Source organism: Talpa occidentalis, unplaced genomic scaffold (genome assembly GCF_014898055.3).
Source record: "Talpa occidentalis isolate TD23 unplaced genomic scaffold, MPIMG_talOcc4v2.1 talOcc4.5, whole genome shotgun sequence".
Taxonomy (NCBI): domain Eukaryota; kingdom Metazoa; phylum Chordata; class Mammalia; order Eulipotyphla; family Talpidae; genus Talpa; species Talpa occidentalis.
In genome coordinates, this window is record NW_023604861.1 from 22861349 (window position 1) to 23082608 (window position 221260).

Here is a 221260-nt window from a genome sequence, read left to right on the forward strand (position 1 = left end):
ATCAGCATATTCACCATGCTTTCTGCATCTTCAAGAGTTCCTCTGCCTCTTCTCAGTGAATATAGGAACTCTGGTCTCAAACATTTTGGGAGTTTTACTAGCATTTATTCAAGATGCTCAAGGTTACAGGGAGAGTCACACTGTGGAATAAGGTAGCTAACCCATTCCACTCCAGCTTTGAAATGTCAAAGCCAAATTCTGGATAGAAGGAAGATAGAGTTGTGGGGGATCAGGCTGGATGCAGGTCACACCTTGGCCAGCACTGTGCCTCCAGACAAGACCATATGTCATTTGTTAACTGAAAATGAAAATGGTATTAAGCTCACAGATTTTTTGGGAGAATGATACCAGACCACACATTTAGTGCACACAACATGGAACTGGGAACATTACAGGCACTCATAAATAAGTATTACCCCTGAGGCATAATAATAATCTACCGAGCTACTGAAATGAAGCCCCCAACCTGTTCCCTGCCTCGAAAGAGAGAATAAGAAATGGAACCCAGCACAGTATTTATTATTATTGATATTCAATCAACTACTGGGAGAAATCAAAAGAATTTGCAGTTAGGAATATCCTACAAACACCTGAAACAGGAGATGAGATGCAATGAGCAGGTGAAAAAATTAATAAAATAGTAAATGAAAGGTTAGCAAAGATATGTTTAGAGTTGAGCAGTGATAGTCAAGCAAGACATATTGAAGGAGGTATTTTGACCTTGACATTAAAAATGAGAACTGCATGTGGCAAATAAGAGAAGACTAGGTCAAATGCTTGATAGTTAGGAAACATGTTGGTTTTCATGGTTAGAAGTAGCAGGTTGATGCAAAACCCTAGGTAAGGTGAGGTGGGAGGGGTGGTGAGCAGTGCCATCTGGAGTGTTTGTTTGCCCTTGTCCATGGAGAGAGAACAGGGGAGGGAGGAGAAGGAAGGTCATTTCCCCCAAGAAACAGCCTGTGTTAGGAGTGTGAAATGGGGATCTCAGAGCTACATGGGATGATTGACACACAACTGGTGAACCCAATAGTATTCCAGAAAAAAAGCCACGACTTAACTTTTCACATACTCGTGGTTTCTGCGGTTTTATAAAATCAGAATCACTCACACAAAGAGAGAAGTATTTCTATGACAATATCTTGTCCGTGGGTGACTGAAATGGAGCGACCATGCATACACAGATGAGACTGAAGGAAGGAAACTTTGGGACACAGCATAGAATAAAAGCAGCATCTACTTTAGGGACAGCAGACCTCGATTAGCTGTGTGACCTTGGGCAAAGCTACCTCATCTTGCTGAATTTCAGGTCCATCTGGGGAAAGCAAGGATAATGTCAACCTTGCAAAATTCATCATGTGGATTGCAGGTAGCATGTACACCGTAGCACCTTGCACACAGCATGCGTTTAATAAATACTAGTCGTTATAGTGAAGGAGAACACAGGCAACTACATCAGTCATTGCAAACCAGAGCTAAGAGTCCTCAAGACCCTATCAGAAACCCCAATTTTTGTTTTATTTATTTGTATCCTAACTTCATTGTTTACTCTCATGTGCCATAGCTAAGCATCTCAGGGGTTGTATTTGCCTGCCCCCTGGTGGCGATACAAACATACTTCAGGCAGGAGACAAAAGATCTCATTTTATTGACTTGAAACTAGTGGCCCGGAAATAGAGACTTCCCTGATGTAAAAAAGGTTGTAAAAGGCAGACTTGAAATCTAGGTCTCATCACTTTTCTGCTTGTGTTGTTTTTTTTTTCCTTCTTACCACCTCAAGGCTGGGTGAGCTGAAGAGAGTTTAAGCTGGAGTTTTAGTGCACACAAAGTACTTATCTCCCTTAACTTCTCTCTTAAGCAATAAGGCAACTTTGCTTTGGTAATGAAGGGTTTTTAATTGCCAAACCTTCCACCACCTGACTAATCTTCCATGGAATAGGCAGAAACGATCATTGAAAAATACAAGGACATCATGATGCTTCAGTTCGCTATGGCTGGGTTTAATATATATAGAGAGAAAATCTTGATTAGTAATCACCAAGAATAGTTTCGACCAGGAAACTGGCCAGGTTTGACTATAGCGGGTAAAAGCCCTCTTCTTTGGCATCTTAGTGGGATGGGGAAGGGACACTGAGCTTGCAGCCATATGAGCTGATTGGAATCCCAACTCTTACTTGTTCTAGGGTCTTAAACTCATCTAAGCCTAGTTTGAGAGCCTCTAACTGATGAAAACAACAGTTAATATATAATTTATACAATAAATAATTAGTAATAACACAAAAGTAATAAATACATCTATATCACCCTACAAATGATATATTAGTACTAGACGGATACATGTATTTTCCATCCAATAGCAAACGTCAAATTTTCCAAAAGTAAAATTATTTTGTACATAATAAAGCTTTATATAAATGCTACTTGTTACCATTTTTCACAGGGCACTAGGTGGTATACAATCTAAAACTTAAAAAAAATCTCTTAGTCATTATGGTTCAGTGGTTATTAAAATTTCTGAGCTTCATTTATTCATCTGAAAATTTACTCACTTTACAGGTTAATTTTGAAACTGTGTGGTATGATGTCTAGATGTTCAGGAATGTTACTTGGTTCTACAATGAAAATAGTAAACCTTCCATTTTCTTCTTGTTTCTGTCCTCCCTAAAACCATAAAATGCACAGTCCAGGTATCCAAGAAGCCATTCCAGTTAGTCCACTGGGCATTTTGGCTAGAATCATGGCTATTCATTGGCTAGATTATGACTCTGTGGATTTATAGGTAAACCTGGCCCTGAGACTACCTTTCGAAAAACATTTTTCTCTTTAAATTTGGGAAAGAGGGCTTCTCTGGTGGCATAGGCAGTTGAGCGCCGCACTGTGGGGCTGTCTGCAGCCTCTGCAGTGTGGGTTCAATCCCGCTGGCCGGTGAGAATCCCACATAGCACAGCAGACCTCTCCTGTCTCACCCGCTGCTCCCCTCAGCAGTGCATTTCGGTCAGTCTGCCTGTTCTGTTCCCTGCTCTGTCTCTGGTGAATCCTCTCACCCTCCCGCACATCTGGCATGTACCCCGGTTCTTGTTTAAATAAATCTTTAAAAATAAATATAAAAATAAATAAATTTAGGAAAGAGAATTTGCTGACTGGGTCGGGGGGGGGTCCCCAAGCTGTGTTCAAAAACAGGAATGTTTCTAGCAGAGAAGGACATGAATGCTAGGAGGGGGAACAACTAGGTGGTTTCTGGGATCTCCGTCTCTGGTTCAACCTGAGCAGCCTCACTTTGTATGAATTTATTGAGATAGGAAAGTTCCTACTCTAAACCACTTTTAAAAATATGATCTTGCTGAACTATGGCTGCAGAAAGACCTGTGGCAAGCATCAGCCTGATTAGTCAGGCCTCCCACCACGCTCCAGACATGGCTCTCTGAATGCCAACGACCAGTCTCATCAGCGAGGACTGATGGTGGCAATAGGAAGAGGCCGAGTAGGCGCTACAAGGAGAGATCGCTCAAGCAGCAGACATGAGCTGCCTCCTTACCATGTGCCTGTGCCAAAAATGAATTTTCCATCAATGCTCCAATGACAGCATGACTAATACCAGCTCATGATCTTCAATTAGAGAGACGGAAACAGACACAGAAAGTGAGCAGTGGAGGTCACAGTTTGGCACTAAAACCTTCACACTTAGCCTCAGGGCTATCTGGTTTCTCTATACAAACAGGTTGTGTGAATAGCCATGACTACAAGGGAAACAGTCAGGCCTGGCATAGTCAGGAGTCTCATCCTGGTAGACAAGGGATCGCAGGCCATGATAAAATAGAAACTATTAGTCTAGATGCCTTCTCTAAATATCCTACTGAGGAAGCCCTAACAGGAAGTCGGTCACTGCAGAGGAGAAGTTTTTCCAGATGTTTCTTTCAGCCTAAAGATTCACCTGCAGTCGGCATCCATGCTAAGTGAAATGTACTTAGGCTTGCTGTTCTGCAGGCAACTACATATTTTTAAAATGTTTCCAGATTTAAATTACTAGTATCATCAGTGACACCCACTTACCCCACCTTCCTCTCTTTCCCCATCTACACAGCCAGGAAAATCACCATCCCATAATCTCCATCCCTAATGCTGAAGCACAACTCTACAAGATGGGACCCCATCTGCCATGAGCCTTACGGTGTGTCTTAGAACTCCATTTTATTGTTATTTTCCCAAATAAATGCCACACCCCCAGACCTCGTTTTCCCTCCATGCCCTCACAGTAAGCAGGACTACCTCTCCATTTGGAAGAGGTAGGTTTACCATGGGCTTCATGAAACTAAAGGTTCAGGCCCCTTACTTTACAGTAACATATTAACAGTCATAAGATTTTGCAAAATTTGCAAAAAATAAATATTTTAGCCATTATCAGTTGATACCTGTCTTTTTATTTTTGTGTTCTCTCCATTATATCTCCCCTCTTGTCAGGAGGCAACGGAATCACTTCAATCAGCTTGGGGTTCTGTGAGGGGGAAGGTTGGGTGGAAGATCTGGTAAGTGAGATTTATTCATGAGCTTGCAGTCACTTCTGGGTGATGGTAGCTATTTTGGTGCAGGAAGGGCTTCCAGGAAACTCCTTTCCTCCTCCACGCTGACCCGCCCTGCAATGCCGTGATGTGAGCCCTTGAGGGCAAAAGTCAAGGGAGATTTGAAAGTGGTGCCTGGCACCCAGCTTTAGAAGCATTCGGTAAGTAGAAAAATTAAAAGGGTGGAAATGAACAAAACCAGAAGCTACTCTGTGGAGCAGTCTTCTACATCTTACAGCTTATATGTGAAAGACATTGCTGAGATTTTCCAGTGTTAACAATCTCGGAAATTTACATGGCCTAAAACGTGTGAAACTGAAAGGAATTATAAGCTGTCAATAATACTTTGTTCAACCATGCTAAAGGAAAGACTGGATGATGGCTCTATTATCTCTATGAAAATGCATTACACCATCAGAGGCATCTAATGAGCAATGAAAGACACAGTCAAAACCGCAGGAAAAAAACTATTCTACTAAGAAAAAAAAAAAAAACTATTCTATTGGTGGGTCAGCCAGGGGATGAATAAAAATGTCTTCGCTGGACTTTGATGCTTTTGTCAGCTTTTTCAATTTTTTAATTTCATCGGATTGTCTTGCTTTCAGTATTCATTTTTGTATCTCATCGTGCATTCTCTCTTAAAAGTGATTGATTTTCATAACTTCAGACTCCATCAGTCTGCATCTGGCTCCATGCCTGATGCCCAAATCCATTGACAGCTCAGCTCTTCCTAGTGGGAACTCTTGGGATGCAACTCAATTGGCCAGCTGGAGGGAGAAGCAGACTCGCCTTCTTTGCTCCCTAGCCCATGCCCATTTGAGTTACTCGATTCTTCATTTTAACAGGTGATGATCCACTTTTTTTTTTTTAATACACTGCTGAGGGGAGCAGCGGGAGAGTCAGGAAATATCCACTGTGCCATATGGGTTGCTCCCTGACCGGCGGGGGATCGAACTCGCGCTGCAGTGGCTGGTGAGAGCTTCACAGCGCTGTCTTTAGCCCCTGCGCCACCAGGGAGGCCCGACGATCCACTCTTAACTCAGAAGAACCCTGGGTAATCGTCTAAAGAAATTAGAAAAAAAAATAGTAAGTTCAATACACTGGCCTGAATGTCCTGGCAAATTCTTGACTCCCCCACAAAGACTCGGTAAGAAATGACTGCAGTGATACCCTTTGCAAAGTGTACCAGACTCAGCAGCCACTGACACCGAGGACTTCAGCCCCGAAGGCCTCTCCACCTGCAGCGCTTCCATGAGGCTTGGGACTATCCAGCCACTACTCAGTGAGCTAGAGACTGGCCCCCAAACCCCGCCCCAAGGTCTAGCCTCCGGGAGAAAAAGATGAAAAAGCCGGGTGTAACCACCTGAGGGAAAAAAAAAAAAAGTGCAGCTTCTCCACCAAGAAACTGGCTGGATTTGTTTCATACGAGGAAATGATCATTTAAATTTCCCGTGAATTCTTCAGCTAATTTCTGCAGGACTCCACGCTGAGGTGGGCCCAGACTATGAACACTGGACTGATCCATGATCCAAAAATTGATTAAAAAGTAACAAAACAGAAAGGAGAAAGGAAAAAGGAAAAAAAAAAATAAAAACTTGAAATTTTCCATCTTGTGCTAACACTGCCACCTAGTGTTATAAACGCAGACAAACGCGCAAGAAAATCCTCACAAACGCAGGCGGAACCGCTGTGCTATCTATTGTTGATTTTATAAAATTGTATCAATCCTATGTCTTCTCGAGCTCTGAAATAAAGTTTTTATTTTTCCTAAATCATTCTTACTAATTAACCACTACTCTATCACTCGTACTAACTCTATTCCTTCCGGATACCACCGTGTCTTTCTCAGAGTCTGAGAGTTTGGAGATTTTCAGTCAATTTTATTTACAGCTTTTTTTTTTTTTTTTTTTTTTTGGTGTTTTACATTTCAGAGCATCACACAATTACATTTTCTCATTTTCTGATCTGCAGAGATCTTAAATAGATCTTTTTAATTGTCATCCAAAATGCAACAATTACACGTACTAGTGAGACAATTCACAAAGTATAATTTGCCAGGACATAGCTTAAGAATTTAGAAACCACCAATCAGGACAAATCAGATCAAATTTAGCAAGTAACTATTTACATATCCCAAAACAAACCTGATAAACTCCCAATCCAGATATTTGAAAGTTTTCATTTGTCCACCATTGGATGTAACAAAGAGTAATGATATGAATCTAGCCAGCCCTGACAGTCTTACTTCAAATTCAGGGTTATTCCACTAGTCTACAACTGAATAACAATCATCTCAGTTTGTCAGACAACTAAGTCTCAAACTCTTAAGCCATTGTGCACACAGAAAGGTTAAGTGTTCATTAATTAAGAAACAAGCGGCCACGCTATTTCTCACCAGTAGCCACACTATTTTTCAGCCCACCAGTCCTTATGGCAGTCCCAAATATGCAACCTATGTCATGTAGTGATGGGTTATACATGTGTGTGCATGTGTATATACCCACAAACATACATAAACGCATACATACAGTACTACATACAAATGGCAATTAACAGTCCCTGTAAAAATTCATTTTTATCACTCCTATCCTCTGGATGATTTTAGACTTCAAAACTAGAAAACACTGCTAAAATCTCAGATCCTTAAGACAAAATTTGATAGCTTGCTCAGTTTAAGCTTCTTGTTTTTAAATGGCTGTAAAGTCAGCATACAAGTAAAGCAGCCAATTGAGTGCAATCTCTCACTCCAGTTTGACAAAGGTATTTTATAGCTGGGACTCCCAAGTCAGCTAGAGAATCTGAGGTGCCCACTGATGGTTGTCACCTACCTCACTGTCCAAAGTCACATTTCAAACTATGTCAACAAAGCTCCCAGTTCTCAGGTATCTTTGTTGTGCTTTGCCAGTCTGTTTTCTTTGGTTATTTATATTCCACAAATGGGTGAAGCTATCCAGTACCTGTCTTTCATCTTCTGACTTACAAAGTTTTTACACAGTAATTTATTCACATTCCCTTCCCAAATTTAGTATTAGCCATTCACCATTTAACATGTCTTGTTTCTATTTGCATGTTACTTTCTCTAAGAACTTTGAGTTGGCTCAGTTCTTGGTCACAAGCAGCTCATAAGATATATAGAGTGTTAGTAATCTCCAATTTTCTTTTGCTTGTCTTGCACATGAGAAAACTGAGGTGTAGAGAGGGAAAGTGTGTGCCTTGAGGTTTCTCATTGAGTAAGCAGCTGAGCCAGAGACCATGTGGCTCTCAACTCTGTTGTCTTAACCATTATACCATCCTGCCCCTCATCCTAAGTGTTTATCACCATGAAGGCCAAACAAAATCAGAAAATTTGGATCCAGCCATGAAGGGGTTGGAGGACAAATAAAGCTCTTTAGGAAAAAACTCAGAATGAGATTGTGTTTTGTCTAATCACCAACAGCTTTTCACATGGAGCTTCATGTCTTGAAAGTTCAAGTTTCTACAAGTGAGACTGAGTTCTACTGCTGATGCACCAAATCTCCAATAGACCTAACTGTGTTTTCATGCTATCTCCTTTTCCTAAAGTAACAAAAGTACATTAAAAGGATGGGATATAAAATGGGAAAATCAGAGCAGGAAAGAAACTAAATTCCAGTTCTGGTCTGAGATACCTTCATCAATTCACTCCACTTGCTTGGGTTGCAGATGCCAGTACCATGAAGCTCTTTTCATTCCACTTTTTAAAATAATACACCACCTCAGTATAGAAACAAAATTAAAGCAAATAACCCCAATATTAACATTTATGTATAAAAAACATTACAATACTGGGTACATTATCAACATATGCTTAAAATGTATTTAAAAGAATTCAAGTATTATAAACTTTGTTGGTACAAAGAAAACTTTTTATTGTTCTGAGTTTTTTAGTGAAAAATGCTATGATTATTCTCTAATTTCACAAAATATCTTGTTGCTGTTAAGATAATTAGATGATGTGGTTGTGGACTAGTGTGAGGGCATCCTTGCTTTGCACAGCTGTCACAAAGGGCACGGGAAGGCATTTCTCTTTGGCTGGCTCTCTGAGTCATGGCACTCATGCTGAATGCCATTTACTAATTAGGCCAAAGTACTGTTTAGAATGAGTTTGTAAATTTCCAACACAATACAATTACTCACTGACTCTTCCTTCTTTGAATATTTAAACAAACTAGACAAACTCTGATAAAATATATTTGAAAATATTTTAAACTGCATTAGTTCCCAATGAAAACTGTTGTGCATAAAATATTCTTTTGCAATAACACTATATAATAGGCCTCCCTGGTGGCCTACGGGTTCTCAGTGCTATCACTATGATGGCCCACTACGACTCCCTGAGTTCGATCCCTGGCCAGGGAGATGACCTGCATGGTGCAGCAGACCTCTCCTATCTGGCCTGCTGCTCCCCTTAGCAGTGTATTTCAGTCAGTCTGCCTGTTCTGTTCCCCGCTCTGTCTCTGGTGAATCCTCTCACTCTCTGCATCTCTGGCGTACACCCAGTTCTAAGCAAAAATAAATAAAATTGTTAAAAAATATATATGGAAATTTTTAAACAATTTCCAAGATATTGTCTCTATGGCATGTTTGTTTTTCAAAAAGGAATTGCCTTCTTATTCATATTAAAATTACCACTTTACTATATCAAAAAAAAAAAAAGAAATTAAGTCTATGTGTTTGTATTTTAAATACCTACTAGGAAAATTCCAGCCAGACACTTGTCAGGGGAAGTGTCCACAAATGTGGAATACTTGCATTTTTGCAGAGGAAAAATATACGTAACATCCTGAAGTCCAACTACTGGCAACGTAATAAAAACGAAGGTCTCAATCCTTTTTGCTATCAAATGTAGCCAAAAAAACCAAAAAAAGACTTTCATGGCCATGTACGAGCTCATTACAAAGTTTCATTATATTCTCCTTGTTTTTAGAAAGTAGAAATGTGATTGCCATGGACTGGGGGTTGGGAACAATCAGGCAATGTGGGTAAAAGGTGCAAATTTTGCGATGAGTAAGTTCTAATGACTTAATGTAAAACATGGTGACTATAGTTGGTAGCACTATATACAATTGAAAGTAGAGCTTAAATTTTCTCATCAAAAAAAGATAAATATGGGAATGATAGACTCAATAGAAGTCTTTTCACAATGTACATATGCATCAAACCATCACATTGTTGTACATTTTAAATATCTTACCATTTTGATAATTATCTCAACACAGTTAAAAAACTTAAAAAATGATTATAAATTTTATAGTCATTTTATAAATTTTATAGCTATTATAAATGAATATTTGTGAATTTCTAGTTCTAATTTCTTTAAGGCCAAAACTTATAATAAATGATGCAATAAAAATATTATAATTATTATAATATATGAGATTCTCTGTGATTATATTCTGGAATTTATTTTATTCCAAAATATTTGGATGGGCAAACTTAGTTATACTGGAAGTTATTGTTTTTAATAAAAAGTAATTTAGTGTGGAGTATCTAGTTTTCTGTTGTTTGGGTTTTTTTTTATGGAATGTTTTTCTTTTGATGACTCAGAGTTAGTACTATATTTCATCAGTAAAGCAATTTAGCAAACAACATAAGCTGGGATATGACAAACACCTGTATTATGCTGCAAATTTTCCACACCAAATTACTAATTCTAATACTTATGTCTTTCCCCATAAGCAGTTTCCTGCGCCTGTTCCAATAATATTTAACTGATCAAAGAATGCACCATGTCCAGGTTGTTTTCATACATTATTTCATTTTAATCTTAGCAGGAAGAGCAAGGGTATTTGCCTATTACTTTTATTACATAAGCAACCTCATAAGATGCTTGTAATCATTTGTTATTGGATAAAGTATATAAAGGACAGATGAAATCTTGACTTTAAACATCACTGAAAACATCATGGAGGTTTTTCTTCACGTTCAGTTTTTAAAGTCTTGCTGACACAGTGAGGCCACATGTTAATTGTAATACATCTCAACCTGGCAGAGGAGGGCACCCTACAGTGTGGAATTCCCCTTCTGTCCTCCCAACACCCCCTCCACTCCCTGCCTTGGGGCTTCAGTTCTGTAGTCAGCTATCAAGGGTTACTTTTTCAGCTTTATCTATTAATTTAGTTACTGTATATTCTGTATATTAGTGACACCCTCTGCTATTTATCTTTCTCCTCTTCACTTATTTCACTTAGCATTATCCTTTCAAGCTCCATCCACGTTGCTGCAAAAGGCATGAGTTTATCTTCTTTGACCACTGGGTAGTATTCCATTGTGTAGATAGACACCACGTCTTCTTGACGCACTCATCTGTTCTGGGGCATTTAGGATATGTCCTTAGTTTAACTATAGTAAATAGTGCTGCAATAAACATAGGAGTGCAAGTCTCTTTTCAAATTAGTGTTTTTGAAATTTTTCGATAGATGCCTAGGAGGACAGTTACTGGGTCAAATGAGAGATCCATGCTCAATGTTTTGAGACACTTCCACACTGTTTTCCATAAGGGTGGCACCAATTCACCAAACACATTACTTTAATAATCAGAAATAAAGAATAAGTAACTAAAACTTTAATTTTCTCCCATTTTTGAGCTTCTTATATATTTGTAACCTAATCCAATACACTTCTCACATCCCATAATCATCCACTCCACTTTCATTGTTATAAAGGATGGAAGCAAGTTTATATTTGCTCAAAGTATATTAAAGCTTTGTATGCCTCCATTCCCATTCCAAATTTCTAAAACATTAGAGTGTGTGTATTTGGTTCTATAGATTTTCTATCACTATATTGCTATATTTTTTATCACTAAGAAAGTAAATGAATAAAATTTTATGCAAATAATGCAATGATTCACCATTCATGTCACCTCTTATAAGAACCTATTTCATTCCAAAATATAACTTCCCATTAAAGATCCTGGTTAATATTTTTCGATTAAAACAGTTACCGTGTTTATGGTGATAGTTTCACATGTATACATACTTGCCAAGCTTGTCAAATTGTATAATTCAATTCTGTACAGTTTCTATGTCAAATGTAATGCCTCAGCAAAGCTGCTAAATAAAACATAAGAAAAGTCTCCTCTTGAATATTCTTGAATATGACTTAGCAGCCAGAACTTCACAAACACATCCACACACAAGATAAAGAAGCGCCACTCTTAAAATGCATGAGCAAGTTTATTTACAAATGCAGTTAAACAGAAAGGTTTGCTAGTTTCTGGAAAAAAACCTCTGGAATACAAACTATGATTATTTTTCATTAATGTAAAGTAGCAGTTTTCCATTAGGAATTGCTCAGAAACAATTCTGGTGAAGAATATAGACCTCCCCTCATCAAGCAAACGAAATGTTACATAAGCTAAATTTTCTTAAAAATCATAGTATTACATAGATAGAAGGACACAGAAAACAAATTTATGCATGAATTTTAGGGAAATCTCCCACATGGTTCTGCATTAATTTAGTGTACATTACAATAAGCAGAGCAAATGCAGTTATATATTTATATTAACTATTTCAAATGTTTCAGAACCTTTTTAAAAAAACAATAAAATAACCTTTTTCAAAACACCACTTGGAAACCAAACTAGATTACCAGCCTCAAAAATATTTTAAAGTTCTTCTTTTTTCCCTTGTGCTTTTAAGATGTGACTCCAATAGGTAAATACTGTACTTTTTTCCCCACACATAATTACCTTCTTATAAATAAACAACAAAAATACAAGTTCTACCAAGACTAATACTCTGATGTCATCTAAAGAGGCCAAAAAAAAAGTGTTATCCTTTTTTTGAAAAGAGAGCCCAAAAGACATACAACAAATATTTATAGATCTACATCAGCAGCAACCACCTCCTCTTCTATCTGCAACAGGGCTTTCGTGTGCGCGCTTACATCACATGGCAGTTGGCCGTCCAGCTGATCAGCAAGGAGAGAAGAAAGAAAAGTGCTTAGATTCAGAAACACTTGAATATCACCACCTGCATGACATGGCAGGAATCACTCAGAAAATGGTCCCATGAAGTAGAAAGAGCAACCTTGTCATTCAGGATAAAAGGAGGCAAAATACAGCCTCAGGGGTCTCGAGTTCTTTATTTGCAAGAATGGAATAAAAATTAACTGGTGATATGGAGACAAATTACACTCCACTCTATTATTGGTATTGGAGGAGAGGAGGCATGGGCAATTTTTCTTCGATGATTCCAAAAATCAATTATATTTGGCTTTGGAATTTGATTAAAGAGAGAAAAGTGCACACACACACACTCCCCCATGAGGTGCCCAGCCTTGATGCTCTCCAACCTCGTAGCAGCATCCAGGGAAGGGCTGGACCACTGTGGTAGGAAAGCTCAGAACCCAAGACAGATGAAACAGAGTTGAGGAGGCTTGAGTCATTTCCAAAGCACTCTTCACATAAAGGGCCAAATAAATACCTCAGAGTTCAAAAGCAAATGGTTTTTCTGATACCACTTGTAACACCCTTTCACAATAAGGAAGAAACACATGTTACCAGCATCAAGGTTCAAGATATAAACAGCAGTCATGGTTGTCTTTATGTAGCTACGACATATATGTACTCTCACACACTATCGTATGCTTTCCAACACACATAAGCAAAAATATGCTTAGACATAAAATAGCATGGGAAGTTTTTGAAAAATTCAATTTTTCCTAAAATGACAAAAAAAGCCCATATAATCAAAATTAATGCGCTCCTTTTTAAAAATGCTATATATACTAACCTATGATTATATAGTAACACAAGGCATAAACTACTTATTAAGCCATATTGTTTAAAGTTGGCCCTATTTTCAATCATATAAAATAAAGCCAATTGCTAAATAATAGAAATCACATCATGAGGTACCAATCCTTCCTTAGCCAACAAAAGGATGACAGTCTACACAGAAGGTTCATTTTAACTGTATCCTCAAATCACTAAAAGTTTCTCCAGACTCTGAGCAGATGGCACAGGATGCTGTCCTCACTCTGGGCATCCACAAGGCTGTGGTTGGAGTCCTGACCCCTGGGCCCTCTCAGCATACTCTCTTAAAGAGAACAGACTCAAATTCTAAAAACCTGGCACTCTAAGGCATGTAGGTGGAAGTGGAGCCAGTGGCAGGATCAGGGAAATGCATGGGGACCCGGGTTCTCCTTAAAAGACAGGAAATTTTCTCCCTGATTTGCTCTCTTACATTTGAATCTGAGATAGCAGTTGTTGCAGTAGAGCTGGTTGTTTCTGATTCTGACTTCGGCTCCTGAGGAAGAACCGCCGAGGTCACACCCACAGGCAACACACTGGAGGGAAACAAAAGAACAACCACATCAGCCAACTCAAGGATGCTTAGGGCATACCCAGGAAAAATTAAAAAATTGAGCAGAATGCAGCTTCTAAGCTTAGATATGTGTCAGCAAAGGAAAAAAAAAAAAAAAGAGGCCAAAAGATAATTAGTAAATTAAAATCAAGCCTGCCAGATGAGACATTAAAGAATTCATAAAGCCAATTTTGAGAACCAAGAGGATCATTCTAAATATACTAAAGAGTACAAATGACTCACTGATGGACTTAGAGGGATTTAGTCTTCATTTCTCACAGAGGAGTATGAAAGGAGAAGGCGCCACATGAAAGAACTGGCCAAGTGAATTGAAGACTGGGTTTCTGCAACTCCATCTGGGGTGGGCCACCCACGTCCCCTCTGCACTAACTGGGCAAGTGTTCCCGTGGCACTTTCACTTCAAGGCTGTGTATCTTGGCTCCCCGTGCCCAAACACTAAGCATTTTGACTCATTCTGTTCTGCCCAGGAACAACCCAAGTCAGCAACAGACAAGCTTAAACGAGCTCAGTCTGTGGGACTCCAGGATCCATAACCAAATCCCCAGACCCAATACAAATTCAAGAATCAATGAGTCTCTCAAGACAGTGCAAAATGGGGTAGTCACAGCCTTAGTTGTTTCTCAAGTGCAAGAACCCATCAGGTGAGAGCAGACTGTGTAACTGTAAAAATATTTACATATACATGTGTGAAAAATACATGCTTATATATTTCCCCTGCGCTAAGCAAGGTGTTCAGACACTGCTATAACTGCAGTCCCCATGCTGTTGATAACACTGGTAAACCAGTGTGTCTAAGGCAGCATGTTAGAGAAAGCTTTTCTTCACTGTAGAAGTTTACTTAGAGGATCCTAACAGATTGGAAGTAGGAAGTGCATCGTGTTTGCAGATTTAATTTTTGAAATTCGGTTCAAGATTTGACAACGAGGCGTAGCAGGCAATTTGCGGTTCAATATGCAGCACATATGACGACACAGGTAGCGCCTAGCTTGTTAGCGGCAGGTCCACACCCAGCGATCAATGAAGCCATGCGCTCTTCCCAGCAAAGCTTTGCGGGTCTGCAGGCTGTTTGTCTCAGTCTCACCTTAAAGCAATGCAAATGATAACAAAGACCCAGGGACTCGATGATCATGGCGGCTCCTTTGCCCAGAATGTTATTGCAGTAGGAGCACACGCGCTTCCCACTGACTGACCTAGACACGGAACAAGAATGGAATGGAGGCTTTCATCTGTGCTCAAGTTATGATGGGGTAACACACTGGTATTAACATTAGCAATATTTTAAGAAAGTCGATATACCCATGGGAGGAAATTGTCAGCTGACAACCAGAATGAACCTTTGTTATCTTGTACCTTGAGTCAGGATCACGCTAGTTCCGAAACCCTTGACATCTGTTCACATCTGTTAACAGCTTCATCCCTCCATTCTGCGCTTCCCAGTGCAGTCTCTCCTGCACTCAGAAGCAGTCTCCCGCTCCGATAACCCACCCTTCATCTTCTGGCCCATGAATCCTAAAAGTCCAACTCTCATCATGTCTCTCCACCTCTCAGAGCACAGAGAACAGCAAAGACTTTTCCCAAGGACATTGCAAGTCTCCACATCTATCATCTGGACCTCATCTTCCCATCCTCCTACCCCCAGAATTCTAGCTGAAATGAGCAGAAGTGCCAGCGCTTTCCTGACTGTGCTGCATGCTTACAGGACTGCCCCATGCAGAATTAAAGGACAACTGACTGACACCTTTTAGATAAATTAAGAGGGTTTTTCCACTTTCCTTTATGTACAAGTCCTCTCTCTCTCTAGTGGGAAGGTGAAGGTACTTCTCACCTCTGCATCCCACTGCACTAAACTAGCATAGCACTTTGGAAACACTGGAAAGTGCAGAGCAGGTGATGTCTCATGTTAGAGGCCACCCCCCAGATAGAGATCTTTTCAGGGCAGAAAAGCCCATGGGCTGCCTGCCATCTGCTCTGCGAAGGTGGGGCTCTGAGCAGGTATATAGATATTCATGTCCTCTGTCTCTGTTCCATACAACAGACTTCATTTCTCTTCCAAATCTACCATGAATCTTTGCCCCTTTCTCTTAATTCAAACTCCCTGACTCACTTTTTATAGATCCTAGTAAAAGTATTTTAGATTAATGTAAAATGAATTTTCATAACAAAAGCCTTTATTTGATACCTAAAAATACTCCAACTTAATCAGGGTGTTTTCACTTTTCAGCATTTGCAGTGAGAAGAAGGAAATACCTGTAGGATATTATGGGTGACACCCAAAATATTGCTGCCTGTGGTTATGCTGTGTGAAGCATCACCAACCTGTGGGAAAGCTACAAAGACCAAAAACCCAACACCTGTAGGTAACTGAGTTTCAATCCCTATCAAAAGGGAAGGCTGGAGTGAAGACCTATCATAATAATTCTTAGACAGTTCCCATAGCATATACCCTACAAAGTTGATACAGTCTGAACAACACTCTGGCACAACAGTTGAGAGGCAAGTAATTTTTTTTTTTTGAAAATCCAAAAAGCAATGTCTATTTCATTTTCATCCAGCTTATTAAAAGTTCCACAGGCTATGGAATGTTTTCCCCTTTACACTCAGTTCCTATAAGATGGGCTTGGATTATGGTCTCATTGAAACAGTCAAACATATTTCAATACTGCTGTTGCCCAGGCATTTCAAATGCATTCATGAGCTACTTTATGTTTTTATGACGCCACACCAAGAACTACTCAGGGACGTCTGCATCTAAGACACTGACCACAAGCACAAGCAAACGAAACAGTAACAACGAGGTAGACATTTGAAAGGTCTCCAACGGCCTCACAAGACGTCCATAAATGCCTTCAGGGTAGCATGGAAAGGTGTGAAAAAGCCCTCCTAATTGTGCTGATAAAAAAAAAAATACTGAATTTGAGACATTCAAAGAGGCTTTTCTTCTTCACTGGAGAGCTTGGACAAGATTTGGGGAAAATTTTAATAGAAAAATACCCCTAAAACCAAAAAGAAAAGTTGGAAGCCAAAGTGCCTCACCTATTACGCTGCTGCGACCCAGACTGTGCAGATGTAGGGGAATGGCTGTGTGGTGTGGAGGAAGGGGCAGAGGTGGTCTTGACGGAGCCAGCTGAAGAAGGGAGTACGCTGGGGGATGGGTTGCGCATGTAGGCACGGTTGGATGTGGACACCCCCTGAGCAGGTGGGCGGCTGAAGTCTTGAACAGAGGAAGAAGCGTAGATGGCACTCGGCTGATTGAGCCAAGCAGACTGTCTCCCAGAATTGGATCTTGGGGAATCCAGGTTATCTAGAGATTCACCTCTGCAATGCAGAAAAGATCAATAGAATACATTCAACTTGAAATCTATCATTTTAATAGTCATTAAATGTCCATTTTATAAGCAAGCATTAATCAAGCAAGTGCAGTTAACATTAAAAAAATGATCTTTCACAAGCAAAGGTTTTCCTTAGCAGTATCATGCTGTTTCACACTTGACAAGCCTTTCTAATTTTTTATGTACTTAGTGCTTCAGTAAAAGAATAAATACCAACCAAGGTGGAATGAAAATACTAAGAAATATTTTTAAAATACAATACAAAGACAGGGCCTCCCCGGTGGTGCATTGGGTTGAGCGCAGTGTTGTGAAGCTATCTGCAGCCTCTGCAGCACAGGTTCAATTCCTGGCTGGCCAGGCAGATACCCACATGGTGCGGCAGACCTCTCCTATCTCACCCACTGCTCCCCTCAGACAGAGCTCCCCGCTGTCTCTGGTGAATCCTCTCACCCTCCCGTGCCTCTGGCCTGTACCCCAGTTCTTGTATAAAAATAAATAAATAAATAAATAAAAATTTAAAAGTTCAAATTTAATAAAAATAAAATACAAAGTCAAAGGCATACATTCTTCCCTTATACCAGTTTAGAGATATCAAATCTTAAAGTATTTTTTAAAATCCAACCAGAAAAAAATTTTAAGTATTTACATATGCCAAATATCAAACTAAACACTGTCACAAAAATAATAAATATATTTAATCTTCACAACACTATATAATTTTTTTAATCTCAAAGAAATTAACTTATTCATAGTAAAGGAGCTTGTTAGTGGGGGAACTGGCTTTAAAACTAAGGTCTCTGATTCCAAAGTTACTAGGCCATTCAAAATTTAGAATTCATATTATAGAAATATTCACCAGCCACTTCCCTTAAATTGTATATACATTTAAAAGAGGATTTAGCTCACAGACTGACTGAGGTACAAACTTAGGGGAAATCCCTCTAAAGTCTTGTGCTTACATTAATTCTGATCTACAAAAATTGACTCTAAATTATGAAGGCTTTTTCTACCTGATCCATTTTTTTGCTTTTAAAATCCTCTCATTTAGCCCAAGTTTGAAATAAGTATTTTGTCTTTTTTCTCACTTACCTGCCCTAATCCCCAGAGGTAACCACTGTACCTTATGCACTGTCCCAGACTTTTCCCTCACATATGCAAGCACATATTCACATACAGATGCACGCTGACCTGTGTAATCATAGCCATGTCTGTTTGCATATCTATGCATTCTTAAACATTATTCTACAATGTCTATTCTTCAATAGCTTGCTTTATTCCACTATCTTCATGTCAGTTCATGTGATACCTGAGAGGCCCCCAATGACTCACATACTGGTGTCCACCCCTTTGTGTAGTCCCCACGCCCACCCCCTGACTCTGGGCCTGGCCACGTGACAACCTGGACCAATGAGGCATTGGCAAACATATGTAGAATGATGTCTTATGAGCGTTTGCCTATTAGGACCTCTCTTCTTGCAAGGTTTCTTCTTTGAATCCAGGTGCCGTGTCATGAGGCAGCAACCCAAGCAGTTCTGCGAGGAGAACATGCCAAGAACAGCACTCCCCACCAACAGCTCTGGCTCAGCCCTCAGGAGCATCTACCTCAGGGATCAGCAACACAACCCACTGCCAGGGAATGCATGAACTCCCAAGTTAAGGAAATTTGACATTTTTCAAGAGTCAATTAAAAGCAACAAAGCCAGCAAAGAACATGTGACAGAGACCTAAGTGGCCCACAAAGTCTACATAATTTACTGCCTGGTCCTTTATGCAAAAAACCAAAAATTTTTCCTGCTCTAAATGACTATAGTTGCCTTAGCCAACACCATGCAAAGACTGCCCCAGTCACCACTCAGAACTGTGAAAGAAAATGAATTATTTGAACACTAAGTTTTGAGGTGGTGTATTGTATTGCAATATGTCTCTCATTCCTTAATAAAGTTTGTATAGGTATATACCTTGTCAACATCACTATTCATTTAATGAGCATTAAGTACAATCTCAGTAGGTATTTTAATTTTTCCCTTTTTTGCTATTCATATATTTTGTATTTGTTTAATATTATAGCATTAAAATGTATACCCCAAAAATAAAATAAATATCTCAAGATACATGTGCATGCTTCTCCAAATGTATCCAGAAAATAAAGTGCTAGAAACTACTGCTCACAGGACACACTGAAAAATTTTCCACTCCACTGGAAACAAGAATGTCTATTTCCTTTTACAATTGTCAATACTAGATTTTAATCAATCATTTAACTTGCCCCAAATCACATAAGCAAGATACACCATTGTTTCAGTAGTGTTGATCTTTTATGTTTAATGTCTTTTACTTCTTTTACTATGAACTATCTGTTCATATTACTCTGTTTCCATAAAGTTGTCAGGGCTTAATGATTCGTTTACAAAAGTTTTTTGTATACTGAGATAATTAGTCTGATGCCAGTAATTAACAAATCCTTGTTTGTTAGCTATGGAAATATTGATTCAGAGTAACTTCAGTATTCATTTATCCAAGATACATCTTATCAAATGTCCACCCTCTCATCTCTAATTTATAACTATGTATATACGTTATTAAAGTCACAAAAATTAGGATTTTACACTTTGTGGACCCTCTGTCATGATCTCAATCTAACCATTTCCTCATTATAAATATAAAAAGGTTAAATTTTTTAAACCTTCAGCAGCCAAAGGAGCACTAAGAGCAGAGTAAATGATTTAAGTGTCTGAATCAAACTTCGAAGTCTCACATCCGGCCTTGCAACCTATTAGCCACATGGTTTTGTCCAAGTGTCTTCCCTGTTTGAGTCACTTTCTTCATGCCATAAAACAGAATTACTGTCCCTGCCTCAAAACATTTTCCCCAGATTGAAATGATGTAGACAGAGTAACTGGCATGTATCTGAAACTTAACAGATTCTTCCTGACATGTGCTCTGTTACTTCCTTTCTCCCACTATATCCTAGGTAAGAAAATTATGGCATCTCCTCTGTCCAAGGCAGACAATATGTCTAGAAATTGAATATTCACTTCACTACACAGAAGAGAAGTAATTCCAAAAATATCTCGTACCTTCTCATAATCCCAGGCAGGCAAATAGGCTCTTTATTTACTACGCTGGCACTGCGCTGTCGGATCCAGCTGCTGTCATTGTGAAGTGATGTCCTCTTCCTCATTTCTTGAAGGATTTGTTGTCTCTCCCATTCTGCTCCTGATGAGAATGGCTCCCTTTTGGGGCTCCTCTGCAATGAGCCAGTGTTTCCAGCTCTGTCTAAATACCTGTTGCTTTCTAAGTAAAATCACACCAAAAAAAATTTAGTGTTAGTCCTTTTTAAGAAAAAATGATAGTGGGTAGATCTACAGAAACAGTGCAGAAAAAAAAATAAATTAAAAAGTGACAGTGGACATATGCTGACATTATCAACTCTCAGAGAAACTGTGGCATGAGAATGTAAGAGTCTGCTATTTCTGGAAATTCCAATTGCACACCAGAGGCACACCACAGAAAACACTCAGACACACAGGGAAAAGCTTAAAAAGCTACAACCAGCATTGATTTCAGCAATATTAAGCTACAGAACACTCATCTAGAAATAGTTTCTCTTCTACTTTTCCCTTTCTCAATTAAATATATTGAACACATGCCCATCAGACACTTGCTGTGAAAACTGCAAGGAGACAGGAGTTCTAGTCTTTCAAAAAATGTGCATTCCACCTGGCAGAGAATGGCATCATTGCATGCTTCCCCAGCTGATATGCCTCAAATCTTCACATATGAAAGTCTGATAAGTCATGACCAAATTGTAAGAATGAGAGCATATTTAATCTGAAATGACTTTGTGAAATCAAAACTATCCAAGTAATCCAAATGGTTACCAAGGAGTGTTATAAGACTTGTTCTTGTCTAAATAATGGGCAGAACTATAATTTGAATATTGAATTTGCGAATAATTAAATCAGACTTTATCTTGATACTTTGTCTCATGGGGTTTGTTGATGAATTTCTGATTTGGATAAAACATCTATAACTTTGAGTTTCCACCTTACTGTGGATTAGGAAATCTTATGTAAGGATTTATTTTCTTTCAGAATCCAGATTCACTGCTATTTTCATCCTTTCAAAATTCAAGGTGTGTCTCTGCACAAGTTTATCTTCTAGTAAGCAATGAGCACAATTAATAGAGATTTCTTACACACACCTATATTTGCTCTTCTGTGTACACACAGCTTATCAACTTGGTGAGATTTTAAATAAAGCATTTCTACTTTTAACGTGCATTACTGGCATAACCAAGTTTTTCAATCAAATATTTAATAAATTTCATGACTGCTATTCAGGAGCTTATCATTAGTAATGGGGAGAAAATATAGATACAAAACAACCAGATTAATAACATAACCACCAACATGAACAAGACAATTCCAGAGATTGCCATTAATAACAGGTTATGTGTTTAAGTTCAGGAGAGAATATGATCATTGTAGGCTAAAAATGCTTCGTGGCAGATTAAAATACTCTAATTCTCATGGTGACTAGGGGGCACATTTTGGGGAGAAAAAAAAAAACAGAAATTCAGAGAGGAAGAGATAAGAACAAAGAAAGCAGATCAGAAGGCATTTGATAAGTTGGGAACACAGAGAACAATTTGGTTATAGTTAAAGAGTTCCTTATGAGAAAACTAAATAGCAAAATAGGCTAAAAGTTAAACTAGGACTGGATATTACAAGGGCCTGTGTTTTAAGAGAGAGGAGTGATTATAGAACCATAAATCCTAATAGTATCTGTAAATTCCACAAGCTTTAATCAGAGATTACAAACTAGCTGATACCAGATCCTTTGGGCCTATACATAAGTTTGGCTCACAGAAAGGTTATATTTTTTAAATTCCTTGTGAGCCCTTTAAAAATAACATAAAATGCAGATTTTTTTTTCCTTCTCTTTTATAACAGAAAAGACTGACGATTACAGGCTTGCATTCTAGCACATGGCAGTGGCCGGCTGGAGTTGGGGAGAGACTATCCCCCAAAAGAGGGGACCAAGCATCCACCAAGTTCACCCCAGACCTCACCCAGACCTTCACTCACTTATGCAACTGACCAGCACCCTCTTTACACAAAGCCTGGTTAAAATGATGCTTATTGCTAGGGATTATTTTTCCCCTGAGTTATTTAATTTCAGTTGCATGTGTCAGAAATATACTTTATACTAACAATATCCAATTTCAAATTGTTTTTGCCAAGTGAAAAAATTACCATTTTGGTTTTTTGACATCTGGTCATTTGAACGTAAAATTTTAAGTTTACATAAAATTTTTAAGTCTCCTGGTAGTCTGCAGAACATTTTTCTGCTCCCATTGCTTTGGCTGCATGATAAAATCTATTATATAAAACTGTATCAACATCACTTCACAAAATTCCCACATATTTCATTAGCTATTTAAAACCATCCTAACCTCCCAGGACTCCCTCTATTAAAAAATAAATCCAAGATCAACATAAGATTGTCGTTTTGTCTTTAAAAATGAATGCTAAAAACACTCAGGAGTTTAATTACGTACTCTTAATGAATCTGAAATATCTTGACCTTAAAAATACTGATCATAGCAAGTGATAGCATAAATAAGCAATTGTGTTGAAGAATTTTGAAAAAAAATTCACATTTACCATTTTTATTTGTGGAGTGATCATCAAGTTCAGTAGTGGATTGGGATTTATTCCTACAACATAGAACACAATATATTACATATGTTGTTTTAAGAACATCCTTTTCATTTTTATGAAGCACACCCAAGGAATGTTTTTTAAAGCAGTTGATTTATTTTCTACATCGGTTCAGAGCTATTTTTAATTTAATACCAAAGAATATATTTTACATTGTTTATTTTCTGCTACCAACTAGCAGAAAATAGTGACATCTCTAAAATAAAGGAAGAATTACAAGATAGAAACAAATGAAAATCCATTTGAGTTTGTATGATGATTAAGACAGTGATTACTGATCACTGTGTATACTTTCCCCTCCAGATCACCATTTACCAGGCTGTTCAAAGCACCTGTCCCACATAACCTAACTCAGACTCTCCCTCTTCCCTCATGCTGCCCAGGGGTCACAGAGTCAAATTTGTGGGGGGCACCAGCGTTACTAGGGTACGTCTCTGAAACAACAATTTACCAAATGCTATTCTGCCATTCAAAAAGGTGTTGGGGGTCATGGCAAAGGTGCCTTCTGAAAATTCTGATTTTGTAACGGCAAACTTTAAGCTTTTATCTCCCGAAAGCCTCTATGGCTGTACCACGACTACATCACAATGGCCTAACGGTAGTATTTCACAATTTTTAGGATTCTCTAAGTTTCCTTTCCCTACAACCTAATTATTTTCCCCAAGATAAAGAGATACACAAATATGGCTTATTTAAATCTATAAGTAAATCTATAGCTTTGAATATGATATACATTTTAATAATTCAGCAATATTCATTATAAATAAGGGCAGACATCACTAAATTTTTTCCTACCTTATTGTCAGCCCATTACTACTTCTATTTACATTTTCTGTCTACTCTAAGCCCTATTCAGTCATCCTTTCACTTCTAGATATGAGTCTTCCTTTATCTAAGTCAAGCTGCCTTATCTCTAAGGCAAACTTCCTAAAAAAATTTCATCTTTGAAAACACAAATTCATGGTCAAACAGTGGATGTTTATAGATAGATTCTGTCTAGAGTCCAGTGATTTCAAAAGTGCAAAGCATTTTAAAAACTATTTAAAATGCTGTACACCTGCTGTAAACCAAGGTAACTGCCCCAAAATTACTTTAAAAACATTAAATTCAGTATTTTAGGAAATGTTAAAATATGTACAACTTTTCAGGTATTTGTAGTTCTGTCTTCTGTCACTAAAATTGACCAGTAGTTCTCTTCAAGCTAAGAGAAAGGGCACAATTCTCATTTCAGATGTCCACATGGAAAATCTTTTTTGGGTAAACTTAGATTCTTGCTGATAACCTCTCTAAAAAGAAGGATAAGGTAGATTTCAAAAAAAAAAAAAATGAGTACAATTCTGCCCCTGTCTCTGTTCAGTTTCCCTTGATTGTGGCTCCTCCCACAAAAAAGGTGAGTTTTTCTCCTCTCCACGAAGTTGGGCTCATCTATACCTAAATTTAGATAAAGAGAATGTGGCAGAAGCAATAATGTGTCAGCTCAGAGCTAGAAGGGAGGCATCTTGCACACTCCCTTCTCATTAGTTCACCTCTCCCTTGCCCATCACCATCTACCTAGGACAGCGCGGGCTTATTGGAGGGTGAAAGACAAGTGGTGTAGTCATGAGCATTACTGCAGCTGACATCAGCCAACTTCTCAAAACACAGCTGCCTGATAAACTGGCAAATGCATTTAATGAGCCCAAACAACCTAGAGAACTACCCAACTGAGCTCAAAAGCTAACCCCACAAAACTATGAGTTAAGTCACTAAAGCTAGGGTGGTTACTTACATAGCAGAAGATAATTAATACAAAAATCAATCAGCAAGACCTCCTTGTATGACACAATAGACTAATCTCCAAATCACAATGAAATGTTCTACCCACCTGTCACTAGCAAGCAAACCTGAAGATTCTTCCTCTCTCTTGGATATATCATAGGAATCAACAGGCCTAAAAAGACAGAAAGAGATGATGGTCAAAATATTAGACTTTAAACACTTCTCCGAGTTTAAGAAATAGATATGAAAATAATGATACTCCACCCTCTTTACAAGACTGGCCTCTGGGTTGAAAATTAAACATACAGAAGTATTTAGATGAATTGCTACCATTGCTAATAGACACTTGTAACTCATCTACTCCACAAACAAATTGTGTGCCTCCTACACTCTGATACTGTTCTAGGACTGGGCTGCAGATGTCAGCAAAATAAATGTATTGGGGGAGAGAGGTAAACAAAAATGTGTCAAATGTAATACATCCTGGAGGGATGGGCAAGCCAACAGACAAGCTAATAAACATGTGAGATAACAGCAGAGAAGACAGGATGATAGATCAGACAAACGGAAGTGGCGGGGAAGAGGCATTTATTTTAGATGAGGTACCTGAAAAGTCTGAGGTGGTGACATGTGAGCAGAGACTTAAAGAAAATAAGTCAAACAGGTGAGAGTAAGACTTCTCTTGGCACAGACACTAGAAAACGCAAAAGCCCAGGGGGCAAAAACATTGGGCATTTTTGAGGAAAAAAAAGGCCAGTGAGGCTGAAATGGACCAACTAGGGCAAGAGTGGGAGGAAGTGAAGAGACCAAGGGGTTAGACCCAGCCTCAAATGAGCCCTACATGCCATCCACGGACTGTGATGGTTTCTAATGTGCCAGGAAGCCAGGTGGAGACTTGGGAGCAGGGAGGTAAAGTGACACGATCATATTTATAATGTGGAGGGTTCACACTGGTGCCTGTGGAGAATGGAAGGTAGGGAGCAGGAAGACCTGCTTCTTTGTGTGGCATATGGATACAGCTCAGCCAAACGAATCGAGAAGTCACACATGCCCTGTGGCCCTGGGGACAGACCTTCTATACTGGTATATTTTGACTGATGTCTCTTTCTCTCTCTCTGTCTGGTGCACCTGCTCCTCTGCACGGTGCTTCTGCTCCTCTGCGCGGTGCTTCTGCTCCTCTGCACGGCGCTTCTGCTCCTCTGCACGGCGCTTCTGCTCCTCTGCATGGCGCTTCTGCTCCTCTGCATGGCGCTTCTGCTCCTCTGCGCGATGCCTCTGGGCCTCTGCCTCAGCCTCTGCTTGACGCTGCTGCTGCTCCTGCTCTTCCCGAAGCTGTTCCTCCTTCAGTTTCCTCTCTTTCTCAAGAATGACCTGTTCCTGAAGCATCTGGGTTTGGTCTTCATGCACACCATGCTCTTGCTGCAGACCTCCCATGTCTTCTCCTGCTCGGGTTCCTTCCCTGTCAGAAGACTTGGACCCTTCAGTCCAGGTGGCTTCCCAAGTGGTGACGGTGGACTCCCGTGTGGTCAGAGAAATGCTGTTTGAGTTTAGGTCCATCAGCTCCTGTGTGGACCAGGGGAAAAGAAACCCATCTCAATCTTCGTATCTCTAATTTCATATGGATACACATATATTCAGATCTAGAGGACATGGCAGTTGGCCAAGAATTCTGCTTGAACAATGTTAAAAGTTTTATCACTACTAAAGGCACACATAGGTGATGGAGATGCTATTTAGAAGAAGCACATAGGTTCTGTTGACATCAGTGTGATGAGGCAGTACACAAACTAGGAGAAAGGATAAAAATGGGCCAAAGCAAAATTTGGCCATCGGACTTCGTTGTATTTTTCAAAGAGCTATGTAGGTTTAATTGTGGCCCAAATGAAGTGGGAGGTGGTATATTTCATTTTTCTGTTAATTTCACCCACAAGCTGAAGAAAGAAGAAAAAGGCATGTCCCCAAAGTACCTCATTCAAGTACTTGGAATTCTCTTGCTCGGCCTCCTGCTTAGCCTTCTGCCATTCCTCCCTCAGTTTTTCCTGCTCACGTTGGTATTTTTCCTGTAGGAAATGATAGAATGTTAATTCATTTTAGTTAATAAATTAATGTGAAAAGAACCTTTTTCATTGGCATTTTTGCTAGCTCTACATTTCACCTCAATCTTTAAAGACAGTGATATTTTAACCAAACAGATGTTCAACAGTAATGAAGAAAATGGCTTATATCAAGTTAAAATGCAGGTGCTGGGAGAGAGGAAGTAGTCAGAACTGAACCAGTATCCACTCTTCCCCATGGTTGTAATTTCTTAAGCCTGGCTAACTGCAAAGGGAACTGGGTAACTCTTTCATAAAATGAGCAGAGTTTATGGGGGCCCAAATATCTCCACTCCTAAAAAATCCACAGAACATAGTGCTACGTACTCTTTAAAAATACATACAGGAGTTAATAAGTACTTTTAAAGGATAATTCTGACAAACTCCAAAATGAAAAATAGTTGTTTAACACAAAATGTGCTCCATATCAAAAGACTTGTTAATTATTAGGTTGTCAGTTTAAAATTTATTTAATTTGCTTCTCAATACTGGTTGGCACTAAGCAAAGAAAAGCAATTCAAACAGCCTGGCTCCATGTAGGTTAGTCTTGCCCACTACTCCCCTTAGGAGTGTATTTCAGTCAATCCATCTGTTCTGCTCCCCACTCTGTCTCTGGTGAATCCTCTCACCCTCTCCTGCCCCTGCACCTCTGGCCTGCACCCCAGCTCTTGTATGCATGAATAAGTAAATCTTAAAAAAAAAAACCCAGAAAACAGCCTGACTCTGCTGATGCACTTGATCCTGCCGTACCTGCAACAGGCGTTCCTGCTCCTTCTGCCACCTCTCCTGCCGCCTGCGCTCCTCTTCTTGATCCCACGCTCGGCGACTTGGGGCACTGAGCGTTGGAACTGGAAGCTAACCAGTTAGCAGAGAAGAGGTACAAATAGAATATATTACTTCATTAAGTGATTAAGTGAAGCATTTTCACATACATAAATTATTCATATCACCCTTGCCTAAATTTTAACAAAGGATATTCAGCTCTATAGTACAAAATAGGTCTCTTTTCAACTTGGAGAGATTACTCTTGGTAAATTTTTTTATGCAACTGAAAATAATGGCAAGTGATGCTACTGTGTGCTAAATTCAGTCCCACCAAGGTCACCTCCTTTATTCCAAAAACAAATTACTACTTACATCAGGAGCCACAGAATCAGAACTTCCTGTATCACAGCATGTACGCAAGGGAGGAAAGAAATACAATGTAAGTCTTTTCATTTACATGAAATAATTCCTTTCAGGAAGTTATGTCACTAGCAGTTTCTATGCCAGTATACTAAGTGACATCATTTTTAAAAACACAGCAGTAAATCATTTTTTCTCTTAAGCACCAACTGTTACTCATTTTCCAAACACAAAGAGAGTTTTTAAAAAAAAGAAAGAAAAAAACCATGGATGCCAAAGGTAAAACCTAGCTTCCAGCAGAGTTGATAAATTTCTAATAATATTTCTGAAGAGGTTTCAGAATCTTATTACTAGACTAGGTAGAACTTCATAGTTTGGTCTAATAGGAAAAAAAAATCACAGGTTCCAACAGCTACCAAATGCAATTTTTTGCTACTATCCAATTACAATGTGACAGCTGCAAGTTACATTTTTCAGATCTTGCTAATGAGTTATTTTTCTTAAATAAGCCAGTAACAAATATGTTCAAGCGAACTTTTCCCTTTTCTCTCCTATTGTTTGAAAAATAATACATAATTTCCGCGTTATGGGAATAGTGTTATTCTTTTTACTCTTAGGGGAACTGTGTATATTTCCATATGTAGTATAATGACTACAAGCAAAAAAGGCAAATTTCATAAAATATAGTATCATACTGTATTTTTAAATTTTCCTGAAACCTCATCTGTCAAATAAGTCACCCAATTATTTTTCTAAGAGAAATACTTTGAGATTTAGGGAAATGTTATTCCCTCAAATAACCCATTAAAGAAAAGTGCGTGAAACTTTCAGTCAGAATAAAGAAAAAGGATTGGGTTACTTTAGCCAATGTGAGCTATGAGTATCACACAGTTTCAATTAAATTATTGTATAAAAAACAGGAATTTAACAAAAAATATCGAAAACATGAAGGATACTGACACAACAGGTTGCACATGTATAGCTGACAATCTGTTTCTACCTATGGTCAATGAGACATTTTCTTTGGCCCAAAGGAAGGTTGTTAAGGAGAGCAACACAAAATATAGAAGTACAGTAAATATGTTATAAGGCAAGTCTGTAAATGTGTTTGATGATTTTAAAAGTAACACTCAGTAACATTTTTGACACCTACAGCACACACCCCTCTTACTGTGCCATCGCATCTCAAATGTTGGGTATTACTTTTAAGTTCTGGGTATCAAAACACAAAGCTCAGCCTGCATTCGTGAGACAGAGCACAGGAGAAACATGAAAGGGGAGGAAATGCCACATGCACAGCACATGCGGGGCAGCGCTGCCCAGCTACACCAACAAGAGTCCCAAAGTGTGCTTGTTCACATGAAGTTTTCATTTATTTCAAAATTGACTTTTAATTTGCTTTAAATTCACAGAGCAGTGCTACCAATACTCCAAAGCCACCATTCCAATGGCAATAAATCTGCTCTCCATTAAAAGCACTTTTCATAGCCAAAAAATTTTATTTTTTGAAAGGTGACCAATTGCATGTTGGTGTAATCTAGTATTATGCAATTTGTAGGAAGCAGTTAAGGCTTAAATGAAAATCATCATTTTTTTACTGTCACCCAGTGGAAAGATGTGTGTATTTAACAGCATCTCAATTTTTTTAATTAAAAGAAAAAAACTTCAGCGCTATAAAAAGGACACACAAAGACCCATTACCACAGAGGTAGACCCATGAACTGTAAGAAAAGCCTGATGACCCTAGGAAAAGAATGGAAATGGGTTATGTTGTTTGGTCATAACGACAGCAAATTGAAGAGACTCAGTGGTCAGGAATACAGACTATCAGCAAGGAAATGAGAGTGGGAACAGTTCTATGAAAGTGTATGAGTTGTTAGCTTCGTGGTTTACCTTGTTCAAAAAATTGTGATCGCCTTTTTAAGTTTTTCAAAGAAATAGGTTCAGATGCTATTTGAAAAATACAAAAAAAAATCAATACCATGTTATCCATTTTAACCTCTCATCACTAGAAAACTTAATACTAAAAAAAAAAAAAAAACTTTTCCATTCTGTAGCAATATTATTTTTTAAATGGCAAAAACAGATAGCTTTAGAAGATAAGGTTTATTTTGATGCACAAAACACATATTTTAGTATTCTGTAATACATTCAAATTAGTAAATGAAACTAACACTCATCTTATACTAATAAATTTTAGCATATAACATCATAGTTTCAAAGAAGCCAAAATACCATCTTTGTGCTAGACTGCACAGATCTAGGAAAATGGAAATTAATATTTTTGCTTAGGCTAATCAACCCCAAGTCTTCTAACACAAGAATTGGTCATAATTAAGTTTTTGCACTATTGAGGAGTTAAAAAAAAAAAGAACTGAAAAATAATATGGAAGAATACAAGGAAGATGAATACCCTGGGGAAGATAAAATAAAAACAATTGTTAAATTAAAATATCCTTCTAACTAGAATATTTTGTTCTAGTTTCAAGATCTTAGTCACTAACTTAAAGTAAAACAAATAGAATAAAGTCAGAAATGTACTTCCACAGATGTCATAAGATTATGACATATGATTGTTATATTCAGTTTAATTCATAAGCTGTAGAAATTTAACAACTTGATACTAGTTGATGCTTACTTATCTAATTGAAACCCTCAAATGACAGGGCCTGCATATAGTCTCATAGTCACAAAGGAGTGAGCTGTCTTTATCAGTTTGCTCTGAGTCACCAGCAGAACAGGACCCGGATGTGATGAAGAAAAAATCCTTTGATAAAGAAAACTCTTGAGATAAAACTCCACTGATAAGTAATGCAATATAAAACAATTAAAATGGAGTCACTTCCAACTATCAGAAACCAAATGCAAAGATAAAGGATGAGAAAGCTATAAACTTGGTTTGGCTTTGTGATATAATTTATTAGGAATGGGCAAATCCTGATTCAAAGCCACCAAACCATGACACACAGTAAAGTTTCAGGGTGAAAGCAGTTTCATCTTCTTTCAGTTCTTTCCCTGCCTCTGTGTACCAGGTCTTTAAGTATTCACACACAGCAGATGGTAACTCAATTATTTATGACAAACAAGAGGAGAAGAGTGATAACCCTTCACATGAAATTTCTCTAGATATGCTGCCTGTGTTTTTATTACAAACAGGTAGTTTTGCTAACAACTGGTACTGGCATTTCCCTATTAATACCAGCTGCTCCCAAGTTTGTTCCTTTCACAACAATCAAGGGGAAAAGGGAAACTTTATTCAATGTTTCATATTTAACTAAGACTTCCATTGCCAACCTACTATAGCCAGAATGCTGAAGCCTCAGGGAAACCAGTCTTTCATATTTGGCTTAGACACATAGACACGACACACATTGCTCCCAGACAAGCTGCCAATGCTTTGTTTGCAGTTCCTGAACTATCTAACACAGGAACCAAATGCCCTTCCACCAGGCTGCAACTGGAGCTGTGTGCTAGCCTTTTAGTTTCAACTTGCAGTGGGTCAGTTTTTCTTTCACCCATAGATACTAATTCTTACAACAGAAGAAATTGAGTGCTACTACTTTTTATCTGCTATAAATGTACATTACATAAGTTGAATGTAAATTAAGGGTGATGATTACCTTTTGAGTCAAAAGTACTGCTTTCATCACAAATACCATTGATTTCTTTGGATTCAGGATTCTGGAATGGATAAAAATGCAAGTTAACAACATTAGCTCTAATTGGACCTGAGTTTACATGATGCATCCCCCATTAAGTGAAAATACCTTAAGATGAGTTTTTCAGGATGTTAATGGACTCCTTACTATCTTTTATATGTAAATGAAATGAATTTTTTTCATTATCCTTTAACATTTGTGGAAGAATGCCACAAGCATGGATAGCTTTTAAGTTTAATCATCAATTTTGCAAGAAATACAATGGTCAAATAAGCATTAGTCCACTTGATTCATTTATGAATAAGCAACAGTCATACAGGATTCTCTAACATTTAAAGTTTTTTACATAATGTAGCAGGATCTCCTTATTAGATAAAAGGGAATTTCATAGGATAACAACAATTATATCTAAAGAATCAATACAAACATATTTGAAAATTTAAATTTAATTATTACTTTGATACTGTGGATAATTACACTATAATTATTTTTAATCAATTAATGTAACTATCTCTTAACCACATATCCAATTCTACCTATCCAAATCACCTACACAAGAACTAAAAATGCTTCATGAGGTTTTAAATTGCACAAAATTACTATGCTTATTTTACCTTTCGTCAAGACTAAAGAAAGCATAGAAAAGTTATAGTGAGTAATTTTATATAATTACTATTTCACATTCACAAAGACCTGAGAGATGAGCATAGTGATAAAAGATTGATAAGAAACATCATGGAATCTTTCGATTCCATTCTATAATTTACTATTACCCTAATAATTAATGATGAATGCCTTATAATTTTCAAAAATATACATTTTACTTATTGCTTTGTTACCTTCTTCAATTATTACTTTAAAGTAGCATCAAAATTGCTCAAATGAAATTCTCCCACACACACACACAAATTTGCTCTACACAAATATTCCCATTTCTCAAATTACTTACTGAATTCTGAAGGCTTTCTGAGAAATCAGTTGAAATTGACAGACTGGAAGACTTGCTGGAGTTGTAAATTCCAGAAGTTGTATCAATCCACTTTGTTTCAGGTGAACCTATAATTTTGGTAGCCATACTGGTGAGATTGAGGGTTTTATGCCGTGTAAATGGCAGGGAAGGTTGGTCTTTGGCCCAGTCTGATTGGCATATGAAGATCAAGAAATGAGCACACATAAATGTTGAAGTGGAAATAAAAAAGTTACTGGCTGCACATATATAAAATACACACAAGCAAGACAGACAAACAAATCACATGGTACATGAAAGAAGTTGAGAGTGTAGGCCTTTAGCCAAAGACCACCTTCCAAAAACACTGGGTTAGAGGATGTTAGTGATGAAAAGACTAGCAAATCTGCTGAATATTTCTGCAAACCAGGACTAGATATTCTATTCTGACATCCAAAGTTGGTAGGCCTGAGGGGGTTTAATGCCCTTTAGCATCAAACCTCAGTAACTACAAAACAATCATGGAATGAATACTGAAATTTCAGTGAGAATAAATAGGAATATGCTCTACCACATTCTCTCTTACAACAGCAAAGTGAGGGTGCCATAGGGAAATTTAAATCAGTGCAATTTTTAATACCTGACATTATTTTATGACTCCCAAGTGCAGATACAATTACAACTACCTGCAGTTGATATTTGCATTCAAAGTCAGTTTAGCATATAAATCAGTCAATAAATGCAAAATTCAGTAAATTTGCTAGTGAAAAGTTTTCAGACAGAATAGCCAAGGAAATATCACTCAAGATTTATCTCAACATAACCACAAAACATTTTAAGCCAAAAAACAAACTGAAAAGAAAGTTATTGAAGCAAGCTGTTATAACCACCTGCCAAAGACCAGTTCCCAATTTAGAAAGCCAGACACAGTGGTGAAGACGACTCACCAGACTTTCCATGGCGTCTGATATCCATTACTAGGTTTCCAGTTTCTTGAGCATTAGCCATGGTTTCTTCCCACTCTTTTGTGTCCTTATATGAAAACTTGGTGTTGTTAATAGCAATAATTTCATCATCTACCTGTAGCTGAGAAAATTCTGCTGGGCTACCTAAATGGAGCAAAATAAATGAAACAAATGTTTTAAGCCCAAATGTTCTACTAGTCATAGCTTAAGAAAAGGGACTTCTTAATATGTGAAATGAACCATCTCATATGGAGAGGGTCATGAAATCTTTGTTATCAAATATTTGAGCATCAACAACACAGAAAACACCAAAGGCAATTTTTATTCTACAGTATGTATCTTCATGGACATTTAAAATTTATTAACCTACTAAATACAAAGATAGTTCATTTTTAAAAGAAAGAAATGTGAAATATATGGCACTTCCATTGAAATTCAAATCTAAATGCACTCTGAAATGGAGAAGAAAACAGGGTTACTCCAGACACAGCAGTTTGGAAATTTCAAAGAAATAACCAGTTAGCATCCAATTTTACATAGCTAAAATACATAAAGGAGGAAATCCTCTTAAATACGATAGATTTCATTTTAATTTGCAGCCTTATGGTGACATTTTGCTGAGTTTTTGACCTTGACTTGATATGATAAGCCTGGTGGGGGGGCGGGTTAGTGGAATTCTTCTCCAAGTATCCAAAAGCATCCTGAGGACTTCATGGGTAACAGATACAAAAGATACAACAGAACTTCCATTTATTAGACAACATGTATATCATAAACAACTGACCATGGAAAGTTTTTTCACAATCTTCTATTACGAGCTATTTGCTAGCATTTCCAAATACTCAGCTGAAGCTTTTGACAAATGAATTCTATGAAAGTCACAAAACTAAGACTCTTCAAAAAAAATTAATCAGGCAAAGGAGAACAAACAATATATACTTTGTAACCTCAAATATTAATTCAGAGAAGAGAATGCATCTCCTCTCACTAACTGCTGCATTTGTCATCTAATTTCAAATAAACTAATTTCAGGCCTGTAGGGGGGATTACCCAGCATAGGCTAACAAAACAGAAGAAAGTTCCATGATTTACCTGCTTGGACGGATGCTACGAAGATGCCGGAAAAATCCCATCTTACTGTAAACCCAAAGTCAACACTGTTCCCAGGTGTCTGGTTTATGCTGATTCTCATATCACTGAACTGATCCTGGAAACAAACACGAAACGGTGGGATCAGGTGTCTCTGGCAGCCACATGGAGGAAAGTCTATCCATGAAAGAAGGGGGGCTGCATGCAAGGCACCCTTGAATTATTACACGATAAACCAGCAACTTCATTCTTGTTCCCTTGTGTTTGGAAAAACTCATTTACATAAAAATCACCACATTGATTATTTTTATGCTATAATAAGGTAGCTGTAAGCCAACAGATGTTTTTCTTCACATTAGTACTATCACACAGTTGGCCACTGATAAAGTTTAGGGTTTTGCGCTACACAAGAGGGTCTAATTTACAGGCCTTTTTTATTGCTTAGGATGAAAGTGAGTAATTAAACCATTTTTTGAAATACCTGAAATTTATATAATGTTAGAATGCAATGCCACTTCAATATAAATAACAATAAAATGCAGCCCTATTTGTCAAAAAAGCTACATTATTTAACAGATTTCTCTGAATTCTCAAGTTCATGGACACAAACCCAGCTGCCAGCAGGGTCATCTAGGACTGGCACTGCCTTCAATGGGCATCAAATGTTGACCAGCCACTTTTGCTGGCTCCATTGACGAGTGATGACCTCGTGGGAAAGGCAGAGCTGCTAACAAGCTTCACAATGTAGAACTATGTCATCCCTGAAGAACCCCTGTAAGGAGCCAAGAGGTCCCTCCTGAGACACAACTACTTCCTTGAAGCAACATCAAGGATCCACAAACAAAGCCTCCCGGACAATGGACAGAACTCTGCTGCCATCTCCTCACTAAGCTACACGGCAACAAATTCAGTTTTACAGACATTTTAAAACCATTTTCCAATATGTGTTTTAAGTTTTACAGCATATGTCTGTGAACATTTTTTTGCAATTTTTATTTATTTTTTACACTGTTATATACATTTTTGTGCAATAAATGAATAGATTCCAATAAATCTTCCGCCACATCACCTGTTAACCATCACCATAGTCCCTTCTGCTCTTCCCCACATCCCCTGTTTTGTATGTCTGTGAACATTTTAATTATCTTCCATAACTTATGTTTAGGGTAAGCAGCATTTTAACGTAAAGGAGTTTCCCAGACTAGTGTTTTAATTCTTTGATTCATAATCATGAAGAATGCAGAGTGAACTGGTTTTTTTTTAAAAAAAAATTATCTAAAAGTCATTTTATTTTCCAGAAAAAGACCTACAACTTCTCCACTTTCATTTGTAAGTTAAATCCCAAACCTAGGGCCAACTGGGCAATTTGTAAAAACTTTATACCTAAGTTTTTCCAAGTTTAAAATCTAAGTGAAAATATTCTGATAGAAACTGTGACATTACACAAAAATCAGAAGAGACTGTTAAACAAAATTATTCACTTATTCATTTAGACAACTTGCCTTTGTTGCCTGGCTACTCCAGTAAGACACAGTGCTTCGCACTTTGGGAAACAGAGGTGGCCTGTTATCTAAAGAAATAACTGATGGCTTCCCTGGTGGGGCAAGGGGTTAAGCACAGCACTGTGAAGCTATCCACAGTCTCTGCAGCCCGAGTTCGATCCCCAGCCAGCCAGGGAGCTATACACATGGTGCAGCAGACCTCTCCTGTCTCGCCAGCTGCTCCCCTCAGCAGTGTACTTTGGTCAATCGGCCTGTTCTGTTCTCCACTCTGTCTCTGGTGAATCCTCTCACCCCCCACACCTCTGGCCTGTACCCCAGCTCTTGTATGCATAAATAAATCTTAAAAAAAAAAAAGAAAGAATTGACTGCTCAATGGTGAGCATGAATTTGTTTGGTTTTTCAAGAAAAAAAATGTAGCTAACAATATAGAATAGTGTCCATCAGAAAACTGACAAGGCAGTTTAAACACAGGAAACCCAGATACAGGTAGTGAGAACACATTAATAACCAGCCTGCTCAACAACAATCTCCAGAACATAATAAACTCTGCTATGAATAGAAAAAATGACTGGTTAGTTCTATTCCTTAACCAAAACCACCAAACACTTAAATTAGAAATGACTCAATGAAAATAAGTGGTTATCTTCACCACTCTTATCCCCCATCCAACAGAAAAAAAAATCTATCTTAAAATGCAAAATCTATTGCTAATGAGGGCAGAGAGACCAAAAATGGGTTAGCTATTCAAAACACGAAGTGAGATTGTTTTCTCTTGAATAAATAAAAGGAAGGAGTTTTAATAGCCTCATACTACATAAAGAATACTCTGTGGGAGACAGCAAGTGAACATTATCCTTTATAATAAATACAGGATAGGAGAGAATGCATTTAAGTCATAAATGGAAGAGTCTCACATTTTGATTCATCCAGAATTGTCCCACGGAAGGCTGTTCTTCCTTTGGACATAGAGAAATTAGATAAGAAGGCAGACAACCTCCTCTCTGGAAGAGTTAAGTAGCCTGGCCAACTGACCTGACCCTGGGGCTGCCCACAGACAAGGAGGAGGGAAACTTGCAGGCAGTTATGAGTCCACTGATGTCAACTGCCGAGATGTCATTGAGTCTGCGAGAACTTTCTCTCTCCCAAAAATGCTTTTCAGTTTTTTTCAAACCCAATGAAATTCACATGCAAAGCACCTCCTTCCCAAAGCAGCATATAAAAGAGATTAAAGTAGGTGGCTATAGCTTCAAGATTGTGCCCTCCCTCTATGGCCCTCCCTCAGGCATCTCAGTGGAATCCCTGTAGATAGGGAAACCTATCTATAATCATATTTAAGGATAAACTATTCAATTATGATTTCAGTTATAATTCTTACTTCCTTCTGTATCTCTTCAAGGTCCATACCACCTGAGTAGTCTACAAAGGCTCTATGCTTCTGGAGAAAATGGGGTAATTGGCTTTTTAACGGAATAGAATCAGAAAATTGGCGGAGGGGGAGACCTAGATTCTTGATGACTGATAAAAGAATTATCCCAGTGGTATCAGCTATGCCAGGAAAGAAAATATTGGTAACTATAAGCATTTAAAATAATATTTCCCTTCAAATTAGGTATGATTTCAACGATGTACACACTACAGGTTGTGATTTTTAAACAAGAACATCATGACCTGCACTAGCAATGGTAAGACTTATTTTTATGAGAACTGATCTTAACTCATAAGATTCTCAGTCACTACAAATGAGAATGAATGAAAACAGTCCATCTTAAGCACTAGGTATTCTCAAGTTTTTCAATTATGTAAATGTTTTTCCTTAAAGGGTGCCTATTTAAGTTGATAAAGTTAACTAAAATGCTAAAAGAAAACTCATCCTGTAAAGTCATAAGTAACAGGAAGTATATCTTTGATTTTTGCACATGATCCTTTAGTGTCCTTTTTTTTATTTCCAGCTTCTGTGATGAGCACATGAGGCAGGCTGACGGTCATCTCCTCAAGTCCGTCATTCATTCTCCCACTTTCTCGTGCCTTTCCCTCCTTCCTCCCCTCTCCAGCCACTCCTCCATTTCATTAGCGTGTTCTTCTTCTTTCTGTGCTCTCTTCATTATTACTTTCCTCTGGTGAGCACCCCTTCTTTTTGACTACATGCTTTCCTGAGTGACCTCATTTACTACTTTGTCTTCAACCACTAACTCCAATGTATCTAAAATTAAATTCATTATCTTGCCCCAAACCTGCTCCTCCACCTCTTGTTTTCATATATTGGTTAATTACATCATGATTTAACCAGATGCCCAACTAGAAACACCAGGTACCCTATTCCTTTCTTCCTCTAGCTGTTCCCCAACCCACTCTCCACACACAAAAATGCATTAGTAAAGTGTTTCCAAGTCCGAAATCCAGAATTCCATCCTAAATCACCTGCCTTTCCATCCCCTTTCAGGCTATCATATCACCTTAGTTTAGGCTACAGTCTCTCTAAACCACTCCAGTCACCTCTGAATTCACTCTCAGGCCTCCTACACTTTTTTACCACCATCTACCACACAGCTGCCAGAACTTTACTACAGAACATGCTGATTATTACACCACACCCTGTTTTAAAGTTGTGGGTAGCTCCTTCCTGCCTCCCTGCCTATGGGAAAGCTGTCAAACTACATTTCAGAAATAGATTCAGTTCTGTTATGTATCAGTAAATATATAGCTTTCAATGAAATAATTTTAAGAATGGTTTTATCTTTATGAACAAGAATGTATTTCCATCCCCATTGGCCTAAAATTCAAAAGACACAGCAAACTTAGAATAAGTCAACATCTGGTGTTTTAACTATAAGGCAGCTCTCAATTCTGAGCATGTCTTATTTCAAAAAAAATTAGGGTTAGAGAAATTGCAATTGTGGCCTCAGCATTTAACCAGCCTGGGGCAAATTATATAACTTTCAAGTCTCAAATTTTTCCTTGGTAATAGTGGGAATAATACCACCTACTTTGCAAGGTTATTGAGAGGATTAAGTGAAGCATTTCAAAGGTGCCAAGGAACATGGTTGATGCCCAGTAATTACCTCCCTTTTCCCATGGAAACAACATTATACATGGTATAGATGCAAGCTAAGCAGTTTCCAGAGCAACTGAAGAAAATCCTATTTAACTCACATCTACTTAGATCTAAGGCTAATAGAACTTAGTCAGCGTTCCACAAACAGATCCAGGAACTGTGCTAGCGGAGAACGCAAGCTTGCTCCCACCCTCACAGAGAGGAGGGGCAGTGAAGGTGACAAGTAAAACGCATGGGCTGCTGGTCAGCCTGGGGGTTTAAAGAGGCACACTCCTAGACTTGGGCATGAGGAAGTGGACACGGGAAAACCTTCTTTCCTGTCATGTATGTCATCCTACTTCTGGGATCTGCTTTTAAAAACCTGGGGCAAAGGTACAGAAATATGGACCTGGCTAAGGTTTGAGAAAGGCTCTGACAGGACAGAAAAAAAAAAAAAAGAAAGAAAGAAAACTACAGAGCAAGAACCAGCCAGAGGTAAGTCATGAGAGCCACATGGGTGAGGCAGATGGAGGAGGTGAAGGACTCAGGGAGTCACAATCGCTTGCTTGGGGTCACCCCAGAATTGCTCTGACAGCCTGAACTGGCAAGTAAGTTAAGCAAAGGAGGAACAAATACCTCGAGAGAATAAGGGAAGAAAGAAAATGGGGAGGAGTGAAGCTCTGTCCACAGTGGGAAGGGGAATGACATGCCTGGGGTGCATCTGAAATGAGTTCATATTAAGTTTGCATTCATTACGCCTTTCCTTCTCTACGGCATGTAGCACCTTATCGCAGTTCTGAGACAGGTCTCCAGCCTGGCTCTGTGTTCCCCACCCCAAACTTTACTTCCTTAAAAACAACTCTATGTAACATCACAGTTGACCTTCTTAAAACATCCCTCAATCTTAAACATTTTCCCACATCAAGGGACCTATAAGGACCTAAATTACCTGCTGGATCAAGTTCATTCTTTAGTAATCAAGGCCTTAAAAACAACTCAAGTCAGCAAGTACTCAAGTGCCAACTATGTACAAAGACCTTGGAGGATGTAAAGAAGTCCACTGGGGGGAAATATTTCATTTGAACATATGGAACATGGAAAAAATCATCAAGTGAAACTTTCAAGCGTAAAAAGTTCAGTTCCAAAAAGCAGGAGGAGATAAAAAGACAGATGGGTGAAGAGAACATTTTTTCAATCAGGCAATAACAAGAACAAATATATAGGCTGTTTTCCAGAAAAACCAGCAGTCTTATGGCTGAAACATCTATTTCTCTTCTCTTACCCGAGCAGAGTGAGGAGCCAGACTGCTAGAGTCAAATCCTGTATGGATTTGGAAAAATAACATAACTGCTCCATGCCTCCATTTTTGCAACCATAAAAGAGAAAGAGCAAGCTTTCTGCTAATGTAACAGGGTCACTGAGAATGAACAAAGTCAATACTCTAGGAAGCCTGGTTTTCACATGGTAAACCCTCAGACAATTACAAAGGGGGTTTGGGACAAGCCCCAAGTGGTTTCAGTACACCCCTGAATGCTTTCCTTCATTCAACAGATCAAAGTGTGCCACTGGAGGCTTTGGAGCAGAGAAATTATGAGTCCAGCCCGGCATCAGGCAATTTAATCTGATGCCAGGTCTGTGTAGAATGTACAAATACATGTGACCATTTATGAAACGCCTGCATTGATGGAGAAAGGGATTGAATTGGGGGAGTGGAAGCACATATGGGAGAGATCATCACCAAGGGAGATTCTGGAGGAAGAAATGAAAGGACATGGCCAGAGAAAAAGTTTTCTGTTCTGTAAACTACAATTTTTGAGTTCATCCAAGAGTTCGGAGGAGTTTGCATATGGCCTTGATTTATGCTTCATCAGCTATTTTGTGCACTCACATCCCTCTTCCCCAGTCAGCAAGCTCCTCAGCAATGAGGGCAGGACACCCAGCTCCCGTCCTCATTCTGTAGAAGTAAACATGCCAAGCTCTCTGGAATAGGCAAGTCACAATGACATGCACTTCTGTTCAAGAATGCCAATGACTCCACTTGCCAAATAAAGTCTTATTTGGCTTGGTGAATATTATTTTAAGTTTGGTGGCAAAGAAGCATTAAATCTATGAATGATGAAACTGAAACTATGTCATGCTAATTCAGGTTCCTCTGAACTGCAATAACCTGGAACACACCCCACACCACACTTAGCCTCTTTTACTTAATCCAAGGTTACAGCTACGTCAGCTGCCACCCCCAGGGAGTTACCACCAACTAGCACACAATATACTGTTTTGCTGGATTTGCCGTTTGAAAAGGTGAAGGCAAACATACAAGTCCATAAAACAAGACACCTTTCATATGTTTTAATTGTTCATTCACTGATACCTTGTGTTCCAAGTATAACATAGGCTATTGTCCTCACCTACTGAAACTTAATATGCTAGCTATATATTCCCAATTCTTTAGATATAACACAAAAAAAGGTATAAATTTCAGAAAACTGAAGAAGCTGTTTTCTGATATATGTTTGTAAGCATGCATGGCAAAAAAATGGAAAGAAATGTTAAAAAGATCATGTCTAAATAAAGGGATTATGAGAGATATTATATATACTTTCCTACCATTTCTAAATTTTCACAAGCACATAGTACTTTATAATCAGAAAAAGTTTACTCTAAACTTGTAAAGCTTTACTGCACTAATTAAGCTCTGAGGATACTGAATAAATATGCCATGTCAAATCATTTCACAGTTACTCATTAATATAATATAGGTCAGGTTATACACTTGACATTGTACCTTGAAAACAAATACACTCTAGTCAAGCACCAGAGGATGCTAACTAAGCCAAAGAACCACGCAAGAAAACTCACCTATGCTAAGGGATTCGTGCAACTAATTGCTTAACAAGGATTTTTCTAAAGACTTTCTGTTCCCTAGACAACCAATGACTTTTTAGCCAACATGCAAAATTCAGTAAAAGAACATTCATTACCCAATAATTCTCTTAAAAGGCTACAAATGCTCCCAGTCATTCTTCGTGGTGGTGTGGTTTTTTTTTTGTTTGTTTGTTTGTTTTTTTGTACTCTCAGAGTTAAGGAACACAATGGTGATACTGTAACTAAGCATCATATTTCCATTAAGAGACAAGGAGTGGGACAATATTCTTGACATTCTAAAGTGTAAAGTTAGTATTAAAAGTCACAGGAAGGTTGATATGAGAAAGGATTTCCATGCCCCTAGAGAACTGTACCTCTGATATGGACCAATTTCTCTTTATGGTCAGTTAATTTCCATGACAGCAGAGAGAGCAGATTGTAGTGCTCATTTAATTGTTAGCCCTACATCAATAAATGGGACTATGGGCAAAGGTGGTTTGGTGGAGGGAGAAAAATTTTAAAGATTTTTTTTAAAAGAGATACAAAAAAGATAATTTTTTTAAACATGAATGCTTAAATTAGGCATTTGTGCTTAATTCTCTCGATGAAACTGGCTTTCTAATCCTGTATTTCCATTAATCCTCAAATGAGCATCATTGTGTTAAAAACAAGAAGGGATAGAAAAATTAAAAATTAATACTAATTTCCCACATGACTCCTGCACCTGAAATCAAGAACTGCTGAGCACTGGTATAAAGCAAGAGCTACCAAAACAGGGAGTAGAGGAAAAAAACAGCCAAATCCAAAAGATTGGTCCAAAAAGTCTCAATACACACACATCACAAGCATTATCTCCATCTGCAAGATCAACATTGGAAGAGAACTATTTCCTCCAAGAGCTGTTTAAAAATGAGATACAATATTATTTTACACATTATCACCATCCAGACTAATACCTGGAAGGTTAGAAACAAGGTTTCTAGATTTAAATAGTTACAGCTTTCAAAAGCAAACAGAGCTATCTCAAACTCACCTGTGATGGTGAGACCTCTCTCTGGGGTGAGCTGCTTCCTGCTCCAGACTCAGACATCAAATCCAGGCCAGATGTTGAGGACAATGTGGCTTTAGAAATGGCAGCTTGGTCGTGGGAGAGAGATGAGGAGGAAGGTGTAGGAGAAGGTTCCCTCTTCACATCCTCTTCTGCTGCCTCTCTGTCCGTGGCCAAGCTGGAAGCCTGCTGGCTGGGGTCAGGTTTTTGCATAGAGGTGCTGACCGAACTGCTTTGAATTCTCTTAATGCTCTCTATATCTCCATTATACTTCCAAGAATCATCCATCTAAATAGGAAACACCATTTTAAACATTGTATTCTTCATCCATCTAAACAGTAAATATCATTTTAAACTTTGTATTGCTAGTCCCACTTCTCTTTTTAAAATGTATATGTATTTTAAAGATATAAAAGTAACATACCTCCCTAAAAGCTTGGAGCATATTCTTTCACTCCACACCATGAATGTTGACAATTAACTGATTAGACATTGTACTTGATAGTATTTAAACCTTTCTGTAACATGCAAAAATACTGCAGGCAACACCCCTGTTTCTTTATGATCAGAACATTTTCTATAACCTATATTCCCCCAAAAGAAGACTTGCTGGATCAAAATCACAAAGATATCATCTCACACCTGCGAGAATGGCCCATATTAAAAAGACCAGAAACACCCATCGGTTAGAGTGTGGAGAAAAAGGAATAGTCTTCCTATACCTTTCCCAGCATAGGTCAACTGTAGACTGATCCAACTCCTACGGAAACAGTATAGATGTTTCTCAAAATATTAAAAATAGATTTACCATATGATCCAGCAACTCCACTCCTAGATATACACCTCAAAACTGCAAAAACACAATTCAAAGAGATACACGCTCCTATGTCACTGCAGCACTGTTCACAACAGCCAAATGAGAAAAACCACCTAAGTGACCAAAGACAGATGAGTGGATAAAAAAGATGTGGGACACACACACAATGGAACACTACTCCGCTATCAAGAAGATGAACTCTTGGGCCTCCCCTGGTGGTGCAGTGGTTGAGCTCTGGGCTGCAAAGCTGCCCGCGGCCTCTGCAGCACCGGTTCGATCTCCGGCCACCGGTGAGGGTCCCACATGGCGCGCAGACCTCTCCTGCCACGCCCGCTGCTCCCCTCAGCAGTGTACTTCGTCAGTCTGCCTGTTCTGTTCCCCGCTCTGTCTCTGGTGAATTCTCTCACCCTCCTGCGCTTCTTACTGTACCCAGTGCTTGTATAAATAAATCTTAAAAAAAAAAAAAAAAAGGTGATGAACTCTTGCTATTTGCAAAAATTCTATGGAACTGGAGAGGATTGTGCTCAAGAAAATAAGTCAGAAGAGAAAGACAAATACTGAATGATTTCACTTCTGTGCAATATAAAGAAACAAAACAAAGAACAGACAAAATGAAATCAAAGCAAACCTAGACATCTGACTGTGGAATGAAGGCTTCCAGAGGGGAAGGAGAACGGGTCTGGGACCAGTCAACTAAAACAGAGGATTATTGGCGCTTCTTTGGGCTGGTGAACATGGTGTGTGGTAATAAATATCTGAAGAGGTGTGGATCTATAACCCTAAATTATATATAGTATTGTGAACCAACATTACCTCCACAAAAAAAGATAGACCAAAGAATATGGATACATGTGTGTACACACACACCAACACACACACCTGTTTTATATACATACACATATATATCTTATATATTTATATAAATTTATATCTCATATATACCTCAAAAAAAAAAAAAAAAACCTGTAGCAATCCACTCCCCAACGTAATGTCAAAGAAATGGCTGTTCCTTTGGCTCCTTGCCAACATCAGGTATTTTGAATGTTTTCAATCTTTGTCAATCCAAAGGGTAAAATGTTGTACACCTCATTTGTGCACTGAGGTTGAACATGCTTCTGTGTGCTTTACGTTATCAGTCATTTAAATTCCTTCTCCCTTGAACTGGCTTTTCATTTCTATATCCATTTTTCTATTCACATTTTCCTTACCAATTTGTAGGATCACCTTAAATCTTAGGAATATTAATCTGATACCTATAATACATTTTACTAATATTTTTCTGAATCTATGAATTGTGGATTAGGTTAATAATATCTGTCACAGACTTGATATTTATGTCGTCAAGTATGTCTATATTTTACTTACTTTAGGAATTTTCTGGCTACTTTAGGCAGATTTTTCTCACCTTGAATTTTTTTTATTATTTTTTTAAAGATTTATTTATTTTTGCATACAAGAGCTGTGGTACCGGCCAGAGATGCGGCGGTGGGGGAGGGGTGTGTGTGAGAGGATTCACCAAAGACAGAGTGGGGAACAGAACAGGCAGATTGACAGAAGTACACTGCTGAGGGGAGCAGTGGGCGAGTCAAGAGAGGTCTGCTTCGCCATGTGGGTTGCTCCCTGGCCGGACAGGGATCAAACTCGTGCTGCAGTGGCTGTGGATAGCTTCATAGTGCTAATATTTAACCCCTTGCACCACCAGGGAGGCCTTCACCTTGAATTTTTAACCAGACCTTTTTTCTTCTAGGTTTTAGGATTCTACATTGCCAGAGGTAAAAGGAATTTGGGCATTGATCTCAAAATTCTACTAATACAGTAATATTGTCTAATACTTTATATAATTAAAATTAATACACCAGCTTTCCAGGACCAAACATCTCAATTTGTATGAAATAGGAAAAATGTTAATTACACAACACACCTGAAAATATTCAGGTGGAACCATATAAAATTGCTCTTCTATAGGTCAAAAACAACTCACTATTGGTAATTTCATATTGGTCAACCTAATCCTTCACAAAGACTACATTTGAGACAAAATGACACTAAAAAAATATTCTACCTCATACTGCATTTTATTCATTTTCTAAAATGCATCAGCCCTACCTTCCTTGAACTGAAAGCATGATTGCTGTATTTTAAACATCAAATTGGCTAAAATGAATTGTTTTCTATATATTATGTACATTTTACCCATCAAGTATATAACTCAAACCTCCACATAAATTCACTGACTTTTGTTCTTGAAACAGACTAAATGAACTGGGGACATTTTTACCGTGTAGGATCTCGGGAGTGATGAGATTCCCCTTGACTGAGCGCCAAAAGGTCTCGGTGTGACCACAGATGTTAACCTGGCTGTATCAGTTTTCTGGTAACTTCTGGGGAGAGAAGCTGAAACTCGAGTCGACTCCATTTGTTTGCTCAGGGAATGCTGAGAAGACAAAGAGACTGGGCGTTGTTCCTCCACAGGACTTTTAGAAGGAAGCTGAGTTTCAGCTCTGAGAGTGTCCTCCCCTTTTGCAAAACTTGAAGACTCTGGTTTAGGAACTTCTGTAGGATGACTTGTTTCTTCCTCTTCCACTCTCTCACTCTGGTTACTTGTTTCTGACATAGTCAACGTAGGGGGAAGAATTTCTTCAGTCAGTACCTCATCACAAGAATATGTTCTGCTCCTAGATATCACCGTTGACATTTGACTTCGGGAGTCCCTTAGCAGAAAGAAAGGCACCAGAACCACACAGTTATACTTGACACACACCAGGGAAGAGAATGATGTTCTTTTGATAATTAACATAAAGTGGACTGGGAATTTAAAAAAATACTGTTTTCACAAATCAATAAAGTATTAACCAAATATAAAGATATTTTTAACCAAGATGTGGATTCTTTGGCAGTGTTGTGAGCTTTTCTACTGTAGACAATTTATAATTATTTCTTTTTCTTTTTTTATTTTAATTTATAATAATTTATTAAAAATGAAAAACCAAGGCTCAGACGAGAGTCAAGCTTCCATTAAGATCAAGTCAGTATATGATTTTATAGAGCTTGATAGAATTCCCAGATAACTGTTAACTGTTGTCACCATTAGTACTTACGGAAAAGCTGGTGGAACAGCCTCACCTCTACCATTCAGTAATAGTAACTGTGTTGCATTCAGGTGAATGAACTGTGTTTACCATAGGCTTCCAGGCCACAGAGGAGCTCTGTTTTTCACCTAACAGCACATTCCCTTGTGACATTATCCATAAATCATATTTGCCTTCTCCTAACCTGTAAATACCCCAAGGTTTCCCATAGCAGTTGCTCTGCAGTAATGTTTAAATTTGACCTTTATTTTGTTATAGCGTGATGAAAAGCATAATCACTCACATTTAGATAGACTTCCTTTAAAATAGTTTTAATTGTACCATGAAAACATGAAAAAGAACCTTACATTGTATTTCAGATAATTTAGTTAAGAATGGGAGCTGGTAACACTTGATCACTCCATCCCTTAACATACTTTAAAAGGAGGAAAACTGGCTTATTTTCTGCACCAAACATAGCCAATAGCACTTACATCTGCATATAAATATACAATATAAAATGAGGAAATAATACACACCTATTTTGAGTACTCATTTCTTTGTTAATACATGTCACTGTTACAGTAATACTTTGCTTTTCCCTACAGAGCAAAATGCAGGAACTTCCATTGCTAATTTGGTGAGAGTTTAATATAGTAAACACTTTGTCACACTACTACACTTACACGAAACAGTTCTAACCCAGGTGGTCTCCAACCGTGAGATGCAGTCAGCCCAATTACCTGTCCTGCTGCATTTCCTTAAATGTCTTAGAGCTCCGCTCAGACTTCTCGAGTGCCTGCTTTTCAATTTCTTCCCTCTCTTCTTTTTTCTTCTGCAGATCTGAAGTGTAGCTTTTTCGACGGTCTTTCCATTTTGCAAGGTCCTGATGGAAGAAAATCACATCAGCACAGGGCCTACCTGAATTTCTACACACCCCTTCCAGGAGTGAGCGTGCCAGAGTATCCCATTACATAGCTGAAACTATTCACTCCAACTTGATGCCAAGGTGCCCTAATTTTGCTTTTTATAGCCAGCGTTTCTGTACCAAGCCTTTATCTCATGTGTCTGTCGAAAAACCTGACCTAGTAAGATAGACCCCATTTTGTTTTCCCAGAAAGTGCCTGCCTCACTGCCCATTTCACAGAGAATGCTAAATGCTGGTAATTGGCTGTCGGGTCAGAAAGATCAGGGACTGTCTCAAATTCATTTTCATCTCTCATTTTCATCTCATCTGGCTGTTATGTAAAATAACAGTCTCACTAGTAAGGCTGAAACTGAGACTTGATTGTAACGGTTAAGTATAAGATGCTCACTCATGCTTTATTTTAACCAACATAAGCTCAATCCCCAGCCTGGAGGCAAGGGGACTGGAGCCACACAGAGCATTCACTGTGGTTCCTCCCATCAAGGAACTCTCAGTCTGGAGGTAAAGAACAGACTTGAAAATAAAAGTTCAACAATGGGTGCATAGGAACACACAGGAGATGGGGGTTGGAGGCAGAGAGGTCAATGCCACCCTGGGTAGGGAAGGCTGGACTGGAGTTTGTGACTTCAGAGCAGGTAGACTTCCCGTAAGAAGCATAAGTCTAATCTCGCTGGGTGACCCCAGGGCAGTCAACTAATACAGCTTTCAACTAAACATACTAAGCTGGTTCTGACACCCAGAGTATAAGACATTCTGGATGGTATAAACTTTTCTCTATCTCCAACACATGGATATTCCATGCTAAGAACTGCTAATGACATTTCAGTCCAAACAGAAGCCTATCCAAGGTCTCACACTACACTTAAGTTGGAATTATATACTTTGGCTGTAGACAGGGCCACTGTCATATTTCTTGTTCTCCCCAAATATTTAGAGCTAAAAACCCTTTTCATCTTTCCCTACTGATGCCAAATTCTGTAATGGAACCCTTATCCCCCTACTCTACCTAAACTTTGAGCAAAGTTTCACAGCCACATACTCAAAATTCAGCCACCAAGCAAGTAAACAAATTAACTGTCTTACAAGGAAGCAACTTCACAGAACACTAGTAAATATTCAATTACATTTTTCACTGTGGTTATTAAAATATAGTATAACAGGCCAATAAGGTTTAAAAATCTCAGCAAGAAAATGATATTTTCTAGAGAACTGAATTCTGTAATAGTAAGAAAAATCTCCAGTGTACTGACTTTAAGAAAAGCCAAGAATTTCCCAGTCTTGCCAGCCCCCAATCCAGAGAATACTCACATCCTGCCATTTCTGATCTTGTTCTCTTAGTTGCGATTTAATTTTCTGCATCTCCTCGTAACGCAGCTGACGCAAGTTCTGCTCATCCTCTGCACTGACATCGCTCATGGACTTGCTCCTGCGACAAAGACACCCATAGCAACCGAGGCTCAATGAGCAGGTTCGGGGTGGAGACTGACAGGTTGGACTTATATTTGGAAATTCCATCTAAATTTCTGCTGTACTATCCACACACTTCAGTGATATCAAAGAAATAGCACTACAGAGATAAATGGTGTTTTTCCAAAACGCAGAAACAAAAGCCTAGCACTCAGGTGTGAATTATTTCAGAAAATGGCTATGTGAACCCTGCACATGTCTGAAATCCGTAACCAATGTTCACATTTGAGGTTGCCCCTGCATCAAAGGACTACTTTAGAAAGAAATAACTAATAGTAGACTAGAATCATCTGTCTTTATTTTTACATGTCCCTCAAAGATAATCTTTTAAGGTTTGGCTGCCTTTTCTGGGTACTTATTAAATAATTTAATGATTACCTGATATTTTCTCCTCAAATTCAATACCATGAGTAAATGGGCGGCTACTTCTCAAGGACTGTAAGGTCTACCTGCCATTGCACTGGGCTTGTTCTCAACCCCATAGGTAGTATCAATAGCCAGTGATAACATAACAACCTTCAGACCTGCTTTTTTTAAATGAAGGCAGATTTCATGTCTCCAATGTCTGTAACCCCTGTCAGACATATGTACTGAGGATTAGCTCCCCAAGAACTCAAACTAGACTATAGGCCAATGTGTGTGTGTGGGGGGGGTCAATATGCAGTACATTTTGCTGTGTATATGCACAGAGAAGAGGATAGTGAAAACTGGAGAAGGGGGGACTCCTCGGAAAGGGAGCTGTCAGATCTGAATGTTACAGAGCAGGTAAGAAAGATAGAGAGGGCACTTTTGAAGCTGGTGTGTCCAAAGGCTCCTTCCTACAGATCTTCCATAATACACTTCTGATTTTATTTCACTTAACTAATTCTACTTTGTAAGTAATATAAGCAACTCGAAATCTCCTTCTTGAGCCCCTTAACCTCACCTTCCAAGGTTTTGTCATTGCCACATTTCTTTGAAAAGATGCTTTCGTTTATTTAACACAGGAATTGAATTATAATTCTATTATAAGATCTATGCAAACGACACCAAAATCTGCAGCTTAGGACCAGTCCTTGGTTTGACTCATTACAAATTTCTTGTTGAATAAACATTTCTGCATGGATATCCCTTAGGTACCTCTGTTGTAAAAGAAAAACTGAAATAACATCTAGAGAGAATTTTGTAAACTAACTCACGAAACACGTGGTTATTGTTGATATAGCCAGACTCAATTTTGTTCTCAAACCTGCTTTTCCTCTTGCAGCTGTTAATGGTGTTAGTTGTCCTCCAATCATTCACATTTGAAACCTAAGAACTATTTTTCACCTTCGCCTCTCCCTACCTTCAATTAGTTATCAAGTCCTCTTAGTGTCTTTTTTTTTCCATTTCTATTGCCAACACCCTAGATCACAGCACAGTCAACTCTTTCCTAGAGTTTTAAAATAGCTTTTTAAGCCATTACCCAGGCGGAAATCTAGTGAAGGTTTTTCCTCAATTGCTCCCTCCAACTCTGAAGTGCTTCACCAATGTATACCCACTTTTAAATGCCACTCACTCCTTAGCAGCCCTGCTAATCTCTGTGTGGGCACATGCAACTTCCTATTTAGTCTCCAGTTGGAAGTCTAGTTGGCAACATAAACTTGTCCTAGACCAAAAACTTGCTCAGTCACCTCCCATCTTTATCATGATATAAGTCAACTCCATGTTTCTAGACTTTAGGCCAAAAATCTTGAAGTAAGTCTGTCTGTTTCTCTCTCTCTCTCTCTCTCTCTCTCTCTCTCTCTCTCTCTTCTCTCTCATATAACAAAACTGATCCCATCCGTAAACCCTGTAACTCAAACTTCTAAACAGATCTAGCATGTACAATTGCTGCTCACCACCTCCATACCTCTACCATAACCACGGAGATACCATCCATCATCTCTCCTGCCTGGGTGTTACAAGAATCCATCTGCTTCTCTTTCTTCCTGCCCAGAATATATTCTCAACATAGCAGCCAGAGGGACCTTTTCAAAATTACACTCTGATCACAGCAGGCCTCTCCTCAGCACCCACTGGTTTCTTCACCTATTTTGATGAGTTAAAAGCAGGTTCTTCCAAGACCTACAAGGTCCATCAACACTACCTGACCCCTCCGTAACTCTCAATATTCATCCCATCACATTCCGCTTCCTCCCTCTGCTCCAGTCAACTGGTTTCCTTGCTCATGCTCAACCCCTTGTTGCCCACTTGCTCTTCAGTCTGCCTGGAATGATTTTCAAATATCTGCAGGGCTCACTGCTCACTTCCAGTCATCTGCTTAGGCATGACCACAGTGTTTGCTTCCCATCCTGTGAGAAACAGCAAATGTCCTTTCCCAGCTCACTTATCCATAGAATTTATTGCTACCTGAAAGGCATAGTTACTTATCATCGGCCTCATCCTCTATGACAAGCAGGAATTTGGTCTGATTTGCTTGCTGCTGTACCATCTGTGCCTGTAAATGTCTGGCCCCTGGCAGTGCTCATACATGTATTAGTGATCTAGATAATGTTCAGCACTTGGATGAAGATCTCCTAGCTCTTCGGTGGCTTCTCTCAACCTCGCTAGTGCTTTAGCTTCACGGTTCTCACAGTACGGAGCACTCAACCTGTTGGGGAGGATAGCACGCTTGTGTGCGTGTGTGGCTTATCTCCCTCACAAGTTCATTTACTATTTGGGAGAAAAACACATTAACATAGCACAAGGCATGCAGAGTATTTAATATCTGTGCTAAGAATAAGGTGTTTTATCATATTTAGTCTAAATACACTACACTTGTTTCTGAATCTTTCTGTGAAATAAAGTACGACCCCTCCCAAAGCTGTAGAAGCTTTATATGATTTACTGATTAGGGAGATGCACACAGAATATATGTGAGTATACAAAGTTATACATTAGATGTACTAATGCATCCTGTACCTAACTAGCTCTGACTATATAAAAACTGATTTACGGGAATTTGAGAACAAATTTGTTGAAGGCATAACTGCAAAGAGTAAGGTTATCTGAACTATAACAGAACCACTAAAAAGAGGCAAGAAAAAAAATTTAGGAGCAAGGCATGAGCGGAATATGGATACCACCAGCATATGCGGTTACATAAGCTCCAGAACAAAAAAAATCGACATGCTATTATTTTAATAACCTCTTGGGGAGGGGACAGGGGACATGGATAACATCACTGGTCCAGATTCATGGGTGTTTGTAGCCCTCGTTCCCTTGCATCATAAACCTCAATAAGAATCTGTTCAGATAAATTGCTCATCAAAAGCAGAGGCAGCACTGTCTCTCGGGGGAGCCCCAGCACGCAGCCTGGTATTAGAGGTCTCCAAAATGAATGAAGCAAGCCAAACACTGTCTGGAGCAGGAATATAAACTCCTTTTGTTCCCACAGGCATATAAAGTTACCTCTATACTGAGCACACCACATAGAGCTAAGCCCAGCCCCAGCATCATTTAGGAGATTAAGGACTCCAGACCTTGTTGTGGCACCAGTTTTCACCCAACTTAACACTATTTAACTTCTTTGAACCTCAATTCCTCATCTGCTAAGTGAGGAAGGGGTAAATTTATGACAAATGGGTAAATTTATGTTGATTGAATTTCAATCATTTGGTATTAGACTCCAACTTCTCTTAAGGCAAATATGATTGTGAAGATCACCCAAAAGCTAACCCTCAAAGAGTTTCAAATTAGAAAGGTCACCCAAGGTCATTGTGATAAAATCTAGAACGTTCAGAGTACAGTTTTTCAGTCATATTATGAACTCTCTCCTTCCTTATCAAAGTTACCAGCATAATATTAAACGTCTGAGAGCTTTGTGCCTGCCAACAGCACTGCCAAGCTGTCCACATGGACTGTCTCGGAAAAGGCCTACTCAGATTCTACCACTTGCTAGCTGTATGTCCTTGAGAAAACTGTGCTGTCTTTTTCCATGTCTGTAAGGTACATATAATACCTACGTGTCTGCCTCACAGAATTGATAAGCAGGAAAAGTGGGCAGACTCTAAAGGATTACCCAGCTCTAATGTGTTCTCTTGAATAAATCACTATTCATTAGCAAATCACAATTCTCTTACAGTTCATTCGCCTGCTAATTTTGCATTTCCTTATTTGGAAAGACTCCAATTTAAAACTGCATTTGGATTTTTTCCCAAAAATATATATCTAGCATGTTGCATTTCCAGACAGATTTTTTTTAAAAAAATAGCATTTAGGGTGATGACAAGGGGAAAGTTTAAGGAAGAAGGTGTAGATGACAAATGATCGCTTCTGTGTTGACCACCTACTATCCTGGTGGAAGAGTGTTGGGCCATGTTAGGATGTGTATTATTTTAGACCTCGATTTCAGGAAACTTAAATATCAATATTTCAGTACCAAAAATAACCAACATGTTTCACTGACAGGATCATGAAATTTCTATTTGTTGTGTGAGCTAAGTTTGGGGCCCCCAACTTTCAGAGGGTGCCATGAAGATATTTTTTATATACTTTAAATACATTTTCATGAGATACTATAGAAATTCCCTGAAATCAATACAAAAGCCCGAAGAAGTGCGAGAAGCACCACACACTAGAATGATGAGAATATAATAAAAACTTTTCATTTGTAAGATTTATAGTCTAAATAGGAGTTTCTCTACAGTAACATGGTTGACATTTTGGAGCAGAAAATTATTTGTCATGTATTTTAAGACATTTAGCATCATCCCTGACTATGTGCCAGTAGCAAACCCACCCACCCCCTTGACAGTGTGATCATCCAAAATATTTCCAGATGTTACTGAATATCTCCTAGGGGCAAAATCCTCAAAAAGAAACTCGCATCAACTTTATTGTCCCTTTCTTTTGTCGTCTTATGTGTCCTTATAGTTCCACAGAATCTTTTAGTTAGAGTCTCCCTGGTGGTGCAAGGGGTTGGATCAGCACAACGAAGCTATTGGCAACTACTGCAGCATGAGTTCAATCCCCAGTCAGGGAGCTAACCCACATGGAACAGCAGACCTCTCCTGTGTCACCCGCTGTTCCCCTCAGCAGTGTATTTCAGCAGATCTGCCTGTTCTGCTCCCTACTCTATCTCTGGTGAATCCTCTCTCACCCCCTGCACCACTAGCCTGTACCCCAGTTCTTGGATGGATAAAATAAAAATAAACTTTAAAAAAAAAGAGTATTTTGGCTAACCCCTTAAGTGATATGTAGTTTTCTTAGTTGTCTTTGATTATAACATCACCTTGAATCAGTGTTCATTTCCCATTGATACTGGCAGCAGATTTAATGGCTTAGTCATATAACAAAACATTGTATATCCATGAAACAAATGCTTCTTTGTCATTAACAATTTCTGCCAAGAGGTATCCTAACCAAATTTTCAAATGTCATGGAACCATGCAGACATAAATTCATGCAACACAAAAGCACATGTGTGTACATACAAAGCATCCTAACAAGAATAAACAGACAAACTGACAGATGTTAAATGCGAAATAAAAAGCAAGCCAGAAATTAACCTAAGACTGCAAAAGGTAATACACATTTCTTTTAACCTACCAAAAGAAAGCATTCATGTTATAGGCAGTTATTCTTCAATGGTAGGATATTGAGTAATAATGATTTTCCAAATAAGTATTCTAAGCTTGGTAATATCATCTAGAAATCATTTTTTAATATGAAAAAATTTCTGAATTAAAAACCTATATTCATTTAAGCCAATTTAATTTTTTTTCATTGCATCAAATCTACTTTTGAATATTGGTAACTGAGTACAGAGAACTGAATCTGATATAATAGTTTGACTGCAAGTGCCCTAAAATGCACTTGCGTCTTTTGAAGACATGTATGTATTACTTTCCATTATTCTAAAAACCATTCACTATTTGTCACTCTAAGTTTACAATCTTTACTTTAATGTGTTGCTACTTTGAAACTAAATTGCATGTGGAATAGCCTATAAACAAATACCATGCTGTACAAGCAATAATCTTTAAATATTCTACAGAAGTCATTTGCTGTAGCTAGTCCAGAAAAATTCTTAGCTTTCTAAGTTTGGCCATTTAGTTTCTCCCTAACCTAGTCATACAAATGTGTCACTACAAATGAACATGTCAGTCACTAAAATAGTTGCACATGTTAACATTGCCTCATCCTCGGGATGCCTATATTCTCTTCAAGAAAAACAACCTGCTTACATTATAAAGTCATTCAATTTTGAATGAAAATGCTTCTGATGGCTTTGATCATTCAAAAATGCTTGAAGTTGCAAAGACATTTTTCATCAAAACAGCTTTCCCATGATGAACAGAGATTAACAGTTGCCTAAGCATCATGCTGAAAACTGCCCTTTTACTCACCAGTAAAAAACTTTCAGCACATATAGAGTTGGAAAGGGAATAATGTGCACATGAAAAGCATGCAGGAAGCCTAAATTTTAAAATCAGTACCTGAGAAGTATTTGTAATGAGTTACAATGAATTACACCATTACACCTAGAATGGTTAATTTGCTTTAAATAGCAATAGCAAGTTTAGTAATTCCCAAGGTCTCTATCAAACTATCAAAATTATCAAAAGCTGTCAAAATTAGGGAATCTTCAAGCTATATAGTCCTTACAACAATACTGGAAACTACCAATTTTAATTTTGGCTTTTTGAAAGACTGGTTTGAGTCTACAACACAGTCATGTTGTAATCTCCCTCCCAATCTGGAATCTTAAAAATGTTTCAAATACTACTAAGGGGAGGGTCAAAGGATCTTAGGAGCTAACAACATACAGATAATGCCAACTGCATGCATTCCAACCTCTAAACACACTCATGCTTTTTCCATCACAGTTTTTCTAAAATGTAATCCCTTTGGGATTCAACAACTAAAAATCAGAATTTTATTTTATTAAGCAATTAAAAACCAAAATAAGTACCTTTTCTTAGCCAAGTGCTCCTGTTACTTTTAATCAACTCCTTAAATTTAAGATTTCTAATAAAACTATCACTGTCATATAGCACTTCATGCACTGGCACCCAGACACAGAAATGTTACCACAAGGTTGCAATATTAAGAAGACATTCCCATTTTTAAAATCTCATGCACAGCACATAGCACCCCCATTTAGTGACATGCCAAGAGAGAAGTGCAGTGACACATCACACAAATGACAGACAATATGCAGTTTGTACTGTGAACTCCATAACTTACCCATTCTCACCATAAATCTTTTGAAAGAGTCTGAGAAACCAAAAAACCAAAAATGAAAAAAAGTGATTTTTTTTCCAGTTATGTTTGTTTCAAAGTGTTCAGTATCTTTAACTTAAACATCTAACTAGAGATGGACAAATCTCAAAAGGTTGCATCTTCTGATACATTCATCATGTCTCAAATACTCATTGATCTCATATCTTAAGGAATTCAGTTTAAGCATGATAAGTGGTTTCCTGATTTACCTAGAACCAATGAATCCATAACAAAATGCTTCCTGTTGCCAGGAACAAAGAATAAGCTATATTTGGATCCACTAGTTGGATTCAACCTAATCACATTTGTCCATCTCAAAGTTCAACAAACTCAACATTCATCAAAATGTCAAATAGCATTACACTTAAAATGCAGAATCCTTATTATCAAAGTGACTCTTACATATAAATTTTAGCAGACAGCATCTAACATTCATGCATTTTAACATTTGCATTAAACTTTAAATTCGAAAAACACATTGATAATCCAAGAAATCTAAGACAAAAACAAAAATCAAAATCAAGGTAAATGAAATTTGCAATGCCATATTTTAAGGGAAATCTTATGCTCCAAAGTATGAGAGACACATTAAAACACCAAATTACAACCAGACTCTTTCATAAATGCCTGGACATGAGAAAAAAGATTAAGTTGGAAAATATTTCATGAAACATGTTGCAGGACATTACCAGGGGCTTCTCAAGGCCAAAGGCAAGGTCTGTGGGTATACCTTCATAAACAGGCCTCAAACAGGTAACTTAGAGGTGTGCCAATATGGAATTGCACCTTGTCCATGAAATGACTCAAAGTTTCTCAAAGCAAAGTAAATTTTTACAGGATGCTTCAAAATGGCTCATGACATGCAGAACTGGGTGACACGATGCCACTTTCTCATACAAATTACACAAGACCATCCAGGACAAGCAAAATCCTTGCAGAAACACACTCTGACCTCTCAACCATCAGCCGTTTCTTGTGCCTAAGCCTGCTGGCCTCCCGGATGGCCTCCCATTTCCGAAAGTCAGCCTCACTGCACGGGCCAGGAGTGAAACTTATGGGAGGCACCGCAGTCCCCAGACTCCAGGACTGGATCTTCCGCGTCAACATGTCATCTTTCTTCTGCCGATGGGAAGGAACCAATACTCTACAGCTATTCCTTTTTTCTTTGGGTGGGCGCGTCCTTTCAAGTACACAGAGAAACTTGGCTTGAATTTCTGGGGGAAGGGTCCAGGGATCAGGGAAAGGGACCGGTTGGTATCTATCTGGGGCTCCCGACAGAGGCACTTCTTTCTTTTGCGCTGGAATTCGGCGAATGATCATATCATCTTTTTCTAAATCTGGAAGTACAAGTTCACCTTCTCTACACTGCAAAATTATGTCTCGCTCCACAGGATCCTCTTGCTCAGAAAATCTTCTAAAGTCTTCAAAAGCCCGGAGAACGCATGGATTGGCATGGAAAGCCCCAGTCCTTCTGACAAAGAAATCGTCGTTCTCTAAGTCAGGATCCAGGGCTGACATTTCGAGGTCATCTCTTCTAAACCCTGGTGCATAAGAGAGATTCCTTCTACGTGTGATGAGCCTTGGGCCAGAAGTGGGATCAATTCTGGTATTTGTTTCAGAAGACAAGATGTCATCAGAGTATGTTTGGAGGGCCTGAAGTAATAAAAACTGACTGAGGCATAGAAAAGAAAAAGGAAGGGAGAATCTTATTAAGTTTGGGGAGATAAGTTCAACAGACTGACTAGCCAGATTCTGTAGGTGACTTATTGTAGGGGGCCATGCAAGGGACTCTGGAAGAAAGTCTAGGATTCAATTGTCACTACCCATGACAGTCCTGGAGATTACTTAGAGTACAGTGTACATGCCAGGAAAGGTGGCACCACTGGGCCAGGTAATGGAGCTTAAAAGTATACAGACTACACCTGGCATAGCCTCACCACTCCCTTTCACCACTTCCTCATTCCATTAGCCACAAAGACCTAACTGTCTCTCAGAAACAGCAATGATCTTGGACAGTTTCAACAGTTGGGCCTCAAGTACTGTACACATCAGACACAGGGAGTCATGGAATTTTTAGAATAAAATGCTCTTAAACTTTCTAAAAGCCCCTGATGTATTTTTTGTCTACATTTCCAAATAGGCTTTGCATTCCCATATCTAAAAGTCATTTCCTTTCTCCACATCTCCTCACACAGCACAACAATAAAGTTAGGTCAAACTTCTAAAAAGCCTTTTAGAATTGGCTTTCTAAAAAAAAAAAAAAAATGACTGTTACATGCAACTATATATTGTCTTGAACATGACTATGCTGAAGAATATTTAATTCTTCCTAATTCTAAGCTTACATGCTCAGCCAGAAAGCATTATGTTATATATTATGCTTTTGTACTAAATATTAGAAGAATATGCTTTCAGGATTCAACGCGCATGATCAGAAGTTAATGTAGCAGCTGAATCTGTACAGGTGGGGCAGGCCAGGCTCCAATCAGGCAGGCTCATGCAGGCAGGTACACCTGGGCTCATCTGCAGCACCGCCAGTCCTCCTGGCTGCACGCGTTTCCCATGAATTTCTGGCCCGGGTAGCCATTTCCAGCAAGAGGGAATGTCTTTCACGGTTGCTTTCTAGCCTACCTTCTGCTTTCCGTGTTCTACTAAAAAAGGCAGAGCCTAAATCCTCATCACCAGAGTCTGAATTCCTTCTACTGTGGAGTGATGCAGAGGAAGGAAGGAGGAAAGGAAACAAAGGATTGAAAACAAATACAAGTACTAAAAATAATGTCAAGCTATGGCTAATAAGAAGGGGGATTTTTAACAGCCAGATCCTAAAGTTTCAGTTTAAACAGTCACCTCTTTTTCAATTATCGAGGTTCTACAGGTGTCGGAGGAAGAAATTAACTTTTGTCTCTCTCATAAAACGTTCACATACAAAGCACCCAGCCAGGGTACTGAAGAAATGCCAGAATAACAGAAACGTGCACAAAGACAAACCTGAATCCCTGAAATTCTTTATACCATGGCTTATAAGTTTCCCTTTTTATTCTTTTCCAGTTCACATCTTCTGGAATCCAACATTTAGGAAGAAACTGATCGAAAGCATTCCCTGGGGTTGGCAAGATTGGACTTAGCTTTCGCACATAAAGGTCATCCTTTACAGTGTTGGGTATACTTGTCTTTTCTTCCACTTCCAAGTAATAAGAGGAGCTTGAAGTTACGTGTCCTGTTGGCCAGTTTTCCAGATGTGTGCCCCCAGTTCTTTTCCTGATACTGTTCAAAACATCCAACCAGTTAATATACTCTATGAGCAATTCGAGACACAGAACACAAAAGGCATGCTTTAGGGCTCACAAAGTGTCCACCACTGTAAATGAAGCAAATTAGTTCCCATTCCCATCATTACAGGCCCTAGAACAAAGTTACGGCATCATAACAACATTTCATTTTTGTTAGAGAATCGTTTTCATACACAAGTTTCAAAGATACTATTATGTAACAGGTGTGAAGGGACAAATTGCTCACAATTCAGAGTGTTGCTTTCTGTATGAAAATCAACAATCAGCATAATAGGCTGTCCTGGGAGAAATTTTTCTGATCTCATCAGTTCTTACAGCCTAGTGGCTAAAGGGTCAGGAGGAAATATTTGTGAACCAGAATTAGGAGAAATGGTTTTGATATGACACTCTCAAGTCTCTTTTTCACTCAAACCTGTAACTAGCTAAGTCAAACTATAAAAGGCAATCTCCATTCATCCTCAAATTCCAATCCACTTTTAGAACCCCATACCTCCTTCTGACAGGTATTTGAAAAATCACATTCTGCTCTGCTAATCTGATGGCAAATGAAGGGTTTCTTTTTGGGTCCACTGAGATCAATCAAGACAAAAAAAACAACAACAACAGAATAACAGCAGAGCTCATAGTAGAAAATATAAGTTATCCAGTAAAAGTTGAAAGATGCCAATAAGCTAAAGGCATGCATCTAAAAAAAGAACCGACAAATCATATGCTGACATTCTAAAACTGAAGAGTTATCTTCAAGATAGGCATAGCTAAAAATAGAGGTAAGGGTAAAAATTAGTGAATTTAACACATTATCTATGAAAGTAACATTTTAGAACCACTCCTTATACCACATTTAAATAACCCAGCAAATTCATAAAACATTTTAAAACTCAGTGATCAGCTCGCATTCCACCCAGTACCTTGGAAATGCTCCATCCGTTTCTGCGTAGGCTGGGTTTGCCCAGCTTCTTCGGTTATCCTCGTTTTTGTCTGGCTTTTTCTTCCTCAAGGGCGCTGGCACATAGGATGGCTGTCTACTCTTGTTGGGTAAAAAACGATTGAATGGTAAAGCAGACTTTGGTTCAATAGCCGCAATCCTTCGATAGGACATATCATCTTTATTATAATCCTGCATTTTGAATGTAAATTCAGAATCTGTGTCACTTTCGAAACCTATAAAAAAAGCACAAGAATTTGCTTTACTCTCCGGATCATTCGTCTAAATGAAGCCCACACAGCATGCCCGCTTTGTCTGTCCCTTGGAAACCCAGTGCTCTACTGCTAACCGCAAGAAGTATTTTTAGAACTTGTCATGAAGTTGTGATAAGATCCATTAGGAGGAACTTGCTTTGCATACTGAAGGCACATGAGGTATATAGTCTTTCACTGTTGCACATTCTGCTTAGAAACAAAGCCCCAATTTATGACTAAATCCCTGTTTTTCAATTTTCCAGCCCCCATGATTTTTCATAATATATATTGATGGAATACAAGTAAATAAAATCTAGCGATGAATTTAAAGACACTTAAAGCAAGATATAAAAGAAATTCTAGGGAAACTTAGTAATTTAAAACAAAGCATGCAGTCCTTTAAAATTTCTGTGAGGCCAGAGATAAGAAGAGAAGCAAAAAGCACAAGATCACAAAAAGGTTTGGCAGATCCTTGGAAGCAAGAATCTGCCTATAAGTAAGAATCCCACATTAGATGGGAGCTTGGACCAAAAGACTTCTGAAGTCCCAAAGGAATATCAAGTCTCAATCCTAAATGAGAAGTCAAAGCTCTCTCTGAGCATGTTCATGGACATTATATTGGGAAACTTGCATTTTGATCCAAAATGATTGAAACACAAATTTAAAACAAGTAACGCTTGATCACACCTCAAGGTGACACAGGTACAACTATTAATTATTCTCTCAAAATAAGCAAATCTGCTCTTTGAAAAACACAGGAAGAGAGGGTAGAGAATACTACACAGACCCAAGCTGAGCTGTCTCACTTTCCTGTCTCTTGCGTTTTTTGTAAACCAAGTTTATATAATGCTGCTTGCTTCCCCTAAAGCCTCAGAGGCTGACTGTGAAGTAGCTGGCAAGCCCAGGTCTCAATACAGAGAGCACCTGCAGGGTTAATCTGAGCTAAAGGTGATCTTGTCTGCTCCCTCCTGTCTGGCAGGAATCTACAGTAAACAACAGTGAGAAAGAGTCTCCAGGAAGTGGTTTAATACACAGCTACAAGACTATGAGACTGGAACAGGGCAATGAAGAATCATGGAGAAAAGGGAGAAAGTATAAACAGCTGAGACCAGGATTCCTTATTTTTACCACTTCTTAAATAAACAGTACAGTTTTAGGAAATAATGTCTTAATGGTTCTTACCAAAATTTGTACTCCTGAAATTTAAAAATGGCAAAGATCATTCCACTTTGGAATTTTTTTAAAAGACTTTTTTTTATTTATTCTTGCACACACGAACCAGGGTACAGGCCAGATGTGAGGGAGGGTGAGAGGATTCACCAGAGACAGAGTGGGGAACAGAACAGGCAGACTGACTGAAATACACTGACTGAAATACACTGCCGAGCAGCAGGCGAGACAAGAGAGGTCTGCTGCCCCATGTGGGTATCTCCCCGGCCAGCTGAGATCGAACCCATGCTGCAGAGGCTGATGACAGCTTCACAGCGCTGTGCTCCAGCGCCTGCACCACCAGAGAGGCCCTATTTTGGAATATTTTTAAGTTAAATAAAATATTTTGATCTGATGCCAATAACCTGCAGAATAGACAAATATGCTCCTTGATATAAGGGCTTTTATATACAACTAAGGAATTTGACTGCAACACTGTTAACTTTAAAATAATATTAGTTGTTGTGATTATTAATTTGGGATGACAGTGTGGTAGGAAGCAGAATTTGCAATACATTGACGACAAAAAAATGTTTTAACTTCCTGGCAGTCTGTAGACCTTTCAAAAAACAAAATTTGTCTATAACTACTAAGTCTTCATTTCCACACCCTTTAGGCAAGTGAAGGGCCAGGCAGCAGTGCTGCTTCTGATATGTTCCAGGCACCCAGACCAACAAGGATGTGAGGGGAAAACTGGCCTCTGAACTGCCTGAAAACTGCATTTCCACCTGCCCTCAACCTTTGTCCCTTTTATTCTTTGTTGGCTAGATAAAAGTTCAAACACCTTGTGTTTAAATTCTCCAATCAGGACAAACTAATACAATGGGTTGAGGATTTCAGCCTCTGCTTTTACAGCTTTGATCGTTTAGATAAGTTAAAAACTCAGATTCATTTCCTTAAAAGTACTGTAATAGTCATCTGAGCTATGAAAATATCACACTTAGATTATTAACAAATGTTGTAGTAATTTTAAAGGTTAACGCTTTACTCTTTCTAATTTGAATACCACTACTACTGTAGAAGCTAAAGAATTTGGGTTTTTGTTATAATGCTTAATAATTTGCTCTTATTTTTAAAAAAAAAAATCATTGTACATTTATGTACCTAAGAACACAATAAAGATAGGATTATAGCTAATGGTGTGCATATTGAAGTATTTAAGACCAATATAACTTACTCTGAAATGTATTCAAAAATAAGGCAGATAAATTAATCCCCAGAGACAGAGACAAAAAAAAAAAAAAAAAAACAGTAAAAGGTCATAGCAGAGCTTGGCAATGGACACATGGGTGGTCACCAAGGTCTTCTGATATTGATGTTCCAAATAATTTATTAGAAAAACATTTTAAAATAGATGATTCAAAAATGAACAAAGTTAAATCCTAAGAAACTAGCACAAATTCACAACCAGAACTCTCCCCATTTTTTCATGTTGATGGTGGTGAAGTGCAGAAATATTTCAAGAAACTTTTCTTGCGATTTTAACCTAATGAAATTTGCTAGAGATATAGAGTCAGAATCTTTTATGATACTGGATGACCATAGGAACAACACTTGCACTTAAAGCACTGATTTGATCATAACATTGGGATTTTGCAATAAGGTTCCTTTCCACAAGAGAATGACCTCCATTAATATGTTCTGTTTGCAATCACTGTGTCCTGAGTTAGCTCAAGCCTGACAAAAGCAAAAGATGTTTTCTAACCAAGCTAGCATTCTTAGGTAATCTATCAAAATTTAGCATAATATTCTATCATGATTGATACAAATCTCCTTTGTTATAATTATAACAATAATTTTTTTCTGCTTTTTCCTTAAGAAAAATGTTTTTTACCTTTGGAAAAAGAAAGGATGAAAGAAAATTACTCAGGACTAAACTTTTTTTGAACAGTCCTATTTCCTTTTTATGTTTAGCTTTCTCAATTAATAAGCCACACAGGCATAAGTTATAACCCTAAATCAGGAGAGATTATCACTGACAGAATAGGTCAGTTTACTGTTCACTCCCAAGCCTACTCTAAAACCGAAAAGAAAATCAAGTGAAATGACCACCCTTCTACTGGAACTATAGAAAAGGAAGAACAAAACAATTTTTAAAAAGACACCCCCAGTTACATTGAAATCTCTATGAAAATCCATTTCTTGATGAAATTTTTGCCTCAATACTTTTCATGCCAATTTTCTACTCTCTCCCACTCCTAAATTTCTCTTCATATGCAAATAAAAATACTGACAGCCAGAATTGAGAGCAACATGGCAGCGAGGAGACTGCGAGTAAGATCTCCCATTAAAAAAAGTGAATAGGGAGGAAAAGCGGCAGGTCCCAGTGAGAACTGGGACACGGAAGATAAACGGGTGACGCCAGCAAACTACCCGAAGAAGAAAGTGGCCATAAAAGAGGACTAGAAGGGAGGAAAGCGCAGAACCCTGCTCCCCTCCCCCGCCCACAGAGGCGGCACTCTCCCACCGGCAGAGAGGAGGAAACAACAAACCAAAACGGCCCACAAGAACAAACGACGCAGCAAGCGGGACTGTGAGTGGAAAGGAACTATTGCAGCCACCACACCCCGTGAAGGGGAGCTGAGGCGAACCCTGCAGGATCCGCCGCAGCGGTGAGCGAACGGCTCCGGGCGCCATTAGAGAAGAACAAAGACCCTGGGAGACGCGCACACAGCCCGGGCTGCCTGTAAGCTGGCGCGGAAACGCGGCGCGCTCCGCGAGCTTGAAAAGCAAGTGCAGACTGGAATCTTGGCTGCCCAGGTACCCGCGCCTGCGACCTAGGCTTGCAGGGAGACGACCTAGGCTTGCGGGGAGACGCGCGGAGGTCCTCACTGAGGTGAAGGTCCCTCCCTGAGTAAGCAGGAACCAGGCGCCCAGGCACAGGAGCTGTGCAAAAGGCGCCCTTCCCGCGCCACTGAACTGGGCTACAGCCCGCGTCCTGGAACTGAGGGCTTTGAACTGAGACCCGGGGCACGAAAATTCGGGGCGTGGGTTCTCCACGACGGTGGGGCACAAGGCAGACACAGCACCCCAAAGCTGTTGAGGTGTACCCTATCATTCCCGCTCTGTTCCCTGTCCCACGGGGTGGGGGGAGGCGAAAAACAGCCCCCCAAGGACAATAGGAGAGATCTCTGGCGCCACCTAGCGACCAGGAAAAAAAAGTCACTAACACCCCATAAAACAGGAAATTTCTTAAGACTGCTTGAAAAGGGCAGAAGGCTTCTGCAGTGGCCAGCCGGGAAGTTATTCCACGCCAGGCCCCTTCCGACCAGCAGTCTGAGCCCACAGAGGGAGCAGGCACCCAAGTCCGGGGCAGACCGGGTGCGCAGAAGAGTGTGCCTGAAACCGGAGGCGCAGGGACTGCATCCCGCTTCGCCATTTGAGAACAGGGACATTTCTTCAGTAAAAACTGCCTAAAACCAGCAGAAAGCTCCCCCAGAAGACAGAGATGGCTCCTGGAAGAGCCAGAGGGGAGCGGAGAAGTTCACCCAAGATGCCAGTCAGTCCGAGCAACACAGTGTCCCAACGCATACGACAAATTAGAAAACAGACAGTAGGGAGTAGAAGAACCACACGCAACCTAACAACTCCTCAGGAAAGAAGCACACCACAAAAAGAAAACCGCTCCCCAGATTGCAACGACAGCAACTTGGAAGAACTTCTGAGCCTTCCAGAAAGAGAATTTAAAATTGCCATGATTAAAAAAGTGATAGATCAGAAGAAGGAAATTGAGTCCCTAAAGAGGGAAAACAATGGTCAGAAGAATGAAATTGAATCCCTAAAGAGGGAAGTAAAAGAAATGCAGGAGATCAAAGAATTAATGGAGGAACTAAAGAACTCCGGGAAAAGCAAGGAAAGCAGAATAGATGAAATGGAAGAACGAATAAGTTCTCTTGAAGACACAGAAATAAAAAGAACCAAAACAGAAAAGGAAAGAGAAGTACGAAGGAAAAAGAATGAAGAAAGACTTCGGGAACTATCTGACTCCATGAGGAAAGGAAATATAAGAGTTATAGGAATTCCAGAAGGAGAGGAGAGAGATGTAGGAACAGAGAAAATATTCCAGGAGATAATTGAAGAGAACTTCCCAAATGCGAAGAAGGAGCTGAAAATTGATATACAAGAAGCAAGAAGAACACCAAACTTCCACGACGAAAGGAAAAACACAGCAAGACACATAATAGTAAAGCTCCCAAGAATCCAGGACAAGGAAAAAATAATGAAGCTGACAAGAGGGAAGAAACAGATAACATTCAAAGGAAAACCAATCAGGCTGACATCAGACTTCTCTGAAGAAACACTACGGGCAAGGAGAGAGTGGAGGGACATAGTCAACAGACTCCAAGAAAACAGATGCCAACCAAGAATACTCTATCCCGCAAAGCTCTCTTTCCTCCATGAAGAAAGAATATGGACCTTCCCAGACAAAGAGAAACTCTGGAATTTCATTACGAATAAACACCCACTCCAAAAAATACTACAAGGAATCCTAAAGCCAGAACCTCAGAGGGACGAATAACAACAAAAGAAGACCAAAAAAAAAAAAAAAAGTTATTAAAAGAATAAATAAAATCAAAGGAAAGACAAACATAATGGCAAATACAGATGCTAACATATCAATATTAACTCTAAATGTTAATGGACTAAACTCTTCAATAAAAAGACACAGAGTTGCAGCCTGGATTAAGAAACAAAACCCAACCTTTTGCTGTCTCCAGGAAACACATTTAGCTACAAAAGATAAAAATAGGCTCAAAGTCAAAGGATGGAAAACAATCCTACAAGCAAATGGGCCAAAAAAGAAAGCAGGAACAGCTATACTTATATCAGATAAAACAGACTTCAAACTCAAAAAATAAAAAGAGACCCCAATGGTCACTACATTATGATTAAGGGGACAATACTTCAAGAAGAAATAACACTCATTAACATATACTCACCAAACGAAAGAGCACCAAAATATATCAGACAACTGTTGTCCTCTCTGAAAACAGACATCAGAGAAAACACATACGTAGTGGGAGACTTCAACACACCACTATCAACAATGGATAGATCAACAAGACAAAAAATAAGTAAAGACACTAAAGCTCTAAATAAGGACCTAGAGCATTTGGGCTTAACAGACTTCTATAGAACACTAAACCCAAAAAAAACGGAGTACACATTTTTCTCAAGCGCACACGGATCATTCTCCAGGAATGATCACATACTGGGGCACAAGACAAACATCAACAGATACACCAAGATTGAAATCATACCAACCATCTTTTCTGACCACGAAGGCATCAAACTAGAAATAAATCATAAAAAGAAGGCAAGGAACTATCCTACCTCATGGAGATTAAAAGCCACACTACTGGAAGACCACTGGACTAATGAGGAGATCAAAGAAGAAATTAAAAAATTCTTTGAATTGAATGACAAGGAGGACACCAATATCCTAATGTATGGGATGCAGCAAAAGCAGTAATAAGAGGAAAATATATAGCAATAGAAGCTCACATCAAAAAACAAGAAAGAACTCAAAGAAACAACCTAATCTCGAAGCTCAAAGATCTAGAAAAAGAACAACAAAAAAACCCCAAATCCAGTAGAAGAAAAGAAATAATAAAAACCAAAGCAGAAATAAATGAAATTGAAACTAAAAAAACAATCCAAAAGATCAATGAAACCAAGAGCTGGTTCTTTGAAAAAATCAATAAAATAGACAAACCCTAGCCAGGCTCACAAAGGAAAAAAGGGAGAAAGCACAAATACACAGGATCATAAATGAAAGAGGAGAAATCACAACGGACACAGCAGAAATCAAAAGAATAATCAGTAACTACTATGAACAGTTATATGGAAACAAGTTCAACAATCTAGAGGAGATGGACAAATTCCTACAACTCTACAATCACCCAAAGCTAGATAAAGAAGAAATAGAACACCTAAACAGACCAATTACAAGCAGCGAAATTGAAATGGTAATCAAAAACCTCCCCAAAAACAAAAGCCCAGGACCTGATGGATTTACAAATGAATTCTACCAAACATTCAGAGATGAATTAGTGCCTATCCTTCACAAACTCTTCCAAAAAATTGAGAAGGAAGGGACAATACCAAGCACGTTCTATGAAGCCAATATTACACTAATACCAAAACCGAATAAGGACAACACAAAAAAGGAAAACTATAGGCCAATCTCCCTAATGAACACTGATGCAAAAATCCTCAATAAAATTTTAGCTATCAGAATCCAACAATGTATCCATAAGATAATTCACCACGACCAAGTTGGATTCATTCCAGGGGCACAAGGATGGTTTAACATCCGAAAATCAATCAACGTTATCCAACACATCAACAAAAAGAAATATAAAAACCATATGATAATATCAATAGATGCTGAGAAAGCTTTCGACAAAGTGCAACACCCATTCATGATAAAAGCCCCTGAAATTCTTGGGATACAAGGAACATACCTCAACATCATAAAGGCCATCTATGACAAGCCAACAGCCAGTATAATTCTCAATGGTGAAAAGCTGAAAGCAATTCCATTAAGATCTGGAACAAGACAAGGATGTCCACTCTCACCACTGCTTTTCAATATAATACTGGAAGTCCTAGCCAGAGCAATAAGACAAGAGAAAGACATCCAAGGAATCCAAATAGGAAAAGAAGAAGTCAAACTATCACTATTTGCAGATGATATGATAATATACATAGAGAACCCCAAAATCTCCACAGAAAAACTAATTCAACTCATCAGTCAGTTCAGTAAAGTGGCAGGATACAAAATCAACACGCAAAAGTCAGTAGCCTTCCTATACACAAACAATAAATCTGAAGAAGAAGAAATCAAAAAAACCACCCCTTTTATTATTGAAACAAAAAAAATCAAATATTTGGGAATAAATCTAACAAAAGAGGCAAAGGACCTATACAAAGAAAACTATAAAACACTGTTAAAAGAAATAGAAGAAGACACAAAGAAATGGAAAGACATCCCCTGCTCATGGATTGGAAGAATAAACATTATTAAAATGGCCATCCTACCAAAAGCAATATACAGATTCAATGCTATTCCAATCAAAATCTCAATGGCATTCTTCAAAGAAACAGAACAATTATTGATGAAATTCATATGGAATCACCAAAAACCCCGAATAGCCAAAGCTCTACTGAAAAAAAAGAAGGAAATGGAGGCATCAAACTCCCAGACTTCAAACTATACTACAAAGCCATAATCATCAAAACTGCATGGTATTGGAACAAGAACAGACATACAGACCAATGGAATCGAATAGAAAATCCAGAAATAAACCCACAGATTTATGGTCAACTAATCTTTGACAAAGGAGCAAAGACTATGCATTGGAGCAAAGAAAGTTTGTTCAATAAATGGTGCTGGGAAAACTGGGTCGCTACATGCAAAAGAATGAAGCTTGACCACTACCTCACACCATACACAAAAATCAACTCAAAATGGATTAAAGAACTAGACATAAGACCTGAAACCATAAAATACATAGAAGGAAATATAGGCGAAACACTACGGGATTTGCACATCAAAGACATCTTTACAGACACATCACCCAAAGCAGTGATAGTGAAGACAAAGATAAACAGCTGGGACTACATCAAATTAAAGAGCTTCTGCACAGCAAAAGAGACAATAACAAAAACAAAGAGAAACCCCACCAACTGGGAGAACATTTTTGCACCCAACACTAATGATAAAGGACTGATCACAAAAATCTGCAAAGAGCTGATGAGACTCAGCAACAACAAAGAAAATAATCCAGTCAAAAAATGGGCAGAAGAGCTAAAAAGAAACTTCTCTGAAGAGGAAATGCAAATGGCCAACAGACATATGAAAAAATGTTCAACATCACTTGTCATCAGGGAAATGCAAATCAAAACTACCATGAGATACCATCTCACACCAGTGAGAATGGCACATATTAAAAAAAACTAGCAACAACAAATGTTGGCGAGGGTGTGGAGAAAAGGAACTCTTCTGCACTGTTGGTGGGAGTGCAAACTGGTCCAACCACTATGGAGAGCTGTGTGGAGATTTCTGGACCTACTAAACATAGAGCTTCCATATGATCCAGCAATTCCACTCCTAGGTATTTACCCAAAGGACACAGAAACATCAATTCCAAAGAGCACCTGCACCCCTATGTTTATAGCAACACTGTTTACAATAGCTAAGCTTTGGAAACAGCCCAAATGCCCAAAAATAGATGACTGGATCAAGAAGATGTGGTACATATATACCATGGAATATTACTCAGCAATCAAAAAAGATAAACACATGCAATTTGCAGCAACATGGATGGCGCTGGAAGGGATCATGCTCAGCGAAATAAGCCAAAAAGAAAAAGAAAAATACCGGATGGTCTCACTCATAGCAGGAATCTAGAAAACTTAAATAAGGGACCAGGAAAATGAATATAAGAAAGTGAAAATCAAAATCAACAAAAAACTATGAACCAGAGACACTTTTTGGGGGTGGGGGCGGAAGGGAAGGATTGGGGTCAGAATGGGGCGTTTGCAATTGTATGGGGGAATATAAAAATAAAATTTAAGATTAAAAAAAAAATAATAAAATAAAAAAAAAAAATACTGACAGCCAACACACAACTCACCTTCACGTCCCCCCCTCAATGTGGTGTCAGAGGAGCAGCTTGTCAACGACCTAGACCCCAAGGAATCCAAGCTTTCAAAGGAATCCTCTCTCTTATGGCCGCCTGGAGGAGCTGCAAACTCTCCACGTTCAGTGGACCAGATATCACCGTAGCCACTGTCCCTGCCACTTCTCTTCAGGCAGCTGGAGTCTTCAAGTGCCTAAGGAAATATTTTTTTAAATACTTATACATCAACTTCCAAAAATGTAATCCCTCTTTGCCTGTGTCTTTGAATAGCTCAAGCTGTGCTTCATTTGACAGGTGAGCAACGTGAATTCCCTGTCACACAAAAGGCAAAATCTTGGTAACAATCAGAAAATACATGTTTTTCCCACATATCTGCCACTCATATAGCAACAAAAAGGTATTCAATATTATTTAATAAAGTGGTATAGCCTATTTAAAAAGAAGGGGAAACAGTTTAATAAAAGAAAAGCTAATAATCAGAATAAAATTCAATGTTAAAAATCAATGATTATTGGGCCTCCATGGTGGTGCAGGTGGTTGAGCACCATACTGTGAAGCCTGTCCACAGCCTCTGCAGCACAGGTTCAATCCTGGCTGGCCAGCGAGAACCCCACTTGGCGAAGCAGACCTCTCCTGTCTCGCCCGCTGCTCCCCTCAGCAGTCTCTAGTTAATCCTCTCACCCTCCCACACATCTGGCCTGTACTCCAGTTCTTGTATAAATAAATAAATCTTTAAAAAAAAAAATCAATGATTATTTACAGTGCTCTGATAATAAACATGAAAGAAGTCTAAGAGAAACCCAACCTTAACTCCTTTTGGAAATCTAAATTAATACAGTTATATTCAACCTACTTCCCAGAAATATTTGGGGCGGTTTATGTTAAAACAGTTAAAGTTCCATAATAAAATGTTTTAAAAAGAGAAGGGTGAGGGGAGCACATATTCATTTCACAGAATTCATTTATTTTCACTGATTATAAAACCTAGATCTGAACCAAGGGAAGCAGGCTGCTGGCATACGAAACATTTTCCTGGATTGAACTGGATTATTTGTTTGGCTTAAGTAAGCAATAAATTGAAATTGACATGTTACTAACTATAGGCTTGTCAATCATAAAATTTATTCAAGTAAGTATTTTAATTAACATTTCTCTGTGAAAATTAATAGCAAAATCCAACTGGACTTTTAAAATTAGTATTTAAGTAAAATTTATAAAGCCCTTACCATAGTCCTGCCATAATTTTTCAAAACACTGAGAGGTAAAGTAGCAGATGAGCTGAATAATATTGGAAGAGTTTAAAGAACCTATGAATTCCTAAACATCAAACATGTGAAACTTAATTAAATCACATCAGACTTAATCAGTTTTGTACTGGTAAGTTTTGTACTGGACAAGATATTAGGTAATGGGGGAATATTATGCATTTTCTTAAGTACAACACTCTGGTTATATGGAATATTTCTACTCCTCAGAGATGCATGCTCAGTAAGTACTGGGATGTGATATTCAAAATTTACCATGATTAAATAAAAAAAAAAAAGATGTTCAGATAAATAAAGTCAGTATAGGAAATTTTCAATAACTGATCCAGATGGTACATAGCTGGGTATTTATACTATTTTTTTCAACTTCAAATTCTCAGCCTATAAAAAAGTTGAAAAAATGTTTACAGAATATTTGGCAGCTGACTTGGGCATAATTTTTGTTAAGACTGGATCTATAAATTCATGGTTAAATTGCTTATAAGTGTTTGAAATGCCAATAAAGAGTGGAAGATTGATGTGAGATGCATCAGGTGCCAGGTGCCCTGGTCAGACTTGACAACCTGCCACAGAAAGCAAGCCCCACACCTGTACCCTATTTCCAAGTGGATGGGAAAGCTAAGAGTAGCACTGATACCACCTCAAATACTTCTCAAAACATAAAAAGATTAAAGCTTTTCAACTATATCTTCAGATCCACCAGGTTTCGGAGACCCATACTTGTTGGAGTTTTAGAGTTCTATAAAAAGTGAGATGATTTTTGACCTCTAACATTAACAGCATTGCTGACCGGCTCCCTCGGTTATAAAGGCCCCTGAGTCTGGCTCTGGTGCTTGGTTGGTATTTTTAGGACTTCACTCTGACAAGTCACCTAAAATGAGTCACCTCCAACTTACAGGATTGACTCAGGTACAACAGCATACTCCAAGTATTTCTTTAATTGATATTTTGCATTGGCCACTGAGCTTTATCTAGTTCAAAGGGAAAAGTGTAATGAACAAAATGATTTTTATTTTAACAGAACAAATAAAAAAAAACAGAGCATATATTCATACATCTCTTACGGCTCTCTGCACTCCATAATAATGGAATGAAACCACAACTACAATTTTATTAAAAACATTTTTTACCTACTATGATTTTGATCCTAAACAGGAAGCAATCTTTAGCAAAGCACCCCAGCTCACTATACTGGGATTATTCAGCCTGAGTCACAATATCATAAAAAGGACAAAGGCTGGAAAGAGATTACTGATATAGGTGCCAAAGTCCCATAGTGCTTTTAACTGGATGATTTCTTAGCTGAAACAACTGTAAGGCAAGGTTCTGTTTGTGCCCAAAGGCCCCTGTGCATTCTTCCACCAGAGCCTTACCCTCCTCCCCTGTGACCTAGCTGTTCATTTGTCCCCATCAGACAACTGCACCATGAGGAAGCATCCTCTGCCTTGTCTGTTTTCCCAACACCTAGCACACCGCCTGTGCATGATAATCTTTTTTTTTTTTTAATAGAGGCATGTTTTTTATTTATTTATTTATTTGTTTGTTTGTTTTGTTTATACATGCACTGGGTACAGTCAGAAGCGCGGGAGGGTGAGAGAATTCACCAGAGCCAGAGCGGGGAGCACAGCAGGCAGAAGGACCAAAGTACACTGCTGAGGGGAGCAGCGGGCGGGCGGCAGGAGAGGTCTGCGCGCCATGTGGGACCCTCCTCTGGTGGCCGGGGAGCAGCCGGGGATCAAACCGGCGCCGCCGAGGCTGCGGGCAGCTTCACAACCCAGCGCTCAACCGCTGTGCCACCGGGGAGGCCTGTGCATGATAATCTTAACTGAAGCCTGAATTAACTGACTGAAGGAATTTGATAGAGTGCTATCAACTTTTTACCATTCAAAAAAATTTTAAAAGAGGAATACCTATAGTTCCTAGGTTCTATAATCCCATCTTTCTATCGTGACTATGGCAGGGTTCAGGTAGAACTACTCAAAGATCAGGCTAGATGTCAGTCAAGGCAATCATGTTCATCCTGAATTAAAGTGTCTATCTTCCAATCACGGTAAACAAACATTTATTACATCCTTACAATGTGCGAAAGATTAATGTTAAATGCCTTACTGGTACGATACCATTTAATCGTCACAAAAACACATACAGGCACTGCAATTAAGTGATGGGATATTATTTTGACTACATACTTTCTTCTAAGCACTGCCAATTCTCCTGAATAAGTGCACCCCTCAAAGTTAATTTTCCCATTTGGATCTTATCAATGAAGATTTGGCAGAACTGTGGTCAGTCCTGGCACTTAACTCTCCCCAAATGTACTTAAGGATGCAAAAGCTACAATAAAGATTCTAGGATATGAAGGGCTAGAAATGTGCTTAAAATGAAAGATTCTAACTTTAAAACCACGTCATATTTTAGCCAACTGCCTACACCCCTCTCTAGAAGCAGTGTGGCAAAGTTGTGCAGATGATGGAGTGTGAGCACTGGCGCACAGCCACCATGACATTAAGAAACTGAGTTACTGCCACACATTTTAATTGCCCCGAAGCACCTTTCTATGACAGGTTCAGTTCCTTAGAACACAGAATGAGTTAAATTATATAAAGTATCTAAAAAAAGAAGCAAATGAATATGTCACTGAGTCACCTAAAATTAAGAAGTAAGTAAATACCTACACCTCTATCCCATACTGTGGACACTGCCTGGAAAAAGACTCATTCATTCACTTGATGGCGGCCCAGAAAGTCAGCAAATGATAACAGTTCTCTCTGCCAAGTCACATGTAGGGTGAAACAAAGATTTTCAGAGCTGTCATACTTGTTTCAGAGGTGAAATGGAAGAGGAAGGGGAAGGAGGGAAAAGGAGAGAAGGTAGAAGTAGAAGGTAGTGGGAGTGCTTGTTAGCGCAGTCCTCTTATACAGAGGCACGTTCCTTACCTTAGTCAGAGCTTGTCCTAAAAGATTCTCAAACGCTTTCAAATTAAGATAAGGACCATGATAGTAGGGGTTACTCTGTGCTTTTCTTCCCAGCCAGTACAATGTTATCAAAACCTTTTAAAAAAAAAATCCATGACAAAATAAGATCAGTGGCAAGTTCAGGTGCAGGTAAGCTCACTAGATAAAAGTAGCACATTTATCTATGATTCAAAAGTAAATTTCCTTTTAAAGTATGTCAAGGGGAAGGGTCATGAAAAATGTTTATTATTTTTGGATTTCCATCTCTGAGCTTTTTCTCAGACCAAAAGCACAGGTCCCAAAGGGTAATTCTACAGCCCGCAAGTACATACAAAAAGGAAAAGACTTATAAGAGAGAAACATAAATTAAGCTCTTAATTAGGGACAGTAAATCTTAAGTTCTCTGAAGAAAAGACTTGGTTATTTATGGTGTTCATTAACTAGATTGATGATGCTGATTATTTCACAACAAACACAAACACAGCATCATTACTTTGTACATCTGAAACTAACATTGTTATATGTCAATTACACTTCAACTTAAACATTTAAAGTAACATTTTTCCAATAAAACTTATAAAATCAATGCTTAAATTCATTAATTCCTAGCTTCTCTAAAAAAGATAGTTCTTGGTTTTTGCTAATAAAGCAGTCACATTCTTCAAAATTATCCCAACATATGCAGAATATCACAGATATAAGTAAATACTGAGCAATTACCCAGAATTCTTAAACATTCAGTGTTTTACCTTAAAGTCTGATTTTGTGGGTTTTTACTTACATCTGTAAAAATTCTGAAGTTACATTCATTCACTTTAGCCATACAACTAACATGTAAGGAACCACTTCCTAGGTTAACCTACAATACAATGAAAGTCAGAGAATATATAGTATGTTGTAACCATATTTAAAGTTGGTGGCTCTTTGAGTTCTAGCAAAAATTCCTGTTAAAAAAGGATAGAGTATATCAGATATTTTTAGATCCCAATGCCTTATTATAGAATATGTTGAGGACAAAATCATTTATAATGTTCCATTAAATTTATCTTACATTTTTCACTCTCCGATCAGTCTCTTCTTGCCTGTTAAGAAATAAAAAAAAAAAATCTATTAATATCTATGAACTTTGAATTATTATCAGCTAGAAATTTAATTCTAAAGTTCTATGAATATTAAAACCATTTTGAAGTTCAGAAATATTAGGTCTGCATATTATCCATCAGAAGAATTTTTCCACGCTCACCGATTTCATGAAATATAATGGCCAATTTTCTATAAAAAGTAAGATTGCCTTTTTATCGTTACTTTATTTAAGTGATGTTTAAAATGCATTATCCGCATTTTGTATATTGTCACTTCAAACAAAGTATAAACCTAATCAAAGGGGGCAAAATACGTGCCTCTGACAGAAAAATCAGGAGATGGGGAAAAAAAACTTTTGCACGGTATTTTTTCTATTGACCACATGGAGTTTTTTTTGTTTTTTTTTTTTAAATAATAAATTTTATTTTTATATTCCCCCATACAATTGCAAAAGCCCCATTCTGACCCCAATCCTTCCCTTCCCGCCCCCACCCCCCAAAAAGTGTCTCTGGTTCATAGTTTTTTGTTGATTTTGATTTTCACTTTCTTATATTCATTTTCCTGGACCCTTATTTAAGTTTTCTAGATTCCTGCTATGAGTGAGACCATCCGGTATTTTTCTTTTTCTTTCTGGCTTATTTCGCTGAGCATGATCCCTTCCAGCGCCATCCATGTTGCTGCAAATTGCATGTGTTTATCTTTTTTGAATGCTGAGTAATATTCCATGGTATATATGTACCATATCTTCTTGATCCAGTCATCTACTTTTGGGCATTTGGGTTGTTTCCAAAGCTTAGCTATTGTAAACAGTGCTGCTATAAACATAGGGGTGCAGGTGTTCTTTGGAATTGATGTTTCTGTGTCCTTTGGGTAAATACCTAGGAGTGGAATTGCTGGATCATATGGAAGCTCTATGTTTAGTAGGTCCAGAAATCTCCACACAGCTCTCCACAGTGGTTGGACCAGTTTGCACTCCCACCAACAGTGCAGAAGAGTTCCTTTTTCTCCACACCCTCGCCAACATTTGTTGTTGCTAGTTTTTTTAATATGTGCCATTCTCACTGGTGTGAGATGGTATCTCATGGTAGTTTTGATTTGCATTTCCCTGATGACAAGTGATGTTGAACATTTTTTCATATGTCTGTTGGCCATTTGCATTTCCTCTTCAGAGAAGTTTCTTTTTAGCTCTTCTGCCCATTTTTTGACTGGATTATTTTCTTTGTTGTTGCTGAGTCTCATCAGCTCTTTGCAGATTTTTGTGATCAGTCCTTTATCATTAGTGTTGGGTGCAAAAATGTTCTCCCAGTTGGTGGGGTTTCTCTTTGTTTTTGTTATTGTCTCTTTTGCTGTGCAGAAGCTCTTTAATTTGATGTAGTCCCAGCTGTTTATCTTCGCCTTCACTATCACTGCTTTGGGTGATGTGTCTGTAAAGATGTCTTTGATGTGCAAATCACGTAGTGTTTCGCCTATATTTCCTTCTATGTATTTTATGGTTTCAGGTCTTATGTCTAGTTCTTTAATCCATTTTGAGTTGATTTTTGTGTATGGTGTGAGGTAGTGGTCAAGCTTCATTCTTTTGCATGTAGCGACCCAGTTTTCCCAGCACCATTTATTGAACAAACTTTCTTTGCTCCAATGCATAGTCTTTGCTCCTTTGTCAAAGATTAGTTGACCATAAATCTGTGGGTTTATTTCTGGATTTTCTATTCGATTCCATTGGTCTGTATGTCTGTTCTTGTTCCAATACCATGCAGTTTTGATGATTATGGCTTTGTAGTATAGTTTGAAGTCTGGGAGTGTGATGCCTCCATTTCCTTCTTCTTTTTTTCAGTAGAGCTTTGGCTATTCGGGGTTTTTGGTGATTCCATATGAATTTCATCAATAATTGTTCTATTTCTTTGAAGAATGACATTGAAATTTTGATTGGAATAGCATTGAATCTGTATATTGCTTTTGGTAGGATGGCCATTTTAATAATGTTTATTCTTCCAATCCAGACCACATGGAGTTTTTCACCCAGGATACTGAGAGCAATCTGCCTAGAGACTAGAAATGTATTGATGGTGAAACATGCACTTTAAAAGATAGCTGTTAATCTCTGTCTTAAGAGATTTCACTCTATTAAAAATAATCATGAGCCTCTCTCTGATCTATAAAAAGATCTGGTATTTATGGGGAAAAGTTTAAAGGACAGAGATGTCACCATAATATTGAGCAAAAATATGAGCTAATTAACAAGAGGTCACCATCAACAAAGGTACGTTCCATCATTACAGACACTTCAGCAGGATCGTTGATTGTGAATTCAGAGACACAGGAGCATGAGCTAGATGGCCTCTGAGGCAACTTTCCAGTCTAAGAGTCATAAAATAATATGTGTGGAAGATAAAGTACACATACATGAACATGTTACATGTTTAAAACACATACACTTTTGAGTGGGGCCGAGAGAAAGGGTTGAGAATGAGCACACAGGGACAAGTACTTAATTTAGCCATGATAATAAAGCAAGCATGAAGTGAAGTTAAGAACATGTACCACCTACCTAACCCCGAAAGAGCATATCAAAAATAAAATCTGCATGGTCTCACATTACTGTGGAAATGTGAATATGTCAAACTAATTTAACTGTTAACCTATTTGGAAGTATCCAACCTAAATATACACATATTCTATGATCCAGTAAGTCAACATCCAAGTATATATCCAACAAAAATGTTCACATGTGTTCACCAAGAGCCACATGTGAGAATTTTATAGAAACCCATTCTTAATAGAAAAAGCTGGGAGCTGCAAATATGTCCTTAAGAAGCAGAGTGGATAAATTACGAAATGTCCACAGAATGAAGCACTACATGGTAATGAGAATAACCAATCTTCAACTGCAGGCAACCATGTGGCTCAGTCTCCCAAACAATGAGAAGCCAAATCTGGACACAGTCCAGGCTACATTATTCATATCAGGCACAGAAACAGGCAAAACAAAGATATGATGTTAGAAGTTGTAGTTACATTATGGGGGAGGAGGAAGTGGTTGGGAAAATGTAGGTGGGGGCTTTTCCGGTGCTGACAATAGCTTATATTTTGATCTATAAGCTGATTACTTAAGTGTGTTCTGTCTCTAAAATTTTTGAATTGTATACTTATGTTTCTTTTTCTGTATCTATATTATACTTCACAAAAGACAAAGAGAATAAATTTCACAGTCCAAGTGCTAACATCACAGTTTATACTCTGAGTGAAAAAGTCATCTTGTGGAAAAAAAAAAATTCCATTTTGGAAGTAGTAAATGGAGATGGAAATTAACAATGAAAAATAACATTTAAAGATGAAAATATTTAGCCTTTTTTACGGCTATGTGGTTAATGAACCATATACACACCTTGGAGATTAAATTAGCCAAAGTACAAACAACTATCAATACTCAATTCACTACTAGTATGTACTAGACTTAAAATCATGACATTATTAATATCCAATGCCACACATCCCCCTTTTATTATAAGCCCACTGAAAGCAGAATCAACAACTATCTTGAACTTCCAACCTCCTTCCCACAGCCTACAAATGTTTCTGATCAAACATACTTATGTGCTATGTACTTTTTATGATGATAAACTCATCATTGTAAATATACAGAATGGCCTGTTCTGCCATAAACACTCTCAATAAGCAATAAGTTTAGCTCCATAACTTTTCATTCTGTATTCCCATCTAAATATGAGCCTTTTTTATATGCTCTTGAACACAATGATACATAGGTCAGCCAAATTATTGTCCTATCACTGAAATGTAATGCCAAGAATTCAAGTAGTTAATAATTTGCTGGGGTGAATAGAGTTCATTCTGACACACAACACACACATCCCACTGCATGCAAATAACCAGGTGACCACAGGGCACAACCCCAACACCTTTTAAATAGAAAAGGCTTGAGGGTGAGGGGAAGCTTAGAAACAGACTCTCTCACAAGCTATTCAAGCTCCTGCTCAGCCCATCACAAACAAAACTAAGGCAACCCTATCTACAAAGTTGGTTAAAATCTTTATAACAAATATATTGAGAGCTGATTATCACATGTAAGAGCCTGGGCTTTAGATCACATATAAGTACTACTAGCCATGTCCATCTGAGCTGTTTATTCTCATAGCTTCAGTTTCTATCTGGAAAACTGGATAATGTCCCCTCAGTTCAGTAGATTAGGAGGAAATGTACATAGTACATAGAGTAGCTAGCCCTATGGTAAGTGTTCGTCAAGAAACAGTTAGACAAACTCAATAAAATTGTAGGGTAAAAAATAAGCAAAAATTCATTGTATTTTTATACACTAACAATGAAATATCAGAAAGACAAATTAATAATTCTAATTACAATTACATCAAAAAGAATTAAGTACCTGGGAATAAACTTAACCAGGAGACTTGTACACTGAAAATATGACACAATGAAAGAAATTAAAGACAAAAAATAAAAAGATATTACATGCTCATGAAGTGGAAGAATACTATTGAAATGCCCACACTACACAAAACAATCTACAGATTCAGTGCAATCCCCAGCAAAATTCCAATCACACTTTCCACGGAAACAAAACAATCAATCCTAAAATTTGCATCAAATTACAGATGATAGATCTCAAAGAGCCCAAGCAATCTTGAGGAAGAACAAAGCTGGAGGCATCACTCTCCGTGATTTCAAACTATACCGCAAAATTACAACAATCAAAACAATATGATATTGACATAAAAAATACATAGATCAATGGAAAAGAAGAGAGAAACCAAAAATAAAACAAATCCTATATGGTCAATTAGTTTACAACGAAGGATGCAGTAAAATCCAATAAGGAAATGAAAGTCTCCTAAGTAAGCAGTGTTGGAACACTTCAATCTAAAAAAAAAAAATCTATTGTTATCTCTAGACTGTAAACTATGTGTGATCAGGGTCCATCTTACTCACCAAGTTATTCATAAAGACCTCCCATAAAGCCATGTTGAAGCCAATATTTAAAATTGCATCCAGCCTATCTGACACTCCTCTCATGTCTGCTTTGTGCTTATAATCATTGACTACATACATTTATTTATTATCTCTCCTCCAGAATTCAAAAGGACCTGTGGTTATTTACTTCCATATCCCAAATGCCTCAAGATAGGGCAAGCACATAAAAATATTTTATTAAAAATGCTTAGCACAGTTCATGGTGCATAGACACACTTGACTATTGTCTGAATATTTATTTAGCTTATAGAAATGTAAGTCAGCAAGAAAACGTCTAAACTGATAAAAGATCAGGAGCTTCCTAATACTCATATGATTCCAAAGAATAATTCATTTTCTTTAGCTTACTTAAAACATATCCCGTTTTGACTCAAATTACATTGATACTGATAATTGCGTTTCTTTAAGCTACTATCTTTAAAATCACAATCCAAGAGAATTGTTTACAATATTAGAGCAATGACCAAAAAAAAAGGCACAGATTCAAAAACACAGACCAACTTCACAGTGCTGAGTACAAAGATTAAGAACTAGACTATGCAATGAAAAAGCTTCTCACAGAGCTCTGGAAGACAAAGGCCAAAGAATCCAAACCTGCCTTAAACTCCAAATTTACCATAAAAAGGGGTAGAGATGAAACATGAAATCATTTAAAACACAACTGTGTTGAATATTTACTAGAATTCTCTATGTATCACCCACTCATTTTTTAACATTATTTTGAATATTCAAGAATTAACAGATGTAATATACATAAGCTTCCACTCTGTTAATGGAATATCTCTGGTAATTTCTCCTCTGTGTGACAAATAGCAGGAAACAGATGCCCATCACAGACCTCTGAGCTTTCTGCCAGTGGTCAAGAAAAAAAGAGCCACATGCTCAAGTGACCCCATCATGATCACATCCATCTGTAACCACCTTATCCTAACAGTCACTAGATATGCTTAGACCAGGAAGGTGTATTATTTACTTTATTTCTCTTCTAGTTTGCTCTCAACATATAGGAACATAATTGATTTTATGAATTAATTTTGTAACCTACCCTTGTACTGTACTGATTCATTGTTTCTTAATAGTTTATTTGTGAAGTTTTCAGGGTTTTCTAAGTTCAAAGAGTGAGTTTTACATCTTGTTTACCAGTTTGGATTCCTTTTATATCTTTCTCTTGCCTGACCACTCTAGTAGGGACTCCCAAGGCTCTGTTGAATAGTAGTAGTAAAACTGGACATCCTGGTCTTGTACCAGATCTTAGAGGAAAAGTTTTCAACTTCTCACCATTTAGCATGAGGCTAACTGTGGGTTTGTTATATATAGATTGTACTATGCTGAGGTATGGTCCTTCTATCCCCATCTTTAGAGAGCTTTTATTATAAATGGATGTTGAATCATATCAAATGCCTTCTCTGCATTTATTGATATAATCACATGAGTTTTATCTCTTATTTTTTGAAATGGTGAATTACATTGATTGAATTACAGATGTTGAATCATCCTTGAATCCCCAGAACAAATTACACTTGGTAATGTTGTATTATTCTTACCAAGAAAACAATTTTACTTACAATTGCAATGAAAAAAATTAAATGCCTAGGAATGAACCTAACAAAGGTGGTAAAGGCCATATACAATGAAAGCTGTAAGAACTGTTAAATAGAAAAAGGACATAAAGAAATGAAAAAATACTCCCACCTCAGAGGTTGGAAGAATTACTTTATTAAAATGGCCATCTTACCCAAGCAACATACTGACTCACTGCAATCCCTATCAAAGTTTCAATGGTATTCTTCAAACAAATTGAATAATCATTATTGAAATTTAAAAGGCAACAACAAAAGAGCCTCAATATCCAAAACAATCATGAACAGAAGGAAAAGAATGGAGGTATTGGTCGCCCATATTTCAGACTATACTATAAAGCTATAGTAATAAAAACAGTATGGTATTGGAATAAAAACAGCCACACAAATGGAATAGAACTGAGAGCCCAGAAATAAACTTACTCTTTTATGGATTATCCATCTACAACAAAGGAGCCAAGAGTATACATTGCAGAAAGTCTCTTTAATAAATGACATTGGGGAAACTGGACAACCACATGAAAAGAATGAAACTTGATCATTATCTCACACCATACACAGAAATTTAATAAAAATGGGCCTCCCTGGTGGCGTAAGTGGTTAAGACACAACCGAAATCCACAGCCACTGCAGCATGAGTTCAATCCTCCAGCCAGCCAGGGAGCAACCCACATAGCACAGCAGACCTCTCCTGCCTCGCCCACTGCTCCCCTAAGCAGTGTGTTTCAGTCGATCTGCCTGTTCTGTTCCCCACTCTGTCTCTGGTGAATCATCTCACCCCCCACACTTCTGGCCTCCTGTACCCCAGGTTTTCTATGCATAAATAAATAAATATTTTTTAAAATTTAATCAAAATGGAAAAGACTTGGATGCAAGATACGTAAAACCATAAAATACATAGACGAATGCACAGGCAATACACTACACAACATTGGTTTCACCAATGTTTTTGTGGTTTCATCTCTAACAACAAGAGAAACAAAAAAAATAATAAACAATTGGGACTATATCAACTTAAAAGCTTCTGCACAGCAAAAGAAACAATTGCTAAAACAAAAAAACACTCTACCAAAGGGGAGAAAATACTTGCACAACATATTTGACAAGGGGCTGATATCCAAGATTCACAAAAAACTCCCACAATTCAACAAGAAGAAAAAAACCCAATTTGAAAAACAGGCAGAAGACCTGAACAGAAACTTCTCCAGTGAAGATACAAAGATTGGTAATAGGCATGTGAAAAATGTTCATCACTTGTCAGGGAAATAAAACTCTAAACACCCAGAGAGATTTTACTTCACACCTGTGAGAATGGCCCATATCAAAATGTCCATAAACGACATGTGTTGGCTAAGGTGTGGAAGAAAAGGAACAGTTACTGGTAGTTGAAAATACAGTCTTGGTCCAGCCACTATGGAAGAAATTGATGGAGGTTTTTCAAAACATTAAAAAGTGATACACAAAACAATCCAGCTGTTACATTCCTAGATTATCTACTCAGAGAATACAAAACACTAATTCATATGGATATAGATACTCCCATGTTCATTGCAGCACTATTTAAAATTAGCTAAGTTACAGAAACAACCTAAGTGTCCAAGGACAGATGAGTAGTTCCAGAAGATGTGGTATATATATATACACAATGGAATACTATTCAGCTATAAAAAGAAAAAAAATGAACTCTTGCCTTTTTTGACAACTTTGCCTGAATGGAAATGGAGGGGGTTTTTCTTTCTTTCTTTTTTTTTTTTTTTTTTTTTTGTGGGACCCTCGTCGGTGGCTGGGGATAGAACTGGAACTGGCGCTGCAGAGGCTGTGGGCAGCCTCGCAACCCAGCGCTCAACCTCTGCACCACCGGAGAGGCCCTGGAGGGGGTTTTTCTAAATAAAATAATCCAGAAGGAAAGAAATGAATACTGGATGGTCTCACTTATATGTGAAATATAAAGAAATAAAACAAAGGGTCAGGAAAAAAAAAGATCTGACTATAAAACTGAAAATACCAGAGGGGGAGAGGGAAGTTGAGGATCAAAGCAAGGAGGGAGCTCATTGGATTATGGTGGAAGACTATGGGTGCTTGGTGACATCATCTGAGGAGGTGTGAAACTATTCCTCTAAATAGTATACAGTGATATAAACCAATATTACCTCAAATGAGTTCATTATTTTTTTTAAAAAAAGTAAAAACAAAAATATTAAAGGAGACATTTCAAGATTTTCCTTCTCAACCTAATAGTACTGGGAGAAGGGACCATCAACTGTCCCCACACGTCAAGGCCCCTCTCAAAAGAGACACTTTTATGAATCACAATTTAAGCCACTCTTTCATGTTGTGCTTTTCTCACCCTCTTGCCATGGAAGGATTTAAATAAGGATAAAGTATTTGTAGAATAAGGTCAAACAAAGGCCAAGGCAAACGGGCAGGGCATTACTGTCATTGTCTAAACATCCATGTTGGCACCGCGCCAGCCTCCCTCGCCAGTCCGTCAACTACCAGAGCCTGTCTTGGCGAGTGCACTTCAATTTTCTCAAAGCACAAAATCTAAGGGGAAAAAAATGTGCCATCATGGCCAAAATCTATCTTTCTCATTATCTGACAGCAGAGTTTGGGAGAGAAATGTGAAAGTTGCGTTGTAATTTGGAGCAGTCAGTTGTGTTCTTGGGCTACACCAAACATTTTTCCAAATCGTTTCTGTTTCTCCAAAATGCTAACTCTGGGTGGGCCTGTATTTCCTGTAGACTGCAGAACCCCACGAGCTCATACTGCCAGAGTTCATGGTTGCATAGCTGGAGTCCACCACAGGCTTGGCTAAGTAAGGGCAGACACACATTCAAACACTCACACAGAAGTTACCAAAATCACTGGGGCAGTTCAGCAGACCAAGGACAAGAGATGGAGTAAATTTTCATCCAGATAAGAAATCTGGAAGAATTTTCTTCCAGATAAATTTTCTTCCAGATAAGCTTCATAGAGTTTGAAGCTTTTTTTGTTTCTCTCTTTTTATGTTTCTCTCCCATATCTCAGTATTCCTTTTGCTCTGGGGATCAACTTTCATTTGCAACACTGGAAAGACTAATCTCTTCATATTCTGCTCCAGTTATCACAATCCCTTAAAAATTGAGTTCTCCATGCTCCAAATAAGCTTTTTCTCCCCAAAGCCAGCCCCCATCTTGCCCAAGCCAACCTTAATGAACATCAAGCACAGTTTTCTGATGAAATATTGTGTGAGGAAGTTGACATTAAAAATTCATGCTGGGGTTTCTGACAGAAGAGGAGTATTTCTGCCCCGAGTAGCATTGGGGAAGATTTCTCCACATCCCAGTGGGAAATGTGGCTCCCCTATCATTACCCGGAGTTTCTCTAGTGAGGAACCTGTAATTCTATAAGAAACTCAAGTGCAGCAGCTTCCTAACCCACTCACTCTCCTTCTTGCCATATATTCATTCTCCCACCTATCCCTCATCCTCCAGTTCCCCCTTCCTGGAAAACAATTAAGTCTTTACCTCTGTCCCTTGAAACTACTGCTGCTCACGGGTGACTACATTCCCAGGCATCCATTTCCTGAGGATACCTCCCAGAGCAAAGTGTGGATATTTCCCAGAGGCCCAACCCTTCTAGATCTAGCTCTAACCCCGCCTCGCCCTGCCCTGCCCTGGGTGGCGCCAGCTAACATGGGAAACTGGGATGAGATTAGAGACGCCAGCTCACAAGATACCTTGTTCTCTCCAAGTGACCGAGTAATCTCTGCCTACCAGTTGTTGCTTATGATGTCTGATGACCTGTTCACGACTTTAAAAAAACAATTTATGAGGGCCTCCCCGTTGGCGCAGCGGTTGAGCGCTGGGTTGCGAAGCTGCCCGCAGCCTCTGCAGCGCCGGTTTGATCCCCGGCCTCTGGGTGAGGGTCCCACATGGCACGCAGACCTCTCCTGCTGCCCACTGCTCCCCTCAGCAGTGTATTTCTTCAGTCTGCCTGCTCTCCTCCCCGCTCTGGCTCTGGTGAATTCTCTCACCCTCCCGCAACTTCTGACTGTACCCAGTGCTTGTATAAATAAATAAATAAATCTTTAAAAAAAAAAAACAATTTATGAGGTCCTGAACCATTCATAAGTGGCTACAAGATGGAAAGTGTGTGGATGGCACCTACTTTAAATCTTTCAGATAGGTAGGGGGTAAGGGGCATGGGGTATTTGTGAGAGAGACAGACAGCAGGACATCTGAGGACAGATGCACTTCTCACCACAGAGCAGTGGCAGCTCTGTGCAGGGAACAAGCCCATCCACCTCCAAATAGGGAAAAGGGGGCCTCCCTGGTGGCGCAAGGGGTTAAGAACGCAACCTATAAAGCTGTCCACAGCCACTGCAGCACAAGTTCGATCCCCGGCCAGGGAGCTACCAACATGGCAGAGCAGACCTCTCCTGTCTCACCTGCTGCTCCCCTCAGCAGTGTATTTCAGTCAATCTGCCTGTTCTGTTCCCCACTCTGTCTCTGGTGAATCCTCTCACCCCCAACACCTCTGGCCTGTACCCCAATTCTTGTATGCATAAATAAATCTTTTTTAAAAAATGGGAAAAAGGGAGGAGTCTGAACAGCCCTAAGGCATTAAGTAACATTTCAAAAAACAGTGAGAAAAAAACTTCTAACACACCTGACTATGAGGAGAAGGCTTCTTTATTCAAAATACAGCTATCAAAGAAGAAATTTAGGAATATATCAGGTAATGAATCCTATTGGTTTTAACAGAAGTTCTCTTTCTCCATTAATGGAAAATCAGCCATCATATTATTTAAAGTAGAAAAAAAGCCACCATCTTTCTGTAATGGGTGTGTCAAATGGAAGGAACAGGAGATGTGTGAAATGAAAGTTAAAGATGAATTCTTGAAATACTGCAGCTACTCTTTCCTTCTCTCAAAAAGTAAGCTGCATTAACAAAAAGAAATTGAAATGCTTCCTTTCCTCCCACCGTCATCCCTAAAAATGAAACTGCATCCACTTGACAACCTCCCTGGGATATTAGACGCGTGTGACTCAGGGCTTTTATTCCACCACTGCTACAAGATAATCTCTACCTGATCATTGTGGAAACTGCAAAAATGACAGTTGAGAAAGACAACACTGTATCTGGAGATAGAGTGAACACAAATAAACTTGATGACTTCTGCACTTACCTATGTGAGAAAAAACTCCTAGAAATGCAACAGTTTTGCCCTTAGAACATAATACTTATTCCAAACATGAAAAATGAGTAAGTAACCTCTTGTTAAAAATAATTTGTTATTAAATTTCACACCTTCCCCACACACTACTAAGAATAGCTAAGTTTCAGTTAAAAAGAAAGGGGGAAAATACATGCATTCAAAGACACTGGCACACAGTTTCACTTAAACAATGAAGCTGAAGAGCACTGTTGCAAGAGCTGAAAGGTGAGTTTTACCTCTAACTCTCAGAGATCTTTGCTGTTCTTTTCTACTTTATATAATACATTTGCTATTATATAAAACTAATTTCATGATGAAGACACACATCTGTATATCCCCTGTTATGTGACAAACCAGAAACAGACAATTCCTGAATGCAGAATTAATATAATAAGGTCACAGTTATAATGGTCAGTTATTATATATAAAGATGAGGTAGGGAGAGGTTAGAGGGGATGTCAATTACAGACATATTCATGATATCACCTCTGTAGGTAAAATGCTAGCAAGCAGCAGCAATGAAAATAGTGGGCTTTGGTTTTAGACATGGAAAGTTTCAGACACTTAGCATGCAAAAGGGAAATGCTAAGTAATGGACAAGTAGACAAACAAGGAATATATTCAAGGTAAAAATCAAGGCCAGAGATATTAATATATGAGGAGTTATCAATGTACAGATGAAATGTAAAGCCATAAGATTAAAATGACATAGAATATAAGTGGATCTTAAATAAAGTGCTCTTTTACATCATTAAAAAAAAGAATGAGAAAAGAAGTGGAGATTCAGAAGATGTAAGGGTAACACCACAGGTAAGGGTAAGAAGCAGAGGACAAAACAGCAAAGCAGACATAGGGCTGTGACCCAGTGTGAAGAGTGGCAGGCCATGGGGAAGCCAACGGGGTCCAAAATGTTGAGAGTTGAAGTAAAAGGAGGGCTAAGGATTTGGATTATTATTGGATTACTGTATTGACATCTCTCTTTCTCTCTCTCTTACACACACACACACACACACACACACACACACACACACACACACCCCTACACTACCAGTTATTTCTCAGAAAACAAATGAAATACAACAAAGATCTTATCAAAACCACTGATATTCCTGAAAATTTAAGAGAGGGCTGAACTAGGCATGTCCTTCCAGATTTACACCCAAGTTTAGCAAAGTGAACATGCAATTCGACCATAGGCATAAATCTCCTAGCATTCAGTGGCATGATACTGGAACAATAATGTACCAGATGCCAATGTACTTTCATTCAAGGTTCAGTGTTTCTCAAACTGTGTCAAGGAGCATGAGATAATAGCAAAGTTTTAATAAGGAAAAGCTAAAAAGCCTTCTGAGCAACACTGCATACTGTATTTTCTTCTTGATAATACCCCCTAGCAAATTAAAGTTCTAAGTTTTAACAAGTGATCTGTTATACTATGAAAAATTTAATTTTTTTGGACAATGGTTATTAAAATCTTAAGGGACACTGATACTACTAATCACTTTATTAAGCACTTTATGTTGATGATAATGTTGACTATTCTACACTATTATGTCCTTCTGCATTATTATCTCCTTTAATCTGCACAACAATGTAATGATTTAGAGATTAGGAAACCAGGACTCCAGAAGCTTAAGTAACTTTCCCAGTGTTACAAAACTATTAGAACTTGATGTGATCCAGAGACTAAAAATCTGTAGGGGAAGACCCTGCTTTAGTATTACAACAGTCACAAATACTTACTACCTTAATATATTTTTTAATAATTTATTTCTTCCTCAATCTTGAAAAGTATTAACTCTATAATATCCTGAAATATAAATTTCTCAATAGTCTCTCAAGGTATTGGCTCAATAGTTTCTGTGGCAACAATCATTTCCTACCTAAAAACTCTCTAGAGTGACAGCAACATGCATCTGAAGAAGTATGCATCTACACAGCAGCTCTTCATTAATTTTTCTAGCAAAATCTAGGTGTGTTCCACTCTCTTGAATATACAATCCACAAGATCAACAAGACCAAGAGCTGGTTCTTTGAAGAGATTATTAAAATAGACAAATCTTTAGCCAAATTCACAAATAAGCAGAGAGAAAAAAACACTAATAAATGAAATCAGAAACAAAAGTTAAAATAGACAATACAAAAATATGACCTGTAGTAATACTAATTGAGTACATTCTATAATACTAAAGGAAAGGATCATAAGAGAGCATTATGGACAGATATGGCAACCAACTAAACAGTCTCTCATAAATAAACAAATGTCTACAAACATTTCAAGAATGAATCAGGAAAAAAAAAAAAGCCTGAACAGACCCAGTAACAATATTGAAATAGTAATCAAAAATCTCCCCCAAAACAAAAGACCAAGATCTGATGGTTTCACTAATGAAATCTACCAAACTTTCAAAAAAGAATAACTAATCCTTCTCAAACTCTTCTGTAAAATTAAAAAGGAGGGAAACTACCCAGCTCATGATATTAAGGCAACATTACCCTCATCCTGTAACCAAAGATATCACGAAAAATCTATAGACCAGTTATCTCTGATGAACATAGATGCAAAAAATCCTCAACAATCCTCACAACTACAATTCATTAAAGTGTTGGAAGTTCTTGCAAGAGCAATTAGACAAGAAAATGATACAAAAAGTGACCAACTGGGAAAGGATGAAGTCAACCTATCACTATTTGCAAATGACATGATAATATACACAGAAAAGCCCAAATACTCCAATGAAAAGTTATTACAAATAATAAATCAGTAAAATGACAGGCTACAAAACTAATAATAGAAATGTGTTGCAGTTCTATACATAAATAATGAGCTAGCAGAATGAGAAATTAGGAAGACAGTCCAATTTAGAAAGACATCAACAAGAAATAAATACCTAGGAATAGATTTAACCAAACAAGTGAAAGATCTATGCACCAAAACCAGTAAGATGTTGTTGAAAGAAAAAAAGATACAAGAAAATTGGAAGATACTCTGTGCTCACAAACAGCAAGAATTAACATTTTTAAAAATAACTACATTACCTGTATATTTACAGATTCAATACAATCTCTATCAAAACCCAAACTGCATTCCTCAAAGAAATATAACAAAAAACTATGAAGTTTACTTGGAACTGAAAAAGAACTGAAATAGCCAAAACAGTACTGAGAATAAAGAAAAAAATGAGGATCATACTCCTTGAATTCAAACTAACAGTGTGTTACTGAAATAAAAATAGACTCACAGAGCAACGGAACATAATTGAGAACCAAGAAATAAAATCACAAATATAGAAAAACTAATTTATGACAAAACCAAGGACTTACAATGGAACAAGGAAAGTCTTTTCAATAAATGGTGCTGGGAAAATGAAACAGCATCATGTAACATAAAACTAGACCACTATCGAACGCTGAGCGATAAATTACAAAATGGATTAAAGACTTGATGTAGGACTTAAAACCATAAAATTAATCGAAGAAAACATAAACAATATACTCCCTGATATTGGCTTAGAGATGTGTTTGGAGACTGCATTCCCAACAGCAAGGGAAACAAAAAGCAAAAATTAATAAATGGTACTACATCAAACTAAAAAACTTCTGCACAGATGAAACTTGCATCAAAGTGAGAAAACATCCTTGTGAACAAGATATTTTCACATCATAAATCCAACAAGAGTTAATATATAAAATATGCAAAGAACTCATAAAACAATAATAAAAAGAAAAACCTACCCAATTAAGAAACACACAGAGGATCTGAACGGACATTCTCCAAAGACATATAGATGGCCAATAGGCACAAGAAAAGATGCCCATCTCTTATAAGAGAAAACAAATCAAAACAATAATGAGATATCACCTCACACCTGTGAGAATGGCTATTATCAAAAGAGAAAAAAATATTGGAGAATATGTGGAGAGAGGGGGACCCTTAAAAACTGTTGATGGGAATGTAAACTGGCGCAGTCATTATGAAAAGTAGTATGTGGATTCCTCGTTTAAAACAAAACCCATGTGATCCAGTGATCCCATTTTTGGCTATTTACCTATAACACTACTTCAAAGAGATATATACAACCCCATGGTCATTGAAACATTATTTTCAATAGCCAAAAGCTGAAAATAACTAAGTGCCCATGGGCTTATGAACAGATAAAAATGTGGCATGTGTATGTTATCTATGTGTATATGTATGTATAAATATATGAAATAAATAATATATATATATATGAAATCCTGACTTTTACAACAACATGGATAAATTTCAAGAGTATTATGCTTCGTGAACTAAGCCAGATGGAGAATGAAACATGACTTCACTCATATGGTGTATATAGAGAAAACTAAACTAAATGAACTAAATAAATGAAAGATAAATGAAAATAAACTAAACTAAATGAACTAAATAAAACAAAAATAAACTTTTAGACTATAAGATCAATTACTGTTTACCAGAAGGGAGAGGGTAGGGGGACAAACTGGGACAAAGAGGACAACTGTATGGTGAAGCACAGAATTGGACTTTAAGTGATGGGCTTAAAGTAGTATATACACATGATGCTTTTCAATAATGCACACCTGAAACATTTATTACAACATGACATTAAAGAAAATAATTTAACTCCACTTAAATAAAGCATACTTAAGCTTCCCATGGGCCTAAAATTAGCTGACAGGGTCTTTTGAAGACTGCAATCTAGAAGAAAACATCAAAAGTGTGACTACACACCTGAGATGTTAATGGAAAACCATACAATTAGATGGAAGGGCAAGACCTAGCTCGGTGTCTGAATCATAATCAACACTCAGTAAACATATACTAAATGCTTCAAGAATTACAACTTAGTGTAACTGGGAGAAGAGCATTCTCATTACCTTGGGAAAATGCACTCAAGTTTGCTTATCTCTAAATTAAAAGTGGTAAGAAATGATGCATCAGATCTTCATTTTCTCCATTACAGTCATACTACAGTATATCCCTGTATATAGAGAAAACTAAACTTGGATAATCCTCCAATTAAACCTTATTTAAGCCATTATTTAATATGTGAATCTTCTAAGATTAATTAAAACAAACTGATCTATCTCTTGAGTAGAGATTAATGAAATCTGAGGAATTATTTGTTCAGGAAAGAAATCACTTTTACTTGGATATTTTGTTTCATGAAATGTGTACAAATATTGGCACCATGCATACTTTAAAATTCTCCATTTATATATACCACATACCACTCTTTTTTTTTTTAAGATTATTTATTTATTTATTTATACAAGCACTGGGTACAGTCAGAAGTGCAGGAGGGTGAGAGAACTCACCAGAGCCAGAGCGGGAAACAGAACAGGCAGACTGATAATACACTGCTGAGGGGAGCAGCGGGCGGCAGGAGAGGTCTGCGTGCCATGTGGGACCCTCGCCTGGCGGCCGGAGATCGAACTGGCGCTGCAGAAGCTGTGGGCAGCTTCGCAGCCCAGCGCTCAACCACTGTGCCACCAGGGAGGCCCCACATACCACTCTTAATATATAGATCTGCCATTTCTTACTTAGCCTTCCATTTAACACTTGGCATTTCAGGTTATCAAAGTATCACCAGTCACCGTACATGAACCACAGAAAAAGAATGGACACGCTTCAAAGGAATAACATAATTAGCTTTCAAATATATATATTCAAATATATAGAAATATATACATTTCAAATATAAATATATATAATATTCATTATTGCACATGCTCCACCCTTGTAAAACACCCCAAGTTTCAGTCAGAAAGCTAAAGCCTAAGAAAACTTCCTCTCCCTCAAACATTCACATCCCACCAATCAAATCCTAATTATCTCTTGAATTCGTCTCTATTCTCAGATTTGATTCATTTCCTATCTTCAATCTTTTCAACATACTTCCTCCTCCCCAGAGATGCCTAAAAACCCTCATGCAATGGAATTCCCTCTATTTCTCCTACTTTAAAATCTGTATTTTCTAGGGTTTCTTATTCCCTCAAGTCAAGTCCATTCAGATTCATGATCTAGTCACTCTTAGTTTACTTCATTTCTTTTTACCTGCTTCAACATAATCCCTAGGCCCTTGCCATTAAAGATCCCTGGAAAGCTCTCAAGAGCCCTGATCTTTCCTAACTCCCCTTAAGAGATAATGTAAGGTTTTCTCTTTCTAAATGGATCTTGACTTTTCTCACCCTTGCACTACTCATCCTTTCAGATTAATCACTATGTCGCCTGCCCCTATTTGCCCCTAGAGCCCTGTGTCCCATGTGAGCCCATGGGTACCAGGCAGATCATTTTTAGAAAATTCCATGTACTATCATGCTTCATGGTATTGTCCCAGACTCTCCCACAGGGCTGTGAACTCCATAAATTCAGAGACAGAGTTGATTTCTGTTTTGTTCAGTCCTGTTCTGTTACTTAAAACAGACACTAAAATATTAGTGGAGAGATCGTCATCCTTTTCTAAATTTTATCCTACCAACTATCCAGAATACTTAAAGAGGATAGTTAGGAGGATACTTTAAGAGGATCATTTACTCCATCCTATACCAATTATAAGGTTCTCAGGGTTTTAAGCCTCGTCTTCATTTTAATTACACCCCTTCTTCCATCTTTCCATCAATTCCTACAGCATCCATCCTATACTCTAACTTTAATCAAACAAGTCTAACAAAACAGGACCTGTTTACTTATTCCAGAGCCAAATATGCCATCCCTTCAGCCTAACAGGCCTAGAATCTGCCATCATCACCCAACAGCTCCTACAAATCTGGGACCATATTACACATCTACTTGTATTTTGTCTCACTACCTTTGAAAGAACTAATCTTATTTTCTTTTCACATATATTATTAATATACTGGGGGAGGTTGTTGATTATATAAATGGAAATAATAATATTATTAGGATCACATTTCACACACCTTCTCTTTGGAGTAGTTCCCATTGGATTATCCCCTAGAACAGAAGTCCTCAAACTGTGGTCTCCTAAACAACAGCACCACGGCACCTTAGAACTTGGTGGAAATGAAGATTCTGAGGCACTGCTTTCTAGCTACTGATAGGCAGTTCTGGAGATAGGGATCCAGTCATGTGTCTTAAGGAGTACTTCAGGTGATTTGATGACACTAATGATAGAGAGTCATGGTCCAAGAAATACACCAAAGTTAAAACTATATCTTAACTGAAAGTACAGCTTCAACTAGTTCAGCTACTTCTCTGAAAAAGGAAGTAGAACTGAAATATAATTCCTCTGTCCTTCTCCAACTAGAATTTAAAACAATAAAAAGTACAAGAAAACCCTAAGCTAAGTGAAAAGCCTAGAAATGCTATTCAAATTTTGGCTGAAACACCTCAGTAAGCTTCATGGTGCTTAGGTGTGCTGAAAAGAGAACCAGAAAAATGCACTCGGCTGTCACTGCTCACAAAGCTGGCTCTCAAGATGCCTCGGTCTAAGCACCAACAGGAAGGGGAAGGTCGTGGAATTCATTAATTAACACTCCAGAAGCACCAACACTCTGAGATTCAGAGGAGAAAACCTAAGCATAGAAGACACATCTCAGGTCCACAGAAGAAAATGTTTCAAGAAGCACCAAAGTGATTTCTTCTCAAGATTTCTGAAAAGTCAGCTACCACCAGCTTCAAAGAAATGCTATTCAAAAGATTAATGTAAGTTACTTTGGTTGTGTTCATCTTGTAATACGCTCATAATATCATGTGTTCCTGTTTTATGTCTCCAAAGAAGGGTAATTGGTACAAAAATAGCCGACATATTTTTTCCATTGCCTAATCTCTAATTTGTTTATTCCCGTTAAGAAGAAAGTCTGAGTTAAATAATGATGGAATAATTCATCTGAGTGAGGTGAAAGATTAAATGGACATGAATCTAAGGGCATCTTATTAGAATATCATTCACAGAGAATTCTAACATCAAGGTAATTTCCACAGAAATAGTCATGTGTAGAGTTGTACAGCACCATATTTAAAACATGGCACCAGACCAAATTGCTGAAAACAGGTACAAAACAAGGAAAAATGGGCATAGGATTATGAAAAATATGCAGAGGCTGTATAGAAAATAAAATTGCCACTGGCAAATTTGGCTCTTTATATTCTAAAATGTGAAATAATGTGAACATATTCTGGTCTGTTGACTAAAGCAGGTAGTTGCCTTTGAAATTTAAGTCCAACTCTTATTTTATTCAGATTACTAAATCTGAAATAGCATAATTAAAATGTAGAGCAAGTGCCAATTCCATAGACAATCTTACATTCAAGTAAGAAATATGGCTAAGACTAGGTAAAATGAAATATTACTCTTACTCAACCGTTTTTGCTGCTCTGGTTGATCTGGCTGTGAGATGCAGTGGAAATAACTACTCGAACTAGGCATTGGGACTAAAGTCAGGACACTGTCTTAGCTTACTAGCCAAAACCATCTGACCTCTTCTGGGCACTTTCTCTTCTATGAAAGGATTGCCTAGTCCTAGTACCTTCTTACTCTGATACTGGTACTTACCTCTTAAAAGGAGTATTCCTTAAAAGTGTATGTTTCTCAAATTACAAATTCCCACTGCAACTTTAAAATTGATATGAAAGGCATGAGAGCTTTATTAGTCTCCTTAGAGGGTCTTTCTGGTAGGTTAAAAAAAAAAGCAGTTTACAATATCAACCGTATGACTAAGCATTCTGACCTAATATAAATAGATGTCTGTGTATTGCCTTGAGTGTAACTGTGAGATAATATGCCCCCGAGCTCAATGCTGACAGCAATACAAATACAAAATCCATCTCCTTGTAAATGTCAATTTTTCAGTCTTGTGAAATTAAAAATTCCTTGAAATCACATTTAAGTAATTGGTAGCCAAAAATAAGTGATTAAAGTCATCCCATGAAAAGTCCTTACATAATAAAAAATTTAACTTTCAAATGCTGTAACATGATATTTCTTCTTAAAAGCTCAATAAATCATAAGGGATCAAACACCAGATTGTCAGTTTACTGAAGAGTTAAGAAAGAAAAGAATCACGAATATAAGGATTATGGGAGATGAATATTTAGATGTTCAAAAATTTATCTAACATAGGTCCTTTCTAATTCATTAATTCTCATCATTTTATAAATGAATTGATTTCAAAAAGGCCTGAGACCTTGAGACAAGATAATTCATATTTACTTCTTAATAAAGTAGTAGTGTTCCTACACTTTCATACAAATGTTATTAAAATTAAAAGGAAAAATTACCTCCTTATACACAAGATTTGGAGGGAAAAGTTAAAAACTTCATTCTTAACAATTCTTTGTTAAGACTCAGTCACACTTTTAACCACAAAATCATTTTTACTTGCATCTTAATAAGAAATTACTAGGAATCAGAGACCCTGGATTTCACCTAAGATAAAGCAGATTTCTAGAATTTACCACCACACATAACTGAAACTACAGTTGACCCTAGAACAACACTGGTTGAACTGGGCAAATTTATTTGTAACCAGATTTTTTTTCTATCTATGGCTTTCACAAATTGATAGACTCAACCAACCTCAGAAGCTGGTTGGTGAATCCATGGGGGTAGAACCCACATTTACAGAGGATCAACTATGAAAGACATGAGCATCTTCATATAAACTGGAAAATTTGTGGTGTCCAGAAACCAATCCTCTCACAGTTATCAAGGGTAAAATTTGGGGGTGTCAAATGTTATATGGTGATTTTCAACTGTGTGGTGTCAGTGCCCCAAGCCCTGTGTTGTTCAAGGGTCAGCTATATCTACCCACGGAACAGCAACTCTCCATTTATCCTTTCTCCTTTGGTCCCACAAAATTACCATACTATCACTTATCTTTATGAATTTGATTGTTTTAGATAACTCAACTTAATGGAATCATGCAATATTTGTCCTTCTGTGACTGGATTATTTGCTTAGTGATGTCCTTCAGGTTCATCCATGTTGTTGAATAGAGAAGTATTTCCATTTCTGGGCATATATTCCAAAGCTCTTTGAGATCCTAATTTCTATTCTGTCAATACTCCTGTGCTCATTGTTGCATTATACACAAGAGCCAAGATAGGAAAACAACCTAAATGTTCATTGATAGATAAATGGATCATTCACAGAAGATTCCCACATCTACATATCCTGCCACTGTTTCTGGTTAAATGCACTGCCATATCATTTACTTCCACTTAGCTCCTCTACTGACATGTCCACTGCAGCATGGTAAAACATCATTTCCATCATGCCCCCAAGTCGGTTGCCTTTCCTGTCTCTGTTAATGTTTGCACAAGCTCAAAAGGGGATTCTTCTCGATCCTTCACTGTAATCAACCCCCATCTTGTCATACTTCAACACCTTTGGCATTTCTCCTTATCTACATTTTTACTGTTCTCAGCAGTTGGCAGCCTTCTCAAAATACCCATGAACTGCAACCATTTTCAAACATTTCTCCAAGTCTTCAAGCTAGTTCTATTTTGTCTATTTCATCTACTATTTCATTACCTTATCTTTCTAAATGTCTGCTTTTTACATTTTAATCTTCTGCTAAAAAACTTTTGGTAACAATCCTACTATTGATAAGATAGTTTAAATTTCCTAGCCAAAATATTCAATATACTATTTACCTGCCGGCCTGTGTCCAATCTGCCAAAATAGACTAGATACTCTAGACTATGCTTCCGCCAATCCTATCTTGGCCTCAAGAACAGAGATCTTATTTAACTGTACTCATTGCTTCATATCTATAAGGCTCTATAAAAAGTTTGATTTGAATTTCTTACCTCTGAGTGTTTGGATGTGCCAATCTTCTTGCAGTGGTTTCCCACCTCTCACTCAAAACCTATTCATCTTTTAGATCAACACTCAAGCCTTACGTCTGTCCATTCCTTCCTTAAGCCCTCACTCTAGTGTGTGATCACTATCATGTAATGCCTAAACCCTTGTTACAGAATGGTATTCATTGGCAAGACCAAGAGCTTGCTATAAATACAGAGTGCCAGTCCCGCCAGACCTAATGAATCAGAATCTGCATTCAAACAGACCCCCAGATATTTTACATGCATAATGAAGTTTGAGAAGCACTTGTTTAAAGCACACTTTTAACAAAGTTTGGGCAATCAACTTCAAGGTGATCAAGTCTGACAGTGTTTTGTTTGTTTGTTTGAATTCTTTCCTTCAATCTTCATATCTTTCAATAAAACACATTTAGAGGCAGAGTGTATAATGGAAAGACCACTGAACTTGGAATCATAATGGGGATTCCCGCTTGCACTAAGCCTGTAACCTTGAGCAACCCACTGAAGCTCAGTTTCCATATTTGTAAACACAGGCAGCCACCATATCTTACAAAGTGGTTATAAAATTACACATGACATTAAACAGAGTCCAAACAAATTTTCTTTCCACTCTCAAAAGCAGCGTTTTTTTCCTCCCTGTACATATTTAATAGCCTTAAAGCTGAAGCATTTTTCTATTATTGCATCTAACCGTGCCACTCACTATTTAAAGGAGAATTGTCCTCATTTGTATTCTCTTTGGATCTTCCAGGATGTATGTATCTTGGGTATTATTAATTTCATACGTCTTTGGTATTCTAAGCATCACACAATAAAAGCTTAATAAGTTATTTCTTCCTACTCATGAAATGTAATCACTCCTGATGATTTACATTTAACTACTGGCAAGAAATAATTTATAATTTGGTAAGAGAAGACACGATCATTGCATTGACAGCAGGTCTTGATAAAGGCATTCTTAAAGTATTTCTGTGCTTGAGTCATTACTTGCACTTTGCTTTTCTGAGTCACTATCTGATCCCCTACTTTTTTTCTGCAACGAGAGAGGAGTTTCATCTTACTGGAATTAGGTTGTGCTATTTATTGTTACACTTACTGCTTTCTGCTTACCACCTGTTTCAACCCTCCAATGACTGCATTAAGAGACCTTTCAGAAATGTGTTGAAGTAATTTTTCTTCTATAATAAACTGACATAATTTTTTGCCTCTAAATTGGACTTTCAAACAGGGCCTCGTGTATTAATCCTATGGCTTTGTATAAAATTTAAAATAAAATGACCTCAACTTTAACAAAAATATTCCATTTTAATAAGGACTTATTCCCAAAGATGTTCAGAGGAGGGAGTCATGTTTTAGTTTGGTTTTAACAAGAGTAAGTAAAATAGAGCATCAAAAACCAGTAAACAAGAAATAATTCTAAATTAAATGTTATGTACCAGTGCTAATTTTAAACCCAGGTTCCATGTCAGTGCTATCAAAGTGTGGTAGTATGATCCTGAGAAATTTAGATTAGTACAATTTTATATTCCTCAGCCACCAAACGCAATGTTCCATTATCATGGCAAATACAATTGAATGTTCAAATATCTACATGACAGTCATAAAAACTACGAAAAGAATTTATGTGCACATATCAAAAAATACAAATACTCTATTATTTCTCAACTAGCCAGTGTTAAAAGACCATGCACATAGCTTATTTCTATTCTCAGACACACACATATTTATTTCATATTCTGAAAATTAGTTGGTCTTGTAATCACTGGTTTTAAATTTGATGGTATGCTATAGTAAATCCACCTGAAGTTACTTTGCTCATGAAGGAAAAATTGTAATTAAAGATATTTGTCATGTATCAAATGAGGTGTAGGCTTATACACAAACTAATGTAGTTACATTAAACTGTTTCTGATTAAAAAGCAACTCATGGCAATTTCTGCCCCATGGCACTAGTAAACCAGCAAACTAGTGCTAGTAAACTAGTACACCAGCAAGCTTAAAGTCTGTTTAAGTCTGCTGTAGACAATACAGTGATACGGTGGAAGGAGTCCAAGCTTATTAGCCTGAGATAACTCCTGAATTAATCCTATTAATGGTGCCATTATTTGTCCACAGTCATATAGCTGAGCAAGTTATTCTTCTGACTCATTCTACGTGAGGCATCTGAGGAAAAAAATAAATAACTCATTGCTGAGTTATCACCAGGCTAGAAAATAACTAGTGTAAAATACCTGACAGTGCCTGAGAGCTCGTATCTAGTTTATCTAAGCCTAATCCAAGAGCAGGAACATTTCTGAGATACTCTGGATCCCCACAATGAACTCCTCCCCAAGGTGCAATCCATCCTTCTAAGTCCAGCATTTCCTTAAAGCTGTAAATTACTGACCATTTCATAACTCCTTAATAAACAAAAGCAAACATTAAAACTTCATGCTTTTCTTCTTCTTTACTCTGGTTTTTTTTTTTTTTTTTTTTTTTACAGAGGCATGTTTTATTTGTTTGTTTGTTTGTTTATACAAGCACTGGGTACAGTCAGATGTGCGGGAGGGTGAGAGAATTCACCAGAGCCAGAGCGGGGAGCAGAGCAGGCAGAAGGACCGAAGTACACTGCTGAGGGGAGCAGCGGGCAGCAGGAGAGGTCTGTGTGCCATGTGGGACCCTCCTCCTGTGGCCGGGGAGCAGCCGGGTATCGAACCGGCGCCGCAGAGGCCGCGGGCAGCTTCGCAACCCAGCGCTCAACCGCTGCGCCACCGGGGAGGCCCTTTACTCTGGGTTTTAAGATGAAGGCAGCAAAGTAGTAGGTCTTGTTTTCTCTGGCCACCCAGGAATCACAATCTGTACAAATGAGTGTTAAATGTCCAGTGGATGTGGTTGAGAAGCCACAAGTAAAAGGCTTAAGCTGAAAGGACTCATCACCCCAAGGCTAAGATCCACCTACCCTCCTAAACCCATCAGGATTTCGCTGCTCCCAGCTACGCTAGCAGCACTCATTTCTAGCACCAGCAGCTCGATCTTACACTAGAGACATTAATAGATTTTCCCCCTGCCTCTTTCTTATAGGAAGATGACAATGGAAATATACTGAGATAGGACACCTTCTTAATCTGGATCCACCTGCTTTGGACACCCATAATGATCATACTATTCCTATTTCTCCTTCAATTCACAAACTATGTGCTCTATGTGTATGTGCTCTATTGGACATTTTATAGGTAAATACATACTACTTGTCATATACAAAATAAAATGCGAGATAATAACCACCTTGTAGAAAAGTTTGCTTCTCTATATTAACAATACACTTAAGACAAAGTGAAAACATTACCCTTCATCACGGAGACCCAGAAGAATGCATTTCTCTGAGAAATAGAGACTAAGGCCAAGCCAATCCCAGCTAGGATGTCAGCTCAGCACGACAAAAATTATGGCAGGATAGTTAGCCCCAAACCACAACACTCCATTAACCTAAACACTTTCTTAAACAATAGTGAGCAAACAACTTCAATATCCTTTTCAGTTTAATCTGATAGGCTCCACTTTTTATAAGAAAATCAAGTTATAACGTTATTTCACTGCATACTGACTTTGTTGTTTCAACTTAGGCAAAGGTAAGAAGTACCAGGGTGGGGAGCTTGACTGTAGAAGGAACAAGGCTTACTAGAAACTTGCTAAAACATCTTAAAGTAATTTTAATGGCTCCTTATGAATTACCATCACTATTGGCACCTGCTTTTGATAATTTTCTATTCTTTACGCTAGAGTTTGTACAAGATACTCCAACTACCCATCACTACCATACTTTCCTTCCCAAAAGTCTTAAGCATATATTTAGATTTCAGAAGATGAGAAGTGATAAGTGGTCATGAAGTAATAAGATTAAAATGTTGCTATTAGCACGGAACATCCTTCAATTGTCAGTGAAACATTATTACTATTTATCATTTGCACATCAGCAGGAGGATTAAAACTTCTACCAACTACTTTAAAAGGTACATGGTCCTCAGTTCCTATTTTAGCTTATTACTCACACACTGAGTGGAAATGGACAGTCTTCTTTTAAACTGTATAAATTTTAAGTTATGTTGTAATATGTCATATCATTAATCTGGAATAATAAAGAAAAGACAATTAAAAATAGAAGCTTAATGAGTGCTTTTCCAGATCTGCTTTGCAGTTCTGAAAGGTGAGAATAAAAAGACTTAGCAGAGAAAAAATCAATTCGCATGTTCAAATTTGGTTTTGAAATGTTCAGGAAGTCTTCAGAATTGAAACCCAACTTTCAAATAAACATTTAGATATGTAAGGTATCAGAAACCAAGGAGATAAAGAAAATAATGGACTGTCCCTGTCCTCAAATACCTTCCAATCCAGGGGGGAATTATATGTAGATGAAAACTAGAAGTGCTTTGAAAGCTCACGTGAGCAAACAATGTCACTTCCAATTGGAAATGTTTCCTGGTTAAAAAGTTGAAATGAGGGCCTCCCTGGTGGTGCAAGGGATTAAGCACAGCATTGGGAGGCTTTCCACAGCCTCCCCAGCACAAGCTCGATCCCCAGCCAGGGAGCTACCCACATGGCTCAGCAGACCTCTCCTTCTCGCCCGCTGTTCCCCTCAGCAGTGTATTTCAGTCAGTCTGCTTGTTCTGCTCCCCACTCTGTCTCTGGTGAATCCTTTTACCCCTCGCACCTCTGGCCTATACCTCAAGTCTTGTAGGCATAAATAAATAAATCTTAAAAAAAAAGTTGAAATGATTATTCTACTCTATATTCCCAGAAAATCTTGTGCTTAACACAATGTATAACTGTGAATTTATGGAGACATTTCTTCAACTATATTATAAACCCCATTAAAACAGAACTTCTATCTTATTTATTGCTGTGTAATCACATTCCACAGAGAAGAGGCTAAGCCAAGATCATTGTAAGACATGTCACTAAATTCTCTGATGTTGATTTCCCCTTACTTGGTTAAGTACAATTTCTACTCTATAGTTTCAGAAACAGATGATAGCACAAACACTTCACACATATACCCTCACACAAACAATCAGTTAAATCAGCCATGATAATAACATAAAACTCAGAAGTTATTTAACATCTCTAGTTACTGATGAAGCTCTCATTTTCAAAATGACTAACAAAAACAGTTATTACAGTGCTTGCAATTTTAAGTTTGCTTAACTCAACATTGACAGTCCTACATATAACCCTGGAAGTCAAAAGAATCCCTACAGTAATTTGAATGACAGAAAAAATCTCAACAAAAATACCTGTCACTTGGGTTGCCATTTGTAGCTCCTTATTATAGATCAAATGCTATATGGTCAATGGAAGCCAATACCATCACCCTCCCATGAACTGACTCATGTCGACTGGGAGTTAGATGAGTCACCAAGTGAGACTACAGTTCAAGGTATAGGTCAATTACTTTTCAGATAAAGATGCTGGTCAGAAAAATCAACAACTTGAAGTCTCAAGCCAGACAGAACAGGCCCATGGCTTTTTGGATTTTGAGGAAGTGGAGAGTGAAGGCAGAAGATTTGGCATCAAGACTTTATCATTCAACTTTCCAAGAAATTAGAACAAGAAATGGAGCAAAACAAATACCAGATAAAACTCTCATTCTTTCACAGCTCGTCCCAGCATCGGACCTGCTTCATATTCCACAACCTTTCTCTGTAGCTAAGTAGACTTTCAGTCAAAATTTGCAATTATAGAACACTTGAAAACGTGGCCATACATTCTCTGTGCTGGCCTTGAACAGAACGTTGGCACCCCAAAAGAATTAATGCCCCCACTTTCAGTAACTGCCTGACCCCCGAGGACAACTGAGTGAGAGAGAGTTGTGCGCAGTGCAGCCAACTTGCTCTGTTTTTTTCTCTTCTAATTACTTGGTGGGAAGGGAACATTTTTAAATAGTAACATGAATTGACAGGTGGAAGTCACCAAGCTTGAATTACAGATCCAAGTTTGGCTATCATGAAGCTTGCTTTCTCCAATTTTTTTTAAGGATTGCAATGTTGAAAAACTCACTTGAAAGACATTAAAAAATGCAAAACTAGTTTTAAATTAGAAAAAGGTGGAAATACATAATTCAAAGGAGGTATATTTTTACTTCCATGGGAAAAAAAAAAAACCCTAAATAATTCCACAAATACACGTTCTTCTCTCTAGCCCAATTTGGCAGACTGTTAAAAGAGAGAGACATCTGGGGACTGGACTCCAAAGACATGGCTTTACAGTACTGCTGCAAAACCAACACACTTTTGAAGCTGTAGAGAACAGTTAAATCCTTAAAATATCATTTTCTGCCTCCTCCTTTATTTTGGAAGGAAATATGTTAACACTAGTTTTGCTTCCAAGCACTATTCCTTTGGCAACCAGCAAGTGTAAAAACAGCAGATTCTTGAATTCTTTACCCTCCATTTGATAAATAATTTTAAAAACTCAGTCAACAAACATTTAAAGTTACATTTTATGCTTAAAATATTCATACTCTAAATAATGAAAGAATATGTATTAGATAATAATTTTTCTTTGCATGACTGAAATGTTGTGTTCATAAGCACTGCCGCCCTATAATTATGAACAGAATGTAACCAAGGAAGTGCTAAAGCTTGGATCAGAATGGCAGGGGGGTGGAAAGAAGAAATATGTTTACAATCTGTTCTGATTCCCAGCTTAAAAAGTTCAAAATATAATTTGTTTAGAGCAATGATTTCAATTCAGAACTTAGTTTCTGAGTCAAATTGTTAGACAAATAAAATGGAAACTTCAATGCTCAATCCTACCTTTCTGCCAACCTCTGAGCTATTCAGTCATTTTCTACAAGGGACAATTGCTCTGTGCCCCTTGATGGGCTGGTGCCACCACACAGACCACGGCTTTGTCACAGAAGCTCTCCTGTAGGTTGAGGGGGGACCCCGGGCTCAGGTCTGCTTTCACATAGGCCTTTAATAGAATGTGCAGAGACAGCTCTAGGGGCATCACACCCCTTATTTCTGTGGAGTATGTGTATTTCCAGGCTTATTATGGATATTTAGTAAATGGTTAACAATAAAGACGTGGTTAATATACTGGTACAAAAGCTAAATTTCATGGGTTCGGTAAGCATCTCAAATTGGATGGATTCAAACTCACAAATATAGCCTGAGACACAAATTTGCCTATCAATCTTTTGGAAGGATAATGCATAAAAATAATCCTATCCATGAAAGTCAGGAATGTCAAATTAAAATTATCACCTGACCTGCAGCCCCCAAGTAAATTGAACAATTCAATCATATTTGCAACAATTCCAATCTACTTCCTGCAAGAAGGAAAGTAATTCAGGTAGGACATTAGATCACAAATTGATGTGAATAATTACAGAAATATAGAGTATCCTTGTTCTGTTTGACTAGTGAAAAAGTGTTGCAAATTAAATGGTAAATCTCAAATTGCTGGAAAATAAGGATTTGTAGCTAGCGTCTGGATTACTAAAATTACTCTATGGCTCTTCAACATCTCCAGTAGGCTCGGAAAGTCATTTATTACTGCTGTCCACTAATAAAGATTCCCTGCATTTGTCAATATAAGGATATAATCTGTCCTTTCCTATTTGCTCTCAGGATATCACGCAAACATGTGTCTCAGAGTGTGCCTACAGCAGCTCAGCGACAGGCCTACAAACTGTTAGAAGCAGGCTTAGCAGTTACATGTACAATAATCAAATAGTTTGCCACATTTTTGCTCATTTTAATGTGTACAGACAAACAAACATATGTCAAAGTTCTCCCATTATCGCACACTCAAAATCACAATGAGCTCTACCTTTAATGAAACAATTAAAATAGAAATATATGAAGTATTACATGTTAGTAAAAAGTTACATTGCAGCAGAGTGTAGCAGTATGTTAGTCATAGATATCCTTGGTTTCCACATGATTGTCTTACTGGTAGAATGAAAAGAAGAAAAGAATTCTACGAGTAAGTTGGGGGTTCTCAACCTTGTTGTTAATGATATTTGAGGTCAGACAATTCTTTTTTTGGTGGGGGAGTTGTCCTGGACATTTAAAGGGTACAGCCAAACCCCTAATTTACTAAGATATTAGTAGCACCCTCACTCCAGCTACCACAATCAGAAGTATCTCCAGACATTGTCAGATGTCCCTGCGGGGCACCAGATCAGCTCAAAGTGAGAACCACTGGTCTAACCAAAGCCAAATCCATTTATCAATGTTAATGATAGGGCAAGATTTTTGATGACCTATAATGATCTCCACATAAGAACAAAAACTAAGAACTAAGAAATGTGTTTTTATTTAGTAACCAATTATTTACTCTCCTTTAAACCGGCTTCCTTTTATAAAAATGGTATCTCGGGCGAGTTGTTTTTCAAAGAAGCCGTTTGCCAGTTTCCTGGATTCGCCTAACTGGGAAGCTCCCTTGCTTCCATTTTGGCAGAGTCAGGTCAACCCCCTGCATTCTTTGGTCCAAGAAAGAATCATCACAGAAAATATCCTCAAGCAGAATGAAGGTTCTCACTCAGGCATTCCACTACTGCTACTTAGGCACACCTTGCTTTTATGAACTTGTGGTTTCCACTGAAACAAGTTGTTCTGCATAGTTCCCACAACAGCTCCAACTACGTGTTCTCCCAGTTTCAGTTTGTCGGTAATTTAATTTCACTGAAGGCTGAGCTGAAATGCTCATTTTTCCTGAACACTTTAGACCCAACCTTTAATGAAATGGGCTCCAGAGAAGCTATGCTCAGCTTTTGCTCTTAGAATTAGAAGCCAACAGACATGTTTTGCCTAATCCACAGTCTACTCAAACACATAGTGTAGCCATTTAAAGGGGAAAGGCATCTATTCTTAAGAGCATGACAATTTCAGAAAAAGACTTTCAAAGGCAAAGCTTTCTTTGTCCAGTTAGATAAGAAAATGTTGATTAGGAAAAAATGAAACATTCATCAATATAATTATTTTTGGAAATTAAACATGACCATGCATATTACAGAAGTAAATATACCATTCTGGAGATAAATCTTAGCATCCCTCAACTACCTTTCTATTAATCAGAAATACAGACAGATTCACCCCTGTCATGCACTGCTGATATTTGGGGTCAGAAAGTTCTTTGTTATGGGGGCTGCACATGTTGGAAATGCTTATTCAACAGAATTTAAAAAGCGTATAAATTCTAAATGATTTGTTTATTTAAATATATGTATCATTAGACTTTTAAAAAATTAATTCCACCTGGGCTGCAGGCTATACAGCTAAAGGGCCATGAGTACTATCAACTACATTTATATATAGGGTTATTTTTCTTTGAGAAAACATTGGCCATAAGTCCCCTAAATTTGAAGGCTATAACAGCTATAGTAATTATAAAAGCAGTTGAATTGGAATAAACTAATTTTTTCATTTCTACTATTTCTATAAAGGAGTTTCTTTCCTCCCTCCGAAAAGTGTTAATTGGGTGTTAAGAGACATAATGATAAAGAAGGAGGGTAGTCATTATTACAAAATTTAATTATCTTCCTATTACATTTAGCTGGTAACATGAGTTTATTCTGATTCACTGGAAGCAAATCAGAGTTATAGAGAAGAAAATAAAGGCTTAAAACCAGATTTCCTGAAACTATATACTCACACACGAACACTATTTTCTTTCTAAAACCTAAAAGAAACACCTGCACCCATGCTTTCACCCCACTTTCACTTTCTCATCCATACTATTAAAAAAATAAAAACAGTTCATTTTTAAAAATCTGCCACATTTGACAATGTCATTAGCTTTAGATGCTGTCTCAGGCACTGCTGCCTTCCAAGTACTGAGTATTTTACCACTGCCTATTTTACAACTGATTTTTACGTTAGCAATTATGTCTTAATTCCAAAACATAAAAATTATTTTTAAGAATTTTTTTCATTCTGTAAGCTATACTATAAACTCAAAATTCACTTTAAGTATAATTAATACCCTCACCACTAGCCACCAAACACAATCATGTCGGACAAGCATTAAGATGTAAACGCCATTTCAGTGAGAAGTTCAAAATAAGACCATGACATGTTATCGATTACACCCAGCTTTAGAGTCACAGTCCCTCAGCTTATTTTTTAAATAGTCTGTTTTGGAATGAGAACAGAGCAAGACAGTGGGGAAAGATTTTTTTCAGTGATCATGAACTCTCAGGAATTCTTTTCACTCAAGCTACGAGCCCTAAGTTTAAAAACGTATATAACCAGTGCAACTTACTTGACAGTGACTCGATTTGATAAATCCTGTAGATCCCCAGGATGAAAAAGCTGGGCTTCTTTCAATCCAATCTGTTCACAAGCTTTCAAAAAAACGTTTATATTATCCTGTGAAAAGAAGTGGAAAGTGACTGCTTAGCCGTGCTCTCTCAGACAAAAGGTTACAAATTTTTATCATATAACTTCTGAGCTTCAAAGTCCAATTACAGCCAGCAAAAAAAAAAAAAGGCAGCAAAAACCAATGAAGTCACATATTAGGAAAAAAAAAATACATGGGCATGTACAGTCTTTCCGTCTTCCAGAGCATAAACGGTGGTGCTATCTTATGCCCGGGCATACGCTGTTTCTGTGATCTTTGTGACTGGCACGTTAAACATTACCTGTTACAGGACAAGTGCCTAGCCACTGAGCAGTAATCTACACTTTGATGTCAGCTCGGCTCTGCAAACAAACGCCCTCTTCCCAGCTTTGCACGACAAGCTTCACCTCTCCTCTTTAAAAATAACTCCAGCTACTGACATTCACCCACCCAGAAACTGTTGGCAGGGAAGAAATAAGAGGAGGAACATTCTGTTTCTATGATTACAAATTACAGAATGACTGTGGAATAAACACCACACCTGGAATCTGGGTTTGGTTGCTGAGCTGGCTCTTGACAGACAGGGAAACCATACTATAGGATCCGAGAAAAGCGAGTGCTCATTGGCTAAGTCGCATAGTTGAGGTGTGTTGCATTACTCACGCCCTGCACCTGCCTCAGAAAATGAAAATCTAGGCTGTCCTCATATCTAATTTCAAAACCAAAACCCAAAATCCTCCATTCACCAAACAATGCTTTTCTTTAACATTACCTGCTCTGGACACAACATGTCCTATTCTCTGGCCAGCTGCATTTCAGAGAGACACTGGTGAGCAGGACCTTGAGCTTCCATCTTAGCTCCTCTTTCAAAAGTAAGCATTTTCCGGGGCAGAGCTTGGGATAATCCCCTGTGAGGTCTACCTTCACCTACACTTTGTGAGGATTCTCAGGCAAGAGAATGGCTTCTCAGCATGCCAACACACGTTCACCCACTTAAACATCTGTGGTGTGAGCCTGGGCGAGCCTCCCTGAACCTCACCTCTCTCCCTAACAGCAGCCACAAGGATCTAGAAGACCACCTGCCAGAGGGTGAAGCCACTACCTCCCTTGTGAGCCCATCATCACAGGAGGAAAAGGCAGGTGGCACAGCAGGTGGGAGGGAATAATAGAAAGATGAAGAGGCTAAATTCAACAGCTTGGATTCTTGGACAGTAAGAGGATTTGGGGAAAAGGCAAGCAAATATAGTGCCTGAGCAAAGCAACATTAATCTACTAGGGAATTAAGAGATACTGGGACAATAACTATAGGTGGGAGGTTATTCCAACGTATTGCTCAGTAAAAGGCAGTGTGAGTGACCTTTGAAAGCTGAAATCTATGATTCATTTAAATAAAGGTCAAAGATTCAAGGAGCTTACAGGTCAAAAGTTGAACAGTTCATTGGAAGGCATTTAATCTTACTTTGTGGGAAAAGGGGAAGTAATGTATTGGCAAAATCCTAGGAAGAGCAGAGAAATCATTTTGTTGTTACACTCACACAATTTCTAAAATTTACACTATCTGTAATTACCAAAAGATTCAAATTAATGGTTTTCAAATTCATCTGCAGAGAAGCAGATAAGACCAAATGGTTTGGTGCCCCAGTACCCTAATGCTATAGGAGGCAAACCTCTTATCAAAAATGGAAAAGTAATATGTTAGACACCTTCCCACAGATTGTTTGGTTTTGCATGTTTAAAATGTTATGATGCATTTTTAAAAAAAGAAAAAGAAAAAAGCAAGCCTATTAAACTAACAGCCAAAATAATTCTTCACATAGCTCAAGAAAACATAAAAGCATTTATCTGGTTGACAAATATGTACAGATGATAAGGATAGATAAAGCCATATATCTCAAAATCCATCCAAGAATTTGAAAGAAATCACTTAAAATCCAAAGCAACTATACCTCATTGGACATGAAGAAAAAATACAATTAACTAGATTAACTTTTACTTTAAAATAAAGGTTTTATATTAAAAGCAGACTATCTTTTTAGTAGGTAATGCTCAACTTAGAGTAAACTTTATAAACAAAGTCACCTGTGGCCCATTTCGACATGTTATATTAAGATCACAATTTTACCCTCAATCATGTTTACTGGACTTGTGCCCATTGATTTTTTTTTTTTTTCTATTTCAAATGAACTAGGGAGAGAATTGCCTGGGGGGAAATACAAAATTATCAAATTTTCACATCTATTGAAATATCAAAAAGTCACATCCAACTCAACATATTAAGCAGGAGAAATTAGCCCTCATTTAAGGGAATCATTCATTTGAGACTTGCAAAGATAAATACAAGTAAAAACAAACAAAAAAAACAATCTCATTGGAATTGGTAGCTGGGACTCCATGTTAGCTCTGCCACTAACCAAGTGTATGACTTTGGAAACATTAACCTTTCTGGTCCCATTTTCCTCATCTGTGAAATTAGTTTCTGGATCTGTCACCCATTGCCAAGGCCAAACACTTTTCTGAGCACAGTAGGGAAACCCAGCCCTCCCCAGGGCAACCCTTCACGCAAGTATTTCATAGTTCAACTTATATAAAATACTTCAAATCAAAAACCTACTCTAGACATCTACAATTCACACACTTTGGAAAACAAAAATAGCTTCTCAAAAATAAATACAAAAAAGGGTCATCCTTTAATATCTGCAATATTTTCTGTCTTAAATTTTTCAACACCTGTGAATAAAAGCAGACTAGATAAATAGAAAAAGCAAGATGGCTGAAAATTTCAAACCCTCTCCAATTGCCTTTCTACCCCTGAAGTTCAATTAATTATAAGGGTAATCATAACAGGTGTGGGGTGGAAGGGGCAAGGATAAGTTAGAGAGCACAATGAATCAAGAACAGCACATGTTAACAACTGAAGCAAGATGAGGATACCACAAGAATTTACCACGATTTCCAGGTTTATATTTTCCCATTGTAGTACCTCTTTTGATTCTCTATTGCTCCCTAGCAAATTAATCAAAACTTAGCAACCTAAAATGGACATTCATCATTTCACAGTTTCTGAAAGTCAGGAATTCAGGAGTGGCCTGAACTGGATGGGTGAGGCTTCTTGGTGGGGTGGGGGGGGGGTCTCTCATCAGGATGTAGATGAGTTGTCAGGCGAGGCTGAGGTCATCTGCAGGTTCTCCTGAGGCTTGAGCAGCTGCTTCCAAGGTGACTCACTACATAGCTGGCAAATCAAGGCTGGTTTTGAGCAAGAAGCTTCAGTTCTTTACCATATGGGCATCTCCATAGGCTGCTTAACAAAGTCAGTGACCCACACAAAGTGAGATGGGAATCACAATGTTTCATGTTCCAGCTTTTCAAGTCTCTGTTACTTCCTGTAACCTGCCTGTTACATATAGGACTGCCCTTGAGGGAAGGGCTATACAAGAAGATAAATAGCTGGAGGTGAGAATCATTGAACGCCATCTTGGGGATTAGGAACCACATTTCTCTTTTTGACCCTAAAGCTCCATGACCCTTCCAAATGAAAAATACATAATTTCCCTCTTCAGGCTCTGAAAATCCTCATCCCTTTATAAGGTGAGCACAAAGTCCACAATGTCATCTAAATCAGATTCAGATGTGCAAGAGATTCCTTAAGCATGGATCCTTAAGGATAGCCCTGGAGTCCAGTGGTATTGCCACTCAAGTTGAATGCCAGTGAACTAAAGCTGATGAGTTACCTGCTCCCCCTCCCCAACACACACACATGCCAAAATGAGATAGGACAGGTGTAAGGTAACAGACACACTATACAGATCAAAGTGCAGGAAAAAATGAAAGGCACATAGGAAGTGTCACAGAGAGGAATGGCTATAAAAAGGGGAGGTTCCATGTTTCCTGCCTCACCTCATGAAGGGTGGAGCTGGGCTGTGAGACAAGGCTAGAGAAGACCTGGAAGAGACATGAGGAGCAGAGAGACACACGGAAGAAAAAAAAAAAATGTGCTTGCATCTCAGCTTTGGACTTGCACCAGGAACTTGGAGGAAACTGAAGAAGACACATGGAGTTGAGACATGTAGAGACACTCAGAAGAGACATGTGGGGAGGCTGACAATGACAGCCTTTATCTTGACTTGTTCTTTAATTTTGATCCCTTCATCCCATCCTCATCCGACCCCTTCTGTCCCCTTTATGTGGCAGATGGCAGAACCCCTTTAGAGCATACAAGTTTGGGGATCCCAGGATACTCCTCAGCCTGGACAATAACAGAAGCAATTTGTCACTGATCCACAGAAATTCTGAAATCCTGCAAGGTATGGAGTGGCAGGTACTTCATTAGAATTCAAGGATGGGGAATACTTCTTGGCTTTTGCTTCAACCTTTGGTCTCTTTATTTCAACTGTTTCATTGAAAGCAGCCTGTTTGCAGCTTTCTTCATCAGTTTTCGCCCCATAAAAGTTGGGGGAGGGTCTAGTGATCTCAATTTTATAATCCTCTGTCTCTTTCAGTCTATGTTTAGTGTTTCTGCAAAGCTAATTCTCTCGAAAACACACCAAGTCTTCTGTGTATTTTATTGGCATCATCCCAATAGGCAAAAGCTACAGTCACAAAGTCTTTTCAAGAAAAGTCCTCCTCCTGGTCTTCTGACATGAGGGAAAACTTCAAGCTTCTTAGAAGCCCTATTGCTTGACTAGAGAGATTTTGAATATACCACTTGGAAGATGTTAATTTTTACAGCCACACCCTCAGGTTCATCTTAAGAGCTCATTTTTCTGCCAGTGCCCAAAATTTGATTTTTACCTGAAAGCCATTTCTCAAATATAACATCATTTACAAACTAAAAGTTGATAATTTTCAAAACCAGTAATTTCTATGCCTGTCATATTTGTCATTTTATCCTTCACTTTTTCCTCACATTTTACTAAATCAGCAAGAGGAAGCCAGGCAGCACAGTTAACACTGTACATGGAAGTCTCTTCAGCTAGATCACCTAATTAATTGGGTATGGTTTATAGGTAGAAGGGATTGAGTATTTCATGAGAATTATTGTGTCCATTTTAGAAGCTGGCTACATACTAATACAAAAAAAGATATATAGAAGAGTCATTAATTTGGAGTAGAAAAAAAGATTTGAGATATTGGGTTTCAGGTATTTACATCAAGATACCCAACTATTATTAAATTGAATTTGAGCCCAGGAAGTTTTACTTGTTAATTTTTATATGGCTTGTGGAATCACACACACATTGGTAGTAGTTGAAATTAAGAATGTGAATGGGCCTCATCAGTGGCACAGTGGGTTGAGAGCAGCGCTGTGAAGCTGTCCGTAGCCTCTGCAGTGCGGGTTCTATTCCTAGCTGGCCAGGGAGGTACCCACATGGCACAGCAGATCTCTCCTGTCTCGCCCGCTGCTCCCCTCAGCAGCACTTTTGGCCTGTCTGCTTGTTCTGTTCCCCACTCTCTCTCTCTGGTGAGTTCTCTCACCCTCCCACGCCTCTGGCTTGTACCTCAGTTCTTGTATAAATAAAATAAATCTTTAACAACAAAAAAAAAGAATGTGAATGAGCCCTTTTAGAAAAAGCAAAATGAAGATTCACAAACACCAACATTAAAGAGACAGTCAAAAAAGAAAAAAAAAAATCTACCATCCAGAGAAATTGGAAAGAAAAGAATAGCATTATGAAAAACAAAGGAAAACTGCGTTTCAGATGCTACAAAGAAATCAACAAAAGCAACGATGAAAGCTTTTCAAAGAAGTTGACAATCAAATGGGAAATCCCTAGTGGGCATAAAACTCTAGAGGAATAAGGTGTAAATAAATGGCACTGAAGACTATTGACTAGAGGAAGCTGCCATCTACACATCCTCCAGTATTACAATGATCTATGAAATGAACAGTTCTTATTCTCCAGGTTCCAAAGTAGAGCCATGTTCTACCTTCTTCCATCATTTTCCAGAGCATAAACAATTATACTCTTCCATGAATTCTTTATCTCCATTAAAAATTCATCAAAGGAGATGAGAATGCATACGTTGTACAAAATGAAGAATGATGTAAAAAATATATAAAATAAAAAATGAATAAACAAATAAAAATCCAGAAAAGAGTATATCATGCGAGCAACACAAATGCTCTAACACTACACAAAAAGGCAGTATAGATCTTTAGTAATACTTCCCCTTTTAGACCCTTTCATCCCATTTTCCCTCCAAAAGCACATATCCAGTAACACGTCGTCTTAGCAGGTTTCCTTGTTCTTTCATCAGGGATAGAAGTAGTTGAGAAGAGTATCATGGAACCAGACATGACTTAATTAACATTTTAACAAGCTCTTGTCAGCCAATAGGGGCTCTTTTAACTTTGTTATTTCCCTATTTTTCTCTTCATCCCATATCCCCATTCACTCCTACTCCTCTCTACGAAGTATACACCCACAAGAATTAGAGATTTTCAAATAAGTATGTGTACACTGATAGCAGCGCTATTCACAAAAGTCAAAAATTGGAAACAATTAAACTATCCATTAATAAATGGAAAAACAAATTGTGGTGTATCAGTACAACGTGATATTATTCAACCATACCAAGGGATGAAGAACTGATCAACTACAATGTAGCTGAACCTCCAAAACAATATGCAAGAGGTCAGATACAAAAGGCTACTTATTCCATTTATCTATCCAGAATAGATAAATCCATGGAGACAGAATGTTAACAGAATGTTGGCTGCCAGAGGGGAGAAAGCACTCACAGGTATGAGCCTTGCCTTGAAAGTGAGGGAAATGTGCAGCACTGTTTACAATAGCTAAGCTTTGGAAACAGCCCAAATGCCCAAAAATAGATGACTGGATCAAGAAGATGTGGTCCATATATACCATGGAATATTACTCAGCATTCAAAAAAGATAAACACATGCAATTTGCAGCAACATGGATGACGCTGGAAGGGATCATGCTCAGTGAAATAAGCCAAAAAGAAAAAGAAAAATACCGGATGGTCTCACTCATAGCAGGGATCTAGAAAACTTAAATAAGGGACCAGGAAAATGAATAACTATAAGAAAGTGAAAATCAAAATCAACAAAAACTATGAACCAGAGACACTTTTTGGGGGGTGGGGGGCGGGAGGGGAGGGATTGGGGTCAGAATGGGGGGATTGCAATTGTATGGGAAATATAAAAATAAAATTTATTAATTAAAAAAAAAAAAGAAAGTGAGGGAAATGTTTAGTGGCTGCACAATACTATGAATGTACTAAATAGCACTAAATTGTTCACCTTAAAATAGCTAATTTTCTGTTATGTAGAATTTTACCTCAATGAATTCTTTTTAAGCTTTCTTGAACATGCCTGTAAAGGTAAATGTTCTTTAAAGTGTTATTTATGTAGTTTAATTCATATACAATAAATATCATTATGCTCCAGATCTGTTGAAATCTTTACATAAAAGTCTACACACCCTACGCAAATATCCTGGCCAATGTTACTTTCACTTTTACTTGGAAGAACTTGAAAAAAAAAGTCTTTAATGATAAAATTTCAAGTGTGATGACTTCCAACTTGTAGAGGGAGTATTTTGCATCAAGAAAACTTAATGTCAAGACAATTGTGGAAATGTCTCCTCATAAGCTCAAGCTGGTCAGACCCACTGCTGCAAAACTTTCCTGAGTGTGCAGGGTCAAGAGCTATCATTAATAAAAATATGTTGTTTCAATAAAATGACCTATAAGTGGATTTACTAGAAAAGCCTGACTAAAATCAAAAGTCTATAACTAATTCTGAAGAGAGAAGCCTTGTTCTGTGATTTGAGGGCCATCCCGGGCAAAATCTTCACCCCAAGTTGGCAGAATAACATCACTTGCAAGAGTTTTCCACCTAACAACATTCTTCCTGTGTTTGGTTTGCCCTGATGTTTCAAGAAAGGCTCTATGCCTACCTTAAATATTAAAAAGAAATAAAAGCTGGCTAGTTCCTCTGAACCTGAACACATGGATGCACCTGAGCTTATTCTGAGGCCAAGAGATTGATGAACTTAATGATCTCTTTATGACATGGCAGCAAAGCCGCTGCCTCATACACCCTTGGAACTGATAATGCCAAAAAGTAAGCAGGTATTTGCCAGTGCTGGTAACCACTGTTTGAAGAAACTGAACTAAGCCCATGCTTTAGAACAATGGTCACTGGTCAGAATCACCAGAGGGAGCGTGCAAGGTCACCCCTCAGGTGACCTTGTCAAGGTGCAGAACAGCTGCCCTGTCTCTTGCTATTCATCTCCAGCATTCACATCACCAGGGAGCTGTCAGAAATGCAGCCTCCCTGCTCCGCCCCAGGTCTGGGAATCAGAACCTACCTTCTTAGAAGATGCTCAGGTGATTTGAGGCTTTGCAGATGAGAAAGTTTTTTGGCAAATAAAATGAAGAAAATATTTCCATCAACTATGACTCAAAGCAGTGTTTCTCTTTGGTGTGAAGATGAATCACCCAGGATTATGAAGCTATCACCAAGAGTGCTTGAATTGCATTCTTATGATATGATGATTAGGATTATTCAAAGTTACTTTAAAGCAACTCCTAGCAGCAGGGTGAACGCTGCAAGTTTGCACTTAAGTGAGTTTTCAATAAGAAAAAAATTCAGCAGGCCTCCCTGGTGGTGCAAGGGGTTAAGATGTGACCTATAAAGCTATCCACAGCCACTGCAGCATGAGTTTGATCTCAGGCCAGCCAGGGAGCAACCCACATGGTGCAGCAGACCTCTCCTGTCTCACCTGTTGCTCCCCTCAGCAGTGTATTTCAGTCAGTCTGCCTGTTCTGCTCCCCACTCTGTCTCTGGTGAATCCTCTCACCCTCCACACCTCTGGCCTGTACCCCAGTTCTTGTATGCATAGATACAAATTCTTGTATGCATAAATCTTTAAAAAAAAATTCAGTCACAATTTTCATCACCTGGCACCAGTTTATTATTTTGGAGAATTTGTCTGTGATTTCATGGCTTATGCTAATGATACAATTATCTGCAAAGTAAAACTGACATTTTATGACTATAATATGTAGGTAAACACTAAGAGATCATATTTCAATTGCTACCTGTGAGGAAAATAAGCAGTTAGTCTTTAAGTTTTCCTTGGGTTCTTACTTATCTTCAAATAAGTGGCTTGAACATTTGCTAATAGTAAAGAACTAAGAATGAGGAGAGCAGCCAAGTTTTGTCCCATGTGAAAATAGGACTAGGAACTGACAAGAAATGCCTGAAAGGAATTGCCCAGGGCCTCCCCGGTGGTGCAGCGGTAGAACGCTCAGTTGCAAAGCTGCCTGCAGCCTCTGTGGCGCCAGTTTGATCCCCGGCTGCTCCCCGGCCACTGGAGGAGGGTCCCACATGGCGCGCAGACCTCTCCTGCCGCCCGCTGCTCCCCTCAGCAGTGTACTTGGGTCCTTTTGCCTGTTCTGCTCCCCACTCTGGCTCTGGTGAATTCTCTCACCCTCCTGCGCTTCTGACTGTACCCAGTGCTTGTATAAATAAATAAAAATCTTTAAAAAAAAAAAATAAAAGGAATTTCCTGGCGACGCTAAGGAACCACAGGATCACACATGATAACTGTGCCAGCAGCATGGTGATTTGATTTTTCTCCTCCTTGACAGCAGAACCAAAACCAAACCAAGAGTCAGAATTGAGAGTTGGCAAGTTGGGGCATCATCAGGTCAAAGGAATGAGGGCCAAGTTCTCGAGTAAAAGGCTAGTTACTAAAATGCTTCATCAACTCAGGTTACAGTGAACTGTACAGCAGCAGTAACTACAGCAGCAGTCACAGGCTTTGACCAACTGCACCATTAATTAACTACAGTCTTGCATATTTGTCAAAAGAAGCTTCACATCAAAAATGAAGCATTCTAAAACTTACCTACTTTTTCAAAGAAAGTGCTGAAATCAGTGCATTAAGTGCTGGCTGAATACAGACAGAGGGCTGCCAGCAGTGGAAGAGAGGGGGAATTAATAAAAAAGGTCTGTCTCAAATTATCCCTGTTCTGTGTTCCAAAATAAAACAAGTAACTGTTAAAGAAATGTCATACTTATTATAAAAAAAACATTTTATAAAGCAATAAAGCATATTTAAGGTAGTATAACTACACAGTAAAAATTCAGGGCTTGCTAGGAATTTGAGTTCCTTCCACGTGGCTCCTCCCACCTCCCTGTAGAAACACTTTTCCATGTGATGTATCTAGATCATCAGCCTTTTTTTAAGCTTTTTTAGCCCCAGGAACTCTCTGCTTTATGAAACTGACTCACATTTCATCATTTCTGTGTCAAGGAAGTCCAAAGATTCTCTCACTGTGATTTTAAAACGCTGATCCTAAGTCTGCTTACTTAATGTGAAGTAAATCTCATCTTTCTACCACAGGAGAGTCCCTCAGCTACTTAACTCTCCTGCCTCATAGACTCCACACCTCCCTCAACTTCACATCTTCTGTGTAAATGTCCCAATTCTCCTCAGCACTCCTTGACCCTCATGCAACATTTTTCAGTTCTCATATTATCCTACTGACCCTCCACTGAAGAGCTCATTTTCTCAGGTTAATATTCATAAAGTTCTGACATTATGCCAGGCAGCAAGCTGAGGCACTTTTACGAATTATGTCAAATTCCCACCAAAAAAGCTGTGACATCTTATTGTTCCTATTTTATACATAAGGAACCCAAGGCTTAAGCAGCAGTGTGACTTGCCCGAGGTCATACAGAGAGGGCTGGAGCTAGGAGTCGTACCCAGTGGTTCAACTCCTCCGTCTGTGCTTATAACCTCTGTGCTGATGCCAGGCTCCCCACTGCTGTTGTAACAAAGCACCACAACTTAATGGCTTAAAGCAAGTTTATCACCTTATAGTTCTGGAGGGCAGGAGTCCAAAATCAGTCATCACCAGACTAAAAACAATATGTCAGCAGAGCTGCAGTTCCAGGAGAGAATCCATTTCCTTTCCTTTTCCACCTCCAAAAGGTCTCCTTGCACCACCTTAAAACCAGCAGCATCAGGATGAGCTTCTCTCACTCTGCTATCTGCTTCTTTCTGCCTCTTCGACTTACAAGGACAACTGTGATTATATTGGGCTCACCTGGATAATGCAGGCGCCTCTCCCAACTCAAGGGCAACTGATTAGCAACCTTAATTCCATCTCAACCTAATTCTCATTCATCTTGAAACAAATTCACAGGTTCCATAGATTAGAAGTGAGCATCTCTGAGAACCAGAAGCATCAATGAGATAGTGCAAGTCCCAGTTCAGAAGTCAGCAGACTCAAGACCCAAGAAAAGTCCAATGCTTCATTTCAAGTCCAGGAAAAGACCAATGTACCAGGTCCAGTGTTGAGGGTGTAGTTTCCACTTACTCACAGCACAGTCAGACCTTTTGTTCTATTCATATCTTCAACTGAGTCAATGAGGCTGCTCTGTCTCAGTTCCATATCAACAGTCCTCCCTGCTCCTGCAGCTTGGTTGGTCCTGCCTGATTCACACGCCCTCTTTTCCTCTATCTGGAAAATTCCCTTCCCATGCCTTCCTACTCCAACACTTGTCCAGGTCTCTAATCAAATGTCAACTCCAGAAATAACCAAGTATTTTCTCTGAAATACTTTCCATATATGCACCCACGATCATTCTCTAACCATTCACTTTGCTTTTCATTATAATTATTAGTAACTGACAAGATACGGTTGTAAGTATTAGCACCCTTCAGGTTATTACAGATTTACTAACTATACTCCAAACTTTCTCTGCCTTATTTGTGGTCCTGTTCCTATTTTTAAGAACAGTGCCTACTACACAGTAGGTGCTCAATAAATATTTTTGGAAGGGAGGGATAGTCTATCAAGTGAGCAGTGTTCTCATTCCAATTTTATACGTAGTTCCTATTTCTTATTAATGTCATTTGTTTCTCCCTTCCCGATTTCTACATAAAAGGTACCTCCAAAAAATGTTCCAAGTGTTTTTGTAGCTGAATAAAACTGTAATGTATGACATAATCCTTCTTCAACAAATTTTCTTAACTCAAGTTATTTACAGTGTTGCTTTAGTAAGCCTAATTAATTAATGCTTTAAAAAATAATCTGCCCTCAAGGCTAAAGAGTGACACATAAAAGTTCACCTTAAATTTAAAGGGGAGTAAATGTTGGAACTCTAGGGAAATGCTCCTAAACTTGTGCCAATACCATGACTAAGATTATGGCTAGAGATAAAACAGGAGTTTCCTCATTTACAGTGCTGCATCATTATGAGGGTATTGGAAACAACTTCAGTGTTGACACTAAGATTTTAATTTTCCATGCTTGATGATACTTGTCTTGAATTGGGAGTAAGAGAGAAGTCGGGAGACTTGAGGAAATCTAAAATGCTTTATAAATAATTCAACCTCCTCTAAAGTTCTAGTGGGTAAGCAAAATATATACATATATCAAGGCGTGAAGTACTCCTGAGGTTATATAGTTTGGTAAAGGAATGGTAAATCAGTAAAATTTGATTAAAATGTAATCAAACCATCATTTATTTACATGCATTTTATACAAAGTTATTAAAGTATTTGAACTAGTATTTGTTGCCTTGAAGATAACTAATTGGCAATCCTTACTTAGTTTCTCCTCTCACATTTTAGAATTAGATAACTTCAAATTATTTCAAATTACAAATGGTAAGGCTATAGAAATTCCAGTAAAATATGCATGACATATATAACATAAAACATATTATACATACATTACCAAAAAATATTTAAATTAATATACAACCATGGAAAATGTCCATTTTGGTGCATAAAGTAGCCTTATTTTTAGTGAATGGCCAACTTTTGGACTACAATTTCTTATACAAGCATACTAATACATTAATAATGTATTATAACAAAAACAGTACTCTCCTGTATTTTTATTAAGAAAAAGTACTCCATGTTTTTGTTATGGATATATTGATTTTAAAGAAAATATTGAGATTGGCAAACTAGTAAAATAAGAATAGCTAAAATTTTAATGTTTGTGGCACAATTACACAACTGGTAACAGTGATTCCCCTAACCTCTGAAATACAAATATTCTTTTAGGGCAGTTTTAATTATGAGACCACAAATTTAGCAGTTTTAATCAAGTTATGCATGACATATATGTCTGTCCTTCACTGTCTCTCTCTCTTCACTGTCTCTTCACTGTCTCAGATGGAAGAAAGAGAAAAAACTCTAACTCAAACATCAAGAGCTTATCCAACATATATAAAATTTTTCCAATAGAGTAATAGGTAAGAATGAACCAAAATAAATTTTTAGAAACATCTAGCCTTCATTATTTATCAACTGTGAGAAATCAAGAACATAAAAATTAAATAGGTGTTGAGGCAGCAGTAGTGCCAGAACCATTTCATTAGAGGCACCCCTCTGGGTGACTCCCCACTCCTTTCCCTCCACTTGATTTATATCCATTTGGAGATGGAGATCTTGGCAGACAGAATCAGCTCAGTAAAAAGAACACTGCTCTTACTGGCTAAAATACCACACAGGCAAGGTGGACTCAAAAACAATTTGATGGTGGAAACCTAGCCCAAATTTGCTAGGTGAAAGAAATCCTCAATCAGATCTACAAAGTCAGCAATAAAATTCAAGGAATAATAACAGACACCAGTGCCTATCTTAAAGTAGCTCTCAGTATCACCGGGCCATCTCTTCCCATACTCGTCACTGGTTATCAGTGCTTCGTATATGTCAACATCCAAACACATGTCTTATTCATTACTGACTAGAGAAAAGATACACACTGGGTTTGATCCAGAGCAACCCTCAGCCACCACTCCTTCAAGCTAGGTATATATTTCCTGCTGATCCAGGTAACACTAATATTCCTTGAGTATTTCCTCTTCCATCACACAAAACTGATTCCTGACTGACCCAGAAAAGTAACATTCATGAGTGAAAACTGTAATTACACTCATAATTTCTGATATTATTCCAACTTGGATGAGAAAAGAAAGGAAACAGAGGGACTGTATCCCCTAAAAACAATGTCTTCTGGTCTCACATTTTGGTTTCATTTGTAGCAAGAACTTACTAGATCAGTCTCCCCTCTTCCAGCTTCCTTGCCCCCTACCTCTGGGAAAAAGAACGGGACAAATGAACCACTGCTTAAGCAGTTTTCAGGAAAGTACAGGATAAAACCTAGATTAAAATATTTAAATTTTGTAGCTGATTCCTGGGTAAATGTTCCATTGCTGCTGAAAGGGAACAATTGGGAGTTCCCACAGGGGCTTGGTGTGGAGGGTGCCCCACTATTTTGCTGACACCCAGGAGCAGAGGAGAGCGAAGGTGAAAGAATCAGAAAGAATTTTCCACAGGCACAGAAATGTTGAACAGTAACAACCTTCTGAAAATGGCAGTAAGAATGGCCCACCAGACTTGGCTTGTCTCCTGAAGAAGCCATTATGACGGAAGGGAAACTGACACATCCAACAGCTTAAGCTCGCTGGCATCTCTGCCCATTTCCTTCATTCCACAGCATTCCTGAATTAGGAGACAAACTTCCCAGACTCTGTGGTCACACCTTACACATTCCATTCTTGAAAGTAATCTGAAAGAGTAACCCTTTAGAGCCAAAGATGTTCAAATTCAGTCCATATCTTTTTAAAGATTTATTTATTTATACAAGAACTGGGTACAGGCCAGAGGCACAAGAGTGTGAGAGGATTCATCAGAGACAGAGCGAGGAGCAGAACAGGCAGATGGAACGAAGACACTGCTGAGGGGAGCAGCGGGCGAGGCAAGAGAGGTCTGCCGTGCCATGTGGTCATCTCCCTGGACATATTTTTGATGCAACTGTGAATATACTGAATTTTTTTTTAAATCCACTGTGAGATACAACCACTTAAACAAATGATTCAGATTTTCTGGAATAGCACTGCTTTTCGAAGGAGAATTGCAACTCAAACAGATATATCAAATCATCAAACTAGCCCATGTAAAGAGAGTATAGTTTCTTGGCTCTTTAGCTTCTTGGTTTGCAATCAGAAATGATTTTTATCCTATTGGGGTTACTGGCAATACAGAAGGCAGTTTTAATTGACACAAATGGAAGGTGGGGGACATAGTGTTACTGGGTCTATTCAGTGGAGGCAGAGATGCAGCTAAACAACCTACAATGCACAGGACAGACTTCCCACAACGAAGAATTGCCTAGCCCAAAGTACCAATAGTCAGCAGCGCCAAGGTTCAGGAACCTTGTTCAGCTAAATGCCAATAAATCATTAGGGGTTCAAGAAGACAACAAGTGTTAGGGTTAACAACTTCCTTAATGTTCTATACACATATTGTATTTCATGTAAGTAACACATCAGATGGTAAACATTATTCTGGTTGAACAACTCTTTTCATCGTCAGAATATCTTGCCTGTTTCTCAGGATTTTGTTTTGAGGTTGAATTATTTTACCTCCCAAATAAAGTTTAGTTTTGAATTTCAATGATTTGAACATAGCCACATTTAATACCAGCTAATTTTTTGGAAGACTCAAACATTTAGGTCAGAATTTTTTTATTTAGCATGATAAATCAGTCAGATGAAAAGAGTTGTATCTCTTAAAGATCTATGAGACTATGATTACTTTCTACCCAAAGAAAAAAAGTCATATAAATGTTTCAAGCAGAACAATCAATATATTTCTCAATCACCTAAACCTCTTTCTCTGTATCATCATTGCTCAGAGGACAGTTCATACTTCCCACCCAGCTCCATTTGCAAAGGGTAAATCCATATCCTTGACTTCAAAACTAAATATACTTGGTAGCTGAGGTGAGCTGAATAATAGGTATAGGTGAAGGAAAGCGTCAAAAGGAGTATTGGAAGCAGGGATTTGGAGCACTATAACCACTCAGCTTAAGAAACCTGTACACAGAAATTGTGCAATTCTTACCATATTTGACACAACTTGGTTGTATGTACCCTGCACATACCTCCTTTGTAGACTCTCCTTCAACACACACCTGAGTGAGCCAAGGGAAACCCACACTCCTGACTGTAGTGCAGCTAGTCAAGATGATTGCCTTTTCAAGGAACTCATTTGCAGCCTGGCCAGTGAGCTATGCCATCTGCAGTAGGCAAAGGGAAGGTACCTGAACTGTTCAGATTCCCCCCTTGGGAGCCTCAACTAAGATGACATTTCATGTTAGAAATGGAGCAGAAAAAAGTAATTTCATGTAGCATATGGCTACCATGTTTATGGCTGCGCAATGCATGAACAGGGGAGTCCTCTGAAAAATCCTTAAAATAAAATGTCTTACTTATCTTTTTTTTTTTTTTAAAGATTTATTTTGTTTGATTTATTTATTTATTTATTTATACAAGCACTGGGCACAGTCAGAAGAGCGGGAGCGTGAGAGAATTCACCAGAGCGGGGAGCAGAGCAGGCAGAAGGACTGAAGTACACTGCTGAGGGGAGCAGCGGGCGGCAGGAGAGGTCTGCGCGCCATGTGGGACCCTCCTCCTGTGGCCGGGGAGCAGCCGGGGATCGAACAGGTGCCGCAGAGGCTGCGGGCAGCTTCGCAACCCAGCGCTCAACCGCTGCGCCACCGGGGAGGCCCTAAAATGTCTTACTTATCTTGAAAGCATCTCTGCGCTTTGTTGCTGAAAAGCACTAACTGCATGTAAAATTGGTGAAATCTGATTAGGATTGTGGATTGTAAAAATGTCAACTTCCTGACTTTATTTTTTTTTGTTTTTGTTTTTTGTTTTTTGTTTTTTAATAATAAATTTTATTTTTATATTCCCCATAAAACTGCAACACCCCATTCTGACTCCAATCCCTCCCCTCCCGCCCCCCACCCCCCAAAGAGTGTCTCTGGTTCATAGTTTTTTGTTGATTCTGATTTTCACTTTCTTACAGTTATTCATTTTCCTGGTCCCTTATTTAAGTTTTCTAGATTCCTGCTATAAGTGAGACCATCTGGTATTTTTCTTTTTCTTTCTAGCTTATTTCTCTGAGCATGATCCCTTCCAGCGGCATCCATGTTGCTGCAAATTGCATGTGTTTATCTTTTTTGAATGCTGAGTAATATTCCATGGTATATATGTACCACATCTTCTTGATCCAGTCATCTATTTTTGGGCATTTGGGCTGTTTCCAAAGCTTAGCTATTGTAAACAGTGCTGCTATAAACATAGGGGTACAGGTGTTCTTTGGAATTGATGTTTCCGTGTCCTTTGGGTAAATACCTAGGAGTGGAATTGCTGGATCAAAAATATGGAATGCTTCACGAATTTGCGTGTCATCCTTGTGCAGGGGCCATGCTAATCTTCTCTGTATCATTCCAATTTTAGTATATGTGCTGCCAAAGTGAGCACAACTTCCTGACTTTAATACTGCACTATAGTTATGCAAGATGTTACCACTGGCAGAAACGGGTGAAGGGTAAAGAGGTCCCCTCTGTATTGTTGTTTTGATTTGTTTGTTTTTGCAATTTCTATAAATCTGTATTTCAAAATAAGAAATTTTATTCATTTCTGATGCAATATTGGTTTACAATACTGTATATGATTTAGAAGAATAACTTAATACCTCTTCAGAAACTGAAAAGCTTTTTTTAAAAATAATAAGTGTTAACAAAAACATTTGTCTAACCTATCTATAAGATTCCTGCGGCTAACATAACAAAGTATCACAAAGTAGGATGCTTAAACACAATAAAATTATTGTCTGAAAGCTCTGGAGCTATTAAGTCCAAAATCAAAGTGTCCACAAAGTCATGTTCCCTATGAAAACTGCAGGAGAATTCTTCCTTGCCTCTCTTTCTAGCTACTGTGGTTCGTTAGTATCTTTGATGTTCCTTGGCCTGTTGATGCATCACTCCAGTCCTCAGCTGTCTCATAGCACTCTTCCCATATCAGGCTTCATATGGCCAGCTCTATATTTTGGGATTAAGGGCCCACCCTACTCTATTATGACCTCACCTTCAAACAAATTACATCATCTGCAACAACCTTATCCCACAATAAAGTCACATCTTGAGGTACAAGGGTAAGACTTCAATATATTATATCTTTTGGTGGTGGTAGGAAGGACAAAATTCAATTTAAAACACTACCCCATTAAAGACATAATTCTAAAGGCTGCTATTTTTCACAATGGAAATCTTGTTCATTCAAAAAAAAAATCATTTATCTCCTATATGTATCACGCACTATGTTAGGTGCTGTGAACACAAAAATTACCAGTAATTGAAGAGTCTGGCTCCACTGTCTTATCTATCTTCTGTAAGTGTCAAAAACTAAGGCTCCGGACATACTCCTTTTTGGAAAATTCTCGAGGTCAGTGTTTTCCAATTATACTACAACTGCTCTTGGGTGTTCAACAAATGCCAGTCTGCTGTACTTATCCACAGAATATTTTTTATATGGTGCTTTCTTTCTCATTTGCTAATTTTTTAGAGAGAATCTATATTATATTTTACATCATTGTTCATTTTTAAACAATATTTGCTCCCCCCACCCCCTCAGGTGTAGTCCCATAGAGTTTCCTTCCCCAATGCACCCGTGCACCATCACCGCAGTCCCCTGTGCTCCTCCCTCCCTCCCTCTGATCCCTGTCCCGCCTCCTTCCCTGCAGGATGTCTCTGACTTATAATTGTTCATTTTTGCTTTGTTGTGTTTTGTACTGTTATTATTTTTTTACACTGATATCCTATTGGGTTCCCCTATATTCCTGCTATAAGTGAAACCATCTGATATTTTTCTTTTTCCTTTTGGCTTATTTCACTGAGCATAATTCCTTCTAGTTCCATCCACGTTGCTGCGAATTATCTTTCTTGATTGCTGAATAGTATTCCATTGTGCATATATACCACATCTTCTTGATCTAGTCATGTATCTCTGGGCATTTGGGTTGTTTCCAGGTTTTACCTATTGTAAATAGTGCTGTAATAAACCTAGGTGTATCATTTGTTAATTTATTGTCCAGTCCCTGCTCCCCCAACTGGAAAGCAGACTCTTTGACGGTAAGGTCCTTATCATCATTGGTTGCTCCAATATATCTGATATATTTCCTCCAACAAACCAGAAAAACTCTCAATTTAGCAGACACTCAATTATTTGTTATAAGAATCAATATGCTGCAAAGACATTCCCTGAATACCTGTATGTCAGACTAGCTCTATACCACCCCTCTTCATCCCCATCACAACCTACTAGGTAAAAGCTGGAGTTCTAATTCACACTTGAAATTGAGGCGTTGAGAAATTTTGATATCGCCATCCTAACACACAGCATAGAAGGAAGGAGTGAAATGAGGCATGTAATGACTTCAAACCACCTGGGCCAAGCCCAGTTCTGTGGCTGTGGTCACTCTTAAGTGCCTGAATCCAACTGAAAATGATTGGGTCCCTATATTTAGAAAACCATCTTATTTAACATAGCAGAAATACATTTCTTTTAGTTTCTAGAGATAAAAATCCAAACTAGATAGAATTTCTGAAACCTAAAATAGAAATACTTGGAGAGAACTGTGGATTTAAAAATAAAATACATTTGTGCTTTTTTTCTAATCATAAAATCAGAAATTTGAATAAAACCTCTTGTGGCCAATAACAACAAACCACCACCGTTCAAACATTCCAAATATGTGGGGTGTTTGATTGAGATCAAAGACAAATTTCATTTAAAATGCATGTAACTGATCCAAAAAATGACAACTTAAAACCTAAGCATTAAACTAAGAATAACTCAAACCATTTGTAAAGACAGGTATTTTCAATATAATTCAAGCTTCTAATTTTCATAGAAGATATTTTATGTTATTCTCATATAAACATTATTTCTCTTACTAAATTCAAAGATTCTTCCTAGAAAGACTTCAAAAACCAAATTTCTTTCATTTTATTCCTTAAGCAGTACCTTCCTCTCCACAATATTTTAGAATTCATATATATGTGTATGTATATATGTTCATAGGTTTCCTAGCTGACCAAGTTTAAGAGTAATAAAAATGTCATGTCACCTGTCTAGTCATGATTGATATGGAACAGACACAACTTGTTAAGAGGGAATAAATGAACATTTAAGCCCAATTGCTCTGTGAACTCTATATATTCATATATTATATATGTAACGTATAATATATATTTTTAAATATTCTACATTTCAAAAGAAAATAGTAATATTCTGAAAGTTTGAAGGATAAAACAGGAAATTATAATAACCTCTTCTTTTCTTCTCTCCTAGATGGATTTTTTCTAATAATAAACACTCTGTAACCAACTTATTCCTGTCAAAAGTTTGATGAGATACTTATTCATGCCAGCTGAAAACCCAGATATTTTGGTACTCCTACCTTTATTTTTTTCTGCCTTTAACAGCTGAAAATATGAATAGTCAAAGAGAAGGTTCTGAATGTATTATAAACAGCTTGATTACCCCTAAGATAACATAGCTGTTGTTTGTTACACTGCAGTTATTAGCTGTTTAAACCTCATTATTTTATAAAATTACATTTTTAAACTGATTCCTGTCACCAGCCCTCATTCTTCAGGGTTGCTAAATTTTGGAAATTATTCATCATTTGCATTCAGTTATAAATTACTTATTTCCAAAGATATAACTCCACCTTATTATAGGTCTGTCAAGTGCCTTAAGCCACCATTTATATGGTAGTGTGGGGTATTTTTCACATGCAAAATTTTGCATTTAAAGTTAAACACAATCTAGAGAATCATCCATAGTCACTTTATGGATATTATTGAGGAAAATACAGAGAGAGACTTGCCCATCATATAGGATGCTGGGGAAAACACATTATATTAAGAAAAAAGTTAGCAGCTCTTGAGTATTTGACAAATATATCCAAGACCTGTGTGTAAGAGAACACCAAAAATGTAAAAACTGTGGGACATCTGAAAGCCTCCCTAAACTGTAGTCAATTAACAAAAAATATGTGCCGAGATCAGAATGTGACTCTAAACAAAAGCAACATGTGGAAGAAATAAACCGAGAAAGGGATAGATGACATTTGAGGGCACCAAATCAAAACAGACCAAAAAAAAAAAATATAAAAGCCTCCTGACAGAAGGAAAATAGAACTAGAGATATAAAAAAGATATCACTAGAAATAGTTTTCTTGAGCAAAAAAATCCGCAAGCTTAATTTCTATGATAAATCCAGATAAGAAAACCTGTTTATGCCCACTGTTTTACATTTCAAAAACAAATCTAGTTTTTAAGATGATTTATTACTTACCAAACCTGCTATGGGTGTGGACAATCTATTGATCTTCTTAATGACACCAGGTTTGAGCTTATTAATTAAACTGAAAATAAAGAAATAACATATGTAATTATAAGAATGCCAATATCAATTCTGTGTTTTTTTTTAACATTCTCAACAGTCATGCATGTCACTCACAATTCCACCCCCAATGTGCTATTCAGACCAAGAGCCCAACAGAAAGCACCCAAGAAAACAAGTCAAGAAACAGTAAGAACCGTGCTACAAACAATGGTGAGTGGTTCTCTGAGACCAGACACATTCTATATCCCAATGTATGTCCTTAAAAATAGTTACTTCCACATTTATTAATGAAAGGTAATATTTATGGGCCTCCCGGGTGGTTCAAGGGGTTAAGCACAGCTCTGTGAAGCTATCCTCAGCTTCTGCAGCACGAATTCAATACCAGGCCAGCCAGAGAGCTACCCACATGGCACAGCAGACCTTTCCTGTCTCACCAGCTGCTCCCCTCAGCAGTGTATTTCAGTCAGTCTACCTGTTCTGCTCCCCACTCTGTGTCTGGTGAATTCTTTTACCCCCCACACCTCTGACCTGTACCCCAGTTCTTATATGCATAAATAAATAAATCTTTAAAAAAATGAAAGGTAATATTTAATTGTCTCAAATAGCCAGCTTCAGAATTTCTTCATTTGGCCCTAAGAACTCTTTCTCTCTATTAATAATTTTCATTATTTTCTCAAAATGATGGATGCTTACTTTAATAGGTAGCTCCAAAACTGTATTATTTAGTTCTAATCTGCAGCTGCCTAAATGTCAAAAGGAGGAAGGGCCAAGGGGAGGAAGGTGGCCCATGCACCTGCTGCTATGAACAAGCAAGAGCCCAAGAAGGTGGTAATTCCCCTATTGAGAAAAGGCCCCAGAATTTTGGCTTTGGACAACACATCCAGCCCAGAAGGGAGGTCACCCACTGGTCAAATGACCCTACTACACCAGCTACAGAGGCAAGGGGTAATTTCCTATTGGTGGCTGAAAGTGCCTTCTGCCATTAACGAGCAACTCAGACCTGGGAACACAAAACAGCTGCTGGGCTGCTTAAGCTGGCCCACAAGTCCAGACCAGAGACCAAGCAAGAGAAGAAGCAGAGATTGCTGTTGGCACCAAACTGAAAACAAAGCTACTGACAAAGGGGATTTCCCTACTACAAGGCCTCCTGTCCTTCGAGCAGGGGTTAATATTGTTGATCCCCTGGTGGAAAACAACAAGGCTCAGCTGGTAGTGACTGCACATGGCATGGACCCCATCGAATTGGTCATCTTCCTGCCTGGCCTGTGAGAGAGGGTTCCCTACTGCATGATCAAGAGGACGGTGAGGCCAGGGCGGTTGGTCCATAGGAAAATGTGTACAACCATAGAGACCAATTGCACTGACAGATATGATGAAAATCCAATGTCACTACAAAGGCAACGTCCTGGTCCAAAACCTGTGGCTTGGGCCTCCCCTGGTGGTGCAGGTGGTTGAGCGCAGAGTTGTGAGGCTGTCAGCAGCCTCTGCAGTGCTGGTTTGATCCCAGCCAGATGGCGAGGGTCTCACATGGCGCAGCAGACCTCTCCTGTCTCGCCTGCTGCTCCCCTCAGCAGTGTATTCCATCAGTCTGCCTGTTCTGTTCCCCACTCTGTCTCTGGTGAGTCCTCTCATCCTCCCGCACACCTGGCCTGTACCCCGGTTCTTGTATGGACAAATAAATAAATCTTTAAAAAAAAACAAACCTGTGTTTGTGGGCCAAACTGGGAAAGGTGAGGGCAAAAGAACTCACCACCAAACTAGGCAATGAGTGCACTATTGTGTGTCTTCTATACATATAAATAATAACAATTCTCTTTAAAAATGCTTTCAAAAATGTTTAAAATGATAAAAAAAAAACATTGTTTTGCCAGATTTAAAGAGAGCGATGGAACTCACTAAAATAGTCAACTAGTTCTTATTAATATCTCAAGTCCATGATTGCTTTATTATCATAGCAGAATGGCTGGGTGACAACTGTTCCATAACTCCCTAAAATAGGCTCAAAAGTACCTCAGAATCTAATATTGAACAAGTTTAAGTTGCTATGAAAGAATCTGAAAGGACTCATAAGTTCATACTCTAGTGTAAGAGGAGCAACTTCAGTCAGTGGGGAGTGCTCATAGCCAACTCCACAGTAGAAATTGGGACTTTCCAGACTCCATTTCCTGAGCAGTTGCTGATGAGAAATAAAGGTAGAACTTTGGGATAGTTAAGCTGTTGGGGCTTTAGGCAGTTAGATAACTGGTGAGGAGGGTATTTGTGGAGAAGCCACCAGCTTGCCACATGCAGCTTAGGCTTGGACCTTGGCCTCTGCTCAACAGACACTATCTGGGATAGGACAGATGGCATCTGGCCACGTGCCAGCCTATAAATACTCTCTCTCCTTTTTTCTCCTCTCCTCTTCCTTTTCTCACTCGGTGTGTAAATGAATCCTGTTTTTGTCAATTTTCCCCACATGTGTATGTACTTTTGAGCCCTTGCCTGCTTTCTTCAACACATAAGTGTAGACCCACTAACTGGGTCCCAAGTTATCAACCCAGTTCCCCAAGGTTTACTCCATTTCATTAGAACACTAAAAAGGAACACAGCTTTGACAACTGTAACTTAGTAAATACTCTTTTGGTTCTAAGTCTAGATTATTGTGAATTCTGTTTCATTGTTATTCACTAGTACAATGTCAGGCCATGGAGAAATTTAATACTATACAATGCTTATCTATTAATGCTTTTGGCTAATAACTCATTAACCAGTACCAGAAAACAATAACTTGAAACAGTGATTGTTCTATCCAATAATCCATCCATAAAAGAACAATTCTTTATCCTGTAACAGAGTCCTAAAAGAAAGCAAATAAAGGAGAAAGAACCAAACATTCTTAATTTACTGGTCTCTTCTTCACAACCGCAGACAGAAAAAAATATCTGACACTGTGGAATGTCATTTCTTTAAACACTCCACAGATTTATATATACACCTGAGTGTGCTGAAAATAAAAAAAGACAAAAGTCTCGATTTAATAACCTTCAGAATGTTGTTCAACAGGATTCAAATCACAAAACAGTGGCTTATGAAGATTTACTCTGGTGAACAAAAGATGTTTTTCTGTTTTCATAGCTTCTTCACAATAAGATCTTCGGATAATTTAATACAGATAATAAAAACATCTCCTTGACTTTAAGCATTTCCTAGGCCTATTTGCTCCGTGGTTGCTAATATCTGATTTGTCCACTAAAAGTCATGTAGAAAGGCGAATCTCTCCCTGCATTGTTGCATTATTTTTCATTAATCACTAGCTGAGAAGCTAAAAAAGAATTGAGCAGGTTTATAAGAAATGACCATTCCAAATTAGTTCTTCTAGTTGTTCCCTATTAACCAGGTCTAATCCTGGTGGTATTCTTGCAGTACATAGAAGAACTAGTAACTAAAACATTACTTGAGAGAACCATAATTCCTCATAGTAGAAATAAAGAAATGAGTAGTAGTTGACCACTAGCTTGGCTGTGATTTTACTATAGTAACTGGGATCTTGAAATATGATTTTTATGTGCTGTTAAGCATAAAATATGCATCATATTTCAAAGGCTTGGTCTTATGAAAGTAAAAATCTTATTTTCAATTGAATGCTAAAATATTTTGAATATTAACAAAATATATTATTGAATAGTTAAAAAATGCAATTTTTCAGTGATATAAAAAATCGGAGATTAGTATGAGCTGGAGTAACCTATGAAATGTGAGGAAAGTCTGGCATTGTTTCTTTATTAGAAAAAGAGTGTCATAAATTCCTCCTCCACCCATTTGAGTCATTAATGACTTTGGCGAGATCATTCAGCTACCTGTTTACTTCACTTGCTGTTTCTGTATTACAGTGTTAATATCAAGAGTATTTTTAATGCAGTTTTGGAATAATAATCACAGAGCTTACTCACAATTAAGTTAGTCAAAGGAAGTAAAAGATGAAAGGAAAATAGAACAAAAAATGCAATATCCCAGTAATGAGCTAACCGACCCCTCCTCACCAGGGCTATTACTTGGAAGCAACATACACACAGTGGATTTGCATTCCTTCATGCCTGAGCATCGTGGCTCTCAGACAAACATGGAAACAGCACAAGGAAAAAAAACAACATTCCAGATAACACACAACCTACCCTCTCAAAAGCTGCACCACTAGAGGAAAATGCTGTTTTATTTTGTCAACTGTCAAAAAGGTCAACTTCTTCAGAAATATGGACAAAATGCGCATAAAGTTCTGGCAAATACTGAACATTCAATCAAATTATGAATCATAAATTATTTTCATACACAATGAAAGGAGTAATTCAGTATTTGCCTATCTTAAAAATATCAGTTTTATACTTTCATTTCATTTTATAAAAATCTGAACTGTGAAGTCTGAGTACATCTAAAGGAACAGGAACATCATTGTATTTTAAAATACAAGTGCCACAGAGGAGAGACAATACTCTCTTTAACAAACAGAACTCATACATCAAAGTGTTCTTCAGTTGCACACACGCAAATCCTAAAAAGAACACTGACTTTACCTCACTGGCTTCATCAAGAATCAAGCAGCACAATAACCTTCTAGATAACTCTGTGCACAAAGATCTAGCGGTTCAAGGGACCTCTTTATCTGCCTGCATCTGTTCATCCTCCTTATCCTATGTGGAATCATATTTCTGCCTTCCCCAAACAGTCTCTTAGGTCAAAGCATAAACCTGGGTACATGCTTTGCAAACACATCAGAGGTTTGCTCTTTTGGTAAGATTAAAAGCAGAGCAGAAAACAACTAGTCTCTTGCTGGTGGCACAAGGGTTAAACACAACCAATGAAGCAATCTGCAGTCACTACAGCACGTGTTCGATTCCCGACCAGCCAGGAGCAACACCCATGGCGCTGCAGATCTCTCCTGACTCGCCTGCTGCTCCCCTCAAGAGTGTACTTTGGTCAATCTGCCTGTTCTGTTCCCCACTCTGTCTCTGGTGAATCCTCTTACCACCACCCCCACCCTGCCCCCACACCTCTGGCCTGTACCCCAGCTCTTGTATGCATAAATAAATAAATCTTTAGGAAAAAAAAAACTCCCATGGCAGAGCATTCTCATAGGAAGACCTTCAACTTCTTTCCATCAGCTCATCCCTCCAGTTGTTGCCCACTTTGTTTTCTTTTCCTCCCCCAAATATGCTACCTACCCCCTTCAAAGGAGATGACTGACACAACAACAGATGCAAGTCACTTGACTCTGCTTGGAACCCTTGTCAGCTGGGAATGTGACCTGCCATTAAATATAACTTGGAGGTGACAATTAAACTCCATATAAAGCCAATACAGAGTCTAGTTCAGTTATGCAAGTTTTCGCATTTTTGACTATGGTCTACAGCACTGTGTATGATTCAGAGATGTAAGATCACACCTCTCCAGATGTATGTCACCACACCACACCCACCAGCAGGTACCCAGAGTTCTCCCCCATAGTTCACTGGGGCACTCTCCACACTCTGCTCTCCACCCCCCATGCCACACACACCCCTGTATTCTCAAATCTACAATCAGACTTCCAGGGTTTGTTACTGGTTTGGTTATGTCTGACCCTTTGTTTCATTTCTCTATATTCACACATAAGTAAAAGCTTCTGGTATTTCTTTCATCTTCTGATTTATTTTGCTTAGCATAATCCCCTGTAGTTCCATTTGTGTTGTTGCAAATGGCAAGAGTCCATCTTTTCTTTTTCAATAGCAGAGTAGTAGTCCTTTGTGTACATATACATCTTCCATATCCACTCATGTCCTTGGGTTGTTTCCTTAACTTACCTAGTGTAAATAGTGCTGCTATGAGCATAGGTTTTACTGAGAATTAGTTTGACGCTATCTGTTAGTCTCCAGAAACTAGCTTCAAATGCTAAACCTCATTTTCCCCTTTAACATAAAGCTCTTCCGTAAAATTAGAAAATTTAGGCACTCCTTTCTACTTCCTATTTCCAAAGATTTTCTCTAATATGCCAGAAAGAATAATGTGGAAGAACATCAATACAAGGAGTAAATTTTTTAACCTATGAATCATGTGGTCATTCACACATCCGTATTTCTAAGTTTTCTGTCAGCCACATTTGCTAAATATATAAGTATAAATACTTTATATGTTAAAAAATAGAAATGTCTCCACATTAGTCCAATTTTTTCTACTTGTAACTATTTTTTATATAATAAAGATATTAGACATTTCCTTTCAAATTAAAAAGAAATGACTTTTATCTGTTAGATGGCATTCTTTGTGTGTTACTTTTATTCTACATGCAAACTCTGATCAGCGAAGATTTGCATGCCAACTGCAAACAGAGCTCAACGTTGTGATCAGCCACAGGGCAAGCGGATGCAAGGCTGCTCAGCACAAGGGGAGCCTGGCCGCCCAGACCGTGTTTCCAGTCTCTTACCCCAGCCTCTGTCAGTTCGTAGGCACAAACTCACTGTCTTTTTTTTTTTTTTAAGATTTATTTATTTATTTATACAAGCACTGGGTACAGCCAAAAGCACAGGAGGGTGACAGAATTCACCAGAGCCAGAGAGAGGAACAGAACTGGCAGACCGACGAAGTACACTGCTGAGGGGAGCAGCGGGCACGGCAGGAGAGGTCTGCGCGCCATGTGGGACCCTTGCCGGTGGCCAGGGATTGAACAGGCGCTGCAGAGGCTGCAGGCAGCTTCGCAGCTCAGCGCTCAACCACTGCGCAACCAGGGGAGGCCCTCACTGCCTGTCATTTAATGCAGATATTTCTATGAATGATTCAAAACCCCTCTCTTCTTCACAGAAATAAGTTTAGAAAAAACCTTACCTATAGTTTCACTCAAAGTCTAGAAATGGTTTTTGCTTTTCCCAACAAGGATGTCTCCCCTGTTATTTTTTCTCTGACCAGGTCAGTCAAATCTTGATGTTTTCTCCAAACTGCCCAGTGTTGAGAATAAACTATCGGATATATTAACTTGGACTAATTATCTTAAGTATCTAAGATTTTAAATAAAATCTAAATTCATAAGCTGTAATATTTAAGAATAATACCACCTTATGTGCTATGTCACCATGGGTAAAGCAACAAGCATATTTAAAGTCTAAAGGCATTCATGATCACTTTTTTTTTTTAATGACTGGTATTAAAATTGATATGTGCAATTTCTAGATTCCTGTAGTAGTGATTTTTAATACTGCTGAATTACCTTATGAAGCTAATAAATAGTTGTTTACTCATTAAGATGAGAAAGTGTGGAATGGTAACAAGTCAATAGCTTGTGATTGTTATGACAGGACCTTCTTATCTCACTCACTGCTCTGTCAGGAGTATCCTGAGGTGAACTGAACCAAGCATGAGACATCTGACAACAGGTTCCTCTTTTGATAAACAACCTCCACAGTAATGGATCTCACTGTGGAGCAGGAACGTTCCCAATACCATAGCAATATTTATGGGTGTCTAGCAACCCACACCGGTTCTGATTTTACATGGGTATTGTATTAAATTTATAAATCAACATCTTTTACTCCATACAGAAAATAAGCTTATCATTCCATTTCTTTAGTCTTACAATTTACCATTTCATTTTCAAAATACAAAAACGTCCCACATATTTCTCTAAACAGTTTTCTAAACTTTGTCACTATCATTTTTATTCATTAGCACCCATTTCATTTTCTGTCTGATGAGTGTTGGTTCTGATTGCCACAAAAATTCTAGAGAATAAATTTCTCACTCTAGTCTCTCACTCTTTTTAATTTACATGACACCATTATATATTTGTCCTTTTATAGTATCATTCCCTTTATCTACTTCTTATTGCACTAACAGAGTTCCCAACTTACCAGTTCACATCAAACAAACTGTCTTCTCATGTTCACCTGAGCACCTTCATTTACATTGCAAATCTACTTTGATAACCTCTTGCTGTTCAACTTTAACATGGATGGCTTATAGCACATATACTTAGTACATACATTACTCCCTTTGTTTTTAATAGACTATCATTCTCATTTACTCCCCAGAGGCCCAATCAATGAAGTATATTCTCTCTCTTTGATGATGGTACATTCAGGATCCATGAAACATACGGACTAAGCTTTGAACCTTCAAATTTCAGGACACAATAGAAAAAACATCTACAAAATTTCTAAAAAGTCTGTACAACAGGGCACCATAACAGAAGTGAATTTTTAAATTGATTCCTGCCAATCTGACTTTCAATTTGATAGCGCACTTCTTTTTTTAACAATGTTTTTGCTCTACCTGTATATAAAATTAAAAGAAACACAACTGACCACAGAGTTTAAAAAGCGTGTACAGACAGCAACCATAAAGTACTGCCATGAAAAAAAAGCATATTAATCATTTCTTATTTATCTTTATGAACTACAATACTGGTATCTTTGTTTGCTACTGCTACATTATCAATACTATGGATACTTCAAAGTTTGTATTAACATAAGTGAAGAAAACCTTTTTCACTACTTAAATTTTCAATGGCCATAATAACGGATGGGGTTAAGAGATGGTGTTGGCATAGTGAGAGCTCTATGGAAGCAACTATCACCTCAGGAAATTCAGTGCCATAAACAGCCCTAAGAAAAAGCCTTTGCCATTACAGATAGGCCTCTGAGCTTCTCTTGTTGCCCAGAATAGAAGCCCTGGGGCTCACTGATGTCACTATACTGATCAAAGCCTGCAGCCCTAGAAAAGGACAGGGCTGTCCTGCATGAATGAGAAGAAACCAAGTTCTTCTTAAAAGAATCACCTGAGTATCCCATAGTAAATTAACAGGACCATTTTTTTTCAATTGTTTTATTCTTTTCCTGTTGGATGTGTCTAACAAAGCATTTGTTGTGTTTAGCCTTATAGCATAGCAGCTAATAACACATATAATTAGAACAGGATTTCTCAAACCCAATAGGTGAACATCTTGCTCCAATCTTTCCAAGCTGAAAGCCATGGAAAAGAAGGTCTTGCGAGGGTGAGAAGAGTTTCTCAATAATGTGAGCCCCATAGCTCAAAGAGGATCAACTTCTGGTGCACAGCTGTCCTGGGACAGAGCAAACTCTTGGCCTTATTCCCAGGATGAGAAGTATAGATTGACTAACTGGAGACACAGCCAATAAAACTATCTTCAAATACATCTCCTTACTTCATAAGGAGAATAAAGCCTGTTTTCATTTGAGTATTTCCATGATTGCTATCAGAAATGAGTCCAGATGAGTAACTGTGAAATGACTAACTCCTATCACTGGCTGGATAGGTCTCAACTAAATATAAATAAATATATATATATATATAAAAGATTTATTTATTTATGCAAGAACTGGGGTACAGGTTAGAGGCGCAGGAGGGTGAGAGAATTCACCAGAGACAGAGTGGGGAGCAGATCAGGCAGACAGACTAAAAACACTGCTGAGGGGAGCAGCAGGTGAGGCAGGAAAGGTCTACCATGCCATGTGGGTTTCTCCCTGGCCAGCTGGGAATCAAATCCATGCTGCAGGGGCTCTGGACAGTCTCATAGCTCAGCGCTCAATCCACTGCAACACTGGGGAGACCCTCAACTAAATATATTTAGAGAAGAGAGAAATAATTCTGCTAGAACCACAGAGTAAGAAAGGATTGTGGATATTTCTGTGGTGGCAAATCTCCTGTTTGCAAAACATACAGTAAGGTAATCCTCAGGGACATGGATAAACACCAAAGATAAAAGATAGATGAATGAATACCATTAATAAAACTCATAGAAAATTGCAACAAAGACCTAAAATCATTTTACAAACTCTTGTCAATCATTTTACTAAACAGAAACACCTCCCCCGCCCCCAATTAGATTTTGTTCCCACCCCACTGGTTAATAAAGAGAGATTACATGTCTAATGTGTACAGTAGGGAAGATTACTATAACAGACTCTAACAAGGGAGCATTCTTTAGCCCTCAACATATTATATCCCACATTCAATCAAACTAAATGATACAAAATGATCAGCAGAAGCTACTGACTTCAATCATCAATCAGATTAAGAGGTAATAAATGCATATAACTATCCTCATTACTCAGATGTGTATCTTGTCCAAACCTCAGCACAGTTTAAACACAAATTATCTGAAATGTTAGCACTCTACTGCCATTTGGTAGAAAGCTATAATCAGTTTCTTCCAACTCAACCTTGATATTTCAGAATGCCAGCTCAAAAAGAATGCCCTATTACCAAAGGATAAAAGATGTTTGAAATACTAGATAACATAAGAAAAATATTTAATGGTGATAATGAACCAGGATACATGGAGATTTTTAATTGGCAACAAGCAGACCCTACATTTTACAAGAATCAGTATTTTTTAAGGCAAAGAACCAAGTAGAAGTCAGTCTTTCTCTGTAAGGAAATTAATTCAGGTTTTAAAAATAGACTAATCCTACTTCAAACAAAACCTGAAAAGTCTTCTGGGTAAAACATTCTCAAGGACAGATGGCTTACTATATTTATCATTAATTTAGATGTCAGGGTTTACCACACCAGGCTTCTGAACAGTTGATTCTGTACAGGGAACTGGGTGAGAGAAGTTGCAGAAGTGAGCATATAAATTATAAGAATGTACTTACCAGCAGTCTTTTGTCAGTAACAGAACATACTCATTTGACTTTTTTTCCAGTACTACCTCTTTTTTATTAATATGCCTTCATTACCCAGTGGCTAAAAACAATGTGCTTCACAAACAAGAGAAGATTCTTTTTTTTTTTAATAGAGACATTTTTTTTATTTATTTGTTTGTTTGTTTGTTTGTTTTGTTTATACATGCACTGGGTACAGTCAAAAGTGCAGGAGGGTGAGAGAATTCACCAGAGCCAGAGCAGGGAGCAGAGCAGGCAGAAGGACCGAAGTACACTGCTGAGGGGAGCAGCGGGCGGCAGGAGAGGTCTGCGTGCCATGTGGGACCCTCCTCTGGTGGCCGGGGAGCAGCTGGGGATCGAACCGGCGCAGCAGAGGCCACGGGCAGCTTCGCAACCCAGCGCTCAACCACTGCGCCACCGGGGAGGCCCAAGAGAAGATTCTTTTTAACACAAACATCATGTGTGCCCCACGGTAGACTGTGTTTGTTACTACAACATATTTACTCAGGCTACATTTGGGAGACAATCTTCTATAGAATACTGGGCACTGGGCAAATTGACTAGACTTATCCGGTAATGCACAAATCCCCCTGGTATTACTTCAATTAGGAAACTAGCTAGCAACAGGTCATTGAAAGATTATGACTTAAAGTGACATTTATTTCAAAAGCCAGTATCTCTCTAAACATGTATCCAAATGCCTGCTGTGACCACGAAGACAGAACTTATATATTTATTCTTTTTGTACTGCCTGTGGCCAGCTTTTCATCAACTGAATATTCTAATTGATAATAATATGCTCCTTTCAGATTGGGTACAGTTTTTGAAAATCACCTGAAAACATTAAGAACTCAGGATGGTATATAAAATGCATTTTATTCTATTTTTTCATTTTTATTGGAGTAATACTGGCTTACAACACTAAATGAGAGTCAGAAATATAGGATCACATCCCTTCAGATGTATCATTATCAAGTATGTTTAATGACCTAGTAGTGGAGGCATGTCCCCAAAAAGGGATCCCTAAAATTGTTTTGATTGATAGTTCAGTCCTACAAGTATGTCACCACAAAGTAACTTCTTTTAAAAGATTGCTTATTTGGACTACATGCTATTTTATGTGTAAAGCAGCTCCGTTTCATAGACACACTTCTTACATAAACCCAGCTAACATCAGTCCTGCCTTGTGGGGCTTACAATTGACATCAAACGTATTTTGCTGCAAACACATGGCTCTTTCTAGCATGCTTTCCCCCTTCATTCTTCTCAATACATCAGAACACATTTAAATCATATAGAACACATTAACTCACACAGTTTAAAAGCAAGATAATTTCCTGTGAATGATCAATTGGGCTGACCATATGAACCTACTAAAATTAGTTTAAATTGTTTGGGAATATTTCTGATGTGACATTATAGAGGACTAGAAACATCCCTTAAGCTTTATTAATGGCTTTTCTTCATGTCTGTCCTAGTATATATCAGGTGGAGTCACATGAAATTGACATTTCCATTTATAGTTGAATATCAACAACTTCACACAGTTCAATGTAATAATATTTGCTCTAAGACAAATGGAGACTATTATCTGCATGCTCACCTTCCTATCAACAATATATATTTATACAAAGTTTGACAGTGTAAACAACCTTAATATATAAACAATGGAAGTTGGCAACTTCATGAATTAGGCAAATCACTAATCACTGATCTCTACTTCACAGATGAAAAAATAAAGCTCAGATGTTAAGTTACTTGATCAAATGACCAAAAGTAATGGACCAAATCTAAGCCCTCAACTCCTTGTCTCTGCTGAAAACAATCTCCTTTAAAAGGATAATCAAAATCATTCAAGTACTAGCATATAACACTCCCAGTGCTTACATGCGGACAGATTCCAAAAATACCTATGTGATAAGTGTCTAGATAGGAATACTTAAGTGCCCTCAAAAATGTGGGTGCGTACTTTAAGTACATTCTTATAATTTATATGCTCACTTCTGCAACTTCTCTCACCCAGTTCCCTGTACTTACATCCATTGGTCTACTTGCTCCTCATCACCCAAGGCCACATTCCTATCTAACAGTATAGTGCATCCACTAGAGAACAAAAAAGTTCACTAATATACAATGTAGGCCCCATTCTATCAGGCTTGGAACCACCTATTTTACTTATGGTAACCAAAATCTGAGAAAATATTCTCAATAATAACATGTTCACTGAATGAGTGACCCAAAAGCCCAACTGACTGTCATTGTCACTTAAAGCTTTAAAGAAAAAATTGCTATTGTCTAAATGTGTTCTACAATCATCACTATTATTGATCAGGGAAAGGTTTCATATTAACAATTCCATATCATAGGATATTCACGTTAAGTAATAATAATAGCTGGTAAAATATACTAAGGCTTCCTGCTCAACCACCCACACCACTGGCCCATCAAGTAATAATAGAATCTTTCTTATTTACTAATTAAAAATAATATATATTTCACCAATGCTATCTTTAGATACAGAGACTGATAACCCCTTCCAACTGATTGTCTCTTACTGTGGGGTGTCAGTTGGCAGGATCAGATCTCACCTGTGATCAAGAAAACACATCTGTGACTATGGTGGCCATGGGGAGAAGGGAGGTGGGGGTGGGGATTGAAGACATTCATAACACACACACACAAACACATACCCCTCTTTGAGATACATTTTAAATGTGGCAAATACTTACTCACACAACAGAACACCATTCTCTAGAGAGGCTCGAAAATCTTTTGTTTCAAAATCCTTCTCTGTTACTGCCTGAAAAACAGATTTAGATATTAATTTTCTTTTGATCATGGATAGTACACAATAAAATTCAGAAGAAAATTAATTAATATACATCTAATGTTCTTGAAGGATGAGCATACATCACCGAAAGATTTCCATTGAGAAAATTACATGCAGTTCTATGTTACAAAGAGAGAGGTTAACCACTTTAGTATGCACAAATATAAACAGAAAAACCCTGATGAGTGTTTCCTGTAATGGACCATTTTATGAATGATACAAGGCTAGAAACTAAATTTCCAATATATTTTCTGTTAAAAAAATGGATAATCTATTCTACTAAGTGTAAATAAAAACTGGTTAAAATATAAATTTGAAATATCAACAATTATATGTGCACCATTAATTTCAATTCCATCCTTAAGTTCCTCAAATTTCATTACAAAGCACAATAACAGAGGGCATGAATCTACTTAAAGCTTATTTATGAAATGGCCCTGGTTTGTATAATGACCTATTTACTGAAATATCCTGGAGAGAAGACCACTAAATCCTGATGCAGAGGAGCAAGAGAAGGGGGATCATGGGGCATATTTTAAATAATTCCCAACTTAAGGCCAGTGCATTTGAACAGGCCACCTATGGTTACAACTACTGTGTTCTTAGAGAAACCACTAGAAAACTATCTACAGATTCTGTCTCTCTGGGTGGAGTGGTTGGGATGGGAAAGGGGATTCCACAGAGGAAGCAGGAACAGAGAAAGCAGCAGCTGCTGTGGGAAAAGCTGCTCCAAGAACAACCTCTGGTTCCCAGCAGGAATGTGTAGGAAGCAAAGCAACAACACTGGCACCAACTGGACTAGAAATGTACCAACCACTTGTACTCAGGAGTCCTTGGTGCCACCCGCCACTAGGAGAAGAGAAAGGTTCTTGGAAACCTGATTTGGGAAATCATGACCCTCACATCCCAGGTGAGCCTCAGGGCTTCCGCCACCCTTCCCAACTCTGCTAGGACCCCTGTGTGTCCTTACATCTTTCCACAACACCCAACATTGCTACAGCCAGGTATAATAACGTAAACTGACAAAACAATTACTTTCAGAATTAATGTTAGTTTTTCATAAGCTGATTCTATAAACATGAGAGGAGTCTGAAGCAGGTGATACACTTGAATCCAGGAAGAAGTAGAAAACCCTTTCCTATACAAGGCCTTAATCTATAGAAAGGCTACATTGTGGCATGAATTAAAAGTGCTGAGTGTCTGTTACAGGCACTTATCTGGATGGAGATTAAAAAAAAAAAAAGCCGACAGCTCTTCCCTCAAAGAGCTCACAAGCACATTAGTAAAACGCAGTAAAACATACCCATACAGAATTGCTATATTCCTTGGGCAAAAACCTTGAATAACCCATGAATTATCTCAGGTAGTCTGTGCAGCATCACCTCTGTTGAATTTTCTCCAAATAGAACCTAAACAAATGCACGGCAGTACTGCTCCCAACTAGTAAAAGCACAGTAATATCTCATTTGTCTGGCAACTTCTACCCAAAGGCAACACACATGAGAAAGCCCACAGCAGAAGTCGAAGTCCATTTTCTCTAGCCATAGGAAAGCTCCTCAGAGACACCAGTACTTAATGATCCACCACTGAGATACCCTGGAGGTGATATTCCCAAATCAAGGTAGAGTAGAAGCAATGCTGTAGCAGAAAGAAGGGTGCTGGTCTACAGACAGGTGAATTACTGTGATCTGCCACCGCATGTAGGGCAGGTCCAGAAGGCAGAGTGTAGCAGTGAAAACATGGAAAGAGAAAGGGCTCAAATCTCTCTTTCACTACCTTGAGATCAATAACTCCAGTCTGTTCATCTGAAATAGGAAAAACATCACCTACTTTTTACTTGCAATGGTGAGATACTGTGCAATAAATACCTGAGGGTGGCTAATAGCAGCATATGCTTAACCTAATTATATTTACTGACCTTCAAGTTAACACTCTGACAATGCACTCCAATAATTAACGCTCAAAGGAACACCTCTGTACCACATAGACAAGGCTGAACTAGGTTCAGAGTATTATTTAATAAAGTAGAAATAATGGAATGTGAGGGGCTACTCAAAAACCCAAGGATCCACAATTATTCATTTTCCAAAAAAAAGAACTACAGAGATAGGCAAATCATAATATGTTGTCAATTTCAGATATCCCTTCTCCTTTTGGCAAAGTATTAATATACTCTTACATACTCACCAAAATCTACATAGTAATGCTGTAAGAACAGACTTCACTAATACTGTATTTATAAAGATATAATATAAAAAGTAAAGTGTATATTCCTAAATTATATAGTGTTATAAATCAATGTTATCTCAATTTAAAAAAAAAAGACTTACACCAAAGTATTTAAACAGCCTACATTTTAAGGACATAAATGTCTGGCATGTTGTGTATATGCTTTTGGAGATATGCATTCATTGTAGAGTATCTGAATACATTTAATACACTCATGATGGAAAGCGTACTGAAGGTAACACAAAATGACACTGCCATTCTAGAAATTACAGTATAAATCAATTTGTGGTATGCATCTGAAGTTTTAAATACACATGCTCTCAGACCCACTATGTGCAGATGTAGGACTGTGTGCCAAGACACCAGGACAAGAACACTAGAAGAATTGTTCACAGCATTATGTATAACAATCATAAATATCCTGAATGTCCAACAATAAGAAATTGGTTAAATGATAAAATAGCCATAGGTCAGAAAATCATATGAAACTTAAAATTCATGTCATAAATCTAAATTACTTATAAATAATACTTCATATATTAATTATAAAGCAATTATGAAACAATGCATGGGGTATGATTCCAATTACCATAACTCTACAAGTATGTATTATATAAATGAACACAAACTATATTAATAGTAATTATTTCTAAGTGGTGGAATTATAGCTAATCTTATTTTTGCTTACATATGTTTTGTGATAAACACATCTGTTTCTTGTATAATATATACAAGCTCACTTTTAAAAATCAACATTCAAAAGAGGTCAGAATCCATCAGATTGAGAACAATTTCCTGTAGGTCCTACAGACATCTAAACGATAAAAAAGACATGAGTTCTGGGCTATCCAATTTTTCTCATTATCTGTGAATCCACAAAATACTTAAATTAAATAATCCTAACTATTCCAGAAAGTGAATCCTTACTTTTACCAGCAAGGAGACTGAAACACAGAAAGTTTAACTTTCAAGAAAGCTATGGAACCATCAACATGAAACATCAAACACCCAGAAGCACTCTAGAAGGACTCAGGAGGAGAGTTCTGTATCTCAACTGCATCAGGCACTAGGCTTGGAAACAAACAAAAAACCTTACCTTCAATTTCCATTTATATGTTTAAATAAATTAGTGTATTTACCATGCAATATGCATTCAGAAATAATCTTCCACTGTTAAGGGTACAAAAGGTTACTCAGTAAATAAAAAATACTCACTTAACTGGTTTAATCGTCCTGGATAACGTCCGTCTCTGAATACACACACACACTCACGCAAGCACAGCCAGAGAGAGGGAGAGAGGGAGGATAGGGAAAAGGAGAGAGGAAGAGAGAGAGAAGGAGAGAGAGAGAGAGGTTGCCCTCCAAATTTTAATAAAATGAAAATTTCTCTTCACTGAATTTAAGAATGTCTGAACATTTTCATAAATATTAGAAAGTGTTCATACTATGTACGCAAGCTACACTAACCCCAATAACTCCTTACAGCTCATCTAAGACCCTTCCTTCCCGAGGGACTAAAACATAAAAGATTTTTCCAAGAGGTTCAGACCAAAAATGAAAATATAAACTATAACACAGACTGTCCACGCTGCGTGACATACCTGAAGGAACACACAACATCTCATTAATAGTGCCAGGTGAGGCCAGACTGTGGCACAGGGCCTGTGAATTCCTGCTCTGCTACTTCCTACCTTAACTTTCCACTAGGTGCTCACCCTCTTAAAGTTTTCCATCTGTGCAAGAGAGATACAAAGCACCCACCGCACAGGACTTCTAAAGAATTAAGTGAGATCTCCCAGATAAAGCAATCTGCACTTACCTGACTCAAAAAGTATTCACAAATGTTAGCTAGTATGATTAGCGATTTAGGTGTAGAGTGAAGATAAAAATATTCCTCTCAGCAAATGAAAGTCTGTTTTGCCGGGGATTGGGGGAGTAACATCCTTCTTAAAGGAAGAACTGAGTTACCACATTATAAAAATCCACTCTATTGTCTTTTGTACCCCGGACATCGCAAGATCTATGCAGATCTCAAAACACAGTGAAGGCAATTTGCTCCAAAAAATCAAATCATACTTTCGAAGATGAATCCATCCTTATTTTTAGAGGCATTCAATGTTCAGAAAGACATTCCAGAATTTTGAAAGAACTGATTATCTAGTAGTTCTACTCTAATAATTACTCATTTCATTTTTCGATAATGTTGAAACTTACTCATTAGCAAGTTATTTGAGGTGTGATACATTTTACGTAATGAGGCTGTGATTCATAGGAACCAAATAGAGACTGCCTGTTTCCCTCTTAAATTATCAAGTCAACATACACAGGAGTAATCACCATGTAGTCAAACAGCCACACCTTGGATTCTATGCAAACTTTTCCCCCTCTCCTTGGCCCCTCTCTGTATTTTCCTAATACAGTTAACTGAAACCATCACCACCTGAGATAATCTGAGGTCTACATCATATGAGAAGACCTGGGGTTTAACCCTGGACCCTTCTCACACTACACACCTCCAGTAAATGTCTGCTCAGCCCCCTGGCTTTTAATGAAAAAGAAAGGCTAGCCCTGGCTACTCACAGGGTACAAATGGTAAGTGAAAATATTTGCCCTCTCTACAGGAAACACTCTACTCTGTAGTCAAGGCCAGTGCTACTCCCAGTTATGTGTCCATGGGTGCTGACCAGGCATCCTGCTGGGAAAAAGCTACAAAGTGCCAGGGCCAAGTGTGAGGCTTTCAGGCGAGATGCTTCCTGTGAAGTTATAATTACTCTAACCGAGCATATTAAGGGTGGAGCAGAAAGCCAAGAGCATATTCTACACAAACACCCCTGCCAAACCTGTCTTACCACCTACAGCCTCCAGAGAAGTCCTTGACACAAAGTTTTTAAAGGGCATATTTTGTGGAAGAAAATATCTATCAGCTAACTACATGGGCAAAAGTGCCAAGTTCGCAAACTTCAAAAAAGTCATTTACTTGCCATGAAATACATTATTAATTTAATAAACAAGTGGGAAATATTTTCACACCCTCTACTGTGCTGTTAATGGTTTTATTCTAATCCTCTCACTGCATGAGATAACCCCCCAAAATAAGCAACAAGTTTCCCCAAAGCTGCATCTCTCAGTTCCAATCTGACCACATAATCCTCATGACTTAAATCCCAAACATTCTGGGAACTTTTCAAAGACCACTTCACACCAGACTGGTTATCAGCATAACACCCATGAATGCAGATCAGCAGGCACTCACATTATGAAATTGAAAAGAATTTAATTCTTTTTAAGCAGCCATTTAAAAGATGCCTAGAATCCAAAAGCACTCTACCATGTTTTCTCGTGAACTACAGAGCAAAAACACAGCACCTGCTTGCGCTTGCTTTCAAAGAGAGAAAGGGACATTCCTGACAAAACTGGACTATGAGCTTCAACTGGGTTCACAGTTGATTCAAAAGGTTATTGCTAATTGATTGGCTACTGGGACATGATAATCAGGCTACATACACTACCCTCATCATGCCAATCAGTTCAGCCTAACACCCCAAGCAACATTAACCACCGAAGAGTGAGAAGCCACTGCCACAAACAATAACCACAATACAAAACAAGTCACAAAAAGTGGGTCTGCCTTAATTTTTCATTCAAAGAGCTCGCTGAGAGCTCACCCAGGAGTGAGGAAGCCCACACAAGGTGCTACTTCCACCGTGAGATGCCCCAGGCTGGCACACACCAGGGAGCAGCGTGCTTTTCAGCCTCTGAAGCTACCAATGAATTACAAACACTCCTCTCTCCTCTCTTCCATTAAACTTCACTTATAAAGCAACCATTATAGGATTTCCCAAAACAGGTCCAATTTTTATAATGAATTGTATGAGGCATCTATATCATTATTTATGGTGCAATAACTCTGACAGATCTTATGGGTTACACATGCCAAAAACTTATAAATGTGAGGATTATGGCACATAGTCAGCACCATTAGGTATAAATGAAACATAATTTAAACAGAGTAAATGTATACCTCCTAGCTCTTCCCTTTTCCAAAATAAAATTATTGAAAAGCCTATTTAGCTCCTTAACATTAAGATTTACCTTCAAATGAAAAATCTCAAAATTCCTAACCAAAATAAATAAATAAATAAATAAAATAAACCACCACAAAGGAAGAAAGCATTCATTCAATCAAAAAATCATGTAATGACAACTGCCATGTATATACCTGGCCTCGTGCTTCACTAGAAACATGAAAAAATGACCATTCTTGGAAATAACTCTTTAAAAGTCTAACCCTATTTTGAAATATGTGGTCAGAATGGCATTTTAAAGCCTAGGCATCTCTCTAAAATGTGGTTAGCCTTCTGAAATATAGCATGTTCTTGGGTAACTTATATTGTATATTCAGCAAATAGCATTGCTTTAAGCAACACAATTCTTAAGTCGCTGGCTTCTCTTAAGATTTGGCACTGGGTTACCTAGTATCCTGGAGTATGCTAGGACTTGTTTTGCCAATAATAATATCACTTGATAGCAAAACCAAGGCAAACTCACAGTTTTCCAAGATAGTGGTAATTGGAAATGCACAGGTCACTGAATTCGAAATGGAATCCAAAAAGTCTCACAGTGGTCAAAAGTTAAACATTTTTCCTGCTTCACTGCCCCCCTTCTGATCTTTGGCTGAGTGGCCAGTGTCAGCTCCACATCCCACTTCACCTTCTCTCAAGAGAGGCCCATACATCTTCACAAAATCGGGATGGAAACACCAAGAGAAAAACACAGTTACTGGTTGTGACTTCAAATAACCAATATCAACTGGCTTTAGAAACATCCAGAATTCTCGGTCATCAGTGGGCTACACTCAGATTTGGGGGCAGCAGAGATGGAAGCATGAGGTCAAATATAATTTCTGGTGCAAGAGAAGCAGCCAATTCTCTATACCATTACCAACTTTTAGCTGATAGTCTCAACTGTTTTTGCTAAACCATAATTATTAACAAACCAAAAATGACAAGCAACTGGAAAAAACTTAACAAAGCCAAGGGAAGATTTGCTCCAGGGCTGACAATTTACAAGCAGGTTTCATTAAGACACAAAATCAAAGACAACCTGGACCCTATTTGCAGCTAGTTCAGATTACTGAAAACATGACGTACAAAACTGTGTTCAAGTTTTATAGTTAGACATTTTCTGCTAATGAAGACAAAGTCTGCTTCGAAAAGGTAAGAGATAAAGTACATTTTGTCTATAAAATAAGGGTCATACTCCAATTTATGCTACTGCAGACAATGGGAAACATATTTCACGAGGGAAAAAAGTCTTCCAAAGGTCTAGTCTAGTGCATCCCATTATTTTTTTTTCTAGATCAAGGAGTTTTTAAATAACTCGCACACAAGGCATACACAGATGTGAACATCCTTTATCAGGATATTTTAAGTACAGTTCCAATGCTTAATATAATCACGGGTTCTCAAGAGTCAAGAGACACAGTTGCTTTTTGCAGAAATGTCTCACACACACATTAGCAAGTCTCAACAATTACCTGATTATCTCCTGTGAATTACTATGAGAGTCATCACTGTGGGAAATATTCACTTCAGGAAAACTGTCTGTACTACAGTGGAAAGTCACTACTTATTTTATATGATATTCAAATTGATAATTATCCTCCTGGTACTTCATACAATATGTTTTATTCTCCTGTGTAAGCTTTTAAGAATGCAGTTCAGGCAACCTTTAACATAGGAGTTCCTGAAATGATTAATGATGGATTCCTACTGCAAGCCAAGGCCAATGTAATCCTTCAAGTACCCATCCATTGGCCTGCCTTCAATTTAACAGTGAATTTCTAGGAAGCAAAAAGAGACTTAAAATTCTATACTTACCCAAGAGAAATAAAAACAGATGTCCTCATGAAGATGTGTATATAAATGTTCACAGTAGCGTGACTCATGCTAGCCAAAAACTGGTAACTGCCCAAAAGCCCATCAACTGATGAATAGATTTACTAGATGATATAACCACACAATGGAATATTCTTTAGCTATAAAATGAGATGAAATACTGATACTCACTACAATGTGGATGACTCTTGAAAACACAAGGTTAAAAGAAAAATGCCAGAATCTAAAGATCATATATCATTTGACTCATTCAGGGGGTGAGGGAACAGAAGACTAGGGAGCAACTACTAATGGGTGTGAGGTTTCTTTTGGAGTGACATAGATGTTCTGAAATTGGGCATGGTGAATACATAACTCTGAAAATATTCTGGGGGGCCTCCCCGGTGGCACTAGGTGTTAAGATGCAGCACTGTGAGGCTGTCCATGGCCACTGCAGCATGAGTTCGATCCCCAGCCTGCCAGGGAGCTACCTACATGGTGCAGCAGACCTCTCCTGTCTCGCCTGCTGCTCTCCTCAGCAGTATATTTCAGTCAGTCTGCTTGTTCTGTTCCCCACTCTGTCTCTGGTGAATCTGCTCACTCCCCACACCTCTGGCCTGTACCCCAATTCTTGTATGCATAAATAAATCTTTTTTAAAAAAGGAAAATACTCTGTATTGGAATGGTATGGGTGTTATATCTCAATAATTCTTCAAAAACGCATTTAAGTTGTGCATTTAGAAATGTGTTTTATTCAAATTCAATAGAGATAAAGTTTTAAAAGTTAGTTACAAAATGCCTTGATACCGTCACATGCCCCATATACTAGGGAAGTTCAATACAAGTTAAGCTAGTAATTTCAGACCAGAGGTGGAGGGAGGGGGGTGAAAGCAAAGGATGGAGGGGCTCCAATGGATGGTGGCAAAGGTTTAAGGACTTTGGTGGTGGACATGGCATGGAAACATACATTTGTAGCGGTGTGAACCTGTGTTACTAAAATAGGTACAGTGTTGTAAACCAATGCTACCTTAATAAAAATAAAATTTTAAACAATTTATGTACTCTAAATGCCTACCTCCCAAACAATCATATATAATTTCATAGGAATAGGTCTAAATTTGCAAAATTGCCTCTCTGGCTCACAATCACACAGAAATGATTTGATTATGATCTATTGGCATTTGTTTCTTTAGTATGTCATCTATGTATCACATTTAAATTCCAAAACACTTAAGTTTTGAAGTACATCTATAGGTGTTTTTCTCAAATTCACTTTACTTACATGGTTTCAAAGCAGAAAATACTTCAAGTGTAACACACAGCACCTCCACAAAAACTATGGTGAGTTAATACAGTCCCAACAACAGAATCAGTAAGAAATCAGTTTTCCTCAAAAAATAAAGAAAAGAAAGTTTCTTCAAGATTCTTTTTTGGGGCCTTACTAGATCTCAACAAATTTTCTAGTTTACCTATCTCAAAATTAGCTATGCTGATGGCTCCACAGCATACTAATTATCAGTGTAAAATGACCTTGACTGAGTAATAATTTCACTTCTATTTACTGGAATCATTTCAAGTTTATAAAAATTTGAAGCACTAGAATAAACTTTTAACACTATTCTGCTTTATTGGGACATGAAAAGATAGATGTGTGTTCCCTGTTGTCAGGATAACAGAGGGAAGAGGTTGGATGGCACAAAGGAACAATTTTGGTTTTTTCTCCACACAATTTTGAAGCCTTGAGAACTCACCTTCAGGAGGTCTGCATGCCATCCCCTCGGCCCCCACTGCACCTCCACTCTCAAGTCTGCCCAGGTGGCTCACATCACCCCAAAGCAAATGTGTACTCACACTCAGCTCCCCTTTGGGCCTAAAGTGCCTAAGGAGACAGCACAGCCCTCAGGCTGACTGCAACCTGCAGACAAGTCCTGCCTGGCTCACATTGTGGCTGAAGTTGGCAAATACAAAACAAAGGTCTCCACTGCAAACTTCCCTTTACAAAAGAAAGGCCTGGCTGCACTGGCCACGCATTACCTCATGGCTGAACCCACTGCTCTGCAGAGCACACACCCGCAGGTACCACACCACCCTACCTGGCTCACAATCATAGCCTGGATGGCCCCCAGGCACGGCTGTTTGAAAAAAACGTGGGTTTTTTCCTTGTATCCTCAAGGACTACAACTTCTGCCCCAAGGAAGGACTCTCACCTGTTGACTCAGAACTTAGGGTGTAGAAGAATCACCTGTGGTGCCTGCACAACAATCCAAGTCCCAGGCCTAAGAGATCCTGATACAAAGCGCAGGACACCTGAAGTCTGCCTGTTCCAGAAGCACTGCTACTGCGTCTTGCTAAAAGTGGTCTCTGATAAATGCTGTTTTGGTGTTAGGTCTCTCACGCTCTGCTGAGTTCGATTTCCTTACCTAAATCTCGGCACAGCTCTAAATGTTTTTTGCAAAGCTAAGGAAACCAAGCAGGAAATCAGTTCCTGTTCTCTGCTCCCGCCTCCTGGCTGGTTCGTGGAACTGCAGAGGTATAAACTGCAGCCTGGGAGCCCTGGGATCTATCCCGTTTCCTAAAGATGACAGCAGTTTATTTCAGAGTGAGAAACACAACAAGAAATTGCACCTGGTGAAAAGGAAAACAAGTTTAATGTAATACCACTGGTCTGTTATCAACTCTATAAAAGTTGATGTGTTTCTACAAATCTGATTTTAGAACACATTTTATGGAAAAAAGACTTTTTTTGGAAAAAAGACATTTTTATGGAAAAAAGACATTATGGAAAAAAGACATTTTATGGAAAAAATTGAGAATTTGAGTACATAATCTTATATTTGTAGATTTTGGACCCACTACATGGAACTACCTTCTACAATAAGAAATGCTTCCAACACAGAATGATCTGTATTTTTACTCCAGATATGGAAAATTTTCGGAACCCAAATATGTGCCTCACCTTGATTAGGTGAGACAGCCAACATTCCTCTCAATAATCCGGGTGGTTTTGCTCTTATTCTGTGCAGTCATTATGACTCTGGGTTCTACGAGGCTTATGAGCTCGGGGTAGACATGGGTGCTGCGCCCCAACCCTCAAAGTATTGTTCAGAAGGCAGACAATGTGGCACACAACCAATCATAACATATTACAGAACTTTACGTGAATGTTTAGCAAATCCAAGAAGAATCCACTGCAGATAGTGGCTGAATGTGACAAAGTATGCGAGGCAGGAGAGTACGGGCTAACCTGGAAAGCTTCTCAAAGGTCATTACTTCACCCTCCTCAAAGTGGGAAGCATGATCTGCCAACCAATCTCTCCTTTGAATTCCTCTTCGGCTCATTGGCTCTGCTCTTTCTCTACCTTCTCAACCTTGTTCATTCAAGCACAAGTGCCACCAGGCAGTCCTAATTTGACAACACTGGTTCTTCCCAAAGATCCCCTCCAGCCTCACAGCTACACCCTCTTGGGCATCATTCCCAGGGCAGTATTTCCATATGAGCACCCTTACATCACCACAAAGCTATCACAGAGAACAGACCTCACCCTCTCACCCGTGGCTGACCCACCACATCTCACTTCTCTACTGATATCCTGATACCAACATCCTCCCAGTTGCCCAGACTCAGGACATGAAAGTGAACTTTCCTTGTGCCTCCAAACTCTCAGAACTCTCTCCTCCCAGTTGTGGCTTCTCTTCCAGTAGCTATTCCACTTCAATCACCCACTGATGGCTCCATTTCTTCACTCTGCACTTCCGTGCCTGCCTACCAGTGCTTAAAAGTCAAATAAGACCTTGTCACAAAAAAAGTGACTCAAGAGCTTCCCAAGGTCCATTTGACACACCCCCACACACACACACACACAGACACACTTATCTTTAAGTCTTTCTACCCTTGATTCTCCCACAGAAATTCTATATCCCACAAAAACCCACTATCCTCCAATATCCTCATCTTTTCATTTAACACCCCAAATACCTTTCCACTGTCATCCTCAAGCCCCACTACCTGCAAATGATCCCCTCTCCCTCCACATTTCCTGTGACACCTCAGGAACTACTCAGTGGCTTCACCATTCTGCTTCATGTCACCATTACATGGTCCTCTTTGCTCATGTCCCAGAATAAAACTTTATTAAGGTCAAGAAGCTCCATCAAGTTTTTACTCATCTTCTCGTGCCCCCCCCCACTGTATAACATGCACAAGTAGTTCTAATAAAAACTATCTTAATTAACTTCCCCTGAAGGCAAAGAAGTTCAAAGAAAAGAGAGACTGTGGCTTGAGGTATACAGCAAAGGTTTAATTGATATTCGGAGACAAAAGAGCACAGTGCAGGAAAAAGATTTTGATCATCTGAAAAATAACAGAGGTGGGAAAAAGTAGAGTGAGACCAAGGAGCAGCATGGCACCACAGAGAAGAGGAGGAGCTGGGGAGGCAAGCCAGCTGCACGGCCTCTCTGCCTGGCTACCCCCGCCTTGCAGAGGCCACAGCACAGCTACAGGAGCCCAGGTCTTACAGATGGCGCTTGTGCCGTGGAAAAACACTCCGAGAGCTCCTGGCAGCACATGAGAGATCTAACTGATGTCTTCAGGGGAAAAGGAAAAGTCAAAAACTAGAGTTAATTAATATTTTCCACCCCTAACAGGGAATCCTGACAGTTATCATAATCCCGGACAGAGAGTGGAGTCAGGGAACAGAATAGCTGGAGGAAAACAAAGCAGGAGGACAGGGCGTGCCGCATGAAATAATCATCACCCCAGCCTCGAGCGGAGCCAGGTGGCAGCAGGACAATGGAGACCCACACAGCTGATATGAAATTTTGATGAATTCCTTAATGGCCACACAATGGAAGCGCACACTCCAGAAACAGGCTAATAATAGAACAAGTGTCAGTGCTACAGGAAAAGACGTAAAGTGCCTTCATTATTTACTCATTTTTTTTTGTACATTGTTTTCAAAATGTGATTTAATAAGTGCTTTCACTGCTGAGAATGATGAGTGTCTGTGTCAAAAATACTACTAATAGAAACATTAATTCAAAGGGGCACCTGTACCCCTATGTTTATAGCAGCACTATTTACAATAGGTAAGCTATGGAAACAACCCAAATGCCCAAAAATAGATGACTGGATCAAGAAGATGTGGTACATATACACAATGGAATATTACTCAGCAATCAAAAAAGATAAATTTGTGCAATTTGCAACAACATGGATGGAGCTGGAAGGGATCATGCTCAGTAAAATAAGCCAAAAAGAAAAAGTAAAATACTGGTCTCACTCATAGCAGGAATTTAGAAAACCTAAATAAGGGACCAGGAAAAAGACTAATTACACTAAAGTAAAAATCAAAATCAAAAAGCAACTATAAACCAGAGACACACTAAGGGAGTAGGATCAAAAAAAGGGGGGTGGGAATTGTATGGGGACTATAACCAAGATGAAAATGCATACATTGTACAAAAATGAAAAATGATGTAAAAATATACAAAATAAAAAAATTAAATACTACTCATACTTTTTGGAACCCTAAGCTGATACTCCAGGCCACTGTATCCCACAAAGGCCAGATTATAGGCCGCATACATGACCCAAAATGATAACTACAGTCATCAATTAAGGGAGAATCATACATGCCCATTCCCAGCATCTCAAATGAGAAATTAAGCAAAGTTACCACATCTAGAAGATACAGTGAGCATGTTGTATGTATAATAAAAACATACAACATACTTAGCATCATTCAGTTTTTTGGAAATTGTAAATTTAAGCAAAACAGTAACAAAACCAGATCCTCAGCAGATACCTTATGATTTCACTCATGTGCGATACAGAGGAAACAAACAGATGATCTAAATAAAACAAAAATAAAGCTTATGGACTATAAGAGCAATCCCTGCTTACTGGAAGGAGAGGAGGGGAGGGAGCTATAAATCAGGACAATGGCATCGTGAAGAAAGGAATTGGACATTTGAGTGATGAACTTAATATACTATATACACAGAGTCTCAATGATGAACACTGAAGCTTATCTATTATAATGGAACACTAATTTTTTTTAAAGGCCTTTGAATAGCATCCTTTCCTTCAACTTGAGCAGGGGGTTCTTTTTTTTTTTCAACAACTTTATAATGAGTCAATGTCAAAAAAAAAATGATGTTATTTGAGGACCTGATGTACTCTTAACCCTCAAAATGAACAGACCTATTTATGCAAAAGTTAGCATGGTGTCTTATTAACTGGAGCTGGTCTAAGCAAGGCAAAATGCTTCTGAATTGCTTCACATTTGCCTAAAGGCTCTCTTTTACAATTTAAAGTCACCATAAGATTGAAGGTCACTAGTATTATGGGCCTTCTCTTAAAGCCTTGATGAAATGAGAGATTGGAGAGGTTGTCCTCCAGCAAGTCATTGTTTCAAAAGGCACAGCCACTTGACTGTTGTTATGAAGTGAATGCTCAGGTTGAAAAAGCTAAAATTTGACTGCATAAACCGGAGTGAACATGAGTGGTGGTAATCATGCATGCAGAAGTAACTAGAAAAGAATTTAAGGAACTGTAGTACTCCCCAAGGTCATGGGCAATAAGAGTAAGAGACAGTGAGGAAAGTCTCTTCAACAAATGCTGCTGGGAAATCTGGACAGCCACATGCAAAAGAATGCAACTAGATCACTGTCCATGCCATACATAAAAATCAGCTCACAATGGATTAAAGATTTGGATGTAAGATAGAAACCATAAAACACATAGAAGGAAATGTAGCCAAAACACTCCACAACATTGACTTCAGGGATGTCTTTAGAGACTCAATGCCATCAGTAAGGAAAACAAAAGCAAATATAAACAAATGGGATTATATCACACTAAAAAAACTCCTACACAGCAAAAGAAACTTTCAATAAAAAAAGACATCCTACTGAGTGGGAGAAAATATTTACATATCATAATCTAACAAGGGGTTCACATCAGTGATCTACAAGGAACTCTTAGAACTCAACAAGAAAATGACCTAGTACAAAAATGGACAGAAGAGCTAAACAGACACTTCTCCAAAGAAGAGATACCAATGGCCAAGATGCACATGAAAAATTGCTCATCAGTACTTATCAAGGAAATGCTAATTAAAGCCAACCACAACGAGAGACCATCTCACACCTACGAGAATGATTTATATCAAAAGACAAGAAATAACAAGTGTTGGAGAGGGTGTGGAAGAAAAGGGTGTACACTGGCTCAGCCTCTATGGAAAACAGTATGGAGGTTTCTCAGAATAATAAAAAGATCTGCCATAAGATGCAGCAGTTCCTCTCCTTGGTATCTCTCTGAAGAACACCAAAACAGTAATCCAAAGGAATATTTGCACGCGTATGTTCATTGCAGCACTATTTGCAATACCCACGTTATGGAAAAAACCCAAGTGCCCAAGGACAGATGAGCAGATTAAGAAGATGTACACAGAATGGAATACTACTCAGTTATATTTTAAATTTTTTGCTACTCGTGACTATATGAATGGATCAGGACAGAGTTGTGCTAAGCAAAATAAGTCAGGAGGAGAATGATAAATACTAGATGATCTCAACTAATCTGTGGAATATAAAGAAACAAAGCAAAGAAATAAAACTAAACCAAAAAACTTAGAAATCTACCTACATAACTGAGGCTATCAGAGGGGATAGAGAGAGGGTGAGAAACAACAGGGTGGAAGGGCCCAGTGGTGGATGGTAAAGGGTCCTGAGGGCTTTGGTGGAGTGTGCTGTGTTAGCACACACCTGAGGAGGTGTGACCCTTACCCCTAAATCACACACATTGAAAACCAAAGATATCTTACATAAAAAACATTTTTTTTCCAAAAGAGGGACAATGAGCGGATAATGACCCTGAAATTAGCTGGTGTCTGTCGGTTTGTGATCCACTCCATAGAACTAGTCCGGGGCCATCTGCAGCTAGTGCACAATCAAGAATACCTGAGCAGATGTCAACAGCTGGGGTTTCCCAGGTAGATAGGAGAGGACAGCAAAGCATTGGTAACTAAGACATCATCAAGAGTGTGGCTTAGCATTCCACAGCACAGACGACACTGAGCAGAGAAGAGCAGGAAAGACAAGACACTCTTAAGAAGGAAGGTGGTAAAAAGATTTTGGCAGAGAAGGTTAGTTGAAGCTGCAAGGTAAAGATCTGCAGAGTAATATAATGGGATTCAATAAGACAAAAGGGAAGTCCTCTCCAGAAATGACCAAATCTAGAGCCAGGCCAGCAAAGAAAGTGGCTGATGTCAAAGTAGAAGTCATAGACTGAGAAGTGAGACAACTTAAGGGACCCATCTGGTCTACACCCCATTCACCCAAGATGGAGGCATGCGAGGTGGGAGGCAGTGAGTCGGGGGTTCAAGTGGTCACTGAATAAAGATGAGCAGATAAGGGAGGATCTTGGATAGTTACACCGAAATATATAAGGCCTAGCTATTCCTAGGTAAACATTTCCGGCTGTCTGGAAATGGCACTTATTTCGGCCCTGTGGTGTGCAGGGTGTGGGAAAGGCAACAGGAGAAAAAACAGAACTGTGTTTCTCTTTTTCCTTTTTTTTTTTTTTAATTGCAGTAACACATTGGTTGTCAACACCATAAGCTTCCAGGTACAGTTTCCCAGCTGAGCAAATATAAACATCCTCCCATACCCATCACCAAGTATAAAGACTGGGCTTCTCTTAAGGCAAAAAGGTTCAGGGGAAAAGTTGGGGTGTTCCCATAGAACCACTGTTCCGGAGGGCGCAAAACTTTGGGAAGTAGGGGCTCTGAGCCAAGAAGACAGTGACAGAAACTCCTCCATCTTGGGCAGTAGCTACAGCTCCAGGAAGAACACCCGAGGTTGGTCCGCCACCAGGATGACCTCAACACAGAGCCGGCCACTTCTGCTCTGTCCTCAGCAAGATGGGGGTCAGGGGCACCAGGACCATCCAGATCCTGCATCTGCTCACACAGAACCAGTCCGCCTTCGGGAACTCAACTGAACAAACATCCTCTACTCAACACACACCCAGGAGATTGATGGGATAAATAATACTTCAAACATTACATCACTGGCCTAAAAACAGACATTTTGGCTATCATTCACGTTACCTGAAGCAAAACAAACTTTTTGAATGCTTTTTGTAAGCTCTTTTCTCAGTCACAGTTTGGCTTTTAGAAAAACCTTTGTTTTCTTAAAGAACACACTCCAAGTGAACCTATAAAACTTTTCACTTACTAAAATCAAGTTTGCCATTTCCAGCTCTTTTAAGTTAAATACTTACCAAAAAAAAATTAATAGGACTTGAGAAATTATTTTCATCTGTGAAAGCACTATATTCCTGCTTTTCTCCAAGATTATTTCATTATAATAAATTTTTACTATAATATGTATGCCTGTTCTTTACATAAATTACAGGTGTTTTTTTAAAAAGGTAAAGACAAAAATTAGTTATTAGAAAACAAATTCTGAGAAATGAAATTTTGACCATATTTGGCACTTGTTTCTGGCTAACACAGGACTGCAATCTGTGGGTCTGTATGATCAAGCTGATCTTTTTCTCTCTTAAGAATCTAACAGAGTACATCTTTTTATGTCACTGTCCATCTACATCTGTGCCATTTCTATGGTCACATGCCATCCTAGGAATTCACTGAAATTTATAAAATCCATTATATGAATTCTTCCACAATTCTGAGAAAAAAAAATCTATGTCATATGAATCTATTTCCTAAAGACATTTTAGAATAAATTTAATCGATGGGTAAAAGCTCTTATTCAGCCACAATTGTTCATCCATCCATTCAATGAATATTCATGTACTTTAGGTATTTGTTCAGTACTATGTTAAAAGAAATGTGGGAGACAAAATAACTTATAAACCTCATTTTATAGACAATGACATCTTAAAAGAGGGATAAGCAAACCAGGTTCTGTGGGTCAAAACCAGACTTGGCACTGTTTCTACAAATAAAGCTTTACTGGGACAGACTCCAATTATTGCAATGCAATTTCTCACTACAAAACACTGAGTTCGGTAGTCCCAAAAAGAACCCCTAAACCTAAAGTATTTACCATCTGACTCCTTATAGAAAAAGTTTGTGAACTGCTGTAATTGAAAAATGATCAAGGGTTACATTTATTTGTTCAAATGCATTAATGCCCAAGCTAGTATTGGGATAGATATAAATACACACAGAACACAGCATGTGCAGAAGGATCTTATAAATGCAAGACACAACACAAAGGGTGGGCTTAGGTTCCTGTGACAGGTTCTGAGTCCTGCCAAGAGGCCCAGTGTGGACAGATCTTATCAGAGAAGACCCCATCCTACCCCACTTTCCAGAAGGGGCAACTCAGTGTCATCCCAGGTCCTTGGCAGGAGAGGTTTCTAGCCCAACCCAACCAAAGTAAGAGGTGTGGGGATGCTCGCCAGTGAGAAAAATTAACCATATTTACAATTACTGAACTTTGAAAACATCTACAATTCAGGAAATGTGAATAGGATAGAAATCCCACCCCCAGAACCTACAGACTTCCCTTTCTAGAGCTACCCTCGTGCTGAGTTGAACCAGGGTTCCTCCTGTCCTAAATGAAGGGATGTTGCATTGAACTCTGAAGAGGAAACCTCAACTTATAGGAAAATGAAGATCAATTTATTAATAAAAACAAATCTCAGATTTCTCTGCAGATGAGGCAAAAACTGACACACAAAAGGAAATGCATAAGAAGCATGCGTTTGTGGAATTTCCTCAAATATGTGGAATAAAATACAAGAATTGCATTAAAAACATTCCCCAAATATAAAACTCAATCTGGGGGCCAAGGGAGTGGGGGGACAGTGGGAGGAGGGAGAGCAACCTCCAAAAAAGATAAACTGAATAAAGAAGAATCTCATAGAAAACAATCTTTGAATAAAGCCCAATGGAAGAACATATTCAATAATTTTAGAGTTAAAATAGGTTTGTAGAAAAAGAGAAACAAGTCAGATCTTCAGGGGCATGGACCCGGCTGTGGTGAGTGAGTGGAATGTGGGCAAGGTTGAAGATCTCAGTACCCAGTGAGCTACAGGAGATCTTGATGTAAAAACTGCCAAAGCTGTGTAACTGCAACTTTATAAAGGTCAAAAAGGATGCCTATCCATAGGTTGTTTGAAAAAAGAAGAAACTTGTATGGGGACTGGGGTGTTGAAGGAAAAAAAGCAGATAGGAAACCAAAACAAGATGGACAAGCTGTAACCTGGCCAGTATTATGCAATACATTTAAAACGCCAAAGCTAACCTTATTAAAAAGATTTTCCTGCTTCTGTTAAATGCATAAGGAAATTGACAAATGTGGAAAAAATAAGCACAAAATTTAGGAGTAAATAATCAAATCTTTCCTATCTTTTAATAAAGATTTTATCCTAGCGACGTGAATGAAATGGAAATGGAATTGGTACAAGAAATCTAAACATTTATACATGGAGGGGGCAGGGGTAATAGGATTTTTAACACTTACCTAGACCTGCAATATAAAATCCATTTAGAGCCTCCCCGGTGGCGCAGCGGTTGAGCGCTGGGTTGCGAAGCTGCCCGCAGCCTCTGCAGCACCGGTTCGATCCCTGGCTGCTCCCCGGCCACCAGAGGAGGGTCCCGCATGGCACGCAGACCTCTCCTGCCGCCCGCTGCTCCCCTCAGCAGTGTACTTCGGTCCTTCTGCCTGCTCTGCTCCCCGCTCTGGCTCTGGTGAATTCTCTCACCCTCCCGCGCTTCTGACTGTACCCAGTGCTTGTATAAATAAATAAATAAATGATAAAATCTTAAAAAAATAAATAAAATAAAATCCATTTAATGTCATCCACTTGCATTCATGGTACAGCGAATGAGTTTCCTACACATTAATTCAGTACACACTTAACAGTACTTACTCTGGAATCATTTTATAAGATTGCTGCATATTTACAGTGGATTAGTCCTATGTGTTAAGAGAGCTTCAACTGAGACTGTCTTTACAAATGACTTTAATGACTTTAATATTTTAAAAGCAATTATTAAATCTTTATTGGAAGGTAGTAGAATTAATATTTCACAATCACATGGCAAAACAATTTTATGTATCTTCATTAAAATATTTCAGTAGAAAAAAGAAAAACAAGTGCTACAAAAAGATATGGACTGAATGGGGTGGAATAACAGGAAGAAAGAAAAAGTTTGAGAGGAAAATATCAAATCTATTTCACTGAAATATATCAGTGAAAAGGGAACAGAGAATATTCATTCCATACAAGGTTGTCTTCCCTCCAAGGCTGCTCTCCTCTTCCACAGATCTCAGAAGTACCTCAAATATGGAGTCTACAAATATTTGCTGGATAAATACTGCCCTCTCGTGGCCCAGAAGCACAATCCCCTACTAGGTTTTTCTCTCCAGTTATCCAAATCGGACAGTGTGTTCCAGGATTCCCAAGTCCTTTTTCTTCAAAACTTGCCCACCTTTTACTCTAGTCACCTACGACTCAGATCTGACATGACAGCCTAATATATATAACAAAACATCTTAATACAGTCAAGTTTTGCCTTCCCGTGTAGCCAGCAATTTATAAAAACATGAGCAGCAAAGAGTCACTAAAAATAAATCCAGAATGGAGATAATGTCCTTCATTATGTGGTATGTCTGGCACTCCTGACAGAGTGACTAACTACACACCAACCTCCTTCTCCTAAATGTTCCTCCAGTTCTTCTGCTGCAAGGATTCATTTTCATTGTTTCTACAAACTTTGTCTAGATTCTTCTATACATCCCATTAGTCTGACATATCTGAAATCCCCTCCCACAAAACCAACTCCAACATATCTATCCTTTCCAGAGAGTAAACTGGTATGAGAGAAATCCTGGTGTGAAGGGCCTGGTTTCTCAGTAAATACAACATAGCAGCCATTTCTCTCAATTTGTCACACATTGTTTTATGTACATAATTACAGTTCACTGATACTTCCTCTGTATCCAGGGTGCTGAAAGTTTTCTCCACCTTCTCTCACTCTGAAGTGTTTGGGTTTATCCATCACCACAGGGAGTTGAGATTTATGCTTTCAAGGGTAGTCTGAGCAGAACTTTCATTTCCACATGTATTTTGTGAACCATTTTGGTATCAACCATGAGCATCTGAGTACTGAGTTTCCATGGGACAATCCAAGAAAATATTCCACAGGCTACAGGGATTTTCTCCCCTTGACAGGCCTGGAGGTCACCCAGGACAAGCAGATGAGAAGATTAAAATGCATTACCAGGCTTTTATCTGTTAATCAGTCTCTTTCTTTGGCATTCTTTTGGGAGACAATAGTGTGGAATGAAGCTTTAGTTTCCTTCCACTTTATACAAACAAGAGTCAGCTTTAGCCAGAAGCAGGAGAGAACCCTCAAATATGCAGCCTCACAGCCCGCAGCCTCATTCTCAGCAGCCAGTGGGGTTCACAAAATCTGCCAACCCAGGTTACACCAAGTTCATGTCTGTCTTTACAGGATGCTCACTGAGGCTCTCTAAGCAAGATGAAATAAAGACAAGTTCCATGGGGAGTCTAAACCCAAAAATATGCAGAGGTGACACCTTTTCCCAATGTCTAAGAAATTCTGGGCAAATTACCTGTAGGGTAAAGGACTGGAAAGTGAGGGAACATGAGACACAGGGCAAGCTAGGGTTCAAACATAGGCTTAAAACATTCAATATTGCTGTTTTTACACAATAATTTACAACTAGTTGAAGAGAGAGAATTTATCAGAGTTAACTAACAAATCACAATATCACAGAAGATCAAATCTTAAAGGGGTCTCTAGGATTACATAATATCTGACTTCCAAGACTCATTGTCAATTGTAAATCAACACATTAGAAAGAGGCTTGTCACCAACAGAGACAAAAGAAAGTAAAATGATTAGTGATGAATGAACAGTATTTAGTAACAAGCATAGGTTTTCGTCAAACCCTGGCTTCCCAGTTCAGGCTCTGCACTCTTTAGCTACATTACAGAAGCCTCTGTTTTTTTATTGAACCCAACTTTCAGAAGACAGTTAATGAACTATGTGAGGCCCTCCTGCAGACTTTGTGTATTTCAAGGTAAAAATCTGAAAAAAAATTCTGACTAAGAAATTTCAAAGTGATTGAGTTTTCAGACATGGAAAATGTTCCTTTCCACAGTAACAGGGTGGTCCCCAGGGAAAGAGGAGGCTCCAGGTTCTCCACCCCACCCAAGAGAGGGTGGAGCTGAGCAGGGATGAGAAGAAGCTAGAGAGAGACAGGAGGAAGGAAGAAAAGAGGATGCAGAGCCAGAAGGAGACCTGGAGGAAGCGCAAGGAGCAGAGACGTGTGAAGAAGCTGCTCTTGCTTCTTGGTGCTCAACTGGTTGAAACAGATGTGGGTGAGAGTCCCATGAGGAGGTTAACAATGGCAGCATTGATCTTGATCTTGATTTTGCCCTTTTCTTTCCAGACTTGTCTGGCTGTTCTTCACCCTTTTTGATGGATCCCTGCCAGTAGGTGCTTTAGACTGTGGCAGGCTTTCAGGCCTCAGTGGCCCTGCTTTGGGCCAACCCTGCTTGGCTGGGCATTTACCAATGAGGGGATGGGTAATTTCAGGTGCTTGATTTAGAACCTATATTCTTTGTCTTTTCTTTGTTGCACACTAATTGTATTAAAGTTCCTTTCCATTAATGGTCTTGAGCACTACAGCATGTTTTGTCTTGACGTGGCAGATGGCAGAACTTATTTAGAGCAGGCAGGTTTGGGGGTTCTAAGGTATGCTTCTCCCTGCCCTGTAACTCTACTACTCCGTACAGCTAATGATATATTTAAGACACTATTCGTGGCTTTAAAAGTACTAGAGAAGAGCAGCATCACTGAGCAGGAGTCTGTTAGGAAAAAGAGAAACATAATGTTGTACAAAATAAAAATGACAAAAATGAGAGCAGGGACTTTTACTCTTTGAAAGATACTGTTAAGAAAGTGAAAAGACCGAACCACTGGGGGCAGTTTTTGCAAAGCTTAAACAGCAAAGAACTTGTATCTACCATATAAACTTCTAGAAAACTCAATTTAAAAGATGGCAAATGACCTGAACATGGAGAAAACCTCTGGATAGCAAATAAGCACATGAAAAGGGGCTCCCTGTCATTAATGGAATAAAGAGTCTCATATTTTGGTGTTTGACCTCTGACAGTTCTAACGTCCCCAGCTCTAAAGTCCCCTTTCCTCCATCTGGGCAATCTGATAAAGCCCACAGGCACTTTCCCTTGTCACCAAAGGAAATTTCAAACCATACCAGCCTGGATGACAAAAGAACTCCATCCCTCAACCACAATAAAAATCTCAAACCAGGGCCTCCCCTGGTGGCGCAGCATTGAGCGCTGGGCTGCGAAGCTGCCCGCAGCCTCTACAGCGCTGGTTTGATCCCTGGCCACCAGCGAGGGTCCCACATGGTGCGACAGACCTCTCCTGCTACACCCACTGCTCCCCTCAGCAATGTATTTCATCAGTCTGCCTGTTCTGTTCCCCGCTCTGGCTCTGGTGAATTCTCTCACCCTCCCACGCTTCTGACTGTACCCAGTGCTTGTATAAATAAATAAATAAATCTTAAAAAAAAAAAATCTCAAGCCACCATCAGCCTTCCTCACCATGCTTTATTCCAGACAAAATTTAGGCCATTCTCCTTGGTGGGTTGCTTCTATTTACTACGTGAGCAATAAACTTTTTTTCACAACCATTGGTACTTCTGAGTTCCAACACCCGTAAGTTCTTGGGGGAGGTAAGTGAAGGCTGTTGCCACATGTACAGGGATGGATTCTAGGTCCTCAAACACTCAGTCATTAGGAAAGTGCAGATTAAAACCAGTATGTGGTGCTATGGTGTACCTACAACATGCTACTACTGTATTTCTGAATGGCTAAAATTTTGACAACTCCCAAATAGGAAGTGTGGACAGGGATGTAAAAGAACATTCGCACATTGCTGGTAGGAATACAAAATGGTGTGGCCAATGTGGACAGTCTGCCAATCTTTGATATAGTTAAAAACACAGTAAGAGCCAGCAACCCTACTCCTGAGCATTCACTTGGGAATGCACAGGGAAATTAAAAGCCCGTGCATGAATTCATAGTGGCTTACTAACTGCCAAAAACTAGAAACCACCCATATGTCTTTCAAATGGGAATCTATAAATGGGTATATCCACCCCAGGAATATTACTGAGCTGTAAAAAGAAATGAAGTACTAACACATACCACAACATGGAAAAGTCTGGAATGCATTGAGCTAAGTAAAAGAAGTCAGAATCAAAGCCTATAAATTAACATGATTCCATTTATAAAGCATTCTCAAAGTGACAAAACCACAAGGACCTTTAAGCAGGGCAGACACATCAGTGGTTGGTAAGGATGGGGGAGGAGAGAAGGTCACTACAAAATGATACACAGGAAACTGGAGGGAGGTGATGAAACTGCTGTATCTTAAGATGGCAGTTAAACAACTGTATGCATTTGTCAGAATTCAGTAACTAAAGGGGTGAATTTTACTGTAAGTAATACCTCCATAAAAAAGTATTGAGCAATATTAAGCAGTGATCAGAAATGCTAATATCTGAGCCAATATTAACAGATTTAGTACAGTAATAAACTTTTACTGAGAAGTAAGAATTACCAAGACAATTTATTATACTTCAGATTCTCCCAGTAGGTCAAGGGTAGGAGCTAGGAATCTATACTTTTTTTTAATGTATTTTTTTAAGACCTATTTATTTATCTATATAAGCACTGGGTAAAGTCAGAAGTGCGGGAGGGTGAGAGAATCCATCAGAACCAGAGCGGGGAGCAGAACAGGCAGAAGGACCGAAGTACACTGCTGAGGGGAGCAGCGGGCGCAGCAGGATGGGTCTGCGTACCATATGGGACCCTCAGTGGGGGCTGGGGATCAAACCGGCGCTGCAGAGGCCACGGGCAGCCTCACAGCCCAGCGCTCAACCACTGCGCCACCGGGGAGGCCCTGGGAATCTATACTTTTAACAAGCATTCTAGATTGTTCTGATGCTGATGGCTCAAAGAAATGCCTTGAGACTGTTACACAGCATTATCGTGGCCAAAGGTGACACAAATACCTTTCCACCATTTCTTCATCTGTATAAGTCTTATATTTGCCCTGGGCTCAGAACTCTTGCTGCTCAAGGCAGAGAACAATATGTGACAAAGACAAAAATAGCTGTAAACAGAAGAGAGCCTGCAGGAAGTGGAGGCAATAAACACGACCAAATACCAGGGGCTGTACAGGTCTTTCCCAAACTTCCAATTCCAAGAGAACTATGAATTTCAGATAACCATCTGTTCAGTGTCCAAAACAATTTTAGCAATCTGGAAAGTCAAGAAAGAAATTGAATTCATAGATGAACCTTGAATAACTTGACAACAAAATTTGGTCATGGATCATCTAAACCACTGTTTAAGGCAAATTACAAACAGAAAAAAATAACCATTTTCTTACATTCATCTACTCTATGTACAGACTAGAGTAGAATGCTTATCTTGTAAGAAGCGCTAAGTTGAATTCCCAGGTGTGAACTGTTAAGAGGATAGTTGGCAGAGGGACATGAGAGGAATAAGAAGGAAGGTGCAGAAGATCCAGAATTTCACTTAAAAGCCTTTCACTCTACAAATGGTGTCCCAACCCCATCTCCCAAGGGTCACATGTTAGAGATTAATACACAGCCATCTAGTAGGATACATAAGAAATCTAGCAAATTTTCATAGTAAGATTATCTGCAAGTTCAATAAATGTGGCTAAATTATATAATAAGTTTAAGACTTTTGAGTTATTCTGTCTATGTGTCTGGTTTCTTTATTAATATATCCCAAACACCTAGAAAAGTCACTGGCCCATAGTTGGCTGAAAGTCAGAACAGAAAGCAGCTATGCAAAAATCTGATGCATGCAGATAAACCAACATTTCAGCCTCCACTAAAGACCCAGGAGCCAGTTAAAGAAGCTTTTAACAATAGGTACCTAACCTTTGGGTCTCCACAATGCATTCTTTAGAGTCCAGAAAAATGATTAGCCCCAGCATCTGCCCTCCTCTACATATAGATAACATCAATATTTCTTTAGGTCAAACTAACTTAGGGAATAGAAAGATCTAAACTTATAGAAACCAGAAGCCCCCTCTCAAGAATAAGTGTGTGTGTATATATATATATTTTACAATCAATGATTTACTATTACACATACTATTACACAGATTTACTTCTGTTACACATATGCTACTCTGTAACAAGGTATGTGAACTAAATTCAAACTTGTGATTGTTGGAGGAATTCTCACAGTGAACAATCTGCCCAACTCTCCAAGAGTAAAATCTGTTTATTTTCAGGATTTTCAGCCTCACTTTATCTAATAAACTCTTTGTCTAACTATCTTTTAGACTTTTATTCCAGTTAACATATTTAAATATTTATTGAATAATTAAATCTCTAGGCATAATAAAGCTAAAAAACAATACACAAAACATGCCCAGTTTGGGTCGCTACATGCAAAAGAATGAAGCTTGACCACTACCTCACACCATACACAAAAATCAACTCAAAATGGATTAAAGAAGTAGACATAAGACCTGAAACCATAAAATATATAGAAGGAAATATAGGCGAAACACTACGTGATTTGCACATCAAAGACATCTTTACAGACACATCACCCAAAGCAGTGATAGTGAAGAGAAAGATAAACAGCTGGGACTACATCAAATTAAAGAGCTTCTGCACAGCAAAAGAGACAATAACAAAAACAAAGAGAAACCCCACCAACTGGGAGAACATTTTTGCACCCAACACTAACGATAAAGGACTGATCACAAAAATCTGCAAAGAGCTGATGAGACTCAACAACAACAAAGAAAATAATCCAGTCAAAAAATGGGCAGAAGAGCTTAAAAGAAACTTCTCTGAAGAGGAAATGCAAATGGCCAACAGGCATGAAAAAATGTTCAACATCACTTGTCATCAGGGAAATGCAAATCAAAACTACCATGAGATACCATCTTACACCAGTGAGAATGGCACATATTAAAAAAACTAGCAACAACAAATGTTGGCGAGGGTGTGGAGAAAAAGGAACTCTTCTGCACTGTTGGTGGGAGTGCAAACTGGTCCAACCACTGTGGAGAGCTGTGTGGAGATTTCTGGACCTACTAAACATAGAGCTTCCATATGATCCAGCAATTCCACTCCTAGGTATTTACCCAAAGGACACAGAAACATCAATTCCAAAGAACACCTGCACCCCTATGTTTATAGCAGCACTGTTTACAATAGCTAAGCTTTGGAAACAACCCAAATGCCCAAAAATAGATGACTGGATCAAGAAGATGTGGTACATATATACCATGGAATATTACTCAGCATTCAAAAAAGATAAACACATGCAATTTGCAGCAACATGGATGGCACTGGAAGGGATCATGCTCAGCGAAATAAGCCAAAAAGAAAAAGAAAAATACCGGATGGTCTCACTCATAGCAGGAATCTAGAAAACTTAAATAAGGGACCAGGAAAACGAATAACTATAAGAAAGTGAAAATCAAAATCAACAAAAAACTACGAACCAGAGACACTTTTAGGGGGGCGGGGGTGGGAGGGGAGGGATTGGGGTCAGAATGGGGGGCTGCAATTGTATGGGGAATATAAAAATAAAATGTATTATTAAAAAAAAAAAAAAAACATGCCCAGTTTATTCAAAATCTGATTACAGATACTGAAAGGAATTAAATAACATAGGCTAATGATCAGAAAGAATAATTGCAATTTTAAAAACCCACTAGGTATGTAAGTCTCTAACTAGTCAAAATTATTAGAGAAGATTTTTAGAGAGAGGAATTTCCATGGCCTGTATCTCCTGCCAACAGCCATACATTGCTCCAAATAGGTCAGTCTTTATGAGTACTCGATGTGCTTAGTATTAGCTATGTCTCTTGAATTAAACAAAATGCTGAAAACTGATTCCAGGAAAAAGATATTTGGATTCAGTCTATACCATAAATCAGGTCTTTAAAGTTTTGTTTTCTAAAAAGAAAGTTAAGTTGGTCTTATCTCAGGCACAAAAATAAAGTTGTACTACAAGGATTTGATCCAAAAGTAAAACTTCATAACTTTTACATTAGAAGCTTCAATTATAAGACCAAGTTACAATTTTAAACATTGAATAGGTAAAAAGCCCTTTAAGAAAGTGTGCAATCATCTAAGAATAACCATCTTATTACAGAAAAGTACTACCTCTGAATAGTTGTTTTTGTTTTTAAAATAATGGTGGGGGGAGAAGTATTTACCCAGCACCACTCTTGGTAGCTAAAAGCTTTAATAATGCAGTGCCTTCTCATCTTTGTTAGCTAGTGAAACAAGATTTGAGTTTCACATTCAATTGGTGGCTGCTGTGGAATGCATTAAATAAGGAATGTTTTATCCAGAACAGAACAAACTTAATCTTCAGGTGTGGATTGATACAAAGAGAAAGACATTCACAGAATTCAAAAGAGACTCAACACCTAACAAATTCCTGCTCCCCAGCCCTGGTGTTACATTACCTGCTACAGTGCTTGGGGTTCATTTCCCTCTGTAGTCACAGACACGTAGAAGGCATTCCTGTTAATGTAAATAAGCCAGCTTGGGGTGCTTGGTTTCTTTGTGGATAACTTTGACACTGAAGGGTATGATCTAAAAAATCTTTTTCTATTAGCAATAATTACACTAACAATCATAGAGATGAATGAGCAGCAACAGTCAGTGTGTCATTAAGTCAGTCAAATATCCAGTCTGGAGAAAAATCACTTACATGGAAATTAATATTCTATATCTGACAACATAATTTTATTCATCCACCCAACACTTCCATAGTATCTGCTATGCTCCAGGCAGGATGCTAAGGGCACTATTAACAGGAATGTGCCTACATCTGACAGCACATATATCTCTATTGATTTTGCATATATGATGTCTTTCACAAATTTGTTCAATTTTAGGGGAAACTTTGTAAAGTTTCCCACAAATTCCAGCTATTTATTTTTTCTGAGAGGCACAATTTAAATGACTGTGTGTGTGTGTGTGTGTGTGTGTGTGTGTGCGTGTGTGTGTTTGTGCGCACGCGCACATGCTCCCTTTAAGAAATTTACAAATAGGAACGCCAATTTATAAAATGTTCATCAATTTTATATTACAAACATCATGTCTCCTTGAGCACCTTCTCCAACTAAATTAATACCTCATTCTTTGTCTGTTTAAAGAATAGCATTCCAGGAATGAATAGTTGGGTAACAATTAGATATAGAGCTCTTGCTCAGAAAGTTCACCTACCACCTCCCAGCTTGTCCCTAGCAACAAAGATGCCCTAAGATGTCTTACTGGTTCAAAATTCCACCAATAGCATAGAGGAGAGAGTATCTTCCACAATATTATGCTTGACTTAATTTTGGAACTGAAAGGAAATCTTGAAATTAGGATGGGGGAAAGGGCTATATATATGTGGGGGGGAGGGAAAGGCCTCATTTCCTACACAAGTTAATTTACATATTACTTCATGAAAATATTTGTTTTACTAATCAAAGGACCTAGCTTAAATTTGACTTACAGAAGACTTTATAACTGAAAGGAAATATAGGGTATGGATATGTTTAAGCATTCTTCTCATTTAGCCTGAAGATAAAATTATAATTACAGAGAGAGGGTGTATTGCAATTGACTCCGAAACCATAGGTGAACTACAAACTATTTTCAGTTGCTGGCAGATTTAATACAAAATGTCAATCAATTATTACTTCATGTTCTTTACCATTATCTCTTTAGTTTTTATTTATTTCTTTTTAAGAATTTGTCCTTTTTTTAAAAAAAAAAAGATATTATTTACTTATACAAGCACTGGGTACAGTCAGAAGCACAGGAGGGTGAGAGAATACACCAGAGCCAGAGCAGGGAACAGAACAGGCAGACTGACGAAACACACTGCTGAGGGAAGCAGTGGGCGCGGCAGGAGAGGTCTGTCACTCCATGTGGGACCCTCGCTGGTGGCTGGGGATCGAACCGGCAACTGCAGAGGCTGTGGGCAGCTTCACAGCCCAGCGCTCAACCACTGCGCCACCAGGGGAGGCCCTCTCTTTAGTTTTTAGAGACTGGCTACTACCTAGCCCCATTACTCTAACCAGGATATTTTCCTTATGCTGAAACCAGACGGATCATTTCCTTTGAGCAAGTTTTCTTTGTCTTTCAAAAACTAAGCTAAAACCCAATGAGATAAAACCAAGAATTATGGTTTGAGATGTCATTAAATTTCAGTTTAGTTTTGTGTACACCCCAATTCTCAAGCACAATTTGGGGAAGGCCGACACATTAGGAATAAAAACTAAGAATTCAGCCTTCCATGTCACTGCATTCTTCCACTGCACTAACGCCTCTGTTTTGAGATTGCAGCTATGTGCACAAAGACGCACTGACCTCTGCTGCTGGAGATTGGAACTTTTCCATTAGGGTTTTAACTTCAGTTATGTTTTTCTAGTCGTTTACAGCAGCATGGAAATGTTTCTCTAAGTACAATCCACAATTACTTCCTGGATAGCTCAGAAATGCTGGAAACATGCCCTTCCCCCCTCATTCAAGTAGGAAAAGCAGCAAAGGGCAACTCCCTCTGTAGTAGCAAGGCATGGCCATCCTCAGGTCTCCTGGCCTGCAATCCTCAGCACAAGAGAGTCTTGAGCAGAGAAATCTTTTCATCTGGATGGACTAACATTCTTGTAAATATCAGGCTCAGTTGGTGGAGAGGGAAGAATGGATATTAGCTGGACAGCTTATGTCTGCACAGGTAGATGAAGTTAAAAAAATTTTTTATGGTGAATCCTCTCATAACCCATGCCTCTGGCCTGTACCCCAGTTCTTTTATGCATAAATAAATAAATCTTTTTTAAAAATGTTTAAAGGTGAATTCAATAGAATAGCCTTCTGAAGAGACAATGAAATTAGATTTCTAGTTCATGTCTTACAAGTAAGTTAATTAGAAGTAGAACAATGGGCCTCCCCTGGTGGCGCAGCAGTTGAGCGCTGGGCTGCAAATCTGCCCACAGCCTCTGCAGCGCTGGTTCGATCCCTGGCCGCTGGCAAGGGTCCCACATGGTGCCCAGAGCTCTCCTGCCCACTGCTGCTCCCCTCAGCAGTGTATTTCATCGGTCTGCCTGTTCTGTTTCCCGCTCTGGCTCTGGTGAATTCTCTCACCCTCCCACGCTTCTTTTGACTGTACCCAGTGCTTGCATAAATAAATAAATAAATCTTTAAAAAAAAAAAAAAGAAGAAGTAGAACAATGATTTGACAGCACAAAAGGGGAATCCACAAAATGACCTAAAGAAACTGGGAGAAATTTTACACTCTAAGAATGAGAAAGGTCTCTGTGACACAAAACTCATGAACCACAAGGATTCATAAACTCAACAACAGGCAAAAAATAATTTCTTAACAGAAAAAGGCAATCAAAATACAAGCCAAAACACATCTACTCACATCATAGACAAAGAGGCAATTCCCCAAATAAATAAAAAACTCTAACATAAAGGAGGAATATGAAGCGTTAACAGAAAAAAAAAACCACAAATTGCTTTTAAACATAGTAAGAGATGATCAATCTCACTTATCAGATAAATACAAAATCAAAATGACAAAACCTTCATGTTTCTGACAAAGAATAAGAGCAGGACTAATAGAGTCTCTCTACATGGCTGGTGGGAGCATAAACTGGCAGGCCCTCTAGAAAGGGAACAATATTCAGCAGCAGGTAGTTATCCTATACCTGTAAATACACAGGCACAAAATAAACTGTGCCCAATGTTACTCATGGAAGTCTTGGTTATAATTACAAATATCACTGCCGTCTTTTGAAATTTAGAGAAAACTTAAAAGGCTGAATAAATTCAGTTGCTTTGTTCAGTGAAATACAACAATTATAAATATTAGATTTCACAAGTATAAAAAAGGCATTCAACAGATTACTATGTAGATTAGTGTGTATACTTTGATCTATTTGCATATTTTAAAAGTATGCAATGTGTGAATATGCAGGTTAGCTAAAGGATTCCAGTTTCTCAGAAACCATTTGAATTTGTTTCACTTATGACACTCAGCTAAAAGGCATCTCCCATCAAGCAGTGACACCCAAGGTGAAGCAGGGCTTTCCCCCAGAGGTGAGCCTGGCTGCAGGCTGGCCATGGGACCAGAACACCAAAGCTGACTGATATATTTTATTCCTTGGCAAAGAGTCTGAGTAGGGTCAAAAATGTTTTTGTCACAAGTTTAACCAATGACAAATTCATCTTATAACAAGTTTCTCTTCTAATAATTGACTGTTGATGGAGAATTCATTCTCATTTAATCTGTAATCATATGTTTTCACCACTGCCTATATTGTAAGCACACTGACACTCGACAGCTTCACTAGGGCTAGAAGGAATAATAATTTGCACTAAGTGCTCTGGTGCCAATGAAAGGAGAACACTGGGAAACAGAAAAATATCTCCCTCTCTGAGTCAGAACATAAAAGGAATCTAAAAATGAGACACATTGGCTATTTTGCAAGTTTCCTTTAAAATAAGGATATGGGGATGAATTCATAAAGCTACGATGTCTCAATTTCTGACTTCATCTATTGTTCTGATTCCCTCATTAGTTCAGCCCGTGTCTTCCATCTAATCACAAATCTCTACATTAAGAAAAGAGGACCCAAAGGGCCAAGGAATGGCACATATGCCTTTCATACACCCCTGATTCTTCTGGGTAACATTTTAAGGTTTTTCCCTGCTCGAACGGCTTATAATGGATAAACTTTAAGAAGCCAAGTGTACAGAAAATGGCGATCCCCCCAGGGAACTGATAATTTCCAGATAAGGCTGAGAGGGAAACCTTGCACCAGACATGTTCTCTATACCCTTGGCTCTGGGATCACTGTTTCCACCAGACTGTGGTCCTATCCCATATCCTGAAACCTCTGCCAGTGAGCTACATTAAGTCTTAACTACAATGCGGAGTATAATCAAAGCTACTATAGGAAAAGAATACCCAAAAGTAAGAGGAAAATAAATCCTTGCTGTCATAGAGAGCTCATAACCAACTTGGGATCAAATGCTATGAATGCATGTGTGCCAGCCCACACAAGTAGTCTCTAGAGTTTTATAACAGAGTAGCTTTCACACAAAAAAAAAAAAAAAAGAAAGAAAGAAATCCTCAGTACATTAGCACAAGAAGGATAGTATGGTAAGTAGGCTGTGACAGATGAGAGATGAGGCCAGGAAGGCGGGCTCTGCTGGACTTTCTTAATCTTATTCCTCTCTATCATGTGATCTCACCTCACCTTATCATCCAGAATTCCTGAAAGAGAATTCTATACCCCCTATCCTTACCTCTGCATCTCCAATTTATTTCTCAGTGTCCTCTAATTTGTCTTCAACCTTCTCTCTGAATTCACTCTCAGTCACTAGTGGGTTCAAAATTTGTAGAGTAAATAGAACTTTGTCATTTTTTTTCCCTGAACTTTAATTTGGTACTGTTTATTTCTGTGTTTAAATATTTGTAAGTCAAAAATCTTTCTGGAACTCTGATAAATGCTATGAACCCTCTCCCCCCAAAAAATCATACATATACATACATGCAGAGGGTCCAGAAATGCCCTAAAACTCAATCCTGGACCAACTAAGTCAATAGATCCCAAGTTAAGAACTGCTGAAAACTTGCCTGGATGCTATAATAACATTCCCTTACATGGCACTCAATTACATTTTCCATTACTTCTTCCCCAGTTCTTCCCAGATTCCTCTTTCTATGCCTCTATCTTAAATATCACTCTCCCCCAGGGTTATGAATTCAGGTCAAACCTCTTGTTGAAAACATTCCTCCTGGTTTTACTTGTGAGCTGCACTGAACCTTTAAAGAGGAACTAATATCTATCCTCTAATACTTCCCAAAAATTACTTAAAAACCTAACAGGATAACCCACCCAAGGATAAGAGAATGAAAACAAATTTAAAAGTATTATGAAGCATTTAGTATAACTCATACCAGCCATTTCCTCAAAAACAAACACTACCAAAAAAAAAAAAAGATAGTATCATATACACATACCTGCTTCTCATATCACAATGCTAATTTAAGCTATGTAGTACTAAGCATGCTTTTTACCAGTCTTTGAGGCCCTCCAAGATGATTGTATTGAATAAGTCTTGCCGGATTAGCTGCAGAAATACTATCCTATGGGGCCTCCCTGGTGGCACAAGGGTTAAGCACCGCACTATGAAGCAATCCACAGCCTCTGCAGCATGAGTTCAATCCCTGGCCTGGCCAGAGAGAAACCCACAGATCTCTCCTGTCTCATCCACTGCTCCCCTCAGCAGTGTGTTTCAGTCAGGCTGCCTGTTCTGTTCTCCGCTCTGTCTCTGGTGAATCCTCTTACCCACCCCCATCTCTGGCCTGTACGCCACCTCTGGTATGCATAAATAAATAAATCATAAAAAAAAAAGAAACACTATCCTACATTATTCTATATTACAAATGCAGAATGTGTAAAAGATGGGGATTATGAGGTATGGAAATACAGATCCATATAACATATGTCTAAATCTCTGAGTACATCTAGATGGCATTCAAGAGCTAGAAAACTTTTCTTTGCATCTCTGTGATGTGCAAGAAGCGAACCTGAGAGGAAGTCCCATTCCTATGTCTTCTTAGGCAACCAGAAAAGAAAAATGAAATATAGGCAACTTTTGAGTTAAAAAGCAGCATTCATTGGTAGACTTCTTATATTCATCTTCCTCAATCCCATTTACTGAATAGAAAAATTTTAAAAATCTGAGGCACCCCTGGAGAACAGTGAGAAAAATCACAGAAAACAACACCAAAAAAAGAATCTTGGCACAGTAAAGAGCTTCAAGAGAATTTCAAGGAAGAAATTTAGTTTAAAAGAATATCTAGAAGTAGCTATCCTAAAGAATCCTAAAGAATAGATACATGTGTTCGAAGTGGATAAACTATTTTCCACTATCGGTGTGTCTAATGTGGAGAGTACTATTTCATTGTCAATGCATCTAACATGACAAGAATTAAAAGTCATAAATTACTTTTTAGATGTTCATAACAACTAAACACAATTGAGGCATTTGCATGAATTTTTAATTAAAATCAGTATTTTTCAGTTATCAACCTCAACTGTAAAACAATTTTCCAAAATAAAATAAAATAATAGAAACACATATAATATGTCCATGGCCTTGCAAGATACTTAAAAATATTCTTTCAGGGACCAGAACTTATCTAAATTAAAATCAACCTGGTTATTGGATTCCAGATGTATCATACTGAGTTTGTTTTTAAAAAGCCACAATTATTCATTTGGCAAATGTTAAAGTTCTAGACATGAATACATGAGAACAAAGACATTTAATTTTCCCTAATCACTATGTTACTTGATTTATATAAAAATGCATGAGTATATCTATTTGTGTAAATTTTTCTAAAATTATGAGAAGTGATAGGTGTTTTATATCTTAAATTTTTGACATAAAGATCAGAAGTGACCCCAGAACTAAAATTTACCAGAATTCATCATTAGTACTGATACATCACAGGATTTTTTAACTTAAAAGACTTTACTTGAACATTTACAGGTCCTATTTTGATTCTTAAAGACAAAGTAAGCAACGTGCAGTGCAATAAATTTCAGGTCACTTTTTCCATTACAACTTAGGAAGGAGAATTGTGTTGTTAGAATTAGTCTTGGTACTGGTTTTACCTTTCAATAATGTGCAGTATCTTTATCCCGTGCCTTCAGCATAGCAATTTGTAAATGATTAGCTTAAAGACAATTAAAGGCCTATCCAAAGCCATTTTATCTTAAACCCAATGATGCTAAGACTGGTAGGATTAGAACCACCAAAATATTAACCAAAGGAGATAAATAAAAATATCAGCACTATATTTCAGTAAATTCAAGATTACTATATTCACGATTTTAAATTCTGACAGTTTGATACATACTAAACTCCAAATTTCAATTCAAGACTGTACTTTAAAATATACTAAAGATGTAATCTAAAAAGAATAAAAATTATGCCTGAACTTTGAAAAATGTCTGACCCAACATTTTAAATCCAAACTAAAAATATAGATATTGCAGAGAAAATCCATAGCTATCTAAGTCTTCCATTCAGCAAGTAGAACACATTTAGTACATTCACTATGATCAAGTAAATGAGTCTGACAGTCATGACGGGCATTTCAAAAGCTCACTGGCAATCCGAAATAATCTTGTCCCCTACATAAATTAGTCATCTCAGTTCCAGGAAAAGCTAATGAAAATCTCAGTGTTTTGTTCACTGGAAAGACATTGTTTAACCAGAAGATGTTACAAGTGTTCCTTTAAACTTTCAGCATAATCAAAGTCAGAAAACTTCCAAAGGGGGAAAAGGGTTGTGGAGTAATTAAAGTGAAAAAGAGGGCCTCCCCGGTGGCGCAGCGGTTGAGCGCTGGGTTGCGAAGCTGCGCGCGGCCTCTGCGGCGCCGGTTCGATCCCCGGCTGCTCCCCGGCCACCAGAGGAGGGTCCCACATGGCGCGCAGACCTCTCCTGCCGCCCGCTGCTCCCCTCAGCAGTGTACTTCGGTCCTTCTGCCTGCTCTGCTCCCCGCTCTGGCTCTGGTGAATTCTCTCGCCCTCCCGCGCTTCTGACTGTACCCAGTGCATGTATAAACAAAACAAACAAACAAACCAGCAAACAAATAAATAAAGCATGCCTCTATAAAAAAAAAAAAAAAAAAAAAAAAAAAAAAGTGAAAAAGAGGTGACTCTTTTGAATTGGGTCAAGGGTTGGATTTATCCCCCAAAGTGAGCTGGTTTCTTCACAGGGATTATTTCTTCTTTCTTCTAGGCATATACCAGAATATCAATGACCACTAAGTTAAACTGAATATTAAAAAAAGGTTAGTTTTTGTAATTAACTATTAGGGCAAGCCAAAGGAAAATAAATTCAATTTATAATGTCATTAGGATTAAAATCAGCAGTCCTCAATTCCATCATTTTGAAATGTATAGAAATCCTTTAAGTGGAGTTTGGTTTCCTCATCCGTAAAATGGGAACTTTTCCTGTCACTCCAAAGGAGAAGGAGGTCAGATGAGAACACTTTATAAGCCTAAAAGAAGTAATAGCAATATGAAATGTGAACCTGGGACAGTTAAATCAACAAATCCTCTTCCAAATATTAATAATTTTCTCCTTACTAGTTAGGTTTACCAGGGAATTATAAATATCAGTGCAATATTTCAAGAATGTAAAGATACACAAAAAACCACAAATTTTTTTAAAAGTTGAATTATTTATAGCCCCTATTACATGATCACTTTCTAAAAATTCCATGAGTACAACATAAAAGAACTTTTAGAACTTCATTTAGTTCAACACATGATTAAGGGTGAGTCAGGGTCAGGCCTGAATTAAAACGAGTCACTATTACTTAACACTAAAAAGACAATTAAAAATTTAAAAATCTTAAGCTATAAATTCTCTATACAAACCTTTATAATTTATGATTTCTAGCAGCAGAAAAGCACACCCTTTTTTACAGTATTCAACTGTAGAAGTAACTTTAATAATTAGGACAATGTGGGAGATGCTGGAGAGTCTGTACTCAGGCACAGGATTTTACCAGCTATAAAGTAGATGGCAATAAAGTTGCTAAAATGTGAAAATCAAACTAAAGCATGGCAGGAGACAGGGAACACCTGCTTCAGTGCAGATGTGCTCAGAATGTCAGCGGTCCTGGTACAGGGACATTCTCCAGCCTCCTGTTTCCTGCCAGCAAGAAAGAGGGAAACTAGAAACAGTGGATGGAAATCTTGTATTAGTCACTGGTCATTCCTTAGTGCACACCCACAGGGTCTTAGCTACCTTTTCTGGAATTTGACCCTTTTCCTTACTTCTGGTGTCCACATCTTCTGCATTCCTTCATTGCTCCAATTAAAACTGCTTTTTACTTGCTGGATCTCATCCTCCAAACTCCATGAAGCAGGTTTTACTACCATTTTGCAATAACAAAACAACGTAGCTAAGTTCAGGAACTCACTCAAGGTCACATGAATTTACAAACATTTATTCTTGTGACTTTTATTCTCGGTTGTCCAATGTCAAGAGGCTACTTTTTCTGTCTAAAATTAGTAGTATTAGTAGTATTAGTATAGTATTTGGTGTAGCGAACCTCAGCCCCATGAAGCTGGACACTTTTACATATTTGCAGGGTGCTGTGTCCCCACCATCTATATTGCCTGGGATACAGTGAGTGCCCAATAAATATTTTTCTCAGAGAATATACAAAGTTTTTTTTTTATAAGAATATTGTAAACTACTAACTATAATTTAAAAATCTAAATAGAATAGCTAGATTTCTGGAGTCATAAGAAATGCCAACATAAATACAGGGAGAAATGGATTGTTAATCAATCTTAAGCGTTTTTACACATGACAGAATAAGAGAGGAAGCAACACAATTCATTTTTATGAGGCTAATAAAATCTCGGCTGCAAATCTAACTAATGTCCAGAAGGAAAAATACAAGGCTAATTCACTTAAGAATATAAATGAGAAAAATCTTAGAAAAATATGTAACAAAAGCTAACAGCATTTTTAAAATCATTGTTACAAAGAATTTATCCCAAGAAAACAAGAGTAACTTTTATTTTTTAAATGTTTCAAACATCCTTGTTTATTTTTTTTCACAATATAGGATTTCTCCCCTCAGGTATGGTCACAATAGTTTTCCCACCACCAAAGCACCCACAGTTCCCCCACCATAGTCCATTATGCTCTGCCCTTCCTCGCCCCCCATCACTTTCTACTCTTCCCTCCTCCCTGCTCCTCCCCTCCTGAATGTCTCAGATCTATGGTCTGCTTTCAAGTGTTGGCCTTATAGTTTGTCTTTGTCTGATCCTGTGTTTGGTTGCTCTAGACACCACACATAAGTGAAACCATCCAGTATTTCTCTTTCTCCTTCTCGCTCACTTCACTTAGAATAATCCCTTCCAGTTCTATCCATGTTGGCATAAATGGCTTGAGTTTATCCTTTTGACTGAGATGAGCCACATCTTCTTGATCCACTCATCTGTTATGGGGCATTTAGGTTGTTTCCATATCTTGTCTATTGTAAATAGTGCTGCTATAAACATAGAAGTGCAGGTTTCCTTTCTGTTTTTGTGTTCTTTGGATAGATAACTAGAAGTGGTATTGGTGGGTCATATGGCAGATCCATTTTAGTCCTTTTGAGGAATCTCTACACTGCTTTCCACAGGGGCTAGACCAGGCCACATTCCCATCACTAGTGTAATAGTGTTCCTTTTTCTCCAAAGAGTAGCTTAGTATTAGAACATTTATTAGTATATTTTAACAAATGGATGGATTAGAAGTGGAGAAATTGGGCCTCCCCGGTGGCGCAGCGGTTGAGCGCTGGGTTGCGAAGCTGCCCCCGGCCTCTGCGATGCCGGTTCGATCCCCGGCTGCTCCCCAGCCACCGGAGGAAGGTCCCACATGGCGTGCAGACCTCTCCTGCCGCCCGCTGCTCCCCTCAGCAGTGTACTTCGGTCCTTCTGCCTGCTCTGCTCCCCGCTCTGGCTCTGGTGAATTCTCTTACCCTCCCGCGCTTCTGACTGTACCCAGTGCATGTACAAACAAACAAACAAACTAATACATAAATAAATAAAAATACATGCCTCTTTACAAAAAAAAAAAATTAAAAATAGCTAAGTCAATTCTGAAAAATGTGACAAAGAAGAGATTCCCATAGTTGATAACTGGCATGCCTCAATGTAAATAAAAAAGTGATACTGGTGAACTGATGAACAGACAAATCATTGAGAACTCAAACACAGAACCTTATGTCTTTGTATATAACTTTTCAAGGAAGCAAAAAGAAGAAAGACAGATTATTCTATATATAGTGTTAGGAAAACTGGAAGAAAAAAAAATTGGGAGAGGTTGGCTACTAACCTCATACCATGTGCAAATAAAATCCAAACGGATTGATTATCTAAATGTGAATAGAAAAGCATAAAGGTATCAGAAGGATATAAAAAAGAATATTTTTAAGGAATCACAAAATTTTAAACTATATAACAAGACTGGATGAATATGACATCAAAGTAAAGAATAAAGAATTTTCTGCTCAAGAATGTTTATCACAAAAGAAGAAAATAAAAAATTCTTTGAATTGAATGACAAGGAGGACACCAATTTCCTAAATGTATGGGATGCAGCAAAAGCAGTAATAAGAGGAAAATATATAGCAATAGATGCTCACATCAAGAAACAAGAAAGAACTCAAAGAAACAACCTAATCTCGAAGCTCAAAGATCTAGAAAAAGAAAAACAAAAAAAACCCCAAAACCAGTACAAGAAAAGAAATAATAAAAACCAAAGCAGAAATAAATGAAATCAAAACTAAAAAAACAATCCAAAAGATCAATGAAACCAAGAGCTGGTTCTTCGAAAAAATAAATAAAATAGATAAACCCCTAGCCAGGCTCACAAGGGCAAAAGGGAGAAAGCACAAATAAATAGGATAATAAATGAAAGAGGAGAAATCACAACGGACACAGCAGAAATCAAAAGAATAATTAATAACTACTATGAACAGTTATATGGAAACAAGTTCAACAATCTAGAGGAGATGGACAAATTCCTACAAATCTACAATCACCCAAAGCTAGACAAAGAAGAAATAGAACACCTAAACAGACCAATTACAATTAGCGAAATTGAAATGGTAATCAAAAACCTCCCCAAAAACAAAAGCCCAGGACCTGATGGATTTACAAATGAATTCTACCAAACATTCAGAGACGAATTGGTGCCTATCCTTCACAAACTCTTCCAAAAAATTGACAAGGAAGGTATAATACCTAACACGTTCTATGAAGCCAACATTACACTAATACCAAAACCAAACAAGGACAACACAAAAAAAGAAAACTATAGGCCAATCTCCCTAATGAACACTGACGCAAAAATCCTCAATAAAATTTTAGCTATCAGAATCCAACAGTGTATCCATAAGATAATTCACCACGACCAAGTAGGATTCATTCCAGGGACACAAGGATGGTTCCACATCCAAAAATCAATCAATGTTATCCAACACATCAACAAAAAGAAATATAAAAAACATATGATAATATCAATAGATGCCGAGAAAGCTTTCGACAAAGTGCAACACCCATTCATGATAAAAGCCCTTGAAATTCTTGGGATACAAGGAACATACCTCAACATCATAAAGGCCATCTATGACAAGCCAACAGCCAGTATCATTCTCAATGGTGAAAAGCTGAAAGCATTTCCATTAAGATCTGGAACAAGACAAGAATGTCCACTCTCACCACTGCTTTTCAACATAATACTGGAAGTCCTAGCCAGAGCAATAAGACAAGAGAAAGACATACAAGGAATCCAAATAGGAAAAGAAGAAGTCAAACTATCACTATTTGCAGATGATATGATAATATACATAGAGAACCCCAAAAACTCCATAGAAAAACTAATTAAACTCATCAATCAGTTCAGCAAAGTGGCAGCATACAAAATCAACATGCAAAAGTCAGAAGCCTTCCTATACACAAACAATAAATCTGAAGAAGAAGAAATCAAAAAAACCATCCCCTTTATTATTGAAACAAAAAAAATCAAATACTTGGGAATAAATCTAACAAAAGAGGTAAAGGACCTTTACAAAGAAAACTATAAAACACTGTTAAAAGAAGTAGAAGACACAAAGAAATGGAAAGACATCCCCTGCTCATGGATTGGAAGAATAAACATTATTAAAATGGCCATCCTACCAAAAGCAATATACCAATTCAATGCTATTCCAATAAAAATGTCAATGTTATTCTTCAAAGAAATAGAACAATTATTGATGAAATTCATATGGAATCACAAAAAACCCCGAATAGCCAAAGCTCTCCTGAAAAAAAAAAAGAAGGGAATGGAGGCATCACACTCCCAGATTTCAGGCTATACTACAAAGCCATAATCATCAAAACTGCATGGTATTGGAACAAGAACAGACACACAGACCAATGGAATCGAATAGAAAATCCAGAAATAAACCCACAGATTTATGGTCAACTAATCTTTTACAAAGGAGCAAAGAATATGCATTGGAGCAAAGAAAGTCTGTTCAATAAATGGTGCTGGGAAAACTGGGTCGCTACATGCAAAAGAATGAAGCTTGACTACTACCTCACACCATACACAAAAACCAACTCAAAATGGATTAAAGAGCTAGACATAAAACCTGAAACCATAAAATACATAGAAGGAAATATAGGCGAAACACTACGGGATATGCACATCAAAGACATCTTTACAGACACATCACCCAAAGCAGTGATAGTGAAGGCAAAGATAAACAGCTGGGACTACATCAAATTAAAGAGCTTCTGCACAGCAAAAGAGACAATAACAAAAACAAAGAGAAACCCCACCAACTGGGAGAACATTTTTGCACACAACACTAATGATAAAGGATTGATCACAAAAATCTGCAAAGAGCTGATGAGACTCAACAACAACAAAGAAAATAATCCAGTCAAAAAATGGGCAGAAGAGCTAAAAAGAAACTTCTCTGAAGAGGAAATGCAAATGGCCAACAGGCATATGAAAAAATGTTCAACATCACTTGTCATCAGGGAAATGCAAATCAAAACTACCATGAGATACCATCTTACACCAGTGAGAATGGCACATATTAAAAAAACTAGCAACAACAAATGTTGGTGAGGGTGTGGAGAAAAAGGAACTCTTCTGCACTGCTGGTGGGAGTGCAAACTGGTCCAACCACTATGGAGAGCTGTGTGGAGATTTCTGGACCTACTAAACATAGAGCTTCCATATGTTCCAGCAATTCCACTCCTAGGTATTTACCCAAAGGACACAGAAACATCAATTCCAAAGAACACCTGCACCCCTATGTTTATAGCAGCACTATTTACAATAGCTAAGCTTTGGAAACAGCCTAAATGCCCAAAAATAGATGACTGGATCAAGAAGATGTGGTACATATACACAATGGGATATTACTCAGCATTCAAAAAAGATAAACACATGCAATTTGCAGCAACATGGATGGCGCTGGAAGGGATCATGCTCAGCGAAATAAGCCAGAAAGAAAAAGAAAAATACCGGATGGTCTCACTCATAGCAGGAATCTAGAAAACTTAAATAAGGGACCAGGAAAATGAATAACTATAAGAAAGTGAAAATCAAAATCAACAAAAATCTATGAACCAGAGACACTTTTGGGGGGTGGGTGGCGGGAGGGGAGGGATTGGGGTCAAAATGGGGGGGTTGAAATTGTATGGGGAATATAAAAATAAAATTTATTATTAAAAAAATAACTTACAGAACTAAACTCTAGCAATTAACAAGTTAAAGTTAATCTGTTAAGGGAAAATATATACACTCCTCAAATCTATTAACTGTCCCTAGATGTTTCAGTTTATAAGATGCTTGTATTCTAGGCGGCCCCTGTTTGGTGGGTTGAATAGAATTTTCTTGGAATGTTTGAGGTTGGAAAGATAGCAGACTAATAAAAAGATGATCGATCCTTGAAAAAAAAAAAAAAGAATGTTTATCACAGAACAAAACAAATAGATGAAGGCCTTAGAGAAGATATTTGGAACATCTACATATAATATGAGATTGTATCTAAAAATATACAAAGAACGGGCCTCCCCTGGTGGCGCAGATGGTTGAGCGCCACCCTGTGAAGCTGTCCACAGCCTCTGCAGTGCAGGTTCGATCCTGGCCAACCAGCAAGGGTCCCACATGGCTGGCAGACCTCTCCTGTCTCGCCTGATGCTCCCCTCACCAGTGTATTTCAGTCAGCCTGCCTGTTCTGTTCCCTGCTCTGTCTCTGGTGAATCCTCTCACCCTCCCACGCATCTGGCCTGTACCCCGGTTCTTGTATAAAATAAATAAATAAATCTTTTTTTTTTAAAATGTACAAAGAGGGCCTCCCTGGTGGCTCAGAGGGTTGAGCACAGCACTGTGAAGCTGTCCGCAGGCTCTGCAGCGCTGGTTCAATTCCCGGCCAGCCAGGGAGAATCCCACATGGCGAGGCAGACCTCTCCTGCCTCGCCCATTGCTCCCCTCAGCAGTGCTTTTGGTCCGTCTGTCTGTTCTGCTCCCCACTCTGTCTCTGGTGAATCCTCTTACTCTCCCACGACTCTGGCCTGTACCCCAGCGGTTGTATAAATAAAAATAAATCTTTAAAAAATAAATAAATAAATAAATAAAATGTTCAAAGAACTTCTAAATATCAGTAACAATACAAAACCCAGTAACCAATGAAAAAATTTATGTGAGAAGGCCATTTATTGAAGAGGAAACCCAGTAGGTATAAGAAAAGATGTTTAACCTTACTTTTATTTTATTTTTGTTTTTTTTTTAATTTTTTTTTTTAAGAATTCATTCATTCATACAAGTACTGGGGTCCAGGCCAGAGGCGCGGGAGGCAGAGAGAATTCACGAGAGACAGAGCAGGGAGCAGAGCAGGCAGAAGGACTGAAAGCACTGTTGAGGAGAGCAACAGGCAAGACAGGAGAGGTCTGCTGCTCCATGTGGGAATCTCCCTGGCCTGCTGGGAATCAAACCGGAGCTGCAGAGGCTGCGGACAGCTTCACAGCACCATGCCCAACCTGCTGAGCCTCTGGGGAAGCCCTAACCTTACTTTTAATGAAAGCAATGCATATTAAATCAACATGGGGTAGTGTTTAAGGATTGCTATGTCAACCTTAAGGAAAACCACATTCACTGTGTAGGTTAAAAATTCTTTGCTCTCTTTTACTCAGCAGGAATCTGGATTATAATATCTGAGAATTTTATAATCCAGGTCTTTCAGAGTTTTGTTTCCAATGTTCCTTTGACTGAAAGTATCACCAACACACACATACACCCACACATACACAAAGCTGAAGTTCACTGACCCTTATTTCTAAAGGATATTTAATAAATCAAGGTACACTGTGAGTGATAAAAACTTTGGTAATAATTTCTATCCCCAATGAGGCATGTCTGGCCTCTACTCATTAGAAGCCAGTAGCACTTTCTGACAATCAAAAAGGTCTCCAGGCATTCCCAAAAGTCACCAAGGGGACAAAATCACTCCTAGTTAAAAACAAATACTTCAGAAGAATAAGATATCATTTTTGTTCGAAATTTACAAAGAGCAGTGTTAATAATAAAGAGTGATGCCTTGGACTGTTTTGAGTCAAGAAAAGAAGGGAAAAGCAGGATCCTAAAGTCTAATCTTCACAGGCAGGTCCTGAGAAAGGACCCACTGTGCCAGTCCTTGATGAAGGTTTTTCATAACCAACAGAATTCACATAACCTTTCCAAGAGCCACATTTTACATCCAAATGAAACTTGCTGGCTAGGATTTCTCTCCACCGACTATAAACATTCTATAGTCTACTAACCACCGGCTAAACACAGCATCTGAGAACCCATAACTATGACAACGCCTGCAGTGTACAAAATATGCCTGCATTTCTTCCCAAGTTAGAATTTAAGAGAAAATATTGCCATTTGAGATGAGAACAGGTAGGGATGTGTCTCCTCCACACTACAGGAAAAGAGCAGAAAGAAAAGTAGGAACAGAGAAGTTTCCTGCTAGTGTCCCAAGAAGGAATAGAGATGAACTGCCCTTCCACACAGACAGTTGAGCACATTCCCATCAGGCAAGGCAGCCCAGCCTCTGGACCTGAGCTGCAATAAGGCAGAAATATAGTGAGAATAACCCCATATCTGGGGGGGAGGGGTCCAGCAAATCAAGAAAATAAACAGGAACAATCTTGCTTCCTCCTACTGAATTAGAAAATACTAGAGGACTCAGGAGACGACTTGAGAAAAAAAAAACAACTAAAGTTATTTAGGGCATTAACCCCCCAAAATGCCTTTTGAACATATAATATATATAGACATACGTATGTGTGTGTATATATATATATGTATATTTAATACATGAACTAAAATGTATTAGCAGATGAACTGAAGCATCACCACTACCACCATCACAGAGCTCTCAAAGATAAATCAATCACAGGACAAAACTGCAATGAGCTAGAAGTCATGAAAAGACTTTGCGGGGAGCTGTAGGAGACCTAAATCAAAGAGAGTTGCAAAAACATGTGATTATTAAACAAATGCAATAAAATTTGAGTCAGAAAATGTTCCATTTTCCCATTTAAAAAAAATACAAGAAAAAAATGTAACTAGATTCTAGATGAGAACAGGTTACAATCAACTTGTCCTCTCCAACAGTGGAAATGAGAAGACTGAGGGATAATGCTACAAAATTTAGAGGAATTAAGTCTTCAGTCTATGAATTCCATGGCCAGACAAGCAATCATTCACATATCAGGTAAGAGAAAGACATTTTCAGATATGCAAGGAATCAGTTTTTAACCCAAAACAGAATGTACAGAAAATATTCGAGAATTGTATAAAATTAAGCATGTATGAGAGGTTTTGAGATCAAAAATGAAGAAGAAACATTGGCAGACCAAGATTTTGAGTTAAAAGAATGGGATATATAAAAATATTGAATAAGGACTCTTAAGATCCAAGATCCTACAAGGAAAATCCTCAGTCCAGACCTAAAGTTGGACTGCAGGGAAAGAGAGGGTGGGAATAAATGTATTCTAAGCTAGTGAGTTCATCTGCTCTCTCCCCCAACCCCATCTATTCTCTGATTTTCCCCAGATGCACTTACACTCCTCCCTATACCAAAGGAGACTGGCCCCTAAGGACTGCATCATCTTAGCAATTTTGTCAATTAAATTTCAAGTGGATTTGGCCAATGGATGTGTCTGATGGAGATGAGAAAGAATAACAAGGGAATCAGGATATTTCTTCCCAACCCCTCCTATTGCCTTTCAGGAAAATTCCCAACTAAAATTTCCTCTGTCTGCCCTTCTCCAAGGCATCAGATTTGTTTTACCAGTTTTCAGTAACAGTAGCTCTTTCTCTAACCTCAGTGACTTGGGAAGATGCCTTCCCATGTAGCTAACTTCTGAGACTTGACATGAGAGTTATGATATTTCTTCTGCAACCTAATATATATTCCAAATTTCTTATTTGTTTGAGGACTGTGTAGCAATCATGAAGACAAGAAGTATGCATTTTGTATGAAAAAAGTCATCCAGTGTTGTCCTATAATTTGTTATATATTCTCCACATAGAACAACTATAGTTGAAAGAGAAAGACAAATCACAATTTTTTTACTAACTTTAAGATCACTGTGAGTAGTACAATCTTACCTAAGTTTAAAGTTGAGTAACATCTCTAATATTTCTAATGTCAAATTTGTGAATTATCTATTGACAAATGGTGCCTGACTGCAAGTCTAAAGTAACTAAGATAACAAAAAACATTCATTGCAATTTGACATCAAAGTAGTCTCTCTCTAGCCACAAAATACCAAAACCATTAGAATGTTTCCAGTACTGATGGCTTTGCTGCCCTTACTGAACATTTCTTCCCTCCAGAAACCACAAGTCTAAGTTACTGTGAAGCCTCAACTATGAGAGGGGCAGTTGGATAACCAGATAGTTGGATAACCAGAGATGGGTAGAAAATCCAGGGAGTGGTTAGAGAAGTATCATCAAAAACTTCAAATTTAAAAGAAACCAAAGTCAAAGAACAAAACTTGAAAGAAACAGAGACAATGCAGGAGCAAAAAAAAAGGGAAAAAATACAATAAAATATCTTCAGAGATCTAAGCCCCTAGCCTGCAGTCACACCTAAGCAAGCTCTATGAGAAAGGATCAGAAAATAAGTGTGGTCTGACTTCATTGTCAAGACTACATAGTCAAGACTGTCCTCCTTAATAATAGAACACCCTATTGTCGGAATCAGTAATATACCCTGCTAAAAACATTTCCCAGAACCACTTGCAGATAAGAATGACCAATGAAAAGTAAGTAGAAATATTTGAGTGGGCTTCCAAGGAAATGACACTATGACACTTAATGACTTTATGACACTAACATATTTCCTTCTGGGTCTTAAACTTGAGATACTTGACAATTTTGAAGTCCGAGATCATGCCAAATGCTGAGGTATAGACATAAACCTCTACCCCAGAATGGCCCAACCAAAATGCAATTTCTCCCCAAAATACTTCAGTTTTATGAAGTATTTTAACATCATGTTGCCCACTATAAGCACAAAGAAGGTTGCTATAATGAAACTAAATAATGAATCCTGAATTCTAAAAGACTTGGTAATAATCAAGGAGCCAGTAACTCATCTGGAATTTATTAAGCCAAGTAGATTCACTTCCTCACACAAAAAAGGATTACTGTAAATTGCAGTGTGGCTGTCAAACCACATTCTTTGACTAGAAATAAAGCCAAATTTCAAAAGTATCAGTGATTTGGCAAGGTATACCTTTCAGAACTTACAAGCATTTTCCATGTCTAAATATGTTTTCAAATCGACTGAAAAGCAAGCAGTTGTATAAACTTTATCCTTTGAATAAAAACACCTTTCTTCATGGAAACTACAAAGACCTCTTTTTCCTAAAATAGCTCATTAGGCTCATTTTGAGCGAGGCATCATAAGATGTCCTTGCAAAGCTCTTACAATTGCCTCTTCCAAACTGAATAGGAAAGCTAAATTAATAAGATGACTCAAGGAAACACACATTAAAAAAAAAACCCAAAATATGAAAATAATTAAATGTATAACTAGATGCACAAGGAAGAAGGCATGTAAGTTATTGGTCATGTATAAATATTTGAGAAAAAAATGTGTGAAGAAACTTACCACAGGGATTCCACATCACCTACTCCCTAATCTGAACCTTCAAATAGTAGCTAGACAGAAGGGAGTAGTGAACTACAAGAACATATGGCAGGGTTTTCAACAGTGCTATAAAAATGGAATTTTTTTCCTTCAATTTAATAGGCCTCCAGCAAGTGAACTAGACTTAGATTTATACTGTAAATCTACTGACAAGAAAGATTCAATAGCAGGGAAGTGCTAAAACAAGCCTGATCCCCAGAGACAAGCAGATGCTAGAAGTCCTATCAGGAGCCAGAACCCTTTACTCTTTAAGCATTTGTTCATTACAACCTTGATTTCTCATAGATAAAAGGATTTTTGTCACAGCCTAAGAACAATATCAAAGGGACTTAACAAAACCCGTTATTTACAAATCAGAGGTCAAAGTCAACAGTAAGCATAAGTCCATTGTGACAGTCACACACACACACACATCCTTAAAAATTAGCCATCTAGGGGCCTCCCTGGTGGCACAAGGGGTTAAGCACAGCACTAGGAAGCTGTCCCCAGCCTCTGTAGCATGAGTTCGATCCCCAGACAGGGAGCTGCCCACATGGTGCAGCAGACTTCTCATGTCTCACCCACTGCTCCCTTCAGCAGTGTGTTTCAGCCAGTCTGCCTGTTCTGCTCCCCACTCTGTCTCTGGTGAATCCTCTTACCCCCCACCTCTGGCTTGTACCCCAATTCTTGTATGCATAAATAATCTTTTAAAAAATTAGCAAGTCTAGAAAAGACAAGAAAAAGATACTTAATAATCTCTAATTCCATATGGACATAAAAAGAATAACAGCAATATTATGGACATTTACCATTTGTTGCTCACCTACATATATTTCACCCTTTTTCTTTTCTAAAACTGTCATTATACCTCACAATCCTCATTTCACAGATATGGGAACCAAGATTAAGGATGCTTGTTTGTCCATTCACTGTGCCAGGGATGAGCTATGCTATGCAGTGTCACTCCAAACATTGCCATTCTTGTCACTACACCCTACTAGAACAGGAAAGAATAAAAGACAAATTACACACTTTTATAGCAACTATGTGTATTTCTATGTAAAAGTTAGAAATGCTTTATTTCCTTTATTATCATGTTTTCAGATTAATATGGTTTTACACTTCTTTGAGTCACTAAATCAAAATTATTGAAATCCTTTTATTCTAAACATTAAAAACAAAATATCTTCACCAAATTTTTCTGGTTAAAAACCCTGGGGATGGAAAGACATCTTCCCTGTTTCTGAAAGAAGGAATTAAATTCAGAAGATTAAAGTGACTTCCAGGTGATCTGTAACATATCAAGGTCACAGATTTATAAAACAGAGCAGTGTGTTTCACTCTGAGTGCTTTAAAAAAATGTGTTTATTTATTTATGCATACAAGAACTGGGGTACAGGCCAGAGGTGTGGAGGGGCTGCCAGAGACAGACTGGGGAGCAGAACAGGAAGACTGACTGAAATACACTGCTGAGGAGAGCAGCAGACGAGACAGGAGAGGTCGGCTGAGCCACGTGGGTTGCTCCCTGGCCAGGGATCAAACTCATGGTGCAGAGGCAGCGGACAGCTTCATAGTGCTATGCTTACCCCCTTGCACCACCAGAGAGGCCCACCCTTGGTGCTTTACATGGCAGATTTGTAGTCCTGGAGCAAACTTCCCTTATATGTGAAGGTTGTAACCTCTGACATATCCAAAAATGTAGGCTAGAGGGAAGGGAGGAGTAGGCGATGATTTTGCCGACACAAATACATAGTGTGTTGGAGAGAAAGCTGATTTTATTTTTTATAGCTCTTCCTACCTCTTCTTGCATGGCATGCCTATCCCCCTATACTAAGAGTTTCCAGAAAGATTTTCTGAAGGTTGGCTTGGCTCCCACACCAACACTCCACAGCAGTCCTTTCAACAAGTGAGACGCTACTCTCTTGCCAGTTCAATGGGCTTGTTTCCATTTTGTTCCCTTGGTCACTTCTAGTCTTGAACACTGTGGAAAATCCTCTTCATTTCTGTGTTTCATGGAATCAATGCTTCTTTAGGATCCCTAAGGTAGTCCTAGTTTTCTGTCTGTCTTTTTGACTGCAATCTCCCCTTCCATCTTCTAATCTCTAAAGATATTTCCCAAGACTCAGTGCTGTTTTTTTTTTTTAAGATTTATTTATTTATGCATACAAGAACTGGGGTACAGGCCAGAGGTGTGGGGGTGAGAGGATTCACCACAGATAGAGTGGAGAACAGAACAGGCAGATTGACCGAAACACACTGCTGAGGGTAGCAGCGGGCGAGACAGGAGAGGTCTGCTGTGCCATGTGGGTCACCTCCCTGGCTGGGGATCGAACTCATGCTGCAGTGGCTGTGAATAGCTTCACAGGCTGCGTCTTAACCCCTTGCACTATCAGTGAGGCCCACTTTCCTGTGCTTTTTAACTTGGCTCCAATTGTGAAAACTGAAGAACCAAGAGAAACATGGAGCAGCTCAACAGCACAACGAGGTGTGTAGGAGCCTGTCAGCAGGTACAGTTAAAAAAGAGGGAGAGGAATAGAGGAGAGGAATGGATCGAGCTTGAGGTTTTTGTTTGATCTAATTCAAATGTTGGCTCTGCCAGTATGGGCTGTTTGGTATCAGGAAAGAAATTCCTCTATACTTTTCTCATCTGTAAAAAAAAAATTTTATAAAATGAACAACATTACTCAGTTCATATGACAATGAGGGATGGGGGGGGAGTTTGCATAAAAATAGACAAGGAGTTTCCAGCTTTCTTTTCTCTCATTTTGAACAAAGACCTTTGAAAAGTCTCCACGCCTCAGGTTTTTGGGACATTTCAGAACAATTCTGAAAAAAAAAAACTTGTATAAAATGCAGCATTTTGAAAGCATGAGGCAGGAGGCCTTGGTTGATTGGAGCTGAAGGGAATAATATTCTTGTTCTCAATTTTTTAATTGCTTTCTCTTAATTATAAACAGGATAAAACTATTTTTTGCTTCTCTGTCTCTCATTTCCTGATCTCATCCATGCAAAAGGTAGAGAACACTGATGAGTGAGTTGGGAGATCTTATTCATGACCTATACCTCCAAATTTCTCGATAACACACTGCCCCCATTGCTGGGCATTCAGCTAAGAAGGTTCATCCCCAAATTTTCATTAACATCTATTTAAACTTACAGTCTTGCTTGCCTTTGGGCATCTTTACAATTGTTTGATCAAAGTCAATATCACATAGCTGCCTTTTTAAAGACATGCTTTGAACTGGCTTGATCTAGATCTGAACTTTCAAAAAAGCAAAACAAACCAAAAAAAAAAAAACAAACCTAATACAACACGCCCAACTTCTCTTGTTGAGTGAAGCACTGTCAGAAAGCCAGTGATGTCACAAAGTTTAAAAGATTTCAAGTATAAAGAATTGACTTTTTTTTTAATTCCTCCATTTATTTACTCAATGACTATCTATTGACTGCCTGCTAAATGCCCAGTACTATTCAAGGGTTTGAAAGCAAATTAAGCCCTGGCCCATAAGACACCTACATTCTAGTGGAAATAGCAACCAAAGCAAAATATCTATATAAGCAAGTGATGATAAGTGCTTTAAAGATAAGTGTGGAGTAACAGGAAAGATTGTGAAGAGAAGGAGAGGAGAATGATGAAGCTTCACTTAAGCTGAGCCCTGAATAAGTGAGGGACACATATTCATGCAGAAGAAATGGCAACACAATGCCCTAAAACAAAAACCTTGGTTTCATTTTAGAGGACCAGCAGGAAGACTTTATGATGGCAGCACAGCAAGCAAGATGAAAGCATGAGAACAGAGAGGGAGTGGGCATGCGGCAAACAGATGTTTGGGAGCCCATAGACCATGGTTTCACAATTCATAATTTATTTTAAATGTGATGGATAGCTCTTGGTGGAGGAGCAGGCAGAGTTGAATGTGTAATTCCTGGTTTACATTTTAAACAGGAATCTGGCTATAGCTTTGAAAGCAGAGAGCTAATAGTGGTTATGGCAAGAAGTGACAGATTCTAGATATGTATTGGAAGATTTAATCAAGTGAATTTCTTGAAAGATTGGATGTGGGGTATGATAATAACAAAAGTCAATAATGACTTCAAAGTTAGGGACCTAAGCAACTGGGTAAACAATGGGACCATTTTACTACGATGGGAACATCTCAGAGATCACTGGTTAGGTGGTAGGAAGGGAGGAGCAAAGAGTTTAGTTTTGAAGATAATGTCATGTGCCTATTTCACCTATAACTGGAAATCTTGAGTAGGCAAACAGATATAGAGACAGATATCAATCTAGAAGAAAGTTTAAAGACAGTATCAGGGTAAGGAATATAAATATGAAAGTTATTTGCATATAGCAGTATATAAAGTTATGGATTTTATAATGTCTAGGGAAAGATGACAGAAAAGAAGACATGTATTGATGAACCAGGGACGCTAACATCGACTGATCAAAATAATTAGAAGGATTCAGCAAAGGGCAGTCAAAAACAATAAGTTAAATGGGAGAAAAATTCAGAGGACAATTGAAGGAAATGTTTCAAGAAGGAAGGTGTAATCACCTGCATCTGTTGTTGCCAACAGAAGAACAGTATTTTCTTCAAACAACAGAATAAGTCCGAATGGGTTAGACACAGCCCAAGAAGGCAAAATGTGTGCTTGCCTATTTTCTCCTCCCTTGGATAGAATTAAAGATTTCAGATTCTAAAGAATTCCAGAATCAAAGTTCATAATGAGTTGGCAATGACTGCCCTTCCTTTGACTGTTATGGAAGGGTGGTATAAAAAATAATTCAGATGTTCCCTTGTCAGCTCAGACATCTAGGTCAAATCTCAATTTAGTCAAGAAGGCACAATCATTGATGATGATCTTTGCTTCAGAATTTACAAGTTAAAAATACTAATTAGAAATTATCCTCATCAAAAATATTGCCTATTTCTCTGAACAAGTTTTGGTATGCCAGGACTACGGAAATGTAGGTCATGTAAGCAAGTAAACTGAAACTTTCATAAACTGTCTTATAGAAGAAATTAGATATAATTATCTCCTACTCTAGTTCAAAGTATAACTTAGTGTCATCTCGTAAATGTTTCCCTTTTGTAATACTTAAGTGGTTTATTCAGCACAAGCCATTCACTTAGATATACCAGAGCATATCAAAATAAAGTCTGCAACTGCTCCAGTATCTACCAGCAATTCTGCAGCTTATGTAATATTTGATTATCATGAGCTCTCCAGGCACTAACATTACGAGCTAGAACCTGTTCTGGAGTGCAGGACTTGTTATGAACAGAAAACAGCTAACTATACAGATTTACCTGGAATAAGGGCTCTTATTCATTCTCTTCCTCATTCATAAATCGTTTACTGTGATTTACTGACCAGTATCACTCGCCAGCAGTAGCGTGTAATGACTTAGAGGTGAGGCTGTAGAATCAATTGCCTAGATTGCAAGCCCTGACTACAGGTGACAGGTGAGTGGGGGTGGAGGGGGGGGAGTGTTATCTCCAGATAGATAGTGTCCACACTGAGTCAAATGCAGGACACTCAATTGGCATCAGAGAATTGTTTGGTGCTGTGGAACACCCCTCCACACCCTTGAGATGGACATTCAGAATCTTCACTCCTTATGACACAGTGTCGAGCACTATGGACCCTCCTCTAAATGTACTCAAGCATCAAATATGGCATCCAGAAATCAGAACCCGTCTCAGAGCACCTATCAAGGAGATTTTACAATCTTTGCAAAGGCTGTTTGTGGGCTGTTGTGATCCATATGTAGAATTAACTAATGCCCATCTCCTTAGAGCAAAGTGGCAGGCTGAATTAAACCTCTGTTTTGAAAATGGTACATATATGAAAGCAATTATCCTTATTAAGAGCTTTGAGTACATCAAACATGTTTTTAAAGAAACACACCCAATAATTACCTTCGCAAACTAAAGACTAAACACAGGTATGCATAATTTATCATTTCCTCAGGCTCAAATACATTTCTGAGAGTAAGACAGCCTTAAGGAGATCTGCAAACATCAATTAAATAAGCCAACCTTTTAATTGCACACAAAATATCATTCCTTCAACAAGCACTTGGAAATGTTCTTGTCAGGGACCGCAGGACACAGGAACAATATAAACAAGTCCCTCTGCAGATGATAATAGATAAAGAGCTCACCTACAAAGTGTATTTTCTCGGAACTAAAAGAGTTGGGCAAATCTGTTGCTGTTGCTTTGTTTTATTAATTAGCATTCTCAAAGCCAGTGCTTTTCCATAACTCAAATACTGTTATATGGACATAAGTTTAAAAAGGAATGGGGGTGCATGTAAAAGGGGCAAGCTGGTGTCAACAGTAGTTCTTTCCCAGCCCAAGCACCCTTGGGAGGGAGAAGGAGGTGGCAGAAGGGGAGAAGAGAGAGAAAGTGGGAGGACAAGAACCAAACAAGTCTGCACAGTCCCTGCCACACTCAAGACAGAACTCTCAGGAGAAGCTTAAGGATTACTGTGTTTTACCAACGGCTAAAGAAACATCAAGGTACTCTATTACCTCAAAATGGCCAAGTGTTCATTCTTCATCTCCTCATTTTATAGCAAACTCTGTCTCCAAACAACCCCAAAGCAAATGACAACTCAGGAAGACACTTCCTTCATGGTCCTGCCCTGCTCGAGACTTTGGAGGCCCGCCTCACTGGCTTAGGGCCACTCTGAGCCTTTTGTGGCTTCACTTAGCAGAGCAGAATCCTTGTTTCAGCATTTATTAAAGGATCAGAATTTCTATTCTCACAAATAATGGGATGATTTCACTCATATGGGCTATAGAGAAGCAAAACAAACCCTAAAAACAGGACTGCAGAATTGCAGCTACTAGAGGAGGAAGAATGTTTCAGCTGCATCCTTCCCGCCTAGAGGAAACCCATGAGACTCCTGTTACATAAAGGTCTAACATCATTAGTAATCTGAGAAAAAATAGAGCATGCATCTTTTACCTTTTTGTATTTAAAAGAAAAATACAAATGACAATTTCCAGTTCTGGGCAAAATATGGAGAAGCTGGGGCCCTCAGTCCATGCCCAAGTTTGAAGATAAGCCCAAAACTTTCAGAGAGCAACTTGGTGATGAGCACCAACCAAGAAGCAAAAAGCATTCATTCCCTTTGGTCAAGTGTGTCCACTTCTCTAATGGTTCAAGAACACTGTTTTATTAGAGGTGCACATTCTTGGCATTTGCCTCCACTTTAACAGGAGTTCCATTTCTAGCTTCCCATGCCCATTGGAAGGCTCCCGGATGACTGACACTGTGCTGGAACCCTCCCAGTTCCTCAGGAAATAGGAAATACCCTGACCTATTTGTTTACACTTCCTGAATAAGGTTATTCTAATGGCCTCCCTGCCCTGATTCCTATTTGTGTGAATCACTTCCTTTCCAAGGAAATTTTGTGAACGCCCTCCTCTCATGCCTATAGTAGGGGTGGAGTGCCCTTCTAGAAGGGAACTCTCGAGTGACAAAAATATTCCATAGCTCTTGGTGTATGTGATAAAAAAAATCAGTAGCTGCTTTTTTAACTGAGGTAACACTGATTTACAACACGGTATATGATTCAGATCCACACCACACCCATCACCAAAGCACCCCTGGTCCTTTACCCCAGACCACTGGGACCCTCCCCTTCTGTTTCCACCCCTACCATTCTTCCCCCTCTAGTAGCTGCAATTCTATAGTCATATTTTCAGGGTTTGTTTTGTTTCTCTATAGTCCATATGAGTGAAATCATCCCATTATTTGTGAGAATAGAAATTCTGATCCTTAAATAAATGCAGAATACTTATTATTCAAAACATATTAGGGTAATTTGCTTTTAACTGGTGTGTACACCTGACCATGTAGGATTGCACTGAAGAAAACATTAGTTCAGATGATTAACTCAAACAGTAACCCCACTGATGAGAATCACTGCTTTGGGATATTCTTGTTATCTTATTTGAAATTTCTTTAACTTATGGTTATTCAAGTGCCACTGTTCCATATCCTTGCCAGAGTTTTGATAGTATAAATATCCCCTCTCGGGTACAGTCACCATAGCACTCCCACCACCTAAGCACACACAGTCTTCCACCAAAGTCCACTGTGTGCTCCTCTACTCCCACGCCCACTAGTCACCCTTCCCTCTCCTCCTCTGAAAACCAGCTTTCAGGAGTTAGCTTTACAGTTTGTCTTTGACCCTTTGTTTTTTTCTTTTTTTTAAGATTATTTATTTATTTGTTTGTTTGTTTGTTTATTTATTTATACAAGCACTGGGTACAGTCAGAAGCGCGGGAGGGTGAGAGAATTCACCAGAGCCAGAGCGGGGAGCAGAGCAGGCAGAAGGACCGAAGTACACTGCTGAGGGGAGCAGCGGGCGGCAGGAGAGGTCTGTGCGCCATGTGGGACCCTCCTCCGGTGGCCGGGGAGCAGCCGGGGATCGAACCAGTGCTGCAGAGGCTGCGGGCAGCTTTGCAACCCAGCATTCAACCGCTGCGCCACCGGGGAGGCCCCTTTGTTTGCTTTTTCTATACTCCACATATAAGTGAAACCATCCAGTATTCAAATTTCTCTTTCTGGCTTGTTTGACTTAACATAATCCCTTCCAACTCCATCCATGTTGCTACAAATGGCATGAGTTTATCCTTTTTGATCACTGAGTAGTATTCCATTGTGTATATATACTACATCTTCTTGATCTACTCATCTGTTCTGAGACATTTCGGTTGTTTCCCTATCTTGGCTATTGTAAACAATGTTATAAACATAGACGTGCAGGTTTCCTTTCAAATTAGTGTTTTTGTATTGAGGGGGGATAGATATCTATGTAGAATTGCTGGGTCCTATGACAGACCCATTTTCAGTCTTTTGAGAAACCTCCACACTGCTTTCTCTAGGGGCTGGACCAGTCTGCATTCCCACCAAAAGTAAGACAGTTCCTTTTTCTCTCCACACCTTCACCAGCATTTGTTATTTCTGGTCTTTTTGATAATGGGCCATTCTTGCACGGGTGAAGTAATGTCTCATTTTGGTTTTGATTTGCCTGATAAATGATGATAACCTTTTTTTTTTTTTTCATATGACTATTGTCTATCTGCATGGCTTCTTTGGAGAAGTACCTATTTAGCTCTTCTGCCCATTTTTTTGAGTAGGTTATTTTTCTTTTTGTTGAGATATATGAGCTCTTTAGAGATCTTTGATATCAGTCCCTTGTCAGATTTATGGTATGCAGATATTTTCTCTCACTCAGCTTTAGTTACAGTCACTTTTGCTATGCAGAATCTTTTTAGTTTGATGCATTCACAGTTGTTTAAACTCTTGTTTTTCTTGCTGCTGGAGACAAATCTGCAATGAGATCTCTGAAGCTTATGTCATGGAGTGTTTTGTCTGTTTTCTTCAATGTATTTTATGTATTCAGGTCTTACATCCAAGTTCTTTATCAACTTTTAGTTGATTGTTGTGTTTGGTGTGAGACGTGGTCTAATTTCATCTTTTATATGTGGCCATCCAACTTTTATCCTATATCTTGACTGGGGTACTGGTTACAGGGGGTATGCATATTTGACAAAACCCCCTCCGAGTGTAAAATAAAATTCATGCATTTCATTACGTGTGCACATTACCTAAACAAAAATAAACTATTCTAAGCAATGCCTAAAGGTTGTGCTGTATGTAACTTCAAGATCTCACAAGGACTAAAGTCACAATGCCCTAGCCCTGTGCACATATGTGTTAGCCAGAGCCTCGGCTCACCCGCTTCCTCTCTTGTGAGCTGCCCCACCCCTTGGGCACACTCAGGCTGCTCTTCAATGCCACACATGGTGCATTGTGCCAACTTCCACTGCAGCCATTATCTGCAGATGCTGTTGGGTTTCTTTGCATGTCTGTTCTTCAGAGGGTCATGCTTCTGTCTGGAGATCCAGGAAAAAGGCTAAGAATTTGGCAGGTGAAGCATTAAGGTCAGCCAGTACCTCCTGAAACAGAGTAGGTACATAATAGCCACTTTTGGATAACAAAAGGACTGAATGCAAATCCCCCTGAGGGAAGCCATTAATTTGAAAACCAGGTAGGATGGCATGATTCAGGAACAAGGTTGGTTCAGAAGAGGAAATGTTAGATAGAGGAGCAATCACTGTCACCCAAGATGAAGAACATTCTAGTAGTTGGTCCCCACCAAACAACTACCCAACCAAGGACTCAGGGTTACACACTGCAGCAAGTTTCCTCTGGAAGAAGGAATGAGTTATTGTCTTTAAAATCTCATCTTTAAATTTTGTTAGAACTACAGTCTTCAGATAGTACTTTCATTCAAAATGCACTTGCCAAGCACCATGCAATCCGCAGACAAAAGATACTTTTCCTGCCCTCAGTTCATCGTCTAATATGGAAAAATGGCTTAAATTTTACCACAAGTGCAGGAAAAGGAGAGCTACAGGGAGCAATAGAGGAGAGAAAGAAATGGATGGGACTTTGGAAGTTCAGAGACAATTTCACATAAAGGTTGATAGGGTCACAAAAAGGTTAGTCCGAGTACGGAGGAATGAAGTGGAGTAACAGCTATTAGGCAAACAAGGAATAACGAGTATTTCATCCACAACAGCCCAGAGGTGAACAGCACAGCAGTCTGTGCACTGAGAGACACCAGCAATTATATGGGAACACTAATTACTTCATATTCAATCTCTCATTTAACTGGCATAACCACAATGCAAGGGGCAAAGAAGAAAACTGAAACCTACAGAATTTAATTAGCAGAGTCAGGACTTGAACAATTATTTGATTCCAAACTGCTTTATATATATATATATATATTTAAAGATTTATTTATTTATTTATACAAGCACTGGGTACAGTCAAAAGTGTGGGAGGGTGAGAGAATTTGCCAGAGACAGAGGGGGGAACAGAACAGGCAGATTGAAAAGGAAAAAGAAAATGTCCTAAAATAAAGATGTGAGTGTGGACAGTCAGAGAGATAGACAGACAGACACCTGGTTATAGAGGGCTCTGAATGCTGTGCCTCAATGTATTTAGGTATTGTTGCCTTTCAAATCTTTTCAGAACTCTCCACAAAGGAACTAATAAAAATTAGGTTTAGATTTTAGAAAGCTAATTTGGCTTCAACAATTAGCATAAGAATTGCTTTCTAACCATCAAATTCTTAACCAATTTTTATCATCATAGTACTTTCAAGTTAAAAATCTGTTCACTGAAATTATATGCAAATACTGGAAATGCTTCTATGACCAAAGTAACATTTTCAAATGAATGTTCATGTCATTCCACATACACGTGAAAAACAACAGTACAAATCCATGAGAACTTCACTTAGTCTACAGACAAATATTTAATTTTTTATACCTAAGAGTCGCCTGTTTTTGTGTTTGAGTCATTTAAAATCCTTTTAGTAAATAAATGAAATACCAATGAGACTGAAAACTGGATATGACGTTCATTGCATTGGATGGCCACCAGTTTCCAGTTACCAGTTTATAAGTGAACGTGTGCAAAACAACAGTACAAATCCATGAGACCTTCATTTAGTTTACAGATGACACTGGTATGCACCAAGGATTCAAGTGCCCCAAGCAAACCCTTTCAGACCAGAGCACAGCTGTGGAATGATGTATTTTTCAGGGAAAGAAGAAACCATTTAGGAGGATTTTACCTAAATCAGTGGGGACCCACAGAATGCAATTCTTTAAATATCTAGCACCAACAGTGAACAAAGGTGGTAACCAACATGTCCCTAAGGATAAAATTGAAGCAGGTGGAAAAAAGATCAACTAGCTGGAGGTAACTAAGAAAGGAATCACATTCTGGTGGCTGGTTTGTCAAGGAGCTCAATTTGGCATCCCACTGGTTCTTCTACAGGGCTATAGTAACACTGAAAAACTTCCACCAAAAGGTAACAGGAAGGGCAGGTGAGCAGGAAGGTGGTGAATTAAGTGAGCCTGTCCTGCTCTGATCACAAAACTACCACTGTACCTAAACGCAACTAGAGAGCAACGTTCACTTACAAACTGGTAACTGGACACTGGTGACCATACAATGCAATGAACGTTATATCCATTTTCATTGGTATTTCGTTTATTTACTAAAAGGATTTTAAATGCCCCAAACACAAAAAAAAACAGGCAACTATTAGGTAGAGAAAATTAAAACATGTTGCATAAAAGGACTAAAATTAGAGGATCCAGGCTGCATTTTCTACCATTACATCACTGACTCCATGACCTTGCTAGAATCAAGCTCCCCCCTGCCTGTGCCTTCAAATCATTACATTATTTGGTTTAAATAAGTGTTTAATCATAAAGCTACACTGCTACATTATTAATATTCATGCAGCATTTGCAAAAAGATCATAATCTAATATCACCATGGTGAATTGCCTTAAAAGGTAGCATTTCTAGTTGCTTTGAACTGAACTAACGAGAAGTATATATACTCTTTAGTGTCAAAGCACAAGGTGAAGTAAAAATATCTTGAATGATAATAATTGGCAGAATAACAACAACTAGTCCTCATCTCTCCATTCTCTTTCCCTTAACCCTCCCACCCAAAAAATAAAAATCTTTAATTTTTGGTTTGGGAATAATACAGCAGCTCTTTAAAATCACAGATGAAGAATGGAAACAGCAAGGACATATTGACATAGACTCTGTCATCAAAGTTTTACAAGGTCACTGAGTTTCTTGACCTTGAGTTATCTGAAGCTGCAGCTGAAAATAAAGGTAGATTATATTACATATATTATATGTATCATGTTATATAACACTATACATATACATAGGTGTATGAATGACCTGCCAATGATTCAATATATGTAGAAGAAGTATAATACTTGGGGGAAATGGAGCAAGAATATTAATAAGCAGGGAAAAGATTTACATGATCATCTTCCACAATTTTCAAAATATTTATAAAATGCATTTTGAAATCAATATTTTATCTTCAGGGGCTGTCAGAGTTAATCATTTGCAGCATTGAGAGAATCATTCATTCTGCTTCTTTTGGCAAGATTAATTATTTTAAAATATTCACTTTGGTTGTGCATATTTGGTAAAGATAGATTTGGACACTAGCTAGAGAAAATAAACCTTACAGTGAACACACAGCTGTGACTTCAAATACTGAGTGTTCCCAAAGGATATGTGAATATGTAAGTTGTCTTCAATGGTATTCTCCATGGGGCAGCTACAGGGGGAGAAAAATCACCTAATTTCATTAACTATATTAAAATATGGCAATGTCACTAGAAAGACTCAGCACTCTACTAGAATTGAACAAAACAGTTTACAGGGTTGCCAAATCATTGCTGAAAACTCCTTTTAGATGGTGTGGATGGCAGTGGAAAGATGCATATATATATCATCATATATATCATATATCAACATATATCAAGCTCTATCATTATATCACAGCCCACCTCTCCTAGGCTTAGTAGATACAAACTCCCTGCCCCAAAGATCTTGCACAATCAAGGAATTTTCAGGTTTCAACAATCTCCATAATAAAAGAGAAAAAGGGTATAGAATCCAACGTAGTCACAGATTTCCTGAAGCAAATCTAGAGCAAGGAAACACACACTCCACACAGGAGACCTGTATGACTGAAAGTTGTCCCATTTCTTCCCTTCTTCTTCCCTTTATACCCAAACTCCCTCTCTACAAAAAGGCAACTTTAATTTCTTTTCTAAAATTACACAGAATTAAACATTACCAATGGAAAATTACCTCCAGAAGCCTTCACTTCAAAGTTTATGAATGAGGGAAGTTATTTCTCTTAACCACATTGCTGAGATTTTTCCATTCTCATTTCAATTCAAATATGTGTTTATTCCTCTCTCGACCTCCCTATACACCTAAGTCACCTTCAGACTAGGGCAAAGTTTCAGTTCAAAAATGATACCAAAAGCTAGTTTCTTAGACACCCGCTCCCCACTATCTAGTGGGTAACAATACACACGTTTCATTCCTTTTAGTGTAAGAACTATAACATTGAAAGTGTATTCTCTATTTTTTCTACGCATAATCATTCATTTCCTTAGGACAAATGAATTCTTTTGAAATGTTTGCTTTGGGATTACTGAATATCTTGTTTTTCCTGTGGAATATCTTTAAACCTAATTTGAATTTTTAAATATGTTGCACGTGACATCAATAGCTTCCAAATGACTGCCAGGCTGATGCTGGTAACAGTCGTCTGGCAAGCAGTTGTTCCTGTTTCACTTCTGCTGGAAAGACTACTTTTGCCTCATTTTAAAAGTCACTGTAATTTGATTTATAATCATGCACACCGGAAATCTATATAATGTTATAATGCAATATTACTCCGATTAAAAAAAAATGATAAGTCATTTTTTTCATCCAATAGAACAAAGGCCAGAACTCCTAGTATTAACCTTCTGCAGATAAGTGTAACCCTGAGACGTGGATGAAGACGCCTTTAAGAGAACTTCTTTTCTGTGCCAAGGAAGGGAATGGGAGAAATCCTTTTCTCATGTAGAGCTAGGAAATTAGCAATGAGACCTTAGTCCGGTGCTTTCGAATAGTACAAACCCTGCCTCCACCCCCGGGGCGGCGGGAAGAGCATCCGTCCTGGTGCCGCAGGTGTCTAACCTCCTCCTCGCGCCCCGCACACCGCGCGCGCTTCCTACGCAGGTACCGGCAGGCACGTGCCGGCATCTGCTGTCCCAGCCGCTGCAAAGAAACGCACCCGAGGACCCGGGGCCAGCTCTGCGCGGCAGAGAGCCATCGCCGGCGTCCCGGTGCCAACGTGGACGGGTCCCCGGAGACACTCGGTCCCGGAACTCGCCAGAGCGAGACCGTCGGGGGAAGGGCCGCGCTAAGCTTAACTGGAAAAGACAGGAGAAGCCGAGCTTGCAAAATCCCCCCAGCCCCTGGCCCTGCACTCCCGGAAAAAAAAAAAAAAAAAAAAAAAAAAAAAGCATCAGCAAACCAGACCCCGGCAGCTGCGCAGCCGCCGTGGTCAGGAAAACTGGCAGGAGCGCCGAGCGCCGGGGGCCGCTCTCACCGCGCTCCGCCCGCCCCAGGGTGCAAAGTCGTGCGCAGAAGTGGGGGTGCAGGCACTCACCTCCACCCATCGCTGGGCCTCCGCGAAGGCGACGGCGCAGTCGGTGTCTGCCTCCTCCATCCCTTCCAGGTCTAGAGCGAGAGCGGGAGAGAGAGACGAGTGGCGCGCGGAGGGGCCCGGGGTCCCGCGCGCGTCTCCGCCCGCCGCCCCGGCCTCTGCTCCGGCTGCGAGACGCCGGGGCTCGGGGTCCCTTTGTGGCGCCCTGCAGCTAGGAAGGTTTCGAAGTCACGAGGACTGAAGACGCGGCTTTCTTTAAAACTCCTGAAATCCACCCCAGGTCTGCGAGGACCGGCGCAGGGCGGCGCGGCACCCGCCCCACCAACCCAAGACTTCAAAAGTCGCAGCGCGGCCGCCGCCCTCCGGGAGCGGCCCCGCCCCGGCCCGGCCCACCCCCGCGCCCACCCCCGCGCGCACCCCGGGACCGCAGAGGCGCCGCTTCCGTCCGCCCCCGCCTCCCGGGGCTCCCGGCCGCCGCCGCCCTGCGGTCGGACTGTCTGGGCCAGGGGATGCCACCGGCCACCACGAGGCCGTGGCCCGCGCCGCGCTCGCGCACCCGCCGCCAGGACCGCGGCCCCGCCGGGAGGGGGTGCGCCCCCGCGCCCGCATCCCGCCCGCCTCCGCCCGCCTGGCCGCCTCCCCTCTCCCGGGGCCCCTGGAAGCGGCGCCCCCCCCCCCCCCGGCTGGTGGCCGCCCGGCCCGCCTGACATACCAGGAATAGCTGCACACAATTGCACCTTTCCCGGCCAAGAAACTTCCCCCGCGGGGGAGCGCGGCCCGCGGAGACTCGCGAACGCCGAGCCTGACCAGCCGCGCTCACCTGCGGCCGCAGCGGGCAGCACCGGCTTCTGTTCCCGCCAGCCCGCCCCGCCAGGTGCGCGGCCGCCCAGGCCCACACTCTCCGCCCCCTGCGGCCGCCCGGGCCCTCCTGGCGGCAGGTGAGGATAGTGGCCTTGGCACGTGCTGCCCACGGCCCGGCCCGCCCACTCCTGGGTGCGGGGGGTGGTAGGTACCTGCCCCTCCACCCGGTCTCCCCGCAAAGGGTTGGAGCGAAGGAGAGCACAGTTGCTCGCCCTCCTCTCCCTCGTTCCATTCAGTCTGGTCATTTCACCGCGCGCCCCCTTTAGCGTCAGGCTGGCCACCCCTGCTGGTTTGGAGGCACCCAGGTGGCACTGAGATGATCCAGGGTTTGGGGATTATCCATTATCTGCCCTGGGTAGGTGTGCTGGACCCACGGCCGGAAGCTCCTGGGTTGCCTTATTCACACACAAATCAGTTCATCTGCTGAAGTCTACACTCCAGAAGAGTCAATAAATGCCAATCCAGCCTAGGCTCCCTGGGACCTCGCTCCAAGACCTGGAAGCTCTAGCCAAGACGCCCATGGCGACACCTTGGAGGAAGATAAACATCGATTCTTACTCCTGTTCATGAAGTAACCCTCATCTTTCCCCTGATTGACTGTATACGTTGCGTGATGAAAAACTACGTCAAACATGGAGCAGACACTCGTATTATGAATAGTTAAACCCTAGCGCCTAGATTTAATACTTGTTTTTTACATCTTGGTATATTTACTGCAACTTTTCTCCTGAGTTTTAAATATAGATATTATATTTCATTCTAAATATTACAAATGTACATCTCTTTTTTTTTTTAAGATTTATTTATGCGTACAAGAGCTGGGGTACAGGCCAGAAGTGCAGAAGGGGGTGTTGAGAGGATTCACCAGAAGCAGAATGGGGGAACAGAACAGGGACATTGACTGAAACACACTGCTGAGGGGAGCAGCAGGCGAGACAGGAGAGGTCTGCTGTGCCAAGTGGGCTGCTCCCCGGCCGGCGGCGGGGGATCGGACTTGGGCTTCAGAGGCTGCAGACAGCTTCACAGGCTGTGTCTCAACCCCTTGCGCCACCAGAGAGGCCCCATCTCGTTTTAAAAGGGACTTTTCTATATAAGCAGATTACCATTTTCACAAAACTAATAATAACCTAGTATTAATTTATACTCAATCCAGACTCACCTTCCTCCTACTGATCCGAAAATGTCTTTTCTAGCAGACTTGGGTTCCAAACAATAACCATGCACTGTATTTGCTTACAATTTTAAACCTAAAATAGCAACCTCTCCACCCCTTTCTTCAACGCCATTGTCTTGTTAAAGAAATAGGCCTCCTGGATTTGTCTTGTGGCTTCCTCTTGGTATCTTCAACATATTTCTCTTTTCCCCTGTATTTCTTGATACCTGGAAGTTAGATCCAAAGTGTGAATTAGAATTTATTTACTCTTTTGAGTAAGGGCTTCCCCTACTTTTTCCACATTCGAGTGACTCGTACAGAATGGTTCTTATTTGCTAGACTTACTTCCCTTCATCCCGTTTTTCCACAGCACTGTCTGTAGTCCAGCTCACAGATGTTCCTGCTCAAGTGGAAGGCCACTGACTGGACCATCTCTTTTCCTCCAGGCTACATATGATCAGGCCAAACCCACAATGAGCATAAAAAGATAAAACAGGAGGCTTCCGTGATGGCCAAGGGGTTAAGTCTCAGCACTACCACCGCCTAGGCCTGAGTTTGATCCCCAGCCAGGGAGCTACCCACATGGCGCTGTAGACCTCTCCTGTCTTACCCACTACTCCTCTCAGCAGTGTATTCCAATAAATCTGTCTGTTCTGCTCCCTGCTCTGTCTCTGATGAATCCTCTCACCCTTCCTGCTTCTGACTATACCCCAGTTCTTACATGCATAAAATAAAATCTTTGAAAAAATAAAAAAAGATAAAAGAAATTGGGACAGTTTTTTCTCCTTTGGTTATTCAATAGTTCTTAAGTATTTAGTGAGCATAAAGTGTGAGGTATCATAAGTGATACAAAGGAAAAAAATATTTCCACAGCTTTCAATATATGGAAATGAATCCCACTTTCCATCCAGTGAAAGAACTGACATTCCCCAAGGTTTATGTGAGTCACAGTGACTATATATGTACATAATATGTTTAAAGGTACAGAAGTGTGAATTGACTTACAGCTTGGGAGACAGCAGCTCAGTATAGTAAGAAGTTCACAGGCTTGGGAACGTGAATGATTTAGATTACCAAGTTATGAAATTCTGTGCTTCAATTTCTTCATCTGAAAAAATGTAATAATTTTAATTGCTTCAAAGAGTCGTTATAGGAATTAAACATAATCTTGTATGTAAAAACCCAGAGCATTACTTGGCATAGTGTAGGCACTCAATAAATGATCGTTATTTTTCATTAGTCTCTCCCTAACAGTAGTGTGTCAACTATGGATTACTTCTAATAAATGGGAATTTCATTTATTTGCTCAAATACTCAAACGGAAAAAAGCTGTGGGGCATTACAAAATGCATTTCAAGTCAGCTCAGACCATTTCTGTCTCTTTAATTATGTTGCCAATTTGCAACTTTGAGACCAAAGTCCAATTCTTTGCCCCTCAGCGTGTATCATTACTGTTTTAATAATCCAGAGAGATTTATACAGTTCTCTAAAGATAGGTAAACTGCCTTAGGAGCTTACAATTAAATTTTCAAAATGGCAAAACATCAAGAATATTATTTACTTTCAAAAAATTAAGGTACCTTTCAATATTTTAAAAAATTACAATTGCCATGTCCTTAAATACTAGTGATAAGATGAAATGTTAGTGGGAGAAAGTGGTATAATCTTTCAGGAAGGTGATTTGGCAATAAAGATGTGCTGTACTATTTACAATAGCTAAGCTATGGAAACAAACCAAATACCCAAAAATAGATGACTAGATCAAGAAGATGTGGTTCATATACACAATGGAATATTACTCAGCAATCAAAAAGGATGAACTCATGCCATTCGCAGCAACATGGATGGAGATGGAAGGGATTATGCTCAACGAAATAAGCCAGAACGAAAAAAATATCTGATGGTTTCACTTATAGGAGGAATGTAGAGGAACCAAATAAGGGATGAGGGGGGAAAAAACATAATAAAGTAAAAATCAAAATCAACAGGCAATTATAGACCAGAGACATTCAGGACAAGGGTGGGGGGAGCACAAGGGACTATGGTGATGGTGCAAGGGTGAATAGGTGGCGGGAATTTCATGGGAAATCATATATTGCACAAAAATGAAGGATGATGTAATAAATATATTACAAGTTGCTCCAATTCCAACTTGTAGGAATTTGTCCTATGTATGTGAGCAAAGATAATAACATGAGCATTTGCAGTGGACACAGAGATGTGCTACCGAACTTCCTTTAGAGGAGGGATGTGGTCTAGCAGACTGTTGCCAGGTGTTTCTAGCAGTACAGAATCCTGGGAAATAAGGAGTTAACACCACGTATTGTCAACTCTCAGCAAGACAGGATGTACAGCTGATTTATTGATAGCTATATTATTTGACTAATTCATGATAAAGAGACTCCATAAGGGCTGTTCAAGTCCCCATCTGGTTTTCTCAACAACTATAATGTCTCTGACTAAGCCTCCCCCATTTGATTTACGAAATGTCTAACCAAAACAATTAATTTTGATGACCAGGTCTCAACCGTTCCTATCCAATTTGAACTACCCAAAGGGTCACAAAAAATCCAAACCATACATACTTGCTTCCTTTGTGACCTGAAGTTCACATCAGCCTCATTATCATACAGTAAAATCTGCTTAGAGGAGGAGTTGAGTGGCCATTTTCCGAACATTCAATGTACGTGGAATCATGAAATACCTCTGAACAAACTCAGACGACAGCAGGTCCCAGCACCACCCAACACCTCCAACACCAGTCACTAAAAGCCCCTTTGTCTCCTACTTGCCTTCCTTTTCCTTTAAAATCCCTCCCAGGTTCTCCCCTGGTGACACAGCGGGTTGAGCTTAGCGCTGTGAAGCTGTCTGCAGCCTTTGCAGCGTGGGTTCAATCCTGGCCGGCTGGCGAGAATCCCACATGGCGTAGCAGACTTCTGTCTTGCCCACTGCTCCCCTCAGCAGTGTATTTCATCAGTCTGCCTGTTCTGTTCTCCACTCTGTCTCTAGTGAATCCTGTCACCCCCCCCCCACACACACACGTCTGACCTGTACCCTAGTTCATGTATGTATGAATAAATAAATCTTTAAAAAAAATAAAAATAAAAAATAAATAAAACCCCTCCCAGTCATTACCCTGGGAGGCAGTCTGTGGGAATTTACATTCTGTGCCTCCATTATCTGCACAGGTAATAAGTTTCTCTACCTGAGACAAAACTTGTGTCTGATCTATCGAGGGCATGTGCAAGCAAGGAAACTATTGGGTTCATTAACACCATCTCTATCAACCTCTTTGAGGTTGGCCCCAGCTGCAGAGATAAGCCTCACCTAGGGTCAGGCTCCTTCCACTGTGGCCACCACCTGAAAATTGAGTGACTTAAGTTTAGAAAAGTTGTTCATTTCCAAGCAAACAGGCACAGCTCTGATGGGCTCTTTCCATATACACAGGGTCAATTGAAACTGCAGGCCTGTGTCACAGCTCAACTTCTGCCTTCCCTGATCTTGTTTCTTTGCTTCTCAGGGGTCAATTCCTAATGAATAGTTTGTACTTCAAATGCCATTTCTGTTAGCTTCTGGACTTGACCTCTGATGACATCAAAATGAGTTTGTTAAAAATGAGAATCCCAATGCAATCTAAACCTCCACTAGGGATGGTGGGGTAAATTATGGTTGTTCAATAGAGCGAGGTATCGCAGTCATTAAAAATGTAAAAGGACATTCACTGATATGGGAAGATGTTTAAAAATATATTGCAAAGGAAAAAAGCAATGTATAAAACACCGTAATTTGTCATTGTATTTTTAAATATGTAATTTTTCTATACAGAACATCTGGGGTGGTATATTTCAACCAAAATTTAATACTGGCTATTTCTACGTGAGGACATTATACATCTCTCTTTTGCAGCTTGTTTTTGTACGAGTTATGTATATAATATTACCTTTATAAATGAGAAAATGTATATGATACGAAAATATATTCACATACCTTTTTTGACATTCTTTCTCATCCCACATACATCAACTTTCTCCTGCCTTCACTCACTTGTTCAACGGTACTATGCCTAAAATTGGGGTTCAGGGGAGTTATTCTGGTTTTGTCTCTCAATTCTATGTCCACCCCATTCCCAATCCTGTATATATCTCTCCAACTGGCCCCTCATCTCCATTCCTATTTCCACTAATTTAGGTCAGACCCTCATTCGCTCTAAGCTAGATTTTAGAAATTGTATGACGTTAAGTCAAGACCATAGGACTTGACTGGTTGCCAACACACTAGGTGTGTTGATTGACTGGTTGATTGATTAATTGATTGACTGGTTGCCAACACACTAGGTGGCATCTTCCAGAGTGGCTCTAGTCCACTTCTCTAAGCACATTTTTCTTCACCACCACCCCTTACACCACTTTGACACTTTCTTCCTGTATCTCCTTTTTAATCTCAAAAGTCTCCCTTCATTTTTAGTGTCCACTAGTTTTTATAAGTAATTTGTTTTATTGATTCATCAGCTGTGCATTTGTGCAATATTTGTCTTTGTCATTTTGACTTGTTTTACTGCACCTAATTCTTTCCAACTCCTTCCATTTTGCTGTAAATGGCAACATTTTGTCTTTTTATCTCTGAATAATATTCCATTGTGTGGATATTTCTCATCTTCTTCATCCAGTCCTCTATCAGTGGCAATTAGATTGTTTTCATGTCCTAGCTATTGTAAATACTCCTGTAATAAACTTTGTAGAGCATATCATTTTTTGAGTTGATAGTTTCATCTTCTTCAGACAGATACCCAAGAGCAGGGCTGCCAGGTCATAGAGTATTTCCTTTTTAAATTTTTTAAAATAAATCCAGTTGTCTTTCCAGAATGGATGTACCAGTTTACACTCCCACAATGTAGTAGGGTTCCACTTTCTTCACATCCTCTCTAGCACTTGTGCCTTTTTTTTTTCTTTTTTTTAAGATTTATTTATTTATGCATATAAGATCTGGGGTACAGGCCAGAGATGCAAGGGGGTGAGAGGATTCACCAGAGACAGAGTGGGGGAACAGAACAGGCAGACTGACTGAAATACACTGCTGAGGGGAGCAGCGGGCAAGACTAGAGAGGTCTACTGTGCCATGTGGGTTGCTCCCTGACCAGCTGAGGATCGAACTCATGCTGCAGAGGCTAAGGATTGCTTCATAGTGTGTTGCTTAACCCCTTGCACCACCAGGGAGCCCCCTGTGCCATTTTTAACCTTTGACATTCTCACAGGTGTGAGGTGATAGCTCATTGTACTTTTGTGTCTCCCTTACTAAAAGTGATGATGAACAATTTTGCACATGTCCATTGGCCTTCTGGATATCTTCTTTGGTGAATTGTCTGTTCAGATATGCTGTCCATTTATTATTATTGAATTGTTAGTGTTTTATTGTTAAATGGAATTTTTTTGTATATTTAGGATATTAACCCCTTGTTGGTAGTGTAATGTTGAATATTTTCTCCAATTCAGTAGGATGTCTTTTTAGTCTCCTTATATTTCCTTTTGCTATATAAAGGCTTTTTAAATTGAGGTAATCACAATTGTTTATTTTTGCTTTAACTTCCCTTACCTAGGAGTCAAGTTTCCCAAAATAGCTTTATCCCAGCTGTCATGAGATGTATCACCAATGTTTTCTTATATATATTCTATTGTTGCAGGTCTTCTTTCTAAGTCTTTAAACCACTTCCAATTTATTTTGGTGCATGTGGTTAGTGACCCAAATTCATTCTTTCACATTTAGCTGTCCAGTTTTCCCAGCACTAGTTGGTAAAGAGACTGTCCTTACCCCACTGTAGGGTTTTGGGTTGTCTAACCACATTTCTTGACATGTTTTTTCCTTTGTGAAAAATGTGTTCCTCTCCTTCTCTCTGTCTGACTTTCTCCTTCCTATTCTTGCAGGATCAATTCAGGCCTTTTCTTTCTCAGAATCCTTCACAAAATCTTTGCAGATCATTCCAACTAGTTCAGGTATTTTTTTAATGCAGAGTCCTTTTCACAGGGTAGTTTATTACCTATTTTCTTCATTGAACCATGAGTAACTTAGGAGTGCCTGGCTCGGTGCCTGGCACATTAGCTGATGTTCAACAATTGTTTACTAACTGGAGTGTGTGTGTGTATGTGTGTGTGTGTGTATCAAATGTAACTTGCAGCACAAAATTAATAAAATATTGATAGTAGCAGATTTAGCAGATTAAAATATATCATTGATTATTGCTGCTAACACAAACATGTCTTTGCAGTAAGGTTTCTTAATAGAAGTACTGTTGACAGTTTAGGTCAGATTTTTTTTTTTTTTTTAAGATTTATTTATTTATACAAGCACTGCGGTATGAGCCAAAAGCTCAGGAGGGTGAGAGAATTCACCAGAAACAGAGCAGGGAGCAGAACAGGCAGAAGGACCGAAATACACTGCTGAGGGGAGCACTGGGCATGACAAGAGAGGTCTGCCATGCCATATGGGAATCTCCCTGGCCAGCTGGGAATCGAACTGGCACTGCAGAGGCTGTACACAGCTTCACAGCACTGCACTCAATGTTTTGTGCCACCGGGGAGGCCCCATATAATTCTTTTTTTTTTTTTTTTTTTTTATAGAGGCATGTTTTTTTTTATTTATTTATTTATTTATTTGTTTGTTTGTTTGTTTATACATGCACTGGGTACAGTCAGAAGCGCGGGAGGGTGAGAGAATTCACCAGAGCCAGAGTGGGGAGCAGAACAGGCAGAAGGACCGAGGTACACTGCTGAGGGGAGCAGCGGGCGGCAGGAGAGGTCTGCGCGCCATGTGGGACCCTCCTCTGGTGGCCGGGGAGCAGCCGGGGATCGAACCGGCGCCGCAGAGGCCGCGGGCAGCTTCGCAACCCAGCGCTCAACCACTGCACCACCGGGGAGGCCCCCATATAATTCTTTATTATGGAGGATCACCCTGTGCACTGTGCCGTGTTTAGCAGCATTCCTCGCCTGCAGTCACTGGGTGCTAGCTGCCCCCCTGTATAGGTGACAACCAAACTCTTTCCAGATATTGTCAAATGTTCCCCTAGGGGACAGTCTTCAGTTGAGAACCACTGCTCTACAGGGAAGACTGGCCTTGATATTAAAACTTTGGTATGGTAGAAGCAGAACTCTGGCACAAGTTTCTTAAAGCAAGTGAGTAAAGTAGCCTTAGAGGGGAGTTAGGGTTAATTGGAGGTGAAGGGGAGTTATAAAGGGGGAAGAAACAGGAAAGAACTGGATTGAATGATGCCTGGGGCAAATGTTGTAAGAGACAAGGGACCTGTAGCTGAAAAGAATTGTAAGAAGAGACAGGTACAGTGGAAATTCCTCTAATAAAAGACCTAGATTTTACACTGTGGTTAGTTATAGTTGATAAACATATCATCTCTTCTGGGTTCAAAGATAGTCAACATCTGGATTATGTCTGTATTTCTTATTTCTCATACTTACATCATCATTAATAAAAAAAAGGTCACTCCTAGAAGAATCATGAAAAATATATTAAATATAATGAAAATTGCCTTGTTTGCAAATGATATGATCTTATACAGAGAAGATTCTATTCTTTTCATTCTTTTTTAAAAAACATTTATTTATGCATGCATACAAGAACTGGGGTATAGATCAGATGTGTGGGGGCAGTGGAGTGAGAGGATTCACCACAGAGAGAGGGGAGCAGAACAGGCAGATCTACTGAAATACACTGCTGAGGGGAGCAGCAGGCAAGACAGGAGAGGTCAGCTGTGCCATGTGGGTTAGCTCCCTGGCTGGAGATCAAACTCCTGCTGCAGTGGCTGGTGACACCTTAATAGCACTGTGTCTTCAACCCCTGCACCACCAGGGAGAATACTCTAAAGATCCCACAAAAAAACTTAGGATAGTCAAGACATAGAAACAACTACAGTGTCAATCAACAGATGAATGGATAATTAAAATGTGATTGGGTGTGTGTGTTTGTGTACATATGATATACAACATTATTTGGCCATAAAAAGGAAGGCAATCCTGACTTTTGAGACAACATGAATGGAACTTGAGTGCATTGTGCTAAATGAAATATGTCAGACAGATTAAGACAAATACTGTACACTGTCATTATATGTGTTATCTTTAAAAACCAAACTTGGGGCCTCCCTGGTGGCGCAAGGGTTAAGACGCAACCTATGCAGCCACAGCCTGCCAGGGAGCAACCCACATGGCGCAGCAGACCTCTCCTGACTCACCCGCAGCTCCCCTCAGCAGTGTACTTCGGTCATTCTGCCTGTTCTGTTCCCAGCTCTGTCTCTGGTGAATCCTCTCACCCCCCCACACCTCTGGCCTGTACCCCAGCTCTTGTATGCATAAATAAATAAATATTAAAAAAAATAAAAACCAAACTTATTTCACAATACATATAAGTATCAAATCATGATGTGGTACACCTTAAATTTACATAATGATGTATGTAAATCGTATCTCACTAAAGTTAGAAACATTCATATAAATAAAAAATACATACATATAATGAAGTCCTAATTATCCCAACTCTACCCACAAAAACATATACTTTAGTGTTAGTAATTAGCTGATTATAACGTACTTACATAATATCAATGTGTATCAGTACTGACATAATGATATTCAGACAAGTGGATACAATTCTATGCTTGGAAATGGAAGTCAGAAAGAAAAAAGGAACCTTATAATTATAATAATTAAGAAATGAAGACAAGGGCCTCCCCTGGTGGCGCAGGCGTTTGAGCGCTGCTCTGTGAAACTCTCCGCAGCCTCTGCAGTGCCAGTTCGATCCCGGCTGACTGGCAAGGATCCCACATGGCGCAGCAGACCTCTCCTGTTGCACCCACTGCTCCCCTCAGCAGTCTGTCAGTCTGCCTGTTCTGTTCCCAGCTCTGTCTCTGGTGAATCCTCTCACCCTCCCGTGCATCTGGCCTGTACCCCGGTTCTTGTATAAATAAATAAATAGGGCCTCCCCGGTGGCGCAGCGGTTGAGCGCTGGGTTGCGAAGCTGCCCGCGGCGTCTGCGGCGCCGGTTCGATCCCCGGCTGCTCCCCGGCCACCGGAGGAGGGTCCCACATGGCGCGAAGACCTCTCCTGCCGCCCGCTGCTCCCCTCAGCAGTGTACTTCTGTCCCTCTGCCTGCTCTGCTCCCCGCTCTGGCCCTGGTGAATTCTCTCACCCTCCCGCGCTTCTGACTGTACCCAGTGCTTGTATAAACAAAAAAACAAAACAAACAAATAAATAAATAAGCATGCCTCTATTTAAAAAAAATAATAATAAAAAAAAAAAATAATAAATAAATAAATAAATCTTTAAAAAAAAAAAAAAAAAGAAATGAAGATAAGAGGGGGAATACTGATGTGCCAGGAAGCAGAAGAAGAAAATCCAAGGTGAATCCGTGTTTTATCAGTCCCCCCAAAGACAGACAAACCTTGAGGTTTTCAGTGCTGCTGTAGGGGAAACATGAGTGCTTTGCCCAGTGGGTGAAGGGAGGGGGCCTAAATTTGTCTCCTGAGTGTGCTGGATGGCAAACTGAGAAGGGACAGACAAGAAGTCTCAGTTCTTATCAACATTCCCCCTGTGTGCACAGACATCTTATTAAGAGATCGACTGAGATGGTAACTTTTGAAACATTGAACCTACCCCATAATTTGAAGGGCAGCTAGTTATTTTCTTCCTACTGCAAAGGTCTTAAAGGCTTAGGGGTTATTGCTTTGGTGGTTGTTGGGTTTTTTCCCCTGCCTGACATGTAGAAGAGTTTCCTATCATTGAACTCAAATTATTTAACATATTATCTAAGGCTTCTCTTTTTTGTTGTTGTTAATATTCTGCACTCTAGCCAGAATTGCAAAGTCATGCTATAATTCTCTATGTGATAGCAGAGAGATCAAAAGGACTTACCCTAGAATTAGCTTTAAAATAAACTATTGGGGCTTCTGGGAGAGACAGAGAGGATATGTGTTTACTAAATTTCTCTTCCTGAAGGCCAGTGAAAGAAGTAAAATAAACTGTATTCTCCCTAAAAGGATATTTTAGTAACAATAATCAAAGATAAAAATAGTCAAGTCCAGATTTCTCTAAAACATATTTATTTTTCTCATTGTGCTTTAATATTTTGAATAGACAAGTTCTGACCTCTCTCATTAAGTCTACTTGAAAAGAACAACAACATTACTATCTTCAAATTATTCTGCTAAGAATACAGGAAAAACTGTTGGACAGTGTTTACTGTGTTTTAATAATTATTATGGGCATTTTTGCTTGCATTTTGAAATTGGACCCAGAGAGGAAGCAGCTCAGGCATTACAGAAAACTTTCAAAAGTTCAAACTATGATTTTTTAAATAGCCCCTTCGTTCTCCTTATTCTGTGAATACTGGGTGGATACCGATAATGTATTAGCTTCAAAAAAAAAGAGAGGATTCAAGAAGTACAGAGTAGACTAGCCTGAGAAACAAGAGAAGCAATTTGCGTTTCTAGGTCTGTGGCCAGCAGTAGTCTGGACATTATAAGATCACAGTGATGTCTAACAGCCTCACGCTCACCTCTGTGCAGTGTGAGGAGTCCTTACAAACAGCTATTCGATGTTTGCGGTGAAGCCCTGCACTGTTCTTCAGAGTTCCAGCCTGGTTGAAAAACCCCAGTCTGCGTGGAGACTGCTCTGGGTCTCCCTTAAGGATTGGAAATAATCACAGAAAAGGCCAGTCTTGGTCAGAAGATTCTGTGTGAAAGGAGATAATGGGTTTCCTTGAACATGGGGATCAATTTAGAATGTTCACAAGAAATATGCACAAAAACAGATGATTTCTGAAGTAAACCCTCCCAGTCTCCCAGCAGTTCTTAGAGGAGGAAGTCTCCATCCATGATTCAACTATGAACTTCTTTGGTCTGTGGATGGAAAGACTAGTCTGGCCAAACCATTTTAACCTCATGTAAATGGAATATTTTCAAAATCCATGACATTGGGGTTTTCATGGGACAAAGAGAGAAGACATCTATTGCTCCATTCCTGCTTTCTAAGACAATTAGGGAAGAAATCCTGCCTAAGACTTTGATATGAATCAAAACCACACACACACACCCCTACAGATTATACACAGGTATATATTTTCTTCTGTTGGAACTTTGAATTTTTAAAGGCAATGATTAGGGCTATGGCTCTGTCATTTGATGAAGTACACTGTACTCAGTTCCATTTTATTTTTGCAGAGATAGGTCGTTGTCTAGATAATTAGAATAGGGGGAGGAAAGGCCTGAAACTCTGTGTAAAATGGAAATAGTTGTTTACCATGGACCTGAAATATTTTTTGCAAGACATAGTGACTTTAGAGAAG

General features: G+C 38.7%; 1 protein-coding gene, 1 non-coding gene and 1 pseudogene across 8 annotated transcripts; 1 reads left to right on the top strand and 2 right to left on the bottom strand.

Annotated features, from left to right (window-relative positions):
• Positions 1-11709: 11709 nt before the first annotated feature.
• On the bottom strand, positions 11710-208039 carry LMO7 (LIM domain 7). 7 transcript variants are annotated; one of them, XM_037528915.2, is made up of 31 exons: positions 207910-208039; positions 143696-143766; positions 130291-130360; positions 108999-109105; positions 76146-76176; positions 75077-75190; positions 70870-71068; positions 60748-61000; positions 59538-59813; positions 57502-58221; positions 56514-56543; positions 49164-49281; positions 47671-47813; positions 46138-46570; positions 43028-43330; positions 34600-34714; positions 33490-33651; positions 32546-32652; positions 31558-31618; positions 29831-29887; positions 27950-27975; positions 27563-27667; positions 26687-26779; positions 25792-26282; positions 24826-24891; positions 22905-22957; positions 20313-20529; positions 16940-17221; positions 14988-15096; positions 13766-13868; positions 12428-12488 (listed from the first exon to the last, which is right to left on the bottom strand). In XM_037528915.2, the coding sequence occupies exons 1-31, from the start codon at positions 207967-207969 to the stop codon at positions 12466-12468; spliced, it is 4998 nt and encodes a 1665-aa protein (XP_037384812.2). In that variant the 5' UTR covers positions 207970-208039; the 3' UTR covers positions 12428-12465. The 7 variants fall into 7 exon arrangements, with proteins under 7 accessions (XP_054557358.1, XP_037384812.2, XP_054557359.1 ...); XM_054701384.1 differs by lacking the exons at positions 57502-58221; positions 59538-59813 and having other exon boundaries at positions 32546-32733; positions 207910-208037; XM_037528914.2 differs by lacking the exons at positions 57502-58221; positions 59538-59813 and having other exon boundaries at positions 207910-208015.
• LOC119259977 (U6 spliceosomal RNA) lies at positions 126302-126408 on the bottom strand. Its single transcript, XR_005128624.1, has one exon. It is a non-coding gene; the product is annotated as a U6 spliceosomal RNA (small nuclear RNA).
• On the top strand, positions 127041-131663 carry LOC119259620 (60S ribosomal protein L7a-like; annotated as a pseudogene).
• Positions 208040-221260: the final 13221 nt, after the last annotated feature.

Excerpts from the sequence above, each read along its gene's own strand:
- LMO7 (XM_037528915.2), bottom strand. The coding sequence starts at position 207,969 with ATGGAGGAGGCAGACACCGACTGCGCCGTCGCCTTCGCGGAGGCCCAG. Across the intron at positions 49,282-56,513 it reads AAGATTTATGGTGAGAATGG|GAGCAAGTCCATGAGCGATG; the intron begins GTAAGTTATGGA and ends TCTTTGTCGCAG. Across the intron at positions 46,571-47,670 it reads AAGGAAATGCAGCAGGACAG|GGACTCCCGAAGTCAAATGT; the intron begins GTAATTGGGCTG and ends CTTTCTGCTAAG.